Source organism: Pinus tabuliformis, chromosome 4_2 (assembly GCF_031772625.1).
Source record: "Pinus tabuliformis cultivar Carrire ecotype Pingquan chromosome 4_2, CPIR1, whole genome shotgun sequence".
In the NCBI taxonomy this organism is placed as follows: Eukaryota; Viridiplantae; Streptophyta; class Pinopsida; order Pinales; family Pinaceae; genus Pinus; species Pinus tabuliformis.
This window is the reverse complement of record NC_142304.1, coordinates 987,133,199-987,383,211: the sequence shown is the minus strand read 5'-3', so window position 1 is coordinate 987,383,211 and position 250,013 is coordinate 987,133,199. Positions and strand designations below refer to the sequence as shown.

The 250,013-nt window shown below is 40.6% G+C and overlaps 2 protein-coding genes across 2 annotated transcripts; one reads left to right on the top strand and one right to left on the bottom strand.

Moving 5' to 3' along the window:
• The first annotated feature begins 7,278 nt into the window (after positions 1–7,278).
• LOC149172983 (mRNA export factor GLE1-like) lies at positions 7,279–204,687 on the top strand. The gene is made up of 7 exons (XM_089426532.1): positions 7,279–7,382; positions 104,505–104,586; positions 117,268–117,354; positions 179,243–179,326; positions 201,149–201,280; positions 203,824–203,946; positions 204,035–204,687. Exons 1-7 carry the CDS (start codon positions 7,279–7,281, stop codon positions 204,260–204,262), a joined length of 840 nt encoding a protein of 279 aa, XP_089282658.1. The 3' UTR covers positions 204,263–204,687.
• On the bottom strand, positions 134,048–138,627 carry LOC149172984 (uncharacterized). Its single transcript, XM_089424473.1, has 3 exons — positions 135,918–138,627; positions 135,676–135,817; positions 134,048–135,540 (listed from the first exon to the last, which is right to left on the bottom strand). The coding sequence occupies exons 1-3, from the start codon at positions 137,638–137,640 to the stop codon at positions 135,078–135,080; spliced, it is 2,328 nt and encodes a 775-aa protein (XP_089280599.1). The 5' UTR covers positions 137,641–138,627; the 3' UTR covers positions 134,048–135,077.
• Positions 204,688–250,013: the final 45,326 nt, after the last annotated feature.

Genomic DNA, 250,013 nt, shown 5'->3' with positions numbered 1-250,013 from the left:
TAAATAGCAGAAGAGGAGACATAAGAGAGGTATACGAATGCTATTTATACTCTTGGAAATTAGAGTAAAGAAGGTCACTTAGATCTACACAATAGTAAAGGTATCAAAGAATGAAGGAATAACTTCATGAAGATCTAGGAAAGGTGATAAGAAGGTAGTCATCATTGATGAGCAAGGTAACAAATATCAATGCACAAACAAGGTTACCTCACCCGACAATTTGTGGTCTCTATGCTAGATAGAGAAAGACAAGTTGCAGTCTATAGTATTAAAGGATGAAAGAATTCAACCATGTGCAGAAAAGTAGACAAGGTTGGCCCTCAAGCAAAGACAAAAATAAATATAGTTAAGATTCAATGCTATAAAAAGATTTTGGAAGTTCATATCACTGAAAGATGGTGGAAGCTAAAGAAACGGGTCAAGGAAAGAGGGAGTATCAAATCTCTCCTATGAATAAGATAATATCCCTCACAAAAGGATCCTATCATAAGCTACTATATCTTGTGTTATAAGATATGACAAAAATAATAAGATGCATCATGGCATCATGAAAGCATTAGAAGCAAGAGCTCGTGACATCACCATGGATATCATGAAGGACAAAAGGGACAAAATCCATGGCAGTCAAACATGAAGGATATAGCTCTTGGGAATCTCATTGAACATTGAAGGAAAGAAAGATGTCATCCAGGACAAGGCTCATCATACATTAAGGCAAAAAGGAAACATCTGCCAGATAGGGATATGCAAGATCCTCAAGATTCTCTAAAGGAATCCTCATCAGAGGGTTCACTAATCTAGAGAGGGAGAAAGTGTTTCATCAGGAACTCCAACTTATGGAATTCATGGGTTAATGACATGATGACATGAAGCAGATCAAGGGATTGAAGATCTTTTCAATCAAGGAAGCTGCTGGAAGAACCCTAGATGACCTAAAGGTAAAATGAGGTATGTATGCTTGTGTTTAGTATTATAATGTCATGTCATATGATTTTAGGTAACAATGGACCATTACTTCTATCTTGAGAAGCACAATCAAGAGAAAAAGGATCTTCTCCTCTGAAAGAATGCAGGAAGGCATAAGTCACACTAGATGAAATCAACATAGTATGTCCTCATATGAAGTTTGTGGTAGTTGACTAAGAAACTCTGATTAAAAGCTCTGGGAAATGGAATGTGTGAGGAAGGAAGAGATCGTGAGATATGCAACCATGGTGAAGGCAATCAACGTCCAAAAGACCAAGAAGATTTGACTAGGAAATCTCCCAGAAAGATATAAATACTTTGATGAAAGTCTGAAAAAGATGAAGACCCTTGACAATGGATATCTTTGGGAGATATGTCAATAAGTGTGCGGGACACTGATACCTACAACAAGATGTCATGATGAAGAGGCATCTCATAATGTATGATTTAATTTAATATGATGTTTTGATTTCTTGAATAATATTTGGATGACTTCATGTAGGGCTACTAGAACAAGACTTGTAAGTACAAGTACAACCAGCATTCATGCGATGGATGGAAACTCCTGAAAGAAGCATGGAGAGAAAAGAAGTAGCGATATGAAGAAAGTTCCAGATGTATACCAAGAATGCCACTTTCCATGAAGAAACGAATGACATGACGAAATAAGAAGGAAAGTGATCGATGGTTGTTGCCCTACAAGGAAGAAGCTCAACTAAATTTTATGACATCAAGAGGAGAAGTTGATCAAGCAGTTGAAGAACCCACGAAGAAGACGCTGCTGATGTATAAAAGAGTCCCTAGCTAAGAGGGAGCTCTTACAGGTCCCTGATCAAGAGGGAGTTTGAATTAGATCACCCTTGATTACAAAGGAGTGACAATTGTGTTTTTCCATTTCATGTGTCATGCACTAGACCAGGACTAACAACCGTAAGTCTAGATGAAGGCCATGAATGGAAATGTAGACACATGATAGACACAACATTCTTGTCTTCACTTGGGAAGAAAGAATGGGAGGATTGGGTAATCATTTGACATCCGATACTCTTCGAGGATGTGTAGGGCATCCAAGGTAAGAATAGGCTTGAGGACTGATATTCTTTGAGGGCTGGGAACCCAAGATAAGAATAGTCCTAGAAGGTCATACTTAGTGAACACCCGGGTGGGTATGTACCTTGAGAGACAATGATGAAGGTGTCTATAAATCATTGGTCTCGCCAACATTGTAGCTCATGGTCTCATGGAGAGATGGAGCTGTTAGTCAAGGCCTTGCACTATGACAATGCTGATTGATATGATGCTATACAAATGGGATTACCAATCTGATTCTTCTTATGAGAAATTCTTTAGATTGAGAATAACCAAGTACCATTGTAAATACCTCCCTAGTTAAGAGGGAGTGTTGAAGAAAAGGGTAACTAGGTTCGGTATTTGTCAATGTAATTTTGATCTTTGTACTTGTCAAGAAAAATAATTATTATTTTTATAAATAATATGAATGAGTTTCTTGCTCATTCCATAGGTCTAGGAAAGTCAAAGAGTCAAAATTATATTGAAGATCTCTACTTGAGCATCTATTCTATGAAAATGGGTCAACCTAGTTTTTAGCAACACTCCAAATGACAAGCACCATTCTCTCTGTCACGTTGTTTTGGAAATCGAATTAAAAGGCAGTCAAGTCGGCTCAAATAATAGACACATCGGTTCAGCAATACAAGTTGGCTTATTTATGGAGACAAAACCACTATATATACCCCATTAGGGTCTGCGCAGAAGGAGGGACAGAACTCAGATACATCTGAGATTTTCGGACAAGATTACAGGGTTTCAGAACTTCGCATAAACCTCTGCTACTTCGATACATCTAAAATTTCGCTAATAATCTCAGTGATATCTCGGACAAGTAATGGAACAGGAATCTCAGATGAAGACTATGTTGCAGTGTTACAGTTGAAAAAGGAGTCTATAAGTTTTCGGATGGATATTACAGTCTCGGCATAATGAGAAGGAGCAGTGATGACAGTGACAAAGATAATCACAGTCTCAACTATTACAGTCTCGACATAATGAGAAGGAGCAGTGATGACAGTGACAAGGATGATCACAGTCTCAACCTAATGATGATGGAAGGATCTCATAGTGACACACTTTATCTCGACTTACATTAAGGTGCAGTCATGATCCTATCACAGTCATGATCTCGTTCTTGAAGGTTATGATCTCGATGAAGGTGCAGAGATAATCTTAGTGGTGATCTCAAGGAGCAGTCATGGTGCAACAATGATGATCTCGGTGAAGCAGTAATGATGATGATGATCTCAACAGTAAGAAGAGGATTGGTGTCTTGGTCTTGGAGTGGCTTGATAGGTCAAGGGTCATGGTCTTGGTGTTTGTCAATTAGAATCTCTATAAGAAGAATTATGTGCGGGTTTTCCTCTCCAAGAGGGAGAGGTTTTGGCCCTGGCAGAATGCCAACTTCTTGTGTTCTTGTTTCTTTGTTTTGGTAGCAGTTTGATGAAGTAAACACACACACTCATAATAAGAAGAAGATCAAGATAAGATAAATAGTGAAAGCATTTCGCAAATCGCTATCAAGTATAGAAGAATCTATCTAATGCTAACTGCCCTAGATTCTTCAACACAAGATAGTTAAAATTTTTACAAAAACAACTTTCCTTTGAAGGTTTGTTCATATCCACGATGTCACAAGGCACCTCCTCATGCAAAGAGTTTGCCTCTAGATATGTAGAGAAGGCAATGTTCCTTATCCCTAAATACCTGAAAGGGTGAAATCCAAGACCAAATATGTGAAAATGGATTAACTATTGTGTCCTTTGTTGGACACAGATTGTCATTGATGTCAATATGGCAATATTCAAGAGGAGGAGACAGAGCATATCGGAGCCAAGAGGAGCAAAAGGAGCCAAGAGGAGCGGACCAAGCCAGAGGAGCCACATATATCGGAGGAGTGCCAGAGCAAGAGGAGCCATATCGAAGGAGTGTCAGAGCAAGAGGAGCCATCGGAGGAGCTACAGGAGCAAACAGAGTGGACCAAGAGGAGCAGATGGAGCAAGAGGAGCAATATATATGGAGCAAATGGAGAAAATGGACCGAGAGGAGCAGATGGAGCAAGAGGAGCCAAGAGGAGCCATATATATATTACAAGCAAATAGGGCCATTGGAGGAGAAAACCCATATATATATGCCTTAACACTATCGGCGGGCACATATTACAAACAACAATGCCAAAGGAAGAACTATCGGGAGTACTGAGGAGTATATATATATATATATATATATATATAGAGAGAGAGAGAGAGAGAGAGAGAGAGAGAGAGAGAGAGAGAGGCGATATAATAACACGGACCCGCGGCTCCATTATAAACTGGCTAAATGTAATATCGCATCCGCTATGTCGCTGGTCTCAAAGGGCTGTCACTCCCAAAACCCCCGATTGCGATATACGGTTGTGGACCCGACGGGAATATAGACTGTGGCTTAATATCATATCGCATCCGCAGTGATCGCAAGTCATAAGGGATGGCGCTATAATCTGCCGATTGTGATAGAGGCATGGACCCGATGGACTTATTAAAAACAGTCTATAATATATCGCATCCAGAATGTCGGAACTGTTCAAGGTGCAAGCTCCGAAATCCGGAGCCGAAACTCTTATCAAGCAAAATAGAAAGCATATCGGGTCCGCGGAGCAGAGAATCCTTATCGCATCAGCGAAATCCGGAGCCGAAACTATTATCAAGTGAAGTGTAAAATCATATCGGGTCCGCAGAACTCTTGTATCGCATCGGAGCAGCGGAGGTAGCGATCGCCGAAATCATCCGGAGCCGAAATTATATTTGGAGCAGCCTAAAGGAGATCGGGTCCGCAACCCATCAAGACTCGCCGATAAGGAATCCGCCGATATGACGGATCCGAATTCAGTTTAGGAAGAAATGTAAGGAGGCATCGGGTCCGCGTTACATCGGAGGAATGGGTCTATTGTTTACAGCGAACGCTGATGTTCATCGGACCCGAAACAATATTAAAGGGAGTCTAAAGCCATATCGGGTCCGCACCTCGTCGGAGGTCTGGGCTTAAGAGTTATTGTGACTGCCGAAATCCGGACCCGCCGATAATTGTAAAGGCGGGTGCATAATAATTGAAGTCCGGCATTTGAATTAGAGCGGGGGTTTATAATGTTTTCCGTGTATTATATGATAGATGGCCGCGGGGTTAAGGTATATATTAAAACCTGTGTAATGGTTGATTAAAGCGCTCGGTGATGGTTGATTAAAGGCTTGGTTGGTGGCTTCCGATGGGTGATTAAAACGCTCGGGTGGTGGCTTCCGATGGGTGATTAAAACGCTCGGGTGGTGGCTTCCGATGGTTGATTAAAACGCTTGGGTGGTGGCTTCCGATGGGTGATTAAACGCCTCCGATAAAGCCTGTAAGGTATTAACCACACGTCAAGGGCCGAGTTTTATTTAAGAAAGGGGAGTTTGGGTTTTTCTACTCAGATTTTGGAACACTTGTATAGACAGAAGAAGCAAAGGAATGGAAGCCGAAGTGTCAAGCGATCAAGTGAGGAGGAAGCCAAAGAGCCAGCATGTAAGAGGAAACGAATGGACAGGGGCATGGAGCATATAAAAGCAGCAAAAATAGAACACTGTATGGGTTGTTCGTGAACAGTATAACCTGAGCATGAGATAGTGAAAGCAACAGAAGAAAAGGGGGCAGCAGAAGCAGTGGAAGCTGAAAAGAGCGCAACAGCACACCAGTGTATACCAAAGAGGTTGGAGCCTTAGAATTGAACAGGATTGAAGTCCTTGGGAGTTGGTGCTCCTAAGTCCAAGATTGGTGTCTTGGCAAAATAGAGTTGGTGCTCAGGAGGTTGGAGCCTCACCAAAGCCCAAGTTGGAGCTTGGCAACCAATTGTGACAATCTATTTATTGTATTTATTTTTCTGCACAGTTATATTAATAAAAGCATTTATTCCTGCTGTTCATTTTGTGTTCTGAACATATATGTTTTAACTAGTAAAACAATAGTGAGAAAAAGAAATACTGATTCACCCCCCTCTCAGTATTTCCAACATCCTTACCTGCAAAAGCTTTGATGAATGAGGAAACATGCCTCATGATATGTGGAATATGTCTTGAATGATGTATAATGCCCCCAAGGAACCTCTTTTAGCCTTATAGATGCTTCTAGCACCACATAGCAGCTTTATAAGAGGGGCATTTCTCCTTTAGCTTCCTTTCTTACGACATGTCATGCTTTAGACCTCAAATAAGGTAGTTTATTTTCTCCTCTAGCTATGTTTGTCCCTTACTTGCCATACATCCTTGGACACCTCTTGAAGTAGGATTCTCATCTTCTAGGGATTAATTCATGTTCACTTCCTCCATCCACATGGTTTGATTCCCTAGGTTCAAACAAGGAGCAAGGCTCCTCATTATTGATGCAACAAAATATAATGTAAGCCATATAACCATGTCTCCAAATAGGTGTCAAGTGTGCCCAAATGGAATCTCCTGGTGAAATGTGCTTATGAAAAAGCCTTCATCAAGCCAACCATGCTCCTACATCTTTGTTCTTCCTTAGATGATGAAAAGTGCTCAAGAAAAATAGAACAAAGTACACAGTCTCTAAATCTCATCCTGCAACCTACGATTGTTACAAAACTCTGAAAATTTTCTATCATGCGGGGAGATAGAAAATTTCTATCATGCCCATGAAAATGTGGATTTCGACATGCATTTTCAAGTGGTAACAACAACCAAGAAATATCACCCATATGGAATGTCATTACATGTGTTGCAAATCTTGACTCTTGCAAGCATAAAACTATAGTGGTTGTGTACGTGGGAATTTTATGTGACCTCAACTAAGAGGCTCAAATGTCAATATTTTGTAGAGAGAGTTACTTTTATCTTCCCAATTTTGGAAATCCTTCCTTTATAAGAGGTAGCCTCTCGAACATCCCGGTTGTTCCATGAACCTTTGGATCATTATATGGTGTCTTTTTTGTTATATCATATACATATTGTCTTGATTTACTATCTGTAACTTCAAAGTCTCAACTTGTGTAGATTGTTGAGTCTAAACGTTCTACATGAGATGCGAATTTCTAGCATTTCTCATTATTAAATACAAGCTTTAAGCGTGACATAAACCCTGTTATTCATTATAGTCTACCTAGCTCCTATCAAATGGCATTGGTTAACCAATATATTCTGTGGTTGACATTGAATTTACCTTCTTGTTGGATGGTGGATCTTGTACAATTTGCTTTCATTGAAGTTAAATGCTATGCTGATATTATGGCTAAACATATATGAGCAGGAATTGAAAAATTGTGAAAGGCAGATTGGTGTACGACTAAGGCAAATAACTGGAACTCAAGAACAAGTAAGGTAAATAAATAATCTCTTATTTTATAAAAAATGCGCTGGTTTACGTCACTTTATGATAATTCTTAGAAAATTTGTGTATAGTTATAGAGTTCAGATGGTTATGGAGAGAGCAAAAAGGAGATGTGCACTGTTATAAACAGGCCTTGTTTATAGTTGAATATAGATATATCAGTAGATAGATAATACGTATTGATTGTTAAATTATAAGAATGATGATATTACAATGAATCTTGTGATGATCTACTTATAGCGTTGATTGGTCATGAGGTGAAGGGTTATGTACCTTTTGACTTTTCATTAAACAATTAATTTATTATTATTATGTTTAGATTCTAGAACATTGCTGTCCTCAAAGCATAGCAAATAAAATTCTCTCTAATTGAGCACGTTTTTGTGGTGGAATGAAGTTTATCTATTTTCAAGGTTTTGAGTTTCTTTGTGTTTTAGTGTTGGTAAGGTTTGTTTTGTATTGTTTGCATCTTAGTCTGAAGCCTTGACCTGATTATTTAACATGAAAGATTTTATGCTTCTTGATGATATTTTTCTCTTGGTTCCATTGTTGTATGTTTGATTGTGTTTCTTGCCCCTTTTGTTAATTGTAATTCATTCTTCTTGAGAGTGGAACCTTCAACAACATATAAGTGTGGACCTTGCCAATTAAACTCCATGAATTGTTTTTCAATGTTTTTGGTATAACTTCCCAAAAGCATCAACCATTCTGCACCTAGCACGATATCCATTTCTTCAAGCAGTAGAGCATAGAGTCTTATTTGTAAGTAAATTGGAAGTAAATTGTCATAGTTTTTGAAATGTCTAACGTTTCAAGTGGACACGCCACCCATTGTTAGGGACAAGAGAAGCTATAATAATCAAAACGACTGATGAGATGGGAATATATAGGAGAGGTGAAAAAATAAGAAAAGTAGGATCAACAACTCATTTCTTCATTCTAATTCAAAGCCTTTTTGTGTTTTTGTGTCTCCTTGAGACAATCCTCTCCATAGAGGCTGACAATTTGAAGGTGTAGATTTTCATTTTGCTGGAGGCGTTTATGCTAGAAAGGAGAATCCTACTTTTGAAGAGTTATGGGCTGCTTGCACTTTAGAGGAATCAAGACTGAAGGCTAAAAGCAATACTAAACGTCATAATGAAGATTCTCAAGCTTTTGTAGCTGAATCAAGGGGGAAGTTTGGAAAGAAGAAATTTGGATCTTAAAACAAAAATGCTGGTAACAAATCTCAAGGGGATAAAGAAATGTCCAAAGTCCAATGTTATGGATGTCATGAATATGGGCATTGTTGCCGCCTGGCTTGCAAACCTAAGTTAATGTGGGATGTTGTATCTCTGAGATAACGATGGTCAGTTATTAAGCCAGAGCATCTAAGATAATTGTTTTGTGGGTTTTGTTTTAATTTGGGAGACCAGTGGATGAAACAGATATAGAACTGATGTACCTAACCTCTTGAATAATATCAATATCTCAGCAGAGGGCTGCTATAAATATTTACACAGTGAAATAGCTTTTATGATGATGAGAAGAAACATAAAAGTAATATGATTTCCACAGTTTTCAAATTGAAAGCTAAATAATCATAAGTATGAAAACCTTTAAACTATGTTTAAAGGTTTGAGAAAATACGCATGAGCTTAAAAAAGATGTTGATGATTTATTGATTTTGAGGGAATTAATTAAACAAACAATCCATTAATTCATTCTCTTTATAGATTATCACTTCAAAAGCTTATAGGAATAGATTGAAATACAATTATTCCTACCTAGTTATCTCTGCAAGACACAAGTATATGAAGAAAAAACATAACGAATGACACTGGAAAAACTTACAGGAAACACAAACTGTGTAAAACAGAATTCAGAATCCTTTGCTTCGTATTAATGATCTAGAAAGATTTATTACATCAGATGTCTAGAAATGCTTCTTCAAGGGTGCAACCATTAAAAACTCGTGAAGGGAGTTATTTATACAACAGTAGGGCGAAAAATATCCTGAACTGCTTTTGCAAAAATAGATTATTAACAATCAAGAAATAAAACTATCTAATGATCTGGCACTATTTTGATGCTGCGCTGTTTGATGACTATTACTGAAAATGCTGAAAAATGGTTGAAGCTCGCTGACTATTCCCTCAAAAAATAAATGTTGTTCTATTATCCTTAATCAAGTAAATCTGTTAATTCTTCCCAGCGTTTCTTATCTGGGATAGAAATCTTTGTTATCCTCTTGTAGATTTCATCCATCTCGGTGTATTTAGCAAAAGTGGGTTTTACCAAAAATATATGCTTGATTTCATCTAGGATGAAGAAAGAATCCCTGAGTGTTTTTACTATGAGAGCTGGTGTTGCTGATCCTTTGATATTGGAAACTGAAGCTGCATGGGTGCCCACCTCTGTTAACTTCTTGACATAATCCTCAATTGGCATTAATTTATCATTAATAACCATCATAGAAGGTAAACCCTTGCTGACCAAAGGTTCAATCTTGTTGAAAAATCTCTGAACTATGTTGTTAACATTGCTGCACTTTTCTTGTAGCTGAAGGGTGAGATTTTTCTTAGTGATAATCTTCTTTACCTCTAATATCGTTGCAGTTTTGTCGTTTATTCTTAATTCCTCAAGCTCATAGTCATCCTTGGAATTTAGAAATTTGATTATATCAAAGGCAGTCTCTGGCATATCCTCCAGCTGCTTAGTTATGGTTTCCACTGCTTCCTGAGCTTTTTCCAAGAGATCTTTCTGATTGAATATTATCTTAATGGAGGGCCAAATCTCCTTGATTGCTTCTGTGATTTCTTCCCACAAAATTTCTTTTGCTAAACCCAACTTGTTTCCTATGAAGGAATCTGTGAGTTCTCTCTGCAACATTTCCACTTGGCCTTTGAGTCTGTTTGTTTCAGTTGTATGTGAATTGTCTGATATAGACTTCATAAGCCGTAATTCTTTGAGTTCATCCTTTAGTTTATTGATTTCTCCTATCTAGATAGACAGGTTCTGAACAACTTCAGTAAGCTGTTCAGCTCCTTCTGCTGTACTTGTTGCTGATGTAGTGGCTGAAGTAGAAACTCTGGTGATGGGAACTGCTGCAAGAGAGACTACATCCATTGAAGTTTGAATGTTCTTGATAGCTTCCTCCTTCTCCTTAACCAATTTCTCCATTTTCTCCTCCATTTGTTTTATTTGCAAATTCTGTTCTATGATGAGCTTCATCATATCTGACTTTTGAGTCTCTGTCTCCTCGATTTCTTTGGCCATTGGATCCTCAGATGTTGGTAGTTTCAGCTGTTTCTTTAATGCTGCAACCTCAGTGTTCTTTTTCTTAATGAGCTCCTCTGCAGCATTTATGTTTGAGGGGTCATATCCCATCCGTAGCACTAGGTTTTCCAAGGATTGAATCTTGGTATCCTTTGCTAACGAGGAGACCTTCTCCAACTTTAATTCTGACTGAGTGTTGGCCAATGTAACCTGCATTTTTGACAAACTCATAGCAGTGTTTGTCAAGGTTGAAGCAATCATCTGTCCATTTCGTTTGTGCATTTCAATTTGATCATTTGGATGCACATCCTTGACATTAAACTCAAAAGAAGTGTGTTTCTGGTATTGTGCTGCAGTCCTGGGCTGAGGAACTTGGGCCTGCAAGAAAGCCATTTGCATCTTCCCCTTCTCAGAGTCAAAGACTGAAAGAAGCCTTGCTTGAGAGCTGGAAGAATGCTTCCAGAACTGGGTGTAAGTATTTAACTTCAATTCTTCATTCTTTCTTTTGATTTCACTAAAGACATGGAAGATGTCTTCCTCTTTATTCTCTGGAATGCCTCCAACAATTTGGACTATCTGCTGTTCATGAGAAGTGGTAGATTAAGTTGGAGATTGTATAGACTATTCACCAGACTGTGAATCCATATTCATAGAGACCCTTTGTTTGTTTTTCCTGTGAAAGACTTTGAGGCCTTGGCTTGTTGCCTCCATTGCAGGTGAAGATTGTTCTTCCCTCCCTCTCTTGGTAGTCTTTTCTTGTGCAATGGGAGTTTGCATATTTGATGTAGAGACTGCCTGTTCCTCAGCCTCTTGGAGGGTATTATCTGTCCATTCCAACTGATTCTTGCACTGTTCTATCTTAGGCCTAGCTGTATGATGATATGGTGTGAACTTATTTTCCACCCGAGTTTGGAGATGACTCCCAATGGGTCATATGACCAAGAGAAACTGAGAGCAAATTTCAATGCCTTTAACAGCTTATCAACTTCCTCCCTTGCTGCCCTGGTATTACAAATGAAGGGACCAACTTGAGCTTTAAGCTTAAATTGTGTGTTCTTTTTGGCAGCTACAAAATGTACTTCATCTGCATTCAATCTTTGCCTCAAGTACTCCAGTGCAAAGATTCTAACAGGGAAGTACTTTGGCAGTTTGTAGGGTGGAAGCTCACAGCCAAAAACCTTGATTTCTGTGTAGTTTTGGTAGCAATACCAATCTCCTGTTGTAGCTTGATCTATGAACTGAAGTTCTTTGACAATCTCCTCATTGATCCTTGGTAATGGAGTGCTGCTCATAAGGCTGAGGGCTGGATGAATAAATAGTTCTATGAACTGCTTGTATGTGAATTCTTCTTTCTCCTTCATCCCCATTGAAGTCCAGAAAATCACTGACTGTTGTTGTCCTTCTTCATCAAGTTTCTACAAAGGAAATGGGAATTTGTCTCCCTGAAAATATATAAAAAGATACACAAGTACTGAAGCATACTTGAATACTTCTTCAGTGTTAAATTTGACAAACTGCTCATGTATGGTTTTAGCTATGAAATGACTGAAATCATAAATAACAGTAGGCTTAGAATCAGAAGAAAACATGGATAAGAAACCAAGGATGGCTTCATTGACAGACTGATCAGAGTGATAACCAAGCAAATAGGATAGGATAGTAGTAATATGCCTGGTTCTATCAGGAAACATAGATGAATCATAAGGGGGATTTCTCTTTGGTAGAGGACTACCAATTGCTAAAAACAGTTCCAGGGTCTGGGATCTCTTGGTAAAGTCCAGTTTGTTATAAGCTTCTATCAGGTTTTCATGAGAAAAAGGATGAGTTGGTGTAGTGGCAGGGGCCTGCAACATTTTCTCAATTGAATCGACATTAATGGGACAGAGGATTTCTCCAGTAGGTGAGATAATTGCTCTCTGGCTGGGATCATAAGATTCATGGCATTTTCTCACAAACTCTGGAGCTCTGTGTATTTGTGGAAAAATATAGTGGGGTAATTGGGATTCCCAGATCCCAATTTCATCACTCTGGTAAATTAGCTGCTCTTCCCACTAGCAATAAATTTGAAATAAATCAAATTGAGAAGAAGTCTCAATGATTTTGCAATCCTTGTCAACTAATGGAGTATGGTGGAAATCAACCTGCGGGTGAATTAGAGGATTTGAAACTTCTGCATTTGTTTTTACCTTGGGAGGCATTTTGTCAGATGAAACTGCGGACTGTAAATGACAAAATGGTAAAAGGAGTTACCAGAGTGGAGACAGGGAATTGAAAAGTGGACCTAGAAGATGTGCTTGCGAACAGGACAAGTGGCTGAGCTGTATGAGCAGGCGGGCTTGAAGAATAATCTTGGTCGCAGAAGTTAACTGTGTAACCTTTGAAATGCATGACACAGTGTTTATAAAGAGAAAAATGGAGCGGGAGGGTGGCGCCGAACATTTGAAAATGCATTAATTATCCAACGGTATAATTAACGGACATTTGGTTATAAATGTGCGGGAACGGAAATGAATGGGCAACAGATGATTGGACGGGAGATATGAAGTGAAACGTGACGTGGGGTGGCGGTAAACGACTATGAAGGATACTGCGTTCGGGGGTAAGACAGAGTGGTTTGTGGTTTTGGGATTTCTAGTCCCGAAAGACTAAAAGGTAATTTTTGTGGTTTATGTAGGCGGTATTAAAGACTGCCCATTTCGCCCTCCCCCGCCCCCCCTGCCGATAAACTCCGGACGACAAATGAGGGCGACAGGGAGTGTGGGCTGTATGATTGCGGAGGAGTGCGCAGGATGAGAGGTGAGGTGGAGGGATTTTAACGTGTGAGCGGGGAATGAACGGTGGGGTCGCGATATGATAGGCGTACGCGGCGGCTGTGGGTTCGGGTGATTTAACGAATCGAGTGATAACATATGAATGAAATAGCATAAGGTTAAAAGTTTGGTTATTCGAACTCCCTTCATCAATATGTTTCCTAATGTTTTGATCCTTAGGAAATAACCATTTCAACATCTCAAACTTTCACATTTCTACCTACCCTTCTATCCCTAAACTTCAGAGTGCATAAAAATAAGCAACCCAATATTTTCTTTTTATGAACAATCTATCTCTATACCTTATTCCCTCCATTGGCTCAGATTAAACTGTTGAGCCAATTTATTTTCTACCTATGAGAATTAATTTAAAACAAATCCAATTATGATGCAACTGTATAATTGGATAAAATAACCTAGTGTGGCATCTAAACAGACTGCACACAACTTATTATTTTCAAACTGAATTTAGAACAAAGTAGTGGCATTTAGATTTGCAACACTTTCAGAGTTGATTTCTTTTTCTTTTCTGTCTAACCTAACATTTTATTTTTGCCTTCATTTTTTAGGGCATGTACCCTATCATTTTCTTTGATATGGACATATTTATCAAAATATTTTCATAACATTTTTTATTCAATATTATTTTGTTCCACATCCTATCTTAACATTTTGTAAATATAGTTTCTTTTTTTGTCTAATTTATTCTAACTTATCAAAACCAAAAAATGGTACAACATGGGAAAAATCCTCAACTCCACTAGGTGTGGCCTTCGTGGCAAAGCTCAAAGAAGGGCTATCACCTAATCCCAACTCTCTCTGTCTAGGCTCTCTCCTAGCTAAAGCCAAGTGGGGTGGACCCTAAGGAAGGTTTCTAAAGGAAAGATTCGTTAAAAACAACAAGTTCTAGGAGACTAAGGACAAGACAATCACTTCTTAATGCAACTTGATTTAAAATTAGCAAGTATAAGAATTTATGAGCAATGTAAAATATAAATTTGATCAAGATCAATATGGCATTCAACAAAATTAAAAATGAGAAACCAATGCCTTATAAACAATGCTCAAGTAAAGATTATATACTTGCGAAACGAAAATAACACTTCAAGTTACAAGGATAACGATGTTGCAATACGAGTGTTAGTACAATATGATAGCATAAATTGAAATGTAAGCAACAAAATAGACCTTGCAAGATGAATGGAACTTGTACTTGTACTTCAAAGAGATGCTCAAATGAAATGGGACAATATCAAATGACAATGAGCAAGTAAGTTAAATAGCAAGTACAAGATAGGTACTGCGAAAATTTCTTAATCTAACACATCAGAAATCCCTACTATTATTTCTGGTTTATTATCTCCTACTTGTTCTTTACATTAGCAAGTTATTTAATTATATAAACATCGAAATAAACACAATAACGACCTTCATAAATATACAGATCAACAACTAAACTAAACTGAGACAACACAGGGGACATCGTTATTTTTGCACAATTGTCCCCGAAAAAACCCAATGTGGGAAAATCAGTGAAGCAGATATGAGGGTTTTATTATTATGCAGTTTTCTGAATACAACTAGGGTGCCAGAAATGGCTCACACTTCAGAAATTATCCTCGACAGAAGTACCTTTCTCCGGAGACAGATATTCTGGCTAATCAACAACTAGATGATTGGCCCCACAACAACTTCTATTGTTCCTTAGCTAGATAGTGAAAGCTGCTCCAAGCTATCTTCTGGAACTGCGCCGCCCTCCAGGGACGTCATCACCCTCCTACGGCTTTGCGTCAGTTGATCAACTCCCAGTCTGGCCCATGAAATCACCTCAGCGTAGCCTCTTCAACTCAGCATCAACTCTGCAGCTCTTTGCACTGCCTGCGTTAGCCTCTTGGCCTTCTATGTCCTCTGCGCTGACCTCTTCAGTCTCTGCGTCAACCCTTGCTGCCTTTGCGTCAGCGTCTGCGTCAGCCTTCCTAGGCTCTGCGTTGTCTCTTTGGCACTTTCTCTGCCTCTCTGATGTGTATTCTTGGCCTCTTGCCGAACTGCCCCTCGCTGCAACAGATCACTAACTCGATTTCTTAGCAAACCCTGCCCCAGAAAATCAAATTGATTGATGAGCTTGGTGTATTTCCAACTGACCCTCAAGCCTCCTCTTATACTTTTCATGTTGACGATTCAACGACCGAGATTAAGTCCTTAATCAACGACTAAGATTAGATTTGACTTGATCCTCGTTATTTAGAACTTTCTCACCCATATTATATTAATACACATTAATATTTTAATTTTCCTAAGTTTAGACTTAGGGTCTCATTAAAAATATTAATTATATTAATATCTCTTTATCCGGGTGGAATTTCTCCAAACGAATTCTGGGTCTTGGAGATCTCATGTACCTTAGCCTCTCCACCAATTTTCATGGCTAGAGCACATCTGATGCTACCAAAAATCAACACTCTCTCTTAACGAGGAATGCGCTCTAGTAATGGCTCACCATAGAAGCATCACACTGATCTTCAACATCGGTACCTGTGCTAATGCTTGGCCTGCTGCCTCACATCTCCTACACTGCTGCTTCTTGTATTGTTGCCCATGACATTGCCACTCCCGCTGCTACATCCGTACTACAACTCCCTCTCAATATGCTGCCATGCTGCCGATAGCACTGCCACTGCTAACCGCTGTATTGCAACTCAGTTACCGGGAAGTAAGTAACTGACTTCTCCCAACAATTGACATCCTGGTTAGTTTGGAAGCCTCGTGATGCTGAAGCTGCCTCTGCTGCTAACCCGTGCTTGCTCTGTTGCCACTGCGCTGCTGCAACCTTTTCTGTGCCTCTCGCACTGCTGCAACCTCTACTGCGCTGCTACAAAACTCTGCACTAGCCCTACCTTGCTGCTTCACCACACTTTGCTCTACCCGACACTTGTCATCATGCTATTGTCATTAAGGGCTCCCGTAGCCGGATGTGATCCATGAGTTTGGGCACCTCAAGGATCCTGCCCCTACTATGTAGTCCTCCTAACTACAACTCGATGTCTCCCCATCTCTTCTCTAGAGGCGTATGAGCACTCATGGCACAATCGTTATGAGTCTCTACATCCTTCTCTGCCTTAGTTGGAGTTGCCTTTGAATCGGAAGCTTCTCCCTTGCCTTTCTTCCTGGGGCACTGAGATACATAATGTCCCAACTCCCCACAGTTGAAGCACTTGACCTTGGAGATGTGCTTCTTCTTCCTCTTCCCTTGCTGTCCCGCAAATGCTAGAGCCGCATCCTCCTCCTCTTTCTTGACTCAAACTCCCTTACCACTACTCCCCGCCTTGGTCAACCTCTTGATTTCTTCCTGTCGAAGAGCTGCCCACATCTCTTCCCAACTGGGGAGAGTCACTCTGCCCAAGATGCTTTGGACAAACGTCTCCCAGTCCTCGGAGACTGCATTCAGAGCAGTGCTGACCATAAACTTTGGATCTAGTGTAGACCCCACGGAAGTGAGCTGGTTGCGAATTCCTTGCAACCTGAGGAGGAAGTGATCTATCTCCTCTCCTTTCTGCATCAGATATGACCTCAATTGATTCTCCAAGAACATCTTCCGCTGTACAGAAGAGCCCCTGGTATAAGGTGGTCAGGGCCTCTCACATCTCCCTTGCTGTGTTCTTCTCAGCAATATGTGGTATGACATGATCTTTGACCCCGTCTAGGATCATGCATTTTGCCTTCGCCTCGGCCTCCTCATATTTCTCATTAGCATTCGAGTCAACTGGGACAACTATGGTTTTCAAGGTATAGTCCTTGATGTGATGCTTATCCAGGATTGCTAGGATCCTGGCTTCTAGATGACAGAATTGGAAGCCCCGTCCAATCTGTCCTGATCACCCTATCCGTTCACTGCCATCTCTACTCCTCTTCTAGACTCCCTCTGAGTCTTGACTTCCCTCCTAGAAATCGGCCAACTGTCGAAACAATCCTCTCCAATCCCCCTTTGCTGCTGCAACTCGGATATGGATTTCTTGGCTAGAAATCCGTCGAGGTAGTGCTTCCCTCTACTTTGGTTCTGTCTCAGACATTGTTTTGTAATGACAGAACCAACGTCCCACGGTCCCACTAGCTCCTCAAATCACAATCTGCACAACTCCCTTAGCCCCGACAACTGAAGAATCTGAGCCCTTCAGGCTCTGCGTAATCACGACGAAGGCTGAAATTTGCTCCTCCGGCCAACTGGGTCAATCCTACCTGGTTGAGTAGGATGATGTGGCTCTGCATGAGCTTCTCCTGCCTCCCTCTGCCTCTGTGCTGGCCCTTCCCTTAGCTCGAAATGCTGACGCAGGCTCTGCGTGAGCTTCTGCGTCACCCTCTAAGCAATGTGTCACCTCTTCTCTTGTCGCTTCAGCTCTAGAACAATGCTGTCTCTCGGGACCACTGCTTCTGCTGCAAATTTTTCAGATTTCTTCTGCCGGTGTCTTCAGTCCTCCTGTGATCTGCAATCCTTCTAATACCATGTGAAAATTTCTGAATCTAACACATCAAAAATCTGTACTGCTATTTCTGGTTTATTATCTCCTACTTGTTCTTTAGATTAACAAGTTATTTAATCATATAAACATCGAAATAAACATGATAGCAACCTTCACAAATATATAGATCAACAACTGAAATAAACTAAGACAACACTAAGGACACTGTTATTTTTGGACAATTGTCCCCGGAAAACCCTAATGCGGGAAAACTAGTGTAGTAGATATGAGGGTTTTATTATTATGCAATTTTCTAAATACAACTAGGGTGCCAAAAATGGCTCACCCTTCAGAGATTATCTTCGACAGAAGTACCTTTCTCCGGAGACAGATATTCTGGCTAATCAACAACCGGATGATTGGCCCCACAACAACTTCTACTGTTCCTTAGCTGGACAATGAAAGCTGCTCCAAGCTATCTTCTGGAACTGCGTCACCCTCCTACGACTTTGCGTCAGGTGATTAGCTCCCAGTCTGACCCACGAAATCACCTCAGTGCAACCTCTTCAACTCAGCGTCAGCTCTGCAGCTCTTTGCGCTGCTTGCGCCAGCCTCTACGGTTTCTGCGTCAACCTCTTGGCCCTCTACGTCCTTTGCGCTAGCCTCTTCAGTCTCTGCGTCAGCCCATGCTGCCTCTACGTCAGCCTTCCTAGGCTCTGCGCTATCTCTTTGGGACTTTCTTTGCCTCTCTGATATGTATTCCTGGCATCCTGCTGAACTGCCCCTCGCTGCAACAGATCACTAACTCGATTTCTCAGCAAACCCTGCCCCAAAAAATCGAATTGACTGAGCAACTTGGTGTATTTCCAGTTGACCCTCAAGCCTCCTCTTATACTTTTCCTGTTGATGATTCAACGACCGAGTTTAAGTCCCTAATTAACGGCTAAGATTAGATCTCGCTTGATCCTCATTATTTAGAACTTTCTCACCCATATTATATTAATACACATTAATATTTTATTTTTTCTAAGTTTAGACTTAGGGTCTCATTAAAAATATTAATTATTTTAATATCTCTTCATCCGGGTGGAATTTCTCCAAACGATTTCCAGGTCTTGGAGATCGCATGTGCCTTAGCCTCTCCACCAATTTTCATGGCTAGAGCACATCCGATGCTACAAAAAATCAACAGGTACAATGTAATGTGTAGCAAGATGAATACTCACAAATCAACAATATGCCAAATGAGATGATGTTTAGATAAATGAATGCAAAATTTAAACTATCTAAAATGCAAAGATTTTGGTTGATTTTGTTTAAATGCCTAAACTATGATGAAAAATCTACCTTCAATTTCTTAAAACTTGGTAAAGATTGGGGTGAGTTGCAGGAAAGATAGGCTGAGGAGGTGCAAGTCTGTCGTTAACTATTCCCTTCCTAGCCTACTTGCAATCCACGTGCCTTCGTTCCTACAAGAACTCAGCCACAAGAGAACCGCAAGGTCATGTTTTTTAACCTTACTCTGTCCTCAAGTGAAAGAAAGTTAGGGAGACTTATCCTAAATTTTCTATTCAACCAAGCTTATGCTTGGAGGTAGATTTTAGAAGTGCAAGTCAAATTAATATGCAAATGAGATGTCAAAATGTTAATGCAATGTTTCAAAAGAGATATGGTGATAACAAGATGCTTCAAAGAAATGAGATAGCAATCTACTTGTGATTAAAACTTACTTGAAGCACAATTGAGTTGAGACAATAATCAATGAAACATGTAATAACTTCTCAATGAAACAAAACTCATGAAAGAAAATTAGATCACAAGTTCAAAAAATAACTCAAGTGGCTGGACTTTGAAAGTGCTCTAGAACATGTATTTTCATTTGCAATATGATATGTTATGACAATGAACCAAGTGAGAGATGCATTACAAAGCGCAAGTAAATATAAGCAAATGAGATTGTTAAAACTAGATTGTAAGTAAATGAAGTAACAAACTAAATGAAACTTGCAAATTTGATCCAAGTTTATAGATTTGCTCAAATTAAACTTTTCAAATGAAACAACTTGTAAATGAATTGAATCAATTTGAGCATGAAACTTGAGGTAAGTAAATGTTACAATGTAAATGAAAACTATGAAATTTGCATGAAATTGCAACTAAATTAAATAGCAAATTAGAACCACAATAGTAATTGGAAGGTGGATGCAATGAGGAAAAAGAGCAATTAAGAAATTAGATCTAAACTAATTAACGAGTTAGTCACCACAAGGGGATCCTCCTTTTAAATAAGGAGGTGGGATACCATGGGAAATTCCCAAGCTCCCTCAAGAAATTAGATTTTTATTATTAGATGTTACAAAGGAAAAAAACCCTTTTCATAGGGCTTAAATCCTTCAGGAGGGATTTACAATAATATGGAACTTTTGAAATAGAGAAACCCTTTTTAAGAAAACAGTAAGGATCTTATGGCAATGAGGGACAAGGAACTCCTCAATACAACTCTGAAATTTTCAAAGGGAATTTATTCAAAATAGGCAGCCACTTAGCATGAAGAAAGCTGCCCTAGAGAGAGGATAAATCTCCTTGCTCACTGTTTTTGATGCAGAGAGACAACAATTTTCTCACTGTTTTGACAGAGAATGACAGTAGCCTTTTATGGTCACGGATAGGGAGAAAGAGCAGTCCTCAGGGGCTCACGGCCAGGATGGAAATGAGGCCTCCAAAAGGTTACAAAAGTAGAGTTTTCTTGCTCCAATAAACAATTGCCAGCCTGCAAAAAAATTGAAGATAGTTTCCCTGCCAAAAATTTGTGAGAGAGAAACCCCTTAGATAAGCTGTTATATTTCTGCAAAACAAATCCCAAGGATTAGTGGATGACAACAAGAGAAAAACGCAAAACTATATACAACTGATTTACAAGAGCTAAATCAAACAGTAGGAGTATAACTCATCTCTTTGATTAGCCAATAAAATGTCTTATTTTATCAGATTTGTTGAATAGAAGCACACAAATTTGAGGAAGATAATTTGCAATAGATTTTATTACAAGCCAAGGGGAAGGAAACCCTGCACAACAAATCCAATGATAAGACTTTGGAAATCAGTATGTAGATTCTTCCACTTCTATTCTCAAGAGTGGGCTAGTTCAACCGAAAACGTATCCACGCTTGAGATCTGATTCAAAAGATTGCTATACAACGTCAAGGTAAATTATTAGATCCATAGGGGTTAAATGATACAACGAAGAGGAAGTTCTTGAAATTTAACCAAAAGTTTACTAAAACATCCCAATCTACAATACTTCTCTAACCCAAATACTAGTGCAAGGTAACTATACACTAGCAGATCTATGAAAGCTTATGTAAATAACGATAGATTTATCACCAATAGAATAATAAACACATAACTAGAAAGATCAGACCATATCCATAGAAGAAGAACACCACATATGAACCACTCATTTTACATTACATATTTAAACTATATAATAGTTTACAAAAATTATTACGTTATTCATTATTAAATTATATTATATAGTTTGACAATCATATAATTATATTATATAGTTTAAATTATATAAAAATAATAATAAATAAGTAAATAAATAGAATTAGTTCCGCCAAGAAAAAGAAAAATCAAATGGGGAATAATGATGAAGCCGACACAAAAAAATATGAAGAACTCGATAAGGTACGACACCGCCTCAACAATGTTGAAAAGAAACATGCAGAGTTAGGAGAAGGGCAAAATAAGATAATCGAAACTCAAGAGGAATTAGCAAGTGATATTAAAAAGATAGATAACATTGAGAAAATGTTGCAAGGAATGCAAAACCAAGAAAAAAGGGATTTTGATTACCGTTGGCAAGCCTTTTTAAAATTAAGGGATACAGATGTTAATTTTAAGTATGTTCTATGCTAGAGCAATTTATTTCAATTTTCACAGTTAGCTCATGATCTTTTCCAGATTTAGCAATCATATTAGCATTAAAGTAAACTGCAGATAGAACATAAATATAAATCGCAAAAGACAAGCCAAGACAAGAGGACACAAGTTGTTGTGCTAGCCAGGGACAAACCCCAATGTGGGGAAACCCTTGATCAATTCTTCTTTTATGTTCTTCAAAGTTCAACAGAGAAAGTGAGAGATATAGTACATTTACAATAGAGTCAATCACTGACTTTTAATATCGGCATGAGATCAGTTGAAGACATATTGCTTCAACTGATTCTCTAAGGTGACTCGTTCACCTATATAGTGTTGCATCTCGTCTATTTGCTGCACATTACCGTGTGACACCTTGCTGTACTGTCACATGTGTTGAACCTTGATGACTGAGTTGCTCTCATCTTCATGCTGCTCATCATGCTGCATCTTCCATGGTCTTATTCATCATCAAGCTGCTCATGCTCATGATCTCATTCATCATTATGCTGCCCATGCTCATATCATCATGCATCATTATGCTGCCCATGCTCATATCATCATGCTGCTTATTATGCTACCAATGATCTCATACATCATGCTGCCTTCCTTCGGAGATAGATGCTCTGGCTGTTTCTGCAGTTCCCGGTAGTTCCGGATTTTTCGACAGTTCTGACAGTTCCGACATTTCCGGCTTTTCCAGCGTTTCCAGCTTTTCCAGGATTTCCGGCGTTTCCAGCTTTTTCGGCAGTTCCGGCTTTTTTGGTAGTTCCGGCTTTTCTGGCAGTTTCGGCTTTTTCGGCTTTTCTGGCTTTTCTGGTATTTTCGGCTCTACTCTGCTGGCACTGCTCAGCTCTGCTAGCTCAGCTCTGCTCTACTCAACACTGCTGGCTCTGCTCAGCTCTGTTGGCTCTACTCTGCTCTGCTCAACTCTGCTAGCTCTGCTATGCTCAACTCTGCTGGCTCTGCTCTGCTATGCTCAACTCTGCTGGCTCTGCTCTGCTCAACTTAGCTTTGTTGATCCATGAAGAAGAAGAATTGATCGAGAATGTCTCATACCATTCTCCACTGACCTGAAGTCAGTCTCAGAGTGCATACCACTGGTCCCAGACCAGTCTCAATTGACCCAAAGTCAGCGTCATAGTGGGTACCACTCCTACTACTGGTCCCAAACCAGTATCATCAGTCTCAGAGAGTGTACCACTGGTCCCAAACCAGTCTCAACCGACCTGAAGTCAGTGTCATAGTATGTACCACTCTCACTGGTCCCAGACCAGTCCTCCACTGACCCAAAGTCAGTCTCAGAGTATGTACCATTGGTCCCAGACCAGTCTCAACCGACCCGAAGTCAGTGTCATTATCATAGTAGGTACAACTCCTACAGTTGGTCCCATACCAATATCATTGATCCCAGATCAATGAAGGTCACGAGGATGTATCATACCATCCTCCACTGACTCAAAGTCAGTCTCAGAGTGTGTACCACTGGTCCCAGATCAGTCCTCAACCGACCCGAAGTCAGTGTCATAGTAAATACAACTCCTACCATTGGTTCCAAACTAGTACTTTACTGACTCGAAGTCAGTCTCAGAGTATGTATCACTGGTCCCAGACTAGTCCTCTGCTGACCCGAAGTCAGTGTCATAGTGGGTACAACTCCTACCACTGGTCCCAAACCAGTATCATTGATCCCAGATCAATGAAGGTCATCCTAGCATAGGGAGTACGGTAGATACAACGATGCGTCCATCGGTACTACTATGGTCCCTATCCTCATTTCCTTGCTCATTGATCAGATGAGAGGTACTTCCCATGAGTCCTAGACTGCATGGGTAGGATGCCTCGATAGGAGAACTTAATCAATCCTGTCCTCACAGGAGAACTAATCATCCTGCTACATAATCTCCATGAAGAACACATCATCCAGGCCTCACAGGAGAACTAATCATCCTGCTACATAATCGTCATGGAGAACACATCATCCAAACCTCACAGGAGAACTAATCATCCTGCTACACAATCGTCATGGAGAACACATCATCCAGACCTCACAAGAGAATTAATCATCCTGCTACACAATCATCATGGAGAACACATCATCCAGACCTCACAAGAGAATTAATCATCCTGCTACACAGGAGAGCGAATTATCCTGTCCCACAAGAGAGCGAATCATCTTTTCCCACAAGAGAGCGGATAATCTTGTTCACATGAGAGTGAATCATCCTGTCCATAGGAGAGTGAATCATCTTATCTCAGTGCGCACCACCAGGGGAGGGTGAGTCACCCTGTGGTCGTATGTTGCTGTAGTAAGAACCGCAAGCCTCCAGAGCTCCTAGAGCTCAATGTATGCAACATGCAGGACCCTTTTACAAGGGTCTCTCGACGACTCCAAGTCGTTCAGGAAAATCACAAATTTGATCTTTCCTCGGGGCTCTGACAAAGTGTAGTGACCTGTACATCATCTTAGTGCGATGGAGCCTCCTTGCTCATTGACTTACCATATCCTAGATAAGGTAGTATCTGATGTCTATCTGCTGGAGCAATCATTGAATATGGGATTCCTCAATAATTGAATCCCACCTCTGGTTGTCACAGAGAATCATAGTGGTATTCATCATGTGTACTCACTGAAGAGTTTCCACAACCAGGCAACTTCATATGAAGTCATACTTGTAGTTATGTATCCGGTCTCGGCGGTACTTATAACAACCGATTTCTGCTTCGAATCCTACTCATCCATGACATCGAAGCAGAATCCAAAGAGAACCAGCACTGAGAAGTGCTCTGGTGATCCTCCACACTGCCTGCCCAGTCAACATTCGATAATCATGCAGTTTTCATATTTCTGGCAGTGTATCTCAATCCATGAGAGATTGTGCCCTGAAGATATCTCAGAAGATTCTTGGCACCAATCTAGTGAGGCTCAACCAAATATGAGCTCACCATGCTAACTGCAAAGCATATGTCCCAAATCCAACTCCCTCTTACTTTTGCAAATCAGAGTGTCTGCACCTATCAGACATAGGTGCCAGTAGGAGAGGTCTGTCATCCATGACCTTCGGATGGTTTGGATTGATTTCACTCCTAGTGAATCTCAGCTTCATCAGATAGCGGTTGATCCTCTCATACTATGCCTGGGGTGTTTTGCTTCAAGCCATAGAGGGCTTTCCACCACCTGCATACATGAGATTCCCGATCATGAATATCAAACTCCTCAGGTTGTTCCAAACCTGTGGACCTGTGGCATGAGGGGAATGGTCCCTTTATAAGATTTTCCTTTGGTACATCTCAGACATGTACCTTCATGCTCTTTTTGAATTCAGGCATCCCTGTCACCATCTGACTCACAGACCTTCAGTCCTGTGTCAATGGACATGGTCCCCAGTGGACTTCCTGCAACTTGATACAACCCTGAACTCAAAAAAAACATGTTTGAAAAATCTATTTCCAAACACGTACCTTTCCATCGATGAGTGCCACCCTGAACCTTTGACTTCCATTGCTGAAATGGACACCAAGTTCTTCTTGCGATCAGGTACATAAAAGAGATTCTGGGGTTCCTTGCTTTCTTTGAAGAGTCGACCATTTCCTTGATGACTTGCATTACTAGTCATTCCTTTGATCATTGAAGACCCTGGAATGATTGTTATCTTCATCAAGAGACGTGTCCCTGTCCTTCAGACACTCCTTCGCATGATGCCCGAACTTATTGCAACCAAGGAATCTGCCTTTCCTTCCACCCTTTGTGAACTTAGAAGAGAGATGTGGAACCCATTGATCCTTTTGTCTTGTTCCTATTGTCTTTGGTGATTGCTCTTTCACTCTTGCTTGGGCATTGTCTTCACCTTAGCTCTGATACCATGTTAATTTGATGTATGTTCTATGCTAGAGCAATTTATTTCAATTTTCATAGTTAGCTCATGATCTTTTCCAGATTTAGCAATCATATCAGCATTAAAGTAAACTGTAGATAGAACATAAATATAAATCGTAGAAGACAAGCCAAGACAAGAGGACACAAGATGTGGCGCTAGCCAGGGACAAACCCCAATGTGGGGAAACCCTTGATCAATTCTTCTTTTATGTTCTTCAAGGTTCAGTAGAGAAAGTGAGAGAGATAGTACATTTACAATAGAAGTCAATCACTTTGACTTTTGATATTGACATGAGATCAGTTGAAGACATATTGCTTCAACTGATTCTCTAAGGTGACTCGTTCACCTATCATAGTGTTGCATCTCGTCTATTTGCTGCACATTACCATGTGACACCTTGCTGTACTGTCACATGTGTTGAACCTTGATGACTGAGCTGCTCTCATCTTCATGCTGCTCATCATGCTGCATTTTCCATGGTCTTATTCATCATCAAGATGCCCATGCTCATGATCTCATTCATCATTATGCTGCCCATGCTCATATCATCATGCATCATTATGCTGCCCATGCTCATATCATCATGCTGCTTATTATGCTATCCATGATCTCATACATCATGCTGCCTTCCTTCGGAGACAGATGCTCCGACTGTTTCGGCAGTTCCTGGTAGTTTCGGCAGTTCCGATTTTTCCGGCTTTTCTGGCTTTTCTAGCTTTTCCAGCTTTTCTGGCTTTTCCGGGATTTCCAGCTTTTTCAGCGTTTCCAGCTTTTCTGACAGTCCTGCTTTTTTGGCAGTTCCGGCTTTTTCGGTAGTTCCGGCAGTTCCGGCTATTCCGGCAGTTTCGGTTTTTCCGGCTTTTCCTGTAGTTTCGGCAGTTCCGGTTTTTTCGGCTTTTCCGGCTTTTCCAGCAGTTTTGGCTTTTCAGGGTTTTCCTTAGGATCTCTCCTCCTACTAACACCCAAAGATAAGTAGAGAGAGGAAGAGATCCAAGTGTGTGTAGAAATGACTTGAAGTCCTCTTCTATTTATACTAAAACGTAGAGGTTGAATAGACATGATTGTTGGGCTTCTAAGCCTACATAAGTTGCTGGCCGACTTAACAATTTGTCCATAACATAAATAAATTCATAACTTCATAAATACTTATTGGAATCGGATAATCTTTAGATCAATCCTACACCTCTCAATGAGAGGGATCCAATAAAAATATCATCTGCCATAAATAATATGACCCACATGGAGTTTGGCCCTAGTTGCCAATTTTAACAAAAGACAAGCATGAATCAACCCATAAGTTCAAAGAACAAGAAGAAAGAATGGATCAGTTAATAGAAAGGGTCAATTCATTTTTTGTTAATCCCTTAGACGCTCAAGAACCAACACAAAGCCCCAAAAATCAAAATAGCGAAGATCCTCCAAATCATGAAATTCTGTAAATGCCGCAAATACATTTCTCAGGTAGTCAATACTATACAAAATTTCCAGAAAAAGACTATCAACGAATTAAGGAGCTACCGATGTATGATGGTAAAGATCATAAAGGCGCTATTGTTTGGGTTAATAAAATGGAAGCCATTTTTGAGTCAAACCCACCATTAGGTGAATGCGAGAAAATCATGACAACTTCCAACAATTTAGAAGTAGAGGCATATGATTGGTTCCTATGGTGGTTTGGAAGATGTTCGTGGATGCTTTACTTAAAAGATTCTTTGACGAAGAAGAAGATGATACCTACAAAAAATTTGTTAATCTCAAGCAAAAAGGGTCTGTAAACAAATATACCCACGAATGGGAAGTATTAGCTACAAGACAAAGAGGGTTTACTGATGAAAAACTACTTAAAATGTAGAGATTTGGACGTAAGGAATATATTTGTGTAGAATTAAAATTATAGAAACCCCAAATGAAGAAGGTAGACATGCAACAAAGCTTATTGAATAAAGGCATAAATTCAATAAGGCATCATACACCATTTCCGAAAAATCAAGCAATTATTCAAAGGGAAAATCAAGCAAGAATTCTCTAGACAAGCCTAACAAATATATTCCACCTCAATTTCAAGAAGAAAAGAACCAATATTCAAGCTCTGAAAAGACAAAATAGGGCAAATGTTGGAAGTGTGGGGACAAATTCTCACTAGGACACAAATGCAGCACACAAAAACTCTATAGTTGCGAAGTAGAACAAGAAGAGGATACCTTGATTAGTGACTCAAACGAAGATACTAATAAGGAAAATGAAGCTCCGAGCTTGGAACTAGAGGAAGAAGCTATGCCAAGAATTTCCATAGCTGCAATTTGTCATGAATATAAATTATATAAAATAACAATAAATATAAATAAATGTAAAAATAAATGTATATGTTAAATAGTCATTAGTTAAGTGAAAAGGCATGTCTAAAAGACTTGCCCGATCGTGAAAGGACATTTGCCTAGTATATAAGCAGAGCATCATTGTAACATTCAATATCACTTGTACATTTTATATATAATAAATTATTATTACAAATACCTTTGTGTATTTTAACATTTAAGTCAACAAGCTATATAGTTTTGTTGCTTTAGTGGTATCAAAGCCATGCGAGACATTGAACATTATCCACCGCACAATATAACCATGCGAGTCTTTGAACGTTGTTCGTCGCACAATATGCCAATGTTACATCCTGAATTCATTGAGTAGTATAGTAAAATTCAAGAAAAGCTTCAGCAATGGGAAAAATCATATGCAGAAGTTAAAGCACGTCTAAAGGAAATCGATAATAAGGAAGATGATAGCGATAATGAAGAAACGGAACAAGGTGAAGCAAGAGAAGAAGATTTTGATCAGAATGATGATGAAGCTGATATAGATCAAGATAAGGATCTAGAAAAAGATGATGTAGATGAGGACTATCTTGAGAAACAAGAAGATGAACAATATCATAACAATGAGGAAAATGCTAAAGAAGACATTGATGATTCTGAAGATGGAAAAAATTTAAGTCATGAGGTATCTATATTGCCAAAAGGAGCTACAAAAAACACATTGGCCAGAGATTCAAAAAAAAGTTGCAATTTGCTGCCTACTAGCAAATGTATTCAACCTAAAGAATATATGCAAACAAAATCTGCAAAGTCTGAGAATGATTCAGATGATGATGTTCCCTTGCGTATGAGGTTTCAGGTAAAACAATCGACAAAACCACCCAGTAAACATTTCCCTATGTGTGATGTTGACTCCGAGGATGAGAAGCCTTTAGCATTAAGACACAAACCAAAATCTCCCAGTGAAATTTCCCGCATGGATAGTGACGACTCTGAAGATGAGAAACCTTTATCAACAAGAGACAACCTAAAACAAGCCAATAAAGGTTCTCTTATGGACAATGATGTAAATAATATAGTAGTAAAGAACAAACCAAATGGATTGGTTAAGAAAGACAAAAATGGAAAAACTCAATCTGTTAAAATTGAAATTGATTCCAAGAAGAAACCTTCAGATCAGGGGGATAACAGTCTGAGCTCTTCCCACCATCTCCCATCTCTTTGTAAACAGGGTTGTCTGAAGGAGGTGCTCCACATCTTGTATATCACAGACATCCCTCTACAGTATTACGCATTTGTTTCTCCCTTGTAGGCCTCTATTCAAGCCAAAGCCCTTGTAGAGGGAAAGCTTATTTATTCTCACATCAATCAAAGAGAAATTACAACAAACACGATGATACTTAACACACTTATCAACTTGTACGTTTAGTGTGGGAGTGTGGTGGATGCTTGTAGAGTTTTCAACCAAATGAGTGAACGAGATGAATGTTCATGGACTGTCATGATTGTTGCTTACTTCCGGCTTGGACCACTTGAGGAAGTGTTGACACTCTTTAAGAAAATGCAACAAACAGGCATCCAACCCAATCAATTTACCTTTTTCAGTGTCCTGCCAGCATATGCCAGCTCGGGATCTTTAGAAAAGGGTATGGAGATTCATGAACAAATAATAAACATTTGTTTTCAGTTTCAAGTCTCTGTGCATCACTCTGTGTCTGTGGCAATATTCTACTCCCTTAAGTAGCTGTTGGATCATATTCTTGATGACAATTGGTGGTACTTGCGTATTGAGGTTGGCACGTCTATCATAGAAATAAAAAAGATCGCAGTCCATATATTCCAACACCAGGTAGAGCGAAATCTTTTGACCTTCAATCCGTTCAATCTCCACAACCAGCAATTTGACAATGTGTTTACAACGAGAGAGCATCTCGCGATTTGCGATTTCTCTGGTCTCCACAACTAACAATTTGACAATGTGTTTACAACGAGAGAGCATCTTGAGATTTGCGATTTCTCTGAGAGAACCGGTAGGGAATCCTTCCTCCCATTGCACGACAAATTCTGTTTGGTCCAACTATGGTCCTTCATTGCTCCGCACAACAGTCGAGACCACACCCTCCAATGTAAAATCCCTCCAGTCCTTCCTAGGAAAAATAAATTTCCTTAGACGATTTATTTCGAATTACGCAGAATTAGCAAAGCCTATTCAAAGTCTTTTGTAAAAAGGCAAAATTTTTGTGGAAAGATGGTAGAAAGGCTTTTCAAGAAATAAAGAATGCTATAGCCAAGTTCCTAGTTCGAGTGATCCTCTTCAAAGCAATCTAAAAATCTGTTTGGTGACTTTAAATTGGTAATGAAATAAATCAAATGCGGTACTATAAAAATTTTAATGTGGCTTATAGCCCATTAAAAATTTAATTTATTAACCCTTTGATTTCTTTTACTTTCGTCACATTAAAAATTTGATCTCTTCATTTTCCACATTAACGTAATTTCCTAAGGAATAATTGAAATTCTAATTTAAAGTTCCTCGGTGTCTTTGGTGTTAAGTGTAAAATTTTAATTTTTGTGATTTCTCTATTGTCAAGTGCGATTAATGTTTTAAACATCATATTGACTATAGGAGAAAGATAAATTCGTCTGGATTTGGGATTTAATTGATAAAGTTTTGGGCATTGGCATTTAATTATTCATGATCGTCGTTTTGGATAACTTGTTTCTGTTTAGTCTATGGTTAATTCAATATAAAGGCATTGGTCTATAATCATTTTTATCTTATGGTTGTGACTTATTTCAATCTCAATTAACCAAGACTTGTTCTAAATTCATCAAGTTGTTCATCCTTAAAATCTCCTAGATCTTGTGTTCCACAGGCTATCTTCATCCATTCACTTTAGGGACTACCCCCCTTGACTTGTCTAGGAGAGAGTCTAAATGGAGTGAGTAAGGATTAGGGCGACAACCCTTACTCTGAGCATTGTTGCGGTGCCTAGACACTTTGTGCGACAACATAATGCAACACTAGGGGAAGTTGAACCACTCACCCTATCGTCGCTCATAGCTAGTTCCAAGAAGTACCCCATGTCCCTAGGATCTTCCAGAGCTCTGTGTTCAACTCATACGAGACCCTCATAAGAGGGTCATTCCACGACTCCAAGTATCTCTCGGAAGGTTAAGAATTTGACCTTCCCCAAAGGCTTCATGAGAATGTCTACAACCTGCTCATCTGTTCTAATATGTTGGAGCCTAAATGCTCCCCATTGTACCATATTCCAGATAAAGTGGTACCTGATATCAATGTGTTTGGAGCAGTTGTGGAACACGAGATTCTGTGATTGACAAATCCCACTCTGGTTGTCGCAGAAGATCACGATGGTATCTAGCACGTGCTCAAATAGCTCACTGAAGAGCTTCCTCAACCGGACTGCTTCACAAAAGGCCATACTCGCAGTAATGTATTCAGCGTCGGCAGTGCTTAGTGCAATCGAGTTCTGCGTTTTGCTCATCCAAGATATAGAAGTAGACCCCAAAGAGAATCAACATCCAGACATGCTCTTACGATCCACTACTCTGCTAACCCAATCAGCATCTGTATATCCATGTAGCTTCAAACTCTCGGAAGTGTATCTCAATCCATAGTGGATTGTGCCCCAGAGATATCTCAAGAGATTCTTGGCAACAATCCAATGAATGTGATGAGGCTCGACCATATATTGACTCAACGTGTTCACAACGAAGCATTTGTCAGGATGAGAGTTGACCAAGAACATTAGGGCTCCCACAAGTTGATGATACTCGGTAAGGTTTGCCAATTTGGGCGCAATAAAACTTCCGCATAACTTCCTAAATTTGAGTTCCATCAGAGTATTCATGAACTTGCAGTCCACCATCCCACATCTCTCATTAGTTTCACATTGTATTTTCCTTGAGAAAGGAAAATCTCACCTGGCTTTTGCTAGATCTCTAATCCTAAGAAATAATGCATTAGTCCTAGGTCCTTCATCTCGAACTCGGAAGCCAACTCCCTCTTGCATTGATGAATGAGAGGTCATCACCTGTCAGAAAGAGATCATCCACATAAAGGACCATAATGAGAGGTCTGTCATTTTCAACCTTGAAGTATAGGTTTGGGTCAACATTGCTTCTTGTAAATCCCAACTTCATAAGATAGCTATTGATCCTCTCATACCAAGCCCTAGGGGCTTGCTTCAACCCATATAGGGCTTTGTTTAACCTGCATGCATGTGTCTCACGATTTTGAACCTCGAACTCCTCGGGTTGTTCCGCATACACTTCCTCTTTAAGTGGACCATGCAAGAAGGCAGTTTTGACATCCATTTGATGTAGGTTCCATCCTTGCGAGGCAACAAGGGCTATGATTGAATGGATGGTGGTATATCAGGCAATTAGTGAAATATCTCATTGTAGTCTACTCCTTCCTTTTGAGAGAAGCCTCGAGCTAGAAATCTGGCCTTGAATTTCTCAGCAGTCCCATCAACTCCATGTTTGATCTTGTAGAGCCATTTTGAAGTGACCACAGAATTATCCTTGGGTCTAGGAACCACATCCTAGACGTCATTCTTCATGATCGAGTCATACTCTTCATTCATCGCATCATTCCAAACCTGTTGCTTCACGACTTCTTCGAATGTACAAGGCTTAGATTGTACAATGGTACTCATGGTAGGTAAGTACCCTTAGTACCTTTTCAACTTCATGCTTTCACAAAATATCCCCCTTGGTGCAATGTGTTTTTCGGCATCTTCAAGAGTATCTTTGAGCCATAAAGGCCTTTTTCTTGAAGTAGTGGGCTCACTAGGAGGTGGATCAATGGGATCCATCGGACCTTCAACATCGGGCATTGGTTCATCGATGGAGGTTCATCCTTCTTTTCTGCATCAGCATCATCATTGACCTTCCTAGGAATAGGAAGACCTTGAATCTTTCTAAGAGAAGAATCTTCTTTGAAAGTGACATCATGATTTAATTCCACTTCCCTTTCATCAGGCACATAGATTCTATATGCTTTCGAAGTTTGATTATAGCCCACAAATGTTCCTTTCTTCCCAGATGCATCTAGTTTGTTTCTTTTCTCTTTCGGCACATGAAAGTATACAGAACAACCAAAAATTCTAAAATGAGAAACATCAGGTTTCTTACTGGTGAATACTTCTTCGGGTGTCTTGAAGTCCAAAGCTTGATGTGAGCTTTAGTTTTGGACATACACAACGGTGTTGGCAGATTCTCCCCATAAGAACTTCGGAAGACCTTGATCATGAAGCATAGCCCGGGTGGCTTTAATGATAGTACGATTCTTCGTTTCGACAACACCATTTTGTTCAGGAGTATATGCGGTGCTAGTCTCCCTGTTAATGCTTGCTTCTCTACAATAGTCTTTGAATTCATTAGACTCATATTCGGTCCCATTATCGGTCTTTAGTATTTTGATCTTCTTCCCTGTTTGATTCTCGACCAAGGCTTTAAGAGAACAAAACCATTTGAATACTTCATTCTTCTTCTTTAAGAAGTAGATCCATGTCTTGCGAGAGAAGTCATCAACAAAAATAGCATAATACAAATATCCACCCAAAGATGTCACAGGAAACATACCTGATAGATTAGAATGGACCAATTGAAGAATATCAATGGTTTTAGTCCCACTTGAGGGGAATGCCCCCCCTGTATGCTTTCCAGCTTCACATCCCTGACAAACACCTTCATGATTTAAGTTGAATTCGGGCATCCCTGTGACCATCTTCCTTACATTGGGTAAGGCTTTGAATTGAAGGTGAGCAAACTTTCCGTGCCATAATTCAGATTGAAGAGAGGTGTCACAAATCATTGATCCCAACGGACTTCCTCCAACCTAATAGAGACCTTCAACCCTGAATCCAAGAGTGAATGCATTTCTTGGGTTCATTTGCCAAAGACGAACCTTCCCATCAATGAATGTCACCTTGAAACCTTTATCTTCCATCGCAAAAATAGAAACCAAGTTCTTTTTCAGGTCAGGTACATATAGCACTTCTTGTAGGTGAAGGGTTTGACCTTGATTTAAGTGAAGAGTAACGGTCCCAATTCGTTTCACGAGATAAGTGGCATTATCCCCAAGTATATTCTCCATATGCGTCTTCTTTTCAACCAAGTTTGAGGGAGCTTCTTTGTACCCAGTGAAGTGCCTTGAGGCATCATTATCAATCAAACAATGGTCCAATGTATCTAGAGGAGAGGCGATGTAGAGGGCCAAAATAAGAATAAATTCTTTCTGCTTTGCTATATTAACTTCATCATACCTAAAGTTTCTCGACTTCTTGGGAGGACAACCACCTCCATTTCGAGCCGCAGGAGCACTCCTCTTTCCTTTGTTATTGAACTTGTTGTTCCTTTGATGGCCATTGCCTTTGAAGCTATTGTTAATATTGTCATCATCTCTTGGAGTATCCTTCTTGTGAGGATATTCTCTAGCGAAGTGGCCAAACCTGTTACAATTGAAGCACCTTCCTTTCCTTCCTTCTTTGAATCCCGACTTGAACCCTTGTCCTTGATTCCTTGGACCAGCATTGTTCCTTCTCTTAGAATGAGCAAAGAAGGCAATAGGATTGTTTCCATTTGAGGGCTTGTCTCTTTCCATCATCCTTATTTCTTGTTGAGTGCGTCTGACCAATAGTTCGTCAAATCACGAAATCCTGTCATTGTTGAGGATGGTAGTTTTAAACACATCCCAATCTCTTGTAAGGCCACCAAGAGCAGTAAGAGTAAGCTCCCTGTCACCAATGACTTCTTCAATAGATAGGAGATCATTCTTGATCTCGGTAATCCTCATGAAGTAGGATTGGATGGATTCTCCTCTATCCATTTTGATGTCTTTTAACTTGTTCTTGAGAAAGAGAACTTGATTTGCATTATTTACTTTGAACATCCCAACCAACTTGTCATACATCTCCTTAGCTGTTTCCAAATCAGAAATATCGGCAAGCAAAGGCTTATGAATGGAATAAACAATAATCTTCTTAGCTTTTACCTCACCTTTCTTCTACTTGGTTTGTGCAATGCATTTGAAGGAGGCTCTGCTATTCTTCCTTTGACATAGTCCATGGCATCATTCTCTTCCAAAGTCAAATCCAAATTCATCTTCCATGCATGATAGTCTGATTTCTCCTTGAGCTTGTCCTCGGATTTGAAGAAAGATATAGTCGTCATTGGGATTAGATCCAAGTCCTTATCCAACAACTTCCCTTAGTGATTGCTTTGCTTCACTCTTGCTTGGGCTTTGTCTTCACTTGAGCTCTGATACCATGTTAATTTTAGATAACAATGGTATGTTCTATGCTTAAACACAATTTACTTCAATGTTCCTTTAGCAGACCAATGACAATTTCTCATTATATCCAGTAGCAATCACATTAACTTATAAATATTTACAGTAAATGTAGATAGAACATAAAATCATATGCAGAAGACAAGCCAAGACAAGAGGACATAAGATGTGGCGGATGCCAGGGACAAACCCTAATGTGCGGAAACCCTTTGATCAAATCTTCTTATTATTCTTCAATAGTTCAGTAGAGAGAGAGATTACAAATATCATAAATACAAGCCTAAAACAAATCTACCAGATCAATAGTCAAACCAGCGGTTAATGCAACCCTAACCAAAAAGTCAATGATGGTCAAAGCTGTCCCGAAATGTCCTCGAAACAGCTCAGTCAACAACAGTCCAATTTGGCCTTTTAGGAGAGTCGAAGTCAATCCAAAACAATTCAGTCAAACACTATCAAAGGAGAGAAACTGTTGTAATTTTTTGGCATTCTGGCCCAAAAACTGAGGTCAACACTGGTCAAATTCCCCTTGGTCAATGCTGGTCAACGCTCTGAAACTTCGGCCTATTTTGACTTAGAAAAACTCGGCATCCTGCCATATGTGCGAAGAAGAGAAGCTGCCTCCAAGAAGTACGAACCAAACAAGAGAAGAGAGAGATGATGTGATGTGTGATGAGTGAGTGTCCAAATGAGGGAAGGGTCACTCCTATTTATATAATTTGTTGAGGGTGAGGAGACCCATCTATTGGGCTTCATGACCCTACATTTAATTGAGGTCGACCTTGACAATTTTCCATAAGAAGAATAAATTCATAAATCCATTTCTGCTTGTCAGAATGAGATGATCTTTATATCAAAATTGTACCTTTTCGAAAGAGGAATCCAATGCAATGCTCATCTCCATCATATGAGTTGTCCTAAGGTGTAAATTGCCCCTAGTTGCCAATTTTGACAAAAATAGATGGAGAAGGGAAATATCATTGGGCCAAATTGCAATTAAGTGTTGAAATTTCTAAGTCTAACCTGTTAGAAATTCTTCCTGTACTATCTGGTTTATATCACCTACTTGCTTAATTACTTAACAAGTTATTAACCATATAAATACTGAAAATAAGCACAAGTACAGTCTCAACCATCTATAGATCAACAACTGAAAGAAATAGACAAACACACAAGGGACACTGTTATTTTTGGACAATCATCCCCGGAAAAGCCCAACTTGGGAAAACCAGTGCAACAATTCTAAGGGTTTTATTATTAAGTAGCTTTCTGAGTACAACTGGGTGCCAAACTGGCTCACCCGACAATGAAATCAATCTAGCGGTAATACCTCTCTTCGGAAGTAGATATTTGGCAAGTCTACTCCACGAAAAACTCTCCAACGCCTCTCTGAGGCTCCGCGTTAGCCCTCCTGGCTTCTGCGTCAGCCCTCTGATGCTCTGCGCAGGCTCTCTGGCTCTCTGCATCACTCACGTAGGCCCTGGTAGCCTCTGCACAATTTCTCTGGCCCTCTACTTGGTTTCTGTTGGCTCTGCGTAGCCTTCTCTGCCTCTGCGCTTGTCCTTTGGCATTATATCTGCCTCTCTTCCTTGCACTCTCTACCTCTCGCTGCAACTCTAATCACTGGTTCGATTGCTCTCAGCAAACCCCACTCTAGAAAATCGAATTGATTGATCAACTTGGTGTATCTCCAACTGACCCTCAAGCCTCCTCTTATACTTTTTCTGTTGAGTCTTCAATGACTGACATTAAATCTCTAATCAATGGCTAAAATTAGATTTGGCTTGATCCATGTCATTTAGAACATTCCCACCCAGTTTTATATTAATACCCATTAATATTTTTATTTTCCTAAGTTTAGACTCAGGAACCCATTAAAACTATTAATTATTTTAATATCTCTGTAACCGGGTGGAATTTCCCCAAACCCATTCTAGGTCTTGGAGATCTCATGTACTTTAGCCTCTCCACCAATTTTAATGGCTAGAGCACATCCGATGCTACCCAAATCAACACTCCCTCTTAGCGAGGAATGTGCTCTAGTAATGCTCCACCACTGAACATCACCCTCATCATCTAGCACCGGTACCTGTGCTGATGCTTGGCCTGCTGCCCAACATCCTCTGCACTACTGCCTCCTTTACTGCTGCGCATGGCTCTGCCACTGCCACTGCTATATCTGTACTGCATCTCCCTCTGCATCCCTGCTGCTACTGGTCCTTCCTCCCAACACTGCATCTGCACTGCATCTCTCTCTCATCATGTTGCATCGTGCTGCCCATAGGACTACCACTACTACTGCTGCACTGCAACTTAGTTACTGAGAAGTAAGTAACTGATCTACCCAACTATTGACATCCTTGTCAGGCTAGAAGCCCTCCTGATGTTGAAGCTCCCTCTGTTGCCTGTGCTGCTGCAACAACTCTGTGCCTCTCGCACTGCTGCAAACACCTCTGTGCCTTTCTGCACTGCTGCAACCTCCTTTGTGCTTCTCGCACTACTGCAACCATCACTGTGCTGCTACAAATCCCTGCACTCTAGCACTGTTCTGTCGCCCCATCCGCATCTTGCTTCTACCGACATCCATCATCCTGCTACTGTCTTTCTTGGGGCTCCCATAGCCGGATATGATCCAAGAGTTTGGGTACCTCAAGGATCCTGCCCCACATCTCCTGTAGTCCTCTTGACTACAACTCGATGTCTCCCCACCTCTTCTCTAGAGGTGCATGAGCACTCATGGCATAGTCATCATCCGTCTCGACTTCTTTCTCCGCCTTAGCCGGAGCTACCTTGGAGTCAGAAGCCTCTCCCTTATTCTTCTTCTTGGGACACTGGGTTGCATAATGACCCAACTCCCCACAATGGAAGCACTTCACTTTGGAGATGTCCTTCTTCCTCTTCCCCTGCTGTCATGCAGATGCCAAAGCCGCATCCACTTCCTCCTCTTGATTTGACCTCCTTTGCTGCTACTTCCCGCCTTGGTGAATCGTATGATCTTTTCTTGGTGAAGAGCTGCCCACATCTCTTCCCACCCTGGAAGATTAGCTTTGCCCAAAATGCTTTGGACAAATGTCTCCCAATCCTCGAAGACTACATTCAAGGCTGTCCTCACCATGAACTCCTGATCCAATGTGGCCCCTATGGAAGTAAGTTGGTCCCGAATCTCTTGCAACCAGTTGAGGTATAGATCTATCTGCTCCCCCTTCTGCATCTGATACGACCACAATTGATTCTCTAGTAACATCTTCCTCTGCACGGAAGTGCCTTGATACAATGTCGTCAAGGTATCGCACATCTCCTTTGCCGTATTCTTCTCGGCAATATGCTAAACTACATGATCCTTGACCCCATCAAGGATTATGTACTTCGCCTTGGCCATGGCATCCTCATACCTTTTGTTATTAGCTGGGTTGACTGGGATAACAATGGCTCTCAAGGCAAAGGGCTTGATGCCATGTCTATCCAGAACCAGTGTTGCACACATCGCGATAAAATCGCGATAAAATCGGAAAATCGCGATTTTTTCGTTTTACCGATTCAAAGCGCGATTTTTATGCAAAAAATCGCAACCTTTTTTTATAACGATTTTTATTGAAAAAATCGCGATTTTTTGAAAAAATCGGGAAAAAATCGTTAAAATCGGGAAAAAATCGGGAAAAAATCGGCAGAGGCGCTAGAAATGATATTAAAAAAATTGAAAAAAAATGATATTAAAAAATGAATATTTTTGTGCCAAACGATTTTTTCCCGATTTTTTCCGATTTTTTCCCGATTTTAACGATTTTTTCCGCTTTTTTCCTGGCGCCGATTAAATCCCGATCGCGATGTGTGCAACATTATTATAAAATAACAATAAATATAAATAAATGTATATGTTAAGTAGTCATTAGTTAAGTGAAAAGGCATGTCTAAAAGACTTGCCCAACCGTGAAAGGACACTTTCCTAGTATATAAGCAGAGCATCATTGTAACATTCAACATCACTTGTACATTTTATATATAATAAATTATTATTACAAATACCTTTGTGTATTTTAACATTTAAGTCAACAAGCTATAAGTTTTGTTGCTTTAGTGGTATCAGAGCCATGCGAGACTTTGAACATTATCCACCGCACAATATAACCATGCGAGTCTTTGAACGTTGTTCGCCGCACAATATGCCATTATGTTTACGTCTTGAATTCATTGAGTAGTTTAGTAAAATTCAAGAAAAGCTTCAGCAATGGGAAAAATCATATGCAGAAGTTAAAGCACGTCTAAAGGAAATCGATAATAAGGAAGATGATAGCGACAATGAAGAAATGAAACAAGGTGAAGCAAGAGAAGATTTTGATCAGAATGATGATAATGAGGATGAAGCTGATATAGATCAAGATGAGGATCCAGATAAAGATGATGTGGATGAGGACTATCTTGAGAAACAAGAAGATGAACAATATCATAACAATGAGGAAAATGCTAAAGAAGGCATTGATGATTCTGAAGATGGAAAAAATTTAAGTCATAAGGTATCTATTTTTCCAAAAGGAGCTACAGAAAACACATTGGTCAGAGATTCAAAAAAAAAGTTGCAATTTGCTGCCTACTAGCAAATTTATTCAACCTAAAGAATCTATGCAAACAAAATCTGCAAAGTCTGAGAATGATTCAGATGATGATGTTCCCTTGCGTATGAGGTTTCAGGTAAAACAATCGACAAAACCACCTAGTAAACGTTTCCCTATGCGTGATGTTGACTCTGAGGATGAGAAGCCTTTAGCATTAAGACACAAACCAAAATCTCCCAGTGAAAGTTCCCCCCATGGATAGTGACGACTCTGAAGATGAGAAACCTTTATCAACAAGAGACAACCTAAAACAAGCCAATAAAGGTTCCCTTATGGACAGTGATGTAAATAATATAGTAGTAAAGAACAAACCAAATGTATTGGTTAAGAAAGACAAAAATGGAAAAACTCAATTTGTTAAAATTGAAATTAATTCCAAGAAGAAACCTTCAGATCAGGGGGATAACAGTCTAAGCTCTTCCCACCATCTCCCATCTCTTTGTAAACAAGGTTGTTTGAAGGAGGTGGTGCTCCACATCTTGTATATCACATACATCCCTCTATAATATTACGCATTTGTTTCTCCCTTGGAGGCTTGCATTCAGGTCAAAGCCCTCGCAGAGGGAAATCTTATTCATTCTCACATCAATCAAAGAGAAATTACAACATACATGATGATACTTAACACACTTATCAACTTGTATGTTTAGTGTGGGAGTATGGTGGATGCTTGTATAGTTTTCAACCGAATGAGTGAACGAGATGAATTTTCATGGACTATGATGATTGTTGCTTACTCCCGGCTCAGACCACTTGAGGAAGTGTTGACACTCTTTTAGCAAATGCAACAAAGATGTGTCCAACCCAATCAATTTACCTTTTTCAATGTCCTGCTAGCATGTGCCAGCTCGGGATCTTTAGAAAAGGGTATGGAGATTCATGAACAAATAATAAACATTTGTTTTCAGTTTCAAGTCTCTGTGCATCACTCTATGTCTGTGGCAATATTCTACTCCCTTGAGTAGGTGTTGGATCATATTCTTGATGACAATTGGTGGTACTTGCGTATTGAGGTTGGCACGTCTATCGTAGAAATCAAAAAGATCACAGTCCATATATTCAAACACCATGTAGAGCGAAAGCTTTTGACCTTCAATCCGTTCAATCTCCACAACCAGCAATTTGACATTCTGTTTACAACGAGAGAGCATCTCGAGATTTGTGATTTCTTTGGTCTCCACAACCAACAATTTGACAATGTGTTTACAACGAGAGAGCACCCTGATATTTGTGATTTCTCTGAGAGAGCCGGTAGGGAATCCTTCCTCCCATTGCACGACAAATTCTGTTTGGTCCAACCGTGGTCCTCCGCTGCTCTGCACAACAGTCGAGACCACACCCTCCAATATAAAATCCCTCCAGTCCTTCCTAGGAAAAATAAATTCCCTTGGAAGATTTATTTCGAATTACACAGAATTAGCAAAGCCTATTCAAATTCTTTTGAAAAAAGGCAAAATTTATGTGGAAAGAAGATGGTAGAAAGGCTTTTCAAGAAATAAAGAATGCTATAGCCAAAGCTCCCGTTTTAATCAGTCTTGATTATTCCAAGGATTTCATGATTTTCTCTTTTTCTTCTGAGGATACCATTGCTGGTGACTTACTTCAGAAAAATAAGGAGGGGCAAGAGAAACCTATTGCTTTCATGAGTGGAGCACTTCAGAATTCTGAGTTCAATTACACTACCATGGAAAAGCAAGCTTATGCCTTGGTTAAATCTTTTAAGCATTTCAGGACATATGTGGGATATTCCAAAGTCATAGCTTATGTCCCACATTCCGTTGTCAAAGATATATTAACTCAAACTGATTTCTTAGGGACCCGTGCCAGGCGGGTAACGAAAGTTCAAGAATATGATTTGGAAATTAAACCCACTAAGTTGGTCAAGGGTCAAGGTTTAACCGAGATGTTAATTGAAAATAACGAGAAAGCTCTTGGTTTGATTTGTCTTAACGATTCATCTTCTCTTGAGCTGGAAAGGTTAGGAGAGCATGAATGGTACAAGGATATTATATATTACCTATTGAATATTACATGTCCTAGCCATTTAGTTGCTCATATAAGAAGGGATCTTAGATTAAAGGCTTCTAAGTATTGCCTCATGAAGGATGGCCTTGGGTGGCGAAATCCAGAGGGCATTATACTTAGATGTGTTGATGAAATTGAGTCTAAAAAGTTGATTTCCAAGTTTCACTCTGGATTTTGTGGAGGGCATTATGCTGCTAGAACTACCGCCCACAAAATCCTTAGAGTTGGATATTATTGGCCTTCAATTTTTACTGATGTGCACAAATTTGTTAGAAGTTGCTAGTCCTGTCAACTATTCACTGGGAAGCAGAAGCTAGCTGCCTTGCCCCTTCAACCTGTGGTTGTTGAGGCTCCTTTTCAGCATTGGGGTCTGGATTTCATAGGGAAATTCCATGAAAATTCTAGCAATGGCTACTCATGGATTTTGACCACTACTGATTATTTTACAAAATGGGTAGAAGCCATTCTAGCTAAGAATGCCACTAAAAAGGTTATTATAGACTTTCTTGAAAGTCAAATAATTACTAGATTTGGTGTCCCTGCCAAGATCGCTACTGACAATGCTAACGCTTTCGGTTCTATGGAACTTTCATCTTTCTGTTTTAAGTACGACATTGTGTTATCTCATTCATCTAACTATTATCCTCAGGGTAATGGCCTGGCTGAATCAAGTAATAAAAATCTTATAACCATTATCAAGAAAATAGTGGGAGATAACAAGCGACCTTGGGACAGTAAAATCAAGTATGCTTTGTGGGCAGATAGGATAAAAAAAAGGAAAGCTACTGGTAGAAGTCCTTTTGAATTAGTCTATGGTCTGGATGTAATTTTTCCAGTGCACCTTAAATTGCCAGCTTACCAACTCCTTCAGCACTTTACTAATGATAAAATTGCTATCCAGAATAGAATTGATCAGCTTGTAGAGTTGGATGAAACTCGTAGGAAAACTTTTGATAATATTTATAAGAATCAATCTAACATCAAGAAAAGATTTGACAAAAAATCTCGTCCTAGATCTTTGCAGGTTGGAGATATGGTCTTGTTGTGGGATCAAAAGAATGAAAAACCAGGAAAGCATAAAAAATTTGACAGTTTGTGGCTGGGACCATACATCATTTGAGGCATTGCTGGAACCAACTCATTCCATTTGAGCATGTTGGAAGGCGAACCACTAGATTTACCTGCGAATGGCCAAATGCTCAAATTGTACTTCAGAGAGGATATCTGATGCCATTGGGCATCCTTTGTGTTGTATTCCTAAACCTATACCCTTTCATTTCAACATTTCATTTTGTAGTTATGTCAGATTTATGTTTTTCGTGTTATTAAGATAGTTAATAAATGAAGAGCTTATATCTTTCTTGTGCTTAATATTATATGATGATTTTTGGATGGACGCTACTTATGTTATCTTTTGTGTTGCGTGGATGTAGATTTTGGATTCTCACATTCCTTCAGTTAATTAAAATGCATTTAATTAAAAATTTCGATTTTCCCCAAATATTTAAATATTTCGACGAAAGATTTATGTTTACATAGGAGATCATTCGTCAGTTGAATCATCTGATCTATGAGTCGTGTGCTAAACAAAAAACTCTTCTGTAATTTTTTTCTGGATAATAAAGAAAGACTTTGGGGTTAATTTTTGCTAGTGTTACTCTTCATGGGAATATTGTAAGATGTTTTATTTTCATGCATAAATTTTTTAAAGCCGTTGATGATAGCTTTTGAAGAGTGATTTGAGTACAGGTATCTTTCTCAGTCGTTGGGGTTTAAATAATAATCTAAATTTTGAATGTAATAGCATGTATATCTATTTGTCTAAATTTTATTATTATTTTCTCGCTCTATTTTGATGGCTGGATTGAGCTTTGCAGGGAAATCTTGATTTTTAAATCCTCGGGCGTTAGGGGAAGTTTTCAATTGGACCAACCAACTCCCGATCCTTGTTTTCTGAAGAGCTCAGCTAAATTAGCTCCAGGCTTATCATAAGATTTTAGTGGTGATATAAGAAGGGTTTTGAGTTAAGAACCTCCTCTAAAATTTAAAAATTTAATTTTTGTATGGGAAATTGATAGATCTAGCTGTTGAGAGCCTTAGATTATCAGATCTGGGAGCGGAGTTGGATTCATACTCCTCAGATTTGATAGATCTACCATTCTTATGCATAGATTTGTAACATTTTTTTGGTTTTCTGACTTGGGTTTCTTGGGTTTTATTTTATTTTGTATATCTGGGTTTTGGGTGTTTTTTGTTTCTGTATTTTGCAGGTACAGGGTGCAGATCTGAAAGAGAAGTTTAATTTGAAGCTAGATCTAGGCCCTGGAGAGTAAGATCTGGCCTCAAAATCATTTTGCAGGGATATTATTCAACTTTTTTGCACTCCAAGGGTTTTAAAATTTTAAATCTGGAAATTTTACAAGGTTTTCAAGGTCAAATTTGAAGCATAAAAAATATATTGATGTGATATTCATTTTTCTGGGTTTATTTTGGGGTTTTAAAGCTACCATTGGCTGCCTCGAACTGCTGTCTAGGTTTTTCTTTTTTATTCTTCTTGCTGTAGAAAATTTTGATTTTTTTTAGAATATTTCTGTAACTCCTTGTCTTTGTTGCACTCTCTCCATCATTCCGTGCGTTTTCACAGCTTGATGCCCCCTCTTTTTAAACATTCAAAACAAAAAAATTATAAAAAGTTAAAAAAAAACTTTCAGTAAAAAATATATTTAAAATAAAATCTGTTTGGTGACTTTAAATTGGTAATGAAATAAATTTAGTGAGGTACTATGAAAATTTTAATGTGGCCTATGGCCCATTAAAAATTTAATTTATTAACCTTTTGATTTGTTTTACTTTCGTCACATTAAAAATTTGATTTCTTCATTTTCCACATTAAGTAATTGCCTAAGGAATAGTTAAAATTCTAATTTAAAGTTCCTTGGTGTCTTTGGTGTTAAGTGTTAAATTTTTGTGATTTTTCTATTGTCAAGTGCGATTAATGTTTTAAACATCATATTGACTATAGGAGAAAGATAAATTCTTTTAGATTTTGGATTTAATTGATAAAGTTTTGGGCATTGGCATTTAATTATTCATGATCGTCGTTTTGGATAACTTGTTTCTGTTTAGTCTATGGTTAGTTCAATATAAAGGCATTGGTCTATAAGCATTTTTATCTTATGGTTGTGCCTTATTTCAATCTCAATTAACCAAGACTTGTTCTAAATTCATCAAGTTGTTCATCTTTAAAATCTCCTAGAGCCTGTGTTCCACATGCTTTCTTCATCCATTCACCTTAGGTACTACCCCCCTTGACTTGTCTAGGAAAGAGTCTAAATGGAGTGAGTAAGGATTAGAGCGACAACCCTTACTCTGAGCGTTGTCGCGGTGCCTAGACACTTTGTGCGACAACACAACGCAACATTAGGGGAAGTTGAACAACTCACCCTATCGTCGCTCATAGCTAGTTCTAAGAAGTACCCTATGTCCCCAGGAGCTCCCAGAGCTCTGTGTTCAACTCATACGAGACCCTCATAAGAGGGTCATTCCACGACTCCAAGTCTCTCTCGGAAGGTTAGGAATTTGACCTTCCCCAAAGGCTTCGTGAGAATGTCTACAACCTACTCATATGTTCTAATATGTTGGAGCCTAAATGCTCCCCATTGTACCATATCCCAGATAAAGTGGTACTTGATATCAATGTGTTTGGAGCAGTCGTGGAACACGAGATTCTTTGATTGAAGAATCCCACTCTGGTTGTTGTAGAAGATCACGATGGTATCTAGCACGTGCTCAAATAGCTCACTGAAGAGCTTCCTCATCCGGACTGCTTCACAAAAGGCCATACTCATAGTAATGTATTCGGCCTCGGCGGTGCTTAGTGCAATCGATTTTTGTGTCTTGCTCATCCAAGATATAGAAGCAGACCCCAAAGAGAATCAACATCCAGACATGCTCTTACGATCCACTACACTGGCAACCCAATCAACATCTGTATATCCATGTAGCCTCAAACTCTCGGAGTGTATCTCAGTCCATAGTGGATTGTGCCCCAGAGATATCTCAAGAGATTCTTGGCAACAATCTAATGAATGTGATGAGGCTCGACCATATATTGACTCAACGTGTTCACAATGAAGCATTTGTCGGGACCAGAGTTGACCAAGAACATCAAGGCTCCCACAAGTTGACGATACTCGGTAGGGTTTGCCAATTTGGGCCCAATAAGACCTCCGCATAATTTCTTAAAGTTGAGTTCCATCAGAGTATTCACGAACTTGTAGTCCACCATCCCACATCTCTCATGTAGCTTCACATTGTATTTTCCTTGAGAAAGGAAACTCTCACCTAGCTTTTGCCAGACCTCCAATCCTAGGAAATAATGCATCAGTCCTAGGTCCTTCATCTTGAACTCGGAAGCCAACTCCCTCTTGCATTGATGAATGAGAGGGTTATCACCTATCAGAAAGAGATCATCCACATAAATGACCAGAATGAGATGTCTGTCATTTCCAACCTTGAAGTATAGGTTTGGGTCAACATCGCTTCTTCTAAATCCCAACTTCATAACATAGCTATCGATCCTCTCATACCAAGCCCTAGGGGCTTGCTTCAACCCATAGAGGGATTTCTTTAACTTGCATGCATGTGTCTCACGATTTTGAACCTCGAACCCCTCGGGTTATTCCGCATACACTTCCTCTTTAAGCGGGCCATGAAAGAAGGCAGTTTTGACATCCATTTGATGTAGGTTCCATCCTTGCGAGGCAATAAGAGCTATGATCGAATGGATGGTGGTATATCGGGCAACTAGTGCAAATATCTCATCTTAGTGTACTCCTTCCTTTTGAGAGAAGCCTCGAGCTAGAAATCTGGCCTTGAATTTCTCAGCAATCCCATCAACTCCATGTTTGACCTTGTAGAGCCATTTCGAAGTGACCACGGACTTATCCTTGGGTCTAGGAACCACATCCTAGACGTCATTCTTCATGATCGAATTATACTCTTTGTTCATCGCATCGTTCCAAACCTGTTGTTTCACGACTTCTTCGAATGTAGAAGGCTTAGATTGTACAATGGTACTCATGGTAAGTAAGTACCCTTAGTACCTATTCGACTTCATGCTTTCATAAAATGTCCCCCTTGGTGCAATGTGTTTCTCGGCATCTTCAAGAGTATCTTTGAGCCATAAAGGCCTTTTTCTTGAAGTAGTGGGCTCACTAGGAGGTGGATCAATGGGATCCATCGGACCTTCAACATTGGGCATTGGTTCGTCGACGAAGGTTCATCCTTCTTTTCTGTATTAGCATCTTCATTGACCTTCCTTGGAATAGGAAGACCTTGAATCTTTCTAATAGAAGAATCTTCATCAAAAGTGACATCATGATTGAATTCCACTTCCCTTTGATCAGGCACACAGATTCTATATGCCTTCGAAGTTTCACTAGAGCCCACAAATGTTCCTTTCTTCCCAGATGCATCTAGATTGTTTCTTTTCTCTTTCGACACATGAAAGTATACGGGACAACCAAAAATTCTAGAATGAGAAACATCAGGTTTCTTACTGGTGAATACTTCTTCGGGTGCTTTGAAGTCCAAAGCTTGATGTGAGCTTTAGTTTTGGACACACACAATAGTGTTGGCAGATTCTCCCCATAAGAACTTCGGAAGACCTTGATCATGAAGCATAGCCCGGGTGTCTTCAATGATAGTACGATTCTTCCTTTCGACAACACCATTTTGTTTAGGAGTATATGCGGTGGTAGTCTCCCTGTTAATGCTTGCTTCTCTGCAATAGTTTTTAAATTCATTAGACTCATATTCGGTCCCATTATCGGTCCTTAGTATTTTGATCTTCTTCCTTGTTTGATTCTCGACCAAGGCTTTAAAAGAACAAAACCATTTGAATACTTCATTCTTCTTCTTTAAGAAGTAGATCCATGTCTTGTGAGAGAAGTCATCAACAAAAATAGCATAATACAAATATCCACCCAAAGATGTCATGGGAAACATACATGATAGATCAGAATGGACCAATTGAAGAATATCAGTGGTTTTAGTCCCTGACAAACACCTTCATGTTTTAAGTTGAATTTGGGCATCCCTGTGACCATCTTCCTTACTTCGGGTAAGGCTTTGAACTAAAGGTGAGAAAACCTTCCGTGCCATAATTCAGGTAGAAGAGAGGTGTCACAAATCATTGATCCCAATGGAGTTCCTCCAACCTGATAGAGACCTTCAACCCTGAATTTAATAGTGAATGCATTTCTTGGGTTCCTTTGCCAAAGACGAACCTTACCATCAATGAATGTCACCTTGAAGCCTTTATCTTCCATTGCAAAAATAGAAACCAAGTTCTTTTTTAGGTCAGGTACATATAGCACTTCTTGTAGGTGAAGTGTTTGACCTTGATTTAAGTGAAGAGTAACGGTCCCAATTCGTTTCACAAGATTAGTGGCATTATCCCCAAGTATATTCTCCATATGCGTCTTCTTTTCAACCAAGTTTGAGAGAGCTTCTTTGCACCCAGTGAAGTGCCTTGAGGCACCACTATCAATCAAACAATGGTCCAATGTATCTGGTGGAGAGGCGATGGAGAGGGCCAAAATAAGAATAAATTCTTTCTGCTTTGCAATATTAACTTCATCATACCTAAAGTTTCTCAACTTCTTGGAAGGATGACCGCCTCCATTTTGAGCTGCAGGAGCACTCCTCTTTCCTTTGTTATTGAACCTGTTGTTCCTTTGATGGCCATTGCCTTTGAAGCTGTTGTTATTATTGTCATCATCTCTTGGAGTATCCTTCTTGTGAGGATATTCTCTAGCGAAGTGGCCAAACCTATTACAGTTGAAGCACCTTCCTCTCCTTCCTTCTTTGAATCCCGGCTTGAACCCTTGTCCTTGATTCCTTGGACCAGCATTGTTCTTTCTCTTAGAATGAGCGAAGAAGGCAGTAGGATTGTTTCCATTTGAGGGCTTGTCTCTTTCCATCATCCTTATTTCTTGTTGAGTGCTTTTGGCCAATAGTTCAAATCTCGGAATCTTGTCGTTGAGGATGGTAGTTTTAAACACATCCCAATCTCTTGTAAGGCCACCAAGAGCAGTAAGAGTAAGCTCCCTGTCACCAACGATTTCTTCAATAGATAGGAGATCATTCTTGATCTCGGTAATCCTCATGAAGTAGGATTGGATGGATTCTCCTCTATCCATCTTGATGTCTTCCAACTTTTTCTTGAGAAAGAGAACTTGATTTGCATTATTTACTTTGAACATCCCAACCAACTTGTCATACATCTCTTTAGATGTTTCCAAATCAGAAATATCGGCAACCAAAGGCTTATGAATGGAATAAACAATAATCTTCGTTGCTTTTACGTCACCTTTCTTCTACTTGGTTTGTGCAATGCATTTGAAGGAGGCTCTGCTATTCTTCCTTTGACATAGTGCATGGCATCATTCTCTTCCAAAGTCAAATCCAAAGTCATCTTCCATGCATGATAGTCGGATTTGTCCTTGAGCTTGTCCTCAGATTTGAAGAAAGATATAGTTGTAATTGTGACTAGATCCAAGTCCTTGTCCAACAACTTCCCTTAGTGATTGCTTTGCTTCACTCTTGCTTGGGCTTTGTCTTCATCTGAGATCTGGTACCATGTTTATTTTAGATAACAATGGTATGTTCTATGGTTAAACACAATTTACTTCAATGTTCCTTTAGCAACCCAATAACAATTTCCAATTATATCTAGTAGCAATCACATTAACTTATAAATATTTACAGTAAATGCAGATAGAACATAAAATCAAATGCAGAAGACAAGCCAAGACAAGAGGACATAAGATGTGGCAGATGCTAGGGACAAACCCCAATGTGGGGAAACCCTTTGATCAAATCTTATTATTATTCTTCAATAGTTCAGCGTAGAGAGAGATTACAAATATCATAAATACAAGCCCAAAAAAGATCTACCAGATCAACAGTCAAACCAACAGTTAATGCAACCCTAACTACAAAGTCAACAATGGTCAAAGCTGTCCTGAAACGTCCTCGAAGCAGCTCAGTCAAAAATAGTCCAATTCGGCTTTCCAGGAGAGTCAAAGTCAATCCAAAACAATTCAGTCAAACACTGTCAAAGGAGAGAGAAAAACCGTTGTAATTTTTTGGCATTCTGGCCTAGAAATCGAGGTCAACGCTGGTCAAATTCCCCTTGGTCAATGCTGGTCAACACTTTGAAACTTCGGCTTGTTTTGACTTCGAAAAACTCGGCATCCTGCCACACGTGCGAAGAAGAGAAGCTGCCTCCAAGAAGTACGAACCAAACAAGAGAAGAGAGAGATGATGTGATGTGTGATGAGTGAGTGTTCAAATGAGGGAAGGGTCACTCCTATTTATATAATTCATAATTTCATTGAGGGTGAGGAGACCCATCTATTGGGCTTCATGAGCCTACATTTAACTGAGGTCGACCTTGACAATTTTCCATAAGAAGAATAAATTCATAAATCCATTTTTGCTTGTCAGAATGAGATGATCTATATATCAAAATTGTACCTCTCTGAAAGAGGAATCCAATGCAATACTCATCTCCATCATATGTGTTGTCCTAAGGTGTAAATTGCCCCTAGTTGCCAATTTTGACAAAAATAGATGGAGAAGGGAAATATCATTGGGCCAAATTGCAATTAAGTGTTGAAATTTCTAAGTCTAACCCGTTAGAAAGTCTTCCTGTACTATCTGGTTTATTTCACCTACTTGTTTAATTACTTAACAAGTTATTTAACCATATAAATACTGAAAATAAACACAAGTACAGTCTCAACCATCTATAGATCAGCAACTGAAAGAAATAGACAAACACACAAGGGACGCTGTTATTTTTGGACAATCATCCCTGGAAAAACCCAACTTGGGAAAACTGGTGCAACAGTTCTAAGGGTTTTATTATTAAGAGCTTTCTGAGTACAATTGGGTGCCAAACTGGCTCACCCGACAATGAAATCAATCTGGCGGTAACACCTCCCTTCGGAAGCAGATATTCGACAAGTCTACTCCATGAAAATCTCTCCAGCGCCTGTTTGAGGCTCCGCGTCAGCCCTTCTGGCCTTTGCGTCAGCCTAGAACCCTCTGCCTTAGCCCTTTGATGCTTTGCGCAGGCTCTCTGGCCCTCTGCATCACTCACGTAGGCCCTGGTAGCCTCTGCGCAATCTCTCTAGTCCTCTACGTGGCTTCTGTTGGCTTTGCATAGCCTTCTTTGCCTCTGCGCTTGTCCTTTGGCACTATCTCTACATCTCTTCCTTGCACTCTCTGCCCCTCGCTGCAACTTTGGTCACTGGTTCGATTTCTCTCACCAAAACTCGCTCCAGAAAATTGAACTGATTGATCAACTTGGTGTATCTATAACTGACCCTCAAGCCTCCTCTTATATTTTTTCTGTTGAGTCTTCAACGACTGAGATTAAATCTCTAATCAACGGCTGAGATTAGATTTGGCTTGATCCATGTCATTTAGAACATTCCCACTTAGTTTTATATTATACCCATTATATTTTTATTTTCCTAAGTTTAGACTTAGGAACCCATTAAAAATATTAATTATTTTAATATCTCTGTAACCGGGTGAAATTTCCCCAAACCCATTCTGGGTCGTGGAGATCTCATGTGCTTTAGCCTCTCCACCAATTTTAATGGCTAGAGCACATCCGATGCTACCCAAATCAACACTCCCTCTTAGCGAGGAATGTGCTCTAGTAATGCTCCACCACTTAACATCACCCTGATCATCTAGCACCGGTACCTGTGCTGATGCTTGGCCTGCTGCCCAACATCCTCTACACTATTGTCTCCTATACTGCTGCCCATGGCTCTGCCACTGCCACTGCTCTATCTGTATTACATCTCCCTCTACATCCGTGCTGCTACTGGTCCTTCCTCCCAACACTGCATCTGCACTGCATCTCTCTCTCATCATGTTACATCGTGCTGCCCATAGGACTAGCACTGCTACTGCTGCACTGCAACTTAGTTACTGAGAAGTAAGTAACTGATCTACCCAACTATTGACATCCTTGTCAGGATAGAAGCCCTCCTGATGTTGAAGCTCCCTCTACTGCTATCCTATGCTCCCTCTACGCTGCTGTAACAACTCTGTGTCTCTCGCATTGCTGCAAACACCTATGTGCCTTTCTGCACCGCTGCAACCTCATTTGTGCCTCTCACACTATTGCAACCCTCACTGTGCTGCTACAAATCCCTTCACTCTAGCACTGTTCTACCGCCCCATCCGCATCTTCCTTCTATCAACATCCGTCATCCTGCTACTGTCTTTCTTGGGCTCCCGTAGCCAGATATGATCCAAGAGTTTGGGTACCTCAAGGATCCTACCTCACATATCCTGTAGTCCTCCTGACTACAACTCGATGTCTCCCCACCTCTTCTCTAGAGGTGCATGAGCACTCATGGCACAGTCATCATCCGTCTCGACTTCTTTCTCTGCCTTAGCCGGAGCTGCCTTGGAGTCAGAAGCCTCTCCCTTATTCTTCTTCCTGGGACACTGGGTTGCATAATGACCCAACTCCCCACAATGGAAGCACTTCACTTTGGAGATGCCCTTCTTCCTCTTCCCCTGCTGTCACACAGATGCCAAAGCCGCATCCACTTCCTCCTCTTTCTTGATTCGACTTCATTTGCTACTACTTCCCACCTTGGTCAATCATCTGATCTCTTCTTGGTGAAGAGATGCCCACATCTCTTCCCATCTTGGAAGATCAACTTTGCCCAAAATGCTTTGGACAAATGTCTCCCAATCCTCGGAGACTACATTCAAGGCGGTCCTCACCATGAACTCCTGATCCGGTGTGGCCCCTATGGAAGTAAGTTGGTCCCGAATCTCTTGCAACCTATTGAGGTATAGATCTATTTGCTCCTCCTTCTGCATCTGATACGACCACAACTGATTCTCTAGTAGCATCTTCCTCTGCACGGAAGTGCCTTGATACAATGTCGTCAAGGTATCTCACATCTCCTTTGCCATATTCTTCTCGGTAATATGCTAAAATACATGATCCTTGACCCCATCAAGGATTATGCACTTTGCCTTGGCCATTGCATCCTCATACCTTTTGTTATCAACTAGGTCGATTGGGAATCGAGATAGCAATGGCTCTCAAGGCGAAGGCCTTGATGCCATGTCTATCCAGAACAGACAGGATCGTGGCCTTCGAGATGACAAAGTTGGATTATCCATCCAACTTATCTTGATCCCTTAGTCCATTCATTGTCACCTCTTCTCTTCTCTTCGATTCCCTCTGAGTCTCGATTTCCCTCCTGGAAACCTGTCTGCCAACAATCGAATCGCTCCTCTCCGATCCCCTTTGCTCCTGCAACACTAATCTGGATTTCTTGGTAAGAAATCTGCTTGGGTAGCGACTTCCTCTACCTTGGTTTTGTCCCGTTAGATACTGTTCTGCTTGTACAACAACGACACCCCACCAACTTCACAATCCACAATCTGTCCACATCTCGTAGGCCCTAACAGCTGAAGAAACTGAGCCACTTAGCTCTATACAATCTTGGCAATCCTGAGTCGCTCCTCTGGCCAACTGCGTCACTCCTACCTGACTGAGCAGGATAATGTGGCTCCTCGCGAGCCTCTTCTGCCTACCTCTGCTCTGGCCCTCTTTCTGGCTTGACATGATGACACAAGACCTCTTCGTCACTCCTTCTCTGCTGCTTTCTGCTTAGGAACAACTTTTGTCACTCAGGAGAGCTGTTTCTGCTGCAAATTCTATGATTTAGCTGGTGCCTTGAACTCTCCTATGATTTGCAACGCTCTGATACCATCTTAAAATTTCTTATTCTAACCTGTTAGAAATTCTTCCTGTACTATCTCGTTTATTTCACCTACTTGTTTAAGTACTTAACAAGTTATTTATCCATATAAATACTAAAAATAAACACAAATAGAGTCTCAACCATCTACAGTTCAGTAACTAAAAGAAATAGAAAAACACACAAGGGACACTGTTATTTTTGGACAATCGTCCCTGGAAAAACCCAACTTGGGAAAACCGGTACAGCAGTTCGGAGGGTTTTATTATTAAGAAACTTTCTAAGTACAATTGGGTGCCAAACTGGCTCACTCGACAGAGAGATCAATCTGGCAGGAATACCTCTCTTCAGAAGTATATATTCTGCAAGTCTGCTCCATGAAAAACTCTCCAATGCCTCTTTGAGGCTGCGTGTCAACCCTCCTGGCCTTTGCGTCAGCCCTCTGATGCTCTGCACAGGCTCTCTGGCCCTCTGAGTCACTCACGTAGGCCCTGGTAGCCTCTGCGCAATCGCTCTGGCCCTTTGCGTGGCTTTTTCTGGCTCTGCGTAGCCTTCTCCGCCTCTTCACTGGTCCTTTGGCACTATCTCTGCCTCTCTGCCTTGCACTCTCTACCCCTCGCTGCAACTCTGATCACTGGTTCGATTTCTCTCAGCAAACCCAGCTCCAGAAAATTGAATTGACTGATCAACTTGGTGTATCTCCAACTGGCCCTCAAGCCTCCTCTTATACTTTTTCTGTTCAGTCCTCAACGACCGAGATTAAATCTCTAACCAACGACCAAGATTAGATTTGGCTTGATCCATGTCATTTGGAACATTCTCACCTAATTTTATATTAATACCCATTAATATTTTTATTTTCCTAAGTTTAGGCTTAGGAACCCATTAAAAATATTAATTATTTTAATATCTCTCTAACTGGGTGGAATTTCCCCAAACCATTTTTGGGTCTTGGAGATCTCGTGTGCTTTAGTCTCTCCACCAATTTTCATGGCTGGAGCACATCCGATGCTACCCTAAATAAGTGATTACAAAATAGAATCTAGTTTTCGCACAGTACCCTTGGGAGGTGTAGATCTTGTGTTGGGAATATAATAGTTACAAACATTAGGAACATATTTTGCAAACCACCAGAAGCAATCCATAAAGTTTAAATGGTCTGGAAGGAAATATAAATTGTCTGGTTTTCAAGGTCCTACTCAAATCATCTCCGCACAACAAATGAATTAACTTGTTCGAAAGGGAGCACCCACATTTGTCGCACAATACCAACAATAAAATTGCTATCTATGGAAGGAATTCACCAGCAACCTAAGGTTACAACCTTGATCTAGAAATATAACAAGGTATTTCAAGAGTTGCCTATGAAATTACCTCCAGAAAGGAAGATAGAACATATCATTGAAGTCAAACCAGATGCAGCACCCGTGAATGTCAAACCATATCACTATCCTCATCATCACAAAACAGAGATAGAAAGGCTAATCCAAGACTTGCTAAAATGTGGAGTTATTACAAAGAGTAGAAGCCCATATGCTGCTCCAGTAGTACTAGTTCGAAAAAAGGATGGGTCTTTCAGAATTTGCATAAACTACCATGGATTTAAACAAAATAACTGTTAAGAAAAAAATTCTAATCCCATTGATAGATGAATTGTTAGATGAGCTCCATGGCGCAGAGTATTTCTCAAAATTAGATCTAAGATCAAGTTATTACCAGATTTGAGTAAGGTTGGAAGATATCGAGAAAACTTTATTTAGAACTCATGAAGGACATTATGAGTTCAAGGTAATGCCATTCGAGTTAACCAATGCACCAACCACCTTCCAAGCAACAATGAATGAGCTTTTTCGCCCATACCTATGGAAATTTGTACTGGTTTTCTTTGATGACATCCTTATCTACAACAAAACTTGGAAGGAGCATCTCAAGCATCTGGAAGAGGTACTTTCCTTACTAGAAGAAAATCAATTTTATGCCAAGTTGTCAAAGTGCACCCTTGATAAAAAGGAAGTTGAATACCTCAGACACATCATATCCAAGGAGGGAGTTAGAGTAGACCAATAAGATTTTGGAAATCAGGAAATGGCCAAGGCCAAAAAAGATATTGAAATTATGGGTTTCTTGGATTAACAGGATATTACCTAAAGTTCAAAAAAAATTACGCACATGTGACTGCTCCTCTAACAAATCTATTAAAGAAATACTCCTTTCAATGGGACAACAAGGCAAATGGATGTTTTGAATCATTAAAAGAGATAATGTCATCTACCTTGGTGCTAGCAACCATAGATTTCTCCAAACCCTTTGTGGTAGAATGCGACGCTTCAGGATTGGGAATTGGAGCAATACCAATGCAAGACAATCACCCGATAGCTTATGAAAGTCGAAAGCTCAATAAAAGGGAAAGCTTGAAATCTACCTACCGCAAGGAGATGCTGGCCATCATTCATGCATTAAACAAGTGGCGTCAATACTTATTAGGAAGCATGTTTTCGATTCGCATAGATCACAATAGTCCACAATCCTTATTACAACAAAAGACCTTATCAACAGAACAACAAAAGTGGATAGAGAAACTTTCCTCATTTGACATGGAGATTTTACACAAAAAGGGGAAAGATAATGTAGTTGTTGATGCTCTCTCATGAAAATATGAACGTCCTCCACATTGGTAGTAGTTCCAGACTGGTTGGATGAGAGTTAGATTGAATGTGCCAAGGATCCAAACTCTTTTTCAATAATCAAAAACATCTATCAACACCCCAACTTTGAATGGAAAAATGACATACTATGGTATAAAGGTAGAATTTATTTAAGTCCGTCATCCAAATTTAGAATAAAGGCTTTAAAAGAATCAGACAATTACCCTGCAATTGGGCATGTAGAGTTCTTGAAGACATACTACAACACATGTCAATCGTTCTACTGGAAGGGAATGAGTAAGGAAATTCAGAAATGCGTCGCTAAATGCAACATCTGTCAGAGAAATAAAAACAAAAACGTTCCAACTCCTGCTTTGCTACACCCTTTACATGTCCCAAATCAGAAATGGGAGGAAATCCCAATGGATTTCATTGACGGTTTACCTATGTTTGGCAGTAAGGACAAGATATTTGTAGTGGATAGACTCACTAAATATCAGTGTTGCACTAATCTCGATTTTATTGCGATAAAATCGTAAAATCACAATTTTTTAAAAATCACGATATAATCGCCCGATAAAAATGTTAATTTTTTTTTGCCAATTTTTATGGAAAATATCGTGGCTATGGCGGACAACGCGATTTATAAATAAAAAACACGATTTTTTTCTCATTTGGACAGCAAACAGGTGCACGATGGGGGTTTGGAGTCTTGGAGTGAGCTATTGGTCATTTGGGACTGAATCCGTTAATTGTAGGAGAAAAACGAAGTGTGAGCTAAAGAGGAGACGAATTTTCTCCATAAAACTGGTATGGGCACCAACGTTTTGTGTTTTGTAACTTTGTTTTGGTTTTTTTTCTATGTTTTTGGTTGGGTTTGGAATCTGGATAACCCATTGTTTATCAAAAGAATTCAATGGGTTATCAAATATTTTTGAATTGATTTGAATCTTGATGGGGTTTCTGACATTTGTCCAATGTCATTTGATTTTTCATTTTGTTTGTTAAAACTTAAAATTTCTTAAATTGTATGTAATTTTTTTTTAGTTTTTGTAAATGTAAATTGTGAGTTTGTAACTTGTAAATTGTAATCCTTATTTTGCCATAGGTTGACCGAATCACCATTCAAGTTTTCAACTTCAAAGTTCAAATTTCAAAACTTCAAAGTTCAAAGTCAAACATGCTAAGGAAATTGGACCCTCTGTGGGAATTTGGTGAACCTGATGGAGGGAATGATAGAATAAATTTGTCTTGCAAGTTGTGTGGACACCATATGTCTGGGGGGTGTACAAATTGAAGTATCACTTTGCACAAATCCTTAGATTTGATGTAGGGCCTTGCAAAAATACAAATCCTGAAATCATTCGAAAAGCCATGAGATCATTGGAAAATTTAGACCACACTAGAGAGGCCAAAGCAGAAGTGAAGAGGCAACTAACAAAGTCAGCTGAACAAGGAAGTGGCCGTGGTTCTACTGCAGCATCAACCAACTCGGTAGCTGCCTCATCATTTTTTGTTCCTCAAACCACACATGGTTCACAGCCATCTATCACTCCAATGCTTAAAAAAATTGAGAAAGAACAAGCTAACAAGTTGTTGGCCAAATTTCTCCTTTGGAGTGATATTCCTTTCAGCATTGTAAGAAATAATTAATTTTTCCAGTCTGCTGTTGATGCTATTGCAACTGTTGGCCTAGGGTACAAAATCCCTTCTTATCATGACATTAGAGGCCGGATTCTTCAAAATGAAAAGCTTGACTGCACCAAAAGATTGGAGGATTTTAGGGAATCACGGGCACAAACAGGATGCACTGTGATGTCAGATGGTTGGACTGACCAAAAGGGGATAACCTTTATATACTTCTTGGTTAGTTGTCCCAAGGGGACTATGTTTATCAAATTTGTTGATGCATCTGCACAAATTAAGATGCAAAAACTTTATGTGATTTGCTGGATGTGTTTATTTTGGAGGTGGGTGCAGAAAATGTTGTCCAAGTCATAACGGACAATGCTGCAAATTATGTTGTTGTTGGCAGGATGCTTATGGATAGGCATCGTACTTTATTTTGGACACCTTGTGCTGCACATTGTGTTGGAAATACTGAGAGGGGGTGAATCAGTATTTCTTTTTCCCACTATTGTTTTACCAGTTAAAACATATATATTCAGAACACAAGATGAACAACAAGAATAAATGCGGTTATTAATATAAATTGTGCAGTAAAATAGATACAATATATAGATGGTTACAATCAGTTGCCAAGCTCCAACTTGGACTTTGGTGAGGCTCCAACCTCCAGAGCACCAACTCTGTTTCGCCAAGACACCAATCTTGGACTTAGGAGCACAAACTCCCAAGGACTTCAATCCTTCCTACTTCTGAGGCATCAACCCCAAGGACTCCTATCCTTCTTGCTTCTAAGGCACCAGCCCCAAGGACTCCTATACTTCTTGCTTTTGAGGCACCAGCCCCAAGGACTCCTATCCTTCTTGCTTTTGAGGCACCAGCCTCAAGAACTCTGACCCAATCTTGTCAAGATTCATTTGATAATAATGTTTTGCTCTCAGAACTCTTCTCTACTGAGTTCTGTCTGATTATAGCTTCACTGCAGTCTCCAAGCTACAGCATCAATGACAACTAGTATTCTCTTGAAGGAGTCTTTACAACTCTTCCTATCATTCACACAGAGTCTCCAATAGCTGACCTCTGATCATATCTCCACACTACTTTAGTGAGTCCACTACAACTGCACTAAGACTCTGCATAAGAACCTGCTTTCAGTTCAAGCATATGTTTCAGTTTTAATGTCATGGTGAATGTTTCAGCAAGACTGCTTCTCTGCTGGCAACTTCTACCCTTCGAATGCCTCTTGTCCTGTTGGTCCTTAGCCCCTCTTTTTGTTCTGCTGGACCCCCTTTCTGTTCTGTTGTTTTCTCCAACTATTCCAACAGTGTTCAACAGCTGCAGCCTTCACCAGCGTTCACCAGCAACTTCATACAACGCTTAACCACCTCTGCTGCTTCTGCTACCTCACATTCTGGTTCTTCACAACACCAACAACACCAACAGTTCTCTGTTTTTACTGCTTTATACATTCCCATGCCTTTGTCCATTCGTTTCCGCTTACACCGCCTCTTAGGCTTCCTCCTCGGTCGCTGCGGCTTCCTCTGCGCTGTGCAAGTTCACTGACTTTCTGAGGACACGTAGATTCATTTGAGAGGTCCAAAACTCCACGGAGAACACATCTTACTGGTTACGACTGTAACAACGCTCCTTTAACAATGATGGCAGGCATACACAGAGTCGGCATAGTTTAACGGACAACCACGTCCCAATCGCAATCACAATCGGCTTGATTCAGCCTCTTGAACTATAGTTCAGGCCTCCTGAACTATCGGGAGTGTTGTTGTATTGCATTTCTACCTCCAAACCCCACACAGGCCAAATATCAATTACACAGGAAATATGAGAAAAAATAGGTGAAAGTGCTAAAGGGCGGACTTCAAGGATCATTGCATCTATATCTATACCTATGTCGGGTCCGTAGTGAAATCGCAATCGGCAGTCGCAACATATGGTCGATGGCCGATGGACACGATAAGACATTAAGCCAAATCGCAATATAGCATCGTGTCCGCTCTTGCAATCACAATCGGCGTTCAAGACTTCCGGGGGTCCTTTATACATCGACCCCATGACATCGCCGATGGCCTACGGGCTGATCCTCCAGTGGATGCGATCTAGCATTAAGTTGTGTTACAGTCAGACCATCGGGTCCGTGTTATAATCGCAATCGCACGTTCAGGGGTGACCACTCTTTATTCATTTCGATTACTGCGATGCGACATAACAATAGGGTGCGACATAATAGGATCATCGGGTCTGCATACATTATCGCAATCGGAGGTTTGCTCTTGGCGGAGGTCTGATGTGATATCACTATCGGCGATCGCAAGTCGCACAGGGGCAGGGCTTGACGTTAATGCAGACCACTATATTTTTGCGATGCGATATTAGGTGTCAGACCGGATATAACTCACCACTCCCATGTAATAAGTTTCAAGTCCGATTTCCGCCTCCGATAATGTTAAACACACATATGCATAGTTTTTGCCGCCGATGGGTAAATACATGAGTTTGAGGCATATCGCCGCTCCCGATAATGCAATGTGCCATAGATGCCCGCTGATAGTGTTAAACCTATAATGCGATATGAGATAGCTCTACTCCTCCGATAGAGTATTCCTTTGGCATTATGGCTCCGATAGCTGTGAATGCATATATGTTAAAATTGGCAACCAGGGCAAAACTTCATGTGGGTCATCTTATTCATGGCTAATAATATTTTTATTAGATTCCTCTCGTCGAGAGGTGTAGGATTGATATAAAGATCATCCAATTCCGATAAGTATTCATGGAGATATGAATTTATTTTGATTATGGAATTATTATCAAGCCGACCTACAACTCATGTAGGCTCAGAAGCCCAACAGTCGCATCTATTCACCCACCAACGTTGTGTATAAATATAAGAGTACTTTTCCTCATTTGGACTCACTCATCTCATCATATCTCTCTCTCTCTACTGCGCAGATATGAGTCTCTTCTCTACTGCGTTGAAATGGGTCTCTCTCTCTCACACATGTGAAGCCGGAAGCTATTGAATTTGAAGCTGCAACTGCAGAAGTAAAGATTGACTTGCGTGGCCTTGAAGATCTCCTCTTTGGAACTGCGCTGTAGGTTCATCTGAACCTCCTTTGAAAGCCGCAACTTTTGGTGGTGGAATGAAGTCAATACGACGAATGGTTTGCAAGATATCGACTGCCCTAGTTTGAAGCCGGAAACCACTGAAACTGAAGCTGCAATTGCAGAAGTAAATATTGACTTGCGTGGCCTAGAAGATCTCCTCATCTGAACTGCGCTGTAGGTTCATCTGAACCTCCTCTGGAAGCCGAAACGTTTGGTGGTGGAATGAAGTCAATCCGACTGTCGGTTTGTGAGATATGGTCTGCCCTAGTTTGATAATGAAGCCGCTAATGCTGATGCTACTGATCTAGGGTTTGCTACTGCTGATATGAATCGGATTTATTGTACTATTTCTCTCTGCTGAATTATTGAAGATAAAAGAAGATTTGATCAAAGGGTTTCCCCACACATTGTGGGGTTTGTCCCTGGCTAGCCGCCACATCTTGTGTCTCTTGTCTTGGCTTGTTTTCTGTCGATCGTTTAATGTTCTATCTGCACTTTACTTTATGTACATGTGATTGCTAATCGGTGGAATATAATAAGAAAAAGAAGTAAACTGTTATAAGCATAGAACATACCATATCTTAACATGGTATCAGAGCTGAGGTGAAGACAAAGCCCGAGCAAGAGCAAGAGAAATCATTCAAGAGAAGATTGGCAAGGCTATCCTAAAAGAACTATGGGGTCCTCAACACTCTTTCCTGCCGAAGACAAGCTCCGTGAGAAAGCTGACTATATCGGATGGAAGATGTCTATCGATCTAACCCTTGAAGATCAAGGAGTGCTGGACCATGTAAGAGACAATATTGTTGAGCCTTCATCAAATGCATCTGCTGCTACCTGGAACAAATGGAAAAATGGAGAAGTCAAAACAAAGAAGATCATCTGGGACTCTATCGACAAGCGCTTGGTGGCCTACATCTCTGATCTAGACACCTCCAAGAAAATCTACGACAGACTGGTGAGTTTATTTAAAGTTAATGATGCAAATCAAGTTTTGTTTCTTAGAAATAAGTTGAGGGAAATCAAGAAGGGTAAAGATGAAAGTATGCAAGCATACTTCTTAAGAATCACCGAGATCAAGAACGATCTCCTATCTATTGGAGAAACCATTACTGACAGAGAAATGGCACTAACAACTCTCGGAGGATTACCATTTGAATGGTATGTGTTCAGGACTACTCTTCTGAACAATAATGTAATTCCTAGTTTCGAGGAATTAATGGCTAGATGCATTCAAGAACAAACAAGGGTAGAAGAGCAGGAAATGCCCTTGCCTAAAGGTCCTCCTGCTGCTTTTTCTTCTCATGCCAAGAAAAGAAATAATTCTGGGTCTAAATCGAAAAGAAAGGCTGGATTTAAGGGTGGAATAAAAGGATGATGTTTCATTTGCAATAAAGCAGGTCACTATGCAAGGGAATGCCCTGATAGAAAGGACTCTCACCGTGATGATGATCAAAATCTCTCTCATGGTAATCGAAGGAATGGAAAATTCAACAATAAAGGAAAAAGGAATGCGGGAAATCAAGGAAGAGGGCAACCATTCAAGAAGGCTAGAAATTCCAGGTATGAATCTAACACTGTTGACGATAAGCAGGCTGAATATTATCTACCAGCTGCCCTATCTACCTCCGCTCCTTCGGACTCAATGGGAATTTGGCTCATTGATAGTGGTGCCTCAAGACACTTCACTGGTTACAAAGAAGTACTCTATAGTCTGGTAGAGAAAGAAACTAACCTGGAAATTGTCCTTGGAGATGACATGAAATACCCAGTGAAAGGTGTAGGCAATGTTTCTCTTAAACTGAATCAAGGTAATACGATTCACTTACAAGATGTATTATATGTACTTGATCTCAAAAAGAACCTGGTATCCATCTCGGCAATGGAAGACAAAGGCTATAAGGTAACCTTCAGCGATGGTAAGGTACGCATAAGGAAAAATAATGTTAAAGATGCTTTCACTCTTGGGTTTCGAGTTGATTCTTTATATCAAGTCGGTGGAAGTCCGCTAGGTGTCATGTCTTGTGACACATCGCTTCAGTCCGAACTTTGGAATCGGAGGTTTGCCCACCTTCATTACAAAGCTCTACCCGATGTAAGACAGATGGTAACAGGGATGCCTGAATTCCAAGTAGAGAAAGAAGGTGTATGTCCGGGATGTGCCGAAGGAAAGCTCAAAAGGGGACCATTCCCTTCAAGTCAAAGCAAGACCTCCGATATATTACAACTAGTTCACTCAGACATATCAGGTATGATGCCCGTGAACTCCTTGGGAGGATATGCATATTATCTCACTTTTACATATGACCATTCTCGAAAGACCTGGATATACTTCTTGAAAAAGAAGGATGAAGTGTTCCCTTGGTTCCGACACTTCAAAGCCCTAATCGAGAATCAAACCGAAAAGAAGATCAAGATCTTAAGAACTGACAATGGGACTGAATATGAATCTAATGAGTTCCATGATTTTTGTAAAGAGGCTGGCATCAAGAGGGAGACTACTACACCATATACTCCTGAACGAAATGGTGTGGCAGAAAGGAAGAACCGCACAATTATGGAAGCTGTCCGGGCCATGCTACATGATCAAAGTCTTCCTAAGTTTTTATGGGCTGAAGCTGCAAACATTGCTGTATATGTACAAAATCGATGCCCTCAGCAAGCATTGGGTTCCAAGACTACTGAAGAAAAAATCACCGGTAAGAAACCTGATGTTTCTCATTTTAAATTTTTTTTGGAAGCCCCGTATACTTTCATGTTCCGAAAGAGAAAAGAAATAAATTGGGAGCATCTGGAAAGAAGGGAATTTTCGTGGGCTATGGTGAAAATACTAAAGGCTATAGAATCTATGTAGCCGGTCAAAGGGAAGACATAATTAGTCATGATGTCACCTTTGACGAAGATATGGCTCTCAGCAAGGTGATCAATCTTCCGACTTTAAGGAACTCTCAAGAAGCCGACACCAAGGAACCGAAAGAAAAGGATGATGAATCAATGCCTGATGTAGAAGAACCCATGGATCCGATTGATCCTCCTCCATATGAGCCTTCCTCTTCTAGGAAGAGGCCTTCATGGCTTAAGGGGGTTACTTGATGATGCTGAAGGACATGCTGCACCCCGAGGAACCTTTCGTGAAAGTAAGAAACCTAATAGGTATCAAGGATACCTGACCATCATGAGCACGATCATACAAAATGAGCCTTCGTCATTCTCAGATGCCGTCAAGCATCAAGTATGGAAGGATGCTATGACCGAAGAATATGAGTCTATCATAAAGAATGATGTTTGGGAAGTAGTTCCCAGACCCCAGGACAAGACTGTTATTACTTCCAAATGGCTTTACAAGATAAAGCATGCAACAGATGGAAGCATGGAAAAGTATAAGGCTCGTTTTGTTGCTCGAGGTTTCTCCCAAAAGGAAGGTATAGACTATGATGAGATATTTGCACCTGTTGCCAGATATACGACCATCCGCTCGATCATAGCCCTTGCCGCTTCACAAGGATGGAACCTACATCAGATGGATGTCAAGACTGCGTTCTTGCATGGCTCGATCAAAGAAGAGGTCTACGTGGAGCAACCTGAAGGATTTGAGATTTATGATCGAAAATCTCATGTATGCAGGTTGAAGAAAGCTCTATATGGGCTGAAGCAAGCACCCCGAGCATGGTATGAGAGGATCGATAGCTACTTGATGAAGCTGGGATTCACTAGGAGTGAAGCCGATCCTAACCTTTACTTTAAGGTTGAAGATGACAAGCCTCTCATACTGGTGTTGTATGTGGATGACCTCTTTCTAACAGGTGCAGACCCTCTCATTCACAAATGTAAGAGGGAGTTGGCCTCTGAATTTGAAATGAAAGACCTAGGACTGATGCACTACTTCCTAGGACTTGAAGTGTGGCAAAAGCCAGGAGAAATTTTCCTATCTCAAGGAAAATATGTGGTGAAGATATTGGAAAGATTTGGAATGGTGGACTGCAAGCCTGTAACTACTCCGATGGAGCTTGACTTCAAGAAGTTAAGCGGTAGTGCTGCTGGACCTGTTTTACGAAATGCTACCGAGTATCGGCAACTCGTCGGAGCATTAATGTTCTTAGTGAACTCCCATCCAGATATATGCTTTGCAGTCAACACGTTGAGCCAGCATATGGTTGAACCCCACCACATACACTGGATTGGTGCCAAGAATCTGCTGAGATATCTTCGTGGCACTATCACTTATGGGTTAAGATACATTGCCAGAGATGTGAGACTATTTGGATACACAGATGCTGACTGGGCAGGCAATGTGGAGGACCGTAAGAGCACTTCCGGGTGTTGTTTCTCCTTGGGATCTGCTTCGATATCCTGGATGAGCAGGAAACAAAAGTCGGTGGCTTTGAGCACCGCCGAAGCAGAGTATATTGCTGCTAGCATGGCTTCTTGTGAGGCAGTTTGGTTGCGAAATCTCTTCAGTGAGTTGTTTGGATTCACATTGGATACCACTATGATCCTTTGTGACAACCAAAGTGGGATTCGTTTGTCAGAGAATCCTGTATTCCATGATCGCTCCAAGCATATTGATATCAGATACCATTATATTCGAGATATGGTGCAACGGGGAGTTATAAGGCTCCATCATATCGGTACAGATGAACAGGTCGCCGACATTCTGACAAAACCCCTTGGGAAAGTAAAATTTCTGACTTTCCGTGAACAACTTGGAGTTGTTCAAAGACCCTCCAATGAGGGTCATGTATGATGCATTGAGCTCTGAGAGCTCCAGGGGGGTGCGGGGTGCTTCTTGGAGCAGCATATGACCACAGGATTATTCACTATCCCCTGATGGTATACATGAACACCCCGTGGCGACATTGTAGCAGGATTGATGTGTTCTCCTGTGAGGCCTGGATTGATGTGTTCTCCATGGCAGCTTGGATTGATGTGTTCTCCATGGCGACATTGTAGCAGGATTGATGTGTTCTCCTGTGAGGCCTGGATTGATGTGTTCTCCATGGCAATTGTAGCAGGATTGATGTGTTCTCCTGTGAGGCCTGGATTGATGTGTTCTCCATGGCAATTGTAGCAGGATTGATGTGTTCTCTTGTGAGGACAGGATTGATTAGTTCTCCTGTCAAGACATCCTACCCATGCAGTCTGGGACTCATGGGAAGTACCTCTCATCTGATCAATGAGCAGGGAAATGAAGTTAGGGACCATTGTAGTACCGATGGACGCATCGTTGTAACTACCGTACTCCCTACGCTAGGATGATCTCCATTGATCTGGGATCAATGATATTGGTCTGGGACCAGTGGTAGGAGTTGTACCATACTATGACGCTGACTTCGGGTCGGTTGAGACTGGTCTGGGATCAGTGGTACATACTTTTAGACTGACTTTGAGTCAGTGGAGGATGATATTGGTGTGGGACCATTGGAGTTGTACTCACTATGACGCTGACTTTGGGTTGGTTGAGACTAGTCTGGGACCAGTGGTACATACTCTGAGACTGACTTTGAGTCAGTATGATACATCCTCGATCATTTCTTCTTCTTCATAATTTGGACAAAAGAAGAGTAGAACAGAACAATGCAAGAGCAGAGCAGAGCAGAACAAAACAGTACAGATCAGTGCAGGGCAGAACAAGACAAAGCAGAACAGGCAAAATAGAGCAGAGCAGGGCAATGGTCAGGCTGTACAAGGCAGTGCATTTGATGGATGAATAGTAACGTCTGATAGATAGATTGCAGATGAAGTTCTCCATGGTTGAGAGGGAGTGTTAAAATTGGCAACAGGGCAAAACTTCATGTGGGTCATCTTATTCATGGCTAATAATATTTTTATTAGATTCCTCTCGTCGAGAGGTGTAGGATTGATATAAAGATCATCCAATTCCGATAAGTATTCATGGAGATATGAATTTATTTTGATTATGGAATTATTATCAAGCCGACCTACAACTCATGTAGGCTTAGAAGCCCAACAGTCGCATCTATTCACCCACCAACGTTGTGTATAAATATAAGAGGACTTTTCCTCATTTGGACTCACTCATCTCATCGCATCTCTCTCTCTCTACTGCGTAGATATGAGTCTCTTCTCTACTGCGCTGAAATGGGTCTCTCTCTCACACATGTGAAGCCGGAAGTTGTTGAATTTGAAGCTGCAACTGCAGAAGTAAAGATTGACTTGCGTGGCCTAGAAGATCTCCTCTTTGGAACTGCGCTGTAGGTTCATCTGAACCTCCTTTGAAAGCCGCAACTTTTGGTGGTGGAATGAAGTCAATCCGACGAACGGTTTGCAAGATATCGACTGCCCTAGTTTGAAGCCGGAAACTGCTGAAACTGAAGCTGCAACTGCAGAAGTAAAGATTGACTTGCGTGGCCTAGAAGATCTCCTCATCTGAACTGCACTGTAGGTTCATCTGAACCTCCTCTGGAAGCCGAAACTTTTGGTGGTGGAATGAAGTCAATCCGACTGTCGGTTTGTGAGATATGGTCTGCCCTAGTTTGATAATGAAGCCGCTAATGCTGATGCTACTGATCTAGGGTTTGCTACTGCTGATATGAATCAGATTTATTGTACTATTTCTCTCTGCTGAATTATTGAAGATAAAAGAAGATTTGATCAAAGGGTTTCCCCACACATTGTGGGGTTTGTCCCTGGCTAGCCGCCACATCTTGTGTCTCTTGTCTTGGCTTGTTTTCTGTCAATCATTTAATGTTCTATTTGCACTTTACTTTATGTACATGTAATTGCTAATCAGTGGAATATAATAAGAAAAAGAAGTAAACTGTTATAAGCATAGAACATACCATATCTTAACAATATATGGCTCTGTTTGCTGTTAAACGCATCCTTTTGCTCATCTTCTTTGGCATATATGTATGGTCTATAAATATGGCTCCGATGGTGGTGCTTCGTGCTCTGTTAGCTCTTCTGGTGGCTCTCTCTGCTTCTCTCGTCTCCATCTGCTCCTCTGGTGGCTCTGTCTGCTCCTGTTTGCTCCTCTTCTTTGTCATATATATGGCATATATATATGCTTTGTTCTGCTTGCTCTGTTTGCCTCTGTAGCTCTGAGAACTCAGTTTCGACATATATATATATATATATATATATATATATATATATTACATATATATATATATATATATATTACATATATATATATATATATATATTACATATATATATGGCTCCTCCGGTAGCTCCTCTTGCTCCAATGTGGCTCCTCTGACTTGGTAGTGTCTTTCAAAGACCTCCTTACATATATGAATGCCTCTCTTGCTCTGATATCCTGTGATATGCTTTGATCTGCCTCCTTAGGTAACTCCTCTTTGCTTATGCCTTTGATCTGAGAGCAGAACATTACTATCAAACATGCCTTGACAAGTTTGGGTTGGAACCCTTGGGGTTGGTGCCTCAAAAGTGAGAAGGATTGGAGTCCTTGGGGCTAATGCCTCAGAAGTAAGAAGGGTTGGAGTCTTTTGGGATTGGTGCCTCAGAAGTAGGAAGGATAGCTGTCCTTGGGACTGATGTCTCAGGAAATGGAAGGATTGAAGTCCTTGGGAGTTGGTGCTCCTAAGTCCAAGATTGGTGCCTTGGTGAAATAGAGTTGGAGCTCTGGAGGTTGGAGCCTCTTAAAAGTCCAAGTTGGTGCTTGGCAGCTAATTGCAACCATTTATATATTGTATCTATTTTGATGCAAAGATTATATTGTTGTCCATCTTGTGTTTTGAATATAAATGTTTTAACTGGTAAAACACTAGTCGGAAAAAGAAATACTGATTCAACCCCCATCTTAGTATTTCCAACAAATTTGTGCTAGTGTTTTTTGTTGACATACTAATTTATAGCAAATCTTGGGAAGAGCATGTACAACATGTTGATAAGGGAATGGCGAATCTCCAATACCTTGAAGAAACATAGAGGATTCTTAGTATTAACAAGTTATTATTGCAAATTTGTCAAGACTCAAGAATTATGTTCAAGTAGCAGTGATATTAACAAAATTATTGAAGGAACCATTTTTTGGACTAAAGAAGAAACGAAAGCATTTGAATAACTTCAAGAGGTTATGTGTACAACTTGCCTTGGCAACACCTAACTTCACAAAAATGTTCATTGTGAAGTGTGATGCCTCGGGACATGGCATTGTTGCAGTTTTAAAGCAAAAAGGAATGCCCCTTGCCTTTGAAAGTAGTGAACTTAGAGGAAAGAACTTACCTAGACTCATCTATGAAAAAGAAGTGTTGACCATGTTACTGCAAAATCTAGCAGGCCTTGGAGAGGGAAACCCTACAAGACAGAAAGCTAGAGCAAGTGCTATCAATGGAGCAATGGTCCACAATTATCACAGCCAAGGACCCCTGCTCTTTATCAATTTTCATTGATGAGAGGAGTCTAGGTAGGATAGGATCACGTATGAATGGTATTCTAGGGTTAAGGTATAAGGTGATAGGATAGAATCTCTCAAGAAACTCTCAAATTTATGGCATAAGGCTTCAAGAAGCAATATGTTTGAATTTCTAAGTCTAACTGTTAGAAACCCTTCATGTACTTTTTGCTTTATTTTTGCCTACTTGTTCTAATTAATTAACAAGTTATTTACCATGTAAATACTGAAAATAAATACAAGTACATGCTCAACACATTGCAGATCGTCAACTGAAGGAAACAAAACAAGCACACAAGTGACACCATTGTTTTTGGACTAATGTCCTCGGAAAAACCCAATGCGGGAAAACCGGTGCAACTATCTGAGGGTTTTAATTATTAAGCAGTTTTAGAATACAATCTGGGTGCCAAAACTGGCTCACCCAATAGAGAAAAATCTTGGCAGTAGTACCTCTCCTTCGGAGATAGATGCTCTCGCTGAAACCCTGGACAAACACTCGGACGGCTCCTCAGCTTCAATCTGCCCCACGAAAACCCCAGTGTCAGCCTCTAGGGATTGCGTCAGCCCTTTCTGGCCCAACGTCTGCCCAACGTTACTCTGGCTTAGCCTATAGAGGCATTGCATCAACCATTAGAGCCTCTGCGTCACCCATGCTGGCTCTCTGAGGCACTGCGCAGCTCCTGGCTGCCTTTGCGTGAACCTCTGGCTGGCTCTGCGTCCCCTCTCTCGGCTATTGTGTGAATCCTCCCTGTACTATCTTTGCCTCTCTGGTTTTGTATTCACTGCCCCTCAGTTGCAACTCTGATCAGTCTCTCAACATTCTCAGCAAACCCTGCCTCAGAAAGTCAAAATCTTGATCAACTCGGTGTGTTGTCCAAGTGACCCTTAAGCCTCCTCTTATACTTTTCTCATTGACAAATCAATGACCGAGATTAAGTCCCTAATCAACGACTAATATTAGATCTGGCTTGATCCATGACTTTTGGACCATTCTAACACAGTTTTATATTAATTCACATTAATATTTTATTTTCCCTAAGTTTAGACTTAGGGACTCCATTAAAAATATTAATTATTTAAATATTTTCCAAACTGTTTAGAATCTGCCCAAACCCTTTATGGGTATTGGAGATCTCATGTGCCTTAGCCTTTCCACTAATTTTCGTGGCTAGAGCACATCCGATGCTACCCCAAATCAACACTCCCTCTTAGCGAGGACTATGCTCTAGTAATACTCCTCACTGAGTATCACCCTTATCATCCGGTATAGGTCCTTGTGCTGACGCTAGGCCTGTTGCCCATCATCAGCACTGTTGCATCTCGTACTGCTATGCATGGCCCTGCCACTGCCACTGTTGCATCTGTACTGTAGCTCCCTCTTATCCTGCTGCATCGTGCTGCCCATAGTGCTGCCACTGCTAACTGTTGCATTGCAACTCAGTTACTAAGAAGTAAGTAACCGATTTACCAACTCTGACATCTCTGTCAGGCTAGAGACACCCACAATACTGAAACTCCCTTTGTCACTAACCAGCACTGTTTTACGAAACGACCGAGTTGAAACCGAAACGGCCGTTTCAGACCGTTTCAATAGCCAGCTCAATGACCCGGCCCATGACCCGGCTCGGCTGACCGAGTCATCCAATGACTCGGCCGAGTCATAGCTGACTCGGTCAACCCGGCCGGGTCCGTTTCAACTTGCTTTGATTGTCAGGTGCCCAGAAAATCTGTGATCTCTGAGATTTGGATAAAACCCAATATAGGATAACCAATTGCATTTCTCATTCTCATTTGCACTTAGTGTTTTGCATTCAGTTCCATTCCTTACCAGCCTTTCAAATAAAGAAATGTCAAATTGGTGAGTAAATTAAAACTGTGAGATGGCAACAAAAGATAGAAGCCCCTTTATCTCTGTCCTCTTGTAAGCAGTTTCCATTTAAGTAATTACAAAACTGTACAAAAGTTCTTGCTGAATGGAAGTCACATGAAAATGAAATTCTAGTGGTAGTTCTGCCAGCAAACCTTCTAATAATTTTCGTTGCAAAACCAACATCACTCAGATCCACATAGTCAAACAATCATTTTCCTTGAAATCTCTTTCAATGCACATCACTGAAATTTACTATTCCACTGATCCAAATAATTTCGACCTTCTCTTGTCTATTAGAGAATTTCGTTTGGCTTGTTCCTATCATCACCAACTAGAGGCTTTTATCAAGGGGAAATAAATTTTGGAGGGTTCATAGATGGTGCAAATATGATCTCTGTTTTGGCTTTTACAAATATCAACCACCTTTTTTATTTTCTCCACTGCAAGACTCATTGCAATTTAACTTATCTCTAATGAGGAACTTCTTAATGCCAGCATCAATCCTTTGTCATGTAATATGTATACGGTGATCTTTGTTGAAATGTGTAACTGGGTTGATCATGTATGACAGACTACAGTTGACTATGTATCTACTATTGCCATTGGGTACCATTTTGATATAATGGATTGGTTCATGAGCCTACTTTGATCATATGTTGTCTTCCATGTATATTATAATGTTGTGTGTTTGGAAACTTGAATGAAAATCTTTAAAATTATGTTTAAAATATTTAAAATTATGTTTTTTTATAAAAAAAAAAAATATTTAATGTATTTTTTACAACGACCGAGTCATTGAAATCGAGCCGGCCGAGTCATTACCGAGTCGGAGTCCGAGTCGGAGTCGATCCTCGGCCGAGTCCGAGTCCGAGTCCGAGTTGTAAAACATTGCTAACCAGTGCTCCTTCTCTGACCTCTACACCACTGCAACTACTCCATGCATCTTGCACTGTTGCACACCTTTCTGTGCCATCCTGCACTGGTGCAACACTCCTGTGCTTCTCGCACTACTGCCTCACGTTGTCCTGGGAATCCTGCATTGTAGCTCCCTCTGTCGCTCCATCCGCATCTGTCTCTATTGACATCCACCAGTGCTGCTACTCCTCATCGGGGCTCCCGTAGCAAGGTTTAATCCAAGATGCTGGGTACCTCGAGGATCTTGCCCCTCATCGCTTGTAGTTCGTTTGACTATAGCTCGATGTCTCCCACTTCCGCTCAAGTGGTGTGTGTGCACTCATGGCACAGTCATCGTCTGTCTCCACTTCCTTCTCTGCCCTTGCTAGGGAAGCCTTGGTCTCGGGGGCCTCTCCCTTGCTCTTCTTCCTTGGACATTGGATTGCATAATGACCTAGTTCCCCACAGTGGAAGCATTTGACCATGGAGAGGTTCTTCTTCTTTCGTTTCTCCTGCTTTTTCTCAGATGCTAGGGAAACATCCACCTCCTCCTCCTTCTTGATTTTGATCCCCTTATCGCTGCTTCCCGCCTTCTGATCTCTTCTTGGCGAAGAGCCGCCCACATTTCTTCCCAATTTGGAAGGGTCGCCTTGCACAATATGCTCTGGACAAACACCTCCCAGTCTTCTGAGACTGCGTTCAGCGCTGTTCTCACCATCAATTCATGATCCGACGTCACCCTTATGGAAGTCAGATAATCCCAGATCTCCTTCAATCGAACCAGGAAGGTGTCTATCTGTTCTCCCTTCTGCATCTGGTATGACCGCAGCTGATTTTCTAGTAACATCCTTCTCTGCACAGAAGTATGCTAGTACAATTTCTTTAGGGCCTCCCACATCTCATTTGTCGTGTCCTTTTCGGCAATATGTGGTACTACATGGTCCTTGACCCGGTCAAAGATGATGCTCTTGGCCCTTGCCATTGCCTCCTTGTACTTGTCGTTATCAACTGGGATCGCTATCGTCCTCAAGGCGAAGTGCTTGACACAATTCTTGTCTAGAATGGATAAGATTCTAGCCTTCCAGAGTACGAAGTTTGAGGTTTTGTGCAGCCTGTCCTGGTCTCTTACCTTGTTCACTGCCACCTCGTTGCTCCCCTACTTCCCTCATAGAAGCTCTTGGTATGATTCCCCCTAAGCCTCGTTTTCTCTCTTGGAAACCCTTTTGCCAATGTCGAGATGCACCCACTCTCATTGTTTATGCAGCTACACCATTGATCTGGATTTCTCGGCTAGAAACCCTCGGTAGCAACTCCCTCCTCCTTGGCCTTGCCCTATTAGGTACTGTTCTGGCTACAGTACCCCACCAGCTCGACTCTACAACTTACCCACAACCTCCTAATCCCCAACGAATGAAGGTTAGCGCTTCTAGGCTCTGCGCAATCCTGACACCAACAAATCAGCTTCCTCAGCCAACTGTGTCAGTGCTCCTGGCCTTTGCGTGGCTCTGTGTAAACCTGTCTTTGCCTCCCTTAGCCTTTGTGCAACTTCTTCTTGGCTCGAACTTGATGATGCAGGCACTGCGTCACCCCTTCCTTGCTGCTTCTCTGTTAATATAAACTTTTGTCACTCGGGACAGCTGTTTTCTGCAGCTACTGCTCTGTGCGGCTGATGCCCTCAGTTCTCTTGTGGTCTGCAACCATGCTCTGATACCATGTTGGAATTTCTAAGTCTAATTGTCATAAACCCTTCATGTACTTTCTGATTTATTTATGCCTACTTGTTCTGATTAATTAACAAGTTATTTACCATGTAAATACTGAAAATAAATACAAGTACATGCTCAACACATTACAGATCATCAACTGAAGGAAACAAGACAAACAAACAAGTGACACCATTGTTTTTGGACTAATGTTCCTTGAAAAACCCAATGTAGGAAAATAGGTGCTGCTATCTGAGGGTTTTAATTATTAAGCAGTTTCATAATACAATCTGGGTGCCAAAACCGACTCACCCAACAGAGAAAAATCTCGATAGTAGTACCTCTCCTTCGGAGACAAATGCTCCGGCTAAAACCCCAAACAAACACTCCGACAACTCTTGAGCTTCAATCTGCCCCACGAAAACCCAAACATCAGCCTCTCGGGATTGTGTCAGCCCTTTCTGGCCCAACATCTGCCCAACGTCACTCTGGCTTGGCCTGCGTCAGCCTTTAGAGCCTCTGCGTCACCCACGCTGGGTCTCTGAGGCACTGCGCAGCTCTTGGTTGCCTTTGCATGAACCCTAGCTGGCTTTGCGTGAACCTCTGGCTGGCTCTGCGTCCCTTTCTCACGGCTACTGTGCTGATCCTCATGTACTATCTCTGCCTCTCTGCTTCTGTATTCACTGCCCCTTAGCGGCAACTCTGATCACTCTCTCAACTTCCTCAACAAACCCTGCCCCAGAAAGTCGAAATTTTGATCAACTCGGTGTGTTCTCCAAGTGACCCTCAAGCCTCCTCTGATACTTTTCTAGTTGACATATCAACGATCTTGATTAAGTCCCTAATCAACGACTAAAATTAGATCTGGCTTGATCCATGACTTTTGGACCATTCTAACATAGCTTTATATTAATTCACATTAATATTTTATTTTCCCTAAGTTTAAACTTAGGGACTCCATTAAAAATATTAATTATTTTAATATTTCCCAAACTGTTTAGAATATGCCCAAACCCTTTCTGGGTATTGGAGATCTCATGTGTCTTAACCTCTCCACCTATTTTTGTGGCTAGAGTACATCCGATGCTACCCCAAATCAACACAATACACTTTCTATAAGATACCAAGGAATAAAATGCACAAGGCCTGTGGTTTCGTGAATTTGCGTGGTTCTAGCTATTCCCAGGATCAAGGAAATAAGGAGAAAAGGCTTCTTGTGATATAATTCAACAAGTACTAAGCTCATACAACCTTCAAAAAAGTCCCCAAGTTGAGGAAGCATAGCTAGTGTTTCCCTCTTAAGGCAACACCTAGGGCAAAAGATTTTATGGAGAACGCTTAAGTGGATGCTCACCAAACTTGAAGGTCAAATAACCAAAACCCTTAGCTTGATCTTTAGGTTCTCAAGTTCTCACAAAACCTCTCCCAAGATAAGCTAAATCACTTCTAAGGATGCTAAAAATTGATGCCCTATGTATCAACTTTTAGCATTTACCCACTTTTAAGGAGAATGTTATAAAGGATTTGTCCACTAGGAACATTCATTACATGTTATACAATGAATAACATATGCAATTCTCAACTAGATAGTCTTTCAAAAATTAATTTTCAACAACGAGGGCACAAATTAGCATAATCTAGAAGCAACAATTCCATATATTAGACAATTTCAAGATAAAAGTTCATCAACAATAAGCCCTTCGAAGATAACCTGTAGTATATCCATCCATTATCCAAAGAAATAGCTCCAAAGACGATCCAAAATAGCTTTCAAACTTCAAAATGCATACAAACGATCTCCAATAGCCAAGAAGGAACAAGTGTGAAATTCTCTAAAGAGGTCAAATTCTCCAAGTGATGATGACAAGAGATTAGAATGGTCTCTCCCCAATTTATACATGTCTAATGATGTCTAACTTAGCCTAAAAGCCCCTTCAAGTTGTAAAATAATGGGAAAAATTAGGTGAAATTACAAGGCAACCTCATAGCTAATGTATTGTTGGAAATGCTGAGAGGGGGCTTGTTGTCGCTAAGATTGTACAGGCACCGCAACAACGGCTCTGGGTGAAGTTTGTCACTCTGATCCTCGTCCACTTTGTTCTAGCTGTCTCCAAACAACAAGCTATGGGGGTAGACCTTATGGAAATGAGATGATGGAAGACAAGTTGGAGACCAACTTATCTGGGAGACATAGTTGAGTGGCCTAGCTACTCGGTTTAATTTAGCAAGACTTAAGGATTCAATTTGATTTAGAAACGAGACCAGTGTTTGATGGAGTCAAAGTTCTTGCTTGTTACAAATTAAGCCCAAGTAACCGGATGGGCAATTGCTGCTTAAATCATCAACTAACCTATATGAAATGCAAGTCCTAAAATCTAAGTGTGATGCAACGATCTTGCTTAATTTTAAATTATATGCCTAGTCTAAGTCGAACCTGCCTCTTAACTGTTTGGAGATCAATCTTTAGAGTAGGTTGTGGGATGGACTTCCAACGAGAACCAACGAGAGGCTTGATTAACGATACCTCCCCCTATGTTCCAACCACCCAGTGCCTCCGACGCTACAGAGACTATGGCTCTGAGGACTGCAAGGTCATTGTGTTAACCAATAGAAAGTTGTTGAATTCCTCAAGCCAGGTGAGAGAGGGTTGTCCTAGGAGTCTATCAACCAAGCTTATGCTTGGAGGTAAATTATTAATGCAAATTAAGCCTATAATGCTTATGCAGAGATGATGAGTGAAATTCTTAGTTAAGATTGCTTAATGTTTAAGTACTTAAGTTATGATATTTCTTTATGACAAGAGTACTTGTAAATCAAATGCTATCTTACAACCAAGAAAGTGCCAATTAACTTAGTGTCAATGTCAAATCCACAAGATGCCATTTGCTTAAGGTATTCAATCAACAATCTTATGCTACGATTATGAGATCCTCTCTTAGAATCAATGTTTTAAAACCGGAACCGGTGACCGGACCGGTCCACCTAATGAACCAGGTTTTGAACCGGAACCGGTCGAATTGGGATTGGTCAGGTCTAAACAAACCGGTTTAAAAAAATACATTAAATAATTAATTTTTAATGAAAAAATTGTTTTTAAGATTTAAAACCATGATTCCAAGCCAATAGAAACAAAATATGCAAGGTTTGCTCATCTATATACCATGTAAAGGTGATTATATCAAAATGGCATGGAGTGCAACACATATCCACAACAGAATACATAATCAATGAGACTCTAAATGGTCTCTAGAGTCCGAAAACAATGCTCTAAACTATGGGGTCACTGAACTACTACAAGTCTACATATCAGTGATCAACAACATGATCACTCCTCATCATGATCAAACTCATCACCACTACTAGACAAGAGATCATCAACATGAGCTACATAAATAATATGCCTCCAAGTTTGAGGACTCCTAAAACTCCTCTACAACTTTAGTAGTAGTAGCAAAAATAGACATCAAAACTACAAATCACTGATCAACATGGTCACTCATGAAACTCATCATTGATTCAATGCTACTAGAAATACATAAACATCATCAACAAGAGATACATGAACATCATCTAGCTCAAAGTCTTCAAACTTGGATTGCTCAACCTTATAACATGATAGAAATTGAAAAGGTTTAACATGCCTAACCAATGATTTTGGTTTGAGTGAAGGGTTCATCTTCTCAACCTTATAATGTGGTAGAAAAAGATTAGCATGCCTAACCAGTTGTTTTCCTTTGAGTGAAGGGTGCATTCTTGTTAAGGCCATGGTAGAGGAGTTCAACAATCAGTACCACCAACATCAACAAAGTTCAACAATCAATGCCACCACGATCAAGGTTCTTAAAGGGCTTCATGCTCTTGATCAAATGCCAATCTCATACCTTCATGCATGATAGAATCAAATGGAAACATTGCAAACCCCCAAACCATGAAATCCTGAAAACCATTAAGTTTGCTAAATTTTGAGTGAAATCTAAAATTCTAGTTTCTCCATATGAAATCCAATGAGGTCGAAACCACTCTCAAACATCCTGAGTCATTTCATGTTAATGTTAAAAATTTAAGTAAAATGATGAAATTGAAAATTAAAGGAAATGTCACTTTTGTGGGGGTCATATTTGCCCTGGCAATAAACTGGCTGGTTTAGGACAAAATCGATCGGTTTGACCACAAACCGGCTGGTTTCGTCCTAAACCGGTGTAATATTCCTAATAAGCCATGGCTAATTTGAATATTTGATTTTGATCAATTTTGCCTTTTATAGTTATTTGTAAATAAAAAGGGTGAGGAAAAAGGGGACATAACTCAGTTTAGAATAAAAGTCACTTCCTAGTAGCACAACGTTGTGACTTAAAGGGGAGCCAAGGGGACCAAAGGACCACACAGAGATGGGGCCCACACAAACACTTGGAGGGACGACGCAGATGGAAAAGGAACACGTGGAAAGAGGGGATTACGTTGGAGGAGGTGAGCCTTGGGATTAGGAGATGCCAACGCTGTAAAGGAGAGAGGAGCCCCCTCATTTTGTCATTCGATTATGAGCATTTGAGCTAGTCACTTCGACTTGGAGCACGCTGGCTGTTTAGCCTATCTGCAACATTGTTTAGTGCATTGAGTGTCTCTGTTCGGAGATCTCACCCTTAGCTCCGGGGGACTTTGAGTGCCTACTCGAGCAAGGTATTTTCAGCAGTCTTTTTGCAGTAGTTCTGATCCTTGGCATTGAGGGGGAGCTAAGCATTGGAGGACTGCGCAGTCTTGAGAGAGAGGGACACAATTCTTCTGGGGGCAGTTCTGGATTGAGGGTTTGTGGAGGAGTTGAGTTGGGATATTGAGCAAGGGATTAGCCCTTGCTTATTGGAGGAGTTTGGCATAGTTTCAGGCAGTATTTTGGAGGATTCTACTCAGTGGCAGTGCAGGGCCTTAAGGGATTGCATGATTCCCCAAGGGGCGATTTTCGGGGGTCGGCCATTTAAGAAAAGCTTTCTGGGTTTTCTGAGTAGAGGCAGATTCCAGAGTTTTAGCATTTTCTGAGGAGGGGAACAACCCCAAATCTTCATTTGATTTTCAGTAGTAGCAACAGCACGGCAATTCTCCAGTAGCGTCCACACAGTTTAGAGAGAGGCCATTCCTTTGCTATTCCGAGTGTATTTCTTCACTTGCCTAGTGCAAGTCAAGGTGCCATCTTTCTGATCACCTCATGTACTCATTCCATTACTCAGTATAATAAAATGGCTTAGCATTTCTCGAGTATCTGCTTATATTTCATGTTTACATTATTATATGTTACGCCACTGTTATTTTTGTCATTTTGAGCTTCCCGGTTATTATATCATTTGTGCGTATTTGGTTGGAGTTTACTGGGGTTTTGGGGAATATCTCTGAAATGAGATATTACAGTGGTATCAGAGCATAGATCTGGCTCAGCTTGTGGAGCTAGCAATCTATGACACCGAGGGAAAAACCCTACATCTATTACAGAGGTAGGAGATACAGAGACACTAGGCGTAGGTTGGAGAACACCTACGGAGAGGGAGACTGTGTTCCGGTGGTGGACGCAGAACAGGGGGACCCTGTGGTGGACGCAAAGCAAAAGGAGCCTGTGGTGGACGCAAAGCCGGAGGATCCGATGGCAGATGAGGACGGGAGGAGATTTGTTGACATGCTCCTCAAATCAGTGCAGGATCTGTCGAGGTAGATTGAGGTGATGGGGCAGAGATTCACAGCAGTGGAGGTTAGGCAGCGTGAGAACCCATGGGTTTTTTCCACGTCGGTGAGGGATCAGGTACATCTCACCATTTTCCAGAGCAGGGTGCCACTTAGCATGATATTACCCTGCAGATGGCCTCACAAGCCCCTACATGCTCTACCATGCCCACTTTCCTAGGAGAGGACACGGGGGCCAGAGCTCAATAGGAGGCAGAGCCCGGTCATATGGGCAATTACTTTGCAGAGTACTAGGCCTCTGGGCAGGAGTTCAGGGATGCTCTTTCATTCAAAGATTTTGTTAAGCTCCAGCGGGATAATAGACCCCTCAACCATCACAGTGGACACCGCCATTATCACAATGGAGACACCCATTGCACAGCTAGTAGATTCCACTTGCCTACGTTTGATGGTTCATCAAACAATTCGACAAGGTCTTGGGTGGAGAAGCTGGGCATCTATTTCTTGCTTAACCAGATGTCGGAGGCAGAGGCCATCAAGGTGGTGACATTGCATTTGGATGGTGAGGCCCAGGATTGGTGGTTCCATGGGATGGTTACACTCGGGCATTCCATAGTGACGACGTATGCCAAGTTCACCAGGAGATTGATGGAGAAGTTTGACTGGAGGGATCCGGAACAACACTTTGTTGAGCTGACGAGGCTCAAACAGACAGGGAGCCCAGAGACCTACATTGCGGACTTTTTGAGGGTTTAAGTGATGGTGCTAGATCTATCCACGACATGGAGGATCTACATGTATGTTGAGGGGTTAGCAAAGCCACTTCGGGGTCTAGTCAGATCCGCTAGACCAACCACACTTCAGGATGCCATTAGTAGGACCCGGGACTTACATGATGTCTTACCCAGGACCCGGACACCTTACCCCCAGCGACAGGCTTTTCAGCCTAAGGGGAAGGATGTGAGTATTCTGCCTTCGAAGGGGAATCCAAGACGAGTACAGATTGACGATGATGCCAGGAGGGAGTTGAAGAAGAAGCGGTTGTGCTTCACCTGTCAGGAGCCATGGGCACCAGGACACAAATGTGTTGCTAGCAAAGCACATTTTATTGAGGTCTTCTCCGAGAGAAGCGAGGAAGAGGATGAGGAGGATGATGTGGAGGTAGGAGATAGTCATGCCGTGCAGGGTCCCTTGCTGCCTCCACCACCAGCAACAGGTGGTGCAGCTTTTGCACCTACTGGAGGAGCCCTTGCAACATTGCGAGGAGTTCCCAAGTATTTGACGCTGTGCGTACGGGGGACAGTACGTGGCCAGCGAGTATCAGGTTTGGTTGACAGTGGGGCCAACCACAACTTCATCGATGCATAAATGGTTGAGCAGAGAGGTATACTGAAAGAGAGCTTCGATGGATTTTCAGTTTTGGTCCCAGGAGATCAGACCATGGTGTGTGCTCATTATGTTCCAGAGTTATCAATGACGATTGGCACCTACACACTGACTGACCACTTCTTCGTGGTCAATATTCCGGACACCAACATAGTACTGGGTATTCAGTGGCTCATCACTCTAGGGAAGGTCACTACAAATTGGAAGGCCCTAGAGATGGAGTGGGATGATGAGAAAACAAGGAGGCATGAGAAGATACGTGGACAACACACATACTTGCCTCAGACTGTTTCAGCTCATCGGATGGAGGCAGTCTTCCGGAAGGGAGACGTAGAGTGGGTAGTCGAGCTGTGTGCATCAGAGACAAGGACTACAGGGCAAACAGTGCACTCGGAGATACAGTCCATCCTTGACTGGTATGCCACAGTATTTGGGGAGATTCCGCCAGGACAGCCACCGGACCGGGGGTTTGAGCACACCATCGAGCTTGAGCAGGGCATACAGGCAGTGATTACTATCCCTTATAGGCATCCCAAGGCCTATCGGGATGAGATTTAGTGGGCCATTAAGGAGTTGTTCGCTCTTGGGCACATTCGGCGGAGCACGAGTCCTTTTGCTTCTTCCGTGGTGTTGGTGAAGAAGAAGGATGGCACATTGAGGATGTGCATTGACTACAGGGCCCTGAACAAGAAGACGCTGAAGAACAGGTAACCCATACCCAGGATCGATGAGTTTATGGATGAGTTGAGAGGAGCACGGTTCTTTTCAAAGATTGATTTGAGATCTAGGTACCATTAGATTCGCGTGAGGGAACAGGACATTCCCAAAACCGCCTTCAGGTGTCACTATGGGCACTTTGAGTTTTTGTGATGCCCTTCGGGCTAACCAACGCCCTAGCTACATTTTAGTCTTGCATGAATCACATCTTCCGCAGTCACTTAAGGAAGTTTGTGTTGGTATTCTTTGATGATATCCTCATTTACAGCAGGACTTGGGAGGAGCATCTCTAGCACATTGAGACAGTATTGCGCATCTTGGAGGAGCAACAGTTCTATGCCAAGCTCTCCAAGTGTGAGTTTGGTTTGACGGAGATGTTATAATTGGGACACATCATAGGGGTGGACGGAGTGAGGGTCCATGAGAAGAAGATCAGGGCCATCAGAGATTGGTCGGAGCCGAGAAACGTGACAGAACTTCAAGGATTCATTGGCATTTGTACTTACTACTGGAAGTTCATCAAAGGTTTCTCACAGCTTGCTACACCCTCGACAGATTTGACGAGGAAGGGGGCTTTCAGTTGGTCGGATACAGCGCAGCGAGCCTTTGACAAGCTCAAGGAGGTTATGAGCAGCTGCCTAGTGCTTGCATTGCCGAATTTTTTGCAGCCATTTGTTTTGGAGTGTGATGCGTCGGGAGAGCCGGAAGCTCCTTCCACACGAGAGGTTGTATTGTATATACAACAAGGAGATGCTAGCCATCATGCATGCATTGGCCAAGTTCTGACAGTATTTAGTGGGTAACAGGTTCAGGGCGAGGACTGATCACAATAGCCTCAGGTTCTTTTTGGAGCAGAAACAGCTACAGGAGAGGCAACAGAAGTGGATCAGCTAGTTCCAAGCATATGACTTTGACATTGAGTATTTCAAGGGTAAGAACAACGTGGTAGCAGATGCCCTTTCGCGTAGATCGGCCATGTTGTCTCTTATGAGCTTGGACGCAGACTGGAGGGCTCGACTCTTAGTAGAGTACTCCAAGGACAGATTTTCATGTGAGGTTCTGGATGGACAGGTGGCGGATGATAGGTACAGGGTGGTCGATGAGATTATCTAGTACAGGGACCAGATCTTCTTGACTGAGGGGTCTCAGCTCAAGAAGAAGTTACTTCAGGCGTCACATGATTCACCATTGGCCGGCCATCAGGGGTTGACCAAAACCTACAGGGCCATTAGAGAGAGGTTCTCATGGAAGGGCCTCAAGGAGGACGTACTCCAGCATGTCCGGTACTACGATGTTTACCAGAGGAACAAGGGGGAGATGAACCATCCCGCAGGATTATTGCAGCCTCTTCCCATTCCGGAGGGGAAATGGGAGTGTATTTTGATGGACTTCATCACAGGGTTGCCCATGGTATAGGGCAAGGATTGCATCTTTGTCGTGGTTGATCGACTGACAAAGTACTCACTTTTTTGCCATATCCGCACACTACACAACAGCACAGGTAGCCGAGCTGTTCTTCAGAGAGATCTTCTGGCTACATGGTCTTCCTAAGACCATCACCAGTGACAGGGAAAACCGTTTTATGGGCAGGTTTTGGCAAGAGCTTTTTCGGTTGGTGGGGACGGAGTTGACACCGAGTACCAGTTATCACCCACAGACGGACGGGCAAACAGAGATAGTTAACAAGTGGCTAGAGGGCTACTTTCGTAACTATGTCAGTGGGCATCAGCGAGTATGGATGAAGTCGCTGCATCTGGGGGAGTATTGCTACAACACTACACATCATATGTCCATCAGTATGCCACCATTCTATGCTTTGTATGGATATCATCCTTTATCTTTTGCTGACGTGATGTTTGGTGCTAGCAAGGCTCCGAGAGCCAAGATTTGGATCCAAGAGAGTGAGGATATTCTCCGAGCTCTCAAGGATAATATGGCTACAGTGTAGAACCAGCAGAAGTTGTATGCTGACAGGGGTCGTGTGGAGAGACAGTTTGAGGTAGGAGACTTAGTCTACCTACGATTACAACCATACCGACAGTCGTCACTAAAGCAGAAGGGCGCTGATAAGCTCAAGGCCCGCTTTTATGGGCCATACAGGGTGATACGCAGGATTGGACAGGTTGCATGAGTTGGAGCTGCCCCAAGGCAGCAAGATTCATAACGTTTTCCATGTATCATGCCTAAAGAAGGCGTTGGGACAACATGTGATAGTGACAGATGAGCTACCACCCACGAATGATGAGGGGCATTGGGTGTTGCAGCCAGAGGCTATTGTTGATACCAGGGAGAGGTAGCTGCGGAGCAGGATGGTCCGGGAATTCTTGGTGAGGTGGAAGAATTTACCGGATGAGGATGCCACTTGGGAGAGTGAGAAAATTTTGCAGCATCCATCACTTCAGTTGCTTGAGGACAAGCAACATTTTTCCAGGGGAGACTATAATATTCCTAATTAGTGATGGCTAATTAGAATATTCGATTTTGCTCAATTTTGCCTTCTATAGTTATTTGTAAATAAAAAGGGTGAGGAAAAAGGAGACATAACTCACTTTAGAATTAAAGTCACTTCCTAGTAGCACAACGTTGTGACTTAAAGGGGAGCCAAGGAGGCCAAAGGACCACGCAGAGGTGGGGCCCACGCAGACACTTGGAGGGACTGCACAGATGGAAAAGGAACACGTGGCAAGAGGGGATTATGTTGGAGGAGGTGAGCCTTGGGATTGGGAGAGGCCAATACTATAAAGGAGAGAGGAGCCCCTTCATTTTGTCATTCGATTATGGGCATTTCAACTAGTCACTTTGACTTGGGGCACGCTGGCTGTTTAGCCTGTCTGCAGCACTGTTTAGTGCATTGAGTGTCTCCATTCGGAGATCTCGCCCTTAGCCCCAGGGGACTTCAAGTGCCTACTCGGGAAAGATATTTTCAGCAGTCTTTCTGCAGTAGTTTCGATCCTTGGCATTAAGGTGGAGTTGAGCATTGGAGGACTATGCAGTCTTGAGAGAGAGGGACGCAGTTCTTCTGGGGGCAGTTTCAGATTGAGGGTTTGTGGAGGAGTTGAGTTGGGATATTGAGCAAGGGATCAGCCCTTGCTTATTGGAGGAGTTTGGTAGAGTTTCAGGTAGTATTTTGGAGGATTCTACTTAGTGGCAGCGCAGGGCCTTGAGGGATTGCGTGATTCCCCAAGGGGGCGATTTTCGGGGTTCGGCCATTTCAAAAAAGCTTTCTGGGTTTTTCTGGGTTTTCTGAGTAGAGGCAGATTCCAGAGTTTCAACATTTTCTGAGGAGGGGAACAACCCCAAATCCTCATTTGATTTTCAGCAGTAGCAGCAACATGGCAGTTCTCCAGTAGCATCCATGCAGTTCAAAGAGAGGCCATTCCTTTGCTATTATGAGTGTGTTTCTTCACTTGCCTGGTGCAAGTCGAGGTGTTATCTTTCTGATCACCTCCTGTACTCATTCCATAACTCAGTATAATGAAATGGCTTAGCATTTATCTCTGCATTTATCGAGTATCTACTTATATTTCATGTTTACATTATTATATGTTGCACCACTGTTATTTTTGTCATTTTGAGCTTCCCGGTTATTATATCATTTATGCGTATTTTGTTGGAGTTTACTGGGGTTTTGGGGAATATCTCTGAAACGGGATATTACAACCGGCTAGTTAAGGAAGAAAAAGGCGAAATCAGAAGGTAAACCGGGTTTTTAAGCTGGTTTGATCCAATGGGCTTGCTAACCGGCTGGTTTTACTAGTTACCCGTTCAGACCAGCGGGTTTCTAAAACACTGCTTAGAATAGAAGCCTTCAAGTAAAGAATACTTAGGTGCCACAGGATCACAATTTGTTCAATGATACTTGATTAGAACAAGTTATGCCAATAAGATCACAAAAGCTCTTAACCAATATTCTTTAATGATCAACCAACAATAGAATGGCTATAATTCACAAATTCACGTAAGAGATAAAATTATGGATTAAGTGCTTGAGTGAGTGAATTTATTAGATGTGAGATTTTGTTAACCTTGAAAAACTCACAATGAAACCACGAGTGTTAGATACTTCCACAATATCAATGCTAGCAAGAGTGTAAACCATGAAAGCACTTACATAATTTATATTCCAATGTTCTCTTAACAAGCAAAAAATGAATGATGTGACAGTGGTATATAAGTCTTATGACAGCAGTATTTATCTATGAAATCAGTGAGCCAATTAATGCCAAATGTAAGGAATAGAAACCCAAATGCCAAAATAAATTTTCCAACCAAGATCTTAAGTAATGTGGTCTTCTTATGATGCAATAACTAGTGTTATATCAGACCTTTAATATGCATAAATATCAGCAGTGTTGTTAAAATCGCGATAAAATCGCGATTTTATCGTAAAAGCGCGATTTTTTCATTTATCCGATTCAAATCGCGATTTTTTCCCGATTTTCTGCCAAACGATTTTTTCCCGCTTTTTTCCCGATTTTAACGATTTTTTCCCGATTTTAATGATTTTTTCCCGCTTTTTTCCCGCTTTCTTCATTTTGCCTCCAACTGTAATTTTACCTTTGGAACCCATCGATTTTCTGCCAAACGATTTTTTCCCGCTTTTTTCCGATTTTTTCCCGATTTTAACGATTTTTTCCGCTTTTTTCCCGGCGCCGATTAAATCCCGATCGCGATGTGTGCAACACTGACAGACAGGATCTTGGCCTTCCAGATGACAAAGTTGGATGCTCAGTCCAACTTGTCCTGATCCCTCAGTCCGTTCATTGCCACCTCTTCTCTTCTCTTCGACTCCCTCTGAGTCTCTATTTCCCTCTTGGAAACCTGTTTGCCAACAGCCGAATCGCTCCTCTCCGATCCCCTTAGCTCCTGCAACACTGATCTGGATTTCTTGGCAAGAAATCCGCCTAGGTAGTGACTCCCTCTACCTTGGTTCTGTCGCGTTAGGTATTGTTCTGCTTGTACAACAACAACACCCCACCAACTTCACAATCCACAGTTTGCCCACATCTCCTAGGCCCTAGCAGCTGAAGAAACTAAGCCACTTAGCTCTGCACAATCTCGGCAAGCCTGAATCGCTCCTCTGGCCAACTGCGTCACTCCTACCTGACTGAGCAGGATGATGTGGCTCCTCGTGAGCCTCTTCTGCCTACCTTTGCCTCTGCACTGGCCCTTTCTCTGGCTCGAAATGATGATGCAGGCCCTCTGCGTCACTCCTCCTCTGCTGCTTTCTGCTTAGGAACAACTTCTGTTACTCAGGAGAGCTATTTCTGCTGCAAATTCTCTGATTTAGCTGGTGCCTTCAACTCTCCTATGATCTGCAACGCTCTGATACCATGTTGAAATTTCTAATTCTAACCTGTTAGAAATTCTTCTTGTACTATCTCGTTTATTTCACCTACTTGTTTAAGTACTTAACAAGATATTTAACCATATAAATACTGAAAATAAACACAAGTATAGTCTCAACCTTCTACAGATTAGTAACTGAAAGAAATAAACAAGCACACAAGGGACACCGTTATTTTTGGACAATCGTCCCTAGAAAAACCCAACTTGGGAAAACCGGTACAGCAGTTCGGAGGGTTTTATTATTGTGTAGCTTTCTAAGTACAACTGGGTGCCAAACTGGCTCACTCGACAGAGAAATCAATCTGGCAGTAATACCTCTCTTCGGAAGTAGATATTCGGCAAGTTTGCTCCACGAAAAACTCTCCAATGCCTCTCTGAGGCTCTATGTCAGCCCTCCTAGCCTCTACGTCAGCCCTCTGATGCTCTGCGCAGGCTCTTTGGCCCTCTGCGTCACTCACGTAGGCCCTGGTAGCCTCTGCGCAATCTCTCTGACCCTTTGCGTGGCTTCTGCTGGCTCTGCATAGCCTTCTCCGCTTCTGTGCTGGTCCTTCGGCACTATCTCTGCCTTGCACTCTCTACCCCTCGCTGCAACTCTGATCACTGGTTCGATTTCTCTCAACAAACCCCGCTCCAGAAAATCGAACTGATTGATCAACTTGGTCTATCTGCAACTAATTCTCAAGCCTCCTCTTATACTTTTTCTGTTGAGTCTTCAACGACTGAGATTAAATCTCTAATCAATGGCTAAGGTTATATTTGGCTTGATCCATGTCATTTAGAACATTCTCACCCAATTTTATATTAATACCCATTAATATTTTTATTTTTCTAAGTTTAGACTTAGGAATGCATTAAAAATATTAATTATTTTAATATCTTTGTAACCGGGTGGAATTTCCCCAAACCATTTCTGGGTCTTGGAGATCTCATATGCTTTAGCCTCTCCACCAATTTTCATGGCTAAAGCACATCCGATGCTACCCCAAATCAACGTTAAGAGATTACATAATGGAATCTAGCTTCTACACAGTACCCTTGGGAGGTGTAGATGTTGTGTTGGGAATATAATGGTTACAAACATTAGGAACATATTTTGCAAACCACCAGAAGCAATCCATAAAGTTTAAATGGTCTGGAAGGAAATATAAATTGTTTGGTTTTCAAGCTCCTCCTACTCAAATCATCTCCGCACAACAAATGAAGAAACTTGTTCGAAAGGGAGCACCCACATTCGTCTCGCAATACCAACAATTAGAATTGCTATCTATGGAAGGAATTCACCAGCAACCTAAGGTTACAACCTTGATCTAGAAATATAACAAGGTATTTCAAGAGTTGCCTATGAAATTACCTGCAGAAAGGAAGATAGAACATATCATTGAAGTCAAATCAAATGCATCGCTCATGAATGTCAAACCATATCACTATCCTCATCATCGCAAAACCGAGATAGAAAGGCTAATCCTAGACTTGCTAGAAATGTGGAGTTATTACAAAGAGTAGAAGCCCATATGCTGCTCTAGTAGTGCTAGTTCGAAAAAAGGATGGCTCTTTCAGACTTTGCATAAACTACCATGGATTAAACAAAATAACTATTAAGAAAAAAATTCTAATTCCATTGACAGATGAATTGTTAGATGAGCTCCATGGCGCAGAGTATTTCTCAAAGTTAGATCTAAGATCAGGTTATTACCAGATTCGAGTAAGGTTGGAAGATATCGAGAAAACTGCATTCAGAACTCATGAAGGACATTATGAGTTCAAGGTAATGCCATTCGAGTTAACCAATGCACCAACCACTTCCAAGCAACAATGAATGAGCTTTTTTGCCCGTACCTTTGGAAGTTTGTACTGGTTTTCTTTGATGACATCCTTATCTACAACAAAACTTGGAAGGAGCATCTCAAGCATCTGGAAGAGGTACTTTCCTTACTAGAAGAAAATCAATTTTATGCCAAGTTGTCAAAGTGCACCTTTGGTAAAAAGGAAGTTGAATACCTCAGACACATCATATCCAAGGAGGGAGTTAGAGTAGACCAGTAAGATTTTGGAAATCAGGAAATGGCCAAGGCCAAACAAGATATTGAAATTATGGGTTTCTTGGATTAACAGGATATTACCGAAAGTTCAAAAAAAATTACGCACATGTGACTGCTCCTCTAACAAATCTATTAAAGAAAAACTCCTTTCAGTGGGACAACAAGGCAAATGAATGTTTTGAATCATTAAAAGAGATAATGTCATCTACCCCAGTGCTAGCAACCCCAAATTTCTCCAAACCCTTTGTGGTAGAATGCAATGCTTCAGGATTGGGAATTGGAGCAATACTAATGCAAGACAATCACCCCATAGCTTACGAAAGTCAAAATCTCAATAAAAGGGAAAGCTTGAAATCTACCTACCACAAGGAGATGTTGGCCATCATTCATGCATTAAACAAGTGGTATCAATACTTATTAGGAAGCATGTTTTCGATTCGCACAGATCACAACAGTCTACAATCCTTATTACAACGAAAGACCTTATCAACAGAACAACAAAAGTGGATAGAGAAACTCTCCTCATTTGACATGGAGATTTTACACAAAAAGGGGAAAGATAATGTAGTTGCTGATGTTGTCTCATGAAAATATGAACGTGCTCCGCATTGGTAGTAGTTCCAGATTGGTTGGATGAGAGTTAGATTGAATGTGCCAAGGATCCAAACTCTTTTTCAATAATCAAAAACATCTATCAACACCCCAACTTTGAATAGAAAAATGACTTACTATGGTATAAAGGTAGAATTTATTTAAGTCCGTCATCCAAATTTAGAATAAAGGTTTTAAAAGAATCAGACAATTCCCCTGCAGCTGGGCATGTCGGGTTCTTCAAGACATACTACAACACATGTCAATTGTTCTACTGGAAGGGAATGATTAAGGAAATTCAGAAATGCATTGCTAAATGCAACATCTGTCAGAGAAATAAAAACAAAAACGTTCCAACTCCTGGTTTGCTACACCCTTTACATGTCCCAAATCAGAAATGGGAGGAAATCCCAATGGATTTCATTGACAATTTACCTATGTTTGGCAGTAAGGACAAGATATTTGTTGTAGTGGATAGACTCACTAAATATGCACATTTCATGGCAGTCAAGAAAACAAACTCAACTAAGAAAATTGCAAAAGTATTTTATAAAAACATCTACAAGCTACATGGTCTACTAAAGTTCATCGTTAGTGATAGAAATGTAAGATTTAAGCGAAATTTCTGGAAAGATTTTTGCAATCGGGTTGGAATAACCCTTAACATGAGTTCATCCTACCATTCGCAAACAAATGGCCAAACAGAAATAGTAAATAAGTGTTTGGAAACATATCTTCGATGCTTCATAACTGATAAGCAAAACAAATGGTCTTAATGGTTGCACCTACCAAAATGGTGGTACAATACTTCCTATCACACCACAACCAAAATGACACAATTCCAGGCTCTATATGGCTATGAACCTCCAAAATGGAAGGATTTTGCATTAAATGACTCAAAGGTTCAAGCAGTAAAGAACCCTTTGGAAGAAAATCAAAAGATTATTGGAATATTAAAGGAAATCTTAACAACTGCGAACAATCGAATCAAACAACAAACCGACAAGCATCGAACAAAAAGAGAATTCGAGCATGGTGATTCGGTCTTTGTAAGAGTACAACCCTACAAGCAATTATCTTTGTAACAAGGGAAGAACAAGTTGGCTCCGAAATTTTATGGCCCTTTCCAAATAATCAGGAAGATCAATGACGTCGTTTATGTATTGAAACTACCAAATAATTGCTGAATCCACAACGTATTTCATGTTTCATCTTAAAAATGAAAACGTTCCAACCCCTGGCTTACTACACCCTTTAATGTCCCAAATCAGAAATGGGAGGAAATCTCAATGGATTTCATTGACGGTTTACCTATGTTTGACAGTAAGGACAAGATATTTGTTGTAGTGGATAGACTCACTAAATATGCACATTTCATGGCAGTCAAGAAAACAAACTCAACCAAGCAAATTGCAAAAGTCTTTTATAAGAACATCTACAAGCTACATGGTCTACCAAAGTTCATTGTTAGTGATAGAAATGTAAGATTTAAGGGAAATTTCTGGAAGGATTTTTGCAATCAGGTTGGAATAACCCTTAACATGAGTTCATCCTACCATCCGCAAACAAATGGCCAAACAGAAATAGTAAATAAGTGTTTGGAAACATATCTTCGATTCTTTGTAACTGATAAGCAAAACAAATGGTCTTAATGGTTGCACCTAGGATAATGGTGGCACAATACTTCTTATAACACCTCAGCCAAAATGACACCATTCCAGGCTCTATACGGTTATGAACCTCCAAAATAGAAGGATTTTGCATTAAATGACTCAAAGGTTCAAGCAGTAAATAGCCATTTGGAAGAAAATCAAAATATTATTGGAATATTAAAGGAAGGCTTAACAAATGCGAGCAATCGAATGAAACAACAAACCGACAAGCACTGAACAAAACGAGAATTTGAGGATGGTGATTCAGTCTTCGTAAGACTACAACCCTACAAGCAATTATCTTTGTAACAACAAGGGAAGAACAAGTTGGCTCCGAAATTTTATGGCCCTTTCCAAATAATCAGGAAGATCAATGATGTTGCTTATGGATGAAACTACCAAATAATTGCCGAATCCACAACGTATTTCATGTTTCATGTCTCAAAAAAATTCTAGGACAAAACCAATTTTCTCAGACTGGGATACCTAAAGTGGATGAAGAAGGAAGGATTGCTTTGGAACTTGAAGACAACCTTGCAACCCGAGAAAAGGTATTACATTCCAAAACTATTAGAGAATACCTGATCAAGTGGAAAAAGCTTCCAGAAGAAGATTCCTCATGGGAAACAGAGAAGTTCTGACAACAATACCCCTCGTTACCTCTACTTTGAGGACAAAGCAATTTTTAAGGGAGGGGCAATGTTATGAATAAATAATTTAAAAAAAATTAATTAAAAATAATATATATATATATATATATATATCTAATAAGTAAATAAATAAATAATTAAATTAATTAATTAATTATTTAATCAATTAATAATTGTTAATTAATTATGGAAGGGTTATGATCAAAAGTGGTGTCGACTCACCTTCATGGCCAGTCAATGCCTATATAGGCACACCGCTACGAAGGATTGTAACCATCATTCAAGTATTCATTTATTAATAAAAATATTTATTACACAATTTTGTGTATTCTGCACCTAGTTTGCATGCAACAAAAACCAGTGCAACAGATGAAGAATTTTTTATTCTTCTTTGGCAAAATATGTGATTTAAATTTTACAATTGTTTGTTGTAAACTGGCAAAGCTCCGGTAATTAATTTTTTCCAACTACCAACACAAAAATAACAAGAAGGAAATCGACCTCTTTCTGCAAGATAACTTGACCCTCCTAAGATAATCCAGCCTCCCTTTACAAGTGTGTACGACCTCACACATGCGGCCTTGGCTAAAGGAAATTCGGGCTCATGGCCTCTGGCAAACTCGGCCTCCTTCGACAACTAAACTTTGCTTGACCTTCCCTGGAAGAAATTAGGCTCAAAAACTACCTCTCTCTCCCATACGTGCGAATACAAACTCGGCCTTCCCTGGAAGAAATTAGGCTCAAAAACTACCTCTCTCTCGCACAAGTGTGAATACAAACTCGTCCTCCAGAAATCCTTGCACACCAGAAAAATTTTGGGCTCGTACAAACAAATTGAATTGGTAATTTTTCTCCCTCTGAATCTAAAAAATTAGAAGAAATTGATGAAGCAATTTTCTCCAGAGATCTTCTACTCAATCACTGCTGATTCGTCATTGGTTGGTGTCCTCCATGCTATCACTGCGCACTTGTGTCTTGAATATGTTCTCCAAACGCCCATTGATTTTCTCTTATAATCTCTTGTTGGACAAGAACACCTATTTGATCTACATAAATTAACACGGAGAAGCCCTTCAAAGTAGTCCTCACTAACTCTCTGGAACGTTATCACCAATGACAGCTAGCTCTTCACGAGCTTGAGAAAGTTTTGTCAGATACAAGGCTACACCTTCGCCATCCAACATCTTGGTGCTCTTGAGCTTCTCTCTCAATACCAACAACCAGTTCTCGTTCTTATTCTGGAACGAGTCTTGAAGAGCCTTCCACATCTCTCGTCTAGGGTTCTTTCCGGTTAGATGAGGTATCGAGTGATCTTTGACACCATCTAGGATGATGAGCTTAGCCTTTGCATCCAACTCTTCATATACTTCCAACTCCTTATAGTCTGTTGGTTTTTGAATGTCCTTGTCGGTAAACTCCCATATCTTGTTCACCAACAAGACCAGCTTGATCCTTTCCTTCCAAGGACTATAGTTGGACAATCCATCCAACCTATCCTCATATCTCAGGCTAGTAACCTGCTTTGCCATTGCTGTTAGTCCTTCAACAACAATCCACTAACTCCCTCTTGAGCAGTTCACTGTGCACACTTTGATTCAGATGTCCCTTCAAAGTAGTTCTGATACCATGTTGATTTTTTTTTAGTACTTCAGAATCAGGTCTATGTTTAATCACGATCATAAACACACTGAAATACACACAACTCCAAGCACTTAGCAGAGTGGAAATGTAACAAAAGTGAACCAATTAAGTACACACAAATTTGCAGACCCAAAACTTGTTTATATTACAATTTACAACTTTAATACAACAAACATAGGGTTCCCATACCAGGGATCATGACCCTTACAAAGCCATGATACAATGAATAACTAGGGCTTGAGGTTAACAACGTTTGACTCTCAATCTTTCCACACAACAAGAACACATACAATGACTTGCTAAAGATGCACTTCAGTTACATCACTTTGGTCTCTTGTCCTTGATGTACCTGGCAGGTGCTTTGCAGCAAATCTCACAGAGAATATTGCTGCTCCAAGCTCCTCTGCACACCCAGCTGCTCTCAAGAGATTTGCCTTTTCACAGTGAATATGTTGCGCAATCAGCCCTAATCAATCTGCCTTTTCACAGTGAATATGTTACTTCAAGATTACTGTATATATGCTCAAATATCAGCTCTCTCACAGTGATGTTTGCCTCCTCAAAATCACTGTATACTGGCCCAAAATCTCAGCAACTCACAGTCCCCTTTTTTTCATCAAGGTGACTGCATGTGAGCTTTAAAATACACTCTGTCCTATCCAGCAGTCAAGGACAGATCTCCATCAACCTTCGTGCAATCATCCACAACAAAACACAGCCCAATACCTTCTTTACTAAACTCTGTTCAGGTCTGAAGAAGTTTGGACCTGTGGCGCTAGATCTCTGAGGCCTCTCGGCTTCTCGATCCTCTGTCATAGCATGCGGCCTCTCTGTGTCTGGGTCTTAGAGAACTCGGCCCTAATTACAACCCACAAACAGATTTTTCAGCCCTCTCATTCACAGAAAATCGGGGCTTCTGTGTCCTCCAAAGATATGCACAGAAATCATGTCCAGCAGCCTCTTATAATCCACAATGGAGATCTCTTTGGCACAGACTTTCCTCGAGCGATCATACCACACAAGAAGCTCGTCCTTTTTCCAAGATCAAATCCTCCTTAGAAACTCATCCTTCTTTCCAGATCTGCATGTTCTTCTTGGCTAATGTTTTTACACAAGGTGAATTGCCATGGATGTGTTGAGACATCACTTGGTCTCCTATATTTATAGTTCTCTCCAACCATTGACTTAGGGCTTCTTAACTCCATTAAAGTGCCCTCACACAATAATTAGACTAAACATTTGTTTTTTTTAGGTCTTTAGCCCATCAACTTGTGCCCAAAGCCCACCACTTGGGTACATTGCCCACAAAATCACATTATTGTGGGTCAAACTCCTCACAACCTAATACCCCAAGAGTTGTGGAAGTACCTCCCAAGCTACACTTCTCAACATGGTAAAGTTAGCAAATCACTTACTTCCAAGCTAAGTTGCAGGAAACGTGGCCCTAGGGGTCGTTTCCTCCCGGGAAACGAAACGAAACCCGGAAACGCGTACCGTACGGCCTGGAAACGCGTTTCCGGCCGTACTGCCACGTTTCCCCAAATTTATGTGTTGTTTTTTAATTTTTTTTTAGGTTTCCGGGATGTTCTAGAAACCTATTCTAAAGTTATAAAAGAGCAGTTTGTCTCATTCTCTCATCACACTATTCAGCAAGTGGTTTCTCTTGGAGACTGGCAGTGGTTTCAGCTAGGGTGTTTTGAGCAGTGAGCAAAGTAGATTTCAGCAGCAGGAGAAAGAGATTTCAGCAGCAAGAGAAAGAGATTTCAGCAGGAGATTTCAGTAGCAGCAGATTTGGCTCAGCTACAACCATATTTCTCTTCTCTTTTCTGGCATTTCGGGGTAGTCTCAGCCACAGATAATTAATTTGGGTAAGCCACATTCATTTTTTTAGTTTTTTCTTACTATTTCTTCAATTTTTCTAGGGTTTAGGCAGCCAAAAATATGAAAAACGTTTTTTATTGATAGATTTGTTTTTTAAATTTATTTTTGCAGCAGATTTGGCTCAGCTACAGCCATATTTCTCTTCTTTTCTGGAATTTTAGGGTAGATTCAGCCACAGAAAAATAATTTGGGTAAGCCACATTCATTTCTTAGTTTTTTTCTTACTATTTTTTTAATTTTTCTAGGGTTTATACAGCCAAAAATATGAAAAACGTTTTTATTATTTACAGATTTGTTTTTTTAATTTATTTTTGCAGCAATGGCTTCCAACGAAAGTGCAGCTGCAAGTTCAGTCCCTAGGGCCAACCCAAGCGCTGAATATTATCCTCTTTGGAGGCATGTGACGAAGCTTCAAAGATGTGGAGGTGGTGGCTCATGGGAATGGCGATGCAATCTTTGCAATAATACGTACAAGGGCTCCTACCCAAGAGTGAAGGCGCATCTATTGCATGGAGGAGGACAGGGGATTTCAGGTTGCACAAAAACATCAGATCCGTTGGCAAGGAGGGCATATCAAAGAGAGCAAGATGAGGCGGATGGTACTATGAGAAGGCATGATGAGCTTACTAAAGCTCCATCTAACATTAAGCCAAGGATTGTAGTTGAAGCAAGAAAGAGGAGAGTTGGTCACACTCAACAACATGAACAACCAGCACCCAAAAATACCAGAGGCCCAGGGGCATCCCCTTCAGTTCAGGATAGCATAATTGCTAGATTGGTGAATGTGCAAGCAAGAGAAGAAACTGATTCCAGAGTGGCTAGGTGCATTTATGCATGTGGTATCCCATTCAATGTTGTTCGCTCTCCTTACTGGCAAGATATGATAAGGGCAGTTAACAAAGCTCCTCAAGGGTACAAGGGGCCCAACTATGAGAAAGTCAGAACCTAGCTTCTCAAAAATGAGAAGGACCTTGTGGAGGACATTTTAGCTCCAATTCGTTCTTCCTGGAGTAGCTCTGGGGTTACCATAGTCTCAGATGGTTGGACAGATATGAGGCGCAGACCATTGATAAATATCATTGCCACTTCCCCAAAGGAGCAATGTTTATCAAGGCAGAAGACTGCTCAGGAGAGGTGAAAGATGCACAATACATTGCTGATGTTATTATAAAAGCTATTGAACAAATAGGGCCTAACAAGGTGGTGCAAGTTATCACGGATAATGCACCGGTTTGCAAAGCTGCAGGTTTAATTATTGAGGGGAGGTATGACCACATCTTTTGGACACCATGCATTGTCCATAATCTGAATCTGATCTTAGAGGAGATCGACAACAAAGTTTCTTGGATAAAGGAACTCACAGGGGAAGCAAGGGAGATTATCAAATTCATCACCAACCACCACCAGTCTCAGGCCATATTTCGAGAGTACTCCAAATTGGAGTTGTTAAAAGTTGCTGAGACAAGATATGCCTCAAACTTCGTGATGTTGCGCCGCCTTGTTGAGGTTAAGCATGCATTAGTTTCTATGGTGGTGAGTCAACTTTGGATTGAGTGGAGACAAGCAGATTCAGAGCGGGGATCTATGGTGTGTAGATTGTGCCTTGATGAGGATTGGTGGAGCAAGGTAGATTTCTTGCTAAAGTTCACAACCCTTGCATTTGAGCTTCTCCGGAGTACTGACACTGACCAACCTTTCTTGGGAGAGGTATATGATGGCATGGATTCCATGGTTGAGAAAACTATGGAAATCATTTCGCAGGAGTCTCCACAACTTTTGTTTGTTGATGATCATTTTGCTGGTTTGATCAAGAAAATCATTGTTGATAGGTGGAACAATTTCAATACACCATTGCACACTTTAGCACATGCTTTGAACCCCAAATTTTATGATGAGGAGCTTATTGCTAAAAGCAATGGGAAGAGGAAGGCACCCCATAAGGATAGAGAGGTGGCTACTGGGGTGAAAAAAGCCCTAATGAGAATGTTTCCTTCTCATCTACATAGGGAGGTAAAGGAGGAATTTGCCAGTTTTGCTGCAGGAATAGATGATTATGCAGATATATCAGCTTTGGAGGAGAGAAGCACCATGAATCCAGTTAGGTGGTGGATTTGTCATGGAGCAAATGGTGTACATTTGCAAAACCTTGCCATTCGTATTCTTTCACAAGTGGCAAGCTCTTCATCAGCAGAAAGGAATTGGAGCACTTATGGTTTTATTCATTCTGTGAAGCGCAATAGGTTGGGCTCACAGAAAGCAGAGGATCTTGTTTATGTGCACTCCAACCTTCGCCTTGCATCTCGTAGGGGTCCAGAATACAATAGTGGTCCTTCTAAGGAATGGGATGTGGATGCAGAAAATCCTGATTTGGATCTCTCTCTTGCTGCCCTGAATATTGAGGCCGAATCTGATAGTGGAATTGGTGCATCATCTTCTTCAGCACTACCATCCACTGTTGAGCATTGTGCTGCTTCTATTTTTTATGAGGATTGTTATGATGAGGATTAGTCTTTTGTGACTTGTCTCTATAGTTCTTGCAGCCTTATAGTCTTTATTGTACTTGCAGCCTCATATACTAATATAAATAAAGGCTGATTTTGGATTTTCCTATATTTTTATTTTCATTATGTGATCATTCATGACTCATGAGTAAATGTGATATAAATTTAATCTTAATGTTTAAATGTAATAAATTATAATCATATAATGTAAATGTATCATTCATGCTTTATGATTGCACATATATATAATAATAATTTTTAAATATTTTTAATATATATATATATATATATATATATATATATATATATATATTCGCGTTTCCCCGTTTCCAAAATTTGGGGAGGTCGTGTTTCGTTTCGCTTGTCGTTTCGGAAACTCGTTTCCGTTTCCTCGTTTCATGCAACTTAGCTTCCAAGCGAGAGAAATCAAGTCAGGGGACAGTGGCTTGATTTCTAACATTGAGTTTAGGAATTTCTCGGAGATAACAGTGCCAATTGATTGAAAATTGAAATCCATCGGTTGTCTAGGGATGCCAACTAATTTAAAACATGAAATGAAAATAGCTATTGGGGCCATTCACCAAGAGAAAGAAAACATCAAATACTTGAACTCAACCTTGGTGTTCTAATGAGCTAGAGTTAAGATAGTCTATCTACTCATTTGATTGTAGGATGGCAAATTTTGGACTGTTGGGTCCATTTAAAGCTTGAGTTTTTAAGTGTGCTCCTTTAGAACATTAATTTAATGTATCTTAGAACTTATATCATGATGTATTTTTACTATTTGTACCTTTACATGCAATATAAATGAGCAATTTTTTTGTATTTGGTGTCTAATGATTTTGGTATATATATATTGTATAAAAGAAATTTTGAATATTTTTTTTGTTTATTGTTTAACTATTTCTGGTCTAGTTCTTAGTTTTGGTACAAACTAGTTTTGTTCTGGTTTCAGTTCGGAGTCTTGACTACTCTGAGAAGATGTTTATGAGCACAAGAATAGAAAAGCCCTGTTATGAATAAATATATAAGAAATAATGTAAAATAATGTAAATGATAATAATCATAAATAATGATTAGTTAATTAGTAATTAGGTTGAAGAGTCATGTCTAAATGAGACATAACTCTCCATGAAAAGACACTTGCCTGGTATATAAGCAAGCCTCTCACTCTCATTGTATCGTTTCTTATCCATACATTTAATATATAATATTTGTATCTTCATGGATATCTTTATATTCCAAGTGTTCTGGAATAATTAATCTGAAAAAAGAACATTGTTTGCTTCATTTGGTATCAGAGCCACGTTGGCTAATCACCAGGCCCTTGGCCAACAATCTTTCGTCAACATTGTTGTTGTCAAGTTTGAATCGTTTCACTACAAAAAGTAGGAGTTTCTTCATATCGCCAATCAGGCCTTTGGCCATTATTTAAAAGAAAAGTATTAATTAATTAAAAATCATATTAAAAAAATAAAAACAAAAAGGTGTACAAAAGAAAAAAGAAAAAAAAAATATAATAATGAAAATAAAAGAAATTTATACTTAATAAAAAAAAAACGAATTATATAAAGAAACTATATATAAAAAAGAAATTTACATTTATAAAAAAATATATAGCTGCTGACGGACCATCACCAAAGAGTGCTGTTGCACAAAATCACCACTACTCCACGTAGCTGCAACACTAGAAGCCCGCACTCTACCACTGTCTGGTCAGTACATTTTGGCTTACCGCTGTAGATAACAGACAAACCATGCCGCCATTGATAGTTGAGGGACAATCGCCAGATACGACCAACTGATCGCCACCCAACCACTGTCCATACTTCAGTTTCCCCGGACCGATAGCATCCGCCTCATCCACACCGTTTGACGCTATCTTTCAGCCAACAAAGCCACCATCGCTCTCAAAAGCTGCCGCCACCGGATTTGGTTAATTCCTCCCACGCTGTCACCAAATCCAATCAATTGGCTCATGTCCATCCGCTGACCAACAATCAACGGGCCAACAACGCTGTAGCATACACCTGTAGTTGAACCCATCCATACGAAAGTGACTTAAAAAGAACACAATAAAAAAATATTATTTAAATTACTGGTAGTCGAAGTCGCCTGGACGAGGTCCCAACCATACAATCCAATCCGTATGCATTATAGCACCCACTTATTAGTCGTTAGTGTGATAAATTTGGTCTATACCCAAGCCAACCATTTTACAAGCTATTGTGTGCATTTCAACATCTGTTTATCCAGCGGCTAGTGTTGCAGGGTATCCGTCATTATTAATTCCAAGCTTAAAGAAAATTTTTTGAATCACCATTAGCTAATTCTGATTACATAACACTTGGAGCATGAATGCTACTTAGCACAGGGTGAAGAAAGATTCGATTAAGGTGGACATCATGGTATAAGGTGGTGTAAACTGACCTTGAAGGCACCACAAAAATTTAGAAACGTTGCAACCATTTAGGGAATATCATGGCTTTCCAACCCAATTAACTTACAAATTTATATATATTCATCTAGTCGTTACAATATGTGAAAATATATTCAAAAAAAAAAAATCAATTCGAAGTAAAGAAGGGGAGATTTCACAAAGAGATTTCTTTTCTAGGCTATTTTGTTTAAAAAAAAGAGATTCTAGGCTATTTTGTTAAGAAAAAAGAGATTCTAGGCTATTTTGTTGAAAAAAAAGGGTATAAGGTATTAAAAAAGGAAAGGAGAAGATTCATAGGAATTTCTTGAAATTAAAAAGGAGTAATAATAAAAAAAAAGATTTTTATTCGCAATAAGATACATTATAAAAAGGAAAAATATATAGTAAAGAGGACTATTGAACGAAGAAGTTTTGAAGTAAAAAGAAAGTTGAAGTAAGAAGAGTGAAGGGAAATTCCAAGTCAAAAAGCATAAAAGGAGAATTTGTTAAGGATTAATACTAAAGTCTGAAGGAATAATAAAGTTTTGAAGGTTTTGAAGAAAAAATATGGGCTACTTTTCAAAATGTCCTTTTTGTTCAGAAGGATATCCTAATTGTCAAGAGTCATTTAGAAATCAAAACATTGTTTGCATAAAATGTTACAAAACTCTTACCTTTGTTGAATGTCTAAGTGATATAGAAAAACAATCATTAGCAAGAGATATGAAACAATTAATGGCAATATATAGCAACAACAAGCTGATTTTAATAAGGAAATGAAGAAAACAGAATCCACATTACAAGTTGAAAGCCCATCATCACTCCTACAAAACGATGTAGCCCAGTGTACCAAGAAATTGCAGCTAGAAGATCAAGAGAAAGGCGAAATAGCCAAACTTCGACAAAACAATGAAGCATTACAACAGGGACATAAAAATCTTGTGGATATGCATTACAAGGAAGTAATGGAAAAGGATGAAGAAATATCTCGTCTCAAGGACCACATCGAAAAATTACTTGCACAAGTGAATAAGACTAAGTTCACAAAGAAAAAACTCAAGAAGCACTTATCAAAACAAGAAGATGAAAATTTACGTTTAAAGAACCTTAATAAAAAATTATTAGAACAAATCAGAGATCTAGAAGATGAAAAACTCAAGAGTCAAAACATTGAAAATAAGGTTGATGAATCAGAACCAAAGAACTTTTATGTCTAAGAAACCATAATCAAAGTCTACTCACTCAAATTAAGAAACTTAAGGATGATAAGAAAGCATTAAAAGACAGGTTTGAACAATTTACTCAAGAAGAAGTATCGAAATTTCCGGTCGTAACAATCCAAGTTGAAGATAAGGGAATGAATACCGATCGAATGAATATCATAACTCAAGAAGAATGCAAACTAGTTGAAGAAAAGACACACTTAGATGTTGCAGTTAAGATGATAAACACCCCAAGTGAAGGTTCTGTAACCAACTCAACAACGTCGTCACCTGAAGTAAATAAAAAAATCTCCACACAGTTAATAAGGGAAAGTCAAACCCAAAAAGCTCCCTATCGACTATGTATCGGGACCATTCGGACCAGAAACAACAAACTGTTGTTCCAGAGAATAGTGATGTAACCTCAATTCAGTCCTATGATGACAAGTTGTTACAAAATTCTAGTGATCAAAATATTTCACAGAAGATTAATCTAGGATAGTCTGATCCCTTCTCAGTGCGACAGTTTTGTTTGTCACTTAGAAGATCATATCAACTTGTATCGACGAAGATGATTGTTCTGAGACGAGAAGACATTCGAAACCAAAAAAGAGATCAAGCCTTCTTCATCGACAAGCTTTGAGGACAAAGCTTTTTGAGGAGGAAGGCAATGTTATGAATAAACATATAGAAAATAATGTAAAATATTGTAAATGATAATAATCATAAATAATGATTAGTTAATTAGTAATTAGGTTGAAGAGTCATGTCTAAATGAGACATGACTCTCCATGAAGAGACACCTGCTTATGATTAGTTAGTTAGTAATTAGGTTGAAGAGTCATGTCTAAATGAGACATGACTCTCCATGAAGAGACACCTGCTTGGTATATAAGAAAGCCTCTCACTCTCATTGTATCATTTCTTACTCATACATTTAATATATAATATTTATATCCTCATGGATATCTTTATATTCCAAGTCTTTTGGAATAATTAATCTGAAGAAGGAACATTGTTCGCTTCAAGCCCCCGCTTATCGGTCACATTCCCTGAGACATGACACGCTGGAGTTTGCCATTCCAATTTCCTACAGTGCTTTGGATCATATCTTAGTTAAAGTAATTCAGCCAAAATAAATCAGCAGCCTTTCACATGGTAAATCCACCCTTCATAGGCATACAAAATCATTCGGACTCTCATAGGTCCTTATGTCTTTTTAGGTATGGATCACTCTATTATGGTATTTCCTTTTCAAGAATAAACATGGTGGAAGTGTAGATTGGGATTAGAGATGCAACATATCTGAATGTGGGATCAAATACTGTTGCTGAAAATCAAAACCAGCAAGCTCAAAAATCTGTAGTGGCAGGAAATAATTTTCTCATTAACAATGAAAGAATGATTACATTCATATAATACAAGAGTGATTCCCTAGGAAGGTAGTGCTCCACTTGCTTGAGTTCTCTCAAGTAAACTTGCCCTCTCATCTCAACCATCCAAGCGGCCAAACTTAACTCTCCTACACTGACACATGGGCTATACCAATATGGTCAACCTAAATGGGAGATTTTCTCATTGAAGTTTCACTAATGTTCATGATGCAGACTCGAGTAGATTGACTTTTCCTCTCTAGATAAGGCACACTGTGCATGAGGAGTGAGGTGCACCAGGAGAGAGAGTATTCTCTCAAATTTGAAGTCATTATTAAATGCAAACAACTCACTGGTGACGAATAAGTAATCACTAGTCAATTAATCAACTACACAAATAAAACTGAAATTTTTGGGGATGAAAGAAATGATGGCTAATCTTTAGTCCATCAACAATCTAAAATAGAAGCTCCCAGAATATAGCAAAGCTTAATTTTCTGGGAGATGAAGGAAATCTTCTCGAGAACATGCTCGAAGCAACAAGAACTAACACCCTTGAAACTCGTGTAGCTATGATGTCCATTGTCAAGATATACACAATAGACTTGTACCTACACAATCAGAGTTGTGCTGCAGGTTTGTCTGCCTTTTTCTGTCCTTGGGATTTTTTTCAGGCCTGTTGCACACCTTGAAATATGTGATGTCTGTCTACAGCCTTGAAATTCATGCAAACAATGAAAGCCCTTTTCTTCTTCTTTCGCCTCAAAAAAAGAACTTGTATAAATATTGATTTTGAACTATAAATTTAATACCTTCAAGTTTACTAGCCCTCGCTCTCGTTTGCACTATCTTCTGCCTAATTATTTGTGTGTAACACAGGGCCCTCTGTAGCTCTCTCTCTGCTGCAGTTCCTTGGCTCCTTCAGTTCCTTCCCAGCTTTTCTTCATCCGTCAATCTGATAGCATGTCAGATAAAACACACACATACACAGCTAAAATATACAAGACAAGAGCAGAGAGAAGATATACTTGGATATTCATTCAAGTGTAATGTCTTAATGCATAGTAAAATGGGGGAGATCCTTGTTAGTTACATTAGGTAACTCCCATGTGCCTAATTTTTTGATAACTTCAATAATGAAGCCATTATTATGACATGATTACTTTACAATATTAGAAAAATGCCCTAAGTAATTATATAACAATTATAGCATGTATCTAACAACGTAGACAACTAATAATAAAACCTTTGTCTGCCACATTAATCCTGCTGCATTCCTAGGCACTTGTGCTGTTAAAATCATATGAATCCTTTTTCTTATAGCTTTATATCCCTTGTGAATATTCATTTTTTCGTTTACATAAATATATCTTCTCTATCTGTTTGTTTGTACAGGGCTAAATCAACTGAATTGTTGAAAATGATCACTGATCCTCATGTTCCTCAGTGTATACTACTTACAGGCTTTGCTGTGAAGGTATTAGTCTTTGTATCACTTTTCTACGATTGCTATGCTGCATGGTGTTTATTTGATTGCATACCATTTATATTTTTGGGGGTTGGAATCTTCCTTTTGTTGTAGATGGAGTTATCTTTAATCGCCCTATCTTTCTCAAAAGTCGATATTTAATTAAACATAAAAGTCATTTTGGGGAACCTCTGTGATCTGAATCATATAATCTTTTTTTGTATTCGAGTATTATAACTTTATAAGTTATCGTTTGACAGTTGATCTTCTAAATTTCAATCTGGGGAACTTTATGTTCATCTCTGCTGAACCCGGGTGGACACCTCTTAGTCTATCCATATCAATCCTGTTGAAGTTTCTAAGTTTACTTAGTTTAGAAACCCTTCATGCACTTTTTCCGATTTATTCTTACCTACTTGTTATTTTTCTTAAACAAGTTATTGACAAAGTAAATACTGAAAAATAAACAGCAGTGCATGCTCAACATATAACAGATCAACAACTAAAAGAAACAAGAACAAACACACCACATGAAACCAGTGTTGATAATATCGGTATCGGGAAAATATCGGCGAGGGTCCAGAAAATATCTTATCGGCAATATCGGCAAAAATATCGGCAAAATATCGGCAAAAATCGGCAAGCATAAAAAATAATTTTTTCAAATTTTTAAATATAGCCGATATTTTGCCGATATTTTCAAAATATCGCGATATTTTGCCGATATTTTCCGATATTTGCCGATATTTGCCGATATTTTCAAAACAGAAAATATCGCGATATTTTCTCGGCGATATATCGTTTTGCCGAAAATATCGCGATATTTCCGAATATCGCCGATATATCGCCGATATTATCAACAGTGCATGAAACCATTATTTTTGGACCAATGTCCCCCGAAAAACCCAATGTGGGAAAACCAGTGCAGCTATTTGAGGGTTTTCTTATTAAGCAATATCAGAGTACAATCTGGGTGCCGAAACTGACCTACCCAACAGAGAATTTCCTTGGCAGTAGTACCTCACAGTTTGAGGGAAATCTCCTAGCTGAAACCCCAGAAAATCCTTCCGGCAGTTCCTCAGCACAAAACTGCTCCTGCAACCCTAGCGTCTGCCCAATTTGGACTGCGTCAGACCCTCTTTGTCCCACGCTGGCCCTGCGTCGGCCCCAGGAGGCCCTGCGTCAGCTCTGGGAGTCTCTGCATCAGCTATGCTGGCCCCCTGGTGCTCTGTGCAACACTTGGCTGCCTCTGCGTGGCCTTGTGTGAGCCCTTGCTGGCTCTGCGTCACCCTCCTTCGCTGCTGCACTGCTCTCCTGACACAATCTCTGCCGTCTCTGTTTCTCTGTACTCAATGCCCCTCAACTTCTCTCCCGATCACTGATTCTATCTCTCTTAGCAAACCCCGCTCTAGAGAATAGAATGATTGATCATCTGGTGTATTTTCCAAGTGACCCTCAAGCCTCCTCTTATACTTTTCTCGTTGACATCTCAACGGTCGAGAATAAGTCCCTAATCAACGGCTAAGATTAGATCTGGCTTGATCCATGTCTTTTGGACCATTCTAACACAGATTCATATTAATACACATTAATATTTTATTTTCCCTAAGTTTAGACTTAGGGACTCCATTAAAAATATTAATTATCTTAATATCTCTTGATCTATTTAGAATCTGCCCAATCTCTTTCTGGGTATTGGAGATCTCATGTGCCCCAACCTCTCCACCAAATTTCGTGGCTGAGGCACATCCGATGCTACCCCAAATCAACACTCCCTCTTAGCGAGGACTGTGCTCTAGCAATACTCCTCACTGAGTATTACTCTGATCATCCGGCATCGGTACATGTGCTGATGCTAGGCCTTCCTGCATTGCTGCCTCCTGTACTGTTGCCCATGGTTCTGCCACTACCATTACTGCATCTACACGACAACTCCCTCTGCTTCTGTGCTGTTGATGGTCCTTTCTCCCAGCACTGCATCTCCTCTCATCATGCTGCATCGTGCTGCGCACTGCTGCACTGCAACTCAGATACTGAGAAGTAAGTAACTGATCTCCCAACTGACCTCCCTTGTAGGGCTAGAAACACCCACTGATGCTGAAGCTCCCTCTCTTGCTGACAAGTGCTCCCTCTCTGACCTCTGTGCTGCTGCAGCAACTCCCTGCATCTCACACCATTGCACACCTCTCTGTGGCTTCCTGCACTGGTGCAACACTCATGTGCCTCTTGCACTGCTGCAGCCTACTAGCTCTGCGCTGTCTCGGGACTCCTGCACTATAGCTCTCTTTGCCACTCTATCTGCATCTGTCTCTACCCACTCGGCCAATCCTACAACTCCTCGTCGGAGCTCCGATAGCAAGGTCTAATCCAAGACACTGTGTACCTCAAGGACCCTGCCCCTCATCGCTTGTAGTCCGCTTGACTACAACTCGATGTCTCCCCACTTCGGCTCAAGTGGTGCGTGTGCACTCATGGCACAGTCATCGTCTATCAAAACTTCCTTCTCTGCACATGCTGGCGCTGCCTTAGTCTTGAAAGACTCTCCCTTTCTCTTCTTCCTTGGGCACTGGATCGCATAATGAACCATCTCCCCACAGTGGAAGCACTTGATCTTGGAGAGATCTTTCTTCTTCCGCTTCTCCTGCTTTCCCTTAGATGCTAGGGACACATCCTCCTCCTCCTGCTTGACCTTGATCCCTTTGCTGCTGCTACCTGTCTTTGACTGCCGTCTGATCTCTTCCTGGCAAAGAGTTACCCACATCTCGTCCCAAGGTGGGAGAGTCCCTCTGCCCAGGATACTCTGGACAAACACTTCCCAATCTTCTGAGACAACATTCAGGGCTGTCCTCACCATAAGTTCCTGATCTGGTGTCGCTCCTATAGCAGTCAACTGGTCTCGGATCTCATTCAGTCCTTCGAGGAAGGTGTCAATAGATTGACCTTTCTTCATCTGATACAACCTCATCTGTTGATTTGGGGTAGCATCGGATGTGCTCTAGCCACGAAATTTGGTGGAAAGGTTGGGGCACATGAGATCTCCAATACCCAGAAAAGTTTTGGGCAGATTCCAAACATATTAGGAGATATTAAAGTAATTAATATTTTTTTATGGAGTCCCCAAGTCTAAACTTAGGGAAAATAAAATATTAATGTGTATTAATATGAATCTGTGATAGAATGGTCCAAAAGACAAGGATCAAGCCAGATCTAATCTTAGCTGTTGATTGGGGACTTAATCTCGGCCATTGATATGTCAACAGGAAAAGTATAAGAGGAGGCTTGAGGGTCACTTGGAGAACACACCAGAGTGATCAGTCATTCTATTCTCTAGAGCAGGGTTTGCTAAGAGAGATAGAATTAGTGATTGGGAGATGCTGCTGAGGGGCATTTGAGTACAGAGAGATAGTGAAGCAGAGATAGTGCCGGGAGAGCAATGCAGTAGCCAAGGAGAGTGACGCAGAGCCAGCCAGGGCTCATGCAGGGCCACACAGAGGCAGCCGGGAGCTGCGCAGAGCCTCAGAGAGGCCAGCGTTGCTAATACAGAGGGCCAGAGGCCTTCCCAGGGCTGATGCAGGGCCAACGTGAGGCAGAGAGGGGCTAACGTAGTCCAGAGAGAGGCTGATGCTAGGGTTTCTGGGGCAAATTTGTAATGAGTAGCTGCCGAAAGGATTATCCGGGGTTTCAGCCAGAAGATTTGTTAGAAACTGGGAGGTATTACTGCCAAGGAAATTACCTGTTGGGTAGGCCAGTTTCGGCACCCAGATTGTACTTTGATATTGTTTAATAAGAAAACCCTCAGATAGCTGCACCGGTTTTCCCACATTGGGTTTTTCCAAGGACATTAGTCCAAAAATAATGGTGTCATATGGCGTGTTTGTTTCTGTTTCTTTTAGTTGTTGATCTGCAATATGTTGAGCATGCATTAGTGTTTATTTTCAGTATTTACATTGTAAATAACTTGTTAAGGAAAATAACAAGTAGGTAGGAATAAATTAGATAAAGTGCATCGAGGGTTTGTAACTAAGTAAACTTAGAAACTTCAACATGGTATCAGAGCATGATTGCAGATCACAGGAGGACTAAGGACATTAGCCAAGCGGAGCAATAGTAGCAGAAAAAATCGGTTCCGAGGTGACAGAAGTTGTTTCTAGCAGAGCAACAACAAGGGAAGGGTGACGTAGTACGTCATCAAGTGTGAGCCGAGAAGAGGCAGCGCAAAAGCTGAGGCAAAGGGAGCCTCATGCAGAGCCACGCAATCGCTGGGAAGGTTGACGCAGTTGGCTGAGGAGGCCGATTTGCCGGTTCCGGGATTGCGCAAAGCCTAGGAGCTCTCACCTTCAGGTTGTTGGGGTTTAGAAGGCTGTGGGAATATTGCAAAGTGAAGCTAGTGAAGCATTGTAGTCAGAATAGTACCTGACAGAGCAAGGCCAGAGGAGCATCATGGCACTACATGGAGTAAGAGACCAGGATAGACTGGACGGAGCATCGAACTTCGCAGTCTGGAAGGCCAAAATCTTATCCGTACTTGACAGGAATCGTGTCAAGAACTTCGCCTTGAAGGTAATAGCTATCCCAGTCGACCCCAATGATAATGACAAGTACGAGGAAGCGATGGCAAGGGCCAAGAGCATTATCCTTGATGGGGTCAAGGATCATGTAGTACCACACATAGCCGAGAAGGAAACGACATTTGAGATGTGGGAGGCTCTCAAGAAGCTGTACCAGCATACTTCTGTGCAGAGAAGAATGCTACTTGAGAATCAGTTGAGGTCGTATTAGATGAAGAAGGGAGAACCGATTGACACCTTCCTTAGAGGACTGAATGAGATCCGAGATCAGTTGATTGCTATAGGGGCAACACTGGATCAGGAGCTGATGGTGAGGACAGCCCTGAATGCTGTCTCAGAAGACTGGGAGGTATTTGTCCAGAGTATACTGGGCAGAGGGACACTTCCACCTTGGGACGAGATGTGGGCAGCTCTTCGCCAGGAAGAGATCAGACGGCAGTCGAAGATGGGTAGCAGCAGCAAGGGGATCAAAGTCAAGCAGGAGGAGGAAGACGTGGCCCTAGCATCTGAGGGAAAGCAGGAGAAGCGGAAGAAGAAGGATCTCTCCAAGATCAAGTGCTTCCACTGTGGGGAGCTGGGTCATTATGCGACCCAGTGTCCAAGGAAGAGGAGTAAGGGAGAGTCTTCTGAGACTAAGGCAACGCCAGCACGGGCAGAGAAGGAAGTTTTGACAGACGATGACTGTGCCATGAGTGCACACGCACCACTTGAGCGGAAGTGTGGAGACATCGAGCTGTAGTCAGGCGGACTACAGGCAATGAGGGGTAGGATCCTCGAGGTACCCAGGCTCTTGTATTAGACCTTGCTACGAGAGCACCGAAGAGAAGTAGCAGGACTGGCTGGTGCGGGTAGAGATAGATGCAGATGGAGCGCCAAAGAGGAGGCTGCAGCTGTGCAAGTGGCACAGGAGCGTTTCACCAGTGCAGGATGGCACAGAGAGGTGTGCAATGGTGCGAGATGCAGGGAGTTGTTGTAATAGCGCAGAGGTCAAAGAGTGAGTACTTGCTAGTGGCAGAGGGAGCTTCAACATCAATGGGTGTCTCTAGCCCAATAGGGAGGTCAGATTGGGAGATCAGTTACTTACTTCTCAGTAACTGAGTTGTAGTGCAGCAGTGGGCAGCACGATGCAACATGATGAGAGGAGGTGCAGTGCAGATGTAGTGTTGGGAGAAAGGACCAGCAACAACACGAATGCAGAGGGAGCTATTGTACAGATGCAGCAGTGGCAGTGGCAGAACCATGGGCAGCGCAACAGTATAGGATACAGCAGTGCAGAGGATGTTGGGGAGGAAGGCCTAGCATAAGCACAGGTACCGATGCCGGATGATCAGAGTAATACTCAGTGAGGAGTATTGCTAGAGCACAGTGGTTGCTAAGGGGGAGTGTTGATTTCGGGTAGCATTGGATGTGTTCTAGCCACGAAATTTGGTGGAGAGGTTGGGGCACATGAGATCTCCAATACCGAGAAAAGGTTTGGCAGATTCTAAATAGATTAGAAGATATTAAAATAATTAATATTTTTTTATGGAGTCCCTAAGTCTAAACTTAGGGAAAGTAAAATATTAATGTGTATTAATATGAATCTGTGTTAGAATGGTCCAAAAGACAAGGATCAAGCCAGATCTAATCTTAGCTGTTGATTGGGGACTTAATCTCGGCCGTTGATCTGTCAACAGGAAAAGTATAAGAGGAGGCTTGAGGGTCACTTGGAGGACACACCAGAGTGATCAATCATTCTATTCTCTAGAGCGGGATTTGCTAAGAGAGATAGAATTAGTGATCTGGAGATGCTGCAGAGGGGCATTTGAGTATAGAGAGACAACGAGGCAGAGATAGTGCTGGGAGAGAAACGCAGTTGCCAAGGAGAGTGACACAGAGCCAGCGAGGGCTCACGCAGGGCCACACAGAGGTAGTCGGGAGCTGTGCAGAGCCTCAGAGAGGCTAGTGTTGCTAACGCAGAGGGCCAGAGGGCTGACGCAAGGCTTCCGAGGGCTGACGCAGACCCATCTGGGGTGACGCAAGGCCAGCGTGAGGCAGAGAGGGGCTGGCGCAGTCTAGAGAGAGGCTGACACTAGGGTTTCTAGGGTAGATTTGTGCTGAGTAGATGTCAGAAGAATTATTCGGGGTTTCAGCCAGAACATTTGTTAGAAACTGAGAGGTATTACTGGCAAGGAAATTCTCTGTTGGGTAGGCAAGTTTTGGCATCCAGATTGTACTTTGATATTGCTTAATAAGAAAACCCTCAGATAGCTGCACCGGGTTTCCCACATTGGGTTTTTCCAGGGACATTAGTCCAAAAATAATGGTGTCATATGGCGTGTTTGTTTCTGTTTCTTTTAGTTGCTAATCTGTAGTATGTTGAGCATGCACTAGTGTTTATTTTCAATATTTACACTGTAAATAACTTGTTAAGGAAAATAACAAGTAAGTAGGAATAAATCAGATAAGGTGCATCGAGGGTTTCTAACTAAGTAAAATTAGAAACTTCAACATCATCTGGTTCTCGAGCAACATTCTTCTCTGCACAGAAGTATGCTGGTACAGGTTCTTGAGAGCCTCCCACATCTCAACTACCGTTTCCTTCTCGGCTATATGTGGTACCACATGATCCTTGACCCCGTCAAGGATAATTCACTTGGCCATCGCCATCGCCTCAAGGATAATGCACTTGGCCATTGCCATCGCCTCTTCGTACTTGTCGTTATCATTGGGGTCGACTGGGATAGCTATAACCTTCAAGGCAAAGTTCTTGACACGATTCCTGTCAAGCACTGATAAGATTTTGGCCTTCCAGACTGCGAAGTTCAATGCTTCGTCCAGTCTATCCTGGTCTCTTACCCCGTGTAGTGCCATGACGCTCCTTTGCTTCCCTCCTAGAAGTTCTTTGTTTGACTCCTCTGAGTCTCTACTTCCCATTTGGAAGTTCTCTTATGGACTCCCTCTGAGTCTTGATTTCCCTCCTCAAAATCCTTCTGCCGCTTGTCGAGATGCCCCCTACTCTGATTGTCTTGTGCAACTGCATTGCTGATCTAGGTTCCTTGGCTAGAAACCCTCGGTAACAACTCCTTTGGCCCTACTCTGTCAGGTACTGTTCTGACTACAGTATCTCACTAGCTCCACTCTGCAATATTTCTACAGCCTTCTAGACTCCAGCAATTGCCTCTCTTTGAACTGCAATAGCCCCTCTCTGCCTCACGCTAGCTCTACATCACCCCAGATGGGTTTGCGTCAGCCCTGGGATGCCCTCTGTCAGCCCTCTGGCCCTTTGCGTCAGCCCTCTGGCCCTCTGCATCAGCAACGCTGGCCTCTTTGAGGCTTTGCGCAGCTCCCGGCTTCTTCTCCGTGGCTCTGGCTAGCTCTGCGTCACACTTCTTGGCTTCTGCATTGCTAGAAACAACTTCTGTCACATTGGGACAGCTGTTTTCTGCTGCTATTGCTCCGCTCGGCTGATGTATTTTAGTCCTCCTGTGATCTGCAATCATGCTCTGATACCATGTTGAAGTTTCTAAGTTTACTTAGTTTAGAAATCCTTCATGCACTTTTTCTGATTTATTCCTACCTACTTGTTATTTTTCTTTAACAAGTTATTTACAAAGTAAATACTAAAAAATAAATACCAGTGCATGCTCAACATAGTACAGATCAACAACTAAAAGAAACAAGAACAAACACACCACATGACACCATTATTTTTTGACCAATGTCCCCGGAAATACCCAATGCAGGAAAATGGGTGCAGCTTATTGACGGTTTTCTTATTAAGCAATATTAGAGTACAATCTGGGTGCCGAAACTGGCCTACCCAACAGAGAATTTCCTTAGCAGCTATACCTCAGAGTTTGAGGGAAATCTCCTGGTTGAAAACGCGGAAAATCCTTCCGGCAGTTCCTCAGCACAAAACTGCTCCTGCAACCCCAGCATCTGCCCAATCTGGACTGCGTCAGCCCCTCTCTGTCCCACGTTGGCCCTGCGTCAGCCTTTCTAGGCCTGCATCAGCCCTAGGAGGCCCTGTGTCAGCTCTGGGAGCCTCTGCGTCAGCTATGTTGGCCCCTCTGGTGCTCTGTGTAGCACTTGGCTGCGTCTGCATACCCATGTGTGAGCCCTTGCTGGCTCTACCCTCCTTGGCTGATGCGTTGCTCTCCCGACACAATCTCTGCCTTCTCTGTTGCTCTGTACTCAATGCCCCTCAGCTGTTCTCCCGATCACTGATTCTATCTCTCTTAGCAAACCCAGCGCTAGAGAATAGAATGATTGATCATCTGGTGTGACCCTCAAGCCTCCTCTTATACTTTTCTTGTTGACATCTCAACGGCCGAGATTAAGTCCCTAATCAACGGCTAAGATTATATCTGGCTTGATCCATGTCTTTTGGACCATTCTAACACAGATTCATATTAATACACATTAATATTTTATTTTCCCTAAGTTTAGACTTAGGGACTCCATTAAAAATATTAATTATTTTAATATCTTCTGATCTGTTTAGAATCTGCCCAAACCTTTTCTGGGTATTGGAGATCTCATGTGCCCCAACCTCTCCACCAAATTTCATGGTTGGAGCACATTCGATGCTACCCCAAATCAACAAATCCAATAGTTGATGTGCATTATGCTTTTATATTGCTACCCACTGAAAGTGATTTTTTGTTATATTCCTCAATTGTTAAGTTTGAAATTTAACTGATTAAGATTTCAATGATGTGTTATGTTTAAGCTGAAGCACGAGAAAGTGAAAGTTAATTATGTTATCAATTTCACGTAGTAGCCAATAGCCCTTATCTTTACATGTATTGCTCCCCATTTTTACTGAGGCCTTTATCGTCTGAATTAGGGGTATTCTTATATCCTCTGGTTGAGTTGAGATCATTTCTCTTATTTGGAGTAGGACATAGCTATAATTGTTGTTATAACATACCTTTTCCATTTTCATGCCTGAGAGGAATATTTATTTTTTCATGGTTGAATCCTATGTTACCGGATCCGTCAGGCTTAATGGTTGTATTTGCAGATCCCCGGATTGTTGACTTCAAAAACGCATTTGACACAGTCCCTAGAGATAAGTTTTGGCGTAGAATGGAAGAACTTGAAATTCCTTTGCATTATAGAGCCGCTATCCATAGACTTTATGAAGAGGCGAAAGTCAAAATTAGAACCTCAACAAGTATTGCAGAAAGCTTTAGAAGTGACATTGGAGTCAATTAAGGTTGCCCGCTATCCCCTACTCTTTTTGGTTTATATATTGATAAACTGGAAGAGTGGCTAAATCTGCAAGGTGGAGATGGTGTTCGGTTGGTGGAGTTTGTGATAAAGATTTTTTTATATGCTGATGATCTTGTATTGATTTCTAAATCGGCCCATGGATTGAAAATGCACCTATATGCCCTTGAGCATTATTGTAGAGCAATGGGGATGCAGGTCAATACTAGCAAGACCAAAATAATGATTTTCTCTATGGCAACATACGTTCTTCTTTGAAGGCAACATTCTTGAAGAAGTAAATGAGTACAAGTACCTCGGGATTGATTTGAATAACAAAATTAATTGGGAGGACTGCAGAAAGAAGAGAATTTTAGGAGGGTGGAAAGCATTATATGCTCTTCAAAACGACTAAAGTGGTTTTTGGACTCCTAGTTTGTCCAGTGATGCTATATGGGTGTGAATTGTGGGCTAGCAGCACCCCCGTCTCAAAATGGAAACAAATTGAGAAAATCCAAAAATGCTTGATCATGAGCAAGTTCAAAATAAAAAGTTCAGTACCTTATTATATAATGTTGACTGAAACAGGAGCAACTCCCATTGAAGCAATTGGTATGGTGCGGCTCATAAGATATTTAAAGAGAATTGAGCAAATGGGAGTAGGTAGATGGCCTAATGTTATCTTCAATGAAGGCATGAGTGAAAGAAAGAGAATATGGATGAAACAAAACTACACATGGATGAAAAAATGGAATATCTACCTCAATGCCTGTCCCACAAATAGCAAGGAGCTAAGGAATTTTGTTATGGAGAAGTTTCATAAACGGGTGTGGGAAAAAGAGTTGAGTAGAAAGAAAAAGTACTACATTGAGGAATTCAACCCTACGTGTGATCTACAACAAAAAGAGTTCATTGGAGCTAGCATTCCATGGAGGGCAAAGGTTCTTATTGCTCAATTAAGAACCAACTCACATCAACTTCAGTTTGAAACAGGATGGTGGAAAAGGCCTAAAGAAGCTCGGGAAGAACGGGTATGTACATTTTGCACCTTTGGGGCAGTGGAATTGGAAAAACATCTCATTTTGGAATTTGATGCTTTCAAAGACGCTAGAGAAAGAAATGGGAATATGTTAGCATCAGTTTCTTGGCATTGTCTTTTCAGCGAGGGGATTGTTGGAAGGTTGGGCCAGCACATCATCAATTTGAATAAGAAAAGGATTGAATTGCAAAAAGCAGGGAACTAATGGTCCCATAGACTATTTTTAGTCTCGTGGACGTTAAAATATCATTTTATTTCATTTTCTGCCCATCTTTTGTCTGTGGGTAGAAAACCGTCAACGTACTTCAACACAAAATTCCAAAACAGAAAATTCAATGCAAGTCAATCGAATGATAAGAAATCGATTAATGAATCCCTCCGTGAAAATAAACTAGGGAGTTGTTGGGCGACATAAAATTTATTATTTTTATGTTAAACATATTATAAACTTTAATACAAGACATTATAAACTTAATGCAAGTCAATGATGCGAATGATGAGAGACAGATTAAGATGGCGGGCCACAATTTATTATTTCTATGTTGACCATATTATAAACTTTAATACAATGGCATATTACAAACTTTAATAACCTTTAATACATTTTAATACATGTGACGTGAAGATTATAATCTACTCATATTTATAATCTACTCATGTGACGTGAAGATTATAATCTACTCATTAATAACATTAAAAATATTGTCACTTCTAAGTTCAAAGAAAAAATGTGGTGTGAGAAAGATTTAGTAGCTAAAAGAAAATTAAGTTATTATAAGAAGGTCATCAACCCCACCCTAGAAGATCAGAAGTATCTCTCTATTTTAACTAGCTCAAAGAAGAAAATTAATATAGCGAAGATTAGAACGAACTCTCATGAGCTCCATAGTGAAACAGGTCGTTGGGCAGTTCCTAAAACACCATGGATGGAAAGGATCTGCCATCTCTGTGAGAATAGGAACATCGAGGATGAAAACCACTTCCTCTTAGAGTGCCCCGCGTACAACCACATTAGATCTCAGTTTCATAATCTTTGTCGCAACACTGACCTTCCTAGCCTTTTACGATGTCAAAATTATAGTGAGCTCGGGAGGCTTCTCTCCAAGCTTTTTGAGCATAGGAATAAAATCTTAAATCAAACTAAATAATTTGTTTCTTTAGGTCCGATAGACCAAAGTTTGGTCTCAGTGGACGTTAACCATCATCATCATCATTTAGAAGATATTTTAAAGTTTAAAAGGTAAGTTTATATTTTAATCAATTTAAAAGTTTATTTTCGAGTTTAAAAGGTATTTTTTCTAAAATAAGTTTAATAATTTGCTTAATATAAATAATTATAACTAATAATTAGTGTTTAAATATTTATAAATGATGCATAAATTATATTATAATTAACTTAATAACTATTTTTAAAGTATTATAATGAAGTATATATTTAAAAATTCAGATAAGTTTTTTTATTTTTATGTAAATCTAATTAATGTTTAATTCATATTTATAAATGATACAATAAGAATTATTTATTGTATGTCAAAATTATATATTTAAAAATTAGCATACGTTTTTATTTTTATATTTATATAAATTTAAATATTAAAAATTTTAAAATATTTTATATTTGCTTGTACTTGCCGTTTCCAGATCCTGGCTTTTCATAAAACTGGCAGATCCATATCCGGATCCAGATCTGGATCCGAATCCTGATAACTTAGGTTGAATCTTGTCAAATTTTGAGGAATATGGATAGGAGCCAGTATCTGTGGGCCTTTGTGATGTATCCTTTAAGCATAGAACATAAATTTGTTGATATGTTAGGTGTTGTCTATAACTTATTTTTCACATGTCTTATAAAATTCTTAGTTGCGTGTTTTGCAATTTGAAATGCAGGCTGTTTCTCAGTGTGAAACACAAACGCTTAGCTTGAATTCTATTGCATTTGCCTTGGCACGTGTGATTGTTCTTGTTACTTCACAGGTATTTATAATTCTCTTGAATGCATTTTTTACAGTTGTTTATAGTACTGTAGGTTTATAGTTCAGTTATTCCAGTTAATTCAATTCACAATTTGCTTTGCTTGAAACGAAAAAGCTTAATGCATGGCGTCAAAAAATATGAGGTGCCGTTGTAACGTTCCTATTGTTAAATGCTATTGCTATGAATAATGACCATTTTCTTATTTCCTGCATAAATCATATTGAATCAACACAAAATGTGTTCTCTACATGAAATAGCTGAACATTAATCAAGGGGATGTTAGACTTATGGGTTTAATATTCACTAGTTTTGGGAAAGTTACTATATATTTCAGATGACACATCAGATTTAGTTCACAGCTGTGGAATTGCAAAAATTACATATCAGAACATTACAAAATAAATTTTCAAATCCAGAAGGTCTAAAAACTCAAAGATATATCAATAAAGCTTCAACCATTCTGATATTCTCCAAATTAAGGTTATTTAACTTACTAGTGACCTAACTGTTCATTAGAGGATCTCTTTTTTCGTTGTAATAAAGATGTGGACTATTATTATTTTCCAACATGCCTCCAAAGAAATCTACTACACCAAGTAAATCTACTGAAGGTCCATCCCGGACTCATGAAGAAAGTGAGGAATATAATTTAGGTTATCTCAATTAGAGAAGAAATTTGATCAAATGGATGGTAGTATGTTGAAAAGGGTGGATTCCTCTTAAGAAAAGCTTAAAAGAAAGGTGGAAAAGAAAGATGAATAAAAATAAGGAATAGAAATAATTTATAAAGATGAATGAAAATAAGGAAGAAATATAAAAATCCATGATTGCCATGGAAGATCCTCTCTTGGAGAAGGCTTCGTAAAAGGGATGTGGAGATCCAAGGACATCGTGAACTTAAGGAGAAGCATGTTGTTGAGAGTCAATCTCATATGGGGGGTATGCTATCACAATTGGAGAGCACAAATTTTGAATCACAGAGCCATAATCATGAATTTTCAATCCAAGATCCACATCAATAGGGCTTCAAGTTAGCAACAAGGAACTGCTACAATCCTTAGATTGATATGAGGAAATTTGATGATAATGATCATGTAACATGGTATTTCAGATTAAGCAATACTTTGATCTACAACAAGTGGCATCCTTATAAAAGATAAATATTGTATCCATATTTCTAGAACAAGACCACCATGTATAGTATCAATGGCTTTGTAAAAGTAGTTGTTTTTTTTTTTTTTTTTATATCTTGGTCCTTTTAATAGAGGAATTGATAACACATTATGGGGATATTAAGAGCAACATGTTCTTTACTCAATTTGTAAATCTTTGACAAAAAGGTCTAGTTGTAGAGCACATTCAACAATTCCAAAAGCTCAGTGTCAAAGTAAAAAACATTTCAAAGAATAACTTGTTAGACATATTTATGGGAAATTTAAAGGAAAGCATCCAACATGAGGTGCATCTCTTTGAACCTAAATGTAATATCCCCAATTTTGTGAGCATGAGAGTCACTAAGGAATTTTGCTGAATTTTAGTAATATTAATTCAAATGGGGCAAATATTATTGGAGAAAGGTGGCTAGTATTAGTTTATTGGAGAATAGCGGCAAATTATTATTTTATTAAAATGAAGACAAAATTAAGTTAGTGGAAAATGGCCCCCACCATTAAAATAATATTAAAAATGAGTCTAGAAGCATGAGGAAAAATTATAAAAGGAGGATGGATTCATTTTGTGGATTATCCTTGGTCATTTGATAATTCAACAATTAGTTCCCTTGAGCTGCTTGGCCAAGACAACCTGTCTTGTTCAGCACAAGGAATTTCCGAGCCAGAATTCCACCCTCATTTCAGAGAACTTCGAGTGTCTCCCTTGCGAGGCAATTTGGAGAGTCCAATTCAGTATTTCCATAGAGCTTTATTGTGGGTATTCACTCAGTTGCACACTCCCGGGGCATAGAGGCAGTTCGAGTTGCTCATTGGAAGATCAATTATTGTAGGTTGGAGTTCCAACTATTTTGTAGGTGGTTTTCTCTATTGATGTCGATGATTCTGTAGTGGATTTGCAGGGCTGAGATCAACATTATTTTGTGGGCCGAATTTGTCAATTCTAGCAGTACGTAGAGTCACCTGGACATAGCCTGTGCAGGCACTGAGAGAGTTGATTCTTGGAACAAGGGGTTGGGAAAAGGCTAGGCTTCCAAAGATAAATTTGTAGAAGAGTGTGGGGAAATTTTCAACGGTGGATTTGACACTAATTCAGTAGAATCAAAATTGTGGGGCGTTTTTTGGCCGAATTGAGCATTTCGCACTTGTTGGGGGTCACTAGGTGTCAGTGGATTCAACCCAAACCCTTTCTGGGTTTTTGGGGGTTTGGTGAGAGGAGGCTAGGATTAATTTTGCAAAATTTTCTGAACACTTCTGGGGGTAGAATTTCTAGTGTTGAAATTTCTAAGTCTGACACATTAGAAATCCCTACTGCATTATCTGGTTTATTTTCTCCTACTTGTTCTTTTCATTAACAAGTTATTTATAAATATAAATACCGAAAATAAACACAAATGCAGCCTTAGCACATACAGATCAACAACTGAAATCATTGAGACAAACACACAAGGGACACTGTTATTTTTGGACAATCGTCTCGGAAAAACCCAATGCGGTAAAACCAGTGCAATACATATGAGGTTTTTATTATTATGTAGTTTCTGAATACAACTAGGGTGCTAGAAATGGCTCACCAAACAGAGAATGTCCTCAGCAGTAATACCTCTCCTCGGAGACAGATATTTCAGTTGATCAATCACCGGATGAATGATCCTACAACAATTGTGGCAGCTCCTTAGCTGGACAACGAAAGCTGCTCCAAGCTTCTCCACTACTATGCATCACTCTGATAGGGACTGCGTCACTCTCTCAGCTCACCAGCACTTAGTCTGCCCACAAAAATCACCCAGCGCTACCTCTTGGCCCTACGTCAGCTCTGCTAGCCTCTGTGCAGCTATTGATGCCTCTATGTCGGCCTCTTGGCTCTATGTGTCAGCCCTCTAACCCTTTGCGTCACCCACGTTGGCCTCTTCAGCCTTTGTGTAAGTCCTAGCTACCTCTGCGTCAGCCTTTCCAGGCTCTGCGTTGTCTCTCTAGCACTATCTCTACCTCTCTACTATGTATTCTCGGCCTCGTGCCGAACTGCCCCTTGCTACAATAGATCGCTGTTTCGATTCTCTCAGCAAAACCCCGCTCCAGAAATTCGAACTGATTGATCAATATGGAGTACCTCCAACTGACCCTCATGCTTCCTCTTATACTTTTCCTATTGAGTCTTCAACGATCGAGATTAAGTCCCTAATCAACTACTAAGAATAGATTTGCCTTGATCCATGTCATTTAAAACATTCTCACCCAGTTTATAATAATACCCATTAATATTTTATTTTTCCCAAGTTTAGACTTAGGAACGCCATTAAAAATATTAATTATTTTAATATCTCTCCAATCGGGGGGAATTTCCCCAAACGATTTCTGGATCTTGGAGATCTTATGTGCCTTAGCCTCTCCACGAATTTTCATGGCTAGAGCACATCTGATGCTACCACAAATCAAAACTCCCTCTTAGCGAGGAATGCGCTCTAGTAATGCTTCACTGTTGACACATCACACTGATCGTTCGCACCGGTACCTGTGTTGATGCTTGGCTTGCTGCCTCACATCATCTGCACTGCTGCTTCTTGTACTGTTTCCCATGACATTGCCACTGCCACTGCTACATCTGTACTGCAAGTCCCTCTCAATATGCTGCCCATGCTGCCCCTAGCACTACGACTTCTAACTGCTGCACTGCAACTCAACTACCGAGAAGTAGGTAACTGACTTCTCCCAAATACTGACATCCCAGTTACTCTGGAAGCGTCGTGAAACTGAAGCTGCCTCTGCTGCTATCCTGTGCTCCCTCTGTTGTTACTGTGCTGCTGCATACACCTCTGTGCCTCTCGTACTGTTGCAACCTTCACTGTGCTTCCTCAGATTTCTGCACTCAAGCACTGTCTTGTTTCTCCACTACACTTTGCTCCACTCGACCCCTGTCATTCTGCTACTGTTGTTAAGGGCTCTTGTAGCTGGATATGATCCAAGAGTTTGGGCACCTCAAGGATCTTGCCCCTAGTATGTAGTGCTCTTGAATACAACTCGATGTCTCCCCACCTCTTTTCTAGAGGTGCATGAGCACTCATGGCACGTCATCAGTCTCGACCTCTTTCTCTGCCTTAGCTGGAGCTGCCTTAGAATCGAAAGCCTCTCCCTTGTTTTTCTTCCTAGGACACTGGGATGCATAATGCCCTAGTTCCCCACAATGGAAGCATTTGACCTTGGAGATATCCTTCTTCTTCCTCTTCCCTTATTGTTCTGCAGATGCTAGAGTTGCATCCTCCTCCTCCTCTTTCTTGATTCGACCTCCCTTGCCACTACTCCCTACCTTGGTCATCCGCCTAATCTCTTCTTGGCGAAGATCTTCCCACATCTCCTCCCATCCTGGAAGAGTGGCCTTGCCCAAGATACTTTGGACAAATGTCTCCCACTCCTTGGAAACTGCATTCATGGCAGTGCTAACCATAAATTCTGGATCCAGTGTAGACTCGATAGAAGTAAGCTGGTCATGAATCTCTTGCAACTTGAGAAGGAATGGATCTATTTTCTCTCTCTTCTGCATCTGATACGACCGTAGCTAATTCTCCAATAGCATCTTCCGCTGCACGGAAATGCCCTAATCCAAGTTCTTCAAAGTATTCGACATTTCCTTTGTTGTGTTCTTTTCAGTAATATGTGGTATGACATGATCTTTGACCCCTCTAGGATCATGCACTTCGCCCTCACCATTGCATCCTCATACTTCTCATTCTCTACTAGGTCGACTGGGATAGCCATGGTTCTCAAGGCAAAGTCCTTGATGCGATGTTGATCCAGGATTGCTAGGATCCTGGCCTTCCAGATGACAAAGTTGGAAGCCCCATCCAACCTTCCCTGATCCCTTAGTCCGTTCACTGCCATTTTAGCTTCTCTTCTGGACTCCCTCTGAGTTTTGACTTCCCTCTTGGTAATCTCCCTCTAAGATCTCATTTCCCTCCTGGAAATCCTCTGGCCAACTGCCGAGCCGCTCCTCTCCAATCCTCCTTGCAACTGCAACTCAGATCTGAATTTCTTGACTATAAATCCGTGAATGTAGCGACTCCTTCTACCTTGGTTCCATCTCGTTAGGTATTGTTCTGTTCTGACATAACCAACACCCCACCAGCTTCTCAATCACAATCTACCCACAGCGCCCCAAGCCCCGACAACTGAAGAAATTGAGCCTTTCAGGCTCCGCGCAATCCCGACAACGGCAGAATCCGCTCCTCCTGGCCACATCTTCAATCCTTCCTGGCTGAGAAAGATGACCGGGCACTATGTAGGTCTGATTTGCCCCTCTCTGCCTTTGTGCTGACCTTCCTCCTGGCTCGAAATGATGATGTAGGACCTCTGCGTCACTTCTTCTCCATTGCTTCTGCTCTGGAACAATGTTGTCTCTCAGGACAAATGTTACTGTTGCAATTCTTTAGATTATTGCTAGTGCCTTGAGTCCTCCTATGATCTGCAATGCTCTGATACCATGTTGAAATTTCTAAGTCTGACACGTCAGAAATCCCTACTGCATTATCTAGTTTATTTTCTCCTACTTATTCTTTCCATTAACAAGTTATTTATAAATATAAATATCGAAAATAAACACAAATGCAACCTTAACACGTATACAGATCAACAACTGAAATAACTGAGACAAACACACAAGGGACACCGTTATTTTTGGACAATTGTCCTTGGAAAAACCCAATGCGGGAAAATCGGTGTAGCAGCCATGAGGGTTTTATTATTATGCAGTTTTTGACTACAACTAGGGTGCTGGAAATGGCTCACCCAACAGAGAATGTCCTCGGCAGTAATACCTCTCCTTGAAGACAAATATTTCGACTGATCAATCACCGGATGAACGGTCCCACAACAACTGCGACAACTCCTTAGCTAGACAACGAAAGCTGCTCCAAGCTTCTCCACTGCTATGCGTCATTCTGATAGGGATTGCGTCACCCTCTCAGCTCACCAACACTTAGTCTTCCCCACGAAAATCACCCAACGCTGCCTCTTGGCTCTGCGCTAGCTCTGCTAACCTCTGCGCAACTACTGATGCCTCTGCGTCAGCCTCTTGGCTCTCTACGTCAGCCCTCTGACCCTCTGCGTCACGCACATTGGCCTCTTCAGCCTCTGCATAAGTCCCAGCTGCCTCTGCGTTAGCCTTCCCAGGCTCTGCGCTGTCTCTTTGGCACTATCTCTGCCTCTCTGCGATGTATTCTCGGCCTCGTGCCGAACTGCCCCTTGCTGCAACAAATCACTGGTTCGATTCTCTCAGCAAAACCGCACTCCAGAAAATCGAACTGACTGATCAATATGGTGTATCTCCAACTGACCCTTAAGCCTCCTCTTATACTTTTCCTGTTGAGTCTTCAACGGTCGAGATTAAGTCCCTAATCAATGGCTAAGATTAGTTTTGGCTTGATCCATGTCATTTAGAACATCCTCGCCCAGTTTTATATTAATACCCATTAATATTTTAATTTTCCTAAGTTTAGACTTAGGAACCCCATTAAAAATATTAATTATTTTAATATCTCTCCAATCAGGTGGAATTTCCCCAAGCGATTTCTAGGTCTTGGAGATCTAATGTGCCTTAGCCTCTCCACCAATTTTCATGGCTATAGCACATCTGATGCTACCACAAATCAACACCTAGTTCCATCTAGCAACTGGCAACAAAAATTATTGGAGGACGTAGTTCACTCTGGGATCATTTCCACCACTTGATTTCGTGAGATATTTCTGGGTTTTTCTGGGGTTCTTGCGAGGAGGTCGCTCACCTAGTTTCATCGCATTTTGAGCACTTTATAGAGTAGTTTCTCTTGTCTTCTTCCAACAACAACTAGAAGTTCTTCCTAGGCATGCATAGTCTTTGTGGGGAATCTTCCCAACATTTGAGCATTGTATTCACGCCTGGGTTCTTGTCATAGATTGCAATAGCAAGCCCAGGTTCCTCCAGTCTCATTTGTTGTACTTAGATTTACCCATATTAATATAATGGCTCAAGATTTATGCTCATATTTCAGTGTTTAATGTGTATGGTTGTGTATTTCTGAATTCTATAATTGTAGCTAGTTCTTTGCTTCTATTATCTACTGAATTTTTCCATTTGGAACATTACAATGGTATTAGAGCATGATCTTGGCCAGCTGTGGGGAAACTAGCAAGATCATGGAGGTTTTAGCTATGCATGCATGGTGACTGGTGAATTTATGGGCACTCTAATGAAGCAAAAAGGAAGAGTACACAAGGGACCATGGAGGAGTTGATCAGGCAGAACCAACAGTTGGTTAGGAAAATCCATCAGATTCTAAAGAGTATACAACAAATGATACACAACCAACAGAGAAGCCATTCACATGCACACACAACCCAACATAACAACATCCATCCGTATGGCCAGTATAGTCGACCTACCATGCTTCATTTCCTGGATGAACTTGAGAGGAAGAGAAAGACGAACACCTTTGCAGACTTGATGAGGTATTTCATAGAGGGGATTGATGAGTATGATGCATTGGACCCTAGGGTCAAGAGGACTCTATCATTTGGGGAGTTTTGTCATTTGAAGGAGAAGCATATATCAGGAGCTAGATCTTCATTTAGAGGGGGACAGTCAGAGGATGAGATCTGGAGAGAGCTCGGGAGGAGGAACTTTGGCTTTACAGATCAGGAGTCATGGACCCCAGGGTGTAGGTACACTAAGGGAAAGGCCCACTTCATGGAGGTGATTCCTGACATCGAGCATGAGGAGGAAATAATGCATGAGACAGATAATCTTAGTAGCTGTGAGGACTTAGGTCAGCCTAATATGACTTAGGAGTCACCACTGCTGGAGAGCCCATTGATGGCTCAGGTTGAGACATTTGCAGAGAGGGTAGAGCATACTCCTATGGGTTCATCCACTGATGAGGCGATAGTAGGCACAGAGGTACCCAGAGTCGTGATAGAGTTTCCAGACGACAACCACATATAGCAGTTTGGAGAGCACCTTGAGGAGCATGAGCTAGATGAGGGTGTTATGCATGACGAGCTATTTTTGGAGGGACAACTAGTGATTCCTGTTGAACCCATGGTAGAGGAGGATGGGCAATCCTCTTTTGGGTCTGTCATCGACCAAGAGCAGATAGATGCGCATGAAGCTAGCAGGGCGACAATAATTCTTGATAGTGGCTCTCTTCAGGCTTACATAGATAGGGCTTGCTGCACTGTTAGGTTACCTCTACACATTGGAGAGACGGAGGCAGGGTTATTTAGACGAATTTTATGCATTGATTAGGACCGTGGGACGAGGCAACACGAGTTGCGCAGGGTGAAACATTTGCATGATGGAGTTGTTAGGTGTACATGTGTTCTTGCATCTTGTCCCTCTCACGGGATTGGATGGCGAGAGGTACTAAGACGGTACCCTATGGGGTGGGCTAGGAGGTTGGACACATCCATGGCCACAAGTTGGCAAACACTAGGGATTACTAGAGGAGTACGAGGGCCAGATTGTTATTGGGATCCAGGTGGGATTCCCCATCACATCATGGACTTAGCTAGTGATGGTGTTAGCAAGGTGGTGGATCCAACGACTGATCACGTTCGCACTTTCATGTCTTCATCAGATGCTCGGAAAGTAGTACTGACAAGATGGATTGACAGGACAATGGGTAGACACCATGAGTTGTCATGAGAGACTGGTCGTACATGGGGTCGTAGGAGGATCTAGATACTCCAACTGGGGTTGATCGAAGGGCGTGGTATTAGCAGGCCACAAGACAAAATGTTCTATGGCGATGAGGGTTTCCTATGGATATGTGGGGTGCATAGGTCACATAGTGGCAACACCTTAGTGACACCACCACTAGCATTTAGGGAGGTTTTCCTATCAGATCTCTTGGAGAGGATGAGGAGGGGAGGACCACTCATTTGATGTTATGGAGGTGTGGTAGTGGAGATGGCAAGCTTGACAAGATGCAGGATGATGCCTATGGATTTAGTCGTAGACCTTGATATCCAGGGGTGTATAGGGGTATGCAGTGGTGCATAACAATATGCAGAGGAACGCGGAGGTGTGTAGTGGTGTACAATGGTACCCAGGGTTGCACCGTTGTGTAGGAGGAGCGGATCACATTGCAATACATTTCCTCATAGAATGATGGACACATCAATATAGGAGGGATACCATCTGATTCAGGATGGTGCAGTAGCATGTAGCAGGGCCCGACGGTGCACAAAGATGTGCGACTGGGTGCATGCCAGGGGACACGAGGATACATGGTTATGTGTAGTAGCGTGCATGGCTGCATTGCAGACTAATGGAGTGCTAATAGTAGGGAGATTTCTTCACGAGGATGTTAGGCATGCCATTGGGCTGGACATACACAAGTTAAGAGAAAATCGATCACGTGATAGGTTGGGAGCGTCCACACGAGTTCTTAATCATACCCATCGGAACCCATGCATCTTCCACTCGTTGGCACCACATGTAGTTGAGGGGAGCCTTGTGTCTGATCCAAACCCATAGTGTGGATAGCAGGACTTGGGGGATTTGCCTAAGACAACACTATGAGATTCAGTGCCTCAGAAGCATGATAGATATTCTCCAGTGAAGGAGTAGGGTTGGTGCGCGAGTTCACAGCCACAGGCTGGGGGATGAAGTGATCTTCTGTAGGGGTGGCATACCATTCATTGTTGAGCCTACACCTGGGGATTGGTCACGACGAAGACATGTGGCACTCTTTCATTAGGGCATGTTGGGATGTTGTGTGAGCAGAGGATACCCATCTATTGGCTGCATTTAGGAGGTAGCTATTTGGCACATGTGGTTTCTAGCGGTCATCGATACTACACAGTGGCAGGAACATGACAGTTTAGCATGCATCAGATTAGTTCATGATATGTGGAGCCTATATATTGATTGCATGCAGGGACTAGAGATGAGGCACAGATGGATTCCAACTGTTGTTAGAGCTATGCCACAACAGGTCTAGCTATGGGATCTAGGGATTCAGCTGGTTGATAGATCACTTTGTCTTGTGATGAGCGGAGTCATGTCAAAGAGTGATCTAGTTCACTCTTGGGTTGACACATGGGGTTTTATGTAGGTCTTCGTCGTATGGCGACGCGGGCTTTCCTTATTGCTGCACAGGTCTAGGGTTAGCCTTGGATGGGTAGGCTTTGGCATTATGGAGATGCCTAGGCAGAATGTATTTGGCCTTTATTGGTATTTCACCATCGAGTTCCAGGAGAGAAGGATACGATATGCATACGATGGGTAGTCAGTTATAATCAGAGTGGTGTAGTGTTAACATGGTGGCATCTTTATGACAAGATGGTGCATGGATTTAGGGTGGCTCAATGGTACATTTGGGACCCCGGTATTGTTGCAGTGACAATTTGGGCCAGTAGAGAGAGGGAGCGCTTGCTCGAGCATTGCTTGAGGACAAGCAATTTTTGGCGGGGAGAACTGTAATATCCCCAATTTTGTGAGCATGGGAGTCACTAAGGAATTTTGCCAAATTTAAATAATATTAATTAAAAAGGGGCAAATATTATTGGAGAATGGTGGCTAGTATTATTTTATGGGAGAATAGCGGAAAATTATTTTTTTTTTTAAATGGAGGCAAAAATAAGTTAGTGGAAAATGGCCCCCACCAATAAAATAATATTAAAAAGGAGTCTAGAAGCATGAGGAAAAGTTATAAAAGGAGGATGGACTCATCTTGTGGATTATCTTTGGTTATTTGATAATTCAAAAATTAGTTCTCGTGGTGGTTAGCCAAGACAACTTGTGTTGTTCAACACAAGGAATTTTAGAGCGGGAATTCCACCCTCATTTCGGGGAACTTTGAGTGTCTCCCTAGTGAAGAAATTTGGGGAGTCCAATTCAAGATTTCCATAGAGATTTATTGTAGGTATTCACTCAATTGCACACTCCTGGGGCATAGAGGCAGTTTGAGTTGCTCATTGGAGGATCAATTATTGTGGGTTGGAGTTCCAACTATTTTGTAGGTGGTTTTCTCTATTGATGTCGGTGATTTTGTAGTGGATTTCCAGGGCTGAGGTCAAAATTATTTTGTGGGCCAAATTTGTCAATTATGGCAGTGCGTAGAGTAACTTGGACATAGCTTGTGAGGGCATTGACAGAGTTGATTCTTGGAGCAAGGGGTTGGGAAAAGACTAGGCTTCCGAAGATAAATTTGTAGAAGAGCGTGAGGAAATCTTCAACGATGGATTTAGCCCTAATTCAATAGTATCAAAATTTGGCGCATTTTCTGGCCAAATTGAGCATTTCACACTTGTTGGGGATCACCAGGGGTTGGTGGATTCAACCCAAACCCTTTCTGGTTTTTGTGGGTTTGGTAAAAGGAGGCTAAGATTTATTTTGCATAATTTTTTGAGCACTTCCGAGGATAGAATTCCTAGTTCCATCCAACAACCAGCATAAAAAATTATTGGAGGAGGGCGCAGTTCACTCTAGGACCATTTCCACCAGTTGGGTTCGTGAGATATTTCTGGGTTTTTCTGGGGTTCTTGCGAGGAGGCCGCTCACCTAGTTTCATTTCATTCTGAGCACTTCACATAGCAGTTTCTATAGTATTCCTTTAACAGCAGCTAATAATTCTTCCTGGGCATGCAAAGTCTTCCTAATGAATCTTCCCAACATTTGAGCATTGTATTCACACCTGGGTTCTTGTCATAGGTTGCAGTAGCAAGCCCAGGTTCCTCTACTCTCATTTATTGTACTTAGATTTACCCATATTAATATAATGGCTCAATATTTTTGCTCATCTCTCAGTGTTTAATGTGTATGGTTGTGTATTTCTGAATTCTATAGCTGTAGCTAGTTCTTTGCTTCTATTATCTACTGTATTTTTCTGTTTGGAATTTTACATTAAATCTCTAAATCATGCTTTCAGTTTGGCAAGGGAAGTTGAAAATAAAAATATGGTCACTAGAAAATTTGTCACTAATAACTATAGAGAAAATTATACTCCCTTTCCTAAACTGTCGAAGTTAACTCCTTAGCAAATGGATGAAAGAAGAGTAAAGGGACTATGTTTCAACTATGACAAGAAGTATAGTAAATGGCATAAATGCACTGAGAATAAATTATTCTATATAGATTGTGAAGATGAAGAACGAGAAATGGAAACTTCATAAGATCCAGAGCTAGAAGAGACTACTCCAACAATCTCTTGTCATACATTGGCCAGCGTCTGTACTCCACAAACTCTCAATATAGAAGTATATTTCAAAAAGCAAAGGCTAACAATATTGATTGATTCAGGTAGTACCCATAACTTCACCAATTACAAATTGACAATAATTCTTAATTGCCTTACATATCCAACACCAAAATTTCAAGTGATGATTGTAGATGGAGGTACCATAAATTGTTCAGAGAAGTGCAATAACATTAAGTTGAATATGGGGGAGTATTTATTGGTTAGTCCCATAATTGCAATCCAAATGGGTGGTGTTGACATTGTATTAGGGGTCCATTGGCTATAATTATTGGGAATAGTGGCCCTTAATTTCCAAGATCTTTTCATAATATTTTTCTCAAAAAGGAAAGAAATTGAGCTCGGAGATATCCAAGGAAAACCCAGTAAAGTGATAAGCTCTAATAACATGTCAAAAGTGATAAAAAAAATGGACACCAAGGTGTAGTTGTACAATTGTGTTCATTAGATGTTCAAACATCTATATCCTGTGCACTAGTGGATCTTCAAAAATTTATCAACAATCATGCTAAGGTATTTGGAGAAATGCCAAAGGGTCTTCATCTTGTTTGAGATCATGACCATGCTATTCATTTGCAAGCTGGAAGTGTAGCACCTAAGATTAGTTCTTACATGGATCCACATGCAAAAAAGAGTGAGATTGAGCATATGGTTAAAGAAATGTTAAAATCAAGCATCATTCATGGCATATGTGTCCAGAGTAGGGACAACTCAACAAAATATAATCAAAGATAAGTTTCCAATTCCTGTTATTGATGAATTGTTAGATGAATTGCATGGTGCAATTTTCTTTATTAAGTTGAATCTTTTTTCTAGATATCATCAAATCATAATGACGCAAGAAGACATTCCCAAAACAACATTTGGAACACATGAATGTCATTATGAGTTTTGGTTATGCCATTTGGACTTACAAATGCACCTCCAACATTTCAAAGCTTGATGAATTCTATTTTCAAACCCTAACTTAGAAAATTTGTGCTAGTGTTTTTTGTGGACATACTAATTTATAGCAAATCTTGGGAAGAGCATGTACAACATGTTGATAAGGGAATGGCCAAACCCCAATACCTTGAAGAATTATTGCAAATTTGTCAAGAATTATGGTCAAGTAGCAACGCTTTTAACAAAATTATTGAAGGAACCATTTTCTGGACTAAAGAAGCAATGAAAGCATTTGAAGAACTTAAAGAGGTTATGTGTACAACTCGCTTTGCCAACACCTAATGTCACAAAAAAATTCATTGTGGAGTGTGATGCCTCAGGACATAGCATTGTTGCAGTTTTGATGCAAGAAGGAATGCCCCTTGCCTTTGAAAATAGTGAACTCAGAGGAAAGAACTTACCTAGACTCATCTATGAAAAAGAAGTGTTGGCCTTGTTACCGCAAAATCTAGCAGGCCTTGGAGAGGGAAACCCTACAAGACAGAAAGCTAGAGCAAGTGCTATCAATGGAGCAATGGCCCACTATTATCACAGCCAAGGACCCCTGCTCTTTATCGATTTTCATTGATGAGAGGAGTCCAGGTAGGATAGGATCGCGTATGAAAGGTATTCTAGGGTTAAGGTATAAGGTGATATGATAGAATCTCTCAAGAAGTCTCAAATTTATGGCATAAGGCTTCAAGAAGCAATATGTTGGAATTTCTAAGTGTAACTGTTAGAAACCCTTCACGTACTTTCTGATTTATTTTTGCCTACTTGTTTAGATTAATTAACAAGTTATTTACCATGTAAATACTGAAAATAAATACAAGTACATGCTCAACACATTACAGATCGTCAACTGAAGTAAACAAACAAGCACACAAGTGACACCGTTGTTTTTGGACTAATGTCCTCGGAAAAACCCAATGCAGGAAAACCGGTGCAGCTATCTAAGGGTTGTAATTATTAAGCAGTTTCAAAATACAATCTGGTGCCAAAATTGGCTCACCCAACAGAGAAAAATCTTGGCAGTAGTACCTCTCCTTCGGAGACAGATGCTCCGGCTGAAACCCTAGACAAACACTCCGACAGCTCCTTAGTTTCAATCTGCCCCACGAAAACCCTAGTGTCAGCCTCTAGGGACTGCGTCAGCCCTTTCTGGCCCAACGTCTGCCAAACGTCACTCTGGCTTAACCTACGTCAGCCTCTAGAGGCATTGTGTTAGCCCTTAGAGCCTCTGCATCACCCACGCTGGCTCTCTGAGGCACTGCGCAGCTTTTGGCTGCCTCTGCGTGAGCCCTGGCAGGCTCTGTGCGAACCTCTGGCTGGCTCTGCGTCCCTCTCTCCAGACTACTGTGCTAATCCTCCCGGTACTATCTCTGCCTCTCTGCTTCTGTATTCACTGCCCTCAGCTGCAACTCTGATCACTCTCTCAACATTCTCAGCAAACCCTGCCCCAGAAAGTCGAAATCTTGATCAACTCGATGCGTTATCCAAGTGACCCTCAAGCCTCCTCTTATACTTTTCTCGTTGACAAATCAACGACCGAGATTAAGTCCCTACTCAACGACTAATATTAGATCTGGCTTGATCCATGACTTTTGGACCATTCTAACATAGTTTTATATTAATTCACATTAATATTTTATTTTCCCTAAGTTTAGACTTAGGGACTCCATTAAAAATATTAATTATTTTAATATTTCCCAAACTGTTTAGAATCTGCCCAAACCCTTTCTGGGTATTGGAGATCTCATCTGCCTTAGCCTCTCCACTAATTTTCGTGGCTAGAGCACATCTGATGCTATCCCAAATCAACACTCCCTCTTAGCGAGGACTGTGCTCTAATAATACTCCTCACTGAGTATCACCCTGATCATCCGGTATAGGTCCCTGTGGTAATGCTAGGCCTGTTGCCCATCATCAGCATTGCTGCATCTCGTACTGCTACCCATGGCCCTGCCACTGCCACTGTTGCATCTGTACGGTAGCTCCCTCTTATCTTGCTGCATTGTGCTGCCCATAGTACTGCCACTGCTAACTGCTGCACTACAACTCAGTTACTAAGAAGTAAGTAACTGATCTCCCAACTCTGACATCTCTGTCAGGCTAGAGACACCCACAATGCCGAAACTCCCTCTGTCGCTGACAAGTGCTCCTTCTCTAATCTCTGCGCCACTGTAACTACTCCATGCATCTCGCACTGTTGCACACCTTTTTGTGCCATCCTGCACTGGTGCAACACTCCCGTGCTTCTCGCATTATTGCCTCACGCTGTCCTGGGAATCCTGCACTGTAGCTCCCTCTGTCGCTCCAGCTGCATCTGTCACTACTGACATCTGTCAGTGCTGCTACTCCTCATCGGGGCTCCTGTAGCAAGGTATAATCCAAGAGGCTGGGTACCTCGAGGATCCTACCCCTCATCGTCGTAGTTCGTCTGACTACAGCTCGATGTCTCCCACTTCCGCTCAAGTGGTGTGTGTGTACTCATGGCATAGTCATCGTCTATCTCCACTTCCTTCTTTGCCCTTGCTGGGGAAGCCTTGGTCTCGGGGGCCTCTCCCTTGCTCTTCTTCCTTGGACACTGGGTCGCATAATGAGCCAGCTCCCCACAGTGGAAGCATTTGACCTTATAGAGGTCCTTCTTATTCCGTTTCTCCTGCTTTCTCTCAGATGCTAGGGCAACATCCACCTCCTCCTCCTTCTTGATTTTGATCCCCTTGCCGCTACTTCCTGCCTTGCTCAGCCTTCTGATCTCTTCTTGGCAAAGAGCCACCCACATTTCTTCCCGATTTGGAAGGGTCGCCCTGTGCAGTATGCTCTAGACAAACACCTCCCAGTCTTCTGAGACTGCGTTCAGGGCTGTTCTCACCCTCAATTCTTGATCTGGCGTCGCCCCTATGGAAGTCAGATAATCCCAGATCTCCTTCAATCGACCGAGGAAGGTGTCGATTTGTTCTCCGTTCTGCATTTGGTATGACCGCAGCTGATTTTCTAGTAACATCCTTCTCTGCACAGAAGTATGTTGGTACAATTTCTTTAGGGCCTCCCACATCTCATTTGTTGTGTCCTTTTCGCCAATATGTGGTACTACATGGTCCTTGACCCCGTCAAGGATGATGCTCTTGGCCCTTGCCATTACCTCATCGTACTTGTCGTTATCAACTAGGATCGCTATCGTCCAGTGTTGATAATATCGGTATCGGGAAAATATCGGCGAGGGTCCGGAAAATATCTTATCGGAAATATCGGCGAAAATATCGGCAAATATCGGCAAGCATAAAAAATGCATAATATATTCATTTTTTTTCAGATTTCTAAACATATAAAGCAATAACAACATGAAATAAACACATTGGCACATAAATATGAAGAAAACACTGATATATATGATGTCAAATAGAAATGATACATCAAACTTCAAAGGCGATACCAAATCCTGCTGATCCCTGATAGTGATAAATTGATAATTGTCCAATCAAGGACTCAAACAAAAATTAAAATAACATCACATATCCTACTGATCCCTGATAGTGATAATTGTCCAATCAAGGACTCAAACAAAACAACATCACATATATAAAAGTTTAAAAGTATTTCATCATCATCAGTTATAAACTTATATGTAGCAAAAGTTGCAAAACAAATAAAACTAGCAGCTATCTATCTGAGACCATTGGCCTCTCCCTAGCAGCTTTCTTTCTGTCTTGTTCAGCAATTGCTTCACGAGCTTTTTGTATAACCTCTGCACTAGAAACCATACAAGGCATCACATCTGGTGCATCATATGCAGAGAGTTTAGCCAGATGGTATTTCAATCGTGTAATCCCTCCTGACATCTTGGTCCCACACAAGTTGCATGATATAAGTGCCTGATTTACCCCACCAACAGCCTCCCCATACTCCCAAAATGGGTCCAAAGCTTTTGGCATATTTGACATTTGTACTTGTAGTGAACTAATTCAAACCTAGGGCACAAAAAAAACAAAAAATTGGCATTAAATGAGTATAACTATACAGTGCCCAACAAACACTCAAGAAACTATTTTAATTTTTAAAGCAACATCTTCATGTTCAGAATTTAAACAACAAAAGCAAGCATAAAAAATGCATACTATATTCATTTTTTTCAGATTTTTAAACATATAAAGCAATAACAACATGAAATAAAGTTAATAAACACATTGGCACATAAATATGAAGAAAACACTGATATATATGATGTCAAATAGAAATGATATATCAAAGGCGATACCAAATCGTGCTAATCCCTGATAATTGTCCATTCAAGGACTCAAATGTGGAGAACCAATACAAAATAACATCACATATAATAATAAAAGTATCTCATCATCATGAGTTACATGTAGCATAACAAATAAAACTAGCAGCTATCTATCTACTGCCCTCTCCCCCTTTTACGGGAAAACATGATGGGTTGTTTGTCAGGCCTGCCCCTAGTAGTAGAAGGCCCTGACACTGCCTCTGCACCTAATGTCAAATAATGAGTGATAGGCATGGAGCTATGCTCTCCTATATCTATAGCAGATGGTGTTGATGCTGATGCTCCCGCAGTGTCCTCCTCCAGCTCCTCCTGCTCCTCCTCTAAGTGCTGCTGCTCCTCTGACTCCGAGTCCTCCTCTTGCTGCCCCTGCTCTAATGGATCATCTGCCACTGGCTCCTCCAACCATGAAGGTGACTCCTCCAATATGGGCTCCTGAGACTCCACCCTCCACGGAGACAATACATCAATATTGTCTAAGGAAATGGCATCTGGATCCATTGGTGATTCTATTTGCCTCACTCGAAGTCGGATGTTGTAATGCACATACACCAAATCGTTGAGGCGTGCGAACTCCAACCTGTAAGAGTGTCAAAAAAAGTAATGAGTCTTGACTCTTGACTCTTGAGTCTTGACACTTGAAGGTCATAAATTAAAAATTAAAAATTACAATAAGTGTAATTGCTCAACTGAAGGCTTGAGTTCAAAGTTATACCTGTTGCGCTTTTTGGCGTGTATTTTCTCAAATACACTCCAATTGCGCTCACACCCTGAAGAGCTACATGTTTGACTCAAGATTCGCATAGCCAAATTTTGCAAATTTGGTACCCTTGCACCATAGCTTCGCCACCAAAGATCTACAACAAAATAATGAAATAAAAAATTCAAAAACTTAAAAGTTAAAACATAATTAAATTCAAATTTATAATTTCTAATGAGTGATGACTTGTCACTTACGTGGCATGAAGAGGGCCCTTTCCTTAATGGCATTATGAAAGCCAAATAGGCCAACACAATCCTGATAATTATGTATCTCGCGGTTGATTTTGAGACGAACCTCAGAATCAGGTACCATCCTCTCAATACAGGAATGGAGCCCTTCAATCACCTCGCCATCAAAACGAAAATTGCATTTGTATGCAAATGCAGGGTTGAGGAAGAGTGCTGCTGCATGAATGGGTCGATGAAGCATCCCTGTCCACCGACTATCGATCACATCCCATAACATCATCTGCCTATTAAGGCCAGCAGAACCCTTGTCTGCATAATAGGAACGAATGGCCTCCTTGGCCCTATCCATGGCCTCATACAAATAAGGCATTGCAGGCTTCTCTCCATCCACCAATCTAAGAACCTTTACTATAGGTTCGCTAACTGCACATGCTTCTTCTACTCCACGCCAAAATGTCTCAGAGTACACCATTTTTTCAATGGCTTTCCCATCAGGTCTCCTGCTGTATCTACAACCACGCCAATCATTAGAGACAAACATTTGCTTCAACTCGTACTGACATCGAAGCAAAGACTGAAGAGTAATAAAGGTTGTGGCAAAACGTGTGATGGCAGGACGCCGCAACTCCTTGTTTCCTGTGAACCTCCTCATAAGGCTAAGAACAATAGCATGGTTATAAATAAACTTGGGGATGCTCCTAGCCATATGAACTGCCTCCTTGATGAAGGAGAGTTTCCCCATATCCTCAAGCAACAAATCAAGACAATGCGCTGCACATGGAGTCCAGAACAATGTGGGATGCCTCTCCATAAGCATTCTGCCGGCAGACACATAATTAGCTGCATTGTCTGTTACGACTTGCACCACATTCTGCACACCAATCTCCTGAATGAACCCATCTAACAACTCACATATCGTTGCTGCATCTTTGATATGTTCTGATGCATCCAACGATTTAATAAACATGGTACCTTTAGGACAATGTACCAAGAAATTTAGAAGGGTCCTACCCTTCCTATCTGTCCAACCATCAGACATCACTGTGCATCCAGTGACTTCCCATGTCTGTTTCAACTCCGCCAATCTAGAGTTGATGTCCTCTTTTTCTGCTTGAAGAATTGGCCCCCGCAACTCCTCATATGTGGCACTTTTGTACCCTGGGCCCACAACAGCAATAGCATCACACATTGGTTGCCAAAATGGATTGGTTTTTGTGATGCTGAGAGGTAAGTCGCTCCAATAAATACACCTCCCCATGACTCTATCTGCTTCTTCCTTCTCCTTTTTTTTGACAAGCGATTTTATGCCAGGTTGTGCTCCAGCTCCTGTTCGTGGAACAAAAAATGATGACCTCGCATTCACACTAGCATGTGATGGTGTGCCAGTTGTGGAGCCCCTCCCACTAGCGCCAGTAGGGCCACTACCCTGAACATCAAAATCATGAGAAGATATCCCAAGGGATCTACCTGCACGTTCAGCTTTGTTTCTTTCCACCTCTTCCTTCTTTCTGTCCTTTTCTTCAATTGCCTCAAGAGCTTTTCGTATAAGCTCCGGACTAGAAACTCTACAAATGCCAACATCATGTCCAGGGAGTCTAGCAAGATGGTATTTCAGTCGTGTAACCCCACCTGTCATCTTGTCCCCACACAATTTGCATGAAAGATATGCACGATTTGTCCCACCATCAGGGATCCCATACTCCCAAAATGGGTCCAAGTTTTTTGGCATATTTGTATTTTTGTATTGCTGTTAGCCGCTAACTCAAAAGGAAACCTACAGCACCAAAACAAATTTGGAATTAGTAACTTAATAACTTATTAAGTAATATATAACCCTTGTTTTTTTAATATATAAATTTATAAAATTATGAAGAAAAGCTCTGACAGCAATCAAAAACTTAAAAACTTATATTTATCTAAGATCTAAAAGAAATTAGGGGGAGTTGTTCCATCAAAGTCACTTGGCAGTTTCATCCAATCCTAATTACATAGTCGATGATGGGAGGACTTTCCCTCGATAGGAGACTTGGTGTATGGCTTATGACATAACCAACTATTGTTTTCTCACTACTAAATCAACATCCCATTGGCAAGTAAACCTATATAGGAATTCCCCTTTGTCCTTTCTCATTTTTAGTGGACTGTAAAGTAGCAGGGCACCATAACTCCTATCAAATTTTGGGAAAAGTATTTTAGCGAAGTTGGCACAATGGATATGTCTTACAATAATAGTTGCATCCAATATTTTCAACACAGTTGAATCAATTTGACAAACAAGACCATGGACAAAGAAAAGAAATCAACATAAATTTTGGGCCAATAAGTGTATATCTCTGTATTAATGAGTAGAAATAGGTGGCTGGACTCAGATTTTATTTTCTTTCGCATCCATAAATAGGGAGAACACTATTGGTAATTTGGTAGCACATTATCAAATTCAGAGAACTGTTTGGACTCTATACAACAGGTATGTAAGTTTGTTGTATGTGGTTGAGAGCTAAAGATATATCCCAATTGATTAAATTTTTTGATCTAATGTACTTTCCCTTCAATGAATGTTGTTCTCTTTTTAACTCTATTTACATATTGCTACAATTCAAACCCAAGTGAACTGTGACACACAGAGAGAAGGGCTTTTGCTGTCCCAATTGTACCATGTATAAACTTTGGGCTAATAAGCAGTTATATAGTTGAGTGTTCTGTAGCTTGAGAAGAAAGTCGCAAGTGATCAATCCGTCACACCAAGTCTCCACACAGTCCTATCATTGATCCCTAAAGCAACTGGATTAATCAAGATACACACACCTAATTGGTCTATCCAAAAGGCCGAGCTCTACCTTGAAGTATTTCGAATCTTGTTGTTCCAGATTTAAGAATTGATCATTTACCTTCAGTTGACAATATCCTGGACTGTGACATCCTGGAGCAGTTTACTTCAACGAATCTCAAACAATAAAGGCACATTTGTTTTGAGGATCTGTCAATAATAAATATTACTCCAGCGTTATCAACAACATTTCATCTCTTCAGGCATAAGATTGTTTTTCATCAAGGTAAGCCTTATTTGGCATATATATATATATTATATATATTATTTTGGATTTGTCTTGTGTCCTTTGTTGCAGGTAGAAGAGATCACATGGAGATGCATCCACAGGTCAGATAATTTATAACTCGCATCTGCATTTTGGATTTGTATTAGGCATAAGTAAAGTCACATATAGGCCCAATTTGTTTAAGAATTTTGTCATAAGCCTAATTGCATGTAGTCAAGGGTGATTTTCTTTTATTTTGGGAATTGGGATTCGCTTGGGAATATTCTCTATTGCACAATGCAGGTATAAGCATTCTTCAAGAGAAGAACATTCTCATCACCTACAATATCTACTGTCTCTCTAAGCAATGAATTTTCCCCAACAACTACAACCCATCAAGCAATGAGACCTACAGGACTGTCTTCATTTCAGTATATAGCCACACCATTAAAGACAGGGTGGACACATTATCAAAGGAAGCAAGGCACAATCAGTAAACAGTGAAGACTAAAGAAGAACTCAAGTAATGAAGCAGTGAAAGGACAAACTATCAGTGCATCAAGAACAAAAGCAAATCATTATCACTTCTACAGCAAGTTCATCACAGCAGCAAGAATAGTTAGAAGTTTGAAGTATTCATCATCAGCAAGTCTCTTCAATGGAAACTAAATCAACGTTGACCTCAAGGCTCAAACTATGTCTTGTTTGTAGATGGGTAATTCTCTATTATGGCTTTAAGGCTTATATGATCTGCTGTAGTACCCTTGTTGCATAAGTAGTGACATACGCTTTTGTTCAATTTATTGCACATGTATACATGTCATAGGCGATCTTACCTTACCTTGATAGGTATTAGAAATCTGGTTGGAACGAATGAAAATAATAGCACTCAGACAGGGAAGGTTATCTCTAGTGAGGGCATTTGGAGTCTAAGCTTCTACACTGTCCTCAACCTTGCGGCTTGCCTACGATCATATTTGACCAACTCCATCTTGGTCTTGTGCTCCTCTGCGTTAAGGGACTTTGATTTTACAACAATTATATATATAATAATGAGAACGAAAATCTGCTGCCGGCATACCTGTAAACCGGAACCCTCCTTCGCAGCAAACGCTCGGGCCTCCTTCGCACCGTCTCCAGCAGGCAGCTCTCACGAAAACCGGAAAACGAAATCGCATTGGTGAACGGTGAAACAACCCTAAACCCAATTTATAAAGCCCGCCGACGATATTTACCGTCGTCGCGCGATATTTAACAAAATATCGCCGAAATATCGTTAATATCGCGATAAATTAAAAATCGGAAAATATCGCGATATATACCAGCCGAAATTTCGTTTGAATGTAAATCTCGCGATATTTACGATTTTCGCCGAAATATCGGCGATATTATCATCACTGCTATCGTCCTCAAGGCGAAGTGCTTGACACGATTCCTGTCTAGAACGGATAAGATTCTGGCCTTCCAGACTACGAAGTTTGAGGTTCTGTCTAGCATGTCCTGGTCTCTTACCCCGTTCACTACCATCTCGCTGCTCCCCTACTTCCCACCTAGAAGCTCTTGGTATGATTCCCCTTGAGCCTCGATTTCCCTCTTGGAAACCCTTCTGCCAATGTCAAGATGCACCCACTCTCATCGTTTGTGCAGTTGCACTACTGATCCGGATTTCTTGGCTAGAAACCCTCGGTAGCAACTCCCTCCTCCTTGGCCTTGCCTTGTTAGGTACTGTTCTAACTACAATACCCCACCAGCTCGACTCTGCAACTTACCCACAGCCTCCTAAACCCCAGCAAATGAAGGTTATAGCTCCTAGGTTCTGCGCAATCCCGACACCAGCAAATCAACTTCCTCAGCCAACTGCGTTAGCCCTCCTGGCCTCTGCGTGGCTCTGCGTGAGCCTGTCTTTGCCTCCCTCAGCCTTTGTGCAGCCTCTTCTTGGCTCGAACTTGATGATGCAGGCACTGCGTTGCCCCTTCCTTGCTGCTTCTCTGCTAGGAACAACTTTTGTCACTCGGGACAGCTGTTTTCTGCAGCTACTGCTCTGTTGGGCTGATGCCCTCAGTTCTCTTGTGATCTGCAACCATGCTCTGATACCATGTTGGAATTTCTAAGTCTAACTGTTAGAAACCCTTCATGTACTTCCTGATTTATTTCTGCCTACTTGTTTTGATTAATTAACAAGTTATTTACCATGTAAATACTGAAAATAAATACAAGTACATGCTCAACACATTACAGATCATCAACTGAAGGAAACAAAACAAACACACAAGTGACACCGTTGTTTTTGGACTAATGTTCCCTGAAAAACCCAATGCGGGAAAACAGGTGCAACTATCTGAGCGTTTTAATTATTAAGTAGTTTCATAATACAATCTGGGTGCCAAAACCAGCTCACCCAACAGAGAAAAATCTCGGTAGTAGTACCTCTCCTTCGGAGACAAATGCTCCAGCTGAAACCCCGGACAAACACTCCGACAACTCCTGAGTTTCAATTTGCCCCACGAAAACCCCAGCGTCAGCCTCTAGGGACTGCGTCAGCCCTTTCTGGCCCAACGTCACTCTGGCTTGGCATGCTTAGCCTCTGGAGGCACTGCGTCAGCCCTTAGAGCCTCTGTGTCACCCACGTTGGCTCTCTGAGGCACTGTGCAGCTCTTGGTTGCCTCTGCATGAGCCCTGGCTGGCTCTGCGTCCCTCTCTCACGGCTACTGCGCTGATCCTCACGTACTATCTCTGCCTCTCTGCTTTTGTATTCACTGCCCCTTAGCTACAACTCTGATCACTCTATCAACTTCCTCAGCAAACCCTACCCCAGAGAGTCGAAATCTTGATCAACTCGGTGTGTTCTCCAAGTGACCCTCAAGCCTCCTCTTATACTTTTCCAGTTGACATATCAACGACCGAGATTAAGTCCCTAATCAATTGCTAAGATTAGATCTGGCTTGATCCATGATTTTTGGACCATTCTAACATAGTTTTATATTAATTCACATTAATATTTTATTTTCCCTAAGTTTAGACTTAGGGACTCCATTAAAAAAATTAATTATTTTAATATTTCCCAAACTGTTTAGAATCTGCCCAAACCTTTTCTGGGTATTGGAGATCTCATGTGCCTTAGCCTCTCCACCAATTTTCGTGGCTAGAGCACATCTGATGCTACCCCAAATCAACACAATACATTTCTATAAGATATCGAGGAATAAAATGCACAAGACCTGTGGTTTCGTGAATTTGCGTGGTTCTAGCTACTCCCAGGATCAAGGAAATAAGAAGAAAAGGCTTCTTGTGATATAATTCAACAAGTACTAAGCTCATACGATCTTCAAAAAAGTCCCCAAGTTGAGGAAGCATAGGTAGTGTTTCCCTCTTAAGACAACACCTAGGGCAAAAGATTTTATGGAGAAAGCTTAAGTGGATGCTCACCAAACTTGAAGGTCAAATAACCAAAACCCTTAGCTTGATCTTTAGGCTCTCAAGTTCTCACAAAACCTCTCCCAAGGAAATTTACTCTAAGCCCTAGTTAGATGTCCTAGCCTTAAGAGGATCAAAATTTTATGAAGAAAATTATGCATGAGAAGTGAGATTGATCACGAAGGACTTGGATTAGTGCCTTGTCCTTTGGCCATATGGAGTCTAGGCCCAAGATAAGCTAAATCGCTTCTAAGGAGGCTAAAATTGATGCCCTATGTATCAACTTTTAGCATTTACCCACTTTTAAGGAGAATGTTATAAATGATTCCTCCACTAGGAACATTCATTACATGTTATACAATGAATAACATATGCAATTCTCAACTAGATAACCTTTCAAAAATTAATTTTCAACAATTAGGGCACAAATTAGCATAATCTAGAAGCAACAATTCCATATATTAGACAATTTCAAGATAAAAGTTCATCAACAATAAGCCCTTACAAGATAACATGTAGTATATCCATCCATTATCCAAAGAAATAGCTCCAAAGACGATCCAAAATAGCTTTCAAACTTCAAAATGCATCCAAACGATCTCGAATAGCTAAGAAGGAACAAGTGTGAAATTCTCTAAAGAGGTCAAATTCTCCAAGTGATGATGACAAGAGATTAGAATGATCTCTCTCCAATTTATACATGTCTAATGATGTCTAATTTAGCCTAAAAGCCCCTTCATGTTGTAAAATAATGGGAAAAACTAGGTGAGGTTACAAGGCAAACTCATAGCTAATGTATTGTTGGAAATGCTGAGAGGGGGCTTGTTGTCACTAAGATTGTACAGGCACCGCGACAACGACTCTGGGTGAGGGTTGTCACTCTGATCCCTGTCCACTTCGTTCTAGCTGTCTCCCAACAACAAGCTATGGGGGGTAGACCTTATGGAAATGAGATGATGGAAGACAAGTTGGAAACCAACTTATTTGGGAGACACAGTTGAGTGGCGTAGCTACTCGGTTTAATTGACTTAAGGATTCAATTTGATTTGGATACAAGACCAGTGCTTGATGGAGTCAAAATTCTTGCTTATTACAAATCAAGCCCAAGTAACCGGATGGGCAATTGCTGCTTAAATGATCAACTAACCTATATGAAATGCAAGTCCTAAAATCTAAGTGTGATGCAAGGATCTTGGTTAGTTTTAAATTATATGCCTAGTCTAAGTGGAACCTGCCTCTTAACTGTTTGGAGATCAGTCTTTAGAGTAGGTTGTGGGATGAACGCCAACGGGAACCAACGAGAGGCTTGATTAACGATACCTCCCCCTATGTTCCAACCACCCAGTGCCTCCGATGCTACAGAGACTGTGGCTTTGACGACTGCAAGGTCATTGTGTTAACCACTAGAAAGGTGTTGAATCCCTCAAGCTAGGTGAGAGAGGGTTGTCCTAGGAGTCTATCAACCAAGCTTATGCTTGGAGGTAAATTATTAATGCAAATTAAGCCTAGAATGCTTATGCAGAGATGATGAGTGAAATTCTTAGTTAAGATTGCTTAAGGTTTAAGTACTTAAGTTATGATATTTCTTTATGACAAGAGTACTTGTAAATCAAATGCAATCTTACAACCAAGAAAGTGCCAATTAACTTAGTGTGAAAGTCAAATCCACAAGATGCCATTCGCTTAAGGTATTCAATCAAAAATCTTATGCTACGATAATGAGATGCTCTCTTAGAATCAATGTTTTAAAACCGGAACTGGTGACCGGACCGGTCCACCTAATGAACCGGGTTTCGAACCGGAACCGGTCGAATCGGGACTGGTCAGGTCTAAACAAACCGGTTTAAAAAAATACATTAAATAATTATTTTTTAATGAAAAAAACTATTTTTAAGATTTAAAACCATGATTCCAAGCCAATAGAAACAAAATATGCAAGGTTTTCTCATCTATATACCATGTAAAGGTGAATATATCAAAATGGCATCGAGTGCAATACATATCCGCAACAAAATACATAATCAATGAGGCTCTAAATGGCCTCTAGAGTCCGAAAACAATGCTCTAAGCTATGGGGTCACTGAACTACTACAAGTCTACATATCAGTGATCAACAACATGATCACTCCTCATCATGATCAAACTCATCACCACTACTAGACAAGAGATCATCAACATGAGCTACATAAATAATATGCCTCCGAGTTTGAGGACTCCTAAAACTCCTCTACAACTTTAGTAGTAGTAGCAAAAATAGACATCAAAACTACAAATCACTGATCAACATGGTCACTCATGAAACTCATCATTGATTCAACGCTACTAGAAATACATAAACATCATCAACAAGAGATACATGAACATCATCTAGCTCAAAGTCTTCAGACTTGGATTGCTCAACCTTATAACATGATATAAATTGAAAAGGTTTAACATGCCTAACCAATGATTTTGGTTTGAGTGAAGGGTTCATCTCCTCAACCTTATAATATGGTAGAAAAAGATTAGTGTGCCTAGCCAGTTGTTTTCCTTTGAGTGAAGGGTGCATTCTTGTTAAGGCCATGGTAGAGGAGTTCAACAATCAGTACCACCAACATCAACAAAGTTCAACAATCAATGCCACCACGATTAAGGTTCTTAAAGGGCTTCATGCTCTTGATTAAATGCCAATTTCATACCCTCATGCATGATAGAATCAAATGGAAACATTGCAAACCCCCAAACCATGAAATCCTGAAAACCATTAAGTCCGCTGAATTTTGAGCGAAATCTAAAATTCTAGTTTCTCCATATGAAATCCAATGAGGTTGAAACCACTCTCAAACAGCTTGAGTCATTTCATGTTAATGTTAAAAATTTAAGTAAAATGATGAAAATGAAAATTAAAGGAAATGTCACTTTTGTGGGGGTTATATTTGCCCTGGCAATAAACTGGCTGATTTAGGACAAAACTGACCGGTTTGACCACAAACCGGCTGGATAGGGAGAAAAAAAGCGAAATTAGGAGGTAAACCGGGTTTTTAAGCCGGTTTGACCCGGTGGGCTTGCTAACCGGCCAGTTTGACCAGTTACCCGTTCAGATCGGCTGGTTTTTAAAACACTGCTTAGAATAGAAGCCTTCAAGTAAAGAATACTTAGGTGCCACAGGATCACAATTTGTTCAATGATACTTGATTAGAACAAGTTATGCCAATAAGATCACAAAAGCTCTTAACCAATATTCTTCAATGATCAACCAACAATAGAATGGCTGTAATTCACAAATTCACTTAAGAGATAAAATTATGGATTAAGTGCTTGAGTGAGTGAATTTATTAGATGTGAGATTATGTTAACCTTGAAAAACTCACAATGAAACCACGAATGTTAGATACTTCCACAATATCAATGCTAGCAAGAGTGTAAACCATGAAAGCACTTATATAATTTATATTCCAATGTTCTCTTAACGAGCAAAAAATGAATGATGTGACAGTGGTATATAAGTCTTATGACAGCAGTATTTAACTATGAAATCAGTGAGCCAATTAATGCCAAATGTAAGGAATAGAAACCCAAATGCCAAAATAAATTTTCCAACCAAGATCTTAAGTAATTTGGTCTTCTTATGATGCAATAACCAGTGTTATATCAGACCTTTAATATGCGGAAATATCAGAGATAACAGTCACCCAGATTGTGCAATTTAATTTAAAACAAAATGCCCAATGTGTTCAATTAATTCTTCAATGAGTTAGGCCAATTATAAGTTAATTTTAGGGCACTTAAACAAGAAATTTTACCACTGTTATGAGTTAGTTTACTTGCTGAAGTAAAACATTGAGGAAACAAGGGTTAGAAGATCAAACCCTTAGGCCTTAGGCCTTGAAGATCACTTGCCAACTTTGCTTAAAATTTTCAAATGATGATGCCACCTGAAAACACAAATTTCTGAGCCAATTTCTCTGCAAAACACACCACGTATTCAGTCCCAAAAAATGAATTTACCCACAAAGATGGAAGAGAGGTCAAACTAGGGCCAAGGAGGGCCAAAGGAGAGGGAAGAAAAGCCTGAATAGGCCCACGACAAGCCTATAAGGTTGCTAGACTATAAGGTTGCCGTCTAGCTGAAGGAAGGGGCTGAAGGGAAGGAGGATGCAGGACGGAGGGTGGAAGAGGGAGACAGAGGGTTGGATGGAGAGGAAAAGGAGGGCCAAGGGCAAGGGAAGGCCCACAAGGTCTGCGACCAAGGGAAAGAGGGCAAGCTGAGGCCCTTAAGAGCTATGGCCAACCTCTAAGAGGCTGAAAAAGATGATGCAGGCCCTTAAAAGGTTGACGCTGACCAAGAGGAGGATGATGTTGGCGTAAGAGAGGCTGGATCTGAGCCCAGGAGGAGTGAAACTTGAAACCCCGGCTGTAAAATTTTTTATTTGCTTCATATATGAATTCTACTGCAAATTCTTCAACGGCTAGCCCTACAAAAACTTTTAGAGGCTAGATCTTACTCTTAAGGGCCTAGATCTAGCTCTATTCCACCTCTTCTTGCTTGATCACACCTACAAAAATAAATTCACAAATGCCCAATACCCCAATATATACAAAAATTCTGAATATACAAGGCTTTTGAAAGAAATTTTGAGAAATATTGTTTTTTAGAATTTTTTTATAAATGGCTAAGTGTATTTCTAAGAATTAATGCAAGGTACAACCTTAGCGAAATTAAATAAACCATATAAATATTTGGAGTCCAAACAAGGTCAGCTTAAGTCCACAATTTGTGAACTTGGAGCCCAAGGACTGGGGAACCTGCAAACATTATATATTTTCTTCAAGAAAACTTGTTAGACATATGACGAATCAAATCACCTAAGATAAGCCCAAAATTTACCAATAGAATGATCTTATCCCCATCTATTGAAAAATATACTTTAAAAAATATTTAAGCACAATATAGGAATGCCCATACCCAACACGTACCACAAATTAGTAAACAATAAACACCATGAACTGCACCCCAAAGTTTTTATTATGATTCAAATAATGTTCCCAGCAGGACAATGGTGTTACTTCAATTTTTCTGCAAAATTTCCTTAGCCAAACATTTGATGGCTTGATACACAAATGGCTCTTTATGTATAGATAAATCCTCCAAGTGGAAAAATAAAGGCTCGTTGGCTTGATCCTCGTCAAAATAATCTTGGCTGTCGAAAAATATTTGATCAACTTTTAATCTCTGTTGTTGAAATAATTATTTTTGAGGAATTTTCGAATTTCTCATTTAAACTATTTTTTATTAGGCTAATTTCCTCAAAAAATTGATTTTGACTTAACCACCAAGGTCCATGGTGGGGGACCTCCAAAAATTAATTCCTTTGAGACCCACGAATTTTTCCACTTGGAGAATTTAATTTCTCTAGACATTTAATTTTGACTCTAATTAATTAAATTTTTGGCTTAGGATTTTATTTATTTTTGCCAGAAAATTTAATTAATTGACACTTGAGGGGATTAATAATTTTTTCCACCCTCTAATATTTTAGCCATGGTGTTTAAGTATGAGGGACCATGCACTAAAATATTTTTTACATAAGATTTTTACAATTCAACCCTCAAAGGGGGAACACCCATTCGGTATAGACCCTCAAATTACATACCCAATTCTGCGACACAATATGATCTAGTAGACCAAGTGATTTGTAATAAAATAATTTAACCAATTAGCTTAAATTATTCCCAAATCACTTTTACATAAGACTCAACTAAAACACTAAGACTCACCTAAGACTTTGACGAAGAATTCCATCCTAGCTTTGGGGTGAGGTTGGAGGGAAAAACTCTGACGACCATCCGTTTTTATAAACACAAAGGAGTCAATGAGAGGAAAATCCTCTTAGGATGAAATTTTTGCCAAAATAATAGGCTTACCTAGGTTGTTACATACACACATGGTCTCACTAGCATCATTTATATTATAAATTTGCAGAATGGGTTTACAATTATTCAATAAGATTGATGACTGATGATCTGATCTTTTGAAAAATTTTGGAATGTCTGCTTCCTTGGAACTTTGACAAAAAGTGTGCAATAGGGTTGAATCATATTTCCCTTCAATTAGTTAATTTTTAATCTTCAGAGCATTAAATTCACATTAGCATTAGATCAAACATAAATCAATATCACATCACATGAATAGTAAACAACACCATTCACAATGCATGACATCAAGACAATACACGATATTTTTGGGTGGAAACCTTTCTAGGAGAAAAACCACCAAACACTTCTTAATATATGTCTTCAAAATTTACATCAATTAGGAAGCTCTAACTTCCAAGATTTATCAGCTCCAACCCCCTGTTTTATAGGCTCTAACCCCCTGGTTTATAGGCTCCAACCTAAAGGACGCTCCAATACCCTGATTTACCAGCTCCCACTGGAAATATGCTCCAATGCCTTGGCTTACAGGCTCCAACCTGAAGGACACTCCAATGCCCTAATTTACCAGCGCCAATTGGAAGGACACTCCAATACCCTACGCAGGCTCCAACCTGTCCTAACACCAACTTGCCACCCTGAAGTGTTCTCGGGCTCGAACCTGCTCTAGCACCACCTTGCCACCTTGAAGTGTTCTCAAGCTCCAACCTGAAGGAGTCTCCACTCTCTTGCCTTGCACCACCTTGCAACCCTACTCAACAAGCTGCCACTTGCCTTGAAGGATCTAACCTCAACTCACCACAACGGACCACAATTCACAATTTTCAGATTGGATCCACCTATGTTAAATATCAAAATAACACCAAAACAATATGTTGTCTCTGTTGATTTATAACACTGTCATAAGGTCATCAACATTTGCTCAAACCCTAGTAGCATAAGTAACTTTATTAGGTCCACTAGCAACATTAACAACATTAGCTCTCCTCAATAATATCAAACCCTAGTGTCATGATTCCTTCCATATACATTCAAACACATCAACCATACCAACCTCAAATCCAACCTTTGTCAAACCTTGGTAGTAACAAGCTACCAATCAACATATACTTGCAACCCTAGCTCAATAACAAACCCTAGCGCAATAACAAACCCTAGCGCATAGTCAATTTTGCTCTTATGGCTAACCTTCACAGTATTTTTGAGCCTCAAACATATTCAGAGGCTAAGGGTACATCTGAGTGGGAACATGCTATGGAAGCAGAATTTCAGAGTCTTCAGAAGAATCACACATGGACACTTTCTGATCTTCCTGCAGACAAAAACCCCATAGGCTGCAAATGGGTGTATAAAGTAAAATACAAAGCTGATGGAACCTTAGACAAGTATAAAGCTCGGCTTGTGGCTCGAGGATTTTCACAGAAGGAAGGCATCGACTATGAGGAGACTTTTGCTCCTACAGCCAAGATGAGTACCATAAGGCTTGTTCTTGCCCTAGCAGCTCAGTTCAATTGGAAAGTTCATCAGATGGATGTAAAAAGTGCTTTCCTAAATGGTGATCTCCAAGAAGAAGTCTACATGACGCAGCCTCCAGGATTCAAGGTTGCTGGTCAAGAACAGAAGGTGTGTCGATTAGTTAAAGCAATCTATGGACTGAAACAAGCTCCTCGGGCTTGGTACATGAAAATTGATCAGTACCTGACAGATCAGGGTTTTCAGCGGAGTCCATCTGATGCAAATCTGTATATCAAGCATACTGGTGATGATATCTTGTTTGTAGTTGTCTATGTGGATGATCTTATCATTACTGGCAGCTCTGCACATTTGATCCATGGGATCAAACAAGATCTATGCAGAACTTTTGAGATGACAGACTTGGGACTTCTTCATTACTGTCTGGGGGTTGAAGTGTGGCAGACTGAAAATAAGATCTTTCTTTCTCAGTCCAAGTATGCCAAAAATCTTGTGGAAAGGTTCAGAATGCAGGATTGCAAACCGGCCACGACTCCTATGGAACCAGGGCTCAAACTTTCAGCACAGTCATCCTCTCCTCTTGTGGATGAAACTTTATTCAGGCAATTAGTGGGCAGTCTCATCTATCTTACTGCTACCAGACCGGACATCAGTTTTGCAGTAAGCTACATTTCTCGCTTTATGTCAGCTCCTAAAGCTGATCATTGGATAGCAGCAAAGCGGGTGCTACGATATGTGCGTGGTACTTCTGATTATGGCCTCTTATATACTCGCAGCTCCAATCCTATTCTTAGTGGCTACACTGACTCTGACTGGGCCGGTTCGGTTGATGACCGTAAATCTACAGCTGGGTATGTGTTTAGTCTAGGATCTGGTGCTGTTACTTGGACTAGTAAGAAGCAACAGGTAGTGGCTCTCTCCTCAACAGAAGCAGAGTATCGGGGAGCAGTTAAGGCAGCCTGTGAGGCAGTTTGGCTTCGTCGTATGCTTGCAGATATGCATGTTCCTCAGACAGGGCCTACTTCTTTGTTTTGTGATAATCAGGGAGTGCTCAAACTTGCCAAGAATCCAGTATTTCATGAACGAACAAAGCATGTGGAAACTCACTGCCACTTCATTCGACAGCTGGTTGAAGACGGCTCAGTTCAGTTGCACTATGTTCCCACAACAGAGCAGCCAGCCGATATTTTCACCAAGCCTCTTGGTCCTGATAAATTTTTAAAATTTCGCGGGTCTATTGGTGTTGTAAATAGATTGAGCATTAAGGGAGGGTATTAGAATATATCTCTATTTAGTAATGCTCAGTCTTTTAGCTGTTTCTATTTTTATTCTTTTAGCAGTTTCTTAGATGAAACTGTTTGTTCTATATTCTACATAGAAACCTGATGTTTCTATTATTGTAAATATCTTTGTATTATCATTGAGCTGTTAGCTCCAGGTTAATGTATTCATTTCAATATTCTTTTACATGCGTGTTTCGCACTGTTTTAAAGAAAACCTTCAATATTCGACCTCCTTCAAGATATGGAAGACTACCCTAGCCGCAAAATCGAATTCAAATAGGACATTGATTTTTATTTTTTTTGTATCTTGTGGAGGAGCTCCATCTGGTATCAGAGCTTGGCAGTCCTCGGTCCGTCTACCGCTGCACCAGTCACATCCCTATCTCAGTTCTTCATCTGTTTGCGTTTCTTCATCTGTCCACTATCTTCATGCACCATGTCCTGTATCCATGCTGCTCCATTTGTTGTCTCTGTTCCATTCAATTTCCCCCTCCGTTGTCTCTGTTTTTAACCACTTGACACCCCTGCCCTGTCATCGCAACGTCGTCCCTCTCCGCCCCGCATCCCTATGAGCGTTCGCTCCTTGACCCTCCATTGTCTGTCCGCCGTTGTAGTTTCCCTTGTCCGTTGCTGTTTAACTGTGTTGCATCTCAACAACCTTGACACCTTCCCGACAGCCCTGCCCACCACCTATCCACGCTCCACGATTTTTTCTTTCTTATCAGCCACCGCATTGCAAGGTATATGGTATAACAATATATATATATATATATATATATATATATATATATATCTATATATAATTTCATTATATAATTAAATTAATTAATTTAATTTAACTATATATTACAAAAAATAAAAAAAACTAATTATTAGTGTCAAGTTACGGTGGATAAGTATACTCCACCTCAGACCCGCTCAATGGCTTCATCAATGTCGATGGTCGATTTCAATAAAAGACTAGTAGACCTTGAGACTAAGGTGACCGGACAAGGCGATAAAATCGAAGAGCTCTAGAACACAACAAAGGGAATAAAGAGTCAGCTTGAGGAGAACAAGAATGAATTCAAAAAGGATCAGGCAGACCTTTCAATTAAGGTGGATCAAGCTATGGTGATGTTGGGTTGTATTTGTACCAGCCTGAAGATTACACCCGATCAAATACTCCAGAATAATGAGGCTACTCAACATCTCAATTCTCCAGATTCGTCAAAATCATTAGATGCACATGACAAACCCGAGTCTCCAAAGACATCTTCCACGCTTATTCAAGAAAATAGTAACACGAATTTTCAAAATAGGCAGCTTTGGAATCCATACACCAATATGTTGGTTTCAAATCAATACCCCTTTTTCACTCCGCCGGTAGCAACATATCAACGAAGAGCAAAAATCGAGCTACCCAAATTTGACGGTAACGAAAAATACAGCGTTGCTTGGCTCAATAAAGCAGAATAATATTTCGAGATTTACGATATTGACAATGATGACAAAAAGATCAAGCATGCTTCCATGAAAATACAAAGTGAAGCTTATAATTGGTATATGTGGTGGAGAAGACGACACTTGCTATCAGTTAGAGGAAATTTAAGGATGCGTTCTTTAAAAGGTTCCAAGGTGTCAAGGAAGAAGAGTTCTTTTCAACACTCGCCAGATTGCGACAAAAAGGAGATGTGGATGAATACATTCGAGAATGGGAGACTTTAGCAACACGAGTACCTGGATTATTAGAAACTCGTCTCATTCAATCGTTCACCTCGGGACTTAAACCCCATCTACAAGTAGAACTTGAACTTCATGACATTGTGTCGATAGAAGTAGCAAAACAAAAAGCAAAAGCCGCTGAATTTTTTTTTGAAAAGATGTTGTGGTCAAACGCTGAAAGAGTATATTCGAGACGAAGATTTCCCCAGTGTACGAACACGGATAACGCAAAATATGCTCCACCACATCTTCATGCAGGAGAAAAAACTAATGTGGAAATGCAAAGGATGAAAGAGGGCAAGTGCAAACGTTGTGGCGAAAAATGGGACCCTAAACATAGGTGTGCTAAAGGAAAAGAGACCAAAAACATGTATAAATGCAAAGCAACTAATGATTCAGACAGTGATGAATCTGACGTAGAAGAAATCGAAGTTATTTTGGAATTCTCTCCAGAACTAGATGACGAGAGCATTCCGCAAGTATCATTATTGGCCATGATAGGTATATCACAGCCCTAGACATTAAAATTAAAAGGACATATCAAGATGAACAATGTAATGGTTCTGATTGATACTGGTAGCACCCACAATTTTTTGAACTCAAGCATGGCGAAGAAACTCAACATTTTCATATTTCCCATGCCCAACATGAAGGTTATCGTAGTCGACGGTAAAAAAATTGAAAATGTAGGGAAATGCCATAAAGTCAAATTGCAGATTCAAGACTTTAATTTAGAATCTCCGTTCTACACGGTACCATTAGGAATGGATGTGGTCTTAGGTATTGTTGATTTGTGGTAGCATCAGATGTGCTCTAGCCATGAAAATTGGTGGAGAGGTTAAGGCACATAAGATCTCCAAGACCCATAAATGGTTTGGGGAAATTCCACCCAGTTGGAGAGATATTAAAATAAATAATATTTTTAATTGGGTTCCTAAGTTTAAACTTAGGAAAATTAAAATATTAATGGGTATTAATATAAAACTGGGTGAGAATGTTCTAAATGATATGGATCAAGCCAAGTCTAATCTTAACCATTGATTAGGGACTTAATCTCAGTCGTTGAAGACTCAACAAGAAAAGTATAAGAAGTGGCTTGAGGGTTAGTTGGAGATACACCATATTGATCAGCCAGTTGAATTTTCTGGAGCGGGGTTTGCTGAGAGAATCGAACCAGTGATCTGTTGCAGCGAGGGGCAGTTCGGCACGAGGCCAGAATACATAGTGTTAATCAAGGTTGTCATTGATGTCAATATGGCATTGTCAAAATGGCAAATATTCTTGTGAGACATAACCCAAACCCTAGATGTTGTGCCAACCCCAGGTGAGAAAAACCTAAATCCTGAATACATGAAATCGTGACATTGATGAAATAGTATTTCTTGAACATGAGCCTAATTAAAGATTTATCCTTGACCCTATTTCATAAAAACCCTAACCTTGTCAAAATCCTAAAGTCTTGATCCCTAAGCCCTAACCATACATTTACCTAGCATACATTACATTATCTTATGCTACCATACATCACCTTACATTAAACTAAGAGACATTATTCAAAAAATTGTTTTATAAAGTCACATAATACCTATGCCTATGTACATGCACATAAATTCCTTCCAACATATACTATTATATTCCTAAAAACAATTCACTCATTATGTTGGCCTTTCCATTGACATGTCGATTATCCTTTCCACTCATATCTCGACTATCCACTCACACACAAATTCGTATTTAAATTCTTTCCACTCATATCTCGACTATCCACTCACACACAAATAAGTATATAAATTTACTTAAGAGAATTCAATAAATGCATTGAATATACTTCATAGCATTTGATCATAAAGTGTTTTGGTCAAACAAATTCACATAACAAATTACACGTTGTACATATGTTGGACGTATTATTTATTTAATACTAGTTAGCTCCACTAATTCATAAGTCGGCTTGTTGACACCTAATCCTCTGCGACTGGGTGAATGTGGAATGTGAACAGTCATCAAGAAGATGAACTGATCAGTCACATTCATGTATATAACAATAGCTACCTAATGAAATATATGAATCAGTTTTTTGCCTAGTCTGGAGTTACTCCTGGTCTGACATGGTATCAGAGCCAGGTTCTTGTTTTAGCTATTATGCTCCTTCTAACTCCTTTGTCCTGACCTCTGCCTCTGTCCATAACTGCGCTCTGTCCATAACGCTTGTCTCAGACCTGCTCCACCTGCGATTTAGCATTATTCATTGCCAGACCTGCTCCATCTGTGATTTTCCATATAATACGCTACTCAATTTTCCATATAATAAGCTGCGCTGCTGATGGTGTCAGCTGCCTGAAGCCGACTCTAAACCGTTCTGTTGGGTGTCAGTATATGTTTTATTCTTGCAGTGAATAGTCCGCCCTCCAAATTGTTTGGTATAGTCTGCCCTCCAAAACCGTTCTGTTGGGTGAATATTGTTGGTCCAGGCGCGTTCTGGTCTGAATGTGTCTACTGAGAGTGGCGTTGTGGAAGACGACCGAACTATGACTATAGCACTAATCGTTTTTCAGTGCCACATTGCAGCCCTGTCTTTTTCCAGATTTCTTCTTTCTCGTTTTTTGGGTGAGACGAGGAGGACTGGCCTGCCTACACAAGCTTGAGAACATCGGAGGTCTGCAGGTAATTTTCTGTTTTGTATGTCTGATAAAAAGTTCAGAAACTAAAGAGTAGCAAGCGAAGAGGTTTTGTTTCTGCAGAGGGAAAGCAGGCTGTATACATGATGGACCTCTGATGTTGATATGGATCCTCTGCCTTTATCTATTGCATAGCGAATATAAACTGTGTCTATCACATTGTCTAGAATACGAACGAAGAAACTGTTTATTCCGCGTACTTCAAGAAAATGGGTTCGTAGCTTTTGTACAGTTTATTCCATACTTCAAAACAAGTCCTATACTGATTGCTCCTCATTTCTCCAATATACCGATGGCCTGAGATACCCGACAGACCAAACGGGATCGGATTCGAAACCGGACCCGGCCCTTCGCTCCCCTCGCCATCCTCCATCTCCTCCGCTCCCACGCGCTCGCCTCCCCCTGCAACGCTCGGCCCACTCATAATCTCGATACGCAAAAGCCACTAAAACGCCACCATTGATTAAACCCGACATTGCATCCGCTCATACCGATGGCTCTTAACCCAGAGAGTGAACGTGGCCACCTACTTAATGGAGCTGAATAGCATTTACATTGAAGTTTGAGCCGGGACAGAACCAATCCTAATCACCGTCTTGGTAGTCCACAATACGTGTTGAGTTCCTAGTATTGCGCAGTTTATATAAGCAGTTTTCAAAGCATTCAAAGATTGTGCAGTTTATATAAGCAGTTTTCAAAGCATTCAAAGTATTGCGCAGTTTATATATATCAGTCAAAGTGTTTTATATATCAAAGCATTTGTGGTATTGCGCGTTTTATAGTAGTATTACACAGTTTTTTTTGAATGGTAATGCTGCATTGAAAAGTTATCATTTCAATGAAATGTTGATGCTTCTATCAAACATTAGAGGGATTTGAAGGCTGTGACATAAGGAAGTTTTTTTTTTATCAACAAGAATTTTTACAGAATGCATTCAATCATCTCTATGGCAGGGATAGTTCTCACTGGCAAGGAGAACTATCCTGAATGGTCCCGGATGATAAAACACACCCTCATCTTCAATGAGTTGTGGAAGGGAGTGTGTGTCGGAGAAGGAGACAATGACCCAGTACAGCCTACATCAGACAAAGAGCTCGTCATTTGGGATAACAAGAACAGCAAAGCATATGCATTAATCGCAGCATCTGTAAATGAAGAAGTAAGTCGCCATATTTCATCATATTCAACTGCCTTTGAAGCTTTACAAAAGCTCAAAGAACTCTATGACTCACATTCTGCACTTGAAGTTGTTCAGCTCATGATTAAACTCTTCACTCTTGAACTGAAAAATAATGATCCTCTTGCTCTTGCATCTGAAGTTAAATCCATAATGCATGATATCAAATCCACTAAGGTTGAGCTGGATATCCCTCTTATTGCTTTTCTCAAGGCACTCTATCCTACTTACTCCAATTATCTTGAGTCTTTACAAGCAAATGGAAATCTTAAAGATATAACCTTTGACTCTCTTGTGAAAAAGTTTGTTGAAAGAGAGAAAGCCTTTGGAAAGAAGACAGTCCCTGAATCTTCTGAAGAGACTGTTTGCCTTGCTCATAAAGAAAAGCATCTTGCTCAAGATTCTACAAGAGGAAGAGGTGGACGAAGAGGAAGAGGAAGATACTTCAGAGGCAGGGGGGGCAGACATTCTCAAGGAGAAAAGGCAGATCTGCATTGCATTCGCTGCAAACGAAATGGATCACATGATGCTTCTACATGCAAGCTACCATGGGACAAAATTGAGCAGAAAAGAAATCAGCAGAAAGGTAAAACTGATGATACAGACAAAGGTAAAGCACTTGAATCCGCTCAGTATATTGAGGCACAATGTAACATTGGAGTAAATGAAGATTTGTTTAATGCTTCACTTGCTTCTTCGAAAAATGATTGGTTGCTTGATTCAGGAGCAACCTGTCATATGACTCATAGGAAAGATTTTTTTGAAGATTTCACTGACAATGTTGATGGAGAAGTATACTTTGCAGATCAGTCAAAAATCAAGCCATCAGGGCTTGGCACAATCAGGCTTAAACTGCCTGGTCTTCTAGACTTTCTTCTGGATCATGTTCTATATCTCCCACAGCTCAAGAGAAACTTGTTGTCCTTGGTCCACATCCGCCAGCAAGGTCACTCCATTCATATGTTTGATGGCAAGCTTGAGGTAAGAAAAGCATCTGACCACTCACTTGTCATGAGGGGAATAGAAGAAGAAAGGCTTCTCAAACTGCAAGGAACCTCTGCTCATGCACAACATTTCTCATATATTTCTCATCATGAAGAAGGTACACTTCCATCAAGTTTATTATGGCATGCTAGATTTGGACATTTAAACTATGACAGTCTCCGCTTATTGAAGAAAAATGGTGTTGCTGGTTTGCCTACAATTCCTAGGAAACATAAGCAATGTGATGCTTGCATTCTAGGAAAGCATAGCAAACAGTGTTTTCATGATTTACATTCAAGAGCACATAGGAAGCTTGAACCCATTCATTCAGATTTATGTGGTCCAATGCCTGTTCCTTCTGCAAATGGAAATAAATATATCATGACATTTATTGATGATTACACCAGAATGTGTTGGGTTTATTTATTGAAGAACAAATCTGATGCTTTTCAAACATTCAAGAATTTTCATAAATGGATTGAAAATGATGCACAATCTCATATTGGGTCTATTCGCACTGATAATGGAAAAGAATATACATCAAATGAATTTGAAAACTATCTTCGCCAACATGGGATCAAACATCAAACAACTGTGCCTTATAATCCCCAACAGAATGGTGTAGCTGAAAGAATGAATAGAACAATCTTGAATATGGTACGATCCATGCCTTTCTTCAAAAATGTAAAGATAATGTTTTGGGCTGATGATGTTCTATGTGCTGCATATATAAAGAATAGATGTCCATCTAATGCTATAAGAAACAAGACTCCTTATGAATTGTGGTATGGACATGTTCCTTCGGTAAAGCATCTCAGGATCTTTGGTTCCACCTGTTATGCTTTGATACCAAAGGTACATAGAAACAAACTTGGTGCTAGAAGTCGTAAGTGTATCTTCCTGGGGTATTCAAACACCTCCAAAGCGTACCATCTCTATGATGAAGTAAATAAAAAGTTTGTTGTATCTAGAGATGTCATTTTCTTGAATCATCCAAGTCTGACCTATCAAAAAATGTGATTGTTCAACTTGAAAATGTGTATATATACATATGACCTAGGATCATTCGATAAAGCACACATTTCCGAGTTAATCAAGCAATCATTAGAGATACAGTGCGAAAGGAACCTCAGTAATAGAATGAAGACCATCCGAACAAAAATTCATAACTTGTAAATTCAAGAGGATACGTTGGTTCGATTATACTTCTATTCTGGTTATCTTTTAACTAAAGTCAACAATACGAATCCTTGGTCCTGTTGAAGAAGCCTTTGATCTATTAAATAAATAAATCTCAGACCTATTGAAGAAGTCTCAGACCTATCTCGAATCTGTTGAAGATCTCTCAGACCTAATGTTTTCGGATTTGTTGCTACACCCCTAGAAATATCAACCTGTGGAATTGCAGACTTTGAAGCAGTATTTGTCGGGTATACATCTATGGTGGTTCCATACCTCATATAGTGACGGTATTCTATAGTATTTAAGACCAGTAATAAGGAGCAGACTTGGAGGATTGAACAAAAAATTTAAAGCTCGGTTTTAAGGCTTGAACTTGTAACCTCGGATTGTTTGCATAGTGAATGGATATGTCACTTGGAAGCTCGGATACCTTGTGGAGGATTTGACAGTGACAAATAAAAGCTCGGATTTGGTGCAGACAAAGAATAAGTTTAAGAGCTCAGACCCTTGGATTGGTCACCCATGTAGCTTAGTTTGCTGACCTGTAAGAGCTTAACACTTGTGCACCAAACCTATAACAAAGAACTTATGGCACAACTCTCTATTGCAGGAATTAAGGAGCACCCATTGAAGGATTATTGAATTACTATTTGAGGGCAGCCTTGATAATCACTATTGGAGTCAATTCTGGAAAGCATCTTGAAGTACTATTGAAGGGTATCTTGAAAATATCTTGTGAAGAAAATCTATAGACACCTCCAAGAAATCATCCTTGAAGAAAATCCTTGGAGCCTTGCTAGCCTATTTGGAGTCAAACCTTGAAGTTGTTGTTGAAGAATAAGTGCAGAACTTGGGACAACCATTTGATGACATTTTGTTAAAAAGCCTTGACTAATCTTGGAGATAGTATTGAAGACCATGATGCATCGTTGATGTCATCATGAGGTGACTTGGAGAAATTGATTGGGTAATATAGTGGAGACACCTTCATGTGAAGACAAGGTTGTCATTGATGAAGTAATTTTGAGGATACATTGTTGAAGATTGACAGGGCTCGTTGAAGAAGACATAGGGAGCGGTGAAGTATAATCAAACACATCTAGACAAAGTACGAGAGTGGGTTGGAGCCTAGAGGGTTTGTGCCCAGAGGTTGGAGCCTCGAACAACAAGGTTGGTGCCTTGGAGAATAGGGTTGGAGCCCTAGAGGATCAGAGTCCTCAAGAAACTAGGTCGATGCCTAAAGCAGATATAGGATTGGAGTCCTTGAGGCTAGTGCCTTAAAATTGACAAGGTTGGAGCCTGGAAGATTGAGGATTGGTGTCCTTGGAGTTGGTGCTCCTAAACTCAAGGTTGGTGCCTTGGATAAGATATAGGGTTGAAGCCTTAGGGGTCGGAGCCTCACTAAAGTCCAAGTAGGTGCTTGGCACATCGCAGGTTGGAGCTTGTGTGTCTTCATCAAGGGTTGGAGCCCTACCCATATTGTACTTGATTCTTTATAAAGATTGTATTAATAAAACCATTACTTCTGTTGTTCATCTTTGTGTTCTAAATATAAGTGATCTAACTGGTAAAAGTAACAATTGAAAAGAAATACTGATTCACCCCCCGCTCAGTATTTCCAACACATAGCAGAGGTAGAGATAGTGCCAGAGAGACTGCACCGAGCCTAGAGAGGATGACGTAGTAGCTAGGGGCTATGCAAAGGCTGAAGAGGCCAGCATGGGTGACGCAGAGGGTTTGAGGGCTAACACAGAGGCTTTAGTAGTTGCGCAAAGGCTAGCAAAGCTAACGCACTGCCCCGAAAGAATTTTCATGGGGCAGACTGAGTGTTGGTGAGCCGAGAAGGGTGACGCAGAGCAGCAGAGAAGCTTGGAGCAGCTTTTGTTGTCCAGCTAAGGAGCTGCCATTGTTGTTGTGGGATCGTTCATCTGGTGATTGATTAGCTGGAATATCTGTCTCCAAGGAGAGGTACTATTGTCGATGGCATTCTCTGTTGGTTGAGCCATTTCTGGCACCCTAGATGTTTCAGAAGCTGCATAATAATAAAACCCTCATATCTGCTGCACCGGTTTTCCCATATTGGGATTTTCCAGGGACGATTGTCCTAAAATAATGGTGTCCCTTGTGTGTTTGTCTTAGTTATTTCAGTTGCTGATCTGTATATGAGTTAAGGCTGCATTTGTGTTTATTTTCAGTATTTATATTTATAAATAACTTGTTAATGAAGAGAACAATTAGGAGAAAATAAACCAGATAATTCAGTAGGGATTTCTGACGTGTCAGATTCAGAAATTTCAACAGGTTTCCAATGGTTACAAACCCTCGGTAATTACTCTGCCAACCATCAAAAGCAATTTATAAAATTTAAATGGGAAGGATAAAAATACAAATTATATGGGTTCCAACCTCCTGAGAACCAAATTGTGTTATCATCCCAGATGATGAAAATGATTTAGAAGGGAGCGCCAACCTATGTAGTACAATGTCATCAATTAGAAATGTTAACTTCGAATCTAGTCAACGAATAAGCACTAGAAGTCCAAGAGCTAATTCAAAAGCACGAAAAAGTATTCCAAGATCTTCCGATGAAGATGCTGCCTAAAAGAGATATCAAGCATACAATAGAAGTCAAAGTAAGATCAAATCCCATCAACGTCAAACCATATTGATACCCACATCATCAAAAAATTGAAATTGAGAGATTAGTCCAAGATCTTTAAAAGTGTGGCATCTTCTCAAAAAGTAAAAGTTCATATGTTGCTCCCATTGTATTAGTTCGAAAGAAAGATGGATCGTTCAGATTATGCGTCGATTATCGAGGACTAAACAAAATAACAATTAAAAACAAGTTTCTTTTATCGATGAAATGTTGGATGAACTACATGGCGCTAAAAACTTCTCCAAATTGGACCTAAGGCCAGGATATTACCAAATCAAAATAAGATTGGAAGATTTATCAAAAACTACGTTCCGAACACATGAAGGTCATTACGAGTTTAAAGTACTGCCTTTTCGTTTAACCAATGCACCGACAACATCCCAAGCTACTATGAACGAGCTATTCCATCCATATCTAATGAAGTTTGTGTTAGTGTTCTTTGATGACATTTTAATTTACAATAAAACTTGGAAGGAACACCTACAACATTTGGAGAAAGTTCTTACGGTGTTGGAAGAGCATCAGTTCTATGCCAAGAAGTCCAAATGCTCTTTTGGGAAGGAAGAAGTAGAATATCTCAGACATATAATATCCAAGGAAGGAGTTAAACTAGATCCTAACAAGATAAAGGCTATGCGGGAATGGCCCAAACCAGTTAATATATCCAAGTTAAGAGGATTCTTAGGGTTGATTGGGTATTATCGAAGATTTATTAAAAACTATGCCCATATAACTGCACCCCTATCGAACCTTCTAATGAAGAACTCATTTCGATGGATTGATGAAGCAGAAAAGTGTTTTGAAGACTTGAAGGAATTTATGTCTAATGCTCTTATATTGGCAACTCTAGACTTCTCAAAACCATTTGTAATTGAATGTGATGCTTCGGGTTTTGGCATAGGAGCAGTGCTAATGCAGGATGGTCACCCAATCGTGTTTGACAACAAGAGGCTCAATAAAAAGAACGTCTCAAGTCTACATACAACAAGGAAATGCTTGTTATTATGCATGCATTAGGCAAATGGAGACAATATCTCTTGCAAAGTAAGTTCTTAATACGAACAGATCATAATATTCTTAAGTATCTCCTCCAGCAGAAAATGCTATCTACAGAACAACGAAAATGGATAGAAAAAATTGCTACCTTTGACATGGATATATTACACAAGAAAGGGAAAGATACGTAGTAGCTGATGCCTTGTCGAGGAAAGACGAAGAACCATTATTACTTGCAGTGTCAGTGGTTGTTCCCAAATGGCTTAATGAGATTCGAAGTGAATACGCAAAAGATCCAACAACAAGTTCTATAATCAATAATCTTCCTTAGAATTCAAAATTTGAATGGAAGAACGATATTCTATGGTACAAGAGAAGAATTTATCTGAATGCAGATTCAAAATTTAAAGCCAAGGTTCTTAAAGAGTCGCATGATTCACTGTTAATCGAACATGTAGGATACTATAAAACCTACAACACACGCCAGACATTCTTTTGGAAGGGAGCGAGCAATGATATTCAAAAATATGTAGCCGAACTGGATAAATGCCAGAGGAATAAAAATGAAAATATTATGACACTCAGACTACTTCATCCCTTAATCATTTCGAATAAAAAATGGGAGGAAATATCATTGGACTTTATTGAAGGTTTACCTGTGTTTGATGGTAAGGATAAAATTCTTGTAGTAGTCGACAAACTCACCAAGTATGATCACTTTATTGCAATGAGGAAATCAAACTCAACAAAACAAATCGCTGGAACATTTTGCAAAAATGTTTATAAATTACATGGATTTCCCAAGGTTATTGTGAGCGATAAAGATGCCAAATTTAAGGGTAATTTTTGGAAGGAATTCTTCAAACATATGGGAACCTACCTCAACATGAGTTCAACTTACCATCCTCAAACAGATGGCCAAACAGAGGTTGCCAATAAGTGTTTATAAGCCTACTTACGTTGTTATGCCACAAACAAACAAAATAAGTGGGTTCAGTGGTTACATCTCGTTGAATGGTGGTACAATTCCATGTACCACACATCAGCGAAAAGGACTCCTTTTCAAGCTTTGTATGGTTACGAAATGCCGAAATGGAAGGAATTTTCTATCATCGAGACGAAGCTGACAGTTAGAAGAAACCCAAGAAGTCATCCAAACTCTAAAAAAAAAATCTAAATAATGCAAGGAATCGTATGAAGCAACAAGTTGACCGAAATAGAACCAAGAGAGAATTTGAAGTTAGAGATTGGGTATTTGTCAAACTTCAACCATACAAGCAGTTGTCCTTAAAACAAAAAGGAAAAAATAAATTGGCACAAAGGTTTTATGGGCCATAACAGATCAACAAAAAGATCAGCGAAGTCGCATACAGTTTAAGCCTTCTTGATAAAAGTCGTGTTCATAATGTCTTCCATGTATCCTGCCTCAAAAAGGCACTTGGTGTTGAAATTTCTAAGTTTACTTAGTTAAAAACCCTCCATGGACTTTATCTGATTTATTCCTACCTACTTGTTATTTTACGTAACAAGTTATTTACAATGTAAATACTGAAAATAAACACTAGTGCATGCTCAACATATTACAGATCAACAACTAAAGGAAACGGAAACAATCACACCATATTACACCATTATTTTTGGACAAATGTCCCCGGAAAAACCCAATGTGGGAAAACCGGTGCAACATCTGAGGGTTTTCTTATTAAGCAATATTAGAGTACAATCTGGGTGCCGAAACTGGCCTACCCAACAGATAATTTCCTTGGCAGTAATACCTCTCAGTTTCTGACAAATCTCCTAGCTGAAACCCCGGATAATCCTTCCGGCAGCTACTCAGCACCAATCTGCCCCAGAAACCCTCGCATCAACCTCTCTTTGAACTGCGTCAGCCCCTCTCTGCCCAGCGCTGGCCCTGCATCACCCCGGATGGGTCTGTGTCAGCCTTTAGAGGCCCTGCATCAGCAACGCTGGCCTCTCTGAGGCTCTACGCAGCTCCGGCTGCCTCTGCGTGGCACTGCGTGAGCCCTGGCTGGCTCTGCGTTACTCTCCCCGGTTACTGCGTTGCTCTCCCGACACTATCTCTGCCTATCTGTCTCTCAGTACATAATGCCCCTCAGCTGCAACTCCCGATCACTGATTCTATCTCTTTTAGCAAATCCCGCTCTAGAGAATAGAATGACTAATCACTCTGGTGTACTCTCCAAGTGACCCTCAAGCTGCCTCCTATACTTTTCCAGTTGACATATCAACGGCCGAGATTAAGTCCCTAATCAATAGCTAAGATTAGATCTGGCTTGATCCATGTCTTTTGGACCATTCTAACACAGTTTCATGTTAATACACATTAATATTTTATTTTCCCTAAGTTTAGACTTAAGGACTCCATTAAAAATATTAATTATTTTAATATCTCCTGAACTGTTTAGAATCTGCCCAAACCCTTTCTGGGTATTGGAGATCTCATGTGCCCCAGCCTCTCCACCACATTTTGTGGCTAGAGCACATCCGATGCTACCCCAAATCAACACTCCCTCTTAGCGAGGACTGTGCTCTAGCAATACTCCTCACTGAGTATTACTCTGATCATCCGGCATCGGTACCTGCGCTGATGCTAGGCATTCCTACCCAACATCCTCTACACTGCTGCATCTTGTACTGCTGCCCATGGTTCTGCCACTTCCATTGCTGCATCTGTATGACAACTCCCTCTAGATTCGTGTTGTTGCTAGTCCTTTCTCCCAGCACTGCATCTGCACTGCACCTGCTCTCATCATGCTGCATTGTGCTACCCACTACTACACTGCAACTTGGTTACTGAGAAGTAAGTAACTGATTTCCCAATCTGACCTCCCTGTTGGGTTAGAGACACCCATTGATACTGAAGCTCCCTTTGCCGTTGACAAGTGCTCCCTCTTTGACCTCTGCGTTGCTGCAACAACTCCCTGCATCTTGCACTGTTGCACACCTCTTTGTGCCATCCTGCACTGGTGCAACACTCCTGTGCCTCTCGCATTGTTGCAGCTTGCTAGCCTCGTGCTGTCTTGGGACTCCTGCACGGTAGCTCTCTCTGCCGCTCCATCTGCATCTGTCTCTACCCACATCAGCCAGTCCTGCTACTCCTCTTCAGGGCTCCCGTAGCAAGGTCTAATCCAAGAGGCTGGGTACCTTGAGGATCCTGCCCCTCATCGCCTGTAGTCCGCTTGACTATAGCTTGATGTCTCCCCACTTCTTTTCAAGTGGTGCGTGTGCACTCATGGCACAGTCATCGTCTGTCAAAACTTCCTTCTCTGCCTGTGTTGGCGCTTCCTTAGTCTCGGAAGTCTCTCCCTTACTCTTCCTCCTTGGACACTGGGTCGCATAATGACCCAGCTTTAGTCTCGGAAGTCTCTCCCTTACTCTTCCTCCTTGGACACTGGGTCGCATAATGACCCAGCTCCCCACAGTGGAAGCACTTGATCTTGGAGAGATCTTTCTTCTTCCGCTTTTCCTGCTTTCCCTCAGATGCTAGGGCAACATCTTCCTCCTCCTGCTTGACTTTGATCCCCTTGCTGCTGCTACCCATCTTCGACTGTCGTCTGATCTCTTCTTGGCGAAGAGCTGCCCACATCTCGTCCCAAGGTGGGAGAGTTCCTCTGCCCAGTATACTCTGGACAAATACCTCCCAATCTTCTGAGACAACATTTAGGGTTGTCCTCACCATCAACTCCTGATCCGGTGTCGCTTCTATAGCAGTCAACTGATCTCGAATCTCATTCAGTCCTCCGAGGAAGGTGTCAATCGACTCTCCCTTCTTCATCTGATACAACCTCAACTGATTCTCAAGTAGCATTCTTCTCTACACAGAAGTATGCTGGTACAATTTCTTGAGAGCCTCCCACATCTCAAATGTCATGTCCTTCTTGGCTATATCCTGTCAAGGATGATGCTCTTGGACCTTGCCATTGCCTCCTCATACTTGTCGTTATCATTGGGGTCGATTGGGATAGCTATTACCTTCAAGGCGAAGTTCTTGACACGGTTTCTGTCAAGTACGGATAAGATTCTGGCCTTCCAGATTGCGAAGTTCGATGCTCTGCCTAGTTTATCCTGGTCTCTTACTCCGTGTAGTGCCATAATGCTCGTCTACTTCCCTCTTGGAAGTTCTCTGTTTGACTCTAAGTTGCACGAAACGGGGAAACGCAAATATATATATATATATATATATATATATATATCTATATATATATTAGGACATTTAAGAAATATGTATAATCATAAAGCATATATGATACATTCTAATTTATTACATTATGATAAAATTATCAATTGTCAATGCATAAACTATAAGTCTCTAAATTTACATCACATTAATTCATGAATGATCACATAATGAAAATAGAAATATCCAAAATCAGCCATGAGAAATTTCTAATTTATTGTCTCGTGCTTGATTGGGAGTCTCCTCTTACATAGTCGAATGACCTTAGTGCTCTTGATTAAATACAAGTTTCATACCCTAGTACCCTACATGCTCTTGATTATTGGGAGTCTCCCCTACATAGAGGGCTTGGTTCTCTTGATTAAATACAAGTTCCATACCCTAGTACATGATAAAATCCAATGGAAACATTGCAATCGCCCCAATCCTGAAATCCTGAAAAACAGATAAGTCTGCTGGATTTTGAGTGAGATCTAAAATTCTACTTTCTCCATATGAAATCCAATGAGGGCGAAACCACTCTCAAACATTTTGAGTCATTTCATGGTAATGTTAAAAATTTATGTAAAAGGATGAAAATGAAAAATAAAGGAGAATATCACTTTTACTTTAAGAATTTAACATTACCATGAACTACATATCAACACTAGGGCCATAGGCTTGAACATTCCGCTGCCCTACTCAAAAAACTCCTTTTTTTATAACTTGAGAGACATCTAGAAGCATCTATAGGATATTTGAGTTGCCCAATAAAAAACTAGAAGCGAAAAAATAAAAAATAAAATACAAGAAAAAGTCAAGTTACAAGAGGAAACTTCGACGTACGACCTGAAAACGCGTTTCTGGCCGTACTGTCCACGTTTCCTCCTCGAGAAACGGGCCAATACAGACGGAAACGTGTTTCTGGGTTGTACCGTACGAGTTTCCCCATTTCCGTTTCGTTTCCATACGGAAACGGACCCTTTGCCCACGTTTCCTGCAACTTAGGTTTGACTCCTTTGAGTCTCTACTTCCCGTCTAGAAGTTCACTTCTGGACTCCCTCTGAGCCCTGATTTCCCTCCTGGAAATCCTTCTTCTGCTATCGAGATGCCCCCTACTCTGATCGTCTTGTGCAACCGCACCACTGATCCGGGTTCCTCGACTAGAAATCCTCGATAACATCTCCTCTTGGCCTTGCTCTGTCAAGTATTGTTCTGACCATAGTTTTAAAACTCCGACTCCGACTCCGACTCGACCGAGGATCGAATCTGACTCCGACTCCGAAACGGTAATGACTCGGCCGGCTCAATTTCAATGACTCGGTTGTTGTAAAAAATACATTAAATATTTATTTTTTTTATAAAAAAAACATAATTTTAAAGATTTTAAACATAATTTTAAAGATTTTCATTCATGTTTCCAAACACACAGCATTATAATATAGATGGAAGACAACATATGATCAAAGTAGGCTCATGAACCAATCCATTATATCAAAATGGTACCCAATGGCAATACATAGTCAACTGTCATACATGATCAAAGACTCAAAACAAAAAATACATAACCAAGGAGGCTAGAAATGGCCTCTACAACAAAAGTAAACTGTGACCAGACTCCAGTACTAGTACTATAGCTACTGGCTAGTAGCTACTGCCAGAGGAGCCAAGATCATGTCGATCAATCTCTGGATCATCATCAGAGTCAGACAGGGGGCCCCATGGCTCCTCATCATCATCATCATCTCCAACTGCAGCTGTAGAAGTGGTACCACTAGCAGGCTGTGCAATTGCAGCGGATGCAAGCTGAGATAGAGTAGATATGCGGCTGCGCTTTTGTCGTGGCTGAGCAGAGGAAGCACCTACAACTGGAGTCCTTGCTGGCTGTGAGACTGAGGCTGTGGATTGGGATCTGCATTCAACTGAATAGCATGTTCAAGTTCAACTGATGTCTCGATATCTAAATCTAAATCAAGATCCTCATCAGGATCAAACTCCGCTGGACGACTCTCCACTACCCAATCTGATGTTGGATCAATGTCTTCCAACACAATGGGATCTGAATCAGGTCTTTTGTTTAGCAAATGGTTTCGTTTGAGCCGGAGGTTGTATTGGACATAAGCTAGATCATTTAACCGTTTTTGATCCAAACGGTTTCTCTTCTATGTGTTACTTGGGAGCAGGAGCGAAAACGGGAGCGGGAGTGACATTTTTAGAAGCTCCTGGTTTGGGAGCGAATCCCAGAGGAGTTCGACAATCAATGTCACTAACATCAAGGTACATAGAGGGATTGGTGCTCTTGATTAAATATGAGTTCCATACCCTAATACATGACAAAATTCAATGGAAACATTGCAATCCTCCAATCCTGAAATCCTAAAAAACTGATAAGTATGTTGGATTTTGAATGAAATCTAAAATTCTACTTTCTCCATATGAAATCCAATGAGGCCGAAACCACTCTCAAACATCCTGAGTCATTTCATGGTAATGTTAAAAATTTAAGTAAAAGGATGAAAATGAAGATTAAGGAGAATGTCACTTTTACTTTAAGAATTTAATATTACCATGAAATTTGAATAGCATATCAATAGTAGAGAGAATTTGAGTGTGTTAAATAGGGTTTGGGAGGGGGAAATGGACCCCAAATAACATTTAGCTAATTCATAAAACACCTTGAAGTCCAAACCAATCAGCAAACCCCTTAAAATTTCATTAAAATAATGTTAAATCGTTGTTTTAGTGGGTTACGGGCCATTGTTTGTGACTCGGCCGAGTCAGTACGGGAAACGGCCGAGTTGGCCAAGTCAGCCATGACTCAGCCAAGTCATTCAATGACTCGGCCAAGTCATGGCTGACTCGGCCAACCGAGCCGTTTTTTGTACCGAGTCACTCCGGAGGGCAATGAAACGGACCAACTCGGCCATTTTCGTTTCGAAACGACCGTTTTTTAAAACTATGGTTCTGACTACAATGCCTCACCAACTCCACTTTGCAATATTCTCACAGCCTTCTAAACCTCGACAACCTGAAGGTGAGAGCTCCTAAGCTCTGCGCAATCCCGGCATCAACAACCCAACCTCCTCAGCCAACTGCGTCAACCCTCCTAGCTACTATGTGGCCCTGCGTGAGGCTCCCTTTGCTTTACTTAGCCTTTGTGCTGCCTCTTCTCGGCTCACCCTTCATGACGCAGGCACTGCGTCACCCTTCCCTTGTTGTTGCTCTGCTAGAAACAACTTCTGTCACCTCGGGACAATTGTTTTCTGCTGCTATTTCTCCGCTCGGCTGATGTCCTTAGTCCTCCTGTGATCTGCAATCACGCTCTAATACCATGTTGAAATTTGTAAGTTTACTTAGTTAGAAACCCTCCATGCACTTTACCTGATTTATTCCTACCTACTTGTTATTTTACTTAACAAGTTATTTACAATGTAAATACTGAAAATAAACACTAGTGCATGCTCAACGTATTACAGATCAACAACTAAAGGAAACAGAAATAATCACACCATATGAAACCATTATTTTTGGACCAATGTCCCCGGAAAAATCCAATGTGGGAAAACTGGTGCAGCTATCTGAGGGTTTTCTTATTAAGCAATATCAGAGTACAATCTGGGTGCCAAAATTGGCCTACCCAACAGAGAATTTCCTTGGTAGTAATACCTATCAGTTTCTAACAAATCTCTTAGCTGAAACCCCGGATAATCCTTCTGGCAGCTACTCAGCACCAATCTGCCCCAGAAACCCCAGCGTCAGCCTCTGTCTGAACTGTGTCAGCCCCTCTCTGCCCAGCGTTGGCCCTGCGTCACCCCGGATGGGTCTACATCAGCCTTAGGAGGCCCTGCGTCAACCCTCTGGCCCTCTGCGTCAGCAACGCTGGCCTCTCTGAGGCTCTACGCAGCTCCCGGCTGCCTCTACGTGGCCTTGCGTGAGCCCTAGTTGGCTCTGTGTTACTCTCCCCGACTACTGCGTTGCTCTCCCGGCACTATCTCTGCGTCTCTATCTCTCAGTACTCAATGCCCCTCAACTACAATTCCCGATCACTGATTCTATCTCTCTTAGCAAACCTTGCTCTAGAGAATAGAATGACTGATCACTCTGGAGTCTGGTGTACTCTCCAAGTGACCCTCAAGCCTCCTCTTATACTTTTCCAGTTGACATATCAACGGCCAAGATTAAGTCCCTAATCAATGGCTAAGATTAGATCTGGCTTGATCCATGTCTTTTGGACCATCCTAACACAGTTTCATATTAATACACATTAATATTTTATTTTCCCTAAGTTTAGACTTAAGGACTCCATTTTAAATATTAATAATTTTAATATCTCCTGAACTGTTTGGAATCTTCCCAAACCCTTTCTAGGTATTGGAGATCTCATGTGCACCAGCCTCTCCACCATATTTCGCGGCTAGAGCACATTCAATGCTACCCCAAATCAACACTTGGTGAACATCAATCAACACAGACAACACTTCCGACTTTAGATGACGAAAGAAGGGTTATTCTAGAGCGAAAAGGTATCATATCTAGCAGGTAAAGGAAGTTGCAATCACGAGTAATCAAAGAATACTTGATCAAGTAGAAGGACTTACCAGAAGAAGAAGCTTCTTGGGAGACTGAAGCGTTTCGTCAACAACATCCGTCGTTACGTATGCTTAAGGACAAATCATCTTTTTGGGAGGAGGGCAATGTTATATAAAATTAATTATTCTGTCAACTATTAGTTTAATTAGGGCATAGGGCATGATCAAAGATCATGCCCATTCACCAAGAGGCATGTAGGGTTGTATTTAAGCCTGGGCCTCTCACTCTATAAAGCATCAGTTCATTCATTATTAATAAAATATATATCTTTTATGTTTAATGTTGAGCTTGGTGTTCTAGATGAGCTGCCACATGTTGAAGTTTCTAAGTCTAACAGTTAGAAACCCTTCATGTACTTTCTGATTTATTTCTTCCTACTTGTTCTGATTAATTAACAAGTTATTTACCATGTAAATACTGAAAATAAATACAAGTACATGCTCAACACATTGCAGATCATCAACCGAAGGAAACAGAAGCAAGCACGCAAGTGACACCATTGTTTTTGGACTAATGTCCCTAGAAAAACCCAATGTGGGAAAATCGGTGCAGCGATCTGAGGGTTTGATTTATTAAGCAGTTTCAGAATATAAACTGGGTGCCAAATCTGGCTCACCCAACAGAGAAAAATCTTGGCACTAGTAGCTCTCAGTCGGAGACAGATATTTCGGCTGAAACCCCGAATAAACACTCCGGCAGCTCCACAGCTCCAATCTGCCCCACGAAACCCCAGCGTCAGCCTCTAGGGATTGCGTCAGCTCTTTTTGGGCAAGCGTTAGCCCAACGTCACTCTGGCTTGGTTTGCGTCAACCTCTGGAGGCACTGTGTCAGTCCTCTGGCCCTCTACGTCACCCACACTGGCCCTCTGAGGGATTGCGCAGCTCCTGGATGCCTCTGCGTGAGCCCTGGTTGGCTCTACGTGAACCTTTGCTGATTCTGCGTCCCTCTCTCGGCTATTGCGTTGATCCTCCTCGTGCTATCTCTACCTTTCTGCTTTTGTATTCACTGCCCCTCAGTTGCAACTCTGATCACTCTCTCAACTTTCTCAGCAAACCCAGCCCCATAAAGTCGAAATCTTGATCAACTTGGTGCGTTCTCCAAGTGACCCTCAAGCCTCCTCTTATACTTTTCTCGTTGACAAATCAACGACCGAGATTAAGTCCCTAATCAACAGCTAAGATTAGATCTGTCTTGATCCACGACTTTTGGACCCTTCTAACACAGCTTTATATTAATTCACATTAATATTTTATTTTCCCTAAGTTTAGACTTAGGGACTCTATTAAAAATATTAATTATTTTAATATTTCCCAAACTATTTAGAATCTGCCCAAACCATTTCTGGGTATTGGAGATTTCATGTGCCTTAGCCTCTCCACCAATTTGAATGGCTAGAGCACATCCGATGCTACTCCGAATCAACACCACATCATCTCATTTTGGGGACTTTGACCAACAAAAATGGTGATTATATCTTTGATCGAGCATATCTCTTACACTAGGATGAACCAAAAGCTATGCCATATATCGTTTAAATCGACACGATGAGGAGAAACATCTTATGATAGTGTCATTTGCAACTTTACTAATTTTCTTATTCAAAGACTTCATCAAATATAGGTTACACCACAAGATCTAACTATCTTTTGGGACTTCTTGCCAAGTGGAGCTTCCCACTAATGCAATCTAGACAAATATTAAGAGCATTCAAGAACCGATGTTGGCATCAATAACAACATCATTCAACAATCTCTCCCTTTGTCATTGATGGCAACACATACTCCCCTATCATCACTGGTTCCCTAACTCTTATCTTCTTTTTCTGATTTCTCTCCCCCTTTTGACATCTATGGCAAAGGGTTACTCCCCTTGACGAAATATCGTCCTTTGTCTTCCTGCAAAATTCTCTGACTCACTTTGATTGATTTTCTCTCCTTGGCATGATATGCTTCTTGTGACTTGCCACGACAATTCTGCCTATGAATATGCATTAACGACAACAAGTCCTTTTGCAATTTTGTCAATGACTTTGCCTGCCAATATTACTACTCCACTGAAGTGACTACTTCCATCTACCAACCTATCAAAGGATAAATCTTCAAATGTGCACCTATTGCTGTATAGACTCCCCCTCTTCAAAATAGGGATTCGTCAAGCTCAGTCGTTTAGAATGATACATGAGAATCTTGATTTCTTCTCCACCTATAGATTCATCATGGTCTTGTGTCTTTTCAATTCCTGAAAGCATGGCCTCTAGGATTTCTTCATTTTTCTTTTCTTCTTGTTCTTGTTTTCTTCTCCAAACATTCTTGTTGTTGAAATTGGTCTTTTGTCTCATGGAAGGCTTCATCATGCTTTTGTAGTCATGAGCCATATGTCCATAGTTGTGGCATTTGAAGCATTCTACATGCTACCTGAATGATAGTGCACCTAGGTATCTGCCTTGTGTTCCTGCAAACTTGCTTCTGGGATAATGACTTTGATAGTCATTCCTGTCATAAGCTCTGCAATCCCTAGCCATGTGCCCAAAGTCAGCTATGAATAACAATAACGAAAAAATATGCTAGAATACCTGGATGGAGGCAATCTTCTCAGTGGTGCATCTCTTTTGTAAGCGTCATCTTGGGTCGTCTTTACTGCAGGTTGCTTATTTTGCTTTTTTTTTCTTTTTTTTTTTCTTTTGAAGGCATGTAATTTTCCTTCTTGATGGAACCCTTGATGACACTTCCACAACTTTTATGCTCTGCTTCTTTTCCTGTTTTCATGGAGCTTGAACCCTATTCAACATGAGAGGGTTTGTAACCTAATCCAAATTTATCATTGCATGGCCTTTGACTGTTAGGTTTCATCCAACACTTTGGAGGTGTTCGCAAAGTTCTGCTGGACGTTGCTTTTTTGTGCTTCTTTTCGCAAAGAGACTATCTCTACTTCTAAGTCTTCCTTTGTCTTGGTACTTTCTTCTAGTTCCCTTTTGAGTGGTTCTTCAATTTTTTTGGCCTCTTCTATCTGTACTTTAAGATTGTTGATGATTTTCTCTGACTCTTCAGTCTTCTTGTTGAGACTTTTGGCATGTTTCTTTAATTCTCTTAGCCAAACTTCCAATGCTTTGACATTTCCTCTTTCCACCTTGAGGTATTTTAGGGCACTCCTCACAGGGCTTTAGGAAAGAAGATGCCAGAGGGTGTTTTCATGGAAAAGAAGCCAGAAGTGAGTCACCTCAGGATATTCGGAGGTGTGGCCTATTGTCATAATCCAGAAGAGAAGCGGAGCAAGTGAGAGCAGACTACCAAAGTTGGATATCTCGTGGGTTATAGTGAGACTTCAAAGGCGTACCGAATCTACATTCCGAGCAGTAGGAAGATTGTAGTGAGGTGAGATGTAAAGTTCATGGAAGACGGAGCTTTCAGGAAATCTCGAGAGATGCCTTTTGAAGAACAAGCTGAGGATGTTCCTCTGGTTCAACAACAGGGGTCAGATTTAGCAGGAAGACAGGTATTTGGTTCAAGCACTGTAACCAGTACTAACATCTCCTCAAGAGAAGAGGAGCCAAGAGTATCGCAGTAGGTGCAACAACAGGAAGAGGAGCAAATGGAACCTCCCACCACTAGTGGAAGAACTAGCCGAGAGGTACGACAGACTCTGAGGGACGCAGAGGAATTCATTGGAGCTCCTAGAGCCGAGAAAAGGCAGCGTAGACAACTTGACAGGTACCAAGCATTGGTAGCTCAGGTCGAAGAACCTTCTAGTATTCGTGAAGTTGTACAGCACCAGGTATGGGTGGATGCCATGGTATAAGAGTACAGTTGCATTATGACAAATGATGTCTGGGAAATCTTACCAAGACGAAAGAATAGATCAGTTGTGGGTTCGAGATGGACGTGCAAGATCAAGTATGTTGCAGATGGCAGCATAGACAAGTATAAGGCTAGGTTCATAGCAAAAGGATATGTTCAGAAGGAAGGAATAGGCTATGAAGAGACCTTTGCCCGAGTAGCTTGGTATACCTCTATCAGATCTATTATATTCCTTGCAGCACATATGGGATCGAAGATTCGCCAAATGGATGTCAAGACAACATTCTTGAATGGGGTGATAGAAGAATAGGTATATATTGAACAGCCAGAAGGTTTCAAAACACATGATAAGAGAACTCATGTGTGTAGATTGAAGAAAGCCTTGTATGGGTTGAAACAAGAACCCAGAGCTTGGTATGGTCGAATTGACAGCCACTTTCAGCAGTTGGGATTCATCAAGAGCGATGTTGATCCCAATCTTTATTGTCTTTTGGTAGAAGGTGAACCGTTAATTCTGGTGTTATATGTGGATGATCTATTTTTGACAGGATCATCCAGATTCATAGAGGATTGCAAGAAGAACCTGGAAACATAATTGACATGAAGGATTTGGGGCTAATGCACTACTTTTTGGGATTGGAAGTTTGGCAGCAAGATGGTGAGATCTTCCTTGGCCAAGGTAGATATGCGTAAGAAATTCTGAAAAGATTCAAAATGCAGGATTGTCGACCTATGGCTACGCCATAGATGCTTCCGGAGATAAGGAAGTGGACCCCACCTTATACAGACAGCTCATCGGGTCGCTTATGTATTTGGTCAACACCAAGCCAAACATATGTTATGCTATCAACACCCTTAGTCAGTTCATGGTGGAATCAAAAAGGGTGCACTAGGCAACAGCAAAGCACATTCTTAGGTATGTGCGAGGAATAGTCAATTTTGGATTAAGATACACTAAGGTTGATGATATCAAATTAAGTGGATTCACTGATGCAGATTGGGCAGGAAGTTCAGTGGATAGGAAAAGTACCACTGGGTATTTGCTTCAGTATTGGATCTTGGATGACCTCCTGGTGTAGAAAGAAGCATAAATCTGTAGCACTGAGCTGCTGAGTATATGGCAGCTAGCAAAGCAACATGTGAAGCTATATGGCTCAGGAAACTGTGTGTAAATCTATTTGGGAAAAGGATGGAAGCAACAAAAATCTTTTGTGATAATCAGAGTTGTATCAAGCTCTCTGAAAATCCAGTGTTTCATGATCGCTCCAAACACATTGATATTCAGTGTCATTTTATCAGGGACAGTGTTCAGCATGGGGCAGTACAGTTGGAGTATACTCCCATAGGAAATTAGGTAGTAGATGTACTCACCAAGGCTCTAGGAAGAACAAAGTTTGTTCAATTTTGGGAGCAGATAGGTATGATGGAAAATCCCTTTCAATAGCGTGATGCAGCATTTGAGAGGGAGTTGTAGTACAGATGCAACACTAGCAGTGACAGTGTCATGGGTAGCAGTATAGTAGAAGCAACAACACAGTGTTGGTGGCAGCAACAGTGCGGAAAAGGAGATGCTTCAGAAACAAAACAACATGCAGTTGGACATTGTTGCTAGAGCACTTTCCTCGCTAAGAGGGAGCGTTAGTTTTTAGTAGCATCGGATGTGCTCTAGCCTATGTTGCAGGAAACGTGGGGTAGGAGGGCGTTTCCGTACAGAAACGAGTACGAAACGCTGAAACGAGTTTGGTACGGCCCTGAAACGCGTTTTAGGCCGTACTGCCACGTTTCACGAAACTAAAACGTGGCCATTACGGCCTGAAACGCGTTTCAAGGCTGTACGACCCACGTTTCAACATTTACTTGTGTTTTATTTTTATTTTTATTTTTTTATTTGTTTTCTAATCTATTCTTACGTTAGCCTAGTGACTTCTAGTTGCTTCCAGATGCCTGTCTAAAGTTATAAAAGTGAACTTTTGCCCTAATGTTGATATGCAGTTCATGGTAATGTTAAATTATTAAAGTAAAAGTGATATTCTCCTTTATTTTTCATTTTCATCCTTTTACTTAAATTTTTAACATTACCATGAAATGACTCAGGATGTTTGAGAGTGGTTTCGCCCTCATTGGATTTCATATGGAGAAAGTAGAATTTTAAATCTCACTCAAAATCCAGCAGAGTTATCTGTTTTTCAGGATTTCAGGATTGGGGGATTGCAATGTTTCCATTGGATTTTATCATGTACTAGGGTATGGAACTTGTATTTAATCGAGAGAACAAAGCCCTCTATGCAGGGGAGACTCCCAATAATCAAGAGAATGTAGGGTACTAGGGTATGAAACTTGTATTTAATCAAGAGCACTAAGGTCATTCGACTATGTAGGAGGAGACTCCCAATCAAGCACGAGACAAAAAATTAGAAATTTTTCGTGGCTGATTTTGGATATTTCTATTTTCATTATGTGATTATTCATGAGTAAATGTGATGTAAATTTAGATACTTATAGTTTATGCATTGACAATTGACAATTTTATCATAATGTAATAAATTAGAATGTATCATATATGCTTTATGATTGCACATATTTCTTAAATGTCTTAATATATATATATATATACTTGCGTTTCTCCGTTTCCAAAATTTGGGGAGGTCGCGTTTCGTATCGCTTCCCGTTTCGGAAACTCGTACCCGTTTCCCCGTTTCGTGCAACCTTGGCTCTAGCCATAAAAATTGGTAGAGAGGCTAAGGCACATGAGTTCTAAAGAACCCAGAAACCGTTTGGTGAAATTACACATGGATTGAATTTTATTAAAATAATTAATATTTTTAATGAGGTTCCTAAGTCTAAACTTAGGAAAATTAAAGTATTAATGGGTATTAATCAAAATATCGGTGAGAGTAATCTAGAAGGCAAATCAAGTCAAGATTTAATCTTAGTCGTTGATTAGAGACTTCATCTCGGCCGTTGAAGTCTCAACGAGAAAAGTATAAGAAGGAGGCTTGGGGTTCATTTGTAGACACAGAGAGGGTTCATGAGTTAGTTCGATTTTCCTAGGGCAGGGTTTGCTAAGGAATTCGAACAAGTGATCAAGTAGTGAGAATCAAAGGCAGAACTGGAAGGAAGTGATTTCTAGTTCTAGTGAATATACTTCAGAGAAGACAGTGAAGGATCAAAGAGCCAGCGTAGTGCGAAGGAGGGACAACGCAACAACTGGAGAAGGTTGACACAGAATTGCTAGGGGATAGCAAGGATCAGTGCTAGGAATAACTGTGGGTAATTGGCAGGAGGAATCTCGATTTCTCAGTAGCAGAACCAGCAGCAGCTAGGGTGATGCAGTCAGAGGGAGTCTCCACGCAGAAGCCACACAGTGACTGCGTAGGCTCATGCAGAGATTGCGTAGTGGGTCATCCAGGAGCTGGGGCCAGTGTAGAATCTCTAGATTCAATGTGAGAAAATTCTCACTATGTATCTATTAGTTATCTTCTCTGTGTGGATTGCCATTTTTCTCTGGGGCATCCAGATTGTATTCAGAAATTTACTTTCAAATCTGTTTCACCGATTTTCCACATTGGGTTTTTCCAGGGATGATTGTCCAAAAACAAGTGTGTCAATGTGATTGTTTATATGCTAGTGTTTCCCTTGCCTGTTTAATTTTCATTTCTTAATTTGTGAAGTCTACAGCTGAATTTATTTAGATATTTATTGAAGCATTGGTGAATAACTTATTATTGTAAATAAGTAGGAGAAATAAATCAATCACTACAATGAAATTCTCACACTGTGCCCTCCCTATCACCCCATCTTGGGCGTTTAATGTTTTATCTAATTATCTCATTAATTCCATCTTATTTCATAATTTATATAATGTTTGTTCCTTATCACAAGGGGCCAAATATGTCCCTTGGAATTGAACCTGGGTGAGGGGGAGAACAAAATGTGCTCCCAACCACCTAAGGTAATTTATATAATTAATAAACAGAGTTATTAAAATGCCACGAAAAAGTTCATTTCCTATAAATATGCTATATTTCATGTTTCTTTTACAATTGTTTAGAACAATGTAAAGCTTGATGGTTATGGGAGTTGCCATAGGTTAAAGTTATGATTCATGGACACTATTGTTTTGCGGTATACTTTTACACAACTATAATTCATCACATATAACAAGGGTGTACATAGAATGAATTAGTGTTCTCTAGAAAGAATTTTTCTTTTAGATTTTATGATAATGATAAGTTTATCATGATGATCTTATGGTGCTTTGTTTCTTATAGGTTCCAATTGCAATGGATCTTGTGCTTGCCGAGTTGCATAAGTCTTGCATCTTTACTGTTCCAAAATATATTCCATATTCAAAGGTATGGCAAACCTGACATAATTCTTATCTTAGTGATTAGACCCAATCTAGCTTTCAATGCTGCTTTACATCAAACATATTTTATAGTACCATACTTTAGCTAATTACGTCGAGTCGTTACCCCTTCTTTGGATTTAAAAATTCCATTAGCCGATTAACATGTTCTAGATTTTAGCTTTGTTGTTAGTCATTTTTATGGAAAAGGTACTTACAGTTGAATAATCATAGATTGGTTATAGTTACATGCCTGATATTGTCTTTTTTGTGGTGAGTTTCTATAATTGTCTGTGTATATGGGAAGGAAGTGTGCATAATGACTGTGGAGTGTATGGAGCAAGGTGTGTGGAATGGTGAACTATGGAGTGGCTACTAGAGCAAGGTGCATGGAAGCTTGCTGCTACTGGCAACAAATTAGGTCAGCATGTCTCAAACTAGCTTTGGTACCACCTGTAATGGACTTGACTATTGTTACAAGGAGCCATCATGAATTATAAGAAAATGGACAAAACGTGTAGTTCGTAAAGGATAAAAATATTATATAACTAGTATAGATCCATCTTAAGCCTAGATCTATTAAGCACAATGAGGCATTAAAATGTGAAAATTCTATCACTACAACAACTGGTTTATTTTACCTACTTATTTTCCAATAAGTTATTTATGAAAACCCTTCAATAAACATTAAAATAAATTCTACTATAGATATCACACCATAATACAAAAACAAATACATGCACAAGAATCAGACACATCAACACAGATATTTTTGGACAAATGTCCCTGGAAAAACCCAATGAGGGAAAATTGGTGCAGCTGAGGAGGATTTTATTAATCAACTATTCTTTAGTACAACTGGGTGTTGATTTGGGGTAGCATTGGATGTACTCTAGTAACGAAAATTGGTGGAGAGGCTAAGGCACATGAGATCTCCAATACCCAGAAAGGGTTTGGGCAGATTCTAAATAGTTTGGGAGATATTAAAATAATTAATATTTTAATGGAGTCCCTAAGTCTAAACTTAGGGAAATTAAAATATTAATGTGAATTAATATAAAACTGTGTTAGAATGCTCCAAAAGTCATGGATCAAGACAGATTTAATCTTAGTCGTTGATTAGGGACTTAATCTCGGCAGTTGAATTGTCAACGAGAAAAGTATAAGAGGAGGCTTGAGGGTCACTTGGAGAACACACCAAGAGATCAAGATTTCGACTTTTTGGGGCCGGGTTTGCTGAGAAAGTTGAGAGAGTGATCAGAGTTGGAGTTGAGGGACAGTGAATACAGAAGTAAAGAGGCAGAGATAGCACCGGGAGAATCAGCGCAGTAGCCGAGAGAGGGATGCAAAACTAACCAGGGGTTCACACAGAGCCAGCAAGGTCTCACGCAGAGGTAGCCAGGAGCTACGCAATGCCTCAGAGGGCCAACGTGGGTGACACAAAGGGCCAGAGGGTTGACGCAGTGCCTCCAGAGGCTGACGCAGGCCAAGCCAGAGTGACGTTGGGCAAACGTTGGGCCAGAGAGAGGCTGACGCAGTCCCTAGAGGCTGACGTTGGGGTTTCGTGGGGCAGATTGGAGCTATGGAGTTGTCGGAGTGTTTATTTGGGGTTTCAGTCGGAATATCTGCTTTCGAATTGAGAGGTACTACTTCCGAGATTTTTCTCTGTTGGGTGAGCCGGATTTGGCACCCAGATTGTATTTTGAAACTGCTTAATAAATCAAGCCCTCAGATAGTTGCACTGGTTTTCTTGCATTGGGTTTTTCCGGGGACATTAGTCCAAAAACAACGGTGTCACTTGTGTGCTTGTTTTTGTTTCCTTCAGTTGATGATCTGTAATGTGCTGAGCATGTACTTGTATTTATTTTCAGTATTTGCATGGTAAATAAATTGTTAATTAATCAAAACAAGTAGGAAGGAGTAAATCAGAAAGTACATGAAATATTTCTAACTGCTAGACTTAGAAACTTCAACACTGGGTGCCAAACTGGCTTACCCAACAGAGATAAACTCTCTAACACTTCTCTAAGACTCAGCATCAAGCTTGCTGGCCTCCGCGCAGCTCCCAGACCCTCTGTGTTAGCTTCTGCCTCTCTGCATTATCATTGGGCCTCTCTGCATCACCCACACAGACCCTCCAGTGACTGCGCAGTTCTACTGCCTCTGCGTCTGCCTCTCTAACTTCTATGCTGATCTTCTAGTGCTGTTCCTGCCTCTCTGTTTCGTACCCGCTACCTCTTGTTGCAATCCAGACGTCTAGTTCAAATTTCTCAGCTGACCCCACTCCAGAAATCGAACTGACTGGTCTCCCTCAGTGTGTTCTCTGATTGACCCTCAAGCCTCTTCTTATACTTTTCCTGTTGGTCCTTCAATGACCGAGATTAAATCTCTAATCAACGGCTAAGATTAGATTTGGCTTGATCCATGACTTTTGGAACTTTCTAACCCAGTTTTATATTAATACCCATTAATATTTTATTTTTCCTAAGTCAACTCCATTAAAAATATTAATTATTTTAATATCTCCCAAACTGGTTAGAATCTACCCAAACCATTTTTGGGTCTTGGAGATCCCATGTGCTTTAGCCTCTCCACCAATTTTCATGGCTAGAGCACATCTGATGCTACCCCAAATCAACATAAAATGCCTCTGGGGAAATCTCTCAATGCTTACAAGATCCAGGGTTAAGATGGATATATGTTTGTTAATTCATTTATTTATTTTTAAGTTGTTTTTCCTAATTTATTTCTTTAAGATGCGTTTATGCTTTGAGATTAAAGATTGGATGTCAAATGCTATTCCATTTTGACATTAGAGGTCAGATGTCCAATTTTATTCCATTTAAACTAATGCATGTTGCACATGTGACACATCTCTTCCACCTAGACTGTAGAGTGCATGTCACTTCTCTTAGTGCAACGATATGAAAGTGATGATTACAATTGACAATGGGATTCCTTTGTATAACATTGAATGGATGGACCAATAAATAGTTGTGAGTTTCGGAAGAGTTGTCTACTTATTGATTCATATAAAATTAACTAAGGATTTAATTATGTATTTGATTGTATATACTTGGGTATTTTACAAACTACCTTGAACCTGCAAGTGGTTAATTGAAGAGCAATTGCAAAAGTAATTTAATCAATTGATTGACAAGATGATGGTATGTTATCTTCATCGAATATGGGCACTTGCTTTAACCTAGATCAAAAGTATTGTGGTACCCATCAGTTACAGAAGTTACAGTTGAAAATGTTAATTTTCATTAAAATAGACCAATGAACGTTCAATGGGTGTTCTTCTTGTTCAGAATGGATAAGAAGTATATATGAACTTAAGAAAGCCAGCATGGTAATATTGAAATCAGAGTATTTAATATTTTTTGTATAAATCTGTTATGAATAAATATATAGGAAATAATGTAAAATAATGTAAATGATAATAACCATATATAATTATTAGTTAATTAGTAATTAGGTTGAAGAGTCATGTCTAAATGAGACATGAATATCCATGAAGAGGCACCTGCTTGGTATATAAGCAAGCGTCTCACTCATTGTATAATGATTCTTATTCACATATTTAATATACAATATTTGTATCTTCTGACTTAGTTACCGGAGAATCCACAGTAAGAACCATTTTCTGCCAACGTTTCAAATCCCAACCGGGATCCATCATCAGAGCCACTTGAATGCTTGATAGAAGAAGAGCTAATTAAGTATTAATTAAAATCTATTAACTAATAAAAAATAAATAAATAAATAAATAATTTACTATATTAATTACTATGTCTTGATATTAATTATCAATCATTAACACTAATTATTTATTTATTGTTAATTATTAACTACGATTTTTAATATTATAATATCAATTTCAATATAATAATAATTATTATTAATATCAATACAATTTAAATAATTTTAATATTAAATACATTACAATAATAATACACTAATAATACTATTCATAAAATAGCAAAATATATTAATAATAATTCTATTTTATAACGTCATAATAAAAATTGTACGAACATATATTATATATAATAAATATTAAATATTAATACAATATTCCAGGATTAATATTATTAATATTATTAATACTAATTATTATTATTATTTATAATATTAATAATAATAATATTTACAATTTATTGATAACAATCTAAGAGAAAGTGTTTTTTGATTTTCAACCCTCTTAGAATCACATTGATGACAAACTCTTTCACCCCATAATGTTTTGAGAATCGATCAATGCTGAGTTTCAATATGAAACTCATGAGAATTAATTCAATAAAATAAATAAATACGAATTGAAAAGTTAAATTTCAGGAGCGAGGGCTCAAGAACGACGAAGGAGAGATGGCTTGGGACGGTTTCGGCTAGGGTTTGGAGACTAGGGTTTCAGGTGGAATCCTGCTCTGGTCACGGGTAAGCTTTCCGCAGGCGGAACCTAGCCTTCGTACAGGTGCAGGCGTAGGGGCTTTTCCACGAATGACTGGCAGCTGGAGGTGGCAGGTGGTAAAAAGTCTTTTACTGTGAAGGATTACACAAAGGGTAACCGCAGGGTTTCGTTTTTTCTTGTTTCCAGTCTCCTCGGGCGAAGGTCTCGCGCTCTAGCCGTAAGGGTTTCGGTTAACCCGCAGCTGCAGGCTCGAAGGAACTAGGGCATCCGGTTTTTGGACAGCGCAGTGAGGATTTTGGACTTTCGGCGGTTTCGAACCTGACAGCGACGGAATCTACAACAGATGGCTAGTATGGAGTTTGGCGAGGAGACCGAGATGGTCGACTATTCCGCCGACCCGTTGGAAGGTTATGACATTTTTGGTTATTCTTCTCATGCCGTTACCGGGTGCTCTACCGACTTATCTGCTGTTCCAAGGGTTCCTTTTACTTCATCCATCCCCCCGTTCTCACCTGAAGCTCCGCCTACATCCTCGGATCCCGCTGCCCTGCTTCAATCCTTCTCGTCTGCCGACTTCACTATTGATTTTTCTCCCCACCGGAACGGTCCTCCTGTACAGCATATCCCTCAAGATCCTCTCCCCGCCATCTCCGTAGGGATACCCCCCACATCAAATCCCTTTATCCCCTCTTCGGATGCCCCGGACCTGCGGCAAACCCCTCCCGTCTCGTCGTCAATCAAAACTTCGGGCAGCTTCAGTACGCCGGCCCTCATCCCTCAAGCTATAAACCGCTCACCTAGGGTTTCTGGCTCTCACCCCCTTGCAGATCACCCTACTGCCCCGAGATCGAAGAAAACGAAGTGCGTCAGGGAGACGGCAAAGGATATTTCGGTACAACTCGGCGATCCAACAAATTTTGAAGAATCCATGGCATTGGCTCGCACGACCTTGGTAGGGCACGTTCGTGGGCGATCCTTCTCGGCTGAAAGATTAAAGGCTTGGGCAAACGAAATCTGGGGAGAAATGTTCACTGTCATGCCAGAGGTTATTGAACTACCGAGGGGATGGTTTTCTATTCATTTTGCAGAAGAAGAGCACACCAATACCGTTCTGGCGCAATATTGGCATATTGAATCAGCTCCTGTACTCCTGAAACGATGGAGCCCTCTTTTCGACCCTGAGCGTGAGCAGATAGGCGCGGGTCCTATTTGGGTTCGCTTGCCGGGTCTTCCGATTCAATATTGGTCTGAGGAAGCATTTATCAAAATAGGGAATGCATTGGGGACCTATTTAGATCATGATCGATCCTACATGAATTCAAATAAAAAGATCATGGCGAGGATACTGGTATATCTGGATACCAGAGAGGGTTTGGAGGGCAAGATGACTTTGCGATGGGGAAACTTCAGTAATGCTCAGCTCTTGGATTACGAAGGGGTACCCTTCAGATGTAACAAATGCCGCCAAATAGGGCATGTGTATAAGGACTGCCCTCTGATTATTGGACTGGAAGGGGGGCCGAAACAGTCAAGACCATCTGCTGGTGGGGACTCTGCACCTGCTCCTACTCCACAAAGAACCTCGGGTCGCACTATTGGAGCGCGATCGTCTGTTCATCAATCTGCTCCCTTTCCGCCAGCATCCGAGCACGTGAATCATCGGCCTGCGCCGTCGCCTCCATTGACCAGAGCACGGGCAGCTGCAGCGGCTGCAAATAATTCGGGTACTCATCCTATCTCTTTCCCTATCACATCTGATTTATCATATGCGCATTTCTCATCTACTGCATGCACTATGATACAATGTGATATCCCCATCCCGCCTCCTTTAATATCTACTGGTTCGCCCTCACTTCCCTTCACCTCTCCGCCCTCCTCGCCGTCCTCTACAAGATCATTATCATCTTATCCATACTCTCTTCGTCCCCGTTCGCATCGACCGGATCCTCCCCCATCTGCGGGACTGGGCATTATTCCTCTGGATCCTGGATTCTCATCTTCCCGTGGTCGCAAATCAAACCTCTCAAAAGCCATCAAAAATGCTAGCGCAGAAGTTGCTGCTGGGCGACAAGCTACCATTACTGGGGTCCTTAGAGCTGATTACCCCCCTAAATCTGGTCCGCCATGAAAGTTATCTCTTTCAACTGTAGGGGACTGGCTAGCACCCCAAAAAAGTTAGCCCTTAAACGACTTTTTGAAGTCGAGAACCCGGACATCATCCTCCTTCAAGAAACGCTTGGATCCACAGAAGACTGTGTTCGTGCTCTATCCACGGTTGGAACAAAATGGAATTATATTGCTTTGGATGCTATGGGCAGGTCGGGAGGCCTGGCCCTCGGCATCAATCCTATATCTATCAAATTGGAATCCTCTTGGGGTGGTCAGGGATTCCTTGGTGCTGATATATTCTGTCGTGATCTTGGATGTTCTCTGAGAATCATTAACATCTACGGACCCTGTCACCACAGAGAACCCTATTGGAGCGACCTCCTTAGTAGAAACATCTTTGCATCGGATCGCATCATTATTGGAGGGGACCTGAACTTTTCCATAGGATTCTCCGAATCATGGGGAGAGGCTGCTCAAAGAGACCCCATCTCAGACTACATAAGTGGGTTATTGGAACAGCATGACCTCATTGATGTCCCTGTACAGAAGAAGCAGCCCACATGGCGAAACAGAAGAATAGGGAATGCAGCACTTGCTAGAAGGTTGGATCGATTCCTGATGAGAGGACCCCTGATTCATCGATTGCAATCTTTCAAACAGTGGGTCTGTACTGGGGGTATTTCAGATCATCACCCTATTGCTTTGGAAATCCTTGGGACTCATCAGAAGCCCAAAGCCCCTTTCAAATTCAACCATCAGTGGCTTCTAGACCCCAGTTTCTCTGGATTGATCACTTCATATTGGAAAGCACACCCCATCGACAGAGAATCTTCATTTGCCAGGGGTTTTGTCAAAAACCTCACTGAATTAAAACATCTAGTGATCAACTGGGCAAAGGAGAAAAAGAAAGTGGAAGACGAGCGCCTCTCTAAGATCGAAATGGACCTGGAAAATCTACTGGATGAAAGAAATTTAGGATTCATATCCCAGGAGGACAAGAATAAGCTTGTGGATCTGGAGAACCAAAAGAATATCATCCTTAAAGGGAGGGAAGAATCTCTCAGGCTCCGCAGTAGAGCCATTTGGTTGAAAGCGGGAGATGAAAATTCAAGATTCTTTCACAATTTCGCAAAGGGGAGGAAGGTGGCAAACACCATTTGGAATCTTCCTATGCCTGAGGGAGGCATGGCAGACACTTTCAATAAACTTTCGAACCTGGGGACCTCTCACTTCAGAAATCTTTACAAAAATCCGGCAGGCACAAATCTTGCAGAAATTATCAATGTAGCTGGTCACTTCCCTCGGTTCATTGAGGAGGATGATGCTGATGACCTAGCAGCACCGGTTACGATGGCTGAACTAGAAAGCACGATTAAATGGTTCAAAAAGGAGAAGAGCCCAGGCCCGGATGGCTGGACAATCGAGTTCTATGCTGCTTTCTTTGAACTTCTTGGTGAGGACATTCTTAAGGTGGTAGAAGAAAGCCGATCTACTGGAAGCATATACCATGCCATCAACACCACCTTCATTGCCCTTATTCCCAAAACTGATCATCCTTCCTCATTTGATGAATTTCGCCCCATTTCCCTCTGTAATGTGCTCTACAAGATCATTTCTAAGATTATTGCAAATCGGATTAAACCCATTCTATCTCGGCATATATCTCCCCAACAATTTGCTTTCTTAGAAAACCGGCAAATCCATGAAGCCATTGGATCTGCTCAAGAGGCTATTCACTCCATTTGGACCAAACGCCTCCGTTGTATCCTGCTGAAGATTGACCTGTCCAAAGCTTTTGATCGGGTTAGCTGGCTGTATATCAAAATGATCCTCATCCATACTGGTTTTCCCATCCCTTTCATCGATTGGATTATGGCTTGCATCACTTCCCCTACTTTTAGCATTCTGATTAATGGTTCTGCATCCCATTTCTTCCACTCTGAGCGGGGGCTCCGTCAGGGATGTCCTCTCTCTCCTTTACTTTTCCTCTTGGTCATTGAAGCTCTCAGCAGACTCCTCATCTCGGCCAGAAGGGAAGGAGACATCCGAGGTCTGAAGATAACAGATATTTGCTACCTTACCCATCTCCTATTTGTTGATGATGTTCTCATATTGCTGGATGGCAGCATACATGATTCTACTGCTTTCGCTCGCATATTATCTCTCTTCTCCAAGGCCACGGGTATGGAAGTAAACGCTGCAAAATCCTCTATCACTATGACAGGTACTTCTGTAAATGAATCACACATCGCTAGAACGGCTTTCCCTTTCAATACTCAGCCATTGGATCGGGGACTCAAATACTTGGGATATTGGCTTAAGCCGACCTGTCAAAAAATTGCGGATTGGGTCTGGTTAGTATCAAAGATTGAGAAGAGGCTGTCATGTTGGAGCCACAGATACCTCTCCAGGGCGGGAAGATTAATCCTCATAAAATCTGTCCTCGAAGCTACCCCTGTTTTCTGGATGGCCATGGCATGGATCCCCCGCAACATTCTAGCAAAACTGCAGCAACTCTGTAATAGATATCTTTGGGCTAGGAGCCAAGATAAACGTACATTTGCTTGGATTGGATGGCACAAGATTGCTCTCCCCAAAAAATGGGGAGGCTGGGGATTAAAGGAGCTCTCGTTTTTTTCCATGGCTCTTGCTGCGAAGATGGGATGGGCACTACTAACCTCTCATAGTCTATGGGCCTCGATCTCTTATCATAAATACATTTGGCCTATTACCAAACTAGATTGGGCTCGTCTACCAAATTGGAATAAATCTGGCATATCCTCGGTTTGGAAGGCTCTACTCCACTCTCTCCCCCTCATCAGAGACAATTTGGTATGGAGAATTAAGGCTGGAAACAGAGTCAGAATTGGACTAGACCCCTGGTCCGGATGTGGTGGTCGTCACTTGCTTCCACAAGAACTCATCGACTATCTCTCGACCCTCGGCATAAAGGTCTTAGCACAGATCGCGGATCCGGATCAATCTGACATGTTCCGTCAGGCATGGAAAACCGCGAATCAATTGAACATCCCTCTGAGATGGCATGAGACGTGGGACAACTACAGAGAGGCATTATTGGAAGCGCATATTCATATCACAGAGGGCTCTGATGAACTTATGTGGCACATAGCAGATCACGGTGTATATACACCCAAGGAAGGATACTTACACCTAATTGAGGGCAAAAAACCACCCGACTGTGCTAGCTGGTGGCAGCACATCTGGAAATTATCCGCATCTCCTAGATCTAGACTGTTCTCATGGTGCATATTGCGGCGTAAAGTCCCCACGGGTGACCAGCTCATGAAAAGGGGGTTTCATGGTCCCAGCTGGTGCGTTCTGTGTAACGCTGAATCTGAAACCATTGACCATTTATTCCTACAGTGTAGAGCGTCCAGAACCATTTGGAGCAACATTAAAGCGCACATTCAATTTGCAGGCAATTGGAATGGTCGGGATGTGATTCATGCTTGGACGGAATGGACTAAGATAAACGGGGGGACGAAACTGATAAACCTGCCTATTATTATTAATTGGGCTTTGTGGAAATCCCGCAACACCTGCATTTTCGAAAACAAGCCCATTCATTGGCCTTTGTTGGAAGCTCACATCATAGCTGCGTTTTCTGAACTGCCCGATCCACCTCCTCAGCGACCCCGTATGCCTGGACCTCCTCCTACCATTGACTGCTCAATACCTTGGGCTTTCTTTGATGGCGCGGCAAACACAAACAGCTGTGGTGGAGGGTTTATAATCCACATAAATGATCATCATCAGTACAGAATCAAAGCTGGGCTTGGGGCAAGGACAAACAACTTCGCAGAGCTCATCACCCTACGCCACCTTCTCCACTTCGCCCTGAGACACCACTGCACAAATATCAACATTTATGGGGACTCACAGCTCATCATCAGTTGGATAAATGGCATTACTTTGTGTCACATGCACACACTCAGCACTATATTACAAGATGCCCTTGAACTTAAATCAGCTTTTAACCATATATCCATCTCTCACATTTACAGGGAGCATAACAGGAGTGCCGACAAGCTTTCCAAGGAGGCGGCGTTAATGGACAATGGCACATGGGAAATCACAGAAATTAAAAACCTACAAGTGCAGTCTTTTTACCATCGGCCTTATATAGATCCAGAGTACCCAACTCTGGATCAGCGGGCAGCATCTTAGTTACTCTAATTTTATTTTTTGTATAGTCAGTTTACAGACATAGACTGAAAATTTTGTAAACTTTTTGATGAAAATCTCACTGATAGTATACAGATATGCAGACCCTGTGTGGTAGTGCAACTGAATGGTACTGAACATCATGATTAAACTGACTCTCATGTAATTTCTGATTATTCAATGAAATAGACTGATTTTTCCAGAGGAAAAAAAAATATTTACAATTTATTAAATTATATTAAATTAAAAGTAACTAATTATCTAAGTCACATGACACGAGGACACGAGACACAGAGGACACATAAATACGAGTATTCAATATAAAACGCATCGACCTGGAAACAGGACACGGGGGACACGTTTTATATATATATATATATATATATATATATATATATATATATATATATATATATATATACCGAAATATAGTTTTTTATCCATATTAAATTGTAGGTTGCAGCTTATCTAATCAAATTAAAATATAATTACTTCTCAAAGTTCATAGTTCACTTTAAAAAAATAAATACAATCAAAATTTACTATTTAGAAATTAGAATGCAACTTACAAGCATATAAGAAAATAACTAAAGTCTAATCCTATTGATTTCCTCTGCCCCTCTTGCGAGAAAATGCCACAGCTTTCCCTTTCCCTCTAGATGTAGATGTTGGTGCTGGTGGAGTTGGCAGTGGAGTTTGCTATGCTCTAGAAGCTGAAGAACTAGAAGTAGGAGCTATAGGAGGTAGACCACGTCCTCTACTGGTGGCAGGGGTAGCCCGGGCAGGTGGTGTCACCTGGAAACATTACAATCTCCCAATCCTGAAATCCTGAAAAACTGATAAGTCTGCTGCATTTTGAATGAAATCTAAAATTCTACTTTCTCCATATGAAATCCAATGAGGCCGGAACCACTCTCAAACATCCTGAGTCATTTCATGGTAATGTTAAAAATTTAAGTAAAAGGATAAAAATGAAGATTAAGGAGAATGTCACTTTTACTTTAAGAATTTAACATTACCATGAATAATATATCAATACTAGGGCCTAGACTTGATCATTAAGCTACTCCACTCAAAAATTATTTGTTTGTTTCAAAAAATATTGCAGCTTATGCAGGCAACGTTTTCTATCAACGGAATACGCGTTTTCCAGATGCAGGACATGACGAAAACTGGCGAATACGTTCTACATTTTACAGGACACAATGAAAAACGTTTTCGACACGTTTTAGGGCCGTTTTCGTGTCTGACACGTAAAATACGGGACACGGGACCTTGGAGCTAATTATTAAAAAATATATTAATAATAATTCTAATTTATAATAATGATAATAAAATTTGTACTAACCTACATTATATAATAAATATTAAATATTAATACAATATACTAGGATTATTATTATTATTAGTAATATTAATTATGATCAATATTAATATTATTAATACTAATTATTATTATGAATTATTATGTTAATAATTATTATTATTATTATTATTATTTACAATTAGTATTAATAATAATTATTATATTAAATTAAAAAAGTAACTAATTATTAAAAATATTATAATTGATTAATTAAAATTAAGATTAATTGTAATAATGATGAACATAATAAAAATTTATATTAATCAATTAAGTATCTCAAAAAAAAAAATTAATAAATAAATAAAATAGCTGACATCTCATCCATAATTAATCAAAAATTATTATTCAAAAAAGAGAGCCGACATTCATCTTAATTTACTCTCCTCATTAATATTTAATCTCTCAAATTAGCTCTTCTTCTATCAAGCATTCAAGTGGTCCTGATGATGGATCCCAGTTGGGATTTGAAACGTTGGTAGAAAATGGTTCTTACTGTGGATTCTCCGGTAACTAAGTCAGAAGAAATAAATCACAGAGGTCTTAAATCCAGAATATTTGTATCCTCATGGATATCTTTATATTCCAAGTCTTCTGGAGTAATTAATCTGTAGAAGGAACTTTGTTCACTTCATTTGGTATCAGAGCCACGTTGGCTGATCACTAGGTCTTTGGCCATCAACCTCCCGACAACCTTGTTGTCCTCAATCAAGCATTCGCTACAAGGAGCTTCTCCATTATGTAGTTGTAAAAAATAAAAAATAAAAAATTATAAAAAAGGTTATATAAAAAAATACATATACATACATACAAGTAAAAAAAAAGGGAAAAAAAAATCAAAATCAAAATCGTAGGTACCAACAGCAGTGGAAGTCGCAGTATGTAGCGTAACCTTGATGTTGTTTCCACTTGGATGATTCCATCAACTTGCAAACCGCCATTGCAGCCACCGCTACTGGCCGCCTGTCCGCATTCTGCCATAGGTCGCCGTGAGTCGCTTCCCGCCTCAGTGTAGTGCTACAAATAAGTCTCCACTTCAAAATTATTTTTCGATTGTTGTTGCAAACCTCACTTCCATCATTTCGTTCCCAGTCACCTTCTTCGTTGTGGTTGCTCTCGTCCCACATGCATCAACCATTTCACTTGCCGTTGCTCGACGCCACCATCCCGCTTGTTGACCTATGTCCCTACCGTGCTCCCTGTCCATTTCGACAACTCCGTTGTCCGTCGTTTGAACCACCAACTGCTGTCACAACAACACAACACACCTCGTTGTTGTCTCTTGGCCCCTGACCTATAACATCCACCTTGCTCCACCACTTGTTGCCACTACCCCGGTTGCACTGCTGCAACAAAAGAAAATAAAATAAAAACAAAACCCACAACCGCTGACAGTGCTGTTGACAACTATCGTCACTGTCGAAAGACCGGAGTCGCAGGTTTCATCCATCGTTGGTCATCTGCTGCCTTCCTCACAGTCGTACACCACTCCTCGCTGCCCCCACCACCACTCTTCACTGACTAACCTCCTAACCACATCCACTCGGTCAACCTCATCTGCGTTCAAAAACCATCGCCACCGCCACCTTCTCATTGATTTCCCGCCTCCAACAGACACATTTTTTCCAGTCTGTCGTTCTTCCCGACTGTTCCCCCGCTGTCGATTTTTTTTCGACACACTCTGCCACCATATCTAATCGCGTGTTCTGTCAGTTGCCTCTTCCACAAACCGTCACGCCCGTCCAACATTCGTTCCACTATTTTTTAGTTGACTCACGACTTATTTTTTTTCATTGCTATATATAAGTTATATATCGTTCATTATATGATTAAAATTATTATACAGTTTTAACCATATAAGCTATATATTATAACTATATGGTTTTATAATCATATAATTAATTCAATTATATAATTAAATAAAAAAAATAAAATAAAATAAAAGGTTATATAAAAAAGTACATATACATACATACAAGTTAAAAAAAAAGGCAGAAAAAAAGAGTAATTTAAAAAAAAAAAATCAAAATCAAAATTGTAGGTACCAACAGCAGTGGAAGTCATAGTATGTAGTGTAACCTTGATGTTGTTGCCGCTTGGACGATTCCATCAAACCGCAAACCGCCATTGTAGCCACCGCTACCGGCCGCTTGTCCGCATTTTGCCACAGGTCGCCGTGAGTCCCTTCCCGCCTCAGTGTAGTGCTACAAATAAGCCTCCACTTCAAAATTATTATTCGGTCGTTGTTGCAAACCTCACTTCCATTGTTTCATTCCCAATCGCCTTCTTCGTTGTGGCCGCTCTTGTCCCACACGCATCAACTGTTTCCCTTACCGCTGCTCGATGCCGGCATCCCGCTTGTTGACCTACGTCCCTACCGTGCTCCCTGTCCATTTCAACAACTTCGTTTTCCATTATTTGTACCACCGACTGTTGTCACAATAGTGCAACACACCTCATTGTTGTCTCTTGGCCCCCGACCTATAGCATCGTTCCTGTTCCACCACTTGTCGCCACTACCCCGGTTGCACTGCTGCAACAAAATAAAATAAAATAAAAACAAAACTCATGGCCGCCGACAACGCTGTTGACAACCGCCGTCACTATCAAAAGACCTAAGCCACAGGTTTCGTCCATCGCTAGTCATCTGCCGCCTTCCTCACAGTCGTCCAACCTCCTCGCTACCCCTGCCACTGCTCTTCGCTGACTAACCTCCCAACCGCATCCACTTTTTCAACCTCATCTGCGTTCAGAAACCATCGCCACCGCCACCTTCTCATTGATTTTCTGCCTCCAACCGAGTCCCGACACATTTTTTCCAGTCTGTCATTCTTCCCCACTGTTCCCTCGCTGTTGATTTTTTTTTTGACACACTCTGCCACCATATCTAATTGCATGTTTTGTCGGTTGCCTCTTCCACAAACTGTCACACCCGTCCAACATTCGTTCCACTGTTTTTTTAGTTGACTCACGACTTCATTTTTTTTTCACTGCTATATATAAGTTATATATAGTTCTTATTACCCCATGTTACCCTTAAGCCCAGTCCTACCTTTCGATCAATACTATAACAGGACATGGCACAGCAAGGCACAGGATGTTCAAACCCGTGTTACCGCCCGTATACCACCTGTACAGGCCAATCAGTTCAATCTCAGCTGTACCAATCCCACCTACCCGCCTGGGGAAAGAGCTGAGACAAGCTTAGAGCGATACGGAACATTGACCTACCTCCGCTTACCCTTATCGCTACGGAACAATATCTTTCTTTTCACTACCTGCTGCTACAACTAGAAATAGCCACGAGAGAGACATGCATGGTTGGTTCTGATACGTTCATGTGTGACCTATTGATTTGATTCGGAATTGATGGGATAGGCTTGAATGATGCTTACGTTGATATGCAATGCCGCCATCAGGTTGACCCGCTTGTCCGCTGAGGGTAAGGACCCGGAGGGGCTTGCGCTTCCTAGTGCAAGGACCCGACAGGGGGCTCGACTGATAAGGACCCTTTAGGGGGCTCGACTGAACCATATAAGTTATATATTATAATTATATAGTTTTATAATCATATAATTAAATTATAAAAAAAAAATTAAAAAAAAGTTATATAAAAAAATACATATACATACATACAAGTTTAAAAAAAAGGCAGAAAAAAAAAGAGTAATTTAAAAAAAAAATCAAAATCAAAATCGTAGGTACCAACAACAGTGGAAGTCGCAGTAGGTAGCGTAACCTTGATGTTGTTGCCGCTTGGATGATTCCATCAAACCGCAAACCGCCATTACAGACACCGCTACTAGCTGCATGTCCGCATTCTGCCACAAGTCGCCGTGAGTCCCTTCCCACCTCAATGTAGTGCTACAAATAAGCCTCCACTTCAAAATTATTATTTGGTCGTTGTTGCAAACCTCACTTCCATCGTTTCATTCCTAGTCGCCTTCTTCGTTGTGGCCGCTCTCGTCCCACACGCATCAACCGTTTCCCTTGCCGCTGCTCAACGCCACCATCCCGCTTGTTGACCTACGCCCCTATTGTGCTCCCTGCCCATTTCGACAACTCCTTTGTTCGTCGTTTGTACCACCGGCTGTTGTCACAACAAAGCAACACACCTCGTTGTTGTCTCTTGGCCCCCGACCTATTACATCTGCCCTGCTCCACCACTTGTCTCCACTACCCCGGTTGCACTGCTGCAACAAAAGAAAAAAAAAAAAAAAACCCATGGCCGTCGACAACGCTATTGACAACCGCCGTCACTGTCAAAAGACCTGAGTCACAGGTTCTGTCCATTGCTGGTCATCTGCCGCCTTCCTCACAGTCATCCACCACTCCTCGATGCCCCCACCACCCCTCTTCGCTGACTAACCTCCCAACTAGATCCACTCGGTCAACCTCATCTGCGTTCAGAAACCATCGCCACCGCCACCTTCTCATTGATTTCCCACCTCCAACCGACACATTTTTTCCAGTCTGTCGTTCTTCCCCGTTGTTCCCCCGCTGTCGATTTTTTTTCGACACACTCTACCACCATATTTAATTGTGTGTTCTGTCGGTTGCCTCTTCCACAAATCGTCACGCCTGTCCAACATTCGTTCCACTGTTTTTTTTAGTTGACTCACGACTTCATTTTTTTTCACTGCTATATATAAGCTATATAGTTCATTATATGATTAAAATTATTATATAGTTTTAAGTTTTTAACCATAGAAGTTATATATTATAATTATATAGTTTTATAATCATATAATTAATTGAATTATATAATTAAATTATATATATATATATATATATATATATATATATATATATATATATATATATTCCACACAAAGTTAAAAGAAAAAGAAAAAAAATATGGAATCTCTAAGTAATGAACAAAAACAATCATTCGCAAGAGATATAGAACAATTAATGACAATACTTGAGCGACAACATGCTGATTTTAATGAGGAGAGAAAGAAAATGGAATCCCTATTCCAAGTTGAACGTCCATCATCACTCCCACAAAACGATGTAATCCAGTGTACCGAGAAAGTGCAGCTAAAAGATCAAGAGAATGGCAAAATAGCCAAACTTCAGCAAAACAAGAAAGCGTTAGAACATGAACATAAAAATCTTGTGGATATGCATTACAAAGAAATAATGGAAAAAGACGATGAAATTTCTCGTCTCAAGGACCACGTCAAAAAATTACTAACACAAGCGAAGTAGACTAAGGTCACAAAGAAAGAACTCAAGAAGCACTTATCAGAACAAGAAGAGGAAACCTTGTGTTTAAAGAATGTTAATAAAAATTTATTAGAACAAATCAGAAATCTAAAAGATGAAAAGCTTAAAATTCAAAACACTGAAAATAAGGTTGATAAATCAGAAATCAAAGAACTTTTACGTCTGAGATACTATAATCAAAGTCTACTCACTCAAATTAAGAAACTTAAGGATGATAAGAAAGCATTAAAAGACAAGTTAGAACAATTCACTCAAGAAAAAGTGTCGAAATCTCCAGTCGTAACAGTCCAAGTTGAAAATAAGGGAATGGATACCTAGTGACTATGACAACTCAAGAAGACAAGTCAGTTGAAGAAACAACACACTTAAATGTTGCAGTTCAGATGATTAACATCCCAAGTGAAGGTTGTGTAACGAACTCAACAACATCGTCCCCTGAAGTAAATCAAAAAATTTCCGAACTCTTAATAAGGGAATGTCAAACCAAAAAGTGCCCTATCGACATCCGAATCATGAGAGTAGACAACTCAACCATGCTATGCATCAGGACCATTCAGACCAGAAACAACAAACTGATGTTCCAGAGAATAGTGATGTAATCTCAATCCAGTCCTATGATGGCAAGTAATTACAAAATTCCAGTCATTAGAATATTACACAGAAGATTAATCTAGGATGGTTTGATCCCTTCTTAGTGCGACAGTTTTTTTTGTCACTTAGAAGATCATATCAACATGTATCGACAAAGATGACAGTTCCGAGACAGAAAGACATTCAAAGCCGAAAAAGAGATCAAGCCTTTTTCATTAACAAGCTTTGAGGACAAAGCTTTTTGAGGAGGAAGGCAATGTTATGAATAAATATATAGGAAATAATGTAAAATAATGTAAATGATAATAACCATAAATAATTATTAGTTAATTAGTAATTAGGTTGAAGAGTCATGTCTAAATGAGACATGACTCTCCATGAAGAGACACCTGCTTGGTATATAAGCAAGCCTCTCACTCTCATTGTATAATGATTCTTATTCACATATTTAATATCTAATATTTGTATCCTCATAGATATCTTTATATTCCAAGTCTTCTGGAGTAATTAATCTGTAGAAAGAAATTTGTTCGCTTCAAAATATGATTTTTCCTATTAGAAACTTACGACTGTGGTTGAGGGAACTAAATCTCTATAACATCATAGAGTCCATATGCGTATGCAGTTTTCCTTTGCTTTTCTACAAATCACTCTGTCACACTCTGCTGGTTGATATAAGTGGAGAATTTGTGCGTGGACACATGCACGTACCCTAAACTAGGCATTGATTCATCTCAGTAAAGCATGACCCTTATAAGACCCTTTGAGGCTCGCGGGTCTTGACGAATCATATGCCAAAGCGAGTCACTCTCATAGAACCTGCACATAAGACCCTCTTACCCGCATTGACTCGCGTTGACCCATTCAGGGTTCTGTGGGAGTGTCCCCCCTCCGACATCCACTCCTGAAGCGCGCTTCCGCAAAAAAAATCACTCCCTAGCATTTTCTCAAAAATTGTATCACAAAGATGCTCCAAACGCAAAAAAAAAATCAAAGAAACAAGAGGTTTTGAGTAGGGAAGGCTAATATTCAATCCTATGGTCCTAGTATTGATATAAAATTCATGGTATTGTTAAATTGTTAAAGTAAAAGTGACATTCTCCTTTATCTTTCATTTTTAGTAAAAGTAAAAAGATGAAAATGAAAGATAAAGGAGATTGTCACTTTTACTGAAAATGAAAGATAAAGGAGAATTTCACTTTTACTTGAATTTTTAACATTACCATGAAATGACTCGGGACATTTGAGAATGGTTCTGACCTCAATGGATTTCATATGGAGAAAGTAGAATTTTAGATCTCACTCAAAATCCAGCAGACTTATCAGTTTTTTAAGATTTCAAGATTGGGAGAATTGCAATGTTTCCATTGGATTTTTTCATGTACTAGGGTATGGAACTTGTATTTAATCAAGAGCACCAAGCCCTCTATGTACCTTGATGCTAGTGACATTGGTTGTCGAACTCCTCTATCATGACCCTACTAAAATGTACCCATCACTCAAACAAAATCTTGTCTTGACATGTTAACATTTTTTTTATCTTATGTTAATTGCTTAGAGGGTGATATTAATGACAAATATCCCAAGATAGGCAATGGTTTTGATGATATGTAGGTATTTGTTGTAACATGATTTTTTTGGATGCTAGAGACCATCTAGAGCCTATTTGTTGATGTATTTTTTGTTCAAAGATAGATTGCACTCGATACTTTTTTATTATGTGCACCCTTACATGCTATAGAAATGAGAACTTGTAAGTTGTGGACATGTGGTTGATGAAGATTATAACTTCTAGATGATTGATGTTATATCCTTTAATCCATTTTGTATGCTTTTTATATCTAATTTATCATTCTACATGCTTTTGTTGACATACATGCATAAAAATATATAAAAATTCGCTCTCAATTTGCTCCCGACGCGGGAGCTTTTGAAAATGTCGCTCCTTGCTCTTGCTCCCAAGCAGCCTTGGACCCATTGACTTGCATATGACTCATATCAAACTCGTACGGACTTGTATACGACCCGTCCCTGGCAGCAAATTTCTTTTTTTTTTCTTTTTTTTTTTGACACTAGGTGGAGGGAAAGGGAAAGGGAAAATGGAAGGATTCTGTATTTCACTGAGCCTTATAAGGGTCATTCTCAACTCCTATACAATTCATCAAGTCAATTCCCAGACGAGTCATATGAGTACGAGTCATGCACCATTGATTCATCTTTTGTTGGATGAATCACAGCAGTTAGTTGGAATACATCAATTGAAGCAATTGCTATGGTGCGAGACATAAGGTATTTAAAAAGAATTGAGCAAATGGAAGAGGGTAGATGGCCTAAGGTGTTCTTTAATGATAGATTGTGCAAGAGCAAAAAAACTTGGATGCAGCAAAATAACAAATGATTTAGTAAATGGGGTATTGGCTTGAATGCGTATCCCATAAACAACAAAGAGATAAAATCTTTTGTTATGGAAAAGTTCCACAAGCGTACTTGGGATAAGGAGCTAGGAAGAAAGAAAACTTACTATATTGAAGTGTTTAATCCCACTCATAGTCATCAACCAAAAGCATACATAGAGGCCAATACCTCTTGGAGAACCAAAATTCTTATTGCTCAATTAAGGACTAATTCTCATCGACTCCGTTGTGAAATAGGGCGCTAGAGAAGGCCAAAGGAAGTGTGGGAGGAAAGAGTATGCATTTTTTGTTCTTCCGGAAAAGTGGAAATAGAAAAACATTTCATTTTAGAATGTGAGGCCTTCAAAGACAACAGGAAAAGCTATGCAAATATGCTGGCAGCTAGCTCTTGGGATAATATATTTAGCAAGGGGTTTGTCGAGAAGCTGGGAGCATCTATTTTGAAGCTTCACAGAAAAATGGCTGAATACATCAAGCAGATGAAAAAGCTATCTGTCCCATAGGCTATCTTTAGCCTCATGGATGTTAAAAATATTCTTTCTTTCTTTCAATATGTACTGTCGAAACATAATACAACATGCAATGAATGTCGTTGGTCTTCTTGCCAAATATAAATAACTACATAAAGACAAGTAGATAGTTTTCACACATGAACCATTGGTCTTGGAATGGACCTACTATAATGGCTTGGAACTTAGCTCGTCAATAGTAGTCACAGCACAACTTCTACATGCTGCTACATGAAGATAATTTGTTTGCATCACATCTGTCTTATCATTTTCCTTTTAGATGAATTTTTTTAGCTTTTGAAAAGAAGCATTCTTTTGTCTTTTTTTAATAAATGGATTATTAGTTTTCAACTTTTAAAGATTGTTACATATGGTCAATCTCGATTCTTATACGATTCGTTAAGTCAATACCCACACGAATCATACGAGTACGAGTCATGCAACATTGATTCATCTTTTGTTGGATTAATCACAATCACAGCAGTTAGTTGGACTACATCAATATGTACTGTCGAAACATAGTGACAACATGCAATGAATGCCGTTGGTCTTCTTGCCAAATATAAATAACTACATAAAGACAAGTAGATAGTTTTCACACATAACCGTTGGTCTTGGAATGGACCTACTATAATGGCTTTGAACTTAGCTCCTCAATAGTAGTCGATAGTTTTCACACATAACCGTTGGTCTTGGAATGGACCTACTATAATGGCTTGGAACTTAGCTCCTCAATAGTAGTCACAGCACAACTTCTACATGCTGCTACATGAAGATAATTTATTTGCATCACATCTGTCTGGATCATTTTCCTTTTAGATGAATTTTTTTAGCTTTTGAAAAGAAGCATTCTTTTGTCTTTTGTTAATAAATGGATTATTAGTTTTCAATTTTTAGAGATTGTTACATATTTTAATTTATCTAATTCTCACTAGAATTTTCACATGTCGCGGGAAAGATTTTTGAGAAATTTCTGGTGGAACGTAATTTTAACAAATTTGAAATATGTCAGATTGCTTTTGAGTCAGAAAATGCATACTACAAGACAGTTGGATACCGAGAAGTTAATGGAAAGATCGAAAGTACAAATAATTATCTAGCTCGCATGAAGGCATATGTAACTCTATATGCAGCGATCATTCAGGTAGAACATTAACAATGAATCCAAATTTCCATTTGTCGTTTCCTTTTATTATGTTACCAAGGCAGTTGAGTGTTATACTTTAAAGACGTATTTTTATGTGTGTTTATCTTATGTGCAACTGTGCATGTATATGGTTATGCTTATATATATCTTCCTGACTGCAACTGTCAGGAGACGGGTCAAATATAGGGATTTATTTGTCAATCGTGCAAAACACATTTTATTCTGAAGTATATGTTGGTCTATAAATGGATATGATAAATGGGCTATCTTACATGTTCCGAACCCTTCATATGCCATATTCACTGCAAGAAAACTCATCTTTCTATTAAAGAATCTTGAACAAGCTTCCTTATTACACCGAAGTGTTGAGTATCCACTACCTATTAAAAGGTGGGACATCGTTCTTATATTTGTGACGTGTGTGACCACCCAGCTCGACGTAAGGGCCATGGTGGCTCAACTGCTAATAAGCAGCCCCCTTGTGGGAGTGTGCAGGTTAGTTTTTGAGGAACTTAACTGTGGTGGGGGGCTATAATATCACCCTGCTTTCACCAAACCGATTAACCTCTAGTGGCTATCTTTTTATCAAAGACAATGAGAATTTGATTTATAAATTATCATAGTGAAATGTTTTAGCTTTTAATATAATTTACTTTGAATCACTATTGGATATTTTATATTGACCTATGCGGACAGTCATCATGATTTAACTGTAAGACAGGTTTAATTCAGCGTTAAACTGTTGATCAGCTTCGAACTAGAAGAAAATTGTGTTATGTGGTTCAGGAACATGCCGGATATGCTTCCATCTTTCCAAGCTTCTACATATTCATTGAAACAGAGCTGTCAGGGTTTTTGCCTTTCGTGGTTGTTCATTGTGTTCAGAGTTTCTTGGCTTGCATGAAGGATAATTTGGTTGAATTATCTGTTATCGTATTTTCTGTTAAAGGCATAATTTCCTTAATGTATTTGCAGTGTTTTGCAAGGCTAAATTGCAGACTTGTTAGTGAGTAAGATGAACCATGTCTGTCTGTAATTAGTGCTTAATATTATCATTTGGTTGTAGCTATGTTAGAATAAAGCATTGGTATTCAGATTTGCATGAAAAGTTCTTCGCATTGATGTCTTATTTATGCAATGAAGGCACAGAGCTAGAACTGCTTCTTAAGAAACATTTGTTTGTTAATGGTCGGAGCGTTCACCAAATTTCATTGAGAAGGGTCTGGAATTCGAAAAATATCACTAACTGGTGAACAAATTTGTTCCTGCTTGGCAAATAAATTTGATCAAACCAAATTAAATTTAGTTTAAATTCACTAAAAAAATAAAACAAATGAATTAAAAAGTAAAACATAAACAAAATAGTAAATACTAGTTATAAACTTGCAAAACATAAAAAAAATTGAATTCTAAGTGACTAAAAGTTAATCCTAGATAACTTATACTGTCCAAGTGTCATGTTGCCACCAATGACATTAAGCTGCTTCCCAAAAACTGCAGGTTGAAATCAACCATTTAAATCTATTGATCTGCTGCCCAAAATTGATTGACCTGCTACCCAGAACTTGATGCTAATAGATTTAAGTATAATTTGGGGTTGCAGAGTCATTATATGAGTTACAAGGATGCTACAGTTATCTACAATATTTTATGAAGTTTGTCGAGATCTTTTTTTAATTATTAAAGCTGCTAGATGGGTTTGATCATAGGGAGTCCTTGTATGACATCAAGGAAAGTGTCACAAATGTCATTTGTTCTCAATTATTAGGAAATATAACACAAGTGTTAGGCCATACACTTTTACCTTGAGCAAACTAAGTTCTTAAGTAAAAGAAATCGCCCTTCTCCTTGATGACTTAGGTCACTTTCACCTATTCAATTCTCATTTTCTGGCACAGTTCTACATAATCCATGATTGCATAACTGTGGTGAGTACCTTGCTTGTTTACTTAACCATGTTATGTTAAGGTGTTATGAACATAAATATATCAATGAATAATAATAACAATAAAAATAATTAACAATTATAATTTATAATTATGAAAGAATGTCAGTTAGTTGGGAAAATTCATTTAAGGGCATCCCACCTGGGGCCCTCATTTGTAACCGAACCATATCATTCATTCATACGTTGTTCAATATATTATATTCCATCCTCAATGAATAACTTTAAAGGTTATATTCAAAGTTTTCTGGATTATTTAACTGTGAGCTAGGTTTGGCTGTCATACATGGAAATTTTTTTCTAGTGGCAAGTTTCTTAACATTGTTTTTGCACTGTTTTTCGGTCTATGACTGTGACATATGTAAGATAGAAGGCAATCAATATAGTCGAGTGTAAGGCATGCTTTTCATTCGCTTTACCAAGCACTGCAAATAACCCAGCTATAATTGTTACAACATTATAGAGAATGCCAATCTTTTTTGTTGCCTATGGTCGAGCCTCTTTGCCTTACTTGTTTACAAAAGTAACTGAATTACGCAATTAATATATTTTCACAGTAGCAAGATTGTCTTCACCTCCACTTTGCTGATTGCAGACAGACATACCAGGCGTTAACAATCTTCATGGTGTGAAGGATGGATGGTCTTGGATGGCTCGATTTCTAAATGCACTCCCTCCCAACAGGTTTACAGCAGCTGCTTTAGAAATATTTTTGAAGGTAATATGCTAAAAAGCCAATGTTTGGGTATCACATCATTTATGTTCTTATAGCATACAATAAGTTCTGTCCCTGTTTGATTCTGCAGATAGCTGGTTTCCGTCTCTATCAAGCATATCCTAGGCCTTTCACAAAACTTTTAAATGCTATATCAAGAGAGTTTATAGAGAGGCTGAAATCACAAAATGATCCAGACTCAAATCCTGTGATTAGCAACTTGGAGACATACTTGACATCTCAGCAATTCAGAAAAGAGCCTGAAGGACGAGCCTTGGCTATCACAGATGAGTCAAAAAGCTTACGGGCTTGGGCTTGAGAAAGATGGTGCTTTTCATTTGATAAAAAAGCACTACTAGAATCTGTGGCACTTTTACTTGTGAGGACAGTTATTTATTTCCCAATCGAGTGTTGGATGAAGTTTTTTGGTATGTATAGTTTTCCATTGTATTCAAAATACTGGCAAGCTTCAGTTATTGAAATTGAAATTGAAGATTTCCTTGCGAGGCACATACATTTGAGTAGAGATATAACAAATGTTACTTTATGGAGGACTGAAGAGAACCTCAGTATTTGGTGTCATTTTCATTGCTGCAACTGAACTGAAATTAGGCATGGGTTTTGTGACCTTTATCAGTCATTTGTCCTTATTTTGAGAATGAATTTGATATTGTTAAAAATATCAACGGAAAACAAAAAAACTGTGACATGAATACAGTAAGTAATTTGCAATGTTAAGGTATACACTGAGGCTCATAATGTTACATTTGGATTCACAGTGTTTTTAAAATGGCCTAGCTAACCGGTTACCGGTCTAACTGGCAGGTCAGCAGGGCCACCGGTTGGAACCGGCTGAAAAACCCGGTTAAGGAGGCAGTTTGGCGAGATTTTGGCCCTAACCGGTCCTAACCGGCTGGTTTAGGACGGAACTGGCCAGTTTGTAGCAAACCGGCCGGTTCTATCCTAAACCGGCCGGTTACCTGCCATGCCCGCCGAGGACCCACAGAATGGTTTTTCCAAGGTAGTTTAGGGGTTTTGGAGAGAAAGTAAGGGTCCTTTCCCTCCAAAAACACCCTCTCCCAGCCTTTAAGAGGCCCTTCTTCCTTTCATTTGTCTCACGCATCTCATTTGGAGTGTTTATGAGTGTTTGTGAGTTTGCTTGGGAGCTTGGAGGGTGTTGAGTTTTTGCTAGAGTAGTCGTCTTGGAGTTGGAGTTGGAGCTATTTTGGAGATAGTTTATAGCTGTCAATGGAGTTGGCATCTTCAAAAGGAGACTAAGGAAGCTAGTTTGCATTTCCAGGTTAAGGATTTTCACTTGAAAATTCCTCATTTGACTGCTATCCATGAATTAAATTTATTTGTGTTATAAATTTATAAACTTATCACTTCTATCATCTATGCTATCAAATCTCTAGTTCTATGCTATCAAATTTTGTAGCCTACATGTGCATTTGTTTTCCTAAATTTAGCTTTGGTTTTCCATGTTGCTTATCTGCAATTTTTTTTTAAATGGCAGATTTTTTTGCAAATTGTAATTATTTCAAGCAAACATGTCTCCAAAAGGAAAGGACAGTGCATGGGCTCATTGTGATATAATTGATGGAAAAATGATATGCAAATTATGCCATAAATCTATTGGAGATGGGAGTATTTTTAGATTGAAACAACACTTCGCTGGGATAAGAGGCCAAGTAACGCCATGTGGTGCACCAAATGCAATGTTAGGTCCTATTAGGGCAGAATACATTTCCAAGATTGAAAAGTCTTATGAGGATAAGGCTAGGGAGAAAGCCATCCAAGATGACATTGCAAGGAAGAGGGAATTATTAGAAGCCATGAAAGAGAGTGGGTCTGTTGATTATGAGATTCAAGACTCAACTTCTATCCCTTCCACCAATGACCCCTTTCACTATGTTCATCCTTCTAATGGCACTGGCCAACCATCAAAAGGAACAAAGAGAACAAACATCCAAAGTTTTTTCTCATCCTTTGCCAACATTGCCTCTTCTAATGCCACTTCCTCCCAACCAAGTCGTCAACCCACTTTGGATCAACATTGGAAAAAACAATGCAAAGAAACTTCTCATCAATACATTGCTAGATGGTGGTATGATTCAGATATCCCATTTAATGCTGCTCACTCACCTTATTACCAAGCTATGTGGGACTCTGTTATAGTCGCAGGAAATGGCTTCAAACGCCCTAGTATGCATGACTTGAGAGGAGCTCTTTTGTAAAAATAGATATCTTCCATTGATGAGTATTTGGTTGAGTTTAAAGATTCATGGCTTAAAACAAGTTGTTCCATCATGTCAAATGGATGGACCAATGGAAAGAACCGCACTATCATTAATTTCCTTGTTTATTGCCCAGGAACCATGTTTTTGAGATCAGTTGATGCATCTGATAAGGTGAAGGATGCAGCTCTTCTATTTGAGATTTTGGATGACATTATTCAGGAAGTTGGGGAGCAGAATGTTGTGCAGGTCATCACCGATAATGCCTCAAACTATGTTCTTGCTGGAAAGATGCTTAAGTCCAAATATAGGACCATATTTTGGACTCCATGTGTTGCACATTGCATAGACCTCATACTTGAGGACATGGGCAAAGTGGAGTGGGTAAAAAACATTGTAGAGCATGCCAAGTGCATTACAAAATACATTTACAACCACTCATTGGTATTGAACCTAATGAGGAAAAACACTGGGGGAAAAGAGTTTGTTAGGCCTACAATTACAAGATTTGCAACTCACTTCCTCACGTTGCAATGTTTCAATGGTCAACATAAAAACTTGTAGAAAATGTTTTCTTTTGAATAATGGTCTAAATCTCAGCGGGCTTGTATACAAGATGGAAAAGACACCAAAAAGAAAGTGTTTGACAATTATTTTTGGAAGAGGTCTGTAGAGCTTGTGAAAATTACCGAGCCCCTTGTTAAGGTGCTAAGGATGGTGGATGTGGAAAAATTGGCCATGGGCTACATTTATGAGGCTATGGATCAGGCAAAGGAGCAGATACGGGAAACTTACAAGGGCAGGTTAGCTAAATATGGCTGTATATGGGAGATCATTGATAACAGATGGAACAATCAACTCCATCGTCCTATACGTGCAGCTGGGTATTTTTTGAACCCAAAGTATCATTATAAAGATCGGCTAGGAGATCTGCATGATGGGGAGGTTAGCGCTAGATTCATTGATTGCTTGGAGCGCATGGTCCCTACCCATGCAGACCCGTTGGAAATACATAGAAAACTTACTGTTTTCACTATGGCAGGTGGTACCTTTGGCAAAAACTTGGCAAATATGGCAAGAGATGTGGATCAACCAGGTAAGCAATTCCAATTTCCAATTTGTTTTTCTTTTCAAGTTAAAATTGTTTACGTTCTTTACAATTCAAATTATAAACTAAGTTACTAATTAATATCTTTTTCTTTGCAGAACGTTGGTGGGAGTCATTTGGTGGCCATCGTCATCAATTGCAAAGGTTTGCAATTAGAGTCCTCAGCTAACTTGCAGTGCTTCAGGTTGTGAGCGCAATTGGTCTGTTTTTGAGCGCATACACACAAAGAAGAGAAACCGTTTGGAACAAAAATGTTTAAATGACCTTGTTAACGTGCAATACAACCTTCGACTGAGGAGGAACCAAATGATGAACAAAACACCTGATCTAGATCCCATTGTGTTGGACGATATTGACCCAACATCAGAATGGGTGGAGGAGACTGAAGATCCTATGTTTGAGTCTGATTTTGATATCGACATGGGTTTAGCGGGGGATGAAGCAGATTTTGTGGCGGCATCAGAACCAGGATTAGTAGCGGCATCAAGGAAGGGCAAAGAACCAATGGAAGGCACTAGTCGTGCAGGTTGACAAACTCATGCTTCCATTAGGTCCACTTCTATTGTTATTGGTGGCATTGCTACTAAGGTTGCAGATCAGGCTGAGCCATCCTTAGACTCTGAACCAGATGATGTCTATGTAGCTCCTGATGATGATCCTGTGCCTAGTAGTGGTGATGAACTTGATGATTGATCATGTGTACACTGTAGACTTATAGTAGGCCGATGGCCTCATAGCTTGCAGCATTGTTTTTGGACTTTATAGGCCATTTAGAGCCTCATTGCTTATGTATTTTTCTATTTTGTCGATGATATGTATTGCACGCGGTGCCATTTTGATATATTCACCTTTACATGGTATATAAATGAGCAAACTTTGCATATTTTGTCTCTATTGGCTTGGAATCATGGTTTTAAATCTTAAAAATAGTTTTGTTTCATTGAAAATTAATTATTTAATGTATTTTTCTAAAATCGGTTCGTTTAGACCAAACCAGTTCCAGTTTGACCGGTTCCAGTCGGTAAATCGGTTCATTAGGTGGACCGGTCCGGTCACCAATTCCGAATTTAAAAACATTGATTTGGAATTGACAACGAGTGAAGTTCTGGTTGTTTCGGCTTCTAAGAAAAGTTGTTTGACCAGAGATCACTAAAATTTAGTATTTCAAGTGTATTTTTGTTGATCTAGATTGTCATTGATGTCAATATGGCAATATTCTGGGATACTAAATGATGATATGATGAGATAGGATTGAATACAAACATAATAGAAGCAGTGGACCCGAGGAGGAAAGATATCGGAAGCCATCGGAAGAGAAGGAGAAAGAGCAAATAGGAACACATCAGCGGAGAAAGAGTTAAAGGGAGGAACAACGATATCGGAGGAGCAAAGAATCCAATTCGAGAAACAACCCGTGGAAACCTTTTAACAAAAGTCCACAACGCATCGGAGAAATTATATTGACGGATTTATTATGTGTCATGTTGAGATCCTCGATGCGATATGAGCATTACGGACCCGATAGGACTATCGACACATGTTTATTGTAATATCGCGTCCGCTGCATCGGAATTTATGTACCGCAAGTCTTGAAGGAATGTCACTCTAAAACTGCGATTGCAATATAAGGTGCAGACCCAATCGCTCCAATAAAGCACTCCCTAATATAATATCGCATCCACCTTAATATAACAACGATATCGGAGAAGTATTGTGGACCCGATGGTTCCATTACAATATGCCGTAATACAACATCACATCTGCCATATTGCAAGTCTTGAAGGGATGTCACGATTAAAACTTTCGATTGCGATAATATTGTGGACCCGATGGATTCATTAAAAACAGTTTATTGAATATTGCATCCGCTCCATTGGAAGACAGAGCATGTGCACACTTGTAAAACCTTTGATTTTCATGAAGTTGTGATTGCGGGATTAAAGGAATGACTCTAATTCTCATGAAGTTGTTGTTGCGGGATTAAAGGAATGACTTCGATTCTCATGAAGTTACGATTGCAGGATTAAAGGTGATGACATGGCATGTGGGACCTCCATGTGGGTATTGCCTCACCTATGTGGTTTCCGTGAATAAACAAGTCTATGATATAATTGGATGAAAGGACCTCTGATATATATTTTAATATACAAGTCGGTCTCCCTCCAATAAACATGTCGTTTGGGTATTGGTGAAACCTGTATAAATACAGGTCAAATGCTTCACCTCAAGTAAGAATCTCGGGTATGAATTATAGAGAAGAAGGAACCGTTCACAACCTGTGAACTTGAAGAAACCGAGGAAGTCGAAGGTTGAGCAATTTTGTTGATTGGGTTAATCTTTGAAAGGCTCGAACCTGTGATGAACTAATCTATGGAAGAAGTACATAATGCAACCTGAAGAACAATTTTGTGAATCGAAATAAGGTTTCATCTATCATCATTTGAAGGGAGCAGTAGACAACACCAGCATTGAAGTATTTGTGAGTTTGTTTCTTGGAAGTAAGATATCGTGACGGTAAGAACAATAAGAAGCAGTCACTCCTGAAACAGTTACTGCAATAGTAAGAACAAAGGGCTGAAAACAGAGAATTGTTTTTGTACCGACATTGAGGCTTAACGCAGTCTATTAAAGATATCTTGTTGAAAAGCTTCAACAGATCTTGGAGACAGTATTGAAGATCATAATGCATTGTTGAAAACATCATGAGGTAACTTTGTAGACTTTGTTTGGGTAAATATGAAGAGCAATGGTGACACCTTCTATGACACAAGGTTGTCATTGATGATGTAACATGGAGACTACAGTGAAGCTGTAGATTGACAGAACACAGTCAAGAAGATTTTGAGAGCAATCTATTATAATCAAAGCATTTCTTGACAAAGAAAACCTATAGGGTTGAAGCCCTTGTCGTTGGTGCCTCAGAATTGGAAGAATTGGTGTCCTTGGAGTTGGTGCTCCTAAATCCAAGGTTGGTGCCTTGACAAGATAGGGTTGGGGCCCTTGGGGTTGGTGCCTCAAAATTGGAAGGATTGGTGTCCTTGGAGTTGGTGCTCCTAAATCCAAGGTTGGTGTCCTGACAAGATAGGGTCGGAGCTCTAGTGGTTGGAGCCTAACAAAAGACCAAGTTGGTGCTTAGCAACAGGTTGGAGCCTGGGGAATTGAAGACCAATGTCTTCATCAAGGGTTGGAGCCTGGGGAATTGAAGTCCAGTGTCTTCATCAAGGGTTGGAACCCTAAATATTGTACTTGATTCATTATAAAGATTATATTAATAAAACCATTTATTCCTATTGGTTATTTTGTGTTCTAAATATAATTGATTTAACTGGTATAAGTAACAATTGAAAAGGAATACTGATTCACCCCCCCTTAGTATTTCAAACAATTGGTATCAGAGCCAGTACTTTCACACAAAGCCTAACAGCTTGAAGGTTGATCAATTAGAACACAAATGGTGAAGCCAAGGAAGAAATTCTCCAATCCTCCTAAAGATGTGTCTCCCTCAGCCACCGAAGTTGAAATCAATCAATTTGTGAAGGCTCCATTGTTCAATCGAAACTTTAATATATGGGAAGCAAGAATGAGGAATTTCTTAAAGACTCGAGGCATTGAAGTATGGAAATCAGTAATTGTTGATAACATGATGGATGAAGAATCCAAGGAGTACAATGCAAAAGAAAGGAAGGAAATCTTGAATGGGCTACCAGATTCTATAAAGGACAATTTAGAAAAGTGTTCATCAGCAAAGGGTATATGGGACAAACTTCATGACCTTCACTCAAAAGGAGCATTGACCATGACCACTAGTCAAGAAGATGATGGAAAGTAAGAAGGAAATCCAGAACCCATCTTGGAAGCTGAAGATAAGAGTGATAACATCAAGGCTAAAGAAGACCTAGAAGATAAAGAGAATGAAAAATATTTTGAAGAAGATATCTTCGCTAAACTTATGGCTGCGTTTGAAAAAGGAAAAGAAGGAACTTAAGAAGAAAACACTAGTTGGTGACCAAGACCAAGCAAGGAAGGAAGTTGACGTTGTCAAGCTTCAAGTACAAAAAGGGATGAAGAGCTTGCCAAGCTATAGGAGGAATTTCATCAAAACAAAAGAAAGCATCATGAAGAAGTCATATCCATGACAAATCAATTGGATAAGGAAAAGAAACAGGAAGATAACTTATCAAGCCACCTTGAACAAAGGCACAAGAGCTTGAACAAACTTGAAGCAAAGATTGGTAAATACAACGAAGAGGTCTCATCCCATAGATCACAACTAGAAGAAGCAAGGAAACAAGTACAAGGAACTGAGAAGACAATGGAAGCATTGGTAATCATAGAAGGACAGATTGATGAAGCAGAAAATGAAAGAAACACCATGATATGCCAACTAAAAGCAAAGGATGAAGATATATTCGAACTAAAATCTAACCTCAACCTTCTCAAGGCTGAAACATGTAAAGCTGCAAGGATCATGGAAGAAATGGAGAGTAGTCTAGCTAAGGAAAATGGAGAAATTCTCAGAATGAAATCATATATCATCTCCCTTAAAATAGAAGCAAATGAAGCAATACGTATCAAGGAAGAGTTGGAGAAACAACTTGCTACGAAGAATAATGATTGCGAAAGATTGGAAGAAGAGATTGTCTCCCTCGGGAAAAAGGTAGAAGGGATGGACAAATTTTTGAAGAGCTCCCAAGCCTTGGATGACATGCCCAGCCATCAAAGATCCCCATTTGATAAATCAGGTTTTGGTTATGAAGGAGAATCCTCAAGCAAAAATGATGCTTCAAACAACAAGGATGCGAGGAAGCTAGAAAGAAATATTGATGCCAAAGGCAAGGATAAGAGTCAAGGCAACAATGAAGGAAGTCTTGTTCCAAGAAGAAATGTAGATGATGTCAAGGATGCAAGAAGCAATGGTTATAATCAATGAATCTCAAGGCAGAAAGACTTCAGACGTACATCAAGGAAACCTTCTTCTCCCAGGTACAAAAGTATATTTCTTGGTTATTGCTATTCTTGTACAAACTTTGGACACATGGAAAAAGATTGTAGGGCATATCACAAAGATAGACATTATGGTCCTCGACAATCTCCGAGAAGCAATTTTGCAAGAAATCCTGAATTCTCATTCATGAACAACATAGAGTGCTTCAAGTTTCATAACATTGGGCATATGGCACATGATTTTAACTTGACTTGGGCACCTACTCAAGCTAGAACTATGCCAGAGAAGAAAGTTACACAAGTATGGAGAAGAAAGCAAATACAATCCAAAAATCTCTTGAACTTTCCAACCAACAACACATGTTGTTGACCTAATGAAGATGTCCTTGATATTTTGAGTGTTTGATGATGGGATTCTACCAAAAAGAAAGATCATGCATACGATTAGGGGAAGCTTGTTATTCTTGATCATTATTGCAGAAGCCATCTGTGAAAGGGTCCTTATGAAATCCTTGTTGAGTTATATTGACAATCATTATTTGATAGATCATTCCTCACACTCCATTGAAGAACATGATCTCTTATCTATCAAATGGACTATTGTTGAAGGTGTCCTTCCACTTGATTACTAAGTAGAAATTGGAGCAACAGAGAAGGCCATCTAATACTAGAGAAATAAGGCAAATAACTATGTTGTTGTTATTAAAGAAGTTGAATGTCTCAACTTAGGGGTTTAATGTCAGAATGGGTAAATTATGGATACAAATAGAGACAACCTTCAAACAAACAGATACATTTAGGAATGAAGCTTGAAGCAAGAGAAGTTGGCAGCATCAAACATAATGGAAGTTTTACAAAAATTTGTCAATCAGTAGGAAGAATTTAAAAGGTAGTCACAGATTGGATATCAAAATCTGCTAGTAGAGATAACTTGCAAAAACTTTTACTAGAACACAAGGAAAAATGACTCATCAAAAGGACTATAGAAAGAAGAATGTTGCACAGTCGAATATAAGCTCGGTTTGATGTTGGTCACTTTGAAAAATAGCAACAGTGAGGCACAACCTCTCACCATTTCATCCAAATGTAATGATGTTAAAATATTGGATGGTAGTGACTTAAGGAGAAGCACATAAATACAGAGGAACTCATATTTGAAGAAAGATAGCGAGAAAGACAATTTCAGTGGCATTTTCTCTTGTTTCGGGCTATGAAGACCTCTTAAATCTGACTATGTAGACAACAGAATACGGGAAACAATCCTTCTATCTTGAGCAAAAAGAAGAGCACCATGACAAGGGGAGTAACATACCCATGAAATCTATTATTCATAAAGAGGAGAAGCACCTTGACAGGCGGAGCAGTTCGACAGGGGGAGTCCGTGCACTCCTTTGCCATTGATGTCAAAGGGGGAGAGAAGAAGAATATTGTCATCAATGACAAAGGGGGAGATTGTTGATCTAGATTGTCATTGATGTCAATATGGCAATATTCGGGGATACCAAATGATGATATGATGAGATAGGGTTGAATACAGACATAATAAAAGCATTGGACCCGAGGAGGAAAGATATCAGAAGCCATCGAAAGAGAAAGAGAAAGAGAAAAGAGGAACACATAAGTGGAGAAAGAGTTAAAGGGAAGAACAACGATATTGGAGGAACTAAGAATCCAATTCGAGAAACAAACCGTGGAAACCTTTTAACAAAAGTCCACAATGCATCGGAGAAATTATATCAGCGGTTTTATTATGTGTCACGTTGAAATCCCTAATGCAATATGAGCATTATGGATCCGATAGGACTATCGACACATGCTTATTGTAATATCGCGTCCGTCGCTTTGGAAGTTATGTACCGCAAGCCTTGGAGGAATGTCACACTAAAACTGCGATTGCAATATAATGTGTGGACCCGATCGCTCCAATAAAACACGGACTAATGTAATTTCGCATTCGCCTTGATATAATATGCCTTAATATAACAACGATATCTGAGAAGTATTGTGGACCCAATGGTTCCATTACAATATGTCGTAATACAACATCGAATCTGCTATATCACAAGCGTTGAAGGGATGTCACGATTAAAACCTCCAATTCCAATAATATTGTGGACTCTATGGATTCATTAAAAATAGTTTATTGAATATCGTATCTCTCCATCGGAAGTCGTAGCATGTGCACACTTATAAAACCTTCGATTTTCATGAAGTTGCAATTGCGGGATTAAAGGAATGACTCTGATTCTCATGAAGTTATGTTGCGGGATTAAAGGAATGACTCTAATTCTCATGAAGTTGTGATTGCGAGATTAAAGGTGATGATGTGGCATGTGGGACCTCCATGTGGGTATAGCCTCTCCTATGTGGTTTCCGTGAATAAATAAGTCTATGATATAATTGGATGAAAGGACCTCCGATATATATTTTTATATAAAAGTTAGCCTCCCTCCAATACACGTGTCTTTTGGGTATTTGTGAAACTCGTATAAATACAAGTCAAATGTTTCACCTCAAGTAAGAATCTCGAGTATGAATTATAGAGAAGAAGGGACCATTCACAACTCGTGAATTTGAAGAAACCGAGGAAGCCGAAGATCGAGCGGGAAGGAAGGAAGCCGAAGGTCGTGCAATTCTGTTGATTGGGTTAATCTTTGAAAGGCTCAGACCTGTGATGAATTAATCTATGGAAGAAGTACATAACGCAACTTGAAGAACAGTTTTGTGAAGCGAAATAAGGTTTCATCTATCATCGTTTGAAGGGAGCAGTAGACAACACCATCATTGAAGTATTTGTGAGTTTTTTTCTTGGAAGTAAGTTATCGCGTCAGTAAGAACAGTAAGAAGCAATTACTCCTAAAACAGTTACCGCAACAGTAAGAACAGAGGGTTGAAAACAAAGAATAGTTTTTGTATAGACATTGAAGCTTAACGCAGTCTATTAAAGATGTCTTGTTGAAAAGCTTCAGCAGATCTTGGAGACAGTATTAAAGATCATGATGCATTGTTGAAATCATCATGAGGTAACTTTGCAGGCTTTGTTTGGGTAAATATTAAGAGCAATGGTGACACCTTCTATGAGACAAGGTTGTCAGTGATGATGTAGCATGGAGACTACAGTGAAGTTGTAGATTGACAGAACACAGTGAACAAGATTTTGAGAGCAGTGCAATACAATCAAAACATTTATTGACAAAGAAAAACCATAGGGTCAGAGCCCTTGGGGTTAGTGCCTCAAAATTGGAAGGATTGGTATCCTTGGAGTTGGTGCTCCTAAATCCAAGGTTGGTGGCTTGACAAGATAGGGTCGGAGCCCTTAGGGCTGGTACCTCAAAATTGGAAGGATTGATATCCTTGGAGTTGGTGCTCCTAAATCCATGGTCGGTGCCTTGACAAGATAGGGTTGGAGCCCTAGAGGTTGGAGCCTCACAAAAGACCAAGTTGGTGCTTGGCAACAGGTTGGAGCCTGGGGAATTGAAGATTGTTGTGTTCATCAAGGGTTGGATCCCTATATATTGTACTTGATTCATTATAAAGATTATATTAATAAAAGCCTTTATTCCTATTTCTTATTTTGTGTTCTAAATATAATTGATTTAACTGGTATAAGTAACAATTGAAAAGGAATACTGATTAACCTTCCCTCTCTGTATTTCCAACAATTGGTATTAGAGCCAGGACCTTCACACAAAGCCTAACAACTTGAAGGTTGATCAATTAGAACACAAATGGTGAAGCCAAGGAAGAAAGTCTCCAATCCTCCTAAAGATGGGTCTCTCTCAGCCACCGAAGTTGAAATCAATCAATTTGTGAAGGCTCCATTGTTCAATGGAAACTTTGATATATGGGAAGCAAGAATGAGGAATTTCTGAAAGACTCAAGGCATTGAAGTCTAGAAATCAGTAATTGTTGATAACATGATGGGTGAAGAATCCAAGGAGTACAATGCAAAAGCAAGGAAGGCAATCTTGAATGGGCTACCAGATTCTATAAAGGACAATTTAGAAAAGTGTTCGTCAGCAAAGGGTATATGGGACAAACTTCTTGACCTTCACTCAAAAGGAGCATTGACCATGACCACTAGTCAAGAAGATGATGGAAAGCAAGAAGGAAATCCAGAACCCATCTTGGAAGTAGAAGATAAGAGTGATAACATCAAGGCTAAACAAGACCCAGAAGATGAAGAGAATGGAAAAGATATTGAAGAAGATCTCTTCACTAAACTTATGACTGCATTTGAAAAAGGAAAACAAAGAACTTAAGAAGAAAACACTAGTTGGTGACCAAGACCAAGCAAGGAAGGAAGTTGACCTTGTCAAGCTTCAAGTACAAAGATGAAGAGTTTGCGAAGCTAAAGGAGGAATTTCATCTAAACAAAAGAAAGCATCACGAAGAAGTCATATCCATGACAAATCAATTGGATAAGGCAAAGAAACGGGAAGATAACTTGTCAAGCCACCTTAAACGAAGGCACAAGAGCTTGAACAAACTTGAAGCAGAGATTGGTCAATACAAGGAAGAGGTCTCGTCCCTTATATCACAACTAGAATAAGCAAGGAAACAAGTACAAGGAATTGAGAAGACAATGGAATCATTGGTAATCATAGAAGGACAGGTTGATGAAGCAAAAAATGAGAGAAACACCATGATATGCCAACTAAATGCAAAGGATGAAGATATATTCGAACAAAAATCTGATCTCAACCTTCTCAAGGCCGAAACATTTAAAGCTACAAGGATCATGGAAGAAATGGAGAGCAATCTAGCCAAGGAAAATGGAGAAATCCTCAAAATCAAATCAGATATCATCTCCCTTAAAATAGAAGCAAATGAAGCAATACGTATCAAGGAAGAGTTGGAGAAACAACTTGCTAAGAATAATAATGATTGCAAAAGATTGGAAGAAGAGATTGTCTCCCTCAGGAAAAAGGTAGAAGGGATGGACAAATTTTTGAAGAGCTCCCAAGCCTTGGATGACATGCCCAGCCATCAAAGATCCCCATTTGATAAATCAGGTTTTGCCTATGAAGGAGAATCCTCAAGCAAAAATGATGCTTCAAACAACAAGGATGCGAGGAAGCCAGAAAGAAATATTGATGCCAAAGGCAAGGATAAGAGTCAAGGCAACAATGAAGGAAGTCTTGTTCCAAGAAGAAATGTAGATGATGTCAAGGATGCAAGAAGCAGTGGTTATAATCAAAGGATCTCAAGGCAGAAAGACTTCAGACGTACATCAAGGAAACCTTCTTTTCCCAGGTACAAAAGTATATTTCTTGGTTATTGCTATTCTTGTACAAACTTTGGACACATGGAAAAAGATTGTAGGGATTGGATATCAAAATCTCCAAGATTGGATATCAAAATCTGCTAGTAGAGATAACTTGCAAAAGCTTTTACTAGAACACAAGGAAAAATGGCTCATCAAAAGGACTATAGAAAGAAGAATGTTGCACAATCGAATATAAGCTCAGTTTGTTGGTCACTTTGAAAAATAGCAACAGTGAGGCACAACCTCTCACCATTTCATCCAAATGCAATGATAAAATATTGGATGGCAGTGACTTAAGGAGAAGCATAGAAATACAGAGGAAGTCAGATTTGAAGAAAGATAGCGAGAAAGACAATTTAAGTGGCCTTTTCTCTTGTTTTGGACTGTGAAGACCTCTTAAATCTGAATATGGAGACAACAGAATACGGGCAACAATCCTTCTATATTGAGCAAAAAAAAGAGCACCATGACAGGGGGAGTAACATACCCATGAAATCTATTATTCATAAAGAAGAGAAGCACCTTGACAGGCGGAGTAGCTCGACAGGGGGAGTCCGTGCACTCCTTTGCCATTGATGTCAAAGGGGGAGAGAAGAAGAATATTGTCATCAATGACAAAGGGGGAGATTGTTGATCTAGATTGTCATTAATGTCAATATGGCAATATTCTAGGATATTAAATGATGATATGATGAGATAGGGTTGAATATATACATAATAGAAGCATTGGAGCCAAGGAGGAAAGATATCAGAAGCCATCGAAAGAGAAAAGAGGAACACATAAGTGGAGAAAGAGTTAAAGGGAACAACAACGATATCGGAGGAGCTAAGAATCCAATTCGAGAAACAAATCGTGGAAACCTTTTAACAAAAGTCCACAACGCATCGAAGAAATTATATCAGCGGCTTTATTATGTGTCACGTCGAAATCCCCGATGCAATATGAGCTTTACAGACCCGATAGGACTATCGACACATGTTTATTGTAATATTGTGTCTGTTGCATTGGAAGTTATGTACCGCAACTCTTGAAGGAATGTCACATTAAAACTGTGATTGCAATATAAGGTGCGGACCTGATCGCTCCAATAAAACACGCCCTAATGTAATATCGCATCCGCCTTACTATAATACGCCTTAATATAACAAAAATATCTGAGAAGTATTGTGGACCCGATCGTTCCATTACAATATGCCGTAATACAACATCGCATTCGCCATATCGCAAGCGTTGAAGGGATGTCACGATTAGAACCTCCAATTGTGATAATATTTTGGACCTGATGGATTCATTAAAAATAGTTTATTGAATATTGTACCGCTCCATCGGAAGTCAGAGCATGTGCACACTTGTAAAGCCTTTGATTTTCATGAAGTTGTGATTGCGGGATTAAAGGAATGACTCTAATTCTCATGAAGTTGTGGTTGCGGGATTAAAGGAATGACTCTGATTCTCATGAAGTTGCGATTGCGAGATTAAAGGTGATGATGTGGCATGTGGGACCTCCATGTGGGTGTAGCCTCTCCTATGTGGTTTCCGTGAATAAACAAGTCTATGATATAATTGGATGAAAGGACTTCCGATATATATTTTAATATACAAGTCAGCCTCCCTCCAATAAACGTGTCTTTTGGGTATTGGTGAAACTTGTGTAAATACAAGTCAAATGCTTCACCTCAAGTAAGAATCTCGGGTATGAATTATAAAGAAGAAGGGACCATTCACAACTCGTGAATTTGAAGAAACCGAGGAAGCCGAAGATCGAGCGAGAAGGAAGGAAGCCGAAGGTCCAGAAGGAAAGAAGGAATCCGAAGGTCGAGCATTTTGTTGATTGTGTTAATCTTTGAAAGGCTCGGACCTGTGATGAATTAATCTATGGAAGAAGTACATAACACAACTTGAAGAACAGTTTTGTGAAGCGAAATAAGGTTTCATTTTTCATCGTTTGAAAGGAGCAGTAGACAACACCATCATTGAAGTATTTGTGAGTTTGTTTCTTGGAAGTAAGTTATCACGACATTAAGAACAGTAAGATGCAATCACTCCTAAAACATTTACCGCAATAGTAAGAACAGAGGGTTGAAAACAAAGAATAGTTTTTGTACAGACATTGAGGCTTAGCGCAGTCTATTAAACATGTCTTGTTGAAAAGCTTCAGCAGATCTTGGAGACAGTATTGAAGATCATGATGCATTGTTGAAATCATCATGAGGTAACTTTGCAAGCTTTGTTTGGGTAAATATTAAGAGCAATGGTGACACCTTCTATGAGACAAGGTAGTCATTGATGATGTAGCATGGAGACTACACTGAAGTTGTAGATTGACAGAACACAGTGAAGAAGATTTTGAGAGCAGTGCAATACAATCAAAACATTTCTTGACAAAGCAAAACTATAGGGTCAGAGCCCTTGGGGTTGGTGCCTCAAAATTGGAAGGATTGGTGTCCTTGGAGTTGGTGCTCCTAAATCCAAGGTCGGTGCCTTGACAAGATAGGTTTGGAGCCCTTGGGGTTGGTGCCTCAAAATGGGAAGGATTGGTGTCCTTGGAGTTGGTGCTCCTAAATCCATGGTTGGTGCCTTGACAAGATAGGGTCGGAGCCCTAGAGGTTGGAGCCTCACAAAAGACCAAGTTTGTGCTTGGCAATAGGTTGGAGCCTGGGGAATTGAAGATTGTTGTGTTCATCAAGGGTTGGAGCCCTATATATTGTACTTGATTCATAAAGATTATATTAATAAAAGCATTTATTCCTATTTCTTATTTTGTGTTCTAAATATAATTGATTTAACTAGTATAAGTAACAATTGAAAAGGAATACTGATTCACCTCTGCTCTCTGTATTTCTAACAATTTGTATCAGAGCCAGTACCTTCACACAAAACTAACAACTTGAAGGTTGATAAATTAGAACACAAATGGTGAAGCCAAGGAAGAAAGTCTCCAATCCTCCTAAAGATGGGTCTCCCTCAACCACTGAAGTTGAAATCAATCAATTTGTGAAGGCTCCATTGTTCAATGGAAACTTTGATATATGGGAAGCAAGAATGAGGAATTTCTTAAAGACTCAAGGCATTGAAGTCTGGAAATCAGTAATTGTTGATAACATGATGGGTGAAGAATCCAAGGAGTACAATGCAAAAGCAAGGAAGACAATCTTGAATGGGCTACCAGATTCTATAAAGGACAACTTAGAAAAGTGTTCGTTAGCAAAGGGTATATGTGTTAAAATTGGCAACTAGGGCCAAACTCCATGTGGGTCAGCTTATTTATGGCAGTTGATATTTTTATTGGATCCCTCTCATCGTGAGGTGTAGGATTGATCTAAAGATCATTCGATTCCAATAAGTATTTATGGAGATATGAATTTATTTTTAATTATGGAATTATCATCACGCCGACCAGCAACTTGAGTAGGCTTAGAAGCCCAATAGACGTGTTTATTCATCATCTACATGTTAGTATAAATAGAAGAGGATTTTAAGTCATTTGGCAACTCTCTTCAAGTGATCTCCTCTCCACGTCTTGGGTTTTTGGAGAAGGAGATACACTATGGATTACGCTGGCCTAGTATGATGATGCCCTAATGGAGAACGCAGTCATAAATCTGCAGGCAATGGAGATGTATTCATCTACGAATTAAGGAGCAGGTATATGAAGCCGCAGGGATAGAAGTAGCCGCAGTCAAAGTATATGGAACCACAGTCAATCAATACGCTGTTCATGAAGAAATATAATACGTTGTTCATGGAGACCTAGCCACAATCATAACCACAGTCAAGTATGGAAGAAGCCGCAATTATCTAAGGACCTAGATAGAGTCTTAATGATACCCTAACATGCAGTCAAAAGGAACAGCCTTGAATGTAATCAAAGGAGGCACTAATACGCTGTACAGAAGCCTTATACGCAAGCCCTAATATGTTGTCCTAGGAAACCTTATATGCTGGTCATTGAGACTCATATACACAGTTCATAGATACACTTACACGCAGATCATGGACACACATTTATACGTTGTTCATGGTGACATTTGTACAGCCAACATAATGCCCTAATTATACATAGGGCAGAAACCATTACACACAGTTAGATGATATGCGGATGCAGCAAAATCTATGTATTGGGTCATTATATGAACCCGCAGTCAAACTCAGCATTAAAATACGTTATGGACTCCCGGCATAGGTGAAGCCGCAGTGGAATAGCTGCAGTCAAACACATCATTGAATAGAAATACGCTGTGTGAAGTACGTAGCCCTGACTCAATAATGGGATTGCGTGGAACTATAACCTAGCTTCTTTGCTAGGCTGCAAGCCATAGCAAGCAGCTAAGGCTGATATGCATATGACTGTGTAATAAAACAACATAAGTATATTGTTGTAGCATGATGAAGTAACGAGAAGGTAGAACAGCAGCATGACGGGCACATTAGCAAGGTCGGCATGATGAATGGGTAGCATGATGTATGAAATCATGGGCAGCATAGTAATCATGGGCAGCATGGTGATGCATGATGCAGTATGATGGTGCTACACAGTAAGGTGAAACAAATAGACGAGATGCAGCACTATGATAGGTGAACGAGTCACCATAGAGAATCAGTTGAAGCAATATGTCTTCAACTGATCTCATGCTGACATCAAAAGTCAAAGTGTTTGACTTCTATTGTAAATGTACTATCTCTCTCACTTTCTCTGCTGAACTTTGAAGAACATAAAAGAAGAATTGATCAAGGGTTTCCCCACATTGTGGGGTTTGTCCCTGGCTGGCGCCACATCTTGTGTCCTCTTGTCTTGGCTTGTCTTCTGCGATTTATATTTATGTTCTATATGCAGTTTACTTTAATGCTGATGTGATTGTTGATTAGGAAAAGATAACTAAAATTGAAATAAATTTCTCCAGCATAGAACATACCAAAATTTAACATTGTATCTGCACTGAGGTGAAGACAATGCCCAAGCAAGAGTGAAAAAGAAATCACCAAAGACAAAAGGATCCATGGGTTCCACATCTCTCTTCTAGGTTCACAAAGGGTGAAGTCGAAGCAAAGCATATTATCAGAATGGCGTAGCGGAAGTTTCTGATGGCCCATCTAAAGATCACTTCATTGGGAAGTTCGGATCTAAGGGTGGAAGAAAAGGTGGATGCCTTGGTTGCAATAAGTTCAGCCATTATGCGAAGGAGTGTCCGAATGGCAGAGACACATCTCTTGATGAAGATTACAATCATTCTAGGGACATCCTCAATGATCAAAGGAATGACTGGTAATGCAGGTCATCAAGGAAATGGTCGACTCTTCAAAGAAAGCAAGGAACCTCGAATCACTGTTATGTACCTGATCGCAAGAAGAACCTGGTGTCCATCTCCAAAATGGAAGTCAAAGGTTTCAGGGTGGCACTCATCGATGGAAAGGTACGTGTTTGGAAATAGAATTTTCAAAGATGTTTTTGAGTTCAGGGTTGTATCAAATTGCAGGAATTCCACTAGGGACCATGTCCATTGTCACGTAACACTGAAGGTCTGTAAGTTAGATGGTGACAAGGAAGCCTAAATTCAAAAGGAGCATGAAAGTACATGTCTAAGATGTATCGAAGGAAAATATTACAAGGGGACCATTCCCCTCATGTAGCATGTCTACAGGTTTGGAACAACCCGTGGTGTTTGAGATTCACGAATGGGAATCTCATGTATACAGGTGGAAGAAAACCCTATATGGCTTGAAGCAAATCACCCTGGGCGTAGTATGAGAGGATTAATAGATGTTTGATGAAGCTGAGATTCACTAGGAGTGAAACCGATCCAAACCATTACCAGAAGGTTGTGGATGATAGACCTCTCATATCGGCACCTTATACGGACGAACTATTTCTGACAGGTGCAGACCCTCTCATTTGCAGAAGTAAGAGGTAGTTGGATTCTGGACATATGTTTTAGCATGGTGAGCTCATATTTGGTTGAGCCTCACTGGATTGGTGCCAAGAATCTTCTGAGATATCTTCGGGGCACAATCTCTCATGGATTGAGATACACAGCCCTGAAATATGAAAACTGCATGATTATTCGAATGCTAACTGGGTAGGCAGTGTGGAGGATCACTAGAGCACTTCTCAGTGCTGGTTCTTTTTTGATTTTGCTTCGATATCATGGATGACCAGGAAGCAGAAGTCGGTTGTTATAAGTACTGCTGAGACTAAATACATAACTACGAGTATGACCTCATATGAAGTTGCCTGGTTGTGTAAACTCTTCAGTGAGTACACATGATGAATACCATTGTGATTCTCTGTAAAAACCAAAGGTGGGATTCGATTATTGAGGAATCTCGTATTCGACGATTGCTCCAACAGATAGACATCAGATACTGCCTTATCTGGGATATGCTAAGTCTATGAGCAAGGAAGCTCCATTGCTATGAGATGATGTACAAGTCACTACACTTTGTCTAAGCCCCGGGGAAAGATCAAATCTATGATTTTCCCGAACGACTTGGAGTCGTCAAGAGACCCTTGTACAAGGGTCTTGCATGTTGCATAAATTGAACTCTGGGAGCTCTGGGGGCTTACAGTTGTTACTGGAGCAACATGCGACCACAGGGTGACTCACCCTCCCCTGGTGGTGCGCACTGGGACAAGATGATTCGCTCTTCTGTGGACAGGATGATTCACTCTCCTGTGGACAAAATGATTCGCTCTCTTGTGAAAACAAGATGATTCGCTCTCTTGTGGGACAGGATGATTCGCTCTCTTGTGTAGCAGGATGATTAGTTCTCCTGTGAGGTCTGGATGATGTGTTCTCCATGACGATTATGTAACAGGATGATTAGGTCTCCTGTGAGGCCTCGATGATATGTTCTCCATGCCGATTGTGTAGCAGGATGATTAGTTCTCCTGTGAGGACAGGATTGATTAAGTTCTCCTGTCGAGGCATCCTACCCATGCATTCTGGGACTCATGGGAAGTACCTCTCATCTGATCAATGAGTAGGGAAATGAGGATAGGGACCATAGTAGTATCGATGGACACATCGCTGTATCTACCATACTCCCTATGCTAGGATGACCTTCATTGATCTGGGATCAATGATACTGGTTTGGGACCAGTTGTAGGAGTAGTACGTACTATGACGCTTGTTAGCGCTTGAAATTTCACCTCAGGCTGAGAAAGGCAAACTCCAAGGTAACATCAAACCACTTAGCCTCGTAGCTAGCCCTACGGGGCAGGAGAGGGCTCTCTCCGGTCTATCTCGGCAAAGATCTTCAAAGGGCAGAGATAACCAATAAAGAACACTGATTTTAGGCTAGTAAACTGATAAAAAGGTTTGATTTGCGATTTTTAGGGTTTCGGTGGAAAGTTGGGGAAAGGCAATTTTAGGTGCGGGGATTGGACACAGTTTTTGCAGGGGTTTCTTTGGGGCAAGGTAGGAGACTGTATTGATGCCTTTGAAAGAGTCAGATGGGCAAGAATGACTGGTGAGGAGCTAAGGAGAGCAAGTAAACACCTTGATTTCTCCTTAAACAGATGAAAACATTGATATTAAGCAAACTTAAAGGCAGAGCATAGCAACCATGAATTCTACCTTAACACTTCATTTGCCTAATTTGCAGAAGGAAAAGTAAGAAGATGATTCACATAAAAAACTTACAAGTACAAAGAGAAACACACCATCAATACATGTAACCACAGGAATCCCAAAAAGGACTGCAAAACCCTGGTCTTCCTTTGCCAAAAATTGCAGAGATACAATGAGTAATACAATAGAAGCTTTCTCCCTCAAGAGTCCAACCATGAAAATGACCAAGAAAGTACATAATATAGGCAATCTAACATCTTTCCTTGCCTCTAGGGGTCGAGCTCACTATCCTAGGAGCTGTTTCAACCACTTCCAAACTGAGCACTAAAATCTAGGCAGTCAAAACAACTTGCCTCTATAAGCTAGGAAACCAATTCACTCATTAAATTTTTGCCTATTTCATGAATGAATCTTCTAGAATAGGTAAATAAGTGACATGTCAACATGAAAATACATTAATTACATCAAAGAGGATGAAAAATCCCATCACAAGTCAAAACTGGTCAAAGCTGGGCGAATTCCTGAGTTGTATATGAAAAATTGAGAAAATGTGCTGATGCGTAGCGCCCCAATCCTGAACGCGTAGCGCGCCTTCGAGCCAACGTTTGAGGCACTTCCCGGAGTCCAAATGGGGCAAAAGTAGGCTTGTTGGAAAGGTCTAGATGTCTACTTTCCAACCCAAATGGAATTTCTCAATTTGGTGGTCATTTGCCCCTCCAAAATTGCAATCTCCCAAGACTGCTTCTTGTGTGTCAAAAAAGTGGCAGAAAGTCATTTTTTGCATGGTTTTTGACCTTCTGGAGGCTTAAAACTTAATGAAATCTCTTGGCAATTGCTGAGCAAGTGTAATTTGTCATGACAAATCCAAAAATGCTGAGTTTTTGAGAAATGGACTTGCCCATCTTCAGGGTAGCGCACGGCGTGCTACGCGTTGAGGGCAAAAACCTGTGTTTGGCACAAAAAATTCACAATTGACAAAATTTTCTCCAAATTTCTTGAAATTTGGGCTGGGAGTCCCCAATCAAGTACCATGCTCAGTCAAAGAGGCTTTGGCCAAAATTTGGAGTGGATCGGGCCTTTTCCGTCGTTTTAGTGCCTTGGCCAACCTCCTTGGATCTGGCGATTGTAATTTTGACATTTCTCTAAAACCATGACACCTGTGCAAAAAGTGAAGGAGGTTTTTCTTCTTTGGCATGTTGTGGACAAAAACCTCTCTCAGTTTTCCCAAATTCATCTTTTATTGCTCTGAAACACCATTTGAGTGAAACTTATCCCGATGTGTGAAACAAGGAATTTTGTCGAAATGAAGCGAAATGGAGGGGATAAGGGGCTTCTAAATTCTTGGGGAAATTTTTGGAAGTAGGGAGGGATGTTACGAAGCAGGGGAAAGTGGAATCTCAGAGATTGAGTGAGGGGAAGGGGTCCAAAAGGGCAAAACACAGGCCCAACCTAGAAAATTGCCAGGTTGTAGCTAGAAACTAGGGTTTGTGCGAAAATGAGGAATTTGGGGAATCTTAGTGATGGGAAGCATTTGGTAAGGTACTTTAAGGATAGGGGAAGGTGTATGAACATCAAGAAACAAGTTTTGCCGATGATTTGACCGTTCAAGAGAAATTGCCTTCAAAACCCTAGGAGAGGGAAATGACCTTACCTAGGCGCAACTGAAGCATGAACAAGGTGTAAAATGACCCATTAGACACTGAGATGATAATGACAACCCTATGAATAATGATAGACTCAGCTGAATAGTGACATAGATTGGCATTTGGGCAACTTTGAAAAGAGTGAGAGCAAACCCTAGACCTAATGCCTAGTGACCAAATTTTGCTTGAAGACTCACTGAAATGACAAAATTTGACCTTGACACTTCAAAATCACTTTGTAAGAGCATATTTGATCACTGGAGGAAGGCTGGAAAGACTGACACTAACAACGCTGACTTCGGGTCGGTTGAGACTGGTTTGGGACCAATGGTACATACTCTGAGACTAACTTCGGGTCAGTGTAGGACTGGTTTGGGACCAGTGAGAGTGGTACATACTATGACACTGACATCGGGTTGGTTGAGACTAGTATGGGACCAGTGGTACACACTCTGAGACTTATGATACTGGTTTGGGACCAGTGGTAGGAGTGGTACCCATTATGACAATGACTTTGGGTCAGTTGAGACTGGTCTGGGACCAGTGGTATGCACTCTGAGACTGACTTCGGGTCAGTGGAGAATGATATGAGACATTCTCGATCAATTCTTCTTCCTCATAGTTCAGCAGAGCTAAGTTGAGCAGGACAAAGCCAACAGAGCAGAGCATAGCAGAGCCAGCAAAGCTTAGCAGAGCCAGCAGAGCTGAGCTGAGTTGGGCAAAGCAGTGCAAGGCACTGATGGCAGAGATAGTACATCCGAACATATGGATTAGCGGATGGAGTTCTCACTAGTTGAGAGGGAGTGTTAAAATTGGCAACTAGGTCCAAACTCCATGTGGGTCAGCTTATTTATGGCAGCTGATATTTTTATTGGATCCCTCTCATCGAGAGTTGTAGGATTGATCTAAAGATCATTCGATTTCGATAAGTATTTATGCAGATATGAATTTATTTTTAATTATGGAATTGTCATCAAGCCAACCAGCAACTTGAGTAGGCTCAGAAGCCCAGTAGACGTGTCTATTCATCATCTACATGTTAGTATAAATAGAAGAGGATTTGAAGTCATTTAGAAACTCTCTTCAAGTGATCTCCTCTACACGTCTTGGGTTTTTGGAGAAGGAGATACACTATGGATTACGCTGGCCTAGTATGATGATGCCCTAATGGAGAACGCAGTCATAAATCTACAGGCAATGGAGATGTATTCATATACGAATTAAGGAGTAGGTATATGAAGCCGAAGGGATAGAAGTAGCCGCAGTCAAAGTATATGGAACCACAGTGAATCAGTACGTTGTTCATGAAGAAATATAATATGTTGTTCATGGAGACCTAGCCGCAGTCATAATCACAGTCAAGTATGGAAGAAGCCGCAATTATCTAAGGACCTAGCTATGGTCTTAATGATACCCTAACACGCAGTCAAAAGGAACAACCCTGAACGTAATCAAAGGAGGCACTAATACGCTGTCCAGAAGCCTTATACGTCGGGCCTAATATGTTGTCTTAGGAAACCTTATACACTGGTCATTGAGATTCATATACATAGTTCATAAAGACACTTACACGCAGATCATGGAGACACATTTATACGTTGTTCATGGTAACATTTGTACAGCCAACGTAATGCCCTAATTATACACAGGGAAAAAATCGTTACACGCAGTTAGATGATATACGGACGCAACAAAATCTATGTATTGGGTCATTATATGAAGCCGTAGTCAAAACTCGGCATTATCATACGTTCTAGGCTCTTGGCATAGATGAAGCCGCAGTGGAATAGCTGCAGTCAAATGTAGCATTGAATACTAATACGCTGTGTGAAGTACGCAACCCCGACTCAATAATGGAATTGCGTGGAACTATAGCCTAGCTACTTTGCTAGGCTGCAAGCCATAGCAAGCAGCTAAGGTTGATATGCATATGACTGTGTAATAAAAGAACAGAAGTATATTGTTGTAACATGATGAAGTAATGAGAAGGTAGAACAGTAGCGTGACGGGCACATTAGCAAGGTCAACATGATGAATGGGCAGCATGATGTATGAGATCATGGGTAGCATGATGAATGGGCATCATGATGTATGAGATCATGAGCAGCATAGTAATCATGAGCAGCATGGTGATGCATGATGCAACATGATGGTGCTACACGGTAAGGTGCAGCAAATAGACGAGATGCAGCACTATGATAGGTGAACGAGTCACCTTAGAGAATCAGTTGAAGCAATATGTCTTCAACTGATCTCATGCCGATATCAAAAGTCAAAGTGTTTGACTTCTATTGTAAATGTACTATCTATCTCACTTTCTCTGCTGAACTTTGAAGAACATAAAAGAAGAATTGATCAAGGCTTTCCCCACATTTGGGGTTTGTCCCTGGCTGGCGCCACATCTTGTGTCCTCTTATCTTGGCTTATCTTCTGCAATTTATATTTATGTTCTATCTGCAGTTTACTTTAATGTTGATGTGATTGCTGATCGGGAAAAGATAACTAAAATTGAAATAAATTGCTCTAGCATAGAACATACCAAAATTTAACAATATGGGAAAAACTTCATGACCTTCACTCAAAAGGAGCATTGAGCATGACCACTAGTCAAGAAGATGATGGAAAGAAAGAAGGAAATCCAGAACCCATCTTGGAAGCTGAAGATAAGAGTGATAACATCAAGGCTAAAGAAGACCCAGAAGATGAGGAGAATGAAAAAGATTTTGAAGAAGATCTCTTCACTAAACTTATGGCTGCATTTAAAAAAGGAAAACAAAGAACTTAAGAAGAAAACACTAGTTGATGACCAAGACCAAGCAAGGAAGGAAGTTGACCTTGTCAAGCTTCAAGTACATGAAAGAGATGAAGAGCTTGCCAAGCTAAAGGAGGAATTTCATCAAAACAAAAGAAACCATCATGAACAAGTCATATCCATGACAAATCAATTGGATAAGGCAAAGAAACAAGAAGATAACTTGTCAAGCCACCTTGAACAAAGGCACAATAGCTTGAACAAACTTGAAGCAGAGCTTGGTCAATACAAGGAAGAGGTCTTGTCCCTTAGATCACAACTAGAAGAAGCAAGGAAACAAGTAAAAGGAACTGATAAGATAATGGAAGCATTGGTAATCATAGAAGGACAGGTTGATGAAGCAGAAAATGAGAGAAACACCATGATATGCCAACTAAAAGCAAAGGATGAAGATAAATTCGAACTAAAATCTAACCTCAACCTTCTCAAGGCCGAAACATGTTAAGCTACAAGGATCATGGAAGAAATGGAAAGCAGTCTAGCTAAGGAAAATGGAGAAATCCTCATATTGAAATCAGATATCATCTCCCTTAAAATAGAAGCAAATGAAGCAATACGTATCAAGGAAGAGTTGGAGAAACAACTTGCTAAGAAGAATAATGATTGCGAAAGATTGGAAGAAGATATTGTCTCCCTCAGGAAAAAGGTAGAAGGGATGGACAAATTTTTGAAGAGCTCCCAAGACTTGGATGACATGCCCAACCATCAAAGATCCCCATTTGATAAATCAAGTCTTGGCTATGAAGCAAAATCCTCAAGAAAAAATGATAATTCTTCAAACAACAAGGATGTGAGGAAGCCAGAAAGAAATATTGATGCCAAAGGCAAGGATAAGAGTCAAGGCAACAATGAAGGAAGTCTCGTTCCAAGAAGAAATGTAGATGATGTCAAGGATGCAAGAAGCAATGGTTATAATCAAAGGATCTCAAGGCACAAAGACTTTAGAAGTACATCAAGGGAACCTTCTTCTCCCAGGTACAAAAGTATATTTCTTGGTTATTGGTATTCTTGTACAAACTTTGGACACATGCAAAAGATTGTAGGGCATATCGCAAAGATAGACATTACGGTCCCCAACAATCTCCGAGAAGCAATTTTGCAAGAAATCATGAATTCTTATTCATGAACAACATAGAGTGCTTCAAGTGTCATAACATTGGGCATATGGCACGTGATTGTAACTTGACTTGGGCACCTACTCAAGCTAGAACTATGCCAAAGAAGAAAGTTACACAAGTATGGAGAAGAAAGCAAATACATTTCGAAAATCTCTTGAACTCTCCAGCCAACAACACATGTTGACCTGATGAAGATGTCCTTGATATTCCGAGTGTTTGATGATGGGATTCTACCAAAAAGAAAGATCATGCATACAGTGAGGGGGAGCTTGTTATTCTTGATCATTATTGCAGAAGCTATTCGTGAAAGGGTCCTTATGAAATCCTTGTTGAGCTATATTGACAATCATTATTTGATAGATCACTTCTTGCACTCCATTGAAAAACATGATCTCTTATCTATCCAATGGATTGTTGTTGAAGATGTCCTCCCACTTGATTACTAAGTAGAAATTGGAGTAGCAGAGAAGGCCATCTAATACTAGAGAAATAGGACAAATAACTATGTTGTTGTTACTACAGAAGTTGAATGTCTCAACTCAGGGATTTAATGTGAGAACGGGTAAATTATGGATACAAATAGAGACAACCTTCAAACAAACAGATACATCTGGGAATGAAGCTTGAAGTAAGAGCAGTTGGCAGCATCAAACATAATTGAAGTTTTGCAAAATGTTGTCAATCAGTAGGAAGAATTTAAAAGGCAATCACAGATTGGATATCAAAATCTGCTAGTAGAGATAACATGCAAAAGCTTTTACTAGAACACAAGGAAAATGGCTCATCAAAAGGACTATAGAAAGAAGAATGTTGCACAGTCGAATATAAGCTCAGACTGATGTTGGTCACTTTGAAAAATAGCAACAGTGAGGCACAACCTCTCACCATTTCATCCAAATGCAATGATGTTAAAATATTGGATGGATGTGACTTAAGGAGAAGCATAGAAATACAGAGGAACTTAGATTTGAAGAAAGATAGCGAGAAAGACAATTTCAGTGGCATTTTCTCTTGTTTCGGACTATGAAGACCTCTTAAATTTGATTGTGGAGACAACAGAATACGGGCAACAATCCTTCTATCTTGACCAAAAAGAAGAGCACCATGACAGGGGGAGTAACATACCCATGAAATCTATTATTCATAAAGAAGAGAAGCACCTTGACAGGGGAAGCAGTTCGACAGGGGAAGTCCTTGTGCACTCCTTTGCCATTGATGTCAAAGGGGGAAAGAAGAAGAATATTGTCATGAATGACAAAGGGGGAGATTGTTGATCTAGATTGTCATTGATGTCAATATTCTGGGATACTAAATGATGATATGATGAGATAGGGTTGAATATAGACATAATAGAAGCATTGGACCCGAGGAGGAAAGATATCGGAAGCCACCGAAAGAGAAAGAGAAAGATAAAAGAGGAACACATCAGTGGAGAAAGAGTTAAAAGGAAGAACAATGATATCGAAGGAGCTAAGAATCCAATTCAAGAAACAAACTGTGGAAACCTTTTAATAAGAGTCAAGGCAACAATGAAGGAAGTCTTGTTCCAAGAAGAAATGTAGATGATGTCAAGGATGCAAGAAGCAATGGTTATAATTGAAGGATCTCAAGGCAGAAAGACTTCAGAAGTACATCAACGAAACCTTCTTCTCCCAGGTACAAAAGTATATTTCTTGGTTATTTCTATTCTTGTACAAACTTTGGACACATGGCAAAAGATTGTAAGGCATATCACAAAGATAGACATTATGGTCCCCAACTATCTCCGAGAAGCAATTTTGCAAGAAATCATGAATTCTTATTCATGAACAACATAGAGTGCTTTAGGTGTCATAACATTACGCATATTGTTGGGTGTGGAGCCTGATTATCTTCTATATTCAAAGGTATCGCCACATAGGACCCCAGTTCGAAATGGGGGCGGCAACGCCGCCTGTAAAATATTCGCTGTAGGGGGGGTCCAGGGGGGGGCAGCTGCGACCTTTGGGAGCCCCCCTGGCAGGGGGTTTCGGGGGCAGCGCCCCCGAAGGTAAAAACAGCTGTAAAATTGCCTTGTAAAAGTATAGTAATTTCTAGTCAATCTGGGCCGTTCATTAGGCGGATGATCTGACGGTAGAACTTATGTTTAGTTTAGGGTTTTTTGCCCTAGAAGGCAACGCCTCTCTTTGTATGAGGGTATTGTATTTGAGGCTATGTGATAGATGTGTATTGACTGTGAGTGAGAAACAGAGAGGTGAGACTGTGAGAGAAAACAGAGGATATTACAGCGGATTTGCTGTAGGTTGTGTCTCTTCATTTAGCTGGATAATAGAAAGGAAGGACAGGCTATTCAGGGTGGACGTAGCCCAAACTGGGTGAACCACGTATATCTGTGTCTCTCTTGTTTTGTGCGTTTTCTGTGTTTATATTTATGCAATATTTTATGTGTTCCATTGCTCCGTAATATATAATTTTCTAACACATATGGCACATGATTGTAACTTGACTTGGGCACCTACTCCGGCTAGAACTATGCCAAAGAGTAAAGTTACACGAGTATGGAGAAGAAAGAAAATACAATTCGAAAATCTCCTGAACTCTCCAGCCAACAACACATGTTGTTGACCTGATGAAGATGTCCCTAATATTCCAAATGTTTGATGATAGGATTCTACCAAAAAGAAAGATCATGCATACAATTAGCGCGAGCTTGTTATTCTTGATCATTATTGCAGAAGCTATCTGTGAATGGATCCTTATGAAATCCTTGTTGAGCTATATTGACAATCATTCTTTGATAGATCATTCCTTAGGAACACTCCATTGAAGAACATGATCTCTTATCTATCCAATGGATTGTTGTTGAAGATGTCCTTCCACTTGATTACTAAGTAGAAATTGGAGCAGCAGAGAAGGCCATCTAATACTAGAGAAATAGGGAAAATAACTATGTTATTGTTATTACAAAAGTTGAATGTCTCGACTCAGGGATTTAATGTGAGAACAGGGAAATTATGGACACAAATAGAGGCAACCTTCAAACAAACAGATACATCTGGGAATGAAGCTTGAAGAAAGAGTAGCTGGCAGCATCAAACATAATTGAAGCTTCGCAAAAAGTTGTCAATCAGTAGGAAGAATTTAAAAGACAGTCACAGATTGAATATCAAAATCTGCTAGTAGAGGTAACTTGCAAAAACTTTATTGGAACACAAGGGAAAATGGCTAACCAAAAGGACTGTAGAAAGAAGAATGTTGCACAGTCGAATATAAGCTCAGTTTGATGTTGGTCACTTTGAAAAATAGCAACAGTGAGGCACAACCTCTCACCATTTCATCCGAATGCAATGATGTTAAAATATTGGATGGCAGTGACTTAAGGAGAAGCAAAGAAATACAAGGGAACTTGGATTTGAAGAAAGATAATGATAAATACAATTTCAGTGGCATTTTCTCTTGTTTTGGACTATGAATACCTCTTAAATCTGACTATGGAGACAACACAATACAGGCAGCAATCCTTCTACCTTGAGCAAAAAGAAGAGCACCATGACAAGGGGAGTAACATACCCATGAAAATCTATTATTCATAATGAAGAGAACCACCTTGTCAGGGGGAGAAGTTCTATAGGGGGAGTCCTTGTGCACTCTTTTTTCATTGATGTCAAAGGGGGAGAGAAGAAGAATATTGTCATGAATGACAAAGGGGGAGATTTTTTTGATCTAGATTGTCATTGATGTCAATATGGAAATATTTTGGGATACTAATGATGATATGATGAGATAAGATTGAATACAGACATAATAGAAGCAGTGGACGCGAGGAGGAAAGATATCGGAAGCCATCGGAAGAGAAAGAGAAAAATCAAAGAGGAACACATCAGCGGAGAAAGAGTTGAAGGGAAGAACAACGATATCGGAGGAGCTAAAAATCCAATTCGAGAAACAAACCTTGGAAACCTTTTAACAAAGTCCACAACACATCGGAGAAATTATATTGGCTGCTTTATTATGTGTCACGTTGAAATTCCCGATTGCGATATGATCATTACAGACCCAATAGGACTATCGACACAGGTTTATTGTAATATCACGTTTGCTGCGTCGGTAGTTATGTACCACATGTCTTGAAGGGATGTCACACTAAAACTGCGATTGCGATATAAGGTGTGGACCCGATCGCTCCAATAAAGCATGCCCTAATGTAATATCGCATCTGCCTTAACATAACAACGATATCGGAGAAATATTCTGAACCCGATGGTTCCATTACAATATGTCGTAATACAACATCACATCCACCATATCGCAAGTCTTGAAGGGATGTCACAATTAAAACCTTCGATTGCGATAATATTCCGGACCCGATGGATTCATTAAAAATAGTTTATTGAATATTGCATCCACTCCATCGGAAGACAAAGCATGTGCACACTTGTAAAATCTCTGATTTTCATGAAGTTGTGATTGTGGGATTATAGGAATGAATTTGATTCTCATGAAGTTACGGTTGCGGGATTAAAGTAATGACTCTGATTCGTATGAATTTGTGATTGCGGGATTAAAGGTGATGACGTGGCATGTGGGACCTCCATGTGGGTATAGCCTCTCCTATGTGGTTTCCATGAATAAACAAGTTTATGATATAATTGGATGAAAGGACCGCCGATATATATTTTAATATACAAGTCGGCCTCCCTCCAATAAATGTGTCTTTTGGGTATTGGTGAAACCCGTATAAATACAAGTCAAATGCTTCACCTCAAGTACGAATCCCGGGTATGAATTATAGAGAAGAAGGAACAGTTCACAACTCATGAACTTGAAGAAACAGAGGAAGCCGAAGGTCGAGTGGGAAGGAAGGAAGCCGAAGGTCCAGAAGGAAAGAAGGAAGCCGAAGGTTGAGCAATTTTTTTGATTGTGTTAATATTTGAAAGGCTCGGACCTATGATGAATTAATCTATGGAAGAAGTACTTAACGCAACCTGAAGAACAGTTTTGTGAAGCGAAACAAGGTTTCATCTGTCATCGTTTGAAAGGAGCAGTAGACAACACCAACATTGAAGTATTTGTCAGTTTGTTTCTTGGAAGTAAGATATCGCAACAGTAAGAACAATAAGAAGCAGTCACTGCTGAAACAGCTACCGCAATAGTAAGAACAGAGGGTTGAAAATAGAGAATTGTTTTTGTACAGACATTGAGGCTTAGCGCAATCTATTAAAGATATCTTGTTGAAAAGCTTCAGCAGATCTTGGAGACAGTATTGAAGATCATGATGCGTTGTTGAAATCTTCATGAGGTAAATTTGCAAACTTTGTTTGGGTAAATATGAAGAGCAATGTTGACACCTTCTATGAGACAAGGTTGTCATTGATGATGTAGCATGGAGACTACAGTGAAGTTGTAGATTGACTGATCACAGTGAAGAAGATTTTGAGAGCAGTATAATACAAATAAAACATTTCTTGACAAAGAAAAACTAGAGGGTCAGATCCCTTGGGGTTGGTGCCTCATAATGGAAGGATTGGTGTCCTTTGAGTTGGTGCTCCTATATCCAAGGCTGGTGCCTTGATAGGATAAGGTTGGAGTCCTTAGGGTTGGTGCCTTAGAATTGGAAGGATTGGTGTTCTTGGAGTTGGTGCCTAAGAATTGGAAGGATTGGTGTCCTTGGAGTTGGTGCTCCTAAATCCAAGGTTGGTGCCTTGACAAGATAGGGTCGGAGCCCTAGAGGTTGGAGCCTCACAAAAGACCAAGTTGGTGCTTGGCAACAGGTTGGAGTCTGGGGAATTGAAGATCGGTGTCTTCATCAAGGGTTGGAGCCCTATATATTGTGCTTGACTCATTATAAAGATTATATTAATGAAAACTTTTATTCCTATTGCTTATTTTATGTTCTAAATATAATTGATTTAACTAGTATAAGTAATAATTGAAAAGGAATATTGATTCAGCCCCCCTCTCAGTAATGCCGACATTTTATTGTGTCGAAGTCATTTTATGGGAGAAAGATGGTGACACCAATTGGACTTATTTTCTTTAAGATTTTTTAACTATTTAGTTGCGATGGTGACACCAAATGGATTTTTTTTCTTTAACAATGTTTAACTATTTAGTTGTTTCTATATTTTTTTCATGGGTGCTCTACAATTCAGATAATGAAATGCCAAAACATCTTTAAGAAACTTTTCATAACTACCTTTGTTGTAAATATTTTAACAGTTTTCAAACAAGTTTGATCTGTGTATGCTATGGAAGTTTAAAGTGGCATGGTAGTAGAGGCCTAATTAAGTATAGAAGCTATGTTTGGGGACGAGGGACCATGTTTGTGGAACTATTAGATATAAAACTGTAAGCAACAAGTTGTCTTATTTATATAATTTTAGGGATCATCAAGTTTGAACAAGGTCCAAAACCACTAATAACACACTATGTAAAGGGAATATTTGGCCTGTAAAAGTGTCATATGGCCGATATAATGAGCTTTTGTGCGCTAGAAATGGTTCTTGTCCTTGGACATGGTCTAGGGATAAAAGTCAATGTAGCAGGCACAATGCTTCCTTCTCAGGTTCATGTACAATGCAAAATGTCAAAAAAGACCAAACAAGCCCCATATAGTGAATATTTGGCTTATAGCTAGTGTGTGCTTTTACAAGGTTTTATTACAGTGGATAGTCCTCAGGGCATTAGCCATGGTATGACTCGTCTGGGGAGGAATGCCAATGTTGTTGGGCCTAAAGATGCTTTAAGTGGTTATTAGCCATGCATAATATTTAAAACCTCCACACAAGCTTTGTAAAGGGAATATTTAGCTTTCTTGTATCAAATGGGTGTGATTATGACATTTTAGATGAGAAATATGGTTCATGGGGGGCTTGAATATGGCTTGAGGTGGAATATTAATATACTAGGGTTTAAAGGTTGTTTTTGGGGTTGATGGACATGTTCAATAGTCAGTGGTTGGATTCTCTAGTAGCAGAGGTATATTGCCTTAGGTATTGAGCTAGAGTAAACACACTGAAGTTGGTAGATCTAGCAGGTATCTCTAGATCTCCAGTCCATTTGTGTGAATCGAACACCTATGTAACTAATAATTGTTAAGTTATGGTATGTTCTATGCTTATAACAGTTTACTTCTTTTCCTTATTATATTCCAAAGATTAGCAATCACACGTACATAAAGTAAAGTGCAGATAGAACATTAAACGATCGACAAAAAACAAGCCAAGACAAGAGACACAAGATGTGGCGGCTAGCCAGGGACAAACCCCACAATGTGTGGGGAAACCATTTGATCAAATCTTCTTTTATCTTCAATAATTCAGCAAAGAGAAATAGTACAATAAATCTGATTCATATCAGCAATAGCAAACCCTAGATCAACAACATCAGCATTAGCCGCTTCATTATCAAACTAGGGCAGACGATATCTTGCAAACCGTTCGTCGAATTGACTTCATTCCACCACCAAAAGTTGCGGCTTTCAGAGGAGGTTCAGATGAACCTACAACGCAGTTCCAAAGAGGAGATCTTCTAGGCCACGCAGGTCAATCTTTTTTTCTGCAGTTGCAACTTCAGTTTCAGCAGTTTCCAGCTTCAAACTAGTGCAGTCGATATCTTGCAAACCGTTCATCGGATTGACTTCATTCCACCACCAAAAGTTGCGGCTTTCAGAGGAGGTTCAGATGAACCTACAACGCAGTTCCAAAGAGGAGATCTTCTAGGCCACGCAAGTCAATCTTTACTTCTGCAGTTGCAGCTTCAGTTTCAGTAGTTTCCGGCTTCAAACTAGGGCAGTCGATATCTTGCAAACTGTTCATCGGATTGACTTCATTCCACCACCAAAAGTTGCGGCTTTCAGAGGAGGTTCAGATGAACCTACAATGCAGTTCCAAAGAGGAGATCTTCTAGGCCACGCAAGTCAATCTTTACTTCTGCAGTTGCAGCTTCAAATTCAACAGCGTCTGGCTTCACATGTGTGAGAGAGAGACCCATTTCAGCGCAGTAGAGAAGAGACTCATTTCTGCGTAGTAGAGAGAGAGAGATGTGATGAGATGAGTGAGTCCAAGTGAGGAAAAGTCCTCTTATATTTATACATAACGTTGGTGGGTGAATAGATGCGACTGTTGGGCTTCTGAGCCTACATGAGTTGTAGGTCGGCTTGATAATAATTCCATAATCAAAATAAATTCATATCTCCATGAATACTTATCGGAATCGGATGATCTTTATATCAATCCTACACCTCTAGACGAAAGGAATCTAATAAAAATATTATCAGCCATGAATAAGATGACCCACATGAAGTTTTGCCCTGGTTGCCAATTTTAACACTCCCTCTCAACCATGGAAAACTTCATCTGCAATCTGTCTATCGGTCGTTACTATTCATCCATCAAATGCACTGCCCTGTACAGCCTAACCCTTGCCCTACTCTGCTCTATTCTACCTGCTCTTCTTTGTCTTGTTCTGCCCTGCACTGATATGTATTATTTTGCTCTGTTCTGCTCTGCTCTTGCATTGTTCTGTTCTGCTCTGCTTTTGTCCGAATTATGAAGAAGAAATGATCGAGGATGTATCATACTGACTCAAAGTCACTCTCAGAGTATGTACCACTGGTCCAAGACCAGTCTCAACCAACCCGAAGTCAGCGTCATAGTGAGTACTACTCCACTGGTCCTAGACCAGTATCATCCTCCACTGACTCAAAGTCAGTCTCAGAGTGCGTACCACTGGTCTCAGACCAGTCTCAGCCGACCCGAATTCAGCTTCATAGTAAGTACCACTCCTACCACTGGTCCCAGACCAGTATCGCAGTCTCAGAGAGTGTACCACTGGTCCCATACCAGTCTCAACCGACCCGAAGTCAGCGTCATACTATGTACCACTCTCACTGGTCTCAGACCAGTACTGCACTGACACGAAGTCAGTCTCGGAGCATGTACCACTGGTCCCAGACCAGTCTCAACCGATCCGAATTTAGCGTCATAGTATGGTACAACTCCTACCACTGGTCCCAGACCAATATCGCAATCTCAGAGAGTGTACCACTGGTCCCAGACCAGTCTCAACCGACCCAAAGCCAGCGTCATAGTATGTACCACTCTCACTGGTCCCAGACCAATACTGCACTGACACGAAGTCAGTCTCGGAGTATGTGGTGGGCTCCAGTATTGTAGCAATAATGCTACAACTCCTGGAGCTTCCTTCTCTAATTTTATCAACCCGGTAGTTCGTAACAAACTTGGAAGCGACGGTGTTGTATGCACAAGTACTAGCTCTTGTCGCAGCTGTCACTTGGTCAGCTGGCACAAGTCCGCTAGGGCTCAAACCAACTTCTATATGTTCTCAGAAGAAGCTTTCTAGATGATGAACGAAGACTATCTCAAGGGAAATCAACCTACTTTGCAAGAATGAACTGAAAGCCAACCAAACATGGAAACCCTAGTAAACCCTAATCTGACTAGCTTAATCCTTACAATGCAACGATGGGAATGCAACTTCTAACCATGATGCCATTACTTCTAGTGATATGAGATGCATGAATTTAAACTACTTCCATTGAAGAGAACATGTTTTTATAGTTTTTCTTAAGTGGTTGGAGTTATTATGATTGTGTTTCTGACTGGGTTTTCACTGTGCAGGGGTGGTTCGAAGGGAAGGAAGACTTGGAAAAGGTCAGAAGGGCTAGGGGAGGTTCCAGGGGATCCCTAACATCATTCCACAGAAGTCCACAACGTTCAGGTGCTTGGCAACCGAGTTTGCAGGCTTCTACAAGATGTCTGCAGGGGATCCTACAGGAAGCTCGGGATTTCTACAGGAAGTCTGCTAACTTCTACAGGATGTTCTACGGTTGGAGTTTTGGGTGATGGAGGAGTGAAGGAGCTGTATGGGTGGATAGGTAAGATGAAAAGGGAGCTTGTGATGGCTCAGGGGCAGAGAGATGAGATGGAGAGAGAGTGCATAAAGTTGGTTGGTGGATAGAAGGGTGGAAGCAATGAAAGGTCAAAAAGATGGAGCTACATGAAAAGTAGAAGGGTTGGAAGGCAAACGAGCTGAACAGAGGTTGAGTAGGTGGCTTAGGCGCGGTTGAGCAGAAGAAGAAGATAATAAAGTGATGCTACACAGTGTAAAAGAAACAAATCACCTATGTCTTGCACAAAACCAAGAATTCATCAACCTATTCTAACTGTGTTATTTAACCAACGAACAGCAATGTAAATTGTGGAGAGGAATCGTGCATGGTGTTGGAACGAAGAAGTATTGCTCAAGATCAGAATGCATGGACGGTTTTATGACTGAAATGATTGTGTTGCAGCTTGCATGAACGTATAAGACTGCGTTTTTTTGGTGGTTGGTACGGTCTACACCCCCAATCTCTAAACAGAGATGGCAGTGAGTGCACTATCAACCTTTTCTTGGAGCTCTAATGAATTCTAATCCTCCTACTCTAATCTAAACTGCTGACAGCACTTTAACCATAAACTAATCCTACTCAATCACATTAAAGAAATTAAATCAGCAGACTGTGTTTTCCAAATGCATGTCAAAACAAAGAAATGAAGTGCTGAAAGGAAAGACAAGTAACAATACAAAGAAAATGAGGTCTATTACTCTCAGGTTGGGCCCTAACCTGAGAGCTATAGATCCTCTTAAGAACTCAGGATTGAATCCAAATCTGCCTGCCTTTATTAAAAGATCATAATCATGAGTCTAACATCATGCCAAAACTGGCTTACAAAAAGCAAAAACCGAGCTGTAGCTCGTACTCAGAAATTGCAACAGTAGTTCAAAAGTTCAAAAAGCTCCTATCAAAGGCTACGGCCTCAATACTTATACATGATGAGGGCCAAGCTGGCCTCCTCAATTAGTGGAGCTTGGTTCTCCAACTAAAAGTAGACTGATGTTCCTGTAAAATCCGTTGGCTGCCTTCTAGCTCGGTGGGGATAGCTGTTGGAGCTCGGAGTTAGGGTGGAGATCACGAGGAAGGTCATTCAAGACTGTGGACAACCTCCCTATAAACCCGCAATGCCACCTTGGTTGTCTCCTTGTCTCCATCTGCGTGGTCTTTGCTCCATTTAATGTCAAAAAACCTGAAATCATCATGTATTAGTCACATAGGAATAATGCCTGCCCTTCTTCCTACAAATAACACGAATATACTAAGAAATGATGCATAAGTGATAAAAGATGAAGGGTTGAGCAAGGTAAGTAGGCCAAATGAGCCCAAATTGTTACCAAAAATTGGGGCTCATCATCACCCCCCAGCTAAAATATTTGCTCATCCTTGAGCAACTAGTCCAACTCTTCATCCTTCATGGCCTTTACTGCTACCCTTACATCCCAAGCGTTTGTAGTAGTGTCCTCCTTGCTGATATGAAACCCAGCTTTCCTGTTCACCTCTTCCCATTGTTCACTGTCATCCTTCTCTGTGCTGCCTTCAATCAATCCTAGCAGCAGTGGTGGGCTGAGTTTAAGGCCAATCCAGCTGCCCTAGAGGTTTTGCATGGATTTCTTGTAAAGGGCTACCCTTACCAGAGCTTCCCTCATCCGAGTTGGGGTATGGTACTCTCGGATTTTCAAACTGTGTGCCAATGTATTCCATCTGCGTGTGCATGCTTGGACAACATTTTCTCCTAACAGTCTTTCCATGTCTTCAAAATGAGCTATGGCTTGGGCCTGTTGATCCATATATCTTAATGAAGCTGTAGGATCAGTGGACAAATGTTGGTGTGCTGAGATGAGTGCAACTGGATCCTCTGGTTCTGCTCGAATGAGCAATGGCTCGTTTAATTCTCGGTTCATGACCGATTTTGCTTCTGCTGCTCTTTGATCCTCATGGTTCAACCATGAAGCGAACGCCATTAATTGCATATCACCCAAGGCAGTATTGGGATCCCAGGAAACTACATTAGGCAAGGCCAAATTGTGGAGGTAGAACTCCGCTAATTTAGCCTTATCCTCTGACGAACTAGTACTGCACAATTCAGAAAATTGTTGTGGGTCTTGGATCTGAGAAATACCTCTTTGTGCCAAGGTATTTATTTGGAACTGCAGCCATTGGTCTTTCAAGTACAAACCATAGGATTTGGCAGGTTGTCTGCACTGTATTGCCTCCATGGCCCAACTGGCCATGCAGGCCAATTGTGCCTCTTTTTGCTGCAGCTGTTGTTTTAAGGCTTGCACTTCAATTTTTGCTTGTTGTCCTGCTTCCTGTAGATGTGTCATTGGCTCCTCAAGACCGGTGGTCAGTTCCTTTCTGCTTTGCTGTTCTTCTGTGGTGTCTTGGAGGATGTACATGTCCCTGCCCTCAGCTCCTGTAGCTGCAATCTTAGCTTCTGGTTTTCTTCCTGTAGGTACACTCTTTGACAATTGGCCACATGTTTAGCCATGGCTAATTCACTCCTGGCCTCCTTGAGTTGCTCTTGTAAAGGACCTATGTCCGCCACACCCTTTGACTTGGCGATCTTCATCCACGTGTGTGTACGGACTCTTTCTTCCTCTAATGCGAAAAACAGTGGCACAGTAAATTTCTGAGGTATGATTTTGCCAGCCTCTAAAAAGGTGTAGTATGAACTCAGACTAGGCTGAGGGCTGGGCTCTGGTATATGTTCTTTTTCTACCTCTTTAGGTGGCTCTACCTCGCCCTCCCTTGGTGGTGATGAGGGTCCTTCTCCTTCCCTCCTCTCTGTTTCCTGTAGCCGGGCCAGAGTTTCCTGTAGAACATTTTCAGCCTCCTGTAGCCGAGCTTTTTCAGTCAACAGGTCTAACTTTTCTTGCCACGTAGTTTTCTTTGGGCTCCCCCTCTCATAGGTGACTGATATCCTCGAGGGGGACTTTTCCTTGGGCGATGTAGGGGCATCTTCAATAATAATCGGGCTGCTGGACGGAGGCTGTGGCTTGCCCGTCTTTATTCTGACACTTCTTCGAGCTTTAAAGTATAGAGGGGTCTCCCTCTTTCTCTTCTCCTTTGGCTTAGGTGGCGTGCTGAGGGCGGCCAGCACAGCTGCTGCCTCCCTTGCTAGAATGTCCGCCTTCTTCTCCTTGGGTTTCACTTTTTCAGGGCTTCCTGTAGAAGACCCTGTTTTAGTCAATTTCGGGCTTCCTGTAGAAGACCCTTTTTCTGTTAATTTTGGGCTTCCTGTAAAAGCCGGTTTCGGCTTCCCTGTAGACACAGGTGTCACCACCTTGGTTTGCTTTGCTGCATGAGTTTTGCTTTTTGGTTTGGTTGCGGGTGCTGATGAGGTACTTTTGCTGATGTGGACCTTCTCAGCTTTGTCCGTTCTGCCTTGCAACCTTTTCTCTCTTGCTGTCAAGATGGGTGTGTCATCTTTCTCCTTGGCATCCTTTTTCTCGTGCTTCTTCCTTTGTTCTTTCTTCTGCACTGTGGTCGGGGTCTTCTGGCCTGTTTCTTTCTTTCCCCCGGCCACTGATTCCTTCTCCTCACTGCTGGAGGAACCACTTTCTTCGGTCAACATCCTTATGTCTCCATCTCTTGTCAAATTTCTGAATGCTTCCCATGAGAGAGGAACCTTGTATGAATGAAGCGCATCCTCCACGAGAAGTTTGATCAATCCATGGTGGGCTACCTGGTCTGGTATGCCTTCTTTTAACTTTGTGGCACACTCAATTAGAGACTGTAGCAGGAAATAAGGGATGCTTAGTTTATTTTCTACAGGAAGGTCCAGCTGGTGCCTCAATTCAGTGAGCAACCGAAAGTGATACCCGTACACAATGCTAAAACGGCCTTCACAGGTTATATACTTCATGATCTGCAGGCTAACTTCATTCCATGGTGGCAGCAAACTGGTTCTACGCACCCCATTTTTGTCCTCCGAGAATTCCTCCTCTGGGGGAAAGAATTCTTTCTTGGCCTGTTGGCTCAACTTCCTTTCTTCCTTATCCCATGGCAAACCCATTGGAAGTTCAGTAATTCGACTGATATATTGCGGGGTGAGCTTGAGGCTTAGGCCCCTGAAGTTCACGGTGGCCAATGTTTTGGATTTCGGCCTCAGAGCCTGCAAAAACTCTTCTGCCACTTCGTCGTCATAACCCTGGAATTTGTCACAGAAGGATATCCATTGCACCCGTGTGAAGAGCTCCACCACCTCAAGATTTTCCCTTAACTTTGTTGAATCAGTGGGTTCCCTTCTAATGAACCCACCCGGCATGATAAAAACTGTTGCTTTAACTAGAGGTGGCGAACGCGGAAGAAGTTTGGTCTACTGAGACAGAGCGTAGAATTACGCTTCTGTCATGCACAAAATCCACGAAGCTTATCTCTGAGGACCTTAACACAGCTTAATTACACTGACATCCTGTAGAATGACAGTTTATGCACAACAGACAACAATTGCAACAATTTTCTACGACCAGACTGTAGACGACGATTCTGCCACCTTCAAAAGCCAATTGCATGGAGAGTTCAGGTTTACCTTTTTAATCCGCCACCTTTTGACGTGAGGAACCCGCCTTCCTGTAGAAACAGCTTTCCTGTAGGAGCAGCGCGCGATTTCTGGGGAATACTGCAGTTGGTCTGCGCGCTTGGTGTTGCTTCACAGGCGTTCTGATGGCCAAAGGCTCGGAGTATCGAACTGCAGAGGGATCCGGATGATCACTCGAGTTTCAAACGGTGGATGATAAATGCATGGGGTGGCAATCTAGCCGATTAGATTTGAATCGGCGGAATCCGTGGCGCGGGGGTGAGCTGTCCCTGCCGGACCGTTGGACGACGTCATCCCATCATTTGCCTGCGAGTTCCCTTGCTGCCGCATCATTTCCCGCAGATCCGCCGCCGTCTCTTCTGTTAAACTTGTTTTTCCCGACGGGATTGCTCTCACGTGTGTACTGCCCGTTCCTTTTGCCATGGCCGCCACCCAAACGTCCGACTAGACCATTAACTGATCGACGTGGCCAGTCAAATGGCCTCACAACCGCTCAACCCATTCACTTCACACTTTGCAAACAATTTCGAAGTAAAATTCATGCAATCTGACGGAAGAAAGGGTCGAGACACTTACCTGTGCGGCCGCAACACGATTTTTCGGTTCTTGGACGATGATGAGTGGATCTATCTGCTGCTGGTGAATTTGCACAGGCCCGGAGGTTCATGTTTACAGGCTGCCGACGATGGATTTGATGCTTTGGCTGCATGCGCCCGCGTTTTCATTGCATATGGCCAGCGCTGTGAATGGTGTACACTCTAGCGGGCTTAACTGTTACAGGACTCCTGCAGGATGTCTTGTAACAGTTTTTCCTCCTCGGGTGCATGCTGTACGACGAAGGCAATGGCCTCACGATCCCGCTCCCAGAGCTCATGGATGGTTGGGATGGATATGGTATGACATCTCAGCATTTTTTATCTTAAAAATTGCTTTCTCTTTGATAACTCAACGATCTGCTTTGCTGGTGCAGGTAACTTCATTGCATGTCGACAAGGATGGTAGAACGAGGTGACAGCAGTGTGCAAGGGTGAAAACAGTAGCTTGCATGCGTCCAAACCGATCCTTAGTCGTTAGATCTCCTCGTAAAATGAATTCTGGGCCGTCCTGAACTTCTACAGGAAGTTTCCTGTAGAAATACAGAGCTTCCTGTAGAAAGTTTGCGTTTCCTGTAGAAAGTCTGCATCTTCCTGTAGAAAATCTGCATCTTCCTGTAGAAGACTCAAGCCGTGATGAAATTGTGCACATACCTTGGAGAAAAGGAGTATTCTTGGAGGTGCTGGTGAGGTCTCCTGGCAGCATGATAAGGATCCTTGGCTCTGAGTTGAGAGGCCTCCTCTCCTCCATAGAACACCTGCAACCTGCATGCAATTTTACATTATGAACTTGCTGTCCTTGTCTTTTTTGCTTATTGTTTTTTTCTTTTCTTTTTTTCTTTTTTTCTTTTTTTTTTGAAAGATAACAGGGGCGCCTCAATGAGGTTTTCACCCTTGCCATCTGCCCTGAGCGCCTCAGAGAGGTTTTCACTCAAGGATCTTTTTCAAATCTTTTTTCTTCTTTTTTTTTTTTTGAAAGACAATAGGGGCGCCTCAATGAGGTTTTCACCCCTACCACCTGCCTTGGGCGCCTCAGAAAGGTTTTCACCCAAGGATCTTTATTATTTATTTATTTATTTTTCTCTTTTTTTTTTTTTTTAAATCTTTCAGGGTATGCCCAAAGCAAAGGCAGAACCCTTCTCTATGACCAATACAGATTTCTCCATAGTTTTGATGAACTCTTGTCTTGAGAGAGGTTTCCTGTAGATCTTCAATCGATGCCCATTGACAAGCATGGGGATGGCTTCCTCATCAATGGTCTGAATAAGAACAGATCCATTGTCATGACATTTTTCCACTGCATATGGTCCTAGCCATCTGGTTCTCAGCTTCCCCTTGAAATCTTTGTACCTGGAGTCATACAACAAGGCCCAATCTCCCGGCTGGAATTGCTTGTCATGGAGGTGTTGGTCATGCCACACCTTTCTCTGAAGTTGAACCACTTCCGAGTGAAGGAGGGCCTGCATCCGGTGCTCGTCCAGTCCATTCAGCTGCAATAACCTTTCTTGTTGTGCATGGCTGAGATCTAGGTCCAGCTGAGCTGCCATCCTCAAAGTGTTGTATTCAAATTCAATGGACAGCAAAGCTTTCTTCCCATAGACCAACTCATAAGGTGTGAAGCCGGTTGTGGTCTTCCAGGTGGTGTTGTAAGCCCATGTGGCCTCAACCAGGCGATCTGCCCAGTCCTTTCTGCTGCTGCTCACCACCTTAGTCAAGATCCCTTCCAATGCTCTATTGGTGACTTCCACCTGCCCATTTGCTTGAGGGTGATAAGGGGTGGAAGTCCTATGCCTGATCTTGTGATGAGCTAGTAAGTCTTCAACCAGGTTGGATGTGAACTGGCTCCCTTGATCGGTGACCAGCTCCCTTGGGTAGCCAAACTTGTAGAAGATGTTTTCTCTTAAGAACTCGACCACCTTTTCTTCTGTTGCTGCTTTGATTGCTTTAGTCTCTGCCCACTTTGTCAGGTAGTCAGTACACACAATGATGTAAGACCTTTGCCTCGAAGAAGGGTTGATTGGACCCACAAAGTCCATACCCCACTTCTCAAATGGCTCAAGAGTCACTTGAGGTTGGAGAGGCATCTCATCCCTTTGAGTCGGTTTCCCCATTCTTTGGCATTGGTCACATTGGCTGATATATCTTCTGACATCTTGATGAAGTGTGGGCCAATAGTAGCCCGCCTGCAGGATTTTGAAGGCGGTCCTCTTCGCTGCAAAATGTCCTCCACAAGGCCCATCATGACAGGTGAGGAGGATATCAAAGACTTCCTCCTCCCTTACACAACGCCTTAAGATCTGATCAGGGCCAAGCTTGAACAGATTGCCCCCGATCCAAGTAAATGAGGCACTTTTTCTGATGATTCTGCTCTTCTCTCTTGAAGATAGGTGCGGAGGGAACTGTGCTGAAACAAGGTAGTTTGCTATATCAGCAAACCATGGAGAGAGTACTGAGATAGCAAACAGATGTTCATCGGGCATCTGGTCATCCACTGTTCCATCTTCATCTGCAGACAAATCCAATCTAGATAAAAAATCAGCAACAACATTTTCTCTACCTGGTTTGTCAACAATGGTCAAATCAAACTGCTGCAACAAAAGTAACCATCTAATAATACGAGCATTCACATCTGGTTTATTCATTAAATATCTAATTGCAGCATGGTCAGTATGTACAAATGTTTGATAGCCAGTGATATAATGACGGAACTTGTTCAGTGCATGGACCACAGCCAAAAACTCTTTCTCGGTTACAGTGTAATTCAGTTCAGCTTTGGACAAGTTTTTGCTAACAAAGTAAATGGCATATGGAAGTTTTTGTTCAACTTGTCCTAAAGCTGCACCTATGGCTTTGTTCGAGGCATCAGTGTGGATGTGGAAAGGTAGGGCCCAGTTTGGACCTCTCAAGATTGGGGCTGACACCAACTTGTCCTTTAATTCATTCAAACTCCTCTGACAATCGTCAGTCCATTTAAACTCTACATCTTTTGCCAACAGGCCAAACAATGGTGAGGCTAGCTTGTTGAAGTCTTTAATGAATCTCCTGTAATACCCTGCTAATCCTAAGAAACTTCGAACATCCCTTACCTTTTGGGGAGGTGGAACCTTCTTGATGAGAGCAATTTTGTTAGGATCCACCTGTAACCCTTGGCAAGAAATGGTATGGCCTAGCACGGTCCCTTCAGTCATCAGGAATTCACATTTTTCAGGACTAAGGGACAAGTTCATCTCAATGCATTTGGTTAGGACTTTTCCCAGATTGGACAATGCTTCCTGGAAGTTGGCCCCATAAGGAGTGAAGTCGTCCATATAGATTTCCACTGCATCATGGACCAGCTCCGAGAAGATGCTTAAGACAGCTCTCTGGAAGGTAGCAGGAGCATTGCATAGCCCAAAGGGAAGGACTCGGTAGGCAAAGGTACCCCAAGGACAAGTGAAGGTGGTCTTATCTTGGTCTTCCGGGCTGATTTGGATTTGGTTGTACCCGCTAAACCCATCCAGGAAAGAGAAGAACTTCTTTCCTGCCAGTCCATCCAACACTTGATCTATGAAAGGTAGAGGGAAATGGTCTTTCTTGGTAGCTTTGTTCAGTTCTCGATAGTCCACACAGATTCTCCATTTCCCATTTTTCTTGGGAACCAACACCAGTGGGGACACCCATTCACTATCTGAGATGGGGTAAATGAATCCGGCATCCAGCAGTTTTTGCAATTCTTCCTTGACAATGTCCTTAAGGGCTGGATTCATTCTCCTCTGAGGTTGCCTAACCGGCTTACAATCCTCTTTGATGTATATGTGATGGGTACAGACCGAAGGATGGACTCCTTTCATCTCCTTATAGCTCCAAGCAAAAGCATCTAGGTGACTGGCCAACAGGCTACACAGCTCCTTTTCCTGGGAAGGAGATAGGGAGGAGCTGATCTTTAACGTTCTCTCAGGGCCAAACTCCACATTTTTTACTCTGGGAGTGACAGGGTTGGTTGTACAAAGATCCACTAAGGTGCTGGCTTGGGCATCCTCCACCAATTTCTCTAAGGATAGTGCACTGGAAGGTGGATTCTGGATCAAGGCCTCGATCAAGTCATCCTCGGTTGGGGGGTCTCTTCTAGTGGTATCTAGGGTGCACAGAGGTGTTGAGTACACCTCATCCTCTTCTCCTTCCTCCAACCAAAGTGGTAAGTCATGCTCTAAGGAGGGTATAGGACTAGCTGCTTGGACATAGGACCATTTTTGATGGTCATATTTCCTGCACGACAACTTATGTAAGCATCTGCAGTGGCTAACCAAGGCCTTCCCAAAATAAGAGGATATCCAGTAAGCTTTGCCTTGGGTTGCAGAACCAAGAAATCTGCAGGGTA

What these genes read in the sequence shown, in the direction of transcription:
- LOC149172983 (XM_089426532.1), top strand. Translation starts at nt 7,279, where the DNA reads ATGCTGATATTATGGCTAAACATATATGAGCAGGAATTGAAAAATTGT. An exon ending in GGAACTCAAGAACAAGTAAG is followed by an intron (nt 7,383 to 104,504) that starts GTAAATAAATAA and finishes TTGTTTGTACAG; the next exon opens with GGCTAAATCAACTGAATTGT. An exon ending in TTACAGGCTTTGCTGTGAAG is followed by an intron (nt 104,587 to 117,267) that starts GTATTAGTCTTT and finishes TTTGAAATGCAG; the next exon opens with GCTGTTTCTCAGTGTGAAAC.
- LOC149172984 (XM_089424473.1), bottom strand. Translation starts at nt 137,640, where the DNA reads ATGCCAAAAAACTTGGACCCATTTTGGGAGTATGGGATCCCTGATGGT. An exon ending in AAGGGCCCTCTTCATGCCAC is followed by an intron (nt 135,818 to 135,917) that starts GTAAGTGACAAG and finishes ATTTTGTTGTAG; the next exon opens with ATCTTTGGTGGCGAAGCTAT. An exon ending in CACGCCAAAAAGCGCAACAG is followed by an intron (nt 135,541 to 135,675) that starts GTATAACTTTGA and finishes ACACTCTTACAG; the next exon opens with GTTGGAGTTCGCACGCCTCA.